The sequence below is a fragment of the Melopsittacus undulatus genome, chromosome 5, assembly GCF_012275295.1.
Source record: "Melopsittacus undulatus isolate bMelUnd1 chromosome 5, bMelUnd1.mat.Z, whole genome shotgun sequence".
Classification (NCBI taxonomy): Eukaryota; Metazoa; Chordata; class Aves; order Psittaciformes; family Psittaculidae; genus Melopsittacus; species Melopsittacus undulatus.
In genome coordinates, this window is record NC_047531.1 from 26555773 (window position 1) to 26771096 (window position 215324).

The 215324-nt window shown below is 44.1% G+C and overlaps 2 protein-coding genes across 2 annotated transcripts; both read left to right on the forward strand.

The window, feature by feature from the left end:
- Positions 1-7499: 7499 nt before the first annotated feature.
- LOC115946393 (histone H2B 5-like) lies at positions 7500-12474 on the forward strand. The gene has a single exon (XM_031048343.1). The coding sequence runs from the start codon at positions 7528-7530 to the stop codon at positions 7906-7908; it is 381 nt and encodes a 126-aa protein (XP_030904203.1). The 5' UTR covers positions 7500-7527; the 3' UTR covers positions 7909-12474.
- A 24867-nt stretch (positions 12475-37341) lies between these two features.
- On the forward strand, positions 37342-201269 carry CELSR1 (cadherin EGF LAG seven-pass G-type receptor 1). The gene is made up of 35 exons (XM_034062830.1): positions 37342-40039; positions 104957-105595; positions 126478-126700; positions 130729-130844; positions 133878-133966; positions 153174-153331; positions 154466-154629; positions 156109-156234; positions 160127-160293; positions 160740-160925; positions 161218-161331; positions 161653-161827; positions 162544-162685; positions 164682-164802; positions 166003-166186; positions 167004-167105; positions 168832-168926; positions 169247-169456; positions 172015-172198; positions 174680-174823; positions 176046-176247; positions 176585-176752; positions 179145-179271; positions 179678-179878; positions 184258-184432; positions 190147-190259; positions 190905-190984; positions 192235-192361; positions 194325-194450; positions 194752-194888; positions 195385-195488; positions 196278-196445; positions 197322-197564; positions 197686-197950; positions 199044-201269. Exons 1-35 carry the CDS (start codon positions 37357-37359, stop codon positions 199066-199068), a joined length of 8283 nt encoding a protein of 2760 aa, XP_033918721.1. The 5' UTR covers positions 37342-37356; the 3' UTR covers positions 199069-201269.
- The last annotated feature ends 14055 nt before the right edge of the window (positions 201270-215324 follow it).

Here is a 215324-nt window from a genome sequence, read left to right on the forward strand (position 1 = left end):
CCCGATCCGGTTATTGGATGATGTGAGCTCAGGGGAAGGACATTTATCTTTGTTTCCCTGCAGGCTCCAGTAATAGTTACACATCTCCATTTTATAGGAAGATTGCTATTACAAGGCTAAATTCATAATTAATACACACATTACAATATTTTCAGTATCCTGTAGCAATAAAATCTGACTCTGTGCCACTCACTGCCCTTGTGTGGTACCCACAGCTCCTACATTCACACTGCATGGTCCTAGGCAGCCATGCTTTACATCCATGATAAAGCAGCCTTCACGTATTCTGAACTTTTTCATTAGTTGCAAGCTTTCCACTAATATTTTTCAATCCTTTTCAGGGCTTGCTGAAATGTGAGTAATGTAAATGGCAAGTGATGATTGAAGTTAGAGACTCTCATTTAGAAGGGATGTTGGTCATGATTGATAGCTGCATGTCAGACCCTCGCCTGGCTCTTTCTCCCCATATAGAGGGAAAGTTAGTGGCACTGCCCAGGTCTGTTGAGCATACATGCATTAAACCCATATACATTTCATGAAGGTTGTTAGAATATGTTGCTGGGCTTATTTCACCCATGACATTGAGGATTATAGTATTACTTATGTTGTAACATACCCAGCACATTAAAAACCTTAATGACCTTGGTCTAATCTTCAATCTAATTTGGAAACATAGCTTTCCACTTGCATGGTTTTATATCCATGTGCATTATTCCCAGGCAATGCTGTACAGGCAGAGTTAACATTTTGGGGTACAATCCCTGCTTTGATTTTTTATGCTACACAAATTATCTGTAGCACTGCAAAAAGCCATAGAAACCCACTGAAGCCTGGGGATGGGGCATGTGGGAGGAAGAGGTGCCACACATGTCTGCATTGGTTCCCACATAATTCCTGCCTTAACTCAGAAGCAGCTCTCATCTCCTGGGACTGCTGCTTCTCCCTCTCCCACTCACTTTCCCCTTATGGCCCACAGGTGTTGGACTGTATCTTCTCTCATATTTTTGGCCATGGCTGAATTAGCACATTTTTATGGGTGTCTTTTTCAGCACCAATGAGAATAGTCCAGAGTTCTGATAATTCTGCATTATTCCATAAAGTCCATAAAAAATAGTTTGCTTAAATGCTATAACAGTTCTTTAGGTTTATTAATCATTAGTTTAGAGATATGGCTCCATTGTAGGAGTTATTTAGATACAGCAGACTCAGTGATCTTATGGTCTTCTGCTTTTCCAGGTAAATTGAAATGATGATGTTAAAGATCAAGTGATGTTCAATCTTTATATGGCACAGAGCAATTTATTTTGAATCTCCACATTTTATTTTAAATAGCAGGTGATGTGTAGCATATACCTGATGTGTAGCAGGTATTACAGACCCTAGTCACCTATGATTTGTGTTCTTGCTCCCAGTTCCAATAGTCTGTACTTCGCGGGTCACAGATAGTACAGCTTGTGCTGCTGAGCAGCTGAGCTGCTGTGATGTCTTGCTTCTCCTGCCCAGCAGGATTGCTCCAGGTCAGTTGGAGATCATCTGCCTGGGGGTGGTTAGCAGGCTCTGACTTCTCCGTGCCTTCACAGCAACATTTCTGAGCTAGTCTAAGGACAGGAGCTAGACCCTGCACCAGGACACAGTTGCTGCTGACAGGGTGACCTCAGTGGGTCCAGCTGAGGCAAAATGGGATATGGAGGGAACAAAAACCTGTTACCTGAGGAAAGGATTCGTGACAGAAGCAGCAAATCGTGATAACTGTGAAACCTGGAGAGGAAGCTTGTGCTGAGGCTGTGTTGAGGATTTGACCTATTGATAAAGCCCCAGGAGGGGAGTGAGCCTGACTGTGTTCTCTGTCGGGCTGTGTTAGCACTGGGGGTTCTCCGAGGATGGCTGCAGCAACACAGATTTCTCTTAAACCTGTGGGAAAGCTGACTGGAGTGTAGTTGTAGCAAATGCTGGTGCTGGGTGTACTCTCGTAAACATTTAACAGGTATTGATCTATAGCAAACTTCATTTCTCCTTGTTGCATTTATTAGATCCTGCTGGTCAAGCGTGTAGATCACAGATACTCCAAAGCAGGTAGATAATGAGTGCTCTCATAAAGAGCAGATAAAAGTCATACTAAAGCATTTTTAAGTACTCATTTATTCACAGTAATAAAACCTTGGTAAAATGTGGAGGAGACTGATTTTTATAAAGTACCAAGCTTCCTGGATTCCAGTGGAAATCAATGTTGGCTGTTGGTGATAACCATCTCTAAGCATCATATTTGTGGTTTCAGGCCCAGGCTAAATCCCCACTGCCTTCAGGCACTCCTTTAATCAGAACAAGGACAGCAGTATTTAGCCTCCTGGTAGTTACTCTTCTTGCAGCACTGTCTGTGCTCTGCTTGACTCACAGGTTAGGTTTTCTTTTCTTTAAAAATTGCACCTATCTTCTCTGCAGAGAGCTCTGATGTAGGGTCCTGCTCCTTACTTTTGTACATAAACATCTCTGATTGATACCCCCACAACCCTGAGATGTACTTGCAGCCTGAGCAGTAGGACATAGCTGCTGCTGGTGATGAAAAATATGTTTTCTAAAATCATAAGTGGAAATGCTAGGAATGAAAGTGAAATTAAAGAAAATATTACTGTAGGGAGTATCCTGTACTGAACTCACAGGCAATGTGTTAACACAAGCAATGATAAGGATCAGTCAAAAAGCTACCTACCAGCCTATCTCAGTGCTCTGTTCTGATTGTGTTTCATTTTGAACACAGTGTATCTGTATCAGGGAGTGAGTTTGTATGTTAAGGAGGAGGGAGCATTTTCAGTTTTAACATATTTTTGTGGTTGAAGATGCAAGCATTAATCTTTTCACTAGAAGGATTGTGTGTGTGTATCCAAGGTTAAAAGTCAGCCTTTTAAATGATAACTTTACAGGAGCAGTCATATAAAACACAGTAGAGTGTGTGCAATTGGGGATGGGGCTTATTATGGATACTGGATTACCTGGGAGGAGACCAGAGATCCCAAACCTGATCTCTGCGCCCTTCCACCACTGGAAGAAATCAGGCATTTCAGATTAGTTTACCTTATTTTAGGAAATTCTCCTCCTCATTACTTCAAAGCAAATATTACCTCATCATCACATGCTAGACAACATGCCAAGAGAAGAACTCTTTCCAGTCCAAAATGTGACTGTCACTTTTTGCACATGAGGCAGCATCACTGATGTCTCACAGTGACTCGTCCCGCTTCTGATCTGCTTTACTACCTAATGCAGAGCTTGCTACCAGGTAACCATAAAAAACCCCACAGCTTGTTTTCTCACCTATTGCTAATTAATATCACCTGCTGGATGAGCTTGTATTATTCTTGTATAAGAACTTCCAGGTTGATGTCTGTACATCATAAAAGGGAGGGGATTTGCAGCTTGCAGAAATATGTTGTTCCAACAAGAGTCATTTGCTGACATTTGGTAATTTGTAACTGTATTTACCAGATCTGCTGTCTGTGCTCTTACAAGTGTTTTGGAGCAGATGAAGTCATTAAAAAGCCTTTTCTTTCAGTGGAAACATTCCCTACTATGTTGCCCTTCTTTGTGTTTCAGAGAGGGTAAACTGAAAAGCAGCGTCAATTTTTCACTTTACGTTTCTTCATGTGTACAATTAAAACCAAGTTAATTTTATACAGCAAGAGAAACTAAGGAAAGAGACAATAGATAGAGCTAACAGGATATGGCTATTTAAGGAGCAGAATAAACACAAAGTGCCTGTTTGCTCTCATTTACTCTAGCAAGGATTGAAACAGATTATTTGAAGATTAGCAAATATCAGATTATCAGATGCCTAAAGATGAGAGCTTGAGATTTTTCTGCAAATGTTTAATTTCTCACTTTAACCTCTTAAGAACAAAGTGCTGATTCTAGAAACCAACTCTTATGTTTGATTAGAAAATTACAGCATGGGAGCAACCCAGTGGGCGTAGAGATTTACAATGAGGGCCCAGTGGACATAGGGAGTTACAGTGGGGGCCACAGAGCTCATCACAGCAAAGACAGCTTTTAATACGAAAAAGAAGGAAAAAAAATCAAAGTGTTATTCCCACCCCCCATTAAGGGGAGATCCATAAGGCTGGCTAATAGTCCACTCGTGGTCATCCCTGCTGGCATCAACTTGGCATTAGTCCTACAGACTCAGCAGCAAGGCTAAAAATGAACAAAAATGCTGTGGGAGCTTCCTGGCCTGTCTCTTTCTCCATCAATATATCAGGCCTAGGGAAAACAGAGACAGCATCAGGCTGCTCATGGGATTTCTCAGCAGGGCTCCTCTCCCAGCTCAGATCTGAGAGACTGCAGTGATTTGTATCTTTGAATATGTTTTCAGTTCATTTTCCTTTTAATGATGCTGAAGCAAGGGATGTCAACACAAAGGAAGACGAATCTGTCACTGTGCTGCTCTGGTTTCTAGTGGCAGGCAGGCTGCTGCTTGGAGCTGGCTAGAAAAAAAAACGCTGTGGTTTGTTTTATTGTTGGTTTCTGAGGAAAGAAAATGTGCCAGCACTGATAACGGGTTGACTCACAGCACACAAACCATAAAGGGAAAATGTGCTCAAAGATTTTCCTCAAAAACCCCAAAACCTTCCCAATATTACTGTGATGCTTTCGAGTGCCTCCTCTTGCATCGCCATACCCTGTGTCCCAGGGACCTCAGTGGCTTTCACCTGGAGATCATAGAATCATAGAATCACAGAATGGTTTGGGTTGGAAAGGACTTTGAGAACATCCAGTTCCAACCCCCTGCTATGGGCAGGGACACCTTCCACTAGACCAGGTTGCTCAAAACCCCATCCAACCTGGCCTTGAAAAGGAGGAGATGAGCACCATCTTCCCTTCTTAGGGGTCCCTGTGGGAGTCTCTGGTTGCAGTGTCACGTAGGAAATGTCCGTCAAAGGAATGCAGCTCATAAAGCATGTTTAGGTGAGAGGTGCCCAGCTTCAGTCTCCAAGGGTCACTGAATGGCTGAGGCTGGAGGTACCTCTGGAGAACATCTATGAGCCCATGCTCATAGCAGGGTTGGGTTGCTCATAGCCACATCCAGGTGGATTTTTAGCATCTCCAAGGATGGAGACACTGCAACCTCTCTGAGCATCCTGTGCCATTGCTGGGTCACCCTCACAGTAGAGAAGTCAGTCGTGATGGCAACACTTCAAACACAAATCTAATAATTATTAATGTTTTCATACCTTCACACCAGAGCAGCAGCTGCCTGTGGATTGTGCTGCGCTGTTGACAGAAGGGTTGGTGATACTGTCAACCATTATTAACATTATTTGTTTAGGGCCTGGCAAATGCAGTCAGGCTCTTTGTGCTAGGCACTGCCCAAACAACCTGGAAGGAACATAGTCTGTTCCCAAAGAAGGTATTATTTACCTGTTAAACAGTAGGCTGCAAAGAAATGGGTGGAGGGAAGCAAGGACACTGAAGCTTTTGTGCTAATCTCTGAACTTTAGCATCATTGCTTCCCTCATCCTGGCTGTACATGGGAAAAGAGCGAGATCCTGGCTGCCCTACCTGGCATTAGTGAGTCAAATGGATGGAGATGTCCTGTAGTGGGACATTTTCTGGAGACTCATGAAATCACTCTGGGGCCTGTTAGGCACTTTATTCATTCTTCAAAAGCTGCAGTACAAATGTACTTAATACATATTTTAGAAGGACACACTTTTCAAAAACCCCAAGAAACAGTAGTTTTCAGTCTTGGTGATTTTCAATCAGGAAATTAACTGAAGAGAAAAAGAAACAAGTACTCAGTTACTTCTTCTCTTGGAAAAATGCCTTTCCATTGAAAAGACATGGTTTTGAGTCTGCAGACAAGAGGGATAGAGGGTTTCTTTTCCCAATGTTTCTTCCCAAGTAGAGGAAGAAAGGGACAAAAATCATGGCTTTGCCAGAGAAAAAAAAATGTGGTGTTTCAGGTGCCAGAGTTTTGAAGGGTGTCCAGGACTTTGGAGCAGTCTAGCATTTGCTTTTCCAAGCATCTCCAATGAGAAGAATTGCTGAGGAAATTAAGACAGGATAAGGTGGCTGTGTCACGCTTTGATTGCAGATGCAGGCAACAATGGAGAAACCAGGCCAAGACAGAAGCCAGCATCTCATTCTTTCCCAAGGAGGAGAGGCAGGGCTGAGCATGCAGGCATTGCTTTGGCACAGGCACTCTTTAGGTCCCTATCTGATGCTCTGTGTGTACAGACCATATGTTACATCTCAGCTTTCTCTCTCCTGTTTACTTCTATCCATTTTCCCATGTGCTATCAGCCCTGAAGCTGTTTTTTCTCCTCTAGCCTGTCTTGGCCAGCAGACTAATTCCTAGGTCATCTTCAAAGGAGGTGCAGAGCAGTAAAAGCCCAAGCTCTGAGGTGCTGCTGGAAGCTGATCCTCCAGCAAAGCCCGGAGAAACTTTGCCTTTCAAAGGAGCATTCAAGATGTCCTCTGAAACACAATACCATTTACCAAGTTCTGACACAGTTATTCCTTTGACCCACATAGTAAAGCACACGTAAATTTGGGGAGTGGGAAGGGGGGCACCCAGCTTTGTGACAGGTTTACATACTGTCCTTTCGTTACTGCACTTCCGGATGACAGCAGTCGGCTGCATGTCAGGGCTCTGCAGGTTGTGGCCTAATGAAATAGAATTCAGAGAGAGGATGAAGCATTTTTTGATGTAAACTGGTCAGCAGAGGCCTGGTCCCTCAAAAGCAGAAAGCACTGAAGAGCAGGAAACAATTCCAGTCCATGTAGCTTCTCTCCATCAACAAATAGCCCAGAAGCACCTTGATTTTTGACTCCTATCCACATTCCTGTTCCTCTGCCAGGTGAATCCTGCCATCTCCTCTGAGCTTTTCTGCTCTCTGGTATTTTTGGTAACTAATGTGAACACTGAGAGAGATTTCTGGAGCTCAGTTAGCTAACTTAAAACTGTATGATTCTTATATACCACTGGAACACATGGTATAAAACAATAGCCACAGAAATGCAAGCACCCTCAAAATAATCTTTTACCTACATGCAAAACAAAAAAGGTCTACTGAGATTGTAATAACCATATAAAATAATTTTAACCAGTCTCATATAAGGGTGATTATCTTACAACATTCTCCAGCCCATTCCAGCAAGACTTAGTTTAATCCATGCTGCAGTTAGTGTTTTGTTTGGAACTGCAATGATGTTCTCAGAAATATGCTCACCCTCAAGCCCATGTTTACTAAGTAGATGCCAACTAGGCCTGTGTTCAGTGGTGTTTACAAGGCCAGTGTTATGGGGATTTAAACAGAAAACAACAGAAAGCCATCCACAAACCAGAGCAGCTCTCATTGGCAATTCAGAAATGCTTGCACAGGGTCATGGGGTGCTTATCTCAATTCAGAGTCATCTCTTGTCTCAGACTCTCTCATCTCCCAGTAAAGCTATACTGTAGAAGAATAAAAAACAATTTTCTTTTCTTGGTGTTCTTTCCAAGCAGCTCCAAGACCCAGAGAAAGAGCTGTCAGAATGCCAGAGCCAGCAAAGTCCACCTCTGCCCCCAAAAAGGGCTCCAAGAAAGCCGTGACAAAGACCCAGAAGAAGGGTGATAAGAAGCGGCACAAGAGCAGGAAAGAGAGCTACTCCATCTATGTCTACAAGGTGCTGAAGCAGGTCCACCCCGACACCGGCATCTCCTCCAAGGCTATGGGCATCATGAACTCCTTCGTTAATGACATCTTTGAGCGCATCGCTGGAGAAGCGTCCCGCCTGGCCCATTACAACAAGCGCTCTACCATCACCTCCCGGGAGATCCAGACGGCAGTGCGCCTGCTGCTCCCAGGAGAGCTGGCCAAGCACGCTGTCTCGGAGGGCACCAAGGCTGTCACCAAGTACACAAGCTCCAAGTAGCCAGATGTCACCTCTCCAATGGGACCATCAACCACCGGACCCTCCGCGCAAGCACAGGCAGGCAGCCACAGTCCAGATAAACATTACGGCTATTATCCACAGCAATTTGCAGCCTTGGGGTGTGCATGAGAAGCTGCCCAGTGGAAGAGGAGACAGTGATCTGGATGGTGGCTGATTTCCATAGTCTGTTTGGGACATGCAGCAGGTTCAGCAAGGCTGGTGGAGGAGGCCCCTGGTTTCACATCTCATCCAAATGACTGACCAACTCTAGTATACCCAAACCCTTCTCTGTGCTTGGCAACATGCATGCTTGGCACTGGCTGGGGAGGCAGGCAGTGGCAGCACAGAGATGCCATCTCTTTAAGTCTTCCTGTTTGGCTGCTTTCTCACAGTCATCCAAGATGGGCACAGAAGAGTCAGTGGTGGTATCCATCTTCTCCCTCATAGCCCAGATCCATCCTGGTGTACAGTGGCCCAGCCCACCCCATGCCAGCAGAAGTGTCATTGACAGCTACCAGGCATGGGCTATAGAATAAAGTCCATATTGATTCAACAGCTATCTGTGCTTGACAGCCTGTTTAAAGAGCAAGCCTAGCAGGCAGATGCTGGGATGAAACCAAGCGCTGTTCCTCCTCATTGCTGCCAGTGGATGAGCCATTAAGCAGGCTGAGGGTGCTGGTGCTGGAGCTGCCCACTGCCTCCTCCCTTGTGCCAAGGCGGACAGACAGACAAGGGGGGATGTTGGTGCTGGGTCACTTCCTTCCTTGGCTGCTGCTTTAGGACTTGCTTTGTGTGCAAGACTGCTAAATCTGCTGCTTTTCAGAGACTTTTCCTCCCTCGACACTGCCTCTGTGCTCCCTGCCACTGTACACATGGGTGAGATGGGGTGGTGCTTAGAGTACCGGGGTGATGCAGGCCAAGCAGCACAGAGGTGTGGGGAGGGGACTGAGGACTTGGAAAGGGGTCTGGAGTGAGACCAGAGGTGTTTAATGCAGGCTGGGGGAGAGGCAGGCTCCCCGCACTGTGGGCAGTTTACCTGGCCCTGTCTTCCCTGCTTTGTTCATTGGTTAGAACAACCAGTGAAGCAAAACTGGAGCTGAGTGGATATACAGGGACACTTGCCTGCATCCCAACAATGTTTTAAAACTGCTTCAGATAGTCCCCATGTCTTTTCGAAGTCTACAGTAAGGTGAGCAATAATAAAAGCCATAGGGGTTAGTGGAGGAATATCTTGGTTGCAGCAGGTTCTTTTGCCCAGACTGTTGGATAGCAGAAGAGCATGTGTGGAACCAGTGTGAAGTTGAAGCTTCCTACTCAAAACACAAAATTAGCCATCATTAAAAAAAAAGAAAACCCAACTCTCTGGTAGGCAGTAGCACTCAGATAGAAAATATTCAGGCCTAAAATAACAACTACTTTCTGCAGCTTGTTCTGTAAATAAAAAGGGCAGCAAAGACCCAGGAACTAAGTGCAGGTTCTCCCCAAACTCCAGGACCTTGTTTTTTATTGAAAGGCGAATTCATACCCTGAAATACCAACCTCGCAGTACATCTCTCACTTTCCCCTACGTTTATCTCTATCCTGTTTCTTTACAACTCGAGAGTGATGGGGACACTTGACAAGTTTATATCACTTTTTGGAGCTGTAGGACTCTGCAGCTCCAGAAGATTCAGTTATTTCTGTTTTTTATAACAGTGTTGCAGTCATCTTCCTGTTGGTCTGAGGAAAGGACCACAGAGACCTGCGCAACCAAGAGCACCTGAGAAGCCCCAGAGCAGCGCAGGGTCTCATGTGGTCTCTGTGCAAGACTGAAGGTCAAGTTGCTTTTGGGCTGTTCCCATATCCCTGCTTTGGGTTTGAACATCCCATGCCCAAAAAGGGGCTTTCCTGCCCTACTTGGGTCAGTGACAGCACACAGCCATGTTTCATCCCAGCAGGAATCCCTGGTGATACCTTCCAGAAGGAGCAAAACCTGCTCTCCAGGTGTCAGCTCCCACAGTACAGTTAGCTCAGTGGTACTCAGTGGTGCTGGTAACCTGGACCACATCCAGGACACTTCGGAGGTGACAGCTTAGCACTACTTTTGTTTTCCATTCAAATAGTTGGAATTGGATGCCAGAGATGAAAATGTACCTGCACTGGGCCTAGAACCACCAGCCTTGCTCTCTCTCCCACCAGAAACTGGGAAGCAGATAATGCAAAGGGAAAATATCAGGAGTGAAGGGTTGGCTGGCAGTGTTGGAGCTTCTTCCTCCTGTAGTTAGGACTCAACCCCTTGGGGAGTCCTCCAGGAGGTAGCAGTTCTGAGTAGAATAAATCTGCTCCAGTCCAAGCAGTATGTGTGAGGCAAGACACACATCACCCAGGGTTACCTGTCACGACCTCTAAATCCTCATTCTTTTGAGCTGAGTCCTTCTGCTAGAAGTCAGGAAAGAAAACACAGCACTGACCCTCCAGGGTCTCCTGGACAGCTCAGGGAGCTGAGGACAAGGCTGGGCACTTGGACAAGAACTGGTGTACATGCACATATGTATGTACAGCATACGTATGTATACATACAATATGCTGTCCCCATACACATACAGTACTGGTCTCATTTTCCTGTGCCACTGTTGCCACTCTCCATTTTTAGAGATTGTTTCAGAGAGAGAAACAGTGATTTAAGGCTATAAAAATACTTGACAGCTTAAAGAGGAACTTTTATATTGTCTAAAGTCAAGTGACTGAGACTGGTTATGTCCATCCAGTTATAGTTCAGGCTGTCATTTCACACATCATTTGCTCTTCACTCTCCCTTTGTATCATTTCTTTGCTTGATGTTTTACTTTACTCCTGATAATGTGGAGCACAGGATTGAGGAACTGATCTAGGTTAAAATTAACCTCTTTTTGTTTGTTTTTGTGTGGGGTTTTTTGTTGTTGTTGTTTGTGTTGTTTGGTTTTTTCAGTATTCTTTCAAGTTTTGTTGGAATACAGTCCTGGTGGCTCTGATCCATCACTGTTGTACAGACACTTGTGCCAGCTAAGAGAAGGGCTGATCCAAGAAAGGCAAGGCTGGCATAAGCTAGGGCTGCTGCAGAAAGCAGCTGGGAATTAATGGCCTTAGTGAAGAAAGGAAATCTGTGTCTCCTGCAGTGGTCCAGTTCATAGCAACAATATGGCTTTTAGATGCATCACTAGGAGTGTTACCTCTGCAGTGTCCCACAAGCAGTTTCTCTGATGTTGGAATCAGACGTATCCCATTTCCACAGGTCCCAGAGGACGGCAGTGTTACACCACGGAAGGGAGCAGCTTGGGAAGGACACTGCTCCCATGCAGCCACCCAACTGCAGTGGTTGGAGGTTCCTTGTAGCATGCAGCAGTGTGGGAGGCAGCCTGCCCTTCCCACAGCTGCCTGCTGCTGCATGGGAGCACACTCACATGACTGCAACAGGAATTACTTTGCGATGAGCTTGGACTGAGCCTTAGCAGTGGAGGCAATAGAAGATGGTCTAAAAGTTCAGGTATAGATTGGCCACTCAGTAATCTGAATTGTGACATATTCCACCATTCCCTGGTAAGGGGATTGCCTGCAGAAGAGGAGTTCTGCATTTTGGGCTCTCTGCTTCTAAAGAATATGTATTTCCAGCTCTAGAATTGATAACATGTTTTAATAATTAAGATAATATACCAAGCCCCACTGTCCCTGCCTGATTCCTACTGCAATTTCAGAAGCATCTCTGAGCCATTGCTGTGTTTGGAAAGGGAAGCTGAAAAAGTAACACAGCCTTGATATTAACCTCACATTAACCCAGTGGACATCACTGAGTTATTTGTTTCCATGTACAATTCAAGAGATAAAATTAGCTGTACTCCTGATTTTCCACCTAGAAGGTCTGAAAGTCCACCCAGCCTCAAAGCTGAGCTCAACCTAGAGGAGACCTGAGCAGCCACATGCACAGAGGTTTGCTCCTACTCAGGACTGAAAAGTCTTTAGTTAAGCATGGGGAAAATGAGTAAAAACAAGCGTGGAGGATGAGTGCCTGTGCTGGGCACTGCTGTGTGCCCTGGGAAGGGATGCTTGAGCTGCAACTGCTGAAGAGCCCTGGCCAAAGAAGCTGTGTGCCCATCTGCTGGTGACAGGCAACCATGTGGATGTAGCCCCAAGACCTGGCCACCACTGGAGTTAAGCTTGGCATGGCCTCTGCACAGCCCTGAGCATTTGTCCCATCATAGCATTTCCTGACGGTTTACATCCAGAACAATTGTTTACAGGGAAAGGAAGAATGTGAACTAAATGGTAAAATTCACTTGCTGACAGAATGTCGAGAGCTCCCTGGGACAGCACCTGGGGAGCGATCTCTCATGCTTACTCCATGCATGGTTTCTTTCGGGCTTATGTACAGAGTTTTCCTGACAGTAAGTGTTACATCAGGTATGATCTATGTTATATTACTACTGGTTCATGACCTGTCTTACTACTGATTACCTGTTTTCTGTTAAATGTATAAATAAAATGTAAATGCCAACCTGTTGAAAATCAGACAAGCCCCAGCTCTCAGGATGTCTTTGCTTCTGTATCACTGTGGTCCCCCAGGCCCTAACTTTCTCTATCATCCAGAGCCAGGGTGACAGCAGCCACCCTTCCAGCATAGGTGGAGCCCAGCTGGTCCTGGCAGAGGGTCAGTACAAAACCAGAGCAGCCCCACACTGAGATATCACAGGCCGCTGCTGTGACCCCTCGTGGGTGTCACTCGCCCCAAATGTGGGTGCAGCATGAGCATGTGTGTGTGTTTTCGAGCCCTTCCAGCGAGCTTGCCCTGTGCAGAGCTGAGCCTGCAACCTGTCCTTGCCACACTCCTGCTTGGGTGTGCTCTGCCCAGCACCCCCCATCACTCAACCCTCAAGGGACAACACTTCTGGCTCGCACAGACGGAGTGCTGTGACATTCTGTTGCTGAAAAAGTGGTTTGTGCACATTCAGAGTTTCTGTTTATTTCTGTTTATCTGAAGTAATGGTTGCTGCCACTAGAAACATCTTTCCTTGCACTGTGAGAAGTTTGTAGGCAACAAACATAGAGTAAGATGTAGCATCTGAAAAGCCTGGGAAGAGAAAAGTCTTCCTTTTAAAGAATAATTGGTAAATACACTCAAGTAAAACACATACCTGCTGGACATCAGCACCATAATTCACTCACTGGAGTGGGAAATGCATGTGCCATGCTAGATGTGAGCTGGAGAAACAAGCTAAGATATTGCAATAACAGAAATCAGAGCTAAAAAAGGTTCAGAGTCTTTCTAAAGACAGATTCAGAAACTTAATCTTGGGGAAAAGCACTATTTGGAGAAAAAATAATCCCTTACAACTAACTGATCTGAAGCATTTCTTTCCAAATAAACATACTATGCTATTTCTAATGCTGATTTCCATTTTGATAACCCTTTGCAGAGCAGCACAATGCATTTTCGTAACAGAGCCTGGGTCTCAGGAAGTCCCAGACCAGGTTACAAAAGGTAGATCATAACCCATGGGTGGTGGGAGATAACTTTTTGGTTATTCATTTATTACTTAGTCATTATTGACTGGTTATTCAAAGGCCATTAGTTGGACTCAGGTGCCACATGGACTCAGGTTTTGGCAGAACTAGATAGAAAAACTCAGCAGCATCGAAAGAAACTATGAAAGAACAAGGTTTGAAACAAGTAAAGTGGAGCAGAAAGCTTTGCATCTTCCTTTCCTATGGGGCTACTGCACTTGCATTGGTGGTTATATATGTGGACTGTGTTAGCCTGGCTTAAGAGGAAGATGTAAAGAGATGTTTTGTTTCTAAAATAGTCAGAGTTAATAAACACAGATGGTGTGAGAAAGAGAGGAATGGAGCTTCTGCTTTCTCATATAAAGGAAAGCCGTTCCCAGAAACATTTATTTTCTCCCTTGAAGCAGCTGATTTAAAAAGAATTATACACAATTTCCTGCCTTTTAATGTCCATAATGCTAATTCCCCCCCCCAAAAAAAAAACCATCTCTTCATTCAGAATTCATTCAGGAAAAAATTCTTACAGATTTACGTGTCTTCTAAAGACAGAACAAGATTGTAATAGTAATAGAGATAAGAAGGTTGGTAAGAATGGGGAAGGAATGGTAATGGCTGGATATGAGGCACCAGAAGGGACCAAAGGCAGGAGTCTGTGAGTAAATGCTCTAGGGATGGCAGGAGCTGATGGGACCTTGATGAGGTGCCCACTAAGATGCCAGGACACACACAGCAGCATATGCAGCTGTGTGGGACACAGTCAGAAAACAAAGGGTGGGGAATAAATCCTAGTAGCTCACAGAGGTGGAGCAGGATGGACAGTGTAGTTGCTGCCAGCAGCTAGAAGGTATAAAAGGCACATCCAGAGCCAGCACACAGTCACCAGCCTAAGAGGAACACCTAAGAAATTCGATTAGGATATAGTGGGACCATCCCTCATCTCAAAGTCATTGCAGAGATGGACACACGCACCCTGGTGTCTGCATGCTGGTCAAATGGCTTGGATAAACCCCTTGCATGAGTAGGTGGGTACAAGAATATGAGAGTGACTGAGTCAAATCAGTACTGCTTTAAAATAAGTTCTGCCTGTAAGGTGATAACGTCACCCTCCTACAGGGACTTGTGTTAGGTATGATACATCGTGGCTGCTCATCAATTCATGTACATCCAGCGTCAGGGCAGGAAGAGTGTCTCATCTCCTGTGCACCTCTCCTATTTACTGCCCGTTGATCCTCCTCCTGTGCAGGTGTGGACAACATCCTCTATAGGAAACACATTCATATTTGCCAACAATGGAAGCAGTGTCTCCCACAATTTTTTTAATAAACCAGAAGATGCTTCTGGCCTAACCTGCCCCATGGGCTAGCACCTTTCTGTGTGAGTACCAGGCTGCCTCTGAAAACCGTAGCTCCAGATGGGAGAGGCATGAGTGCTGTCAATACAAGCACTCAGTGTCCTCTCTTCACCTGAGGCAATCTGGAAAGACCAACAGAAAGAGAGAACATAAGTGCACCATGTCCAATTTCAGTAAAGTGAAGGAAATGAGGATGCTATTATCACTCACCATTTTCTTTTTTAGGCTTTCAGTTTATTTGGACTGCTGCAGCATCCAAGGGCTCCCAGGAAGCCTGGTCTTGCAAGCACTAATGGAAACAGGCTATTGAACTGCTCCATCCCAATAAAACCTGCCCTTGCAGGAAGCTTTCTGGGGCATAGCTCAGTTCTTTTGAAATTGGAATCCTGCAATGGCAGGCGCTTCCTGAGCGCATTGAGAGGTAGATGGTTGCTGTTGTTCAGAAATTGCTTTTTAGGGAGGGACATTTATCCCACACCTACTTCCTTTTTTCATCAAGGTAATGAAAAGTCACATCCAAGCACTGACTTTAGAAGTGCAGCATCCCCACCTCCCTTCTACAAGCACCCTGCAATGCCACTTCCACACTAAGTCCACACTGCTCCAATGCTGACTTGCACTCTGGCTCAGGTCTAGAGCAAACCGACTGCAGCTTCATTGGAAAACAGTGGAAGAGCAAAAGCAGAAACTTCAGATTCACCCCAAACCTCCATGGGGTCTACTAGCAGCCTCTGGCCACCTAACAGGAAAGAGCCAGAGCTCTTTTTAGCCTGGATGATTCAGCACAAAGAAGCCTTTATAGCTCATCAGCAGGCATCTCGCACCTCTTCTCATCACGCCTCTTCTCAAGTTTTAAATACAAGGGGACCAAATTTCTTACAAACTCCTGATTCTCTCAATTCTCTCAGCATATGCCTGCAGTGCTGTTTCTGGCATTTAAGTACCTTTAAATGGAAAAGATAGAGCTCTCAGGAATCACAGGGCACCTCCTGCACCATCTCTGTTTCAGAGCCAGCATTGTCCCTGGTATTAGCTACCCCCCACTTGTGGTATTCTGTGTTTGTAGGGCAGGATGCTGAACAACACTGAGCAGCAGCAGCATAAAGTTGATGCCAGCAGCCACACACCACTAAAGATGAACAGGAGGTCCTCCATCCCATAGGGTGTCACAGCAACTGAGAGTTCAGCCATGTTTTAAAGGGGTTAGAAGTGCATAGGTGACAAGAAGAATTTTAATAATAAAAGACTAAATGCAAGTTTGCAAACAATGGTAGTGTTCTGCTTTATAGGCAAGTTACACTGAGTACAAAGGAACAGCAGGAAAAGGTCTTATCCCACTCTGCTAGCTTCTGTGGGGCTTGCAGCATAGAATCATAGAATAGTTAGGGTTGGAAAGGACCTTAAGAACGTCCAGTTCCAACCCCCCTGCCATGGGGAGGGACACCTCACACTAAACCATGTCACTCAAGGCTTCATCCAACCTGGCCTTGAACACTGCCAGGGATGGAGCATTCGCAACTTACTTGGCCAACCCACTCCAGTGCCTCACCACCCTAACAGTAATGAATTTCTTCCTTATACCCAGTCTAAACCTCTGCTGTTTAAGTTTCAACCCATTACCCCTTGTCCTGTCACTACAATCTCTAATGAAGAGTCCCTCACCAGCATCCCTATAGGTTCCCTTCAGATACTGGAAGGCTGCTAGGAGGTCTCCACGCAGCCTTCTCTTCTCCAGGCTCAACAGCCCCAACTTTCTCAGCCTAGCTTTATACAGGAGATGCTCCAGTCCCCTGATCATCCTCGTCCTCAGAAACAGCCCATAGCTGCTGGCTCTGGCAAGGAGCCTCCACAAGATAGGTGCAGAACAGGAATTCATGCCCTAAGTGCCCAATTCACACGAATGAATATTGAGTTCAGAGTTCAGAAAGGAATACTCGGCTTTTGGAAGTTTTCCCTCTTGATTTTTTTTTTTTTGTAATTTATCATTTGGTCCACGTTTTTCATGTTTTCCTCAGGGCTTGGCCTGTCTCTGGATAACTGACACTCACCTAGACACCTGCCAAGGCCTGAGTGGGCAACAGCTCTGGAAGTGACCTGGAAACATGTGAAGTCAACTCAAATACCTGCAGCCTTGCTTTTGGGCACAAAGGTGCCAAAATATCTGTGCCTATACAAGGCTGAGCAACTTTGTACTGACACTTAACAATGATGTTCTTCCAGTCTCTCTCCATCAAACTGTCTTATGAAAAGCAAGAGCATGAAGCCACTCCTTGTCCACTTAATGCTATAGAATCATAGAATCCTAGAATAATAAGGGTTGGAAGGGACCTTAAGATCACCTGGTTCCCTTGGTACTATTTCAGCACTGATAATAGTGTCCTCTCCATATCTTAGTTAGGTAACATTCCTGTACTTTTCAGAGGATGACCCAGAAGAGGTAGAAGCAATCAATATCAGACAGCCTTCTTCATCCCAAAGAGTCAGCCAGGTATAACGTTTGCCTGGGTACTATAGAAGATTTATGGGAAGACATGATTGAGCTGACACCTCTGATCATTAGTGGGATTTCATGGCACAGCACACATCAAGCTTTGTCACAGCCAAGATTTAAGATGCGGATGTGCATAGTCTAAACTATATGATGTGTTATACCCTGAGTGTCTTGCTAGAGGCCCAGTCACTGTGCTCAGTAAGCTCTAGTATGAGATTCTACTTAGATTCTCAGTTCATAATTAAGTGAGATTTCACTAAGAATTGAACTTATTTTTAGCAAGGTGGAAAAGGTCCTTTTGCATCTTCTGAGACTCATTTCCCTCCTTCAAGTCTGCCACTAAGACACCTCCACCAGGGTGCTGAGTCACACAACCCTTGGTAGCACCTTGTCCTTACAGAAATAGGTCTGATACCATCTGGGGTTCAAACCCTGAGCTGAAGCAGTGCCTGTGCTGTACTGACGTGAGTCACTGACATGGCCACAGGGAGAGAGGCCTTGGGCACAGCAAATACACCCACCTTCAATCCAGTCCAAAGCCCTGACCCTGAAGGACAACACAGCTCCTTCCAGCAGCTCCTGTATGAGCTGGCTTAAACCTTCTGTTGACGGTTATTTTCACTCTTATAGATAAAGATAAGCCGTGGATGTAGCAGAGCAGTATTTGGCATAAATCAGTCCATTGAAACCCAGCCAACTCGTGTCCGGGCTGAAATAAACCCAAAACGAGTAAGTAATGAATCCCTGTTATTTCATTTTTATTTCAGCAGTGCTAAAACAATTCAAAGGGGAGCAGGCCCCGACAGCAAAGCAAACAGCTTCTGTGCCATGGAGCTGCTCACAGGCACGGGGCAGGATGGCAGGGCACAGAGAGGAGGAGCCATGCCAGGCTCCAGGGCAGCAGAGGGTGAGTGCCTGTCCCTGGCTCCACCACCCTGCCCCTGACGGAGGATATGCTCAGTGCAGCAGCTCCAGAGGTGTCCCACTGGTGAGGTACAGCACCCACGTGCACCGGGCTCCTGGCGCGGGCCGTTCCTAGGGGACATTGGATAGGGGAGGTTTGTGCCTGATGCTTCGGACTGCTCAGTATAGAAAGTGGCTGTGTTCTGGGCAAAACGAGCCCTATAGGGTGTTGTCCATGACCTCAGCTCCCATATTTCATGGTCTGCAAGAGCAGCAGGCTGTAGGCAGGGCCCAGCAGGCAGGGAGAGTGTTCACAATAAAGCCAAGGGAAGTGTGGTGCTAAAGCTGGCCACCTCCAGCTTGCACTTTGCAGATCATAGAATCATAGAATAGTTATGGTAGGAAAGGACCTTAGGATCATCCAGTTCCAGCCCCTCTGCCATGGGCAGGGACACCTCACACTAAACCATGACACCTAAGGCTTTGTCCAACCTGGCCTTGAACACTGCCAGGGATGGAGCATTCACTACCTCCCTGGGCAACCCATTCCAGTGCCTCACCACCCTTACAGTAAAGAACTTCTTCCTTATACCCAGTCTAAGCCTCTCCTGTTTAAGTTTGAACCCATTATCATTACAGTCCCTAATGAATATCCTCCTCTCTGATTCAGCACTGACAATCCCAGCATGTTGAGGCAGTTTTCACACAAGATACCCTGGTGACTGCCTCTGTTTTGTTTTCTGCAGGTCTCTCATTGATCCCAGACACATTCATGGCATCCCTTATTGCAGCCTGTTCAGTCAACATGCTATCCTGGTTCCAATAGCTGCTTTTATCCTACCTCCTTCCCCACAGCTTTTAAGCTTCCCCAGCCAAGCCTTGTCAGCTCTCTGCCAGGCTCAAAAGCCTTTCTGCAACGTTTCCTCAAGCCTCCCTCTCTTTTTTCTTCTTCTCACTACAGGTGGCTTTCGCCAGCTCTTCCCCAAGACCCAAGGAGGAACCATTTCCCTCTCTCTGAGCCCTTGTCTCCACAAGTGGATCAGACTTGAGGAAATTAGGGGTTTATCTGTCTCAAAGGACCCACCACCAATCACAGGTGGAAAAGCCTCAGAGGACTGCCCATCATACAACCACAGTGGAGGAGGCTACGTGCTTACAGTGCAGCTGAAAGAGGAGCTGCAGTCCCCACACACACTGGTAGCTGCAGGAGCACTGTTGGAGTAACATCACTTTGCTTACCCCGCTGTGTCTGGATGACTCGTGCGGGTGCTGGTATCTCTTGTCACTGGAGCTCAGAGCAATTGCCATGCTGCCAGCCCCTGCCCTGTGCTAGGAGGAAATGACCTGCACCCCAGAAGTGCACATTTCTCTCATTTTGCAGTGGAGGGAGTCTGAAAACCTCCCTTGAGGACAAACATCTGACATTAGGCATGTTTGCAGTGGGTAGGATGTGGCAGTGCAGGAACACAGACCCACAAAGGCCCCATGCAACAGTGCCTTGTGGCTGTGCATCCGCTGAATATCACATCCCTGACCCTCCCACCAGCAGTTGTATGTAGTCTATGAACTGTCTGCCATGTCAACCTGCTGTGCTGAGAGATGCTGCACCACAACTGGTCCAGCTCAGCATGCTATCGGCTGGCACGAACGTCTCATCTTCACTGACCCAGTGCTTGCCAGAACCAGGGACATATCCCAGCCAAAAGCCCTTCCGGAGCTACAGCCCTTCTGGTCTTTCCTTTACTATCTTTGTGTATTTTAAGGCAGACACTCTGCCAGAGCCACTTCTCAGCAGGGTTCATCCCAAAGCAGTACATCAGTGACTCGTATCACAGCCCTCTGGGCAGTGGAGAGCCCCTTGAGAAGGTTATGCCTGTGGCTCTGCTCTTACCTGCTCAGCCAGAACAGCCACCTTGCCTTCCCTGCAGGGAGCCTTCCTGAATGAAAAACTCAGCGCTTGTTTCTGAATCCCACAAGCAGGACAAATCCACCTGCAGGAAAAAAAAGAAGGAGCAGAGCATAAAGTTTTTGCAGGCAGCTTTCACAGGCACCTCACATCAGCTGCACACCTCTGTCCTGCCTGCAGCCGCTGCTAAAAGTTACCTGCCCTTCCCAAATCTGTGCTGTTCTGGGATCTTGATCACGGGCAGGAGCTCAAGAACAGCCTTGGACTGCAGGAGCTTCAGCTTTACCTGCCTGCAGCAGAAGGCTGACACAAAAAGGACATCTGTAAGCTACCTGCATATGCTTCTCTTGCATAGAGCCATGGCAGGAGCAGCATGAAGCTGGGCAAATTCAGCCAACAGCTTCTTAGGGACCCAGTTCATGCCTAGTGCCAGTGATCACTGTGGGCTGGCCCGCACACAACCTTTCATCTACTGGTTAGAAATAAACCAGGGAAATTATCTTTCTTCCCACCCTGTGTCCCGTAAGAAAAGGGATAAGGAAAGCACAGATCCATGGAGCTTATGAAAGGTGGTTAAATTTTGTCCCAGACTAATCCAACATCGCATTCAGCCATCCACACTCTCACTCCAGTGTTTCTTCTGCCCAATAGCACTGGTCGAACCCACAGTGCTAATGTGGGCATACTCCCATGGGCATATTCTGCAGCAGTTGTGATTCCATTGCAAGTGGGTTATTCACTTCACCCATCATCGTCATTTTGAGGGTGGAAGTGCAGGTTCTCTCCTCTGCTGCTATGTCAGAGCTGCCCTGAGGTAGACAAATCTGTGTTTGCACAGAGTCAGAGCGAGGATTAGGGACAGTTATTTGGTGCCTGAATCACTTCTGCTGATGCTGCAGGGCTTACTCCCTTTGCACCAGTGTGGCAGGAGCAGAAGGTGGCTCCATTTGAGTATGGCTGCCCTCATCTAGGACAGCATGATGCTTTTCACAGGCAGCAGAGCAGGCTGTGTTTAGACCCCTGAGATTTGGGTTTCTTTGATTCTTCTTGCAGGTCATACCCCTTGTTTCATAAGGTACTCGTGGGAACAGAATCCGACATGCTGCATCTCTTGCTAAACCTGACAAGATCCTAATGCAGTGGGAGTTTGGGGGATTCGTAGCACTGAATTACACAGTGCTTTAAGTAGTATGACTCTTTCTCATACGCAGGGTGGAAGAGTCACAAGCTAGTGACAAATATTTGTTCTCTTTAATTATGTGTAGCAAGGGAGGACAACCAGCTCCATCCAGCTTTCCTCCCCCATCACTCTGACAGCTTCAACATCACCAGCTCTTGGAGCAAAGCAGGCACAAAAATAAAATCCACACTGATTTTAGGAGTGGGTATCACAGGCCTGTGGCATGAGAGCATGCACTTTATTTATAAGTGATGGTAAGGAACTTGGGCACACCTAGGACATCACTGAAATTCTTGATCATAGAATCATTTAGGTTGGAAAAAATCTTTAAGATCGTCAAGTCCAATCACTAACCTAGCATTGACAAGACCACCACTAAACCCTGTCCCTAAGCAGCACATCTACATGTCTTTTAAATACCTCCAGGGATGGTGTCTCAGTCACTTCCTTGGGCAGTCTTTTCCAATACTTCATTGCTGCTTTTTGGGCCTGCTCCAGCATCTCAACGTCTGTGTTGTAGTGAGGAGCCCAGAACTGAACACAGTACTATAGATGCAAAGTCACCAGTGCCCAGTGCAAGGGATGATCACTGCCCTGGCCCTGCTGGCCACACTATTGTTGATACAGGCCAGGCTGCCACTGGCCTTCTTGGCCAGCTGGGCACAAACTGGCTCATGTTCAGCTGCTGTGGACAAACACCTCCAGGTCCTTTTCCTCTGGGCAGCTTTCCAGCCACTCTTCCCCAGTCCTGTAGAGTTGCATGGGGCTGTTATGACCCAAGTGCAGGACCTGTCACTGAGCTTTGTTGAACCATTGGCCTCAGCCCATAGATCCAGCCTGTCCAGATCTCTCTGTAGAGCCTTCATACCCTCCAGCAGATCAACACTCCTGCACAACTTGGTGTCATCTGCAAACCTTCTGAGGGTGCACGTGATCCCTTTGTCCAGGTCATTGATAAAGACATTGAATAGAACTGGCCCCAGTACTGAGCATGGGGAACACCACTTGTGACCAGCTTTAACTCCATTCAGCACCACTCTTTGGGCCTGTCCATCCAGACAGATTTTTATCCATCAAAATAACCTTTCCTGCCTTCTTACCTTCACTTGCTTTCAGAAGGCCTACCCCTAGCGAATGGCTCAGGTGAAGCAGGGAGGACATTGGTTATTTCTGGTCACTGAAGGATGTCTTGGTGTTGTAGAGCCCAGAGGCACCACTGCAGCTCTTCCAAAGTCAGACAGGAGGGAAGGGAGCAGGGCTGTAGCTGCTGTCAGTTGTGAAACACTCCATGAGGTGAAGAAAAGCCATGTTTGGCAGCTGCAGAATAACTGCCTGAAGGATGGTTTGTTGTGACCCATGTACCCCCTGGACACAGAAAAACTACTTTGAGCAGAGCAGCAGCACTTTCCCATCACTGAAGTGTTCAAGGTCAGATTGGACAGATCTTTGAGCAACCCTGATCTAGTGTTAGATGCTCCTGTCTGTGGTAGGGGTGTTGAACTACATGATCTTTGTCTGTCCCTTCAACCCAAACCAGTCTGTGATTCTAAGATTGTGAAGGCAGCATCACCTGCATCTCCAGGCTGCTGACCTGGGGGCTGCCAGCACAGAACCCTCACCTGTGTCAGGGGCTTAAAAACAGGGGCTTTATATGAAGCTGCATGGCCCCAGGCCTGTGCTGGAGCTCCACCACACAGGGTGCCACAGCTGGCACTTTAGGTATCAGCTCCCCTTTTGGGATATGCTCACTTTGGACAGCAAGTCCCCAGGCTGACAAGGTCTTTTCCTGAGGCTCAGATAATCTTGTCAGTCCAGGATAAAACGACTTCAAAATAAACCCTCTGGTTTTGACTCTCGGCTGCCTCTCCTGTCCATCGCTGTTATTTTTCTACTGCCCTTCCTCCAGGATCACCATTCCTCACAAGACCCACTGCTGAAATTCCCCAGGGAGACAGGACCAAGCTCACAAGATCCCATTGCTTCTCTTTGCTCGTCGCCTGTCAAGGACCTTAAGTGCTCTCCCCTGCTTCCCAGGCTCTCCTAAAAATGGCTCTGAGTCCTCAGCAGCTCTTCTCCTCCTTCTCCTCCTCCTCATCGTCATGTGTTCACCCCTCTACTTCATCTGGTAAGGCAGATTAAGCCTCTTTCTGCTTCGATCAAAGCCTAAAAGTGCTGGATCATCCTGCTACTGAATCCACTTTTCAGACTAATCAAATTCCAGCTATTAGTGGTAAATCACATCATCTCATCTCTACCTCTATCAGCCAAAGGTTGAAAAACAGAGCTTCCCACTCACGTCAGGCAAAGCAAGTGCTGATGATCCCTCTTTTATTTTGGGAAGGAAAGGCTTCCCCTGAGATGTCATGGAACTTGCACAGAAGATAGCTCAAAACTGCATGCAATCACACCGCTCCAGGTGCTGAACTGCACCCAAGTCTTGGTCTGCACCACTGTGCTACTTTTGAAGCAGCATCCTTATCCTGAGGACAGTATTAGATGCCAGATGTCTTTGCATTACCAAATACTCAACAAAAGCTAGAACTGAAGAAGCAGCTCTTCAGAGCCAGGCTGGACAGAGCAGGGTGCTGCCAGCTCTATGCCACTGCTGGCTGACCCTGACCCCTTCCCTAAGTCCTCCTGTTCTGCCTGGCATCGCTGGCTCACTGCTGTCTCACAGGGCTCTTCTCTGGTTTATTCCTCTTAAGTAATCAGACAATAAAGAGGTTCCCACTCTTCTTGAGTAACTCTCAGATGGTGAAAAGCAGGTTCAACTTATTAAATTGCTGTTATAAACACACCACAGTGAGGAGACTGGAAAAGCTGACATAGCAGGCTGGTCTCTCCATGCAAGGAATGGGGTATGTCAGTGATTGACAGCAAATGGAACAAAATGCATTTAAAGGCCCAGTCCTAGGGCTTCAGACTGAAACACCACACTGCACTGTGTGAGGTGACCAGACCCCAGTAAGTGCCAGAGCCCAGGCTTTCCTGGGTCTGTGGTGGCAGGAGAATGGCATGAAAAGAAACCCAGAGACTGCTTTTTGACAGAAGTATCAGTCTGTGGAGTGCCACTGGAGTGCTGCAAAGCCACACATCTTCCAGTGCTGCCCTCCATGCTCCGATGACTGAGGGGATGTCATATGGCTATAGGGGAGAGCAAAGCATCCGCAAGACTGCTCCTCCAAGACAGACATGGGTTATAAGTAGTCTCATTCAAGCTTATGCTGCACAGTTTGTGGTGTAATGGTGTCTTGATCCACATAAGGGGCTTTATTGAGCTGACACAATGCAAGCAATAAGAGTTGCATCTGATATATAAGGTCAAGAGAAGATTTATGTCTTTGAAAGATCAGGATTGGTGCTGCTCCTGTACAGAGAATAATTGATAGATGTAAATTTTGCCCTTGGTACCCCAGTAGTTTACATTTGTTTATGTTTCTCCTCCTAATCCCTGGAAAATCATTAATATAATATAGATACGGTTGTTCACATTTAGCGTTTCATACCTTTGAGTTCTGGTGCTAAGATATGGCCCTTTTTTTAATGAGTCTTTTCATAACCCAGACATGAAAGTCTGTGATTTAGAAAACTCTTAGCAGGGCAATTATGAAGTTTTCCTACAAAAAAAAGAAAAAGGCTCCTTTTAAAGAGCATCACTAATGCTTCCTCCACCGTTTTTATCATTGTCTTAAAAGGCAGAGCAACTCTTCCATGATGAATTTTTCATGCACTGGGTAGGAAGGGATAATTAGTGTGCTTCACACCAATTGTCTGCAACTGCTTTCTAATTAACTAATTGACTACAGAGCTAATGGGATTCAAAAGAATTTCTTATATTTTAATTTGGTCAGACCTATTTTAAGGACCATGAAGACAGATTGGCCAGAAGCTTTCATCTGATGTCAATCAGACCGGTACCTTGGAAATACTGCTTTATTACGGCCTGGGTAGCTATTTTGCAATGGCTTTTGCCTCTACCTGGTGGCTGGAAGATGAATTGCACAATTCCAGGTTTTTCTTTAGCGGGAGGCAGGCAGTCTTTTGGATGAGAATATATATAGAAACATGAAAAACTCCCTAAGCTATCACAATCTATAGACTCTTTTTGGTTTTCCCCATTCCACAGTCGGGTCAGAAAAACTATGGGGAAGGATCGGTGGTGTGGATATGTGAATAAATATAACATAATATAGTAATCACAGAGGCAGCAGTTATGACTCAAGAGATCTGTAAGATTTATTTAAAGGCATCGACAAAAGAGTGTCAACAGACAAACAAAATCCAACAGATAGATACAGTCAACTCGCTTTTCAAGAGGCATTGGGGAAATCCTTCAACAGCAGCTCATAAAGGAGCTGCCATGGACTGAGAGAGAATGTCTACATGTGAGCAAGCAATTGCCAAAAATCAGGAATACCAGCAGTATGCACAGGGAAAGGGAGTCCCAGCTGAAGACCTATGCTACCATGTGCTGTGGCTGCTCTGAGCAACCAATGCCTACAGAATCAGCAAAAGAAGGTGGAAATAGACCTTGAGGGATAATGGGCAAAATCAGTCAGCTGTATGCAGCTGTCCAAAGCAATGAGGATGAAAATTACTTTAGTGGTAAAGCAAAAGGCTTTCATAATCCCCAGAAATTGAACAGTAAAATGGCAGGTGGAATCCGTACATAAAAGGTGGATAAGTTTAAGTCAAACCCATTAGCAAACACAGTTCTAAACCAGCTATTGAACATCAAAACATCACGAGCAGTCCTGGGGGCCTGCCTCAAGGCAAGTGTAATGAAAAAAACAGCTACAGAAAACAATTCCAGACACTAACCCTGAAAACAAACAACAGAGGGGGACTGTGATGGCTGTCCATGAAGTCCTGAGGGAACAGAGGGCACTGACTAGGAGTGTCTAAAAGCCCAAACAGATGCTATAAGGAGGGAAGAGGAGGGTTTCTCGCAACATGTGCTGCAGGTCACAACAGTCTATGGGAGAATACCAAAGTTTACATGGTTCAGAAAGGAATTGGCCAGACTTGGGGGAGAAAATTCATTTGGCACTATTGAAAATGAAGACATCATTTCTAGTGAGAAAGTCTTTGGACCACAAATGTTCGCAGTTCACAAGCACTTTCAGGCACCAGTACCTGCTTGTCCTCTCCCCATGCTCTGCCTGCAGGATCTGTTACTGGCCACCACCAGAGGCAGGGTAACAAGCCAAGAAGCCTTTGATCTGCTCATTCTTGAATTTTATGTATCACATCCAGTGCCTTCCACATTGGAGGAAAAACCCCAAAGGCTACATTTGCTGGAGCACATCTCATCTCCCACTAGATTACATTTCAAACATCAGCAGGAGCAGTTTATCTACATGGTTCATGATAGGAATGGAGAAAGATATCCAGAAAAGCCTCAACTAAATGTGGGAGGGCTAAAATCTTTTCCATGATAAATACATAGTGTTGAACAAGTGTTACACTGAGAAATTTCAAAATATTCCCATAATAGGTGTACTTAAGAAGGCTGTATAGCATGCATAGGTCACCTTAATTCTGGTGTGCCCTTGAGAGCTTGACTTTGCAAAGTCAGTAATGTTCATTTCATTTGGTCTCTGTGCGTGTTTTTGTGTGAATAATTAAGAATAATAATTGATAAAATTAGCAACACTTTACATCAGTACTTCTGAGTCATTTTGGGATAACTTCCTTTTATCAGATCCAGTGGCTCCAGCTGCCTGCTTTGTTTCTGTAGGTGCAGGAAAAGCCCATGCTTGATGCAGACACTGACCTTGTGGCGGGTCCTGTCTGCCTGCATCCCTCATTCAGACTGTGTCTAGGGACAGTCAGGGCTCCCATTGCACTAAAACCCTGAACGTGGTCCATGGTGAGCACAGTGTTTGCCAGGCTCACCTGAGAGATGCTGAGCACCCGCTGCCATGGCCACCCCACCCGCAGGCATGGTCCTTGCTGCATGACCAGCCTCTGGCAGCACCAAGAGCTTTCCGGGATGCTGATGGGTGCCAGATAAACTCTTGTAATAACAGTGCTAATACCAGCAATGCAGCATCATTCAGCCCAAAGGAAGGAGGCCGTGCTCAGACCTGCCAGCAGACAACATGTCACTGTGATTATCACATCCCAGCATGTCTCACTTAGCAAATCTGTCAATGGATAACTCAGCAATCTAAATGAACACTGCTGGGGAGCCCTCCCACCACTCCGTATGTTTGACATGCCAGCTGCTACTGATGGAGCACTGCAGTGCTGCAAGCTCGTGCCCTGAAGCAGTTCCAGTTCCTGGGATTCAGACTCCAAGTGAGAGGGAAGACCACAGAAAAATGCTTGCTTAAGAGCCATGACTCTTGGATCATTGCACATCACCTCTGCACATCAATGGGAAACTTCTTTGCGCACACCCAGGCGATGAAGCACAGAACGGTTGAGGTTGGAAGGGACCTATATGGATCATCTGGTCCAGCACCCTGTGCAAACAGGGACACCTAGAGCTGTTTGCCCAGGCCCACGGCCAGATGGCTTTTGGATATTTCCAAGGATGGAGACTCCACAACCTCCCTCACGCCTTCTATGTTTTAGAACAATGCTGCCCTAGGGGTGAACAAACCGTCTGATCAAAAGTCACAGGATAGGAGAAAAGCAAGGCTTTCCAAGAGAGCCATATGGCCATACAACGGTTGGAGATCATGAATTAGGACAGGTAGCAATCTTGGTTGTATTAGAATAACACATAGCAGGTATAGGGCAATGTACCTTCAGCAGCTCTGCTGTCCCTAGATGCTCTGGCATCTCCAGGGTATGTGCATGGGTATGTGTATGTTGGGTGAGAAAGCAACAGGAGGATAGCAGAATTCCCTCTTATAAAAGACCAAAGGCTTCCCTTCATCACCTTTCCCAAGAAGCAACCTATTAACACTTGGTGATATCCTCATGAGAACTGCAGCATCCCAGCACTGTGCTTCATGACTAGCCCAGGACCTCTCTGCCCCTGTGCTGACAGCACGGTTTGCTGATTAAAATGTTCCTAATAAGCCAGTTTTGACAACCTTCCTCATCAGTGACAGTGGCAGCTGCAGGCGTATTTTTAGTTCTGAGCCTCTCAGCCTTCTTGTAGTTCAGAAAATATGTCATTTTCTGCACTGTGGGTGGAAATGGAGATCAGCGCTTTCTAATGTCACAGTGATGCTCCCTGGATGAGCAGCAGAGATGATGGTGGCAGTCCAATGCTTTGCCAATGTCCTGCAAAACCCAAGGGCACCCTACATTTACCTAAACATGACATGGCAGAAGATGCAGCTAACTGTAGATACAGCAGCTAGGAGTGATGCTGCACATTCCAGCAGGAATGGTGAGAGATATTCCTAGATGGATGTTTCACCTGAACATATATTTTGTGCCCCTGAGGACAGACAAATCACCAAAACAGCATTTATGGCTATTCAGGTCTGGAGAAGCAGGCAGGGTGCTTATGGTGCTGTTTCAGCTCTGCAGAGCCCTGTGCTGTTTGTCCGGGAACTTGCTGTGGCAAGAGTGATGATGAGATTTGAAACCAAAGCCACTCCATAAGAAACCAACTTGTGTGCCTCTTGTTTCTTTGGGGACTGCAGACCTGTGTCTGTCACTATAGGGAAAACCAGTCTGGCAGCAGGGGTAGGGATGCAGTACAAGCCTGACAGATTATTGACATTCCCACTCCTCATCCTGTGTATCCAGTGATTATGACTGCAGCTTCCAGGCTAGAATATCTGAAGATAAAGCTGTTTAAGGGAATGCCGGGCAGAACAAGAAATGTCCCCTGGCTGTACATGAGCAAGAACGCAGGTCCCCTTTTTCCCACACAGCACATCCTCTAACAGGCAACAGCCACTGCTGTGTGCAGAGGGGCTCCAGTTGCTGCAAATAGGCTTGACCAATTCTACTTAAAAAGCAGACTTTGGACTGTTTCCCAGATTATAATTACCTAAATATAATGATAATTATGCTACCTAACTGAGACCTCAGAACGCAGAGCTGACAAGTGATGACAACTAAATTCATTAAGAGTGCAAATGCTCTTCCTCTCTTTTATGAAACAATATTGAGTGATCCCCAAAGAAATCTGGCAACTGGAGACATGATCTGCAAGTAAGGGGTGAGCCCTTACTAGAGAGGTAAGGCAACTGATCCCACCCAAGAAGCACTTTGGTGCTATGTAGCTGGTAAAGGGACAGAAAAAGCAGACAGTTAAAATTGGATTTTGAAAATGTAATACGTTTCAGGCATTTGGAATGAAACTTAAAAATATATCAGGAAATAAATCAGGACAGGGCTGTTCTTTGGCACAAAAGACGACTGGTACAGCGTGGCTTGCACCTAGTGAAAAGCTCTTTTACCTTTCTTGACTTACACAGGGTAACCTGTTCAAGCTTCTTACTGAGCATGAAGACAGGCTGAGAAAGTTGGGGCTGTTGAGCCTGGAGAAGAGAAAGCTGCGTGGAGACCTCATAGCAGCCTTCCAGTATCTGAAGGGGGCCTACAAGGATGCTGGGGAGGGACTATTCATTAGGGACTGTAGTGATAGGACAAGGGATAACGGGTTCAAACTTGAACAGCAGAGGTTTAGACTGGATATAAGGAAGAAATTCTTTACTGTTAGGGTGGTGAGGCACTGGAATGGGTTGCCCAGAGAGGTCGTGAATACTCCATCCCTGGCAGTGTTCAAGACCAGGTTGGATGAAGCCTTGGGTGCCATGGTTTAGTGTGAGGTGTCCCTGCCCATAGCAGGGGGATACAAACGGGATGATCTTAAGGTCCTTTCCAACCCTAACTATTCTATGATTCTATGGGGTTGTGCCAATGGGGTGGGCTGGCATGGGGCAAAGCTCAGCTTCAGAGCGGAGCAGCAAGGCAACACAGCAGTCCTGCACCAGTGCTCATGTCTGACCCCTCTGGATGTCTGCAGGAGGATGTGCCAACTCTGCATATGCATCCCAGAGCCTGAGAAACCCCAAACTGGGGCCCACTGCAGCCTTACTGAAGCTTTTCAAAGCAATTTGGTACACTGGCTTTTTAAACACTCTGTTTTTCACTCCCAGAAGTGCCAAGCCTCAGGGATGATGACAGATGTTCAGAAATATGATACAAAATACATCTACGGCAAAAAAAAATGGCTGTTCCTGGGCCTCTTGGGGAAAGGTGAAAAGTGACTGTGGTGTATGGTGTGCTTCCAGGCCAGCACTGGAAACCAAGACTGTGTCTTCACATTGAGCTCCAGGTAGGACATAACCCTAAGAAAGGGGAGGAAATAGCAATAGCCATAATACCCCATCTGCAAAAAAAAAAAAACAGTGATTAAGAGAGATGCTGAACACCTACATCACTCTCTCAGGGTATTTTTGCTGAGAGAGCCACAAAGCCCCACAAAGCACTGTTATCCAAGCAACCTGTTACACTGAATTCATATTCCCACATTAGGCATTTCAGTCGATGTTTTTATTTTTCCAACAGGTCAACTAATCCCCTGCCTGCAAGTGTTTCATTACAGCTGTGTGCTCCCTCCCCTGAGAGCCTGAAATGCCTTGTCTTTGAGTGTAATTGAACTTCTGGGAAAGGAATAGTTTATACCAAAGTCACAGTGCCCTTGCTTTCCCTCCACCTTCATTGCCCATCCACCAGAAGCACTTTGAATACTCTTTTATAAGCAGTTGAAAGAATTACCCTTGATGGTTTTCCTGTGTCCAAGCTGCCCCCGGCAAGCTCATGGAAAGCAGGCTACAAAGCCCTGCTGATGGGAGAGAGCTGAACAGAGAGGTGACTGAGAGTGCAGATGTTACAGAAATAGCCGTGACTGTTGCATCTAATGACATCAAATCTAACCAGGTTCTGGAGGGGTGAAGAAGAATCTCATGGTGCTGAGTGAATAGGCAATACAATCGCAGATGCTGATAAGCAATGGAGAGTGGAAGAAGAAACCTAATTCCATCTCTACATAAACCACAAGAAGTTCAGAATATATCAGTTTTGAGACAGTAAAATCCTGGAAATCGATGTTTCAATATTAAATAGCTGACAAAAGAGTAGAGAGACCTTAAGGAATTACTGGAGAGAAACTGGAGCAGGCTGGAGTCTAACAAAATGTTACAAACACCCAGGTCGAGTTATCAAGGCCCTGTTATTGACAGTGGTACAGGAACATTATTCCCACACTCCCATGTAAATGCAGAGCATGCCTACCCCCTGAGCATGCTGTGCAGTCCTGCAGAAACATTTGTGTCAGTACCTGAACACTACTACTCAGTCTACTCATCTTCCATGTCATCTCCTTGCTCCTTATGCTCTTGTTCCGTCATCAGTAACTGCACCTTGGTGACTACACTGGAATGTTTGCAATGTGTAGTTAGACCCCAGGCTGTTCCAGTCCCTAACTTGTCTCTTAGCTAAGCTGGATGTGTCCACCTTTTGCACTCTTCTCTTATTAATTGGTCCCCTAATCCCCTGACTAGATAACAGCAGCTGGCAAAGCCAGGAAACTTGTCCTGGTGCAACTTCAATTTGATGGGCTGATGGCAAAATTGCAGCAAACTCATCTGAACCTCTTGGGCAAAGCCATGAGAACTGATTTTCTCATCTGTTTGTACAACATAGGGTGAGATCCTGTGACAGAGAAAGTACAAGTCTTGCAAAAACAATGCTAAAAGGTGATTTTCAAGGATTTGTTTTTCACTCAGTACTTCTGTTAATGCATAGGAGAGATCTGAAAAGTAAAGAAGATAACATGGGTCTATGGACCTGGGCTTTCTACTCTGCTTACTTGAACTGGATCATTAGTCTCAGGTTTTATATACTAGTTTGATATAAAACTTGTTACACAGCTTGTTAGTTTACAGAACTACACTTTCAGTGCGCTAGCCTCTGCATCACTTTTCCCATACATAAAAGTCAAATCATATTCATCTTTTATTTGCTTTTGGCCACCGTGCAATTTTTGAGCATGAAATTTGCTCTTCTATTCATTTATTTGTCTGTTTGCATGTTGTAACAAGTGCAGCCTTTAGCTAATGTGAGTGAGGAGGGAAAAAAAAAACCCAAACCAATTTAGAGTGAGGAAATTCACAAGCAGTGTTTGAGAAGGGTGGAGCTGAGCTCCTTAGGGTAAATTATAAATGGATGGTATTAAGTCTAAGGAAATAAACAAGTTCCAACACCGAATCACTGCTGTCTCCAGTGAGGATTTTAAAAGAAGCAACAGTACGACTGGCTACAACAACTCACTGTCAAAGAGCTCTGAACTGTTTCTTTTCTTCCTACAGAACAGAAGCTACAGAAGCCAAGAAGCCCTGAACATCATTCATGCAATAAGGATCCCACCAGTTTAGAATCTGTTCTTGACTTTAAGAATAATGAATGCTAGCTATAAAGGCATTTTTTGAAACATTTCCAAACCCGTGTGGTTCCTGCAATAGGTGAAGGTTCAAGTTTCACCTTATGGAGCTCGAAATAATTCTTCAGTTCTTAAACTCAGATGAAACATGAAAAAATAAATTACTTTGCCTTATTTGAGCTTTCTTGGGCTGGATGTGGAACAGATTTTTATGGGCATTGGAAGCCCAGATGCCTGTTCACAGCGCAACTTGCCATCATGCTTTCTGTAGTGATTGGAGGAGTTGTCTAACATCCTGGGTCTGTCCAATTTAAGCTCACTAATGGAACTGGGACTTGGCACCAGTGCTTGGTCCAGTTTGCACTGCACTAGGACAAGGTGTCCTGTGGGTGCTTTGGGCAGAGGGGACCCCTCTGCTGTGCCCAATCCCAGAGAACCAGGGGTGAGCCAGACAGCGGCAACCCTGAGGGGAACAACGTGAGAGCAAGGCTCAGCCTCGAGACTGAGAAACTGCTCTTAGCTTGCCCCTTTCTTGTTGCATTAGAATTTGCCTGGGATCACAGAAGGCTGATCTCTGCTTATGTGTGGTCCTAGACAATGAGGAGAACCAACCATGAGGGCAGGATGCAGCAGCAGCCAGCACAGGTAGTCTAAAAACTAGCAAGTTATTTGTTTTGGTTTTCATGTCTAATGCATTGTCAGTTTATATGAAATAAGGGATAATAAATAACATTCCCCTTCAGAAGCTGGTTTTGTTCACTCCTAATGTGTGGCATGAAACTTATAGTTTCTTTCCAGGTGCTGGAAAATTGGAAGGCTGAAGAGTAAAGTGTGGTTAAAGGCTGCTTTACTGCTGCCTGTTGTGGTTTCTCAGTTTACTTTCTCAAAGCGCTGTTTTAGCAGGAATAGATCACTGGTGCATTTGTGAAGTAAATAAATGCAGTCATGAATACGCGTTACATCTATCAGTTTACGTTAACATTATGTATATAGAGGTGGTGTACAAGATACAGTTTGTGTTGCATGGATCCTAAATTTGAGGATGACTTTTCTTCTCATGCATAACCTGCCCCAAGCAAGGGTTTAGAAAATAAACCCACTGGTTCGTGGGGTGGGAGACATGCCGCATATCACCTTTTATCACCAGCATCACCTTATAGCACCAATATACTTCTTCACAAATGCCATGACATAAAGCTTTTTCACCATTTTTATTCTTAAAAGAGAGTTAACTATTCCTAACATAGCATTACTGAAGGTGAATTTTAAAGTCTTTCATCAAAGTACTGGTGGGCCAAGAGGGAAAAGCTCCATCGCTGTCCATAGAATCACCTCTTCTGCAGGCATGAGTGCTACAGTGAATCACTTTATTCCCAGCCTGAAAATTGTTACTGGATCTAGATGCAGGCAATCCCAGCTCTACACTGCTCCTCCTCTGGGCTGCAGATCGCATCGCAGAGCAACCGTTCAGGAATCATTCTTGGTCTCTTCCCTGGCCTTGTAAACTTCATGTTTTAATAAAATCCTTAGAATTTAATTATACATACATTTTTTAGAGCTGAGCACTGATTGGAGCTGGGTAACAATGCTATCATTTTTTTTCTTTAGCTGCCGTTTTGTTTTAAATTCCCTTTGGAAAGAAACTTGAAACACTTCACTCCTGGACAAGTCAAAACAGAGCGTTTTCTTGAACTGTGAAATGAACATGTCATCAATTGGTACCAGGGAAACAAAGGGTCAAGCCAAACCTCGCCCACTTGCATATTTTTAAGGATATTGCTCATCATGGTGGTGTTGGTGTGATTTCTTCTGTAGGAAAGGGCAGCTTATACCAAAATCTGAAGAATCAGACCCAAAGGGAGTAGCTGATTTTCTTAGGAGGATCAGCCTTCATTGAAAACTTTTCAGTTAAAACACAGGGCAGATATAATCCCCACTTCCCTCCCCAGCTTGAATTGCCTTTTCCAACCGTTCAGTTTTCTTGTTGCCTTCTCTGACTCTTCCAGACTCATGGAAGCAGAAACGGATCCTGCCAGCCCCAACCACTGGCCATGCTGTGACCCCCGCTTCTGTACGGAGCAATGTGGGAACAGCATGAGTCATCTCACCACTGCCTGTGTCCAGAAAGTAGTTTGGGTTGCCCATGTATACAATAGCCCACTCTTTTCACTAGGACAATGTGTTGGTCTTCATTATATTCACCATTGTGCATCTGAAATCTATTTTCATGGTAAAGTTATATGACAAGTGTTGTAATGCATGACAGGAACAATAGGGATTATACAGTTATTGAGAAGAGAGTGAAACACATCACATAGACCCAACAAAATTATCTGAAAATAGTAGGCAAAGTCACACAAACAGGAAGAGGATAGAGGATTTTGTGTAATTATGCACACAATTGGATTAATACAGATGCTTTTACAATATCACCCCTTTGCTGACTCACAGATGTTGCCTCTTGTTGCAATAAAATGAAAATTAGAAAAAGAATTTAAACTGTCTTTTCTTGTGTATCCATCTTATCTAATAAAAACTCTGGAAACACATACTTGGATTTCACATTTAAAAAGCCATAGGAAAGGATTATTTTGTAACAAATCTTAGTTTTCTAAATGTGGGCATTAAGCACCACAGCAAGACAACACAGAGAAGTATGAACTTAAACCAGATCCTGAGTTAATATTGAGCTGATTTAAACAGCTACAGAGGGAACTGCATGATTTGTGGAGTACAGAACAAATCACTACATCCACTCAAACCTGACAGAGGGAAGTTTACATTTTAATTTAACCTATTTCATCCTCCTCCTTTTCAGAACTATCATTTTTATTAGAGGATCTGAAGAGGCAGCTAAGCTCCTAAATTCCACGTGAAAAAAAAAAAAAATCTAATAGAGTAAAGCTGAATCAGCTAAACGTCTTCCAAAACTGCGATTTATAAACCTCTTTTTCCCCCCCGACAGACAGATTGGCAATAATCCAGGTGTATTCCCCCCCCTTGCAGTAATGCAGTTCCGGGGATGAAAGCAGTTGAAACAATCTGGGTTTTTTTCCCAGTCTTCCAAGTGCTGAAGAGCCGAAGCTGACAGTCCTCCCACAAGAGGACACTGCAGCCGCGGGGATGGAAGCTCGGCCGGGGCGCACCGCTTCAACGAGCGCCGTAGCAGAGGGAAAAGTAAACCGGTAGTAGGGATTTAGCATAAATTAGTAGAATTAACACTATAATCACCAGCGCAACATTTACATGCAGGGTTTGGCTTCGCTTCTTCCCACAAACTACCCAAGTTTGCATTTGTATGTAATTATTTGCAGTTGCTCCAAAGAAATCTTTCATTCAGTCCTCGCTGCGGGTTCGCATTAGTTCAGAGCAAGGCGGGACCTTGAGTCCCCGATCCCAACCGCCGGGGATAGCGGCGGGCCCCGCAGCAGGCGCATGGGGTTCGGTTTGTCTTGGAAAGTGGTTTTACCGCGAGTTTGGTGCTTAACCGCACCGGGAGAGATTGAAAACAACGAAATAAATGGAACCCGGTGTAACTGTGCTCTGGGCGACAGGTGGCTGCTCGGCGGGGGGATGGCTGCGACTCGCGGCGCTGCGCCGTCCGCGCACCCGGGCCCCGCGGCGCCGGTACCGGGACCCGCGCAGCCTGCGCCCTGCGCGCAGCTCTCCCGCCTGCTGGGGCGCGGGGCCGGGGCCAGCCGCCGAGAGGCGCCGGGGATGGGGCGGGAACCCCGCAGGGACGGGGACGGGCCCGGCTCGGCCCCCGCCGCCGCCGCCCGGGAGGGGCCGGGCGGGACCGTCAGGAAACCCCGCCCCGGGCAGCGCCCGCCGCGATCCGCGCTGCCTGCGCCGCTCAGCGCCGCCGCGGAACCGAGCGGAGCGGCAGGAGCGGGACGGGACGCGACGGGAGAGCAGGACGGAGAGGGGCGGCTCCGACGTGCGGTGCCGTGCCCCGCAGCCACACGGATCGGCGCTGCCCTTGGGCCGGCCCCGGTGCGGGGGGACCTCGGTGTTTACTGTATTGATTTCTTTTTACGAAGGAGGGAGACGAGCAGCAGGTTTATGCTAATCACCCTCTCGGGAGCGGCGGTGGGGGGAGGCGGAGGAGGGGAGCCATTTTGAACTCACTTCAAAGTTTAAGGTGGAAAAGTTGGAGCTCTCCAGCCCGCTGCCCGGGAACGGGGCTGGGGCTCTGGGCGGCGGCGGGGGCCCGAGCCGGCGGCTGTTGGATGAGGGCGGGCGGGCAGCCCGGCGGGTGGATGGATTGTGCGGCAGCGCTCTGCCCGGCACCGCTGCCCGCTGAGCTCCGGAGATGCTGCGGCTGTCCGCCGCCGCCTGCGTGTCCTGGGCCGCGCTGCTCTGCGCCCTGGCGGGCGGCGGGGAGCTGCGGCCGCCCCGCGCCCTGCCGCTCCTCCACCTGCCCCCGGGGGCCGCGGGGCGCCGCGACGGTGCCGGTGCCTCGGAGCCGCCGGCGCTGCCTCCCGCCGGGCGCCTGAGGGCGGTGGGGGCCGCGCTGCGCCGCGCTCCGCTCGCCGGGACCCGCGGAGCCGCCGGCGGGTGGGACCCGCAGCCGCGGGAGGAGGGCGGCGGGCGGCGGGCGCGGAGCATCAACAGCCCCCCGCAGTTCCAGCTGCCCAGCTACCAGGTCTCAATCCCCGAGAACGAACCGGCCGGCACGGCCGTCATCGTGCTGCGGGCCCAGGACCCCGACGAGGGGGAGGCCGGCCGGCTGGCGTACTCCATGGAGGCGCTCTTCGACGAGCGCTCCAACGACTACTTCTCCATCGACTCCGAGACCGGCAGTGTGGTCACCGCCCGCAGCCTGGACCGGGAGACGAAGGACACCCACGTGCTAAAGGTGACCGCCTCCGACCACGGCTCCCCGCGCCGCCGTTCGGCCACCACCTACCTGACTGTGACAGTGAGTGACACCAACGACCACGAGCCGGTGTTTGAGCAGCCCGAGTACCGGGAGAGCATCCGGGAGAACCTGGAGGTGGGTTATGAGGTGCTGACCATCCGCGCCACCGATGGTGATGCCCCTGCCAATGCCAACATGCTTTACCGCCTGCTGGAACCGGGAGCTGGTGATGGGGTGTTTGAGATTGACCCGCGCTCTGGGGTGGTGAGGACTCGAGCTCCTGTGGACCGCGAGGAGGTCTCTGAGTACCATCTGGTGGTGGAAGCCAATGACCAAGGCAAGGATCCTGGACCACGCAGCGCCACAGCTATGGTGCACATCACTGTGGAGGATGAGAATGACAACTACCCCCAGTTCAGTGAGAAGCGCTACCTGGTGCAGGTGCCAGAGGATGCCCCCGTGAATAGCCAGATACTGCAGGTGCAGGCCACAGATCGGGACCGAGGCAGCAATGCTCAGGTGCACTATAGCATTGTGAGTGGCAACCTGAAAGGCCAGTTCTACATCCACTCTTTCTCTGGTGCCATTGACCTGATCAACCCTCTGGATTATGAGACTATTCGGGAGTACACGCTCCGGATCAAAGCCCAGGATGGGGGTAGGCCTCCCTTGATCAACTCCAGTGGCATGGTGTCGGTGCAGGTCGTGGATGTGAATGACAATGCCCCCATCTTTGTGAGCACTCCCTTCCAGGCCACGGTGCTGGAGAATGTTCCTTTGGGCTACTCAGTGCTGCACATCCAGGCTGTGGATGCTGACTCAGGGGAGAATGCCCGCCTGGAATACAAACTCGTAGAGATGGCACCATCCACTGGAGGTGCCCCTGTAGCAAGTGACTCTGGGTTCCCTTTTCAGATCAACAACAGCACAGGGTGGATCACAGTAGCTGCAGAACTGGACCGAGAGACTGTGGAGAACTATCACTTTGGGGTGGAGGCCAGGGACCATGGCGTGCCAGTCATGACCTCCTCAGCCAGTGTGTCCATCACTGTCCTGGATGTGAATGACAACAACCCCACCTTCACGGAGAAGGTGTATCACCTCAGACTGAATGAGGATGCAGCTGTGGGAAGCAGCGTCCTGACCCTGACAGCAGTGGACAGAGATGTTAACAGTGTAGTGACTTACCAGATCACCAGTGGCAACACCAGGAACCGTTTTGCCATCACCAGTCAGAGTGGAGGGGGGCTGATCACGCTGGCCTTGCCCCTGGATTACAAGCAGGAAAGGCAGTATGTGCTCACAGTCACTGCCTCTGATGGTACTCGCTTTGACACTGTCCAGGTCTTCATCAACGTCACAGATGCAAACACTCACCGCCCGGTCTTCCAGAGCTCCCACTACACAGTGAGTGTCAGTGAGGACAAGCCCATTGGCACCTCCATTGTCACCATAAGTGCCACTGATGAAGACACAGGGGAGAATGCAAGAATCACTTACATTTTGGATGATAACATCCCCCAGTTCCGCATCGACCCTGACACAGGCACCATCACCACCCTGATGGAGCTGGACTATGAGGACCAGGCCTCCTACACGTTGGCCATTACAGCCCATGACAATGGCATCCCCCAGAAGTCAGACACCACCTATGTCGAGATCCTCATCCTGGATGCCAATGACAATGCGCCCCACTTCCTGCGAGACCGCTACCAGGGCTCTGTGTTTGAGGATGTGCCGCTCTCCACTAGTGTCCTGCAGCTGTCTGCCACTGATCGTGACTCAGGCCTCAATGGCCGTCTCCTCTACACATTCCAAGGTGGTGATGATGGAGATGGGGACTTCTACATTGAGCCTACTTCTGGAGTGATACGCACACTGCGCAAGCTGGACCGTGAGAACGTGGCTGTCTACAGCCTGCGGGCCTTTGCTGTGGACAGGGGCAGCCCACCGCTGAAAGCCTCTGTGGATATCCAGGTGACTGTGCTGGACATCAATGACAACCCCCCTGTCTTTGAGAAGGATGAATTTGACATCTTTGTGGAAGAGAACAGCCCTGTGGGTTCTATTGTGGCACGGATCAGTGCAGCTGACCCTGATGAGGGGACCAATGCACAGATCATGTACCAGATCGTAGAAGGGAATATCCCTGAGGTCTTCCAACTAGACTTGCTCAATGGAGACCTCACGGCTCTCATGGACCTGGATTATGAGAGCAGGACAGAGTATGTGATCGTGGTGCAGGCCACTTCTGCCCCTCTTGTGAGCCGAGCAACAGTACACATCCGCCTCCTGGACCAGAATGATAACCCACCTGTGCTGCAGGACTTCCAGATCCTCTTCAATAACTATGTGACCAACAAGTCCAACAGCTTCCCGTCTGGCGTGATTGGCAAGATCCCAGCTCATGATCCCGATGTGTCTGATAGCCTGGCCTACACTTTTGTGCAAGGCAATGAATTAAACTTGCTCCTTTTGGACTCTGCCACTGGGGAACTCAAACTCAGTCGTGATCTGGACAACAACAGACCCCTGGAAGCACTCATGAAAGTGTCAGTCTCAGGTAAGCAAGTTTTTGAGGTTCATAAAGTGTGATTCTCCCTGTTGGAACAGTATGGGGGCATGGGCAGAAATAGCCCATTGCAGGTTAGTGTGCAGCTTTCAGTTTCCTGAAGCAGCAGCTTATCTCTGAAATTCTGGGAGAGGAACCACAGCAATGTATCAAGCCCATGTGCTGTGGATTGAAGTGGTGTTTTGAAGTTGTTTAGTAAATGTGGATCACAAGGATAAATAAATATGAGTATGCATGGGGGGTATATACTCCCTCGGTTGAGGTGGTAACTCAGCTGAAGCTTTTCTGATGTGGTTGCAGAAGGGTAATAAATGATGTGACTTGCCTAGATGTAGGGAATGCTTGTGTATCTATAATGCCATCTGTAATGCTGTCTTCCCTCCCTTTTCTTTTTTCCTCTTAGGAAAAACCAAAACAAAACAGTTGAGATTTGGTATCTCTGCTTTTTTAGCAACAAAACATGTTTATTCCCTTCTGCATACTGGGAGGTTTGGCTGGTAGAGTCTCAGACCACTTCTCCAGTGGTGTGGCCTGGGTGGATGCAATGCTGGTGGAGCTGAGCTGATTTGCATTGCTGGCATGTGCTCCTGTGGGGAATGGCAACTCTGAAAGCAGTGAGTTAGGGCTGTGTAACAGCTGTGTAATGTGGCTGACTGCACTGGAGTTGCTTTAGTGTAGTGCTAGGGGCAGATACTGGCCAAATGCTGCCCCAAAATCGATGCTGTTGCAGAGAGGGAGAGGAGGAGAAAGGCAGGGTTACTTTACTATTAACTGTCTCTGAGAATTCACATCTCTGTGTGCGTGAAGACTGATGTCATCCAATATATACTTCTTTATGAGCACATACATACTCTTAGGATATCATTCTTTTCTGCTCAGTTGCTTGTTTACTATGGAATTGCTTTTTATGCCTCTAATTGTGGCATCAATCATGCAGTGAGTAATTTCCTCTGCAGGTGCCAGTCTGTAAGTTTACTGTGGACCTGATCCCGTACTTCTGTTGACTTTCAAAGGTTTAACCAGATACATTCCTCATGGCCTCCCTCTGCAACCTAAAACTGATTTTTGTATTCTTTTAGCAAAAAAATATAGTTGAAAGTACCAGGTACTTAAAATGACACTTTGGGAGATGCTGGTTTTTAGATGGTTGTATTAAAAATGAAGAATCAAGCTGTGATAAAATCCTGGCAGCACTTGTTTTACTGTACATAGTCATGGTGTGCAGCACTGGGGGAGTGAGCCACGCTCTCCTATGGGTTTGCAGGCTTGAGGTCCTTTTTGCTTCAGGAAAATGAAAGTGGTATTAACAGAGTTGACTGATTTTACTGCGATGCATGGCCTGATAAGCTGCTTCTGGTTCTCCCAAAATGCTGGTGGGGGGCAGCTAATATGGTAAAGTAGCTCATAAATGCCGTTTCCGTGTCCTGTGAGGACTTGCAGAAAAAACAGGCAGTTGGTTTGTGACCTTAAAGAAAAACATTTGGATTAAGGTGCAGGTGATTGCATGGTCACTGTCTGAACCAGTAGCTCTTTATCTGGTAGCAGAAGAAGATAAGAACTCATATTGGAGCATGAAGCTTGGAAAAGTTGTTAGACTAGATGAGGAGTGTATTCAGAGCAGAGAAATAGGTGACTATTCCTTTCTCACAGGAATGATTAATGCACTTCAAGTGGGTGAAATCTCAGGTAGGAATGAAGACCTGTTTTCTTAAGTAGCAGGAGCTCCATCATTCCAGCATCGTTTTCATGTTAGTAAAGTTGTGAACTTCGAAACTCTGTTGTGATGTTGATCAAAACCCTCTGTCTGCTGGGAGCCTTGAGATATTTGAGAGATTAAAGCTTTTTGTGGATAGGATTTTAAAACAACTTTGTCAAGTGCTAAACTCCATTTGACTTCGTTCATTTGGACAAGTTTTCTGTTTGTAAATTGAAAAGGCAGAGTTTGGCGGTATTTGAATAGCCCAGGACAGCCTCACCAGACTGCTTTCTCTGGTTTATCTGATGCAGCCTTTAAAAAAAGGTGGAGAAGAATCTCAAGACAGAAGTACTCCACAGGGTTATCTCGAAGTGTTGTGAAATACCTGCAAATCATCTGCTAAAATGACCTGCCAGTTAACTGTCTGTGGAGTAGCCATTAACCTCTCAACCCAGACAAACACCAAGTCCTGCCCTGCTTACAGCTACTCTTCGGGTCAGGGGTGGATTAGAGCTCTTCATGAATTTAGGAGTTCGGTCTATATACAAGTCGGAAGTAACACTGCTGCTATAAAAATCTCAGTTCCACCCAGTGATGTGTTGTGCTGTGGAGGCATGTGAGTGTGGATGATGCTCGTGAAGGGCTGTGCTACTCAGCTGAATTACTTTGAGACAATGATACTTGGCTAAACCCAGCATTCTTTCATTTGACTTGGGCACTATTCAAATAAGCAAAGTAATTTTGTTCTTCTGCATACAGACAAACTTTGAGAATCATAAGAAGCAAATGGGGTTGATTGGTTTTGTAAAACCTGAGAACAGCATGTCTGGCATCTCAATCTTGTCCCATTGGCATCAGTACCATTGGGACCCATGTGGGACAGTGGGAAGCTCTGGGCAGGCTCCGTACGTGCCCTGCTTTCCCCTGGTACCTGCCTGGCTGTGCCCCCGCAGCCCCTCAGGAGCAGACCCAAGCGGAGGAGGAGGAATGTGGGTGGTGTGCGTATTAGCATTCTGCTTTGGATTGGGAAGGAGCTTTTGAAGTCAGTCTCTTTTGAAGTGAATCTCTGGGTAACCCCTCTGCCCATACCTGTCATGCAGGGCTGTCTGAGTGAACAAACTGGACCCTTTTTGAATGAAACTAATGCAGGTGTGCCCCAGGGGTTCCTTAAAAAGACATATTCTCCTTTTTCCATTATACCTTCAAGCTTTCATATGGAGCTTTACATTCCCATGCCTGCACATTGTGTTGTTAGGTTTATGTTGTAACAACTGGGATGAAATCTGGACCCTGCTGAAATCCTGCCCTGGCTTTCCAGGGGGATAGAATCTTACTCTGGGCTTTTGAAACAGATGGTCAAGAGTAGATAAGTCTGTGATTTCTTAGTGTTACTAATAAATATATGACTTAAATTGACAGGCTCATTAAAAACGATTAGTTTTTGTCCACACTGATGTTCACAATAGCCTTAAACGGGGATTTATTTGGTCAAAAAACAGGTTAAACATTGCTCGAGTCATGCTGCATTTACCCATGTTAAACATTACACTGTGGTCCTTGCTAGTGCTGGGGGGAAGGCTTGTGCTAGCCTCAACTTCGCACAAGTTTGCCTGGGTATCACATTGCAAACGCTGCTGGCACCTGCTTGGCTGTGCTGCCACAAGTAGTCCCACTTATCATCCACGACAGCTCAATGGGGTACAATAGATGTGTGTGCAAACTCCTCTGGGAACCCAGCCTAATGCAGCAGCGCAGACAAAACCCAACCAGACTGGATGCTACAGCTTTCGAGTGCTCCAGATAAATGTAAAACACCATTCATTATACAACATACAATACACAATTTTGGGAAGGTAGTGTTCCTCACACAGGGAGGTATAGGCACCCAAGCGTTTTGAGGGCATGCAGGCTCAGGTATCTTTTACATTTCTTTGGCTTTTAATCTCCAGTAGCATTCAATGAGGTTGCTGACTATCAGCAAGTACAAATTAAGACTGAGCTCGTTTGTGTTGCAATAAGCTTTTGGGATTTTTACTCAAGGCTTGGTAAAGGATCTCCATTATTATTGTAATTTAAAAGTCATTATGTTAATGATTCTGGATCTCCAGCTCTTCTCCATACCAATGTAACTGAAGGTGCAATACTTTGGTTTACCCCTTCTGATAAACGTAAAGGCACAGGTAAAGTGCAAGTCATTGCAGGGTTACTTGTGTTTGTGAACATTGGCAATTAAAGTGAAAAAAGAAACTGGAGGTAAAAGTTGTTTCTGTAAGCACAGGGGCACCTCTGGATGCAGAGGATGCATGGGTTGACTGCTCAGGATGCAGGCCCCGTGCCTTGTCAACATCAGGATGGACCCTGGCCTCCCGCCCCTGCTTTAGGGGAGTGGGGCAGATGGGGTTGCTGGGGCCTTGTGAGTTTTGCCCAGGGAAAATGGTTCTTTTAGGAATGATGCCTTAGGCTGGTTTGCTTTCAGGGTCAATGAGGAGCAGTTATCACCCACACTGCTCTCCATAGCCCCCACTTCCAGGGAAACACTCCCTCAGGGTGCTTCAGTGGGATCCCTGTGGGTTGGACAGTCAGGAGATGATGGAAATGGATGGGTGGAGGTCTCTCCTTCCCTCTCTGCTGGTGGGAGGTATCTCGGGTGTGTTGTGTGGCTGCAGGGCTTTTTCATGTTAATGTTCCCAGGGACCTTGGGAGCTTTCACTTCATGCATGCATCCTGCACTAAGGTGGGGGATGAGAAGAGAGTGGCTCAGAGGCTGCAGGGACCAAGCAGGAAAAAATGAGAGACCTCAATTAGAACGAATGCATGACACCCGGAGCTGCAAAACTTGGTGTTTGAAGTGGGGCTGAAGTGAAGGATGATTGATAATGGTTAGTAGTGGTGGTTTTGAACATTTACATTTACTTTCCTAAAATAGCAAATCAAGAGTAGTGACCATGATTTTAAAGTTAGGGTAGCTCCTGGATCTGCTGTGTCTACCTAAACCCTTTGTTTCTTCCATACAGGTTCTATATTCTGATCTCTTTGTAGGTGAGATGCATTTCAGATATGCATCCCTCCAGCCTGCAGGAATGTGACTTTCCCTTTTCAACTGTGCGATCTGCTCCAGCTGATAAAAAGCTGTGGCTGCCTTGTTGCTTTCCTATGGGCTTCCTTCCTCTTCATCACTGGATTTCATAGGAGTGGTGTATTTTTGTTTCAAATGACAGGAAAGCATTTATGGCTATGAAAGGAAAATATTTAGTGGCAGGCTGACTGACAAAGTAACTTTATACTGAGATAAAAGGTATCTCTCTCCTGCATGTAAATAAATAAGATAGGGAGTTACCTGCAGCTTAAGCTACTGTAGATAAGCAATTTCTATGCTAAAATAGTAGTCTCTAGTAATAAAAAGAGAAAAGGTAAATGTTTACTGCAGCACACTTTAAAAAGTAAATATCCCAGATAAAGCTATTCTGTCCATCAAATTCTTTCAGAAGATGCTGCTGTGCAACACAGCTATCACTAAAAATGTTTATTTCTCCCCGTTTCTGTCTCTGTACAGTGCAGGCTGTATGCTCCTGTTTTTTGTTACAGGTTTTAGCAATATACCTTAGTATGTCTGGGTAGTTGAAGCATATATGCAGATGGCACTTCTTAACCTCATCCCACAAAGTAAAACTTGGAACCATAAATACTATAGGTCATAATTGGTTGCCAGAGGAAAAAAAAACCCCAAGTATATATCGAAGTCCTACATAACCCTAACTCAGCAGCGCTGTTCAAAAACATGTTAGTGGGGTAGGGTAGCAGCAGGGGGTTAGGCTGGTTTTGTACACACTTTGCTTCATGTGCCAATCAGTTTTTTTTTTTATTGCCTCAGTGTTGATGCTTTTCCCAGTGATTTCTGGAAAAGGAGATTTTGGGATAACAAAGAGAAGGTGTAAAAAGAATGAGACTGAAGATGCGAGAGGGAGAAAGTGTAATGGTGGGATTACTTGGAAAACTTCTTTCCCCTATTTTCAGATCATTTGCGATAGTTGCAATAACCATTTTTTAAATTGAATTAGTAGTAGTTTTATATGTTTTTTATTACATTTTAAGCCTCATGGTGTATTAATGAATTAGTTTTCTTGGTGTGTTCCCTTGCGATTTGCTTCCCTTGTAGAAGTCATGGAAATGCGCTTATATCCGACTTGCACTTGTGGGTTGGGAAGAATCCTTTTTGTTCTGTTGTTCTAGTCACACCTTTCCTGGAAGTTCAGAACTGGTTTAGGGACTGGGGTTGTGGAGCCTGCTGCATACTCTCAGACTCAGAGTAAACACTGAATTGTTGTCAAGGGTAATGGCAAAAGAACCCTTTGTTTAGAATACAGGAGCAGTTTTCTAGGTTTGGATGTCAGGATGATAGTAAACCTGCAGTAGAAGCAGTAGAGGGGAAAGGAGGAGTTGTGAAGCACTGGGATTTTATGCTCTGTTATCTCCAACATCCCAACTGCTACCTGAGGAAGTGGCTGGCTGCTGATAAAGCATATAATTTTACATGGCTCATTGAATGGTCCGTTTTTCTTCAGGTGTATGCTTACTATCTTGAAACTCCCTTTCATTGTTGACTCCTGTCTTGGAGCTGAATGGATTTTCTCAGGTATCTCATGACTGATGGAAATAATGCTGGGTTTTAAAGTATGACTTTATGTGAAAGTGGGTAGTGTGTTCACCAACTCTCTGATAGGGTGCTTCCTGGTGGAGACCCTTAGCAGATGCTTCATGGGAATCCTGGCATCCGCACATTTCCACTGGTCTGGTTGGAGCATGGCCCTGGTGTCTCCCAGCATCTTCAAGGAAGGGTTGGAGACACTCATCTGTGGTCTCCTGCCTCCTCCTCTGGGTTTCTGCCAGACACCCCTGCAGGACATGGGCTGAGTCCAGAGTTTTGGCTGGCTGGGTGCTCAGGGTTCATGGGTTCAGGGGCATGTGATAGCAGGCAACACCTATGACGTTGTTTACAGCTCAGCCAGATGTGTAACTGCTGCATACACTGGCATAGCTGAGCTCACTTTCATCTGGTTAGTTTGGGTACAGACAGCAATGACTGCACTGTAGCATGGGCTCAGCTTGCAATTTCGTAGGGCCCTTTGCTTCCCTTGCAGGTCAGGTGAGGCTGATAGAAAGACTCCGGGAACGGGGCTGCTCTAGAAGTCAGGAGCAGAATTACTTTCTGGGCAAGAAACAAGCAAGCGTGAAGCAGAAACCTCTTCTAATCCTATGGGCTACAAATACCCTTTCAATATTTAGCGGCTTAGGCAACTCTAGCTGTGACGCATATGCATGAAGGATGAGTGGGGGGGGATCAAATGTCGGACACAAGATCTGTGCTCTTCATCCCTTTTCACTTTATTTTATAAACCCTCTTGATTTTGAGAACCAGTTGGTTGGGACAGACTCCCTACATTTGAGTGTTTGAGGTAACAACACAACTTACCTGCTTACCTCAGTATTGTATGATTTACAGGATTTGGGCAGCTGGCTCTCTTGGCTTCTTCCTTTGGCATCCTGATGTGTACTTCCAAAAATACCTATGGAGAGTCTTTAGGAAATGTAGGAGGGTTAGAAGAGCTGAGGATACTGAGAGCAGATGTAATGAACCTTTCTGGCAGTCTTCCAAGCTGCAGTTTTTCTGTCCTGGTTTCTGTGGGAATGGTGTTGGTTTTAGGTAAAGTAGTACTCCAAGTGCTCTGACATCTACTTTGTCATTTAAGAAACAAGTATGGCAGTGCTGTCTTTTGTGAATGACAGGCCTTTTTGTCTGCTCCTGTTTTAAAGAGTATTTGGCCAAAAGATTGCATAAATCAGAGTACAGAAAAAGTTGACGATGGGCTTGGTTCTTCAAAGCCTTGTTCACAGTAGTTGTGAAAGAAAGAACATCTAGGACCTGATTTAATTCAGTTTTGCCACTTTGTGTTTCTGTGACAAGTGACAGTTTTATTATCCCACTAACACCCGCAGTGCAGCTCTTGTTTCAGTGTTGAAAAACACTGAACTATTTATGGATGCAGCACAAGTTTCCAAAAGGGACAGGATGTAATCATGGAAGATTTTGAAATCTGCCATTGAGTGATCTCTTGTTTGTTTGGCGAGATTTGCCTAACACCTTTTTTGTGAGATACTTTGATTGAGATTCCATTGCAATGCTTTGGTTTTGTTGGGTTGAAACAGTGTTTTTGAAGGTACAACTTGGCTCTTATGGTCAGATTTGTATCACCTACCATCATCTGCCCAAGAAATGTGGTATCTCTTCAAAGGTGGTCAGGGAGGTTGCAGCCATGATTGGTTGATAGGCAGGAGGGCTGTGGCTGGAGATGCCCATCTCACCCCCTGATTAAAAACAGAAAATAAGTGCCTCATTTGGACTAATTGCCTTGCTTTTAAGTGGCTAAAGTTCAGTGGGATGAACCCACCCCCAATGTTTTGCACCAGGACAAAAGGGTTTGTTTTCTTTCTAAGGATGATTGTACTTATTTCTGTTACAGCAAACTGCCTGTAGTAACAGGCTTTTAGCAGACTAGATGGAAAGGATGGGGGAGGTTATAATTTTCAAACAGGAAAATGTTTTGCCATGAATAATGTTAAGAAAGACTTTAAATGTTGTCAAGAGATTGAGTGAATGAAGGGGGAAAGTATGCTTTATGGGGATTTGGCATTCAACAAAGAAAGAAAATTTTAAAATACTTCACAAAGATGAACTTCACACTTGGAAGAAAAGCAGTCGGACAGAAAACCAGGATTTGCTGGAGAGAAAGGAAAACTTTTGGACTTTGTTTCAACAAGTCGTTAATTCTGCTAAGCTGTAACCACCTTCGTATTTATTCCAGTGTTTACACTTGCCAAGCACTAAAAAAGCAAGTAAATGAAATGGTAAACCTGTAATAAATCCTTGGGGGACCACATAATAAACATAGACAGGTTACGCTTATCAAATACAAAGGCAGGTAATCTGTTTTCAACACCACTGCTGAACGTGTGATAGATGCTACATTCCAACGGGTCTCCAGCATCTTTGAATATGGCACATCTGGTCGAAATATTTCATTGCTTTTTGAAGGAGGGAGAAGGAGAGGCCATCGTTAACAACCACGGTCAGCATGGCACCTCCTGCCTGCTGCAGAGTCTGTGGGCTAGATCCAGTTTCAGGGAGAAGCAAAAGCATCTGGAGCCCACCAAAAGGGGTAAAGGAGGCACTTTGCAATCAGATTTGAGTTTCAGAGATGTGATGGCCAGCACCTATAAGTCTGTCTTTGCAGTTAAATCCCAATGGGCTGTTAGGTTTGGAAGCAAATGTGAAGTTGATTCTTTGTAGCTCCCCTGCCCCCAGAGTACACATCATGGGTAGGAAGAGCTGCTTGATCTGCTGTGTTTATTGAATTGAATTCCAGTCACAGCACTTCTGGACTTTCCAGGAACCAGCCCAGCTCAGGTCCTCATTTACTTGTGTCCTTGCAGCAGTGTTCATGCTGGGCCTGTTTCTAAAGGAGACCCTTTAACATCCAAGCTGTGATTTTTAGTTTTACACTAGCGCATCACTTTGTTTTAGCAGTGCATGTTTGCCAGCCTCCAGACACAGCTCAGCACGGTCAGGAAGAGGCATTTGGAACCTTTCACAGCTTAGGTCCAGTAGATCACTTATATCTAACCATCAAATGCCACAGTGCCTCACTTTTAGGTGCCTTTTCCCTGCAGCAGTATCCTGTTTTAGGCAGTTAAGTGTCCTATAAAGTGGGTGTACTTGAAATACCATCCTACTACAGCTTGGGCACTTCACTCAGCATAGCGATCAGGACACTTAGCAAGGGCAGAGATGGGCTGGCCTCCAGCTCTTGATCTCAAAGCTCTTACTGTGCTATACATTAAAGAGGAGCCGAATAAGGTACAGAAGCCATTGTGTGACTCACGTTTCTCTCTTTGGTAAGTGCTATAAGCTACAGGGCCTTGCTTACACTTGTAGGGCGATGGAGAGGAGACTTTTTGGCTCATGCTCATGCATGTGGGCACCTCCACTTCAGTTGAGCAGTGGTGTGGGCAGTCCAGCTGCTGGATTTTGTTTAGGCCATAATAAAAGCTGGATCATGATCTGTTCAGGCCATGTCAGGACTAGGTCAATTCTGGCTGTAAGCAGGCACTCAGATCTTCCCACCTAGTAACTCAAAGGTAAAATAAACAAGAATCATAAGGCTTTCCAGGGAGTACTTTCCTACTGATCAGAGCTGATTTGTTTGTCTTTTGGCTTTAACTATTTGTAAATGTATTTTGCTTTTAAGTAGAGAAGTTCCCAAACGGGCTAAAGTGTCAGTTATGGAAGGATTCATGGGCTCAGACTTAAACAACACTGCTAAATATCCAGAGTTCAACCCGTCTTCTCCTACTGTTTAATCCTCTTTCTCACTGCAGTTTGCTGTGATGATAGACTTGCTAGTAATTATCAACATGTTGCTGCTTGTCACTTGGATCCTGTGGCTTTTCCTGCAATGTGCTCACTGACGCTACAGCTCGCCAACATTGTCCTGACACATGCGGGAAAGGTCTCTTGGGCAGCAATGGCTGGTTGAACTATCCCATCAGTTGACTCAGTTTCCATTCTCACGGGGTGTATTTCTGATGTTGGCCTCCTTTTACTGACACAGTGTAATTTAGCAGTGTGTGCTCTCTGTGTGATGAGCTCTCTGTCTGGCAGATAATCGCCTGCTAGTTTAAATCCTGTCTTCAGTTTCTTGAGATCATGAAATCTGCTGCTGTCTTCTGGTTGGTTTTGCAGGGCTGTTTGCAAAAGGATTTGTTATGAGCTAAAGCAATGTGGGCAAATCAATGTGAGGTTTTTTGAATGTTAGGTTATACAGATTAACTTCTAGGTCCTGCTTACTAAGCTACCCAGTGTTATTCCAACTTAACACTTGGGTTTGTTGACCAAGCTGCTGGCAGCAGGCACTGGTTGTTTGCACTGGTTATGCAAAGTGGGCACATTTTAGTACATGGTGGACGCTGAAAGCTTGTTACACAAAACATGCTGGTGCTCCTCTTTCCTTCTTGCTTTTCTCCTCCTCCTTTATCCCTTCACACTCACTGGATCTCTTTGCCATGTGCTGTTGTGCAGCAAGGCGCCGCATCTGCAGTCTGCCTGCTGCAAGTTTGTACAGGGCCGTGCAGAGCAGAGACCTCTGCTTTTGTAATACCTGCTGTAAATAATTAGGAAAACCACTAGACACTGACTGACCGACTGCTCCGGGAGATAGCCGGATAGAGATGGCAGCACTGGGGATGGCCCCAGGCCCCGCTGACAGTGTGTCCAACAGGGGCTGAGAGCTGGCCAGTGATGTGGCAGCATCCTTTCTCACTGCCTTCTGTCTTGCTTTTGGGGAAGCAGGGTGGGTTCCTTATCCACCCCTCACCCTCTTCTGACCACCATGCTGTTAATTGCTGTTAGGTGAGTGCATTGGCTGAAGGCGATGGGTAGGGTGCATCCCCTCAATGGATGCCCCATGAGATGCTTCCAGTGTCCTAGTGATAGCCATTGCGTTGCCCATGCAGCCCTTGTGTTCCCACTGGCTGTTGTGGGGTTGGGACTTCAGCAGTGTTGGCTGCTGGGTGCAGCTTCCCGAGGTTTTGCAGCCACGATCCTTTGCCCCTCTCCTTGCACAGGGCCTTGGAGACCACAGCTTGAGGTGGTGACAGTCCCGCAGAGGTTTTGCTGCCTGACACAGACAGTCATGGCATGTCCATGGCCAGCCTCTGGTCACAGGGCATGCTATATGCAGAATGTCAGTGCTCGTCATCATTGCAGTCCATGGGAGCAACACCTGTACCCATGAATGGGGAATCTGGCCCAGTTTGGGTGTAGATGGTGACTACATTTTTGTCCTATCCCTTGTGTCAAGTTGCAGTCACCTCTACTGGCTGGTTCCGTTGTGCCTCAGCTCCCTTATGGCTCAGCAGTGTCTGAGACTTCATTCAGCTTGAAAGGGCTTTATATAAGAGATTCTGATTTACTACCAACAGCATTGATGGACGTGACCAATTCCTAGGAATAAACTCAGGTGAGAACTGAGAGATAAGGACATTTTTGTATTCTATGCAGTGAACTTATTTGTGTTGTATAAATTAATTTATGAACTTTTTATGTCCCTTGCCAGTGGTTGGAGATTTCTTAAGCAGAAATGATTGCTTAGTGTGCGTCAGATGGTGCTGAGCTGAGGTGCTGAGATGATCAGATAAAATTCCTCATGGCACCAGTGGCAGTTGAGCATCCATCCCTTTTTTTTCATTCTTGGGAGGAAAGTCCTCAATAAGAGGCTGTTTTGCCTGCTCTGAGGTGGTGTCAGTGACTCTCTGGGTTTTTGCTCTTCTTGTCCTTGATCAGACTTTGGCTGCCAGAAGTTCCCACTGTTCTTTTCAGGGCCTAAAGGCAAAGTAAAGTGACAGCTTTAGTCAACTTGAAAGCTTTCTCTGTCTAGAGAGTGTCCCATGGGGTAAACAACTTTACTCACATTCTACATATCCCATACTGATCATACAGGATGGCTTTTTTCTGGCTTAGTGCTGTGTGAATTTGGAATATTGTTCATTTTCAGGTATTTAAATGAACCTATAAAAATGATTAATGCTAAGAAAAGACTAATTAAATTTTATTCCTATGCTGAAAATGAATTTTAAAGAAATCATTCTGAGATTTCAGCAGTTGTGAAATTCACAGTGTTGTTCTTCACACTATAGAGCCTTTGTGCTTACTGCTGTAGTCATATTACATGACATTGCCTAACACTCTGCAAGGCGTATTCTTGGCTCATTCAGCAGGTAAGGCTCCCTCAGGGTCACTGAATCCCTCCATGTACTCAGCAGAGAGCTCAGTGTGAGGATTTTACAACCATGCATCTGCGTTTGCATTTCCAGTGCTTTTTCCTTCTCGTGGCAGTTTTCCCTTTTACAATATGGTGATTATTAAAAGCAGGGTTCTCACTGTCACTAGAATCATCCCTCCCTGCTTCCCACTGCCAGCAGTCAGTGGCTAATTTGCTGGTGGTCAATTCTCGGGATGATTGTTTTGCTGCTGAACACCCCCTCCATCCTTGTGGTGTGGTGGGAGATGGCGATGGGTGTAATGTGAAGTGGAGGTCCTGGAGGGGTCGAGCTCCAGCTTGCAGCTGAGAACTCGTCCTCTAGCAAATGAGATGCTGATCCATTAGAGCTTCAGGGTAATTTAATCACTTTTGGACAGCACAATAGTTAATAATCCCACATTAAGGAATAGCCACTGCTTCTGGTCCTTGTTAGACATCTTCATTAATTTCTTTTCTATTTCTGTTCTTAGGCATGTTGTAGGATTTAATTTTCCCTCTGATAATTTATGAGACATGAAATTTCTCGGAACAGGTTAGCCTCTGCGTGACAGTATTTCAGCACCTCTTGCATTTCCTTAAGCTGGATCATGTGTTGCTGCTTGCTTAGAGGCAACTCTGCCACTTCGCAGAGGAAAGCAGTATATTGTTACCTGGGTGTGATGTGCCAGGGTCACACTGTTCTCTCTTTGGAGATGGGCACTCCACCTATTTACATAGTATTTACAGTGCTTTTCAAATCCCGGCATGGAGAATTATTCAATTTTCTGAAATTACACTATTGGAGTGATTGCCTTTTCTTGTCCACCCACTGTCTGTGTGTTTGAGTTGGTTCAGGGCTTCCACCGCAGCAGTTTGATAAGGGGGATGGGTTTATGAAAAATATAATGTGCTGTTGTACAAGGCACTGTGAATATTGCATCTCTGTACTATTCTGATAGTTCCTAGTCAAGAAAAGTTAATATATAGTGTAAAGAGAACAAGTTAGAGAAAGATGTGTTTCACTGGAGGTATCACTTACACTAGAAGATTGCATCTTTAATATTGCAAAATGAAAACCAGAGTACTTTGGTTGCTGCCTATCTCTCTGAAGTACTTGTGGAAAACAAGAGCAGGGCAGTTTAAAGGAAAGCCTGCAAGTGAGCCAACTCAATAAATTTAGGTGGGATATGTTAGAAGACAGTTTGAAGCTTTTATGGAAGCAAATTTCTGGAACAACATCTCTGTGAAGGGGTCCAAAGAAGTGTAGCTGGGTTGAAGGGGAAGCTTGATAAATTAATGAACAGTTGCTAGTTTAACAGTAGTATGTATATACAACATACTTCCTTGAGAAGCTTCCTTGAACAGAAAACTGAACTTGTTGGTGGGAAAATTCTTTCCTGTTGTCTTTTTTCTGCAGAAACTAAAGCAGCATATTAACAAATTGTAAATGCATTTTAGCCCTTTGAACTAACTGAGCTTGTGTAAGTAGTTGTGTGTTGATAACAGCATTGCTATCTTCTTCTGAACTTGGTATCAAAAGATAATCCGTAAGGCAGCATGGTTCAACAGGTTAAATGAATGGGGCTGGAAGTTATTCACAAATGTCACAGGCTGCAAGTTGCAGCAAATCTGAGCCAGTCTTGCTTCTGGCTGTTACAGTCTTTCCCTTCCCAGCAGCACCTCTATGACCTTGTGTGGGGCTGTTTCTATGTGCCAAGTTACTAAAAAGCCAGCCTGTCATTAAAAAAAATCCAGACTTCAGGTTTAGCATTAAGAAACAGGTCAGTCCATCAGGCAAGTACCAGAGACAGCGCAAGGGAGTATGGAAGTTGATAAAAAGCCGAACTACCAATTAAAAACCAAGCAAACAAGAAAGTTCTGAGTTTGAAGAAACAGTTCAGTGCAGTAAGAGTTCCAGTGCAGAGGAGAGGGGCGGTGGCAGCCACCCCTTAGATTAGCTTAGGGCTGCTGTACATTTGCAACCAAAGCCTAGAGAAATATTTGCCTTTTTCCCCTTCTAGAAGGGACAAATCCTCTGGAAAGCCCTTTCAACAAATGAAAATGATGTGCTGTCCCTCCCTTAGGCCTGTGTGACCACACTGACTCAAACTAAGGGGAGATTTGTTCCAGTGCTCTGTGCGTAATAGTCTGCACCTAACCCACATGGGCAAGTGTGTCAGTGCTCACCACTCTCTTGTTTGGGTACAAAACTCCCAGCTTTCATTTGTATGAAGTTCTGCCACCCAGAAGTTCTGCAGCTTGAGCCTACCACGGATTTTGTGGTGCAAATGCAGCTGCATTTTGCTACCATCAAAACCATAGGAGGTTTGGTAAACGTCTTTAACAACACCTGCCTTGGAAATACACAGCACAAGAAAATAATGTAATAACTGAATGCAAAAATAAACAACAAATTTTAGTTCTTCGTTCCCTGTAGATTGCTGCATTTCTAGGTTTGTTAATTAAAGAAATTAACACATTTTGTTAAAAAAGGTAAGAAATTCTCTGCCAGTAAGGATTTTGCATTGAGAAAGTGTGTGTATTTATAAGCTCTGACTTAGCCCTTTGAATTATCTAGGTACTACTGTAACTGGTAAGTGAATGCTGATAACCCTGTTAATATTTCAAGGACTCTTTGCAACTGTAGGGGAGCAGTCAGTAACTATCACATTCCTTTGCATTGCAGGACAGGTTTTCTTATTTGCTATCTTAATACTGTTATATACATACAGGGCTTTTTTGGGCTCAGATCACCTTGTCTCACAGCAGGTCCTTGGCATGCAGCCTCATGAACTCTTTAAGATGCTTTTTATTCCCAGCAGCTGGGCTCATTGCCCGCGCTGGTGTGGCTGGGATTTGGATTGCAAATTCCTGATCTGAACAAAGAGGAGGAATAGTAAAGGCTGGTCTCTGGCCCCTCGCACACTTTAGGAAACCTTGCTGGCTTCAGAGGATTTTACTCATAACTCTGGCTACACTTAAAGAGTGAAAACCAGCTTCTATCTTTGCAAAGATGGGTGCAGCCTCAGCAGTATGTATGTTGCTGGAAGTAGAAGAGAAAGGTAGCTCTGGGGAGACTGCTGGGATTTCAGGCACTATCATATCTAGAGCCACCTTGAGTCTTGTCCACACTTGTTTCTCTCTGGTAGAGGAAAGCTGTATGGAGAGAACCGGATGGAGACAATCCACGTGCACGGGATGTGTCCACATGCATTCCCTTGCTGCACTCATCAGCTGCACCCAAAGGCCCTACAGTCTGAGAAGCAGCTTGCTGTAATTGCTTTCACGAGACAGTATCAACTGGGTAGGATTTGGCCTGTACTGGCTTGTGCTTGGTGAGGAGCAGAGGAGATGAGTCAAACTAAACAGGGCGACTCATCAGAATCAGACTCTTGTGATGCTTTGTGTGTGTAAAATGCACATAGGTGGGAAACGGGCTGTCATGGTCCTCAAATCATTATCTCTCTTTGGTTTGCTGCTCCTCAGAGCCATTGGAAAAGACCCTTGTCAGCCCTAGTCAGAGCAGAGGTGACTGCATGGCTGATGCCCAGACACCCAGTGGCTCCAGGCAGGGACAGTCTTGTTACTGCGAGCAGCTGCTGAGACTAAACTTGTGTCCTTCATCATCCTTCCTTGTCTTCATCATCAAAGGTGACCAAAAAAGCTCAGACCTCTCATTTGTCTGGAAACCTGCATGGAGGACTTTGCACAATAGGTGGCACTGGGATAAGCAGCCTGTAATTGTTCAGCAGTTTGGTCTAGAAAGTGTGGCAGCTGCTTCCCCAAAGTCAAGCTTCTGTAGTGTGACAAGGAGAGCTGCTTTCCTGTCTCTTGAGCTGTGTTTTGGTTTGACACTGTCATAGTTTAACCCCAGCCGGCAACTCAGCCCCACACAGCCACTCAGTTACCCCTGCCTCAGTGGGATGGGGAGAGAATCAGAAGGTAAAGTGAGAAAACTCGTGGGTTGAGGTAAAGACAATCTAACAAGTAAAGCAAGAGCTGCACAAGCAAAGCAAAACCAGGAATTCATTCTCCACTTACCATGGGCAGGCAGGTGTTCAGCTATCTCCAGGACAGCAGGGCTCCATCACACATGACGGTCACTGGGGCAGACAAACACCATCACTCTGAATGTCCTCCCTTTCCTTCTTCCCCCACCTTTACATGCTGAGCATGACTCCACATGGTGTGCGATATCCCTGGGGTCAGTTGGGGTCAGCTGTCCCAGCTGTGTCCCCTTCCAGCTCCCTGTGCATCCCCAGCCTGCTTGCTGGTGGGGTGGTGTGAGGAGCAGGAAAGGCCTTGGTTCTGTGTAAGCACTGCTCAGCATTAGGCTAAAACACCCCTGTGTTATCAGCACAGTTTCCAGCACAAATCCAAAACATAGCCCCATACTAGCTACTGTGGAGAGAATTAACTCTACCCCAGCTTTGGCTGAGGCACCAGCATAGGCACCATCTTCCCTCTGACTCTTCTTTGGGGCATCCTTGTGTTAAAGGTACTCATTGCACACTGATACCTCCACCTCTCTTGTGGCATAAAGTCACAGGTCTTGGTCTTCATGCCCCCTTTATGGGGCCAAGGGGAGCATGGCCAGATGGACACCAGGATTACCCTGCCCCTCACCCTGGGATCTGTCAGGAAAACTTCAGTGGGGGATGCTTTCCTACTGCCCTGCTGAAGAGGTGAGCGGGAGGGGGTCCCAGCTGTGATGCCCTCGGAGGAGAGCCTGGTTTGATCTGAGATGAGAGCTCCAGTGGCTGCAGAGCTGGTGTGGTGCCTGGGAGCTGCTGAGGGCTGTGCTGGGTGGGAAGGGGCCCCGGGGCTCCCTCACACCAGCCTCTGCAGACAGGAACAGTCTCTCATAAATACATTGTCTTGGCTGTAATTTGCACAGAACCAGCCTCTGGGAAAAGCTGGAGCTCGCCAGAGAAGTTTTCTGGGTGTATCCTGCTCTGGGAGTCGGGATTTCTGTGAGGTACAACACACCCTTTTTGGATGTGTTTGTTAGTGAAAAAGCATGCCGACTTCCTGCTGTTTCAGGAGGAGTGGGTCTGAAAGAGAGGCAGGTAAACAGTGAAAGAGGATCTCCTGCCACCGCTCACTCTAGGGCTCAGAGGCTACATGGGAACTGGGGTTTAGCTGGGCTGTCTGATTCAGTGCCATGTGTAGGTAATTATGGTATATCCTCCAATTAGCCTAAGTGTCCCTTTTATTGATGTGTGAGATCAATAAGCCCAACTGCTATACAGATAGCAGAAAATAGTCTGGATGATTCTACCCACTGGTTTGCATGCTGAAGTAATTTAAAGTTAGAAAAGACCTGCCCTGCTAATGTTTACAGAGGTTCATTAAGCAAGGCAGGGATGCTCGCCTGTCCCAGAGGCTAAATGGCAGAGCCTGGCTGGGCCAGCACCGCTCACTCTGCTCCATCCCAGCATGGCCAGGATCCATCCCTGCAAGCAAGCCAGCTTGGCAAGGCACTGCTGCACTGGCCAAAAATAGCACCAGGTCCAGCACTGACACTGCTGCAGGTGATTGTGTGTGGCGCCTTGCTTTGTTTACTACCGTTAGCATCACCTCTCGGACCTGCTAAATTATGAGGCCAAAGGGATGTCTAAGCTAGTATTACCACTCTGGCTCTGCCTAGTAACACACATAAAGGAAAGAGAATGAAAAACAGGGCAAGTACAGACTGGTCCTTCCCTTCTTGCACTGTCCCAGCTCCGGGCAGGCCGATGTTTAACGGCTTCTGGGGCTACAGGCTTCCCCTGGATCATGGTGTTGACTTGCATTTGGATGAGTCAGTGCCACAATCCATGGCTCTCTCATCTCTCAATTTGTTTAATCCCTCTCTGAGGTTTCTGCTTTCCCCAGTGCCTGATCACAGCCCCCCCCATTCAGATGCATACACTTGCAAAAATTGTCTTGTGTTAAAACATGTTGCCTGATTATTTCACCAGGTCACCTTTAGTTTTTATATTTTGAGGAACAGGGATTATTTGTCCTTTGTTTCCCTTCTTGTGATTTTATATTTCCTTGTCATGCTTCCCTTAGCCATCTGTCTTCCCATCTTACAAGGAGTGTGCCTAGTCTTGTAATGTACTGTGAAGATGATTTCTCCAGATGTGCCTGACTTGCCGAGGAGAGTGTAAACGAAAGCATCCTGCTGTAAATGGGTGTATTTATGCCCAAACTACTTCCAGGGAAAGGGCAAGTTACAGATGTAGTGACTGTCTGCAGTGTTCTCAGATGAGCTTCATTTTCTTCTGTAAATTTTGTAATGTGTTTATATCATTCTTTAAAACTCAAACTTGCAAAGCTTTGGCCGTGGTATGGCCAATGTATACCACCGGTGGCATGGCTCCACTGCTGGCTACTGTCTGAAAAGCAGTGGGATGCCCCATCTAGCTTTTTGTTACTCTCCTTACTCATCTCTCTGGCTGTGGTGTTTTGGGTACAGCTAATACCCATTTCAATACACAGATAGCAGCCACATGGCCTCCTCACTCATGCTGGAGCAAAGCTTAGTCATATATTTCAGAGAAGAATAAAGAACCAGGTGCAGCAAATGTATTTTTACATTTTTATTTGTATTTGTTGGCAGCCTTTTAGCCTGCACATTGCCAACACTAAGGCAGGCAGGAGAGCTGTGCTCTCCTCCCCACGCTGCAGGTGATACAGGGTAGCCGTGACCTGGGCTGAGTTTCATGTCAAAATTAAGATGTTTGTCCCTGTTTGACTTTTGATTCCGTTTGGGCTGGTCTGCAGGTAATTACTGGTTGTGGAAACAGCCAGGAGAAGGGGAAGGTGGGAGGTACCCATGACTGCAGGGCCTCTGCTCACCTTAAGTCAGTGTGTGCATATCGCACTGCTGAGCTGACCCTGTGATGGGAGCAGGGACCATCCTGGGGCTTTCATCCCTAGGCGAAGAGCTTGACTCAAGCTAAACATTTCACCCAGTTTGCCAGTGTATTCATTTGTTTATTATATATATGGATACTTTTGCTATTATAACCACATTAATTGTGAGTACATCTTAAACTGATACTGTAATTGCTATATGAATTACCTTTGGATCACTAGGAAAAAGCCCTGTATTTTCCTTTGACAATTAATGTTGCCTTCCTGGTGGGGATTTTGCTTTGAGGTGGCATAGGTACAGCTGCCTGGTTTCTCAGACCTCTTGCAGAGCCTTTTGTGATGAAAAGACCAAGGTGAGTATACGTGGAGAGTTTTTTTTACAAGAGCTCTAAAATGCAGTAAATTTCTTCATTAAACCAAAATCAGCTGAGGAAAGAAGATTTGTGTAGGCTTCAAGAAAAGATCAAAGCAGTGAGAATGTTACCTTGACAGCACACAGGGGTTTGGGATCCTTATGGTGCTCTTGACGGGGGCTTTCTCACCAGCCCATCAGAGAACAGTTTTGCCCAGAGTGGGAGGTTGGAGCTTACCTCGAGGCTGATGATGTAGGATGAATGTTATGTTTAGGTGTTAGGTTTAAATTTGTCTCTATTTACAGGTTTAAAAAAAGGCAAAAAATGAAAACCAGAAAATCTTAAGCAACATTGTTCAAAGGACTACAAAAGGAAAGTGTTTGCTGTTTTTCTTGTGTTTATGTTTGTAGAGCATAGGGTGTTGGTCTTGGTCCCATTTTGGATTATAAATCACTATAATAATATGAAAAAAGCCAGCAACTCTTGGTTTGCCTTGCATACAAGAGTATTTGATTTATTTCCTTTTTTAAGGTTTTCTGTATATGTTTTTGCCTGCACTTTTAGCAGTTGTGACTTAACCAGAATCTTATGGTGGTGTCTTGATCACAGATGATTGAGCAGGGAATTATTAACCCAGCATAAGAGCTAACACGAGGATTACTGGAAAGTTCCTGCCTGTGTCAGCTTTAAGTGAACTGTGTTACTGCAAAAGCCACGGAAAGTTCAAATTGCTTGAGATCGTGCCAAAGGGCTGTCAGTGGTCTTTTGTTAAATGCTGACCACCTCAGGCAGGGCTCACAAAGGCAGCCTATTTTGTTTAAACTGAGCAGTGCTAGCTCTGTGCTCCAGAGTTACAGCTACATCAGTGTCTGGGATATTAACACTCATTATCCGTGTCTCTCCAAAAGCTTACAAGAAGAGTCTGAAGATGTGGCTGAAGTCTTCCCAGTTTTGATGGGAGCTTACTGTAAAGCTCCTATAGTCTTCTGGACTGCCTCCATCTTTACCTGAGTCATAAAACTTGGTTTGGACCAAATGCTGCTGGCTGAGCCCTTCATATGGCTGTACCTGGGTCATTGCACCTCCTGGCAACATGGTTTAGTGTGAGGTGTCCCTCCCCATGGCAGGGGGGTTGGAACTGGATAATCTTAAGGTTCATTCCAACCCGAACCATTCTACAATGGTATGATTCTATGGTTAATGCTGAGCTGGACATCTCTGCTGACATTGGACCCTGCCAGATTGTTGCACTATTGAAACAGAGGAATACACTGGACCCTGGACAGTTGCCTCTTTTCTATATTAATTGACCCATGTCTTTAGCTTTAGCCTGGGAAGTGTTGCCTTCTGGGTTGATGTTTTCCATCACTCTCAGCAGATCAGTGGGGCTGTGCCTGACTTTCTGCACCTGTGCCTCCATTGACTTTGATGGATGTACAAGTTTGTCACTATTCAGGCTGCTCCCAGTATCCATCCTGGAGGACTAGACAAGGACCAGCCTTTGTCTTAGCTGAGAGACAATGTCATCTATGTACAGAAGCTATAGATAGCCCAGGGCTGAATGTATGCACACATAGCTCTGCTGCCCTCAGAGCAAGAGGCTGCATTTCAGGAAAGGAATTTGTCACTCATAATGGAGCAGAGAGCAGCATTGCCAGTCCTGCCCTGCCAAAATGTCCCCGAGGTCTTACTAAAGGTCCTTTTTGCTCAGTCTGAGGGGCTGTGGGCCCACAGCCTTAGCTGGGTGTCATGTTTTGATGTGAGATCTGGCTGCCTGTCCCTTTACTGATGGAATTTGTCTTACAAAGCTTATTTTCATTAGCCAAATGTATAGGCATCCATAAACATCATACAAAAAATCCTCAGATCCCTTGGCTGAACACTTCAGAGCTTAGTTTCTTTTCCTATGATAATAGCATGGCACAGACACAATTATGACCAGTTACTTGGTGGCTTATATACTCAGAGGGGTCTATAAATATCCTTATCTTGGAGCATGTTTCATGTTTACTGTGTGTCTGTATACGACCATATCCCAGTATATCACTGCAGCTATTTTTGAGTCAAAATACTAAGATCCACTGTTCTTCCAGTATTTTAACCTGTGAGCAGTGGGAGTAGCATGAGACAAGATCTTGTATTAGTTTGACGTTTTCAATAGCTTCCTGAAGCAGCAGATCCTGGTAAGAGTCATAGGCACAGATATACAGGTTTATGTAGATCCTTCCCGAGGTGTTTCCCCAAGCCCTTTATTAGTTGTGTATTTTATTGTAACATCTCTTCCTCTTGTAACATGCATGCTACTCCTGTCAAGTCAAAGGCAATCCTGCAGGAGTATATTCTACTCGGGCATGTCTTACATAAAATTACCTCCTTTTAACTATTGTGTTTTGTATAACACATATTGTTATTGTAGAACACTGAAACCCTTTTTTCCATGTGCATACCTACATGTGTGAAGAGCACCGCAGCAGTAAAAGTGAACAGTTCTTGCAACACATTGTTACAGCTGCCAGCCACGGATGGAGGCGGTTGTTTGAGTGTGTGTATAGCCTTTCCATCCCTCAGATTCAATAGCAACAGCTGCTGGGGCTTTTGTGCCTGCTACGATTGCAAAACCATTCTCTGCCTGTTTCTTCCCGTGCTGATCTGCCGCCCCTGCAGCAGGCTGGGTAGCGAGACCATTTGTACAGGGTGAGGCTCCACACTCCTCATTTGGAGCTCCAGCATCTGCTGCTGGTTTACAGTGAGCTGTTTTAACCTGTGTTAGTTTATTTCCCAGTGAAAGTAGTGACAGGTCGGAATCAGAGCAGAAAATGAGCTGGCTGGAAGCTGGGTGGGTGCAAATCCTCACTGAAAGGGAAAATGGGGCAGCCACATGGCTGCAAACCATCCCGCAGGAATTCAGAGCCCATATGGGGCTGTGCTAATGTGCCTCTGAACTGACACCACGTTGCAACTGTGCTGTGAATATTGAAGAATCTCTTTTATTGAATTCCCCACGAGGTAATTCTTAGGGAATAACATCAAATCACTGGTGAAAGGAAACCCCTTTATTTGCTTATTCTAGAGAGACGTGGCAATCTAGTACAAGAATGCTCCGTAAATAAGAGTTGCAAGAAATGGTTGCATTTGATTTTGTTGATGGAGATGTTGTGGAGACGTAGCAGATAAAAACTGACACATGTTAAAGGATCCTTATTTTGGATTGAAATAAAGTGCAAATCTGGAGAGGGCACCTCATGTTCTCCTTATCTGTCCCCATACAATGCATCTTTACAGGTTTGCAAACTCCCAAGGTACCAAAAAGGACAGACCCCATAATGTCTGTGTTTTACACAGTTGATGCTTATGGCAGGTTTTGTTTTCCATATTCTCTCTATTGTTTTTTCCCTTTACAGCAGCAATCTTTTGGCCAGCAATAATGCAAGATTCCCAGTTGTTTTGAAAAGCTGATGTTTGCCAAAATGGTAACCTCATAGATTATCTTCTTGTCAGTAAGGCTTTAACCACCGTTTTGGCAGAGCCTTGAAACATGCCCTTTCTCAGGAAAGAGTTGTCTGGGCTAGAAGAGCATTGGCATTAAAAAGAGGTTGTCATAGTGATTGAAACCTCCTCATAGACATTCCTTAAGAAAAGTAGGCTGCAAGATGCACCTTTGTAGTCCCTTTTTTAAGTAAGGGACCCTTTAAATTGAAGAGCCTATTTCATTGTCTAAATGCAGATTTCTGTCACTTGTGAAACAATAGGACTCTGGAGTGCTGTTTGTGTATCAATGCTTCTTTTAATTACTTTCTACAAGAAATGACTCAATGGGAATTAAGTTCCAATTTCTTGCTATTGCAAGGCACCAGTTTTTTTTTAGGTCTAAACCAGGATCACAGCTTGGTTCCCTACATTAATAGGAAAAGATTTGAGGAAGACACTCAAACTGAGCCCTGAATGACTGGCTCTGAGCAGGCTTGAAAAGGACAGCCTGGGAAATCCTTCCCTGTAGAAATGTGGTCTTTTGCCTGACAAGACCCTAAGCAAGGTCAGGACTTTGCTGTTTTCTCCCAGGCAGGCAGATTCACGTGTATGACCACTGTGTTTGGGTCTGGGCAGAGAAACTTGAGAGCACAAGCAAATCATTTCTATACTAAATCTAGAAATGTGGCATTTAATCAGTATGGGGTTTATATAGAGATGTAATTATTTGTTTGAATCACTGTTAGAGCTGTGTTACATTTCTGTTTACCAAACTAAGATTAGAAGGCAGGTGTTTCTAAGATAGGGTCTTCACTCTATAAACTGAAGTGAAATATATGCTAGGTAATCTAGGAAAAGATTGTTAAAGAATTAAGCTGGGAATAAACTAGCACAAGGGCTGGGGTTATAGAAGCCTCCTGGCAATTATATCTTAAAATGCTTGGATTCTCTGGATGTGCCTTATTCTGTACACCTACTTTCAGTTCTTTCATAACACATGCACACACAAGGACTATTAATTAGATGAAAACTAAACTCGTGGCTAGCCCAGAGCCATCTGTTAGAAACCCATGTTTTTTACCTGGCTGCCCAACAAGAAAGGTCTAATCCTGAAGATATTTGGAAATGGTGGCAGAATGAGAGGTGTTGATGTGAGCTGCACTGGATTTCAATGCCTACTCCTGCAACAAAATTAACCCCAAATTCCAATCCTGTTTGGATTAAAGGAAGAGACAAAGAAAGGACCTTTGGGAAGATCTTGTTATTTCTGGAAGTACCCAAAGCCCCACTGGGAACAGGGCCTAATGAGAACCTATTATTGTTCTTATTGTTCTCTCTGAAGTCAAAGGGACTTCTGCAATCGACTTGAAAGGAGCAGGACCTGGGAGCCATTTATTTTACTTTTGTCCACTGTGTGAGAGAGTTCATCAGTTCCAAAGTAGTGGAATAGTGACTCTGGGTTTTTGAGTATGGGAAAATCCATCTAAGCAAGAAACAGGGGCTGTTTGTTATGTTACATCAGGGTGTTTGGGGAGTTGAGCAAAGCTGCAGTGTAGTTTAAATCTGTCTCACCGTGGGTGCACCTACATCACCATAGTAGTTCAGATCACAAGTGTGCTTTTGAAGAAGATCTGCTGATCATTCCCATTTACTTCTCTTTGATGTGCATCATGTGGTTGCCTGAGAGCACATGAACTGGGCTCCTGCCAAATGAACCAGTCCAGGGGTTGCAGTGTAACCACTGTCAGCTCATCCTTAAGGCTGAACTATGGCAGGTGAGACCAGGAACCCCTGAAATGTGTACAGAGAGGTTATCAGATCCATACAGATCCTATTCCACTGCCATGTCTACATCATGTTCCTCTGTTGCCACAGCAGGAGGGTAATATGTGTGCACCCTGAATTTCTCAGTTGTTCATCCTTGCCTGGGTGTGAGGATGCAGACTGGAGCAAGTCCATAGTGTCTCATCAGGTAAGCAAAATCTACCGGAGGGTCACCAGGCACACAAGACACGTGTTTTGTCATTTCAGCACAGAGCCATGCTCGCCCAGTGTATACCTGCTGTTGCTCTTGGGATGCTGCAGCAGGCTCTGGGTTATCGCTTCCATTGAAAAGCATTTCCTTCCACACAAGCAGCTGATTTTAAACACTTCAGAAATACTCCTGGGTCAACTGAAATATGTTTGGCAATCGATTTTTAAAGAGCACATCATGGTTGGACTTGGAGTTAAGTTTGGCAGAGTGGTTGCTACAGGTGAACTGTGGTTGAAACCGTGTTGTGAGCAATTTATTGTCTGCCCTTTCTTCTTGAAAGCCCCGAAGTTAAGGAGGACCAAAATCTGGATCCACTTCAGAGTTCTTATGTGTTGTTCTGCACATGGGAAAGTGCTGTGAACGTTAATTCAGAAATCCTTTCGCAAGAATAATAAAGGCATTTGGTAAAACTGGTGCTAATATTCCCTTTACGATGACTCCCACAGCTACAGGTGTCTCTCCAGCTGCAGTTTCAGCCTGGTCCTCCTTCCCTGGGGTTTGTTTCGTGCCGCAGCCTTTCATCCCTGGCTCCCGGCGGGGCCGGCGTTAGGGACCTGCGGGAGCGCTGGGTGCCTGCTATTGTCCCCGAGTTACTCATCAACCGCAGGGGCTCGGGGGTGACCGGTTACTGTGGTTACCGGCGGCATCGCGCTCCGCTTGTAAATGCGATCTTTGACCGTAGCCACCGCTCCGGAGGAATTTTCACAGCTCTCGGAGAGGACAAAACTCCGGGAGTCGGGATGTAAAAGGTTATCTGATACAAGGCGGATGAAGCGGTGGCTTGTTCTGCAGGAAAGGAAATCCCTCTGCCTCGCCATGAGGGAAGCGCTGGGAGGTTTTAAAGTTCCAGGCATATTCCCTTGCAGCTCTGGTCTTGCTAAGTTTGTTTTCTGTAGCTCTGGTGCAGGGGTCATGCGTGGTAGTGGGGGTTTGGTGGCTGGCAGCCAGCCATTCACAGAGGTATAAGGTCACTCAAAATTGTTCTTGTGCTTGTGTGTTCACAGCAAGGAAATTTTAATGAGTCCTTCATCGGTAGTAGCCAGATCGTATCTGCACCAGGGTATCACTCATCTGGCCCCAGCAGAATTAACGCATTGAGTGCCCTGAGCGAGGGGCTGAACTAGCAGAAAAGGAGCTGAAGGCTTTGTCTGTGTAGTCACAGCAACAAAACCACGGGTGAACTCTTTAAGTTTCTCCAGGATCCAACAATAGAATGTTTTAGCCTGAAAGGTTACAGTCACCTTCCTGTGGGAAGGTGCTCTCAGTCAGGACTTTATGCTTATCTACTGCAAAAAGATATGTCACCAGATAACAGAAATTGGGGCCAGAGCACTGGAGACATGATAACACTGCTTCATTTACCATTGTACCTTGTCTTACATTCATTGTTACATTACTTTAACGACTTCATTTTTCAAAGGAGTATGTATCCATAGGCCATATATATCTATTCCATATTGCATTGTTATTTACTTGAATTACTTAAAATGCTTATTTCCAGGCAGGGGTGTAACACGGAAAGGGGCTGGTGCTCCTGAGTGGTGCCCTGGCTGAAGGGGACATGCAAGAGATGTAAGTGCTGTGATTGCCTCCCACACCGGGACACTGCCCCCTCGTATGTGCCTCAGATACTCACTCTGAGCCCTTTAGGATTTTGGTAGCAGTCCTTGCATCTTATCACTCCTAGTACGTATGGATTCTGGTCTTCACTGCTTCAGTGCTTACATGGAAAATAGGCTGTCACCTATTCACGAATGTCAATGAAAACACCCAAGAAGTTATTGTCTGCCTGAGTTTAAGCTCTGGGTGATGGCTCTGAGCAGATCCTCAGCCCTCACAGGGGGAAGATGGCAGCTTGCTGCCAACAGCAGAGGTCCTGCCCTGGGTCAGAGGAGGAGAAGGGGTGATGCGGCATGCTGTGTTGGCTCCTGGTCCTGGGGAGGGGTGAATGGACAGTCAGCTTTGGATGGGGTCAGGAATAAAACAAAAGGAATTAATGCAGTTAAACCTGTATTTTCTCGGTTCCCTCTTCAGTTCTCTGTGAAGCTCCCAAACTGGGTATGATTCAGTGCAGCCCAACAACGTGTATGTTTGGTGATGCTCTCCTTTGGGAGTTGCAGATGCAGAGCATGAGGAGTGCTGTGAGGAGAGACGTCCCAGGGCAAACATGTGGGTGAAGCAGTCAGGGTGGTGTAAAGCAGCAAGTGAGGGCTCTGTGCTGCTGCAGGATTACAGCCCCAAACAGAGGCGATAGGCCAGATACAGTTTCACCAGGGCTTGTACTGTGGCATAAAGGGTTCTTGTTAGTGCATCCAAGAATACCATTAGTCTTTTCTTTTCCTGAACAGCCCATCTCCTATCCACTGGCTGTACATTTTGTTTACCTAGCATTGCATAGCGTGTCTTATGTAGTTTAGCTATAAAATGCATCTCTGCATTTGCTCACGTTACAGTGAAGTCCATCGCTTCACCATGACCAGCTTCCATGACCCTTAGTCATACAGTGTGTCCTTCCTGACTCCATGGGTTTGTTCCCAGCAGGGAGGTGAGGATTTGACTGCTAGTGTGACCACAGCCTGTGCAGCACAATCTCCTTACTTGGGGCATTAAACATTGAAGAGATTCAGGTGTGATGCCTCACAGCCTGCAAAATCACAACTCTGTGATGACGTTTTTGTGAGGTGTTTGATTTTACAGGAAATATCTTTCTCCTTTCTTGTAATTTTTTAATACCTAAACCATTTTTAAATGCATAAATCCCCCAACTCCTTCCCTTGAATACACTGAGAAAGCAACTCTTTTCCTGTGTTGCGTTATAATACTGTCTGTGTGTACCCTCTAGTTCCTTTAATGTCACATCACTCTAGACTAAGGAGTCTGAGAACAATTATTTATTACCTTAGTGGAAAGAGCACCCAAAACGTCCCAGTTTTATATCATCAGAATTAAAATGGTAGATATTAGGCAATATCACCCTTATGTCAGTAGCTTTTTATGCTTTAGAGAAAATTCATCCTGTGAAACAGCTTTAATCTTTATGTAAAAGTATCTTAAATGTAATCCAGCAAGATTATAAGTAGCTTTGAGTGGGCCTTCTGCTGTGAGAAGTAAATACTAATTCAGTTTTACTTTTGGTGCAGTTCTTTTAGTTCCCATGTAGACATCAATGGCTGTCACACATCACTGTAGACAATGGGCTTTCCAATGCTGATTCTAAGGATAAATTGTTTTGAGAAACTGTCTGGAAATAGACTATTGCAATTAGACATCTTAGAGCAGTGCTAACGAGGATAAATTTGCAGGGATATTTGGCATGATTCAATGTGGCTAGCAGTGATGGCCTCCTCTTTCTGCCTAAACTACTAGAGTACATGCAATTTGGTTGCAAGCAAGTTTTCAGGTATAAACAGGCCAATTCTCTGTAGAGCATAGACACACGGAAGCTTATTATAATAATCCACAGTCTAAAAATTCTGTCTATCCTTCATAAACATCTCTCCTGACACTGCAAATTGTTCCATGGGTGAACTGGCCTCTTTTCCTTGAGCAATTTCCTTAATTTCACTCCAACTGCCTGGGTAGGAAGAGTTTTGAAAGACCAGGTGAACAGTTTGACATCCTTGCTCACAAAGTGCTTGAGTTTATTATAACAAACTGATTTTTGCCATTTTCAGGTAGTTTTTAAGAGAACAGCCTGTTTTGATAAGCATTCTAGACCGTGTTGTGTGTCCCCTTTTCACATGGATTTTGTCTGCTTGGGGATTTTGTAACGTTCTTCCTCTGTTGTCATTAGAACCCTTACGTTGGTGAAAGCTGTACACTTGCAGTGATTTGCATACCTAAACCGCTGAGGGTGCTTGTACAGTGATACCATTAGGTTTATGTGTCTCATGTGTTTGTCTCCCTGTCGGATTAACCATTCTTGCTCCGCCACCAGGAACATCTGTCAATCTTTTCTGCTCTGTCTGGCAGCTTCATTAAGGATCTCAAATGCATGTAAACACCTTGGGGCTGGGGCTGTCTCTGACTTTTCTCTTGGCCAAAGCAGTGGATTTAGGCAGTGCTTAACCAGCTACAGTTCTGAGTAACAATGACTCAGATACTGTGTGAGTACTCATAAAAAGCAGAAAATTCATGGCCCGGTTTTGAAGGGTTTGGAAACCTGCCTCTCCTGCAGAGGTCATTGGGATAGGGAGAGCTTGTTTTTTTCCAAGCTTTTAATCTCAAACCAATGTTCTTTGTGTTTAAAAAAGGACAAATTTCCCCACTGGTTGTCGTTATTGCAGGGTCTGTTCTGCACTGTGTTTGACTGGTGGAAAGGTATTTGAGGTCCTGGTGATTGTATTTGTTTATTTAGGTGGGGTTTTTTTTTGTGAGATCTTTTGAGGGAATCAATGAATTATTTTGTTTTTCTTGATTTCGCTTTATGCCTGCATCCTAGGTGGTTGAGCAGACCACAGACATGGCTTGCTCTTGGTACATACACTTCAAGTAACATTTCTGGTGGTGGCCATAGGAAAAGAAAGCGAGCAAACGTGGTAGACACAATCCTTCATTAGGGTACAATTGCTTTTTAAAAGGTGCCTTGATGGAATATGCCTTCTGATCAGGAGATACCTCAAGGAGAGGGTGAGATCTCCACTGCATGGGTAGGAAGGCAGAGAAGTGGCAGTTGCTGGGGTTTGGCCTGTGCCCCAAGGCACAGACTTAAGAAGATGAGGGACTAATATAATCATCTTGCAAATTTGCTGAGGTGAGTACAGTTTTCCTACCGAAGCCCTGTGAGCTGACCTTACAGAAAATATGGGTGCCTTATCTTGGCTATGATTTCCCACAGGAGAAGTGACATGCTTTAGTTAACTGCAGTTAAAATAAAACAAAATCCTCCTTCCCAGTAATTCAGCTCCCAGATACTCTCCTAAGCTTCCTTCCTGCCCTTCTGCTGGTATTGCCAGTGTTAACATGGCTCTTGCTAACTGAACTCCCAGAGCACCCTCATGGGTCTTTCCCGTTAGATGTGGATGGTGATCTGGGAGCAGGATCCTTACATGTACCCAAATAACAGAAGACAAAGGGCTACAGCTGTAGGTCACAGGAGAGTTTATTTTGTTGTTTCACCATAGCTTTAGGTCAGTCTGTTTTCCATGGCAAGCAGATGGCCTGGTTATAAATAGTGTACAGGCTTGCATCTCTTCCGTGCATTTTTCGGTATAAATTATCTCTCTGTGTATGCTCATGAATGTATCAATATCTAGATGTATTTCTCTCACAGAAAGTTTAAAACTCCATAGAGGTTTTTAAGGCAATGACATGAACTGTAGTGTTATTAAAAGACATGAACACTTTGCCTTGTTCTTATATTTAGCCCAAATTATGGTGAGCGGACAGTGATTTAACAGGGCTTTGAGGATCTAATGAGAGCATTAACTCTCTTAAAAACTCAGATCGTGAATCAAATCCTGACTCATGCACAAGAAGTTTTGACTTGCTTAGTCTGTTGGATTTCACACAGCCAGCAACTCATGAAGTGTATGAATTACTGGCCTTTCCGCAACTCCTTTTTCCTTCTTATAAATATGTAGAATTTGCTAATAGTTATAAAGTTGCTTTCATTCTAAGTACAGACATTCATATTCTAAAATCATTCTGGTAAGTGTAGACTTGTAGTTAATCCTGTCTTTCCTGTCCTTTCTTGGTAAAACCGATGCTCAGTTTTCCAGGAGATTTGCATTGGCACAAATCACTGACCAGCCTCAAAGGGCTGCAGGTGCCTCCTGCACGCAGACTGTGTGTCTCCTCCTCCTTCCAAGCTGCTCCTGGGGCAGTCACGGCATGGCCAGGATGGCAAAACAGGTTCCTTACCCAGAGGAGAGTACTGGGAACAGAATTACCTTGGGTTTTTTCCTGGCATGAAACTCTTGCAAGCAAACACTTCCTGATTGTCTGAATGCCCTGACACCTGGAGCTCTGCTGTTTCACAGGAATCTGTTTTCATATGAAAAAACATGGTTTTATAGAGAAACTTCAGGATCCCCCAGTCCCTGGTGTCATTTAATGGCTTTATTTTATAGCCCAAATAATAAGATACTCATGGGGTTTTTTAATTTGGATAAACTTTCCTGTTCTTTTTGAGGCTTAGCTCAAGATTTTTGCATATGTGGCTCTGGAAAAAAATACCATAAACATTCAGATACTTTTGTAAATGAATTCTCTTGGGCGGTGAGCAGGGAGAGCTAATATTCTTACATTAGCATGGAAGCGCCTTAGGCCTTTCTTCTTTCTCCTTTATTGATACTATCAGAAATGTCTTCAGAGTCAGGTTCTAGATTCGTTAAGGCTGGTTTTATAGGGTGAGCCACTGCTAACTAGCCATTGCACTCAGTTGATACAGGTCCAGCTGACACCTCCTTTTGTGGAAGTCAGTAGGGTGACGTGATTTACGTGACTGTCACGATGAGTGAGTGTCCCCCGCAGCAAGCACTGTTTGACAAGGCCAGGGGACTTGACCAGGTTTGAGTATGACAGGTTGCCAATGAACAATTTTGATCATTACTGGAGCATTACTGTGCTATGCAGCAGTGTCTCTTCACTATGTACAGCATGTGTTGGGTTAACCCTGGCCACAAAGCTCCTCTGACAGTTTGAAGTACTGCAGTTGCAGCTAATGGGACTTGCACATCTTAATCCTTTAGATCACTTTGAGCATCTTAGACTAAATTTTTTTAAAGAGGGAATAACAGCCAGTGTTAAGCTAATCTTAAGAGTCTAAGTTAAACTCTCAAAAACCAAGAGGATTTGGCATCATGATGTCTGCCTGTTGTTCCTGGGTATTACTGCTGTTGTGATCCCTTATAAGAAAGACTGTGACCTGCGTGAGATGGAGAGTTTGAGTGAAAAAAGATAAACCACTTCAATGAGCAGACATTTAATAATTTTAATGTGAGATTTCCCAACCTGGTGCAAATTCATTTTAAAATCACGTGTTATTATGGAAAAGACATACTCTGACAGTTCTGCTCATTTTACTAGAGTCCTAGGGCCTAATTCTGCCGTGTTTGCATTAAGTAACTCTTTGTTCCAGGAGCAGTCATATGGCAATTACCACAAGTACGTTACTGCACACCATGAGTAAGCTTGTGATTTAATTACGTGATGGAAGATTCTCATTAGTGTAAAAAGAAATAATGACCTTTCCAAAGTCTAATATCTGAAGTTCAACAGAGCTAGATAAAGCTGTTTTCTACCTAAAAGCCAAGGGAATTCATTAAGCACCAGGAACTCCTTGTAAAAATGTGATGGGAAAAGCTGGCTGCAGCTCTGGAAGAAGTGTGGTACGGGCTGGAGCCTGCATCGTTCCCGGGGATGGGAATTTTTCCTTTGACTTGGCAGAGAGTGAGATAAAGATCATTTTGCTGAGCTCTGAGGGACCAGTTAAACAACTCTGGTGTTGGTCGCATTCTCATGGTAAGCCTATGAACCTAACGTGCAACTGCTTCAAGAAGTAAATGCCTCTGAATTAACACTGATAAATAAACTAATTTAATCCTTTACTGCAAATAATGCCTGCTGTGTGCCATACTTTATTATGTTAGGATCTGAAGAGATTTGTGACAGAAGAGCAGAGTATGCACTCCAATGAGGGAGAGCAGCAGTCTCCAAGCACACCTTACTTTTGGGATCTTAACTGGGCATTAATCGGTATTTGCTTTATTAGGAAAATTCTCCCTTCAGGTCCATTTACATACAACATCCTGATCAACTTTCATCAGATTTTCTTTCAGGGGGAGTGGCAAGAATCTCTGACGACAAAACTCGTGTTGGTGTGTTGTGTTTGCAGGTAGCTCAAAGGAAGGAGTTCTGTGCCATAGAGTTTAGTCTCATCAGACTGACTCGTTGCTTACATGGTTTTATGAATTGTTAGGTTGTTCCTCATTGAGTGGCTCAGTGTTTTTGTCTGAAAGGTATTTTACTGCCCTGTAGATTCCTCTATCATTTGTTGCTATAAAGCTGTTGAGTTGGATTCTCAGCTGTGCTCTCTTCTGACTCTGGAGGTGCATCTTCTGAGATGGTGATTTTGAAGTTGGACACCAGGGGAGCAGAAGATACTGATGTATGTTCACACAGACCTAGACAGTCTTTGACCAGGATGGCTGTTGGCTGCACTGGGAGTAGCCTTGCTGTGGCAGTTACATTGATCTCAGGTCAGGAGAGCCACAAAAAGCAAACCTGGGAAAGGGAAGAGGACTGGGGATTATAAGATGGAGGTATTGGTCTGGGAAGGAAGAGCGCTCCTTAAAAAGCCCTAACATGTGGTTTGCTTCTAGAACTTTGGCACACTGAATTCTGAATTTGGCACACTGAAAAGTTTTAGAGCAACAGCATTAGCCAACAGAATGTAACTATTTGTCTTCTAATAGCTAAGGAGCTAGTTTCATGAGGTGAGGAGTCAGGATCTGTCTGCTTCCCTCACCGAGTCCTTTCTGGTTTGCAGGCAAGCTGGGTTGCCTGTCCCATCTTCTCCACTTGACTATATTGCAGGTAGCATTGTAGCAAGTGCCGTGGTGAAGAAAGGTGCCTGGAAATGCCATGTCAGGATGTGAGTCTGAAGAGCAGGGACAGCCATTAGCTGTCCAGCATTAGAGTAGCCTTTGCTTCCCAATTCAGGCATCCTGAGGGTTATACAATGTATTGTTTTGTTCACTGTCTGAACATTTTGTGCAGCTAGGGAAGTCCATCGTCTGTGGTCTGTTTATTCATAAATACCAGCTCTGTAATTTTGTTTAGCTTCTCTGACTTCATCTTGGCAGATAGTCACCTGCAGTACTGTAGACCATAAATACCCATGAGTCCTTTTTGGATGGAATTTTTATCAGGGTCTTTACTTGGCCTTCAGAGAAATGCAGAGAGAAAACACACTCATCATTAACCTATGACATCTGCTCAGGCAACTTACTGCCCGACTTGCAGATGTGGTTGGAGTCATACGCAGTGTTCTCATGTTTACTTTGCAGTACGTTACCAGATTTGTGTGTCGGGTTGCTGGAACACCAGGTCTGACATATCTTCTGCATAGTACAGTTGTCATGCAGATGATTCCTTCCTTGTGCCACACAAATATCTCAGGTAATTCCTGAACCCACATAAGGGGAGCAGATTTCTTATTCCATTACTTTTCCACACCAAAGCAGTGTGTGAGGGCTCTGTGTCAGGCAGCATTGAAGTGTTGGAAGTAGAAGATAGTGTAAGGACAAAAACATGTTCCCTTTATAGCAGGAATCACTCTCTACTAAAGTAAACAGAGTAATAATTAACCTATAAATCGCCTTTTAAAACTTCCATCTATTAACATATGATTATTTGAAGAAAATAATAGAGGAAGTTATGTAAATATTTTATTGATGTGCCATGTACCGCTTGTAACTAGTAATAGAGAGCCCTTTTATTAACTGTATTTTGTTGTTTTGTTGAGTGTTTTCACCTGAAGACAGTGAGTGAAAATCATGAATGTTTTGGTGGAGCACACTGCTCTGGTGAGCAGATGGATGGATGGATGGAAGGATGACCATGAGCCTGCTTGGGGAGGCTCATATAGTAGGTACCCATTGCTCCTGAGGTGTTGGTGAACACTGCTTGGAGGGAAAAACACAGTTTGACTTCTCAACACAGTGGCAACCATGCGTCTTCAATGAATACTGCAGTCAAAGAGCTTGGTTTCTGCTGCTTTGAGTAAGAGCTTGATTATACAAGCCTTACTTCACCAGATTTGTCCAATTAGACCAAGAGCAGGGGTCACTGAGGAGCATTTCTTGGAGAAGTAACTCTTACAAGAGTGGACCAGAGCTGACTTCTCTGTAGCTCCTGGGAATCCTTGCAGTGAGATTCCTCAGAGTGTGAAGGTTTCTGGGATTAAATGAGTAAATTAACAGAAAAGTGGTTAATACGGAGATTTATGAACTTTCTGGATCGCACATGTAAATAGATACTTAAGAACTAAAGTGACCACACACAGCATGTGTTGTACAGTCAGAGACATGTATCAATCTCCCAGCCATGGTGCATGGAGCAGTGTAACTGTCCCCTTTGGTCACAGCTCATTGTCTTCAACTTGAAATGTTAGCCTTCTTTTTCTTCTTTCTGTGTAGCTTTTATAGCCCTTTGGGCAGGAGAGCATTCTTGGCATTGCTGGGTGTTTTGGGGGAGAGCAATTCCATGAATTCTTAGCTTTGGGCTTTGGGAAGTGATCAGGCAGAAAGGCGAGACCTCATGTCAGATGATTTATCATTGTTCCACGAGAAAAGGGACACAAGACCTTAAACAACTATTTTACATATGGTTGTTTAAGCCCAAAATCAGAATAGTGACAGCCTTGCATAGCAGAGAGGTACACTCCTGTTTAAAACCACAGGCATTATATACTTCAATGTTAATGTTGATAATGCAATACTGAGAGAATGTGTAAAAAGAAGAAATTTGCTTTCAGGAAGAATATTAAGGCTGTGAAGGCTTAATATGTCAAAATGTTGGGTACTTTGTTCAGTCCGGGAGGTCTTTGTGTTTGTAACAATGGTCTTCTCCAACCTAGGATTTAAGTGCATTGATGTGCTGTCTTGGTGAATGAAGAACTTCCTTTCTGTAATGCTGAGGGAAAGAAAACAGCCTGCTTTACTGAGATTTCCCTTTTATTAGAACCAAAATCAGTTACTGGACATCTGATTGTATGTTCCTGAGTTGAATTCAGAAACCTTGCATTTAAGCCCCATTTTTATTCTACTGCATGTAGTGTGCAGTAGAATTGGCTCATTTAAACACAGTAGTTGCAAAAGCAGTATGTCAAGTGCTACCTCAGTTTCACTTTCAGAAAGCACTGGCAAATCAGATAGGCAGTAAACTGTTTTAATTTGCTTATGACTCCAGTAAGAATTATCTACAAAGGCATCACACTTCTAGGTTTTCTTGGACAAGTCTCCTTTTTCTTCCCAGCAATTTTGTCCAGGCAGAAAAACAGGACTTTGCCTGTATGAAAGTGCTGATGTCGGTCCCTTAGATATGTACTTTAATTGTGTGAAAATTTTGCCTAAGTTATTTGATAATTAGGGCCATTAAAAGCAGCCATTAGAGCAGATTCACGAAAGATGTTTGCGGAAGTTGCTTCTTTGCATAAAGAGAAAAAAAGAAACAGGAGCAAGAAAAAATACAGAATTATGAAGGGTGAACCTCACTGCAATGTGCAACTCTTCGATGGGCTTTGGTTTTTCCACTTGCTTTAGGCAGTCTGTAAGCATCCCCATCCAACAGTGATGCAAAATGACCCTGCTTCCACATCTGTTGGACTGTCAGGAGAAGAGCTGCTTAAAAGGATGAAAGTTTATTTTGTGTCCTTCAGGCCAGAACCAGAACAGTAACTACGACGGCTGCTACTTTGGCTTTAAAGATAACATTGCTGTGAAGACTTGTCTGGTTTTAGGTACATAGTTTTCTGGGTGATAGTCTTTTGAAGTTTGTGATGGACTACTTTGTACAAACACAGGCATGAAGTGCTTCCAGCCCTGTGTCATGATAAAGCCTCTTTAAGAGACATCAAGCAGAGTATTTTGTTCTGGTTCACAAAAGTGGTATTGAGTAACATAGGGAAAACCTTTGCTGCTTAGTGAATCAGGAGACAAACAGCAATCTGGCCCTGGAGGGGAGACAGTGGTGATGGACAGAGCCTTGTGAAGGTGAGGTCCCAGGGCATTTAGGTTTGTATTATGAAAGAAATAAAGTACATTTACTCTTAAAGACAAGTCTAATTCTAAAGCGAACCACTTGCAGAGTCAGCAGCTGGCTCTGAAGCAAAGCAGCCCCCAAGGAGGGGGGTTGAGAACTGAGGGAAGCGGGAAGGAAAGGAAAAGGTTGTCTGTTGTGGAAAGCTGCTTACTTAATCCTAAAGGTTTTCCTTTCCTGACTGCCCCAGAGTTCACTGCCATCCCTTCTGGTAGAGAAATACCTGGTACCCTGGACTTGGTGAAATGCCCATCTGTGAAGGTGTAGAGATTCTTGTTTACTGCTTTATTAAGAGAGGGGATACATGGAAGGGGAGAGTGGGATGGGAGGAATACATGATGAGTCTTTGGGAACTTCTTGGGTTTTCCAGAATGCAAAGGACACAGGAGCTAAGCTCATTGCTTGGAAGATACAACTATCAATATATGTGCTTTTCCTCAGTCCATTCATGTGTGTGTATATGTCTGAGTGTGTGTATGTCTGTGTAATACACAGTCATATATTGGGATTTTATATGGCAATGCAACTTCCAGTTCTGTAAAGAGAGTGTTGAATGAAAAATTGCCTATGTTATTATATAATTACTTAGTAGCATTTGGACTGGATGGAAAAAAGTGAACAAAAATCTGTCTTTGAGTTAGGAAACAAACAAACAAACAAACCACCCCATTCCTATAAATGAAAAATTATCCATTATCTGCAGCTGGAAATCGTTCATCTTCAAACCTGAAAGTGAAATCTTCTTAAAATGAAGGAGGGGGTGGGGCAGGGCGGGGGGAAAATCATAAACCTAGAAATGTACATTTGATTTTAGAAATTTGAACTTTAAGGAAGGTGAAGACATTTGTCTTTCTGCAGTATGCATACATCATGTGTGTCTGTGTTCAGTCGCGGTAGTATAACCTTATCAGAACCACTGTGATTATTTCATGTTGGCATCTGTGAATGTGAGGATAATATTTAGCTTGTAATCTTCATGTTTTAGCTCCTCGCCATAAGTCAAACCCACAGGTAAAATACACTGATATTTTCTTGTGAAAGTGTGAATTCACAAGGGAAAAAATGAATGCATGGAATAGTGTCAATAAAGTTGAAAGCTAAAGACAGATTGTGCAAAGTCCTAAATCACAGATCTGCTTCTATTATAGCTAATGCCAAAACTCCTATTGTTTCTTCTGGAAGCTGGATTAAGACTTTTATTGATATCATGCCAGTTTGAATTCCTTCTCTTATTCTTGATCTTGACAATCACTTTTTCCATTACAGTTCCATTAAAGATTTAAAACAGTATAATAAAACCAGTGAAAAAATAACTTAATGCACCGAAATTATTATGCAAATGGTACAAATTTAAACTCATTACATCATTGCAGTTTTCTCTTAACACCGAACAATAGGATCTAAACTTTATTCTTTTCACTTGCTAATCAATTTTTGGTTGACTGTCTTCTTTTTCAGGGGTTTCTGGAGTATCAAAATAATAGAAAATAATTGGTCTTTCAGTTGTTCTACAGTACTGCTTGGATAATTAAAAATGAAACAGATTATGCTCATTGTATTTTAATAACACAGTTATTATTCAGTAGCCTTTATTCAGTGGCCTTGATGGAGTGTGCCTAGCAGTGCCCAGCTCCAAATCAATGGAGACCAGCCCAGATCACAGAACTGACCTCTGTATTTTGGCAGCACTGAAATTGCTATTATTGAGTGTCCAGAAGGAAGCAAAACCAAAAAGACTGAACTATCCTTTCTTTACCCTGGCAGAAGTTGCTGCAGCAGAGATTCGAGAGCAGAGGCTGCAGGTGCTGGGGGATGCTGGGTCAGCTATATCTCTTCTGCATTCACTTTGGCTTTTTGTCTAAGAGGTGTCTGTTTTGGGACTATATGAGATTTAAATAAATAGTTCTTAGTCTATATTATAGTAAATTGAGTCACAGGTGACCTCAGTACGGCAATCTTCCATATTATGCATTTATATCATTCTGGAAAATTGTAAACTTGATTTTCAAGACTGTTGGCTCAGAATTTACCTATAGAAATAAACAGATATTAACTGGAGCTGCTGTTGACTTTCAGTATGATCTGGTTTTGTTTATATGGTTTTTATATGAATTTGAACATATGATACAAAGATGTTGTTTGAAGAAAATTGATATACTGTGTTTGCAATGGAGAACCAAGGCATTTTCTCTCTTCGCAACGTGTGCTCGTTTGTTTCCAGCTTCTTCATAGGTTTGTTGTACTGTTTTAGCACTTCATATGGCAAATATTATAGATAATTAAAGACAGCTGGAAAAATTACTGTATTTTTTAGTTTTGAAAGAGCTTTTGTTATCAGATCAGACACTTGTCCACAGTCAATGTGCAATGCAGCTTTCATATTAAACCAAGTGATAGGCCTGATGCAGACAGAGAAGTTCTGCAAGCACTGACTCCCTGCAAGCTACCAGGAGCTGAATCTGGTTTGAGACATTTCCACTGCTTATTATCAGGGTCTTCAGGTACTGCATACAACACTGAGTAATTAATGATATGGTAAGAGACATCATTCCCTCTTCTGTACATAAGGGCACTCGATGTTACATGCTGTCCTGGCAGCCTGTTATTCCCTGTTGAAGCTCAGGATAATAAATATGCTGGTTAATGGAGCAGATATGTATGGCCTCCAGAAGTTTTGGCTGTCCTTAAGACAGGACAGTCTTTTAATATGCATAATGTGGGACTAGGAAGCCTGTCACATTCACCCAGTGCCAGCTCTGTGCTGGCTATTAAGGAGCATGAGCTTGTTCATGCATTTTCCCTGTGTAGTTTGACCAGGAAAGGAAGTGTACATTAGATAAACACAGTGAATGGAAATATTAGAGACACCGAGGTCTTTCCCCTTCTTTCCATACATGTATTCTATCTGCATTTCAAACAGAGTGAGAATTGCCAAAAGGAACCAGGGTGATGCTGCAGCCTGCTGAGGGCTGGGAACACGGGGTGCCGCCTCCATGGTGTGCCAGACCAGGTAGGCTGGCTCACATGCAAATCCTGATTGCAACTGCAAAAGCACCTTCAGGATGGGTCCTGCTGGGACAGCTGTTCCAGATCATTCTCTCACTCCCAGCACAGTTGTATTACTCTTTCAGAGACTCACAGTGCTAAGTTCAGCTTTGCAGTTAAAATCAGGGATGGCAAGTTCTCTCTTCAGAAACAGAACTCATCAAAATAGGTGGAGTTACTTTGTGCTGGCGCCTTTGGGGATAAAGACAGTGATGTTTTAGCTTCCCATCACACTTCCAATACACATAAAAAGGGACTGGTTTCTTTTGCCGTGCTACAAACCAACCAGTTTTTCTCCAACCAGATTTGAGTGAGTTTTGGTGGCCGGAGTCTTTCACTCATTGTGCATGAAGCATGGTGTGAAGCTGCTTTCTTGTGCTCCCTTGCTTTGCAGCAGATCACAGCTGGACAGGTTTGTCTGGAAATGTGCATCAAACCAATGTGGTTTCGTTCTCGAAGGCACTTTATTTACTGGTATGTGGTGACAAATCTTAGGTGTTGCTCAATACTGGGGTGACTCTAGGGGCAGCTCCTGCTTGATGCCCTTTTAGGGCAGCACATATTAATGCTCCAGTACCCTGTACCCAGCTGCAGACAGCATCATTGAATTTCTCTTAACACAGTTTCAGTTCTGTTTTTATCATTATACACATACATACCCAAAACTCTGTCTGTTCTGCCCGCACACATACTTTCTGTGGTCAGTGTGCAGTGTTACCTGCTCGAAAACAATACCCTCATCCTGCACGCTCTCTGTCAAGCCCCTCAGGTGCGTGGACACAAGCTTAGTAGAAAAGAACAGCTCAAACAGTGATCAGGTGGTTGTTTGGACAGTAGTATTTTTTATCCTTTTCCTCACAAAAGCTTTCATCAAGGTGTGGGTTACTTGTTAACAGCTGAAGTCAAGTAGTGATAGAGGAATAGTTTCTATTTACACAACATAACACAAGAAAGCTGTGTTTTTGAAAGGGTCTGTAAGGACTGTAAAAACAAATGCCTCCACCCTTCACAAACAAAGGCTTTACTGGAAGGGCTGTTTGCCACCTATACAGCAGAGAAAAAGAATAAAAATGGAGGTAAAAATAGGTTCATGATGTAAATTAGAATCCTGGCCCTTCCTCCCTCCTTGTTTGCAAACACATCTCTGGTTACTCCATGAGCTCTGAAGCTGAGCATGAAGGAGCTTGAAAAGCTTTGGGGAAATAGTCTGCACATCAGCCAGCTCCCAGACCAAGGCATTTCTGGAACAGGTTTGAGAACAGACTAATGCCATTTGGCTCCCTAAAAGCACCTCGGCAGAGATTGCTGATGGTGGACTTGGTTTCTGAAGGCTGATGCTTGGCCATACCTCATTCATGCCCTGGAGATACCCGTTCCTGTGCTAGTTAGTCACCGGTCTTACAGTTTGTACGCAGTAGCTGCTGCTTCCCAAGCAAGCAGAGGTGAACCACAAACAGGTTGAAACAAGACCCTTCAAAACTTTGAAAGGTTATAATGCAGCAAGTAGGATTTTCAGCACATTTAAAAGAAAAAGAATCTTGTAAACCTTTCATTCCCAAATTTTAATGGTTGTTTTTAGTGTGTCTTTATCTTTCTAGGAAAAAAACCCTACTTGATGAGACCCAGATGTTAAATTGGGAAGGGGCATAAGATGAGACTCCTCTCCAACATTTTTGAAATCATGCAGTGAGATACAAGGCCTTTTAATGGTTTTGCTAGTTGCTTACTTTTACTGTTTTCAATAAGGCTGGCCTTATTCTTCACACTGAGGCTTGCTATGAATTGGGAGGTGTCTGAGATCTTAGCAAATGGTGTGTCTGAGCTCTACACCAGCTGCATTTGAGGGTCTCTCCCCTGTCAAACAATCCCATAACGGAGCGTTTTTCTCTCTGTGTCCCTGAAGAACAGAGGAACACTTGGTTGTCTTCTTCCTTGCACTGAAAAAGATCTGCAGTAGAGCCTTCATTTGCAGAGCACAAGGCTGCTTGAAGTCTCTCAGGCTCCTGCTTCTGAAATAGTGGTCTGCAGAACAGCACAGAGGGACCCTTTGGTGCTCTTTCCACACTGTATTGTGCTTTCAATTTAACATTCACTGTTAAGGTTGCGTTTTGCTGCTTAGAGAAGTCAGGGTGCGCATTGCTTCTGCAAGCTTTACCTAGAGGAGGCTCTAACTGGTGTTAGCTGAGGTGGTGCTCAGTAACGTGAAGCATGCCAGGAGCGGTATGTGGCAGTGTTTGGGTGGCATGGCATAGGGCTGGTGATGGGCAGTGCAGTGGGTGCTGTTGCTGTAGTGGCCCCGTGCCCTGCCTTGGATTGCCTGTATGTAGGATGCTGTAACTGCTGGACTGTGAAGAGGCTGAACAGCTGAAGGTGGGAGCCCAAGACAGGGAGTGAGGAGCAGTGTGGGAATGGACTGCACCTCCTAATAATGATTAACTGTGTGCTCCAGACTAGATGAAAAACTGCAAGCTGTTTTCTTTTTCAGTCCTTTTTTACATGCTGTTAAAAATGGTAGAATTATGCTGATTATCCAAATTAAGCTGAGGTGGCAAGTGAAGTGACCATTATACAGGAAAGGATGTTACATCGCTGTTCCTGTCTTCAGCTGAAATATGTTTGGCTTGTCTTTTTATTGCTTAAATTGCCTAATTGCTGTGTTCTGTGAAGGTATTATTTTACTCAATTTGTTATTCTTTAATTTGCAAGGTAAAAGCTTTAATTTGGTGCCCAAAGGTCAGCTTACAAATATTTTTTACTTTTTAGTTATTTAACTTTGCTTTTAAGAAGTTTCAGTGACAGACATTTTGCAGCTTAACTCTGCTGATTCTGTGTCCTGTAAAATAACTCTCGAAATGCACTGGATAAAAGAAACACAGGGTAATAATCAATAAGATTTATCAGGAACAGGGTACCATTGGCTTGCCCAGATCTAAGTACTGTCAATCGCTGGGTCTGCAGCACATCACCCATTGCATAAGTACCTTCTTCAAGAACTTGCTTAGCTTCTCTTGGCAAGATGTAGTCTCTGGTGCAAGGAGGAAGAACATCCCCTGGGTGCCAGCCTTGACCCCTGAGCTAATGTGTATTAGTATAGTGGAGACAGATCAGTGTGCTAAAGCCTTTTAAATGCTAGTCAATGCAAGTTAACCAGGTGAGTTTTCTCCCTCTTCAGAGCCATAAGAAGGCATGCTGTGTGTGTCTGAGCTCTACCTGAGCTTGGCTGTTCGCCCTGGTTTGGAGCAATATGGGAATAACAGATGATACACATTCTTTCTCATAAGCGTAGTCTTTTTTCCATACTCCCTGAATGAGTTTGTGCCAGAAGTTGCTGACATGTTAAGAAGGCTCCGGAAGCCGGTAATTTGCTTACTTAGAGCTCCACAAAAGACACCATTTTTTTTGTATGGTTCTTACCATCTAAAGGCAAATATAATTAAGAAATTAAGTCACTTTACAAATAGGTCATGGATCATGTAATAAACTGCAATTGTTGACATTTATGGAGGCTTTTTCTCCCAAACACTGTTTATGAAAGGCAATTGGCAAAGGCAATGAGACAAAAACTGCTGTAGGCTTCTTTTCTGGGCAGCGCTCGGCCTCCCCAGCTCCTCCTCTCTCCTCACCGTATCTTTTGAAGCTCCCTTTTAGTCGTTTCATGTATGTACATGTGCTGCGCTTCAAGTCATGCAGTAGCTGATTTTCTTGTACTGAGAGCTGTGGGTTGTTAATTGCTGGGCTGGTTTTAATGCGTTTCACCTAAATGCTGGCTTTCCCTCCACCCTGGGAGGCTGTAGTGCATGTCTATGATTCCAGCCTTTGTCCAGGGCTCAGTGGAGCTGCATGGGGGGGTGTCCCTGGCCATGTGCAGTGTCCTGCCAGGCTGACGTCCCATGGGACTGCCACGTTCACTAGGTCAGTGTGGAGGACTCTGGGTGCCTCCAGCAGCACAACCCCAAATCAACCTCTGGAACAGCTGTAGGCGCATGTATTGTCTTTTCTCTTTGCAGGAGAGCAGCAAAGCAGGCAAGAAGGGGTCAGGGTAGAGTGTTCTTGAATCAGCCAGTAATTTAGCCATCAGCTTTTTCTTATTTTGGTTCGTTGTGGGTTGCATCCCATTCTTGTACCAGGATCACTTACTCCAGTCAGAGGCAGCTGATCTGCATTAAAAAACTCTTGCTGGAGGCAAAATGCATATTCTGTCTTCATTACTGCACCAGACTGGTGAGAAAAAACAAAGGCGGGGGAGGCAGTGAAAACCAGAGCATGAAAAGAGGGAGCTGAAAGACATGGGGCTGAGCTGAAGCCTTGTCTGCTTTCAGTTTGTCTGCCATGATCTTCTGTGCTCAGAGGTATGGTTAGTTGGATTCCGGGCAAGGAAAGTGAGGGTTGGCCAAAGAGTGACCTGGAGCCAAGGTTCTTGAAAGCTGTCAGTGTTGGGTTGCACAGCTGGGGTTCAGCCTCACTGATAAGCAGGCAAGGACAGGGCCATGCAGTGTGGAAGCTGCATCCTATGGGGATCTTCAAGGAACAATAGCATCCTTCATACTTCATGTCTATAAAATGCATGAATCAACTCACCTGAGGCAGGAGAAGCGGGAGCAGCTGACATCAACCACGGGAGCCGAGCCGCTCATTCTTTTGGGGTTAACACATTTCCCAACAGATCCAGCTTGCGCTCTGGAGGCCCCCCGTCCTTCCTTGCTTGTAACAGTTGGGAAGGGATGTTTCATGTGCTTTTGTTGTGTTGGACAACCTGCTGCTTCCAGAGAGCCCATCACATGGGAGCACAGTGAGAGGCCCAGGTAGATGCTCCTGATGCTGTACCTTGTGCTGGGCAAGAGGTGTTGTATCTTGCCGCTGGTGGCATCCTCAGCTGGGTGCGGAACTCTGCAGTGTGCAGGGTGTTGAAGACTGCCTGGAGATAGCCCTGCTCTTCCTCCCAATAGGCTGCTAGGGATCAGCATGCTGAGTTTGGCTTTTTTGCATGGTCCATGTGAAGTCCCAGTCGTGTCTGAGCGGTCGCCACCAAAATTCCTACAGTTGGAAGTTTAATGCAAAAGGTCCCAGAGTGACTGAGCTGGGACTGAACAAGAAAACCCCCTTGATGCAAAACCTTCCCTCCTCCCTGTGCTGCATGAGTCAGTGTTTGGAACACCAATAAAAGCCAGAGAGAAGCCAAGTTAAATTCATTTAATCTTTGTCTTTTGCCACAGCACTCAATCTGGTGTCAAAGACTCTTATTAATAGGATTATTCTTTTGTCAGATGGAAGCTGGAGGTAGTTGTCCCAGATATGCAAGCCTGGTTTAAAGGCCTGATTATCTTGTTGGTGTCAATTCTTGGCCCGTTATCAAAGGGACTCTCACGCACATCACCTTTCAGCTTCTCACCCTCAGCTCTGTAAGGAGGAGGAGTACACTTAAACAAGTTCCAGCTACTAAGCCAGTATTTGTAAGTTTCTTCCTCCGGGGAAGTAGTGTTAAGAAGCTCAGGCTCCCCAGCTTGTCAGGCAGAGGGAGGGTGGCAGAAGGTTTCTTATGGTTGAAGACAGTGGATGAGGGCAGAGCTGCCATGCTGTAGCAGAAGGGTTACAGTGCAGCGTATTGCTGAGCATGGGCCCCTGTTGGAGCCTCTTGGGTGTTTGGGATTTGGTTTAAAAGATCAGATCTTCTGCCTGCCAGCTGCAGAAACAGCAAAATGTTGTGTTGCTCTTGGTGGGCATCATTTTAGAAGACCCTTTGCTGGTAAAATGTAGCTTAAAACCTGAAAGTGTTACCACAGGTGACCTTGGAGAGGATTCAGAAGTAGTGTTAGTGCTCACTTTTAAAAAGATCATCTATTATTTCACTTTTATCAGCATATCAGATGGATTGACTATGAAGTCTGGTGTTTCTGGATTCATTTACATGAACCACTTTTAGTATCTTTTTGTAGTGAAGGCATCATGAAGAGAAACCAACTGTTTTTGACTTGTAAAATCCCCAAACATGATTTGGTGTCTGTCATGGTGTCACCCGGCTAAATCATGGAATCATGGAATGGTTTGGGTTGGAAGGGATCTTAAAGCTGCTCTAATTCCAACCCCCTGCCATGAGCAGGGACACCTTCCACCAGACCAGGTTGGTCCAAGCCCTGTCCAGCCTGGCTTTGAACACTGCCAGGGACGTGGCAGCCACAGCTTCCCTGGGCACCCTGTGCCAGCGCCTCAACACCCTCACAGGGAAGAACTTCTGCCTAAGAGCTCATCTCAGCCTCCTCTCTGTCAGCTTAAAGCCATTCCCCCTTGTCCTATAACTGTATGCCTTTGTAAAGAGCCCTTCTCCAGATTTCTTATAGCCCCCTTAAGGTATTGGAAGGGTGATAAATGCATCCTTCTGAAACCAACAGATACATTAAATACAATCACCATCATTCACTGGAAGGGAAAGCTTGTCCTTTCTCAAGGTATGTTGACGTGCTGAGGGGCTGTTTGAGCTGAGCAAACTGGTGAGTGGGGGAAACTGTCATAGGAAGAGCAGCAGTGGCCTGTGGGGCAGGTGGATTAGCTGGAAAACCAGCACTCAGCAAGGAATCCTGGCTTGAGATGTTGAATGTGCATTCTCTGGATGACTTCATGAAGTGCCGAGAGCCAAGTTCACATGCTTGCACCGCAACCAGCAGCAAGAGGGAGAGAAATGAAACTACAGGATGTGACAAAGTCATTGTGGTGCTCCCGGTTAGGTTGGGAAATTCAACATACTGTGGCCATCTCTCAGGCCCAGGTGGACTGGAAGTTACTTCTGTGTTTCAAATGAAAACAATCCAAAGATTTTAAATCATTTTAGTTTATTGTCAAAACCAGTAACTAGCTAGCTATGTGAGAAGAATGCAACCAGTGAAGTTCGTGTTGGGTTAAATTAGCTTGTGTCATGTCTGAGTCCTGCAGAGGGTAGCATCACTATAATTAGAGATCTTGGTGTATTTGGCAAATCAATTTTAAATATGCTGGCTGCTGTATTCATTACTAGCACTAAACTACTATGTTGTTGCGTCACCAGCTACTTCTTGCTTTAATTTGTAAGACCTCTCAAGTTTCTTTTAATTAGATTATGCTATTTCTGTCCTGCAGAACTGTTCTGTAGCTCTTCTAGCAGGAAATAAAGATATTTTTGTTACATGTGTAAAAACACATAGTGTGTTAAAATTCTCTAGTGCTTTGCATGATGTGAAAAGCCAAGCAAGTTCACATTGTGCTATGATCTCTTCCTGATGTCCAACTTCCATCTCCTCTCATTTCAGTTTTGTCCCATTTATTCACTCCCACAATGTTTCACTTCCCTATTCTTCTGCATTATCGTATGGGGTTTTGTTAGCAACATTCAGCATTGCATCACCCACCCTTCCACCTCTAGTCTCCCTCTCTACTGCAGGTCCAAGAATCAGTGCTCTCTGTTTAGAGGTCACAGATTGCATCATTTATTAACATTTTACCATAGCTTGCTTTTTCCCCATACCTGCTACATTGTGTGTGTGTACATTAATGTAGCTGTCACCCACCACTTAGGTTTCACTCTTTTAATTAGTATTTTGACTTCTGAGGGTTTCTTTAAGCCATAAAAAGGGCTAGCAGAGAGTTGGATTAGCAGTCACATACTCAGCTGTTCCCCCAGGCTTACAGAAAACCCAGATTATGTAGACCTGAGAGGTAACATCTGTATTAGGAAGCTGTTTGCATACTGTGGGGCTGTCAGCAACAGAGGCAAACACCAGCCATCAGTGTACAGTGTGTGGCTTAGCTTCTTGTATGCTTACAGTTGAGAAGTGAGAATATATATTTAGGATCTCAGAAAAAGAATCAGTTTATCTTTTATCCTATATGCTGGAGCCAGTGATGAGACCTCTGAGCCAAGCCCCTCCCCTGTTTTTTTCCACTTATCTTGAAGCTCTTCTGAATTGTCAGCTGTGAACAGAGGGAGGTTAGCACCCTCTTTGCTTAAGACCATTTAATCTTAGTGCTACCCTTTCATTGCAGAAAGCACCCGTGAGCGGTGCAGTGTCTCTGCTGACTGCAGCAGGTACCAGAGCAGCCTCACAGAGGCTTTTCATAGTCTCACATTTCTAGTGTGATCCTATTAAGCACTTGCTTGCCTGCTGCTTGTCTCATTAGCTCTCACTTGAAATGCTGACTCAGAAAATTCCCCCTGTATTCCTGAGGTGATCTTCTCTCCATATGTGTATTGTATTAATCCCATCATAGCTCCCGGAAGGCAATATCACATCCCATTCTCTTGTTAAAGACATGGTTCTTCACCATGAAGCTACCGGTCATGTCACTTATTTCATCTCTCTGTCTCCTGGCTTAGTCTCAGGTTTGCTTTGTGAATTTGGAGAGGTTTGGGTACATTTGTTCCTTTCGACTCCCTGCTCTCTGTGGGAGCTGCAGCTCAGTCAGTCTGAGCAGTCCCTAAGCCCACCTGGTAAATTCTCCACAAACATATGCCCTGGGACTACAAATCCTTTTCTGCAGAGATGCCTTGGGTCTGTTATCTGCTTGTGTGTTAGCAGCCTGCTGAGATGCAGAGCACGATGTACAAACATGCAACAGATGTACAGCCCTTAGGGCTAAGAAGAGAGATGGTGGAGGTTTGCCAGGCTCACTCAGGGTGAGGGGTGGTGGAAGGGCAAGGACAACAGTTGCCCATGTACATTTGCATCTGTCTACATGTGCAGTTGGGACCCTTGCTTATCCACATAGGCATGTGAAGCAGTCATGAGTGAGTGAAACACTGCGCTTGCTCTCACCCGACACCACAGGCAGGCAGTTTCCATAGGTGCCTCACAAGAGGGAAGCTTACACTTAGAACAGGAGGGAAGGCTTTGTGGCCACTCTGGGAGGTGGAGGAAGGGGCAGACAAGTGAGAGGAGATGAAATGTAGGGGAAATGTGACACTGGGAGATGGAGCCCAACACGCTGGAAGGGCAGAGGATGAGTTGCAATTAATCTTGAGTAGAGGCAGCAGATGACCATAATGGTGGAGAAGTCTCAATGTGCCAGGCCCACAGTGAGCTCTGTGACACAATTCCCTGGCTCATGAGAATCCCGTGAGCCACTACACTCCCACTTTGAGGACTAAATCTGCTTCTGTTGGTGTGCCAGTTCTCCTTCCATCTCGCTTGAGCTCTTGCTGGGAGGACTTCCTGGAGTTTGTAGTTTTCTTCTTTGCAAGCTCTGCAGGTCTCTCTGTGTCTGCTCCAATGGAAGCATCTGCTTCAGACCAGGGCTGACAGAACCTGAGCCCACGCTGGCAGTACTGAACCAAAATGGTATGCAGTTACCTTGAATGATTCATTTTCATATCTGTGCTCATGGTTTTCCCCTGCTGGTGCTTCCCTGCCACACTTCTTTACTGACTGTCAGCGGTTGCATTTGAAGTAGTTAGCTTCAGTATTAGTAGATGTTTCATGATAGTTTGGGATGCCAGACTGGGCCCTGTTCACCTCCCCAAGCGTACAGCAGCCTCCTTGCCTTGCTCTGCAAATCTAGCAGCTGAGTAGAGGGGGATTAGCCTCTCTAGACAGGGCTTTCGAAACAGACTTTAATTAAAGGTACAGGATGGAGCTCAGTGATCACCTCTGATTACTGGTGCAAATGCTTTAAGAAGAGAAATTAGAGCAATAGTGTATTAAGAGGTGGGCTTTCAGGTCTTAATATCTCAAGCAGTTCAGTCTTTTTAAAGTGATTTGACCAGATTTTGCCTTCTGGTACCTGTGTGCAAATCTAGACTAACTCCAGTACACCAAAGCTGTTGCAGAGCAGAGTGGTTGCTTTGCTCCTTTGGGTAGAGACTGTTGGGAGTTCAGTGATGCTGAGAGCATTACTCTCTACCAAGAGGAGAGAGAGGGAAGCACAATATTTATTTTACTTATTTATATAAGTGGTAATAGAGAGCTATCCTTGTTTCATGCTCGTACGTCCTCATTGTTGTCACATTATTTCTTTGTACATTACTCAGGTTCTGCTGGTAACTTGGGATTACGGCTTGGTATTTTCTAGGATAGTGTAATTACACAAATCCCACCACTTACACAGCAGTGCACTGAGTGCACTGAGTGAGATCAGTACTTGTAAAGTAATTACAGGAACATCATTACTTGATTGGCAAGCTAAAACAGTGGTGGAAGAGAGGTACAAGATATACTCAGAGACCTAAGGAGTCCCCTCTATTTTCATGGTCTCCAAAGCATCCTGTCTTTACAGGCAATTAGTCCTTAAAATCCAGCAGATGTTAATTGATGCTATATATTAACAAATTGCAATACCCTGTCTATTGAGCGGTGTCTGGGGATGAGTCATGGACCTGTACAAAGAACCCCCAAATCCTGGTTACGAGTATGGATGTAAGGAAAGTGTATATTAGGTATTTAACGTTAAAACACTTTCTGGGTTTGGGTGCTGACAGCTTTAACCACCTGTTACAGCATTTCCTGAAGCCTCAGGTTACTGCTGTAGAAACAACATGCGGGAGATGCCTTGAGCCAACTGAGAAAGTGAGTCGAGAGGGGTCATTTTGCAGAGCTTGAGCTGTTTTAAAGAGCGCTAGAGCCTGGTGTCGCAGCAGTTTCCTGCTCACAAGAGCCTCTTTCAAAGACAAATTTGGAAGGATTTGGCCATTAAACACAGAGCCGACAGCATTCCTGGGATGAGAACATGGATTTGGATTTCTGTAAGAGGAGACCATGAAACGTCTTCTTTGCCAAACAGATCTCTGAAAAAGGGATAAAGACAAATTGGTAATTTTAATGGCTAGAGTATTTTGAGCTTGAATGTCCTTTGAAATTTTACTGCTTTTAATAATACATCCACTGTTTTGGTTTGTTTTAATGCAGCTGAAGTAGAAGATACATTTGGCAACTGGGGAAGCCCTTCTAAATTTTGCCATAATTAAATCAGAGTAAGTTAGAGGTCGTGAAGGCTCCAGTGTGCCTGCACACACTAACCCTGCAAGCTTCATGCCTGTGAACAGATCCCTCTGCCCCCAAATGCAGCTGGTGGTTGCTTCTGCTTCACTGCTCATCATAGCTCACCCATGTGGACTGTCCTGCTCCACCTCCTTGAAGGTACAAATGCACCAGTTTGTTTTGGCTGGAAGGCAGAAAGAAAGAACAAGAGGAATAAAAGCCAGGTTCTCTGGGACAATTCCCTGCTGTTCTGTGGGTATTGGAGGAAGAGCTGCATCCTCAGGAGTCAGTTGTAATGGAGACAGCCTGAGCTGCAGGTCAAGAGCAGGGACTGTACACAGTCATTCTTATCAAACAGGATTTTGAGCTATGTATAGACATCAAAAAATGCACATGGGGTGGTAGAAATGATCTAAGTAATTCCCAATGAGAGTCTCACTGGAATAGATATGTTTCTGTTAATTTATATTGGTTTCAGTGACATGATAGAGGAAGACTTCTGGTAGAAATGTTTTTTGTCCACTTAATGCTTTCTGCAGATGCTGCAGCCAGCTGTCGTGGTACTTCTGTGTGCATCTTGTGCAGTGTTTGTGTGACACAAGGAATGAATGATGTCTGTGTGGCGGACTGTGGAGCCGTGTCGGGTGGCAGCTGAGTATCACACACTGTCCCAGCCCTCCTGCCTGTGCCACTGCCTCTGGCCACAGCCCTCTCCCTTCCCAGTGCACATTCATGGGAATGTTGCTATCATTTCCACTAACCCTGGCCCATGCTGAGCCACTGCTGCCTGCACTGCTGAGGCAACCCAACAGCCCTGTACACCTCCCCTGATCCAGGCTGCAGCTGCTTTGCCTTTCTCCCCATCGCCAGCTGTCACATCAGAGAGAAATGCTTCTTTCCATGCAGATACTGAACCTCTGCTTCCCTTTCCCAAGAGTCCACCTGTGAGACATCCAAGGAGATTAATGCTTCAAGCAGCCACCACTTTGTGGTCCTGCAGTTGTGGACCACCATGAGTAGGTTTTGGCTGTTTTAGGAGCCCACCTCTGATATCAGTGGGTTTCTTGCAGAGTGGGAGGCAGAGCAGGATTTCTGGTACACCCTGTGGAGAGAAGGAGCGAGTCTCCTCATGCTTGCAGGGATCATTAACCCAGTGCAGTGATTGTGGGTGTTATAGCTGGGTGCCATGTCAGTATTTAATAATCTCATGAAGATGCTCAGCACAGGCCATGTACAGAAGTATCAGCCTGAATCTGTCAGGGCTGAAGAGGTCTTTGAAAATTGAAATTTTAGAAAATGCCTAAAATACACTTTTCTCCTGAGAATTGCATCACTAGATTGAGGTCAATGACGTAAGCCTAATTTTATCAATGGAAAGAGAGAACAAGTGGCTTCGCTCAATGACAGGTTCCAGAGAGCCAATGTCCTGTCTGTACAGAAGGCCTCAGGGCTCAGGTGGTGAAAGATTGTGCTCTAGACACTGAAATAGCAAATCCTTTCTAGTAATTAAACTTCAGCAATTATCTGAGCTCTTGGGAAAGGGCTCTGCAGTATGAAGCATCTTGCAGGAATTCAGATAAGCTCTTTGCAGGGAAAATCCTGATTTACAGACAGCTGCTCTGCACAGTGAGTAGCACAGTGTTTTAAAAAGGACTTCGGAAAAACAAAAATAGTATTTATGCTCTCTCAGGAGTAATATTTATCCCATATTGCATCGTACAGATGGATGACACACCTTTCCATGTGTTATATGGAAAGTTGATAAGACCTCTACTAATGCTTGGTGAAATCTCACCCTTCTGCCTCAGTGGTTTCTAGAGATGCTGAGCTCTCTTGGAGTCATATCAAAGTATAGTCTGGGAGCTTCACTTCCGACAGTCCTGTAATGTTTAAGCTCTGCTGATGTCAGTGGTACTGTATGGCTGAGGATTCCTAGAATGAGGATTTACATGTTTTCCCTGACTGATTTGCATTTTAAGGCTCAACATTAAAGCTCTTTGTATGTCCTGCTTTCACTAGATGTGTCCTCTTTTCCATCTGGAAATTTTGCTTGGGTTGAAAGAGAGGGCTTTCCTACCGGATGTTAGGATGCCCATGATCTGATAGGAGTAGTACTTTCAATGGGGTTCCTGGAAATGGTGGATAAATTGCCACTGCACTGGTAGAAGTCTCTGCTGTGTATGATGCGGGTGACACAGGGAGTCATCCTGCCCTGCTTAGTGGTGGGCACATGCCTACTGGGTGTTGGCACTCTCCTGTAGTGAGCCTTTGTTTGCTGTTAGATACCCTGAGCTCTCCAAATACCACTTTGCTGGATTGCCTGTAGCCTTGGCAGAGGAGGGAGGAAAGAACCATTCCCAAGAAGAGAGAGACACAGTCACCTGCCCTTGGCCAGAAGAGTGTAACTGCTGGGCAGAGTCTAGCCTGATGATGCCCTGCTAATGATGTGGTGGGAACAAGGATGGATTGAGACCATGAGTTTTTCCTCTGCTACCCAGTCTATTAAATTCCTTCAAAGAAAATCTTCTGCTTATGTAAATTGTTGGGTAGCCTTGTATTAGGTCTGGAATGCAAAATGCCTGCTTCACTCGGGATCTGTATCTTACAAAGTGCCTGGCAGAAAAATCTTACCTGCTTAAAGAAGTGAATCATATCATTAAGACTATAGCTCAGCTGAATAGAAATCATTAGATAGGCATTTGAGATTACAGTATTGTTCCTGAAGATCGAAGTAGCTTCTGTGTTTTGCCAGTGTCTCCAACTCACTGATGTTACCCACTTTAATCTGTCATAGCTTGACCTGCCATTTCTCTGCATTGGCTTCCCAAGATGACGTACAGCTAGGAGTCGTGCTCTTGCATCCCCTTGATTCTGTCTATGCGGCTGCTTTTCTCTTTGGGAATGTTTTGGAGAGAAAAGTGCCCACTGCAGGTTCAGGACTATAGAAACAGGAAACAAGTGCTTTGTCCTTTTTGATTTGTGTCCAGCACGCTAGTTTTAACAGCAGGGATCCAAGAATAATCTTCTCAGTTGACCATGCAGCCAAAACCATCATGATCTCACTGCCAGTAGCCAGTGACATGTAGATGGTTAGCTAATCAAAGGGGTTTCTTTGTTCTTGTGTTGCATTTGTAGAAGATTGTGTGTGCTGCCTATCAGCAGAGTCTGGACAAAGTGCACTGCATTTTCCCGCAATCATTGCCAAGTCCCTCTGAAGTCTTTCCCAAAACCACAAAGGTTTGGTTAAGGGTGGTTTTGTGTGTTTATTTTATCTTTCTGTTCTTATTGCTTTATTTTAATCACATGATGCAGGCAATATTCTTTATTTCAGTTTCTTATTTGCTAAAGATCATTTCTTCAAGTTTCTTATTTGCTTCTTACTCTGCTTAACTCAGCAGGCCTCGGTTAACAAAAGATCAGCAGAGCTGGTCAGTCAGAAATCTAGTGAGAAAAGAGAAAACCTGTTCCCTTTGAAGCCAGAAATGGGGGAAAGCATATTATTTCATTGAAGAAATACATTCTAGGGGTTTCTAATGGAGTCAGGCTAATTGAAATTCTAAATTCTTCAGACTGTAGGAGGTGGGTATATTTTGTGTCAGGTCCCAGCAGATGGACCTTGATGCTCCCCATCACTTCTCTCAATTTTAATCTACTTTTAATAAGAACTCTTAAAAGAGGGAAAGAGGGGAAAGGCAGAGTTACAAAGGCTCTGGAACCTTTCCTTCAGTCCACACGTGCTACAGGTGTGACATCCATGCCCCAGTCATTGCTCCCAACAACAGATTTGATGTGAAGTGAAGCAGCATGACAGCATTACCCTGCTTGTTTGAGCATGTTCAAGTCTCCTGGGGCAGAAGGAGCAGCTGAGCCAGCCTTTCCTGTGACCAGTGCGTGTGGAAGCTGACACGTGGCCACTGCTGCTTGTCCTTCCCTGGACATAGCCCTCTGTCTTCTCTGGTGTTAATTTGTAAATGGACCTCTGATGGCTGAAACTGCAGAAAAGTGTCACCCCTCCCCCCCACACACATATACCTAAGGACCCTCTTAGTTTCCCAAGCCATGCTTTGGCAGAGCACACCCAGCAACCTGTTGAGCTACCAGTGAATCTTCCTGGCAGTTTTAGGGAGCTGGGCAAGTTTCTGCATTGCCCAGTGCATCAATAACTCCTTCAGCTGATGTACACTGCTCTGAAAACTTGTCTGTAGACAGAAATGACATCAGTGTCTTTTTTCATTGTTCCCTCCTTTGTTTTCCACTCAAGATAGCAAACCTGAACTCCGTCCAGCAGGAAGCATCCCCATGGTTTCCCTGTGGGTCAGAGCAAGGAGCAGAGCGTATATCGTATCTCCAGGCAACAGGAACTTGGGACTGTGGAGGAAAATAAACCCAATGGATTTAATTTTGCTGATACTGTTTCAAAAGGGTCCCTTTGAGGTTAGGCATATGTTTCAGGGATGCAGACACTGGGACAGAGAAACTGTTTCCTTATCTCTGCTCCCAGTTTTGAAACTCCCAGGCCCCAACACCAAATCTTCCCACCCCCCCTTGCCATCCCCAACATTGTTTTCACCCACTTCTGGTTTGAAACTGAAAAGAGAGGGATTTGAGCAGAACCCTGGCTTGTTTAGGGGAGTCCTTGCCTTTATCAGGCCGAGTGAGTTTAAATGTTCACAGGGTATGCATAGTCACAAGAACAGAGGTTTTTGTGGTGACCCATTGGTTGCTCCCTGGCACCACAGCACCACCCCAGGAAGCGGGTCTGTCTTTTGAAGTGGGGTTAGTGATGTAGAAGCATGTCTTGGGGTAAACACACTGCTGTTATCTCACTCTGTACAAAATACATCATTCACTTAAAGATCGTGCCCTGAATGGAGATCAGCACTGGAGCATCCTATGACAGCAGTTTCATTTGTCTGGTGCTTTCATGGGTCTGTACAAAACCTGTTTGGGTTCCTGTATGTAGAATCTTATATAGAATGACTGGTTATAGCTGCAGAGATGGCCACAAATAGCCCTTTGGCTGCGGGGTGAGCAGGTGACTGGGCTCCCTGTGCCTAGGCTTCATTCTCCCTGATGCTCACCCACATCTGCTGCCTATCCAAGCCAATGCAGCCAGCACTGGGGCACACTGCAAGATGTGGCTGCAGGCAATGCAAGCCTCCTGGGAAACTTTCCTCTTACAGCTAAATGGGCATTTAGCTATGCACTTCGTTAGAATTAAAATGTAAATTATATTAAAACCCTCTCCCTTTAAAGGTCAGAGAGGCCTAAAAATTATCACAGTAATTAGGCAATAGTTTTGGTTATATATGAAACATTATCAAGTTTTATTGTTGGTGGAGCCCACAGCAAGCCAGTCTATGAATCTATCTGGTGTAGGGATCTGGAGCGGGGTTTTTCATCTGAACAAGTCCGATGAGTGCCATGAGACAGTTTCCATGGTCATTAGCATGAAACAGAAACCTGCCTCTGCAGCTGGAGTTCAGAAGCTGCATCAGTGCTTGTGTGCCAGCCATGCTGGTCCTTGCTAACAAGGAAAACCAGCTGAGGTGCAGGGATGCAGAGCCCAGGAAGGAAAATCACTTTGCATTTTAGCTAGGAGGAAAATCTCCTCATCAGTAAAATGGTCTGGAAGGAGCTGGTTATTAGCATGCTCACACTGTCTTCCCACGTATCATACTTCCCTCTGAGTATCCTTCATCCTTTATACTTGTGTTTTCCACTCAGGACATGGACTTGTTTCCTTGCTGCCTTGTCACTGCTGCATCCCTGCCAGCTTCCCCTGCCTGCATCTCGTCCCCCACAGCAGTTATAACCCACGTGCACCAGGTACCTGAGCAGCAAGAAGTGATTCTGTGGGAGGGTGTTCGTGGAAGTGAGGAATACTTCCAGCCTGGCTGCAGTCAGCATTCAGGAGTGTTTATTCCTGCCAGCAGATTCAATGTGCCTTACTTCCCACCCTCCGGAAACATTCCCCCAGACTAGTGTTATCAACCCAATTAACATTTCAAAATTCCCAGCTTGCAGGTGCTGGTTTCAGAAGAGCTAATGGCAGTCTTGTGCAGTGTTGAGCAATCCAGTTGGCGTCAGTTTGTTCCTAATCCCCTATTCAAGCTGCAAATCAAAGTATTTTTATTTTCTCTTCAGTATTGTGTACAAAGTAAGTAATCCTGAACAGCACAGGCTACATTGAAGATAATGATGCCAACATTAGTTTGTTTTTTTCTCTTCTGCGTGCTGGGAATTCACAGTTGCTTTATGCACAGTTTCTCCTCCCACAGCCTGTGTTTAGCTGTCTGAGTTAGCTGGTACTGCTATAGCTGCCAAGGGACCATGGAGTGAGAGCTGCCCTAAGTTTCAAGCCCAAGTCCCACTGCCCACCTTCCACAAGTGTCCCAGAAACCAGTCTCTGTCAGGATGAAGAGATGACTCATCTTGTAAAAGGAAGTAAATGAAAGTTTGACTTGCAAAAGCACTTGAAAGTGTTTTTAAGTGTGCCTGCAGCCTGTGAGCATGAGGGATGTCTTTCCCTGGAAGTGTCTGCACAGGCTTGTTGCGATCCTTTGCTTGCACTGACACTGACATCATTTCACAAGTGCGGATGTAGCTAACACAGCCATGGGGCAGTGCAGTGGAAGGGCACAAGCTGGCATAGCCACAGCCCATGTCTGGAGGGGGGCTGGGGCAGACCCTTGGATGCCTTGAGCTGCTGCAGTGGCAGCAGGATGGTGCTGGAGGCAGTGTGGTTGATGCTATTTTAGGGAGGACTGGTCACTGGCACAGTCATACACAGGCACTCACTTTGCCAGTGGGGACCATTGCCTGTCCTCCAGCAATCTTCCACCCCTGGGCTGGTTAATGCCAGACTGCTTCTTTCCAGGACTGAGCCTCCATTGCTGGTGTGCTTCATACACCACACAACCCAGCTGCCTTCTGTTTTACCTCACCTGTGATCTGAAATCCCCCATAGCACCAGGTAACACGTCTTCATCTTCCCCCTTCCTGTGACGCTTCCCAACTCTTTTCTTTGAAGGATGCTGGGCAGCATTGGCCAGTGCTGTCAAAACAGGCTCTAGCTCTCATATGGGGCTGCTGGGTCAGGAGTGGAGCTATGTGCAAGTGCACTGGCAAGTGAGTTAGGCCCTGGGCTGTTTTGGCCAGGAGCAAAGGCCACTGAAGTCAATGGGAAGCTTCCTGTTGATGTAATGGACTTTGGAGCAGACCTGGGCTTTGGTGTTCTTCAGAGCAGTGATTCCACCATGAACCTTTGGCACTGTGTGAATAATAGGAGATTATTTTTCTATATCTGTTTCAAAGCCCATGGCCTGTGTTGGCAGTCAGTGCTCCTAAATGTGCAGGGCTGAGACTGGCAGCCTGAAATGACGGAACAAAATTAATAGCATAAGCTTCACATGGCCAAGGGGAGTCATTCCATTCATCCAACTTGATATAAAGAAAGAGTTGCTCATCAGTGGCATTTCTGATCCCAAGGAAAGGGAGGCTTTGACAGGATCCGTTACTGCTTGTCTAAGAAAGATAGCATTTTATACAAAATACTTTTATGTTTTTCCAGAGGGAAGTCACAGAATCACAGAACAGTTAGGGTTGGAAAGGAACTTAAGATCATCTAGTTCCAACCCCCCCTGCCATGGGCAGGGACACCTCACACTAAGCCATGGCACCCAAGACTCTGTCCAACCTGGCCTTAACACTGCAGGGCATTCAAAACATCCCTGGGCAACCCATTCCAGTGCCTCACCACCCTCATAGTAAAGAATTTCTTCCTTATATCCAATCTAAACCTCTGCTTTTTAAGTTTTAACCCATTACCCCTTGTCCTATCACTACAGTCCCTAATGAAGAGTCCATCCCCAGCATCCTTGTAGGCCCCCTTCAGATACTGGAAGGCTGCTATGAGGTCTCCATGCAGCCTTCTCTTCTCCAGGCTCAACAGCCCCAACTTTCTCAGCCTGTCTTCATACAGGAGGTGCTCCAGTCCCCTGATCATCCTCGTGGCCCTCTTCTGGACTTGTTCCAACAGTTCCATGTCCTTTTTACATTGAGAACACCAGAACTGTACACAATACTCCAAGTGAGGTCTCACAAGAGCAGAGTAGAGGGGCAGGATCACCTCCTTTGACCTGCTGGTCATGATTCTTTTGATGCAGCCCAGGATACGGTTGGCTTTCTGGGCTACAAGCACACACTGAAGCTGGTTTATAGAATCACAGAATAGTTAGGATTGGAAAGGACCTTAAGATTCCAACCCCCCTGCCATGGGCAGGGACACCTCACACTAAACCATATCACCCAAGGCTTCATCCAACCTGGCCTTGAACAGTGCCAGGGATGGAGCATTCACAACATCCCTGGGCAAACCATTCCAGTACCTCACCACCCTAACAGTGAATGTTTGTTTTCTCATTGACCAGCACCCCCAAGTCCTTATCCTCAGGTCTGCTCTGAATCTCTTCTCTGCCCAACCTGTAGCTGTGCCTGGGATTGCTCCGACCCAGGTGTAGAACCTTGCACTTGTCATGGTTAAACTTCATGAGGTTGGCATCTGCCCACCTCACAAGTGCATCGAGGTTCCTCTGGATGGCTCATGGGTTTTACTTTTCCGTTATTTCACTATTTAATATAAATTTTCTCTAGAAAAAGAGATAATTGTACTTTCATCCGTTCTTACCACAAAACAGGGACTACTTAGGGATGCAGGATACATTTGCCATTGCCCATTGCTCTGGCTTTGTGGAGAGGTAAGGCCAACACTGGCTCCCGCATTCTTTGCCAAGGTGCCCTGAAGGCACACACAGACTGGGGTCAGGTACACAGCTTCTATCCTGAAACACTTCTCCAGTGAGGCTGCTCACTAACTGGGAGGACCCTAAGGTACAGTCTCTGTAAATTCACACTTAATACCTATGTTCCTTTTTCTTTCTGGCAGTGTTTTCTGCTGTTTCCATAAAGTATCTTCCTTAGGTTCCCCCCTGCCATTTTCTGTCCAGTTTATTTTCTTTCAGGATATTTCCTTTGCACTATAAGCTCCTGAACTTTTCTATAATGTACAAAACTTTTTAAAGTCTTTCACTTATGGATGCTCATAGACTCTTATTTCTACTCATAGAAGTGAAGCTTTGTCATGCCTGCAGCAGTGGTTTGGGAGGACAATATTAATGCACTGATATTTTCTGCATGTTAAATCTGTTTTGGTGGTGGTGGAAGCACAATGCAGGGAAGGGACTCAGCCCTGCAGACTGCAGACTTACTGAGGCAACTGGAGCTTAGCGCAGGGCTGTGCATCTCATTGTTATGGACATCTGCTGACTTTTTACTGCAGTTTGCTCAATGGGGAGCATGGTTTGGGTTCCAGCTCTGCGCAGGCAGCCAAGTATTGCCTGTGGTCTCAGTGTCTGTGAGCTACTTACATGCTACTGCCGCCCAAGCAGTGGAGAGGACACTTAGTGCAGAGCATCCTCATCAGTAAATCAAAACTTAGTACTGGACTAGGTGTGTATTAACTCTCATATGTAAAGACATGGCTGGAAGCAATGAGTGATGGAGGTTTGATCATTACAAGGCATGTTACCAAGGGTTGGCTACTACCTTTGGACATGTCTGCTTCTTAAGAGCTGGGGAGAACAAGAACTTATTTGAACCTGTGGCGTGTCCTTACTCTACATTTTGATAGCCCAGGACTTTGCATGGCTGTCATAAACTCTGACATGTTACTTCCAGGTGCATTATCAAGCAAAATTGTAGTAGATTTGGGTTGGGATATCTATGAAAGAAAGCTGTGATACTAAAGTGTTTATGTGAAATATGCAGCTTTCAAAATTAGCCCTAAGACCTTTGTATGTAGTAAGGCAAAATAGTGTTAATTATTTTATTTGTGCCAATCTAAAAAACAAACAAAGGAACCTTTCAGGCCAGATGCTGCCATTGCCAAATATGCATTTTAGTTAAACTTTGCTATGTTTACATTTCCAGATAATAAAATGCTTTGGTTTATGGACTGCCAGAAGATAGAAAGCTGAGATTACAGTCTCACATTTGATTAGGTTTGTCATAAAGGTAATCATGGTACTATAACTATTTAATCAATTCTTAGTTATTCATACATTTTAGAGAGGTTCAGGCTTTTTTTCAGCCTCAAGTCTTCTCTTTGTAATGTGTCAGGGTATGTGGTTGCTATTAAATCTTTTCATTAGTTTGATGGAAGGTGAAGATGAGTAGCTGTGTTTTTAAGGAGCCTATTCAACAATGACAGTGACACAAAAGTCTGCTTTATTTTCCACCTTCTGGAGATGCCTTTGTAAAAAGTAAAGATAAAATGATATTGCCAGGATATAAACTCATTGTGCAGGGACTACATTTGTAATGAACACCTCTTCCTCTCTGCAGCCACTAGCTGTCCAGACAGACTCCTCTGTCCATTCACTAATGTGTGAAACACTGAGTATTCTATTTTCGTCTTTCCAGCTTGTTTTTGATAAACATGGCTGCAACAGCTTTTGAAAGAACCTTTCGTGATTTGTCTGGGGTATTTATGTTGCCTTCATTTTCCCAGTATCTCTTCATTTCATCGTCTGCACCCACTACTTCACAGTGTACATGTAAGTGCCATTATCCCCACTTTGCAGAAAACAGACTCAAGGACGGAATGACAAAAGCATTGATAAAGCGCTTTAGGAGCCAATCCCACAAAAGGACAGGTGAAATCCTGTCTTCCTCTTGGCCCATCCTGTTTTTCCCTTTACTAAGGCTATCCGGGTGGCAGTGGCTTGTGCTGCTAAGATTCAGGCTGTCTGCTCAAACCACCCTTAGCAGGATGCCTACCTGTCCCACTTGCCAGCATGGCCTGTGATTTAGAGCTCCTTCAGGAGGACTCCTACATCCAGCAGGTTTGCTAAAGCCAAGCAGATGTGTCTGTGAGATCTGGTGACAGGTAAGCCTTGCATATGTGTGTGTAAGCATCTGTGCAAAGGTCTGCTCCCAAGAGTAAAGCATAGCCAGGATTTCTCTTGTCTAGCACCACTCGAAGGGTGTTTCACACTCCTGACTGAAAACATCTTGCATCTGCCAAAATGTGAGAGGGACTTTTTATAGCTGTATCACAAGACCTTTGAAAAATCATACTGCTAGAGCCACTTCAGCAAAATAACAGATTGGTTGTGTGTATATATTGGAGAGCTGCATATGGTAGGCATGTCAGAGAGTGAAAGGCCACAAACTAATGCCACTCCATAAAACAGTGCTTCCTAATACTATTTTTCTGATCTTTCTGGCAGTAAATATTTGAAACTTTCATGGAGCATTGAACTTGTGAATCTCAACCCCCATTTATTATTATTGTGTATTTAGGGCTTCATTCAGTTGCCGATAAAGAGGAGGACAGAATTTCCACTTCCTTTATTATGCCTGTTCCAGCCCTCGAAGTGAATGTTGTCTGTTGAGAGTAGAATAGATACTAATTTGGTCCCATAAAACCACAGATTGTTTCAACTTTCCACGAAGTTCTGAATGAATAGATGATCAGATCCCGTGATGCTGCTTTCAGACTCGCTGGTGATATGAAAGAGGGGCTTGTCCAGCCGGCTGTATAGCCATGCCACTCTTTTGTTGCCCATAGTATACATGTTCGGCTCCTTTTTACTCTCTTTTTATTTTATGTTCTGCAACAGGGCTGCACAAAGCTGGATTGGCTTTTAAAACACCACTTCATTTTGCAGCTATATGTGCCCAGTTTTCTTTTGTGCTGTCCGTGGAACAAGGAGCCTGTGTGGTATCTGACACCGGGCTTTTTTGCAGTGATTTATTAACTGTGTCAGAATAGCTGTTGTGAATGCTGGGAAGCTCTTGCATATTGTGACAGTTGATATTGATTATGACAGTTTGTAGACTCTAGTGCGTTGTCAGACAGTGGATCTCATTTTGTCTTCTTACTATACATACCATGGGCTATAGATCATAGTGTTTTCTTCAGAAAAGGACCCATTGTCCATGGTTCTTGCTGGTACGAGGGAGCTTCTGTAGTGTATTGTGCAACAAATAGCAAAATAGTTCAGGCACCCTATAGGACAGGCAGGCAAATGTCAATTGCTTTAGGAAAGAAAAAGTGAATAGTTTATTCTACTGCTGGCCTTTCAGGGGAATGAGCCATGCAGTTGACAGAAGTGGGTAAATTAGTCTGAGGATGTCAGTTATGAAAATACGGCACATCCTGTGTTGTCTGCTGGCCAGAAATCCACAGGCAGCATGGGAGGAGGAGGTTGCATTGAAGATTTTGGCTACATACCATGGTTAAAGGTTGCTTTGGGTCTTGCTGGAGGCTGAAGCTACATGTTTCCAGAATGAGTCTGAGGAAGAGGAGATGAAAGATTTCTGCACACTTGGGAGAAAGTAAAAGCTGGTGCATGAGCTTCTGTGAGGGACACATCAAACAGATCCCTCCAAATAACAGCCTCTCCTGACTGTTTGGTTTTAGCCAGACAGCAGTAAAGTAGCACACGGGAGAAAAGGTTTTCCTATTTGCTTAAAAGCTACTTCAGAGTGGAAAAAGGTCAACAGCTGAGCTTTTACAGACAACCTGATCAGGAGGAGGGAGTCAGAAGCCTTTTGGTTAATTATGCCACAGTAATTAACTACATTGCTACTATGTATTTGAGGAAAAACCTTCCAACACCACATTTCTCTAAAACAAAGCAGCGCTTGAGGTGTAGTGGTGACAGTGAATAGGAAGGGAGCCATTCTGATTTTTCTGTTCTTGAAAGACCTCTTATGAGAGACCATAATGGGTCAGAAACTTACACTTTGAGATAATAAACCTTAGACAAATGACCATGGTATTAGAATTTTGATCTCACACTGGGTTTAGATTGATTCAAATGCAGTTTCTGCTGTGATTTTCCATATGTTTTACCATATGTTTTAATTGAAATAAATGTAGTGTTGGGTTACTTATGAAATTATTATTTCTGGGATACTTTGGACCAAGCCTAAGGCACTAAGCTGGGACCTGGGGGAACCAGAATCAGTTCTTAGCCTGATACTGCCCATGCAAGCCAGTTCATCTCTCTCATGAGACGAGCTCACCCCTATATCTAGTTGTATATTTACACTACAAGAACTTTGAGAAGCAACATTTCCTGTCAGAAGCCACTTTTGAACTCTTCTGGGATTTCTCAATGCTGCTGTAACACTAATCATATTTTCTGTATTGTGATCTGTGTTTTAATGAGTCCTTAATGTTAGCAAGGAGACAGAATTAAACTAAGTGGTTTGGTTTCTGTGATGATGCAGCTTCCCATTCCCTGCTCCCATTTGAATTTGGATTAATTATAACACTCACTGTGTCATAATTGTTTCATAATGATAGAACACTCTAGAGTTTGTACACTCACAGCACTACTGTAAGCCTCAGGGTGTACTGAGATTTTACAGTGGCATCTCTCAGTCCAGCATTGGGTGTTAGTGCTATATTTATATACTTGCAGGTTTTATTGCAGAACAACCACAGCTGTATCAGAAATGCTTTAGAGGAAGGATAAAATGTAAAAAAGCTTTTAAATGTCTGCTTTCCACTACAGCATTTTAAATTTGATATTTCCTCCCCCCCACCAAAAGTATTTTGAAGAAGTTAGCTGCGAGCAATAAAGAAGTTCAGGTGTTCAAACAGAATCATAGAATCAATTAGCTAGGAAAAGACCTTTAAGATTAAGTCCAACCTTTACCTCATGACTGCCAAGTCCCTCGTTTCCTTAGGTGGCTTTTATCTCAAGCTCTGGTCACCATTCTCTGTGCTTAATTTAGGCTCCTTAAGCCTGAGCCCACACCTGGAGAAGATAACTTTGTTGTACTGTCTCTGACTGTTATCTTCCTCTCTTCCCTTCAGATGGTGTCCACAGTGTCACAGCAGTCTGCACCCTTCGTGTCACCATAATCACAGATGACATGCTCACCAACAGCATCACGGTGAGGCTGGAGAACATGTCCCAGGAGAGGTTCCTTTCTCCCCTCCTATCCCTGTTTGTGGAAGGGGTGGCAACAGTGCTCTCCACCGCCAAGGATGGCATCTTTGTTTTCAACATCCAGAATGACACGGATGTCAGCTCCAATATCCTGAATGTGACCTTCTCTGCTTTGCTCCCTGGTGGCATTCGAAACAAGTTCTTCCCATCTGAGGACCTGCAGGAGCAGATCTACCTCAACAGGACCCTACTGACCATGATCTCCACGCAGAGGGTGCTGCCCTTCGATGACAACATCTGCTTGCGTGAGCCCTGTGAAAACTACATGAAGTGTGTCTCTGTCCTCAAGTTCGACAGCTCAGCCCCATTCATCAGCTCCAACACTGTCCTGTTCCGGCCCATCCACCCCATCAACGGCCTGCGGTGCCGGTGTCCCGCAGGCTTCACGGGTGACTACTGCGAGACAGAGATTGACCTCTGCTACTCCAACCCTTGCGGAAACAACGGGCTGTGCCGGAGCCGCGAAGGGGGCTACACTTGTGAATGCTACGAGGACTACACTGGTATGTGTTTATCTTATCTTTGACCCATGATTTATACATTAGACCATCAGCCAGGCCAGCTTTGTGTCAAGCTGAAATTGCTGACATTCTTAGTCAAATGGAAAAAAACTCCTGGTGCTGCCTTCTAGTCAGGAAAAGGCTTGTGAGTGTCACACATCACTTGGGGTAAGTCACTTATCTCTGTGCATTGATGGTGGTAGGACCAGTGCCTTGCTCCAGCTCATGCAGGGGGACCACAGCTGGTGAAGCAATTTGCATTGTGTGAATTTCTGCTCACAATGCTTTATGCAAACCTATTTCTTCTGTCTGGAAGGAAGAAGGTGGGACACATTCCCTGGTTCATGGTTTTGCTTGTTAATGCCTTCCTGGCCCTTTAGCACTCCCCTTGTACCAGGGTTTAGTGGTGGTGCACAAGAGCATGTGGTGGTGAACAAGAGCATGAGGCTGGTTCATGGTCCTGAGAAACTGCAGTGATACACATGTGTGGGAAACCCTGCAAGTCAGCTCCAGTTTGTAAATGTCCAGATAAACTCCAGAAGGATGTAGCTGCTTCCAGGCCTGGCTCCAGCAGCCTGCTGAGGAATGTACTTTGCCTCATCATGGACTTGACAGCTAATAAAGATCAAAGTGCTGCTTCTCAAATACTCTGGAGAAGTTATGAAGGAATATTAGCTGAATGTTTTCTGGTGCTTCAGTGAGTCAGTGAGATTATTTATATATTTGAGATTGCACACGCACTGAAGCGGTCTGCACTGATGTGCTGCCGCCTGTAATTTACACTGATGGCTCAGCAATGTCTGCTGTGACCCCAGCAAAGGAGGGGTGAAGCAGAGGGGGCTGTTCCCAATGCTGCCTCTCACTGCTGAAGTTATGAAACATTGAAAACATAAATTATTTAAGTCTCCGTGTAAAAGAAGTCTGGATGATGTGGATGCCTACTGGGTTGGGTCCAACCTCTAGATAGAAGGGTTTCCTTCACTTTCTAGGGCTTTTGATTCAGGGCTGTAATTAAGTGTGGTGGAAGGAGGCAGCAGTCAGTGAACAGGGACATGGCAGCAGCAAGTGAAAAGGGATTTCCCCAGCAAGGGGGACAGGAGATGCTTCCTGAGATTAGAGGGGGCTTAGGGCAGGAAGATGCTGACAAGCTGACCTATGAAACCCTGGATGGAGCTGTGAGGAGGCTGAAATATTTGGTCCTTATTGAGGAGTGATTTTCCTGCCAGGCTTTTCATGAATGACTTCCATAGTGAAATAGATTAAGTAAGTCCTTTATTCATTACGTACGGCTATATAAAATACATGAAGTACTGGACATTACAAAATAGCTTGTAAGACCAGTTGATTTCATTTAACATGTGTATGTACTATTATACTGCAAATAGGAATGCTTAGAAGTAGCAAGTTTCATTAAACAAAGATATGCATATAAATAGAGTTCATTCATCCGTGTCTTAGGCTTTGGAATTGCATGCATTTCTACATCACATTTTGAGTGTCTCTTGCTAGAAATCTTCATGAAAAAAGGCTAAATATGCTTTCAAAATGAAAGATAATAATTTTATGTTAATAATTAATGAACATACTTAATAATTAATGTTGTAGTCAGAAAAGACACTGTACATATTTAGAGGAAAGGCACCTTATTATTCATATGCAAAGAAAGATTTGATCTGTAACTGTATTTTAAGTGCATAGCTGTTTATTAAATGTCCTGCTGCTAGGATACTAAATCAGAATTGATCACTGAGTGAGCACTGCTTGTAGCCTTGGCATCGTTCGGTTTCAGAGTTAACTACAGTTCAGTGGAGCACTTTATTCTGTGGAAGAGCACTTCAGGTTGTGATTGCAGTCAGGCTGGCCAGGGCAAAACACACCCAACCATGATCAAAAAAGCTCTGGAATCCTTTATCCTGTAAATTAATACAAATATTATTTCATATTTCTGGTTTATTGCTGAATGAATGCAGAAATTTTGTACCTACTCTATGGTTGGTTTATATTAGTGCCTTTAGGCTCCATGTTGCATGACAATGTTTTTCTCCATCAAACCTGACACACTTACTCACATCTGGTGGTCATAAGTTGGTTGATTTTCATCCCCATTACAGAACAAGGTGGAACATGTTATCAACAAGTAATCTGTTACCAAAAATACTTCTTGAAGATGCGTTATTGAACCCTTATAAGAACTGTTATTTTAGCTATTTTTGTCATTACTTTAAATATGTTCATATCCATTTGCAAGTTCAGTTTATATCTGTTAATCATAATACTGTTTTCCACTTGTATATACATATTTATTGTTTACAGTGATCCAGATTTTATATTTATTTAATATGAAAGCAGTATAGGTTGGTTTCAGTAACAGCACTATGTATTGGCTCATGGAATGCAGCTATTGTAAATCAGCATGAGCAGAAAATTTCTAGGCTGAAAGTTGGGAGATTCTGGTGTTGTTACCACAATATTAACTCAGTAATAACATACCAGTATGAGGTACTCATGAATATTTGAATTCATTGTAAAAGATGAAATATGAATGGTAGCAGTCAAGGAAATGCGGCCTACTCTGGGAGCTCTTATGTTTCCATTTCTCAATTAAGAGCCTATGTAGAAAAATAATTACAAGAAAATACAAAGATCTGTCATCTCTTTGGGGAGACACACTGCAATTCGATGACAAATCAGTACACAATCGTAGCCCTGTATCGGATCTATCCAACTGGTCACCTGTTAAAAATATAGCATTTATTTCCTGTCGAAAATAATTACGTCCTATCTTATTCGGATGGAATTTCCCCGTTTTTCCATTCCACTTTGAAGCCCTCCATTTGTTTTGGTGTAATTATTAGTCATTTATACATGATGAAAGTTTCTCTGTCTTCAGGAATCTTCTGTTACGGGCACAAAGGTAAACTGAGATTCTACAAGATATTTCTGAAACCTGATTACTGGCTAGTTTGGGGTGATTTGGTATTAGCTTCCTGTGATGTGAGGAGGTGAGTGAAGAAGGACATATATTTTTAATCATGTTTTTTCTGAGTAGCAACCCCTTTAACTTCTTTCTTCATATACAAATTAGTGTAGAGAAGTGAACAATGTGCCATGGATGGCAGGGAGCTGTGTGCATGGCTAAAGGGTTAAAGGGTTTATTTACACTAAGCAAACAAACACAATGGACACTGGAAAGCCTGTGTAATTTTTCCAGCTTTATTTATTGTATCTTTGAGGGCTGCAGAAGCAGCTTCACTATTGGTGAAGGCCTGGACAGAGGTGGAATTGTCAGCCCTCCCCAGGGGCAAGGCCCTGAAGACCACGTGCGTCACATCATCCACACCAGTTTTGGAGGCATGGTTGCACAGTGGTTCCTGAATGAGCTCTACTTCCAGCCTGATCTTGGTGCTTTCTACAGAGTGTGCCACTGAGGCATAAATCACCACCTTTTTTGGGTGTGAATTCCCACAGTTCCTGCCCTGCCATGAGCGGGTGCCTCCTGCCATTGCCATCCATGGCTCCCACCGCCATTCAATGACCACAGTCCTGCTCAGCAGCCACTGTGACCGTTCTCCTCTATATCGTGCTCCCAAAAAGTGAAATTCAGTTGGCACAGGACAAAAAGCCAAACAAAACAACCCCTGATGTAAAGGAGAGATTTAATGTTCCCACAGTTCTCCCTAGCGTATGGCATTCTCTGTGCCTCCTTCATTATGTAAACCCTAGGAAGGAGCAATTTCTAGGGAAAAAGATCAACTGAGAATTTCCCATATCCTCTGCATCTCTCCTTGGATTTCACTTCAGAGAGGAGGGAAATCTTAAGTGGTTGTAAATCTTCTAGTAATCAAATACAGCAATTAGAGATCTTTTAGTTGTTACACTTTTTCGCCCCAGTTTATTTTTGTGATACCATATTGACAGGAGAAATCTTGACATCTAACATGGCCACTGTGAATTCTGACCTTGTGTTGTGAGAAGGTAATTATAGCTGTTTTCACAGCATCGTGCCAGAAGTCTCTATTCACATTGTTTAGTACGTTCTCAGCATTTGGCTCTTGCAAACTTATAGCAGTAAATGTGAAGATTTGCTTCTACGTTATCTTTACTTATATCCATTCTTCAGATAGCAATTTCCCAGCTCGGTCTGATACCTGACTCTCATTTTTCAGGCCAGAGAGATTTTATTTGGGAGGATTTCAGCTTTCAAGTAGAGAAGTCTGGCAGCCAGGGTGGCCGTAATGAGTGTTTTATCTTGGGTGAGAGGGTCTGAAATTCCACTCTCAATTACACTTCTGCAGCTCCACTGGAGTCGTGGGATCACAGGTACCTAACGGCCAGATCCTGTGCAGCAAATCTTAATTTGATTCCTTCAGGTTCCTTGCTGCATCTTTAACTCCTTCTTTAGCTTACTTGGTTTTGTGGCAGCAAGCAAGGCTGCATAAAGATTATCCTCAGGGTTGTGGGGCTTTGCCAGCATCTTCAAACAGCAGGGACCAAGTTTGTCTTTAATACAAAATGCCACATAAGAAATTCTTCAGTTCCCAAACACTCCCATAAGTGTAGACACTGTCCATAGCATGGGCAGCCTTGTGGGTCATCTCTCTTATATGTCATTCAAATGTTTAGACAATGCAGTGAAGGTACTAAAATGTTTTGTATTGTTGCTGCTTTAACAGTGTCCCTTAGTCCAGGTCTTCAAAGTTACACTACTGGGTTGCAGGTGCATTTATATACTTAAGAGATTAAATCAGCCTAGGCAAGATCCAGTCCTGTACAAAATAGTGTATTTGGTTTCAAGAGTTTAAGTGTGATTCACATGCTGAGTGGTTTGCACTGTTTTCAGAATTTAAAGCTGTCTATCTTCCCCTTTGCAAAAAGTTTTAGCAGTTTTCTGAGAAGTTTTTCTGCTGATTTTGGATGCAGGGAAAGTCAAAGGAGAGTGCCGGCTATCAGCCTTTTAATAACTTTTGTTGATCCTCTGTGCCTCAGGGAAGAATCCGTGGTTGCCTTTCCTTGCAGTTTTTTATGGCAATACTGTGAGAAAGCTGATGTAGGTAGGGTGGTTGCACCCTGGTGAAGGTCAGTGCAACACTGGAGGTTTAGAACATTTTATTCTCTTTCAGTAGTGCTGTGCCATGTTCTTATTTTGATCTTTGGAGTGAAAGTAGGTCCTCATAACTGCAACAGAATTTCCTTTTGATTGTTGTGGACCTGAGATAACTTTTTTGTATCTGATTGAGTGATAAATGATTATTTGCTCATAAAATCCTTCCGTACAATTAGTACTCCTTAGTTTTGTCCTGGTGCAGATGTCCTAGCACAGTCTTTTCCATCAGTCTTCAACTTTCTCCATCTCTTCAGCATGACATTCTCATCAGCATGAAAACCCTCATCTGCCTCCATTCAACCAGCAGACATCTCCATTGGTGTCCCCATGCCTGCCAGCAGTTGTGTAGAGATGGTCACCTCTGTTTCCTCCCAGCCTGTGGCTCCTTCCATGCCCCCCAGGCACTCAGGGAGCTGACAGGGACCACATAAGCAGTGCAGTGGATGGTGCAGAAGCTGCGCTTCACTGCTGCAAAGGTTTTTCAGAGCATGCCTGGTGCAAAGGCTGGAAAAGCCTATCATTTTCTCCTTTTATGATCTTCACCACTCAGCTGTGTACTGTGAGACATAGTGTCTCATAAATCTTACCTTCAATGCTTTGAAGTTTCCCCATTTGACCACTGCATTTACCCATGCCAAAAAGCAATGAACCCCAGATGTTGTCTCATGAGCTGACTTAATATCTAAACATATAAGGAACCCATACAACCTATTCTTTGCAATTAGCCATGGGTAATAAGTCTTCCATTGGCTATTGGGCAGTGCATATTGCATTTGAAAAGCACAGCAGTCGATGGTGATATTTACTTTACTTTCTCTCCTTTTAACATGCCCATTTTATGTCATGAATTCCTGAAAACAAGTGTTTTGGATATTCAGATTAAGAGGTATCACTGGCAAAATTCTCTTTGGGTCTATTTTATACTCACAGAGAACTATGGCTTCAGATCATTACAAGCTTACCTATATAAAGCACTTTTCATCTAAGGATCACTGTGGACTCTGCAGAAATTACTAACAGCAAAGGAAGCCTCTGAGACACCTTTTTGATCAAGAGGGTGCTGTCCCCCTCACCAAAGGGATGGGCAGCTGGGGCACAGCATCTTCATCAATTCCAGGTTACGTAAAAGCAGTCAGTGGCAAGTCCAGCAAGGCCGAGCAATGGCTCAGGCAGCTCCTCTGGGCCATTCCTGAGCTGCCCACAGCTGGAAACCTGGGTGAGATTCCCATGAAAGACATCTCTTTCCTGACAGAGGCTCTCAGCAGAAGCCTGCATGCTCACTGGCACATTGTGTTTGACTCAGAGATTTATGGTGCATGTTAAAAGGGGTCCTTACTCATTTTTGTGGCAAGGCTCACTGCTAAATGCATGCAGGGACGAGGCCAGCACACAGCAGCCTTACAGCTGGGCACAAGTGATGCTGAACTGGACCTGAGGCTATGGCCCAGATAGCACAACTGCATGACTACTTGCTCCAGAAGATAGCTGAAACAGTAAAAACAAAGTTATATTTCTATATAAAACACAGTCAAAAGCTGAAGTCTATTAAGCTTTTAAATACTGTCATGTTTCTGAAGATTATATTCATGTCACAGGTGATGAATCTGGAAATCTGGGGTTTATATCAGATTCACAGGACTGACTGAAGAGGTCTGCCACTTGTAGAGATGGATTTATTACGTGGAGTATATGTCCTTCAGCTAATCTTCAACCTATGCTCACTTGTCAGGATGCAAGAAGCCTTTTCTAATGGGATTACTTTGGTGTATTTGTTGACAGTTTAGTTCTCAAACAGTGTAAATGGCCTGCAGCCTTCACATCAATGTGCTGTGCCTCTTCCTAAACCCAGGCAAGAGAGTTTTATCGCATTTCTCTCATCCTGATGTGCACAAACCAGCTACAGTTTAAAGTTGAAAGTTTTCCCTGTCTCGTATGAACCCTCCCATGCTGCACATGGATGATCTCTGATTCAGCTGAACTTCTGCAAATGCCTGAGTTTCAGATGCCTCTTCTGGAGCCTTGCATCTTATCCTCCTTGCCCGTGGGAATGCTTGCACTGATCAAAGTCCTTTGCTGTCATGTGGAAGCCTAGCTACAGACTTAACATTGTGTTTGTTCATTTTCATTAGCTTTAGAACAGTCTGGCAGGACTTCTGTTCCTACCGGGTACTCCTGCAGTGGAGGAGTGATGGGTGCTTTGTAAAAAAGCAAGCAGCAGATCACACACCAGCATAATCGCTCAGCCCCAGAACTTACCTTAGTAATTCATCTCCAATATACTTATGAATTCAGCTCTTCCAAACAGTTCAGGATCTGGGAAGTCCTCCTGACTGCAGCTTTTCTTTTGCTTCCCCTGAAGACTGCTGGTGCCTGGCCTGTTCTTCTCCTCATTTAGCCACTCCCCACAGAGTTTATCACTGGTGATTTTACACTTTCCCTCCCATTATTGATAATTTTAAGTAGCATGTAGCTAAAATTCAGTATCCAAAGAATTTGGGCAATAAGCTCTTTGAGGATGTTTCCATGTTTAGACTTTTACACATGCTTACATTTTTACACCTCCTTGCTATTAACACCACTGATGTCTGTTAGATTATGTTATAATATGGAGAGAAGGTAAGTTCCTAATTGTGGTATGGTATGAAGTCAGGGAGCTTGCAGACATGAGGGGCCTGCAAGCACACACTGTGGTGTATAGCACTGGAGATGTTGAAGCAGTGTTGCGCCAGCTCTTCTTAATGTAGGTGTTTAATATTGAGCCCGAATAGCCAATTATAATCAATCATAGAATGGTTTGGGCTGGAGAAGACCATTACAGACCGTCTAGTCCAACCACCCTGCCATGGCTAACACTGGCTTCAGTCTTTTTCCTTGAAGTCAAATACCATTAAATCCATGATGTGAAAATAACACATTTGACCCTGAAGCTGTGCCAAGGTAAGCTCGTGTTTGCTGCCAAGCAGCTGGCTTTACATGAGCAAGGCAAACTACTAACCTGGCGTGGGTACCTGCCTGCTTCTGGCCCTGGCCTCTCCTTCCCACCTCTTGGAATGAAAATGTCCTGTGACTATGACAGTATCAGCTAGTAGTGTTCAAGGGGAGAGTGCTGAGCACCTGAAGTGTCTTGTTGGCATCCTGGTTAACAACAGATGTGCCTAAATTGAGGATTCCCTTTGTTCTATCATAGGTGAAATCTCCTTTGTTGTCTTCAACTTGTTGTACCTCTATTTCTTCTTTAATAACCTTGCTCCATCAATTGCTCTTGACTTGTACTGCTGGCTTTATACTGATGTTACCCCACCTAAATGGGAGTCACAGTTCTCCCAGGCTTTTTGAAGACCTTTCTCATGATGCATTTGCTTATCTTCATTGGTGTAACTAAAAGAAAGTGGAAAGTGGAGCGCAATTGCACAAATGGAAGCTATTTGATATTATAATTTCATAGGTACAGGTAAAACCCCTCCCTAGTGACATGGCTGAATTCCCACACACTATCATAATTGTGAGCATATATATGCATTGCAGAACACTGATCTGAGAGAACCTACGCACAGTGAGCTTTGTTTCAATTTCAATATTTTAAATAGCAGTTTATTAAACAATGGCCAACTTCTCGGTGTAAACTGTAGGTTGCAATTATGATTTTATTAATTTAGCAAGGTTAAGCCTGCTATAACATATTAGTTGGGGTTTATTTTCTCATGGTTTAATGTCAGAAGTGTTAGCAGGGGTAAAATTTTAAGCCACACAAATGCATTCTAATGCACCCAAACATATACTTGCTGAGTGTCAAAATAGCCCATATATTAGACTACACTTTAAATGGGGTGTTTTTTTTGCCAATGGTTAGGTGTCTTGGTTGTTTATTCTCTATGGAAACAAATCTGATAAGGAAAAAGGAGAAGAAAAAGGAGGAGAAAAAACCTAGCAACTTGCCTTTAAGTTATTTGTGAGGAAGATAAAATAATGAGATTGTATTTATTTTTTCCACTATGCCTCATGTTCTGGAAAGCCCCTCACCTCAGCTGTGAACAGTGTTCACAGCAGATCAGAGCTGAAAGCTAAAACATAAAATTCCGGGGAGAATGGAAATAAATATTTCAGATCTTCCAAAACAATAAAGAAGTTTATCTTCCAAGGAACAAGGTAACAGGGCTCCTTTTCTCCTGGCTATAAATGCAACTGTGAAGCCCCCTTAGAATTCAGTAAGACTGAATATTGGGCTTCTGTATATAATTCCCAAGTTAGACATTTTTATTTTCATCAGCAGATAAACAGCAGGAAAGCAGCAGGAAGGGCGGTTGGGTGCAGAGGTGAGGGAATCAGGATGATGTCCTGTTAGGGAGGAAAAAGTATAAAGTAGTTTTCTTGTGTCTGTTCTTTGTGCTGTCGTGATTGAAAGCTTTGACAGTTGAGCACCAGACTGAAGCACTTGGCCTTGAACAACAAGATAATTACAGTTCTGCAATACAGTTGTGTAGGGCATGGTGGGAACCACAATTTCATTGTTGCTGCAAATGCTCTTTTGTTTAGAGCATCATGGTTCAGTGCCTGCATCCCAGCCACTGCTGCTCTGGGGCAGGTTTTGTTCTGTACCCTCCCTGGGCGGTGCCCCTGAATTGCAGCTTCCCAAGCAGTCCTCAGCCCAAATTTTCAGTTTCTCAAAGTCAAAGTAAAGATACTTCAGGCTATCTCTCAGATTCTCCACAGTGAAGCATATGAGAGCCATTATACAGCATTTTCAAATACCGTCATTAACCCCCCTATTTTAATTAGATAGAGCCATGCACATTCAAGGGGTCAATGTGCTGATGTGCATATTATAAGAAACGTTATTATGAAGATGAGTGCCTTATATTAATAATTAACACAATCTAGATGATACAATAAAGCATATTCATTCTAAAAGATGGTAACAAATGACTTTAAAATTAAACCATATTTTATAGAAAGGCTAAATTTTAATCTACTGAACTGCTGCAAGAAGAGTTAAGTACAAGCTGTGGAAGCTGGCGGGATTCTTTTTTGATGAGTGTTTAAAAATATCATTCTAAAAAAGTAACTTTTGAATTTCTACCTCTTGTGGAGATTTAAAAATACACCGGTTTTGAGAGTTCCTGTGCAAGATGAATGTCACATTACAACGCCATTTTCAGGAGTCATTAAGAAATAGAGTCAGCTTCCCTGATTAAGTTGCTTTTTGTTTTCAACTTATGTCCCTGGCCAGTGTAGGAAATACTTCTGAGGCTACCAAAACATAAGGTTATGGGAATTATTTCTTTAACCCAGATCATTTTAATTTTACAAGCCAAGGGGCATTATTGAGTTTTCAGAATTAGCCTTCAGTGTGTAACAATGGAAATTTGATGACCATCAGATTTGGTTTTGCCAGTTCTATTCACTCTGTCAAGCAAAACCTCTGAACTCTACAATCCAAATACAGTTATACAGTGTTTCTAACTATAACTCTTTTTTAACATAATACCTCTTATACAAAATGAAAACAGAAAGTTGTGAAATCCTAGCTTCCTAAGATGTAATTCCAGTAGTACATTAAGCATTTTTTTCCAGTTGTTTTATTAATATTTGATGGCTTCTCTTTAATTATTCTCACTAATTGGCCATTATGCTTCTTTCCACCAGAGCTTCTGGGACCACCTAGGATGATTTGGTTTGAGGTCTGCCTGTTTCTAAGTGCCATCATTTTTACCATAGTGTTGGACTATGCAGCAGATGTGAGAGTGAGGTTTCCCTGTGGAAACCTCTGATTTATGGAAAACATGAAATGCAGGTTCTCACCAGTCTTCCTTTAATGGAGGTCTGCAGTTAGCTGGTTGTGCAGTTAATCCCTGCTGGGGGCAAGGGCAGATGATTTCTCCTGTGCTTTTGTCTCTTGTTGTGAGCTGAAGCATCAAGTCTGTAACTGCTACATGGAGAAAATTAAACAGGGTCATAGTGAAGTAAGGATTGGACTCTCCTAAAGAAAACAGTAATGTTTGCCATTGAAAGGGAGACCCTGATCTCCTTTTCTGCATCCTCCTGAGCACTTTTCTATCTTCCTCTCTTTCTGAGGTCAGTTATTTGCAGGTTATGTTCCCTTTTTCAACTGCACTGAGGTGTTAACTTGCTCAAAAATACAGTGCTAGACCTTTCCCCATCCCTACCAATATGGGAACTGGGAGTTGCAGCCCTTTGGTGTTCTCCTCTGTGGAAAGCAGCTTAGGGAAAGTGAGCAGGAAGCTGGGCAGTACCTAACAGCATGTCTGGTTTTCCAGCTCCCGAGTTCCTGTGACAAAAGCAGTTATTGCAGACACACTCCTGGCCTTGCTTGCTGTCTTCATTCGCATAAATAGTTTAATGTGTTTTGAAAAGCCCAGTGGGAGGCCAGAATGGCCTGTGGAACAACGGCCTTGGGGAATTAACAGTGCCAGTGGTGGCATCCAGTGCCCAATGAAAGCTGCAACTTTGAGTGCTGGAATAGTCATTTTTGTCATCTCAGCAGAGGTGCACCGAGTCTGTGAGTGCCTTTTCCTTTCTCACTGCTGCCCATGGAAGGAGGTGAGAGCAAGGCACAGCAGCTGGTTCCCAAGCAGAAGTCCTTGCAGGTGCACAGGGATGCAAATATGGACCAGACTCCAAAGGCTGTCCTGAAGGCAGTGTGTCCTGCTCTGTCCTTTGGTTCACTCCGTGTGTGCCTCCTCAAGTAATACTATTGGAGATGAATCAAGGGGCATACAGAGTGAGAATACAAGATACAATATCAGATGTATATACAGTAAAGGTAGGGTATGATCATTTATCTTAAGAATAAATGGAGGGAGGGATAGTCCTCTGTAAATGAGTATATTATGCAGAGCTGTGTTTTGTTCTTACACCTCCAGCTTTCTCAAGGTGGGATTTTTAGGAAGAGATTTATTCCAAGTAAGACATAATGCAAATTGCAGACACGATGGCATAATCTAATTTAAGTTTTATCTTTGACATCTACGGTAATGTTTTCCCCCTGCTAAATACATCCAGAGATAAAGCTTAGGCTTTTGAAAGGCATTGCTTCATCACCATATCTTACCCCAAATCAGTGCAATTTGCATTAAGATAAATTGTCTTACATACAAACCATAGAGCTCAGTATAAACTGGGAATTTTGGTGCATTTCTTTTTTCTCTTGTGTAGATTTTGTGCTGTGTATAGTTTTGGATGAGAGACAGAACCCAAAAAGATCTCTAAAGCTTCACATTTTAGGTTAAAAGCAGAGGCGTTGTGACGGCACTGTCCATTACAACAAATGGTTCAATAATTTATAGGGTTTAGAGTTGTAAAATCAGCCAAGATTAAGACATTAAGAAATCACCTACTGGACCTCACAGAACAGAAGTTTTTGGGTAGCTGTGGCAGGCTGCAGACATGGACGTTTTCTTTCTCATTCTCCTCCACCACTTCTAAAACATTCAAAACCAGTGCTTTTCCTCAGCACTGGGGGTGGTCACATCCACTGCCATGGGAGCAGGCAGTGGGGAAAAGCCAGGCAAGTTGTGTGCACCTCTGCCCACCTCCCTGAGCTGAGAGTGCAGTGCCCAGGCTTCACTCAGGGATGGCTCTGCAGGGGTTTGCCATTGAGCACACAACACATTTCTCCCAGACAACCCACTGGGGATTGTTTGGGGTATTGTCACTAATCCGTGGGCTGTAAAATCCTGGTTTTCATCTTTTCTTTCCCAAACCTCAAGGTGGGCTTTGAAATGGAGTGTTTTCTTAAACTGAGAATGTTTCACTGTGGTGTCTGCCTCCTTGCTCCTCAGAGTGCTGTATAAAAAGGAATCACAATGCTTGTGGTGAACGTTGGTAGCACTTCTGGTGTTCACACCACTCCTGCTGCTGGACAGTGAAAAGTGAGCTGTCTGGTGTAGACAGAGTAGAAGCTTTAGTATCCGAGCATTTTTAATTCTCAGTAAATATATGGGGAAGAGAACGCAACTACTAAAGACTCAGTTGTGACTTTTGTGTGCGCTCTCTTCCTGCCAGCACTGGTGGAAGTTGCACAGGAAAACAAGGTCCAGCAACCATTCATACTGAGCATATATCATCTTCAGAACATGCTCATAATTTCTGAAATTCACAGATTAATTAATTTCTCCAACAGATGTGTCCCAAATATCACTAATCCTCCTCACTATTGTTTTGTTTCTTTTTTTTTCCTAATTATTCCTTCTCATTTAAATGCAAAACCAAAAAAGCCCCAAATCCCAAATCATCCATCCATCCATCCATCCATCCATCCACCCACCCACCCACGCATCGCTGCAGGGTATGTTTTGTCTTGTCCTGTTTTGTTTTGTGGCCAGGGAAGGGGAGGAAGTGGGGAGAGGAAGAGCATTTTTGCTCAGGCTGGCACTGAACGTAGGATCTCGGGCCTCATTTCGGATGGGTGAGGGGCCCAGGTACCATTTCAGTGACTGCTCTGCAAGTGCAGTACATCAGTGGACACAGCCAAAAGCTGCTTGAGAGATGTAGACCTGAGCTTTCCCTGCTCTTGTTTTTGTACAATACAGTTTATCATCTTGATTGCTAGTGGTGAAGGATCAGGAGGTGAGATGGGGTCCTGGCCTCTTCTTTGCCTATCTGGCCAGGGGAGTTTTTCATTGTGGTCTTCCTCCCGGATGCTCGCAGGACCACAAAGCAGCTGGTGTGCAGATGCTGTCCGCAAGGACCCCAGCAGGAAGAAGAGCTGGGAAGGGCTGAGTAGCATCTTCCTGTTGGGAGTGAGGATAGGACCTTCCTCAGAGCAGTTGGTTTCAGTTGAGGTTGTTGGCGCTGGAATTTGACCACACAGAGCTCTCACTTGCCTTAGGGCCAGCACATGCCCCTCACAGCTTCAGAGGCAAAAAAGAAGAAAGTAGAAAGCCTTCCATGTTCATTATGTTGGAGCATCTTATGACTGAAGATCTCATGACTTTTATTTAACCCAGTCTCATGATTTTTGGAAATCTGGTTTGTGAGTTATCAGGGATGCCTGGGGGAACTTTGGGGAAGAAGGCACAGGAAAGGGAGAAGGGCGATGGTAAAGGAGAGGGTTGATATGTGTAGGCAAGAGAGCACTGGCAATTTTGCGTCCTCTCTTCCCACTAGCTCAGAGTTTAGAGCTTATGCCCACAGAAAAATTAAACCAGATCTAAAGATAAAACAGTGATTTCCTGAGTAGCTGAGTATAGGATCATTTTCTATCTATCGGCTCAGAGATTTACTTGGCAAGATACGGAGATAGAGAGATCAGATATAGATGATATAGCTATAGGAATGGTTTTGCTGTTATTTTTCTTAGTGTTTTAATTTCAGATTACTTTCTTGCAAATACATCTTGTTAAATCTGGAGCTGTTAGCAACTTAAATTATGAAGGACACTGTCATTACGAGTCAGCGGGATTTAATCCTAAACAGTGTGATTGTGTGTACTTACGTATGTATTTATGTACTATTTTATGATATCATTTTCCTCATAATATGCCTTTATAGCACAGAAAGCAGGAAAGGGAGCAGAAAGCAAAGAGGAGGAGGGGTACCCGAAAGTGGACCTTAAGCTGACGTTTCTCCCTGTAAGAGGGTTGAGGCTAGTTTTAATTTTCCCAGATCAGTGCCAGTTTTTAAAACATAAATGAAAAGGTAAAAGGAAGGACCAAGGTATGTTTTCAAATTTGAACTTTGACTAGCATCACAGAACTCCTGGAAACTGGTGAACATCAGTGTCAGTGCTGAGTCTAACGAGTGCATTTGCATGGCCCCTCTGAAATGGCAGTAGGGGTTTGGCCATTGATTTCTAAGGGACACAGATTTTACCTCTGTGCTTCAGACAGCATTTCTGATTCTTCTGCATAAAATTCAGAGGCATCCCCTAACTAACCACAGTCACCAGTGCACCAATGGCTTCTAACTTCTATTTGGCCTAGTTTCTCCTTCAATCAGAATGACTTGGTTGTTCTTTCTGGGGAGCTGCTCTCTAGGTTCTGTCATAAAACCATTAGATTTTTGTTTGTCTGTGTGTTGTTTCATTGGTAAGAGGTGTTTACTGAGAGATAAGGCTGACTTCTCCCAGTAGGTTCTGAGGGTAGGCTCATGCACCACAGAGCCACTGAAGTTATGAATTTCCCTTTCTGGGCAAAATCCAATATTCATTTTATTATTTAACTTGAGCCTACGTTTCAGGCAAATCTTCCTGCACTGTATCTGTGCATAGTCAGTGGAGAGAGGTGAATATCTACTGAAGGTGTTGATCCAGTTCACCTATGTCAAGCATGAGCCACTCACACATGGTTAAAGCTGTGTTTCCATAACAGTTAAACTTCAGACCATTCCTTCATCCTAACTCCTGGGTGCATGGTCCTGCCTCCTTCCCTTGTGACTGCTGTGTTATTCATCCCATCAACCCTAAGAGGGACCTAATCAGAAGATCACTAACACTACAATAAAGAAATGAGTGGTGATTTGCCATCTTAGCTCCACAAATCAGTCAACTGCAGGATTACATGAATGCCAGCACAAGGGAGGGGGAAGAAAGTGCGACACATTCTGGGAATTAAGAAACTATGGTAACTCCTACTCAGCCTAAACTATAGTGAAACCACCCCTACAGTGGGTGTGTTGGATCCCAGCCTCTTTATCTCTTGTGCCAGTAGAGATTTACATGCTGATTCTGCAGATAATTTGTTTTTAACAACCTTCTTATTACTGAGTGCACTGATTTCTTTAGTGCTGGTTGTCATTTAAGGTTACTAGGGGAAAAGGAGTATTGATTTTCCCATAATGTGCAAGATAGCAAGTACAGTTTTAATGATAGTTGGTTCTTTATTAGGGCAATGGGTCAGTGGGAATTCTTTGAAGAATGTAGTTGCCCTATTTCTTGTTGTTTCTCCTTTCCACTTTAGAGTACATTGTTATAGGCTGGCTGTTTAAATCAGCTTCTTAAAATGCTTGCTATTATGGTGAAGCAACCTCAAACATGGAGATTAATATGTATCTAGAGCAAATGGCAGGATGGAGGATGGGAGAGAAGAATCTGTTCAAGTCAAACAATTACAGACACTGAATGAAAAATTAACATGTGTCATGGGAAACTGGAAAAAAAGAAACAAGAACATCAGTGCAAGTCTGCTGCTTCATGTAAATATATCTATTTAATGTATTTAAGTTGAAACATTTGGAGAATAGTACCAATTTTTGAGGACTAGTCTCTAAACAGGGACATTGTGGAAACACATTGCAGTAAACTGAAGTGTAGAGTAATTCTGTATTTATTCCAATGCTGTCATACTGTTTCCAGCAAGCTTTCCAACATTATATATTGTCTGTTGTTGTAAGGTCAAGCAACTTACCAGTAAAACCACAGGCAAATTTCTGCCAAAGGCAGATTTCTGCTCATTGATGCACACCAGTGTGCTGCTGGAAATTCTTCATGTTCAGCTCACGAAGTGTTTCCAATTATAAGGGTTTTTTTTTCATTTTTATATATATTATTTTTATTTCTTTTCACTTTTTTTGTCACCATTTATTGTTTATTCATTAAGCTCTTCCATTATTTTATTTGGAATAGGTCAGAGGAAGACCAGATTTTCTAGCCAGGGTTTTGCTTCACCTGTTCTTGTTACATTGCACCTGATAGTCATGGTGTCCTCACTACTTAAAGTTAATAAGAGAAATGTTATTATTAACATCTTTATAAAGTTAGTCCTTAAACTGAAGAATTGTATTAGAGACAGGTTGGTTGTGAGTAGAAAGCAGTGTTGAAAGCAGCTATCATGTTGTGTGTTGGAACTAGATGATCTTACATTAATTTCTAACCCTAACCATTCTATGATTCTGTGATCTCAAGGGCTTTAAAAGCAGGAAGCATCACATAAAGGGCTGGGTAAAAGCCACAGGACTGGTAGTTTTAAGAGTCATCAGTACCGATTGAGAGCCTGTGAGATCAGCCACTGTTCTGTAACAGTAAACCCTTTGCTGACTAGGGGCAGAAGTTTTTCAAAGCCCAGGAATCTGCCAGCAGATAACAGGCAGCTATGGCCTGTGTTATCTGACAGTGCATGCTTTAGATTTAGCAGCTGGAAGGACTAAGGTTCACTTCTGCAGCTTGGATTTCACAGAGTTGTAATATGTAACTAGTTTTTTAAGTGATTCCTAAAATTCTGGCTAGTGAAAAATGAAATCATAATCACCAAGGAAATGTCGTGGGGAGCTAAGGCAGTTTCACAGGCTGGGTGAAGGGCTGAGCAGTGCCAGCATCACCAGTATCACAGACCAACCCCAGGCTGTGTGTGACAGCTTATCACCCCAGGTCCTCCAGACCCTCGCTGAACAGCAGCTCTCCCTCCTGTACTATTTTTTCCTCCTGGAAAGCAAGACATTCCCTCTGACAGCACATCCCCACCCTCTGACATCTAGCTGCAAGCAGGCACACAGCGCTTTTCACCAAAGACTGGAGAATGGACGTCCCTTCCTTTTCAGTTCCTCAGGCAGCTCTTCCCTTAGGGCCTTCTGACTGCAGCTGCAGCCAACAATGAGCTTGTCCTTCAGCTCCATGCAGGCTTCAGTTCAAACACTGAAGATACTTCTCAGGACATGCCTCAAGGCTCCTGCAGGGCAGTGCTGTGGTCCAGTGATGTGTGCGGGATGAGGTGACCACCCTTGGAAGTGACAAACCCAAGTGCAGCACAAAGGTTCTGCTGCCAGTCCTGATCAAAGCAGCACTTCCAATACTTGCTCAGATGGCTACTCCATAAAGCTCAAAATGCCCTGTTCCTAAATAATTCCAGGCATTTTTGGAAAAAAGGATAATGAAGAAGTTATCAAGTTTTTTGGTAGACCTTTGTGTCTTGAAGCACAGTGATGGAGCTGCTGTAGAGATTTCAAAACCACTGTTTTAATGCATTTTTGTAAATACACATAAAATATGAAAATTCAACATCAAAGAATATGCTTCAAGTGCAGTTCTCATTTACATTGCAGACTAAAGAGGATTCAGAATAATTTTAGTAACTGGGACCTGAATGGTGCTACAGCTGAATGAATATAGGACAAAGGATCTTATTCAAAGTTGAACCTCATTCTTTCAAATTACTTCTTTAAACATCATAATGAAAAGCAGTAATAAACATAATTCAGTAGAGTTTTTCTGTAAGCTTTCTTTTCTCTTAAATAGTTTTATGCCTGTATAGATATCTGAATATCACAGAACTGAAACAGGACCATCAGTGACTTCCAGCTTAGGCTTTTTGTATTTTGCCTCCGTATTGCCATGGCATTTCCACAGCATGCTACAGTGCCAGGAATCTCTCCCTTTAGTTCACTCCTTTGTTTCCCTGTGTATTCAAGCCTGGGTGTTATTTGCTTTTGCCAAATATATCATTCTGTTTTCAGAGAGCCTTCAAGATTACATTCCTCTCTGAGTTGAATGTTACTTCGCAGAATATCTTACAACTTTTTTAAAGCAACAAACCTGTGCTTAGTCTTGCTATCAGGAATTATATGGAATATCATTCAAATGGAAAGTTACTCAATTTTTTTGAGAGTTTTGGTACGTGTGTGTTAAGGTATTGGCTGTGCTTATGCAGCTGATCATGAAGAAGTGCTTTCTGTAGCATCCTTTTAGAGCATCTGATGTGTGTGCTTTTTCTGACATATCCAGTACACTGAGGGAATTTTCTGTCTTCATACAGTTTCTCCCAAAAGAAACACTCTCTAGAGCATTGTAAAGTATCAAGGAATATGTATTCATATAATCTTGGCTGATACAGCTGACAAATGGAAACAGGAAGATATTTATCAAGTGAGTTTTACAGCAGTTCATCTTAATATGTTAAAGGGAGGCTATAGGGACATGAGTGCTCAATCAGAAAAGCTCCGAGGACAGGTTTGAAGTTGAACTGTCTATGTTTTATTACTTCCGAGGCTTGGGATTGCACTCCCTCTAGGATGACTGAAAAGATTTATTTCATAATTTGTTAACTGTGAGAATTATTATTATAGAGAGATGTGTTCAGCTCCCCTGTGCTTTGTGTTGTATCCTTTCTAAATATACTGAAATACTCCTGTGTATTGTTTGCCAGGATATATCCACAAATGCATTCACTGGGAGGCAGCTGTACTATGGCTCTATCCATCAGGTGGAGCACAGAGTAGGGCCAGAGGTTCATCCTCCAGAGCTGAATCTGTCTAGATGGGGCATCATGCATTGGCTGGCTCCATGATCACGGCACTCTTGTATTTTGCCAGCATACATTTTGCCTGCCTGAAAGGCAATGTAGTGCTGATTCAATAGCAGAAAGCCAGTGGAACTGGAGAGCCAAAGCAGTGGGGCTGTCCACCTCACCTTGTCTCAGGGATTGCTACCCCTGGGGCAGTGGCTAAACCAGCTGCAAAACATTGAAGTTTACAGCCTGGCATAGAAAAGAGGTGCAAATCCAGGTCTGGATTGGGCAGTAGTGCTGCCTGCAGCCAGCTTTGCCGTGGGAAACTGTGGGACAGTGACTGGAGCAAACCTTGCTGTTTTAATTTGCCTTTGTGAGTCACTGCCCACACCTCCTGCTCCTTTTACTTTCCTCCAGGAACGCATTTACACGGCTTTAACTGTGCTTGAGTTAATGTAATTGTAGAATCTGGTAGCAAGTAACCATGCAAATACCGAACTGTTGGAAATGTATTCCTTCAGCTGGCTGTGTTGAGTAGTTTTGCTCTACGTTTATTTGTCAGACGTTGTTACTGGGCAAAATCCAACTTTATATGCCATCCTCACTTTCTCTGAACAGTTTTATGTGTGGGATCTGAACATGCTTTATACCTTAGGAAGACAAAACATAAATGTTAACAAATTAACTCACATAGAGGGTTCAGCTTTCTGTGCAATGATTAACTCAGCAGCTGCTTGTGCCCCAACTGCAGATTTTTTAAAGTGAACATCCTCTATACATTATTTATTTGTGATTCACTCTCAGATTTGGGGCAAACACAGGAAAAGTTACAGTGCACATACTAAGCAAGGCACCTCAGTCTTTGGTATTGCATTTAACACATCTTAACACAGACTTGGAAGTTGAATAAAAGTGAAACATTTGGGGGGAAAACAGCCTCAGCAAACAGCATGCAGAATCTGTAACTTCTATGGAGTTGCTGTGCCTGTCTAAAGGGTTCCAAAAATAGTTGTCACTGCAGGATTCATGCATGGGAAAAGTGGAAGTAATCCATATGTCATCTGCATCCTGCTTATTCTTTCTATGAACACTTTGAGAGCATTGTCACGAGCTCAGCCATGCCGTGCCGCCTCCATGGGCAGCAGAGCACAATTCCACTCAAGATGAAGTGCAAACATTTCCATGTTTATCTGTTTACACAATTTCCAATCCATAATGAAATGCCAGAACAATTTACACACACATACTGGTTGAGAGGGAGCATGCAAGGTTTTAACTAGTGTTGCTACCTCCTCCCATATAGATCTATCACCAGCTTTATCACTCGGTCTGGAAGCGGACAAGGAATCTGAAAACCAAGGCCAGCATTGTTGGATATTTGCAAGAGGATTGCTCAACAAATAATATCCCACACCCCTGTGAAAATTCAGACTTGAAAGATGCTGCAGCATCCTTAACCCCTGCAGCTACAGCCTCAAACCTCAACTGCGGAAGGGGCTAGGTGCAGAAGTTTGGAAGCAGCTTATCCTTTGACAGAAACACTTGGGTATCCACGTGTCACAGGTTGCTGCTGTCACCTTCCCTGATGTCTGCTTGTCCCCTTGCAGGAGAGTACTGCGAGGTGAGCGTGCGCTCCGGCCGCTGTGCTCCGGGGGTGTGTAAGAATGGAGGAACCTGCGTGAACCTGCTGATCGGGGGCTTCAAGTGTGAGTGCCCCCCGGGTGAATACGAGCGGCCATACTGTGAGATGACCACCCGGAGCTTCCCTCCACAGTCCTTCATCACCTTCAAGGGGCTGCGACAGCGCTTCCACTTCACCATCTCCCTCATGTAAGTCCCGGTGGGGAAGGGCTTTGTGCCTGGTGGCTTCTCCATCTGAGCCTGGGGGGTGTTTGTTGAGTATTGTCACATATTACCCACATGTACAGGTCACTTGGGGGATTTCTGATGGTGATTCCTGCAAATGGGGCACAACAGTGTTATCCGAGTACTTGATTTTCTGCCCTGCTGAGGATGCTGCTGACTCCTGACCTTCCCCTGCTGCAGCGTGAGGTGATGGCACTGGGAGAGGGGCACCAGGACCTCCCTGGCCACCTCTCAGTAGCCCTCAGCTGAAGAGGCATGAGGGTAGGTGGTAGGCTTGCCACTTTTTATAGTTGAGCCTCCAGCCTTGGAGGCTGGCTGCAGAGCCAGTCTATTCATGATGCTTGTTTGGGAGAGCCCTTCTGCTGCCCTGCTTCCCAGCCTGTGAGAGGACCAGGTCTCATCAGGCCATAGCTGAGCACAGGTTGGTCCTCCTCAGGTCCTTGCTCTCCGCTGGCTTGGGATAACTCCAGCTGTCTCAGCTCCTCCCCTCACTTCCCCTGTCCTTCACACCAAGCTCCTGCTTCTGGTCCTATTCCAGCTGCAGGCACAAGCAGCCTCATCCCCATCGCATCTGGCTGGACATCCCCATGTTGGACAGTCTTCTCCTGGGCTGGCTGTCACTTTTCCACTGAGGAAAAGCACTCAGGGAGGCAAGGGGAGCCATGATGGCAGCCACACTGCATGGACCAGGGCTCTCCTCCCCTGGCTCACACATCCCAGAGAAGACTTCTGGGGTCAGGAGCAGACCTTGCCTGCTGTGGAGCCATAGCTCTGGATGCACACACACCTCTTCTCTGGAGAGGGGCTGGGTTTTCAGCTTTCCCATGGTTTAGCCCATCAGGATTGACCTTTTGTTCTTCCCCACAGTTGACTGTGAGTAAATAGCACAAAAAGTGTTAAACCTCAAAGGGTGAGGCTGCAGATTTGTTTACAGGGACAACAACAGTGGCAAGGCCAGGCTTGTTTGTGTGTCTGCCTGGAGAAAGTGTCAGGGAGGGCACCTCCAGGCATGTGTCTCACCCAGCACCAGTTACCTGGTGGTTTACATTGTCAGGAGCCAGGCAGCCTCTCCCCAGTTATCTTTCATCTGCCTGAATCTGAAATTGTATGGAATCTTGGCATTTTGGTTAAATCAGAAAGCACAGACACAGCTTGAACGTGGGCTGAGGTAAGGAGGTGCGCCTGTGCAGATTGGTTTGGAGCATCGGATCTAAGCACACAGGAGAGCTGAGGAGCGAAAGGCTTCGTCAGTCCTACAGTGAGTGCAAACAAAGGAGCAGTCTGGGCCGGCTGCCAGCGTGAATTACCTGCTCTGCTCCTGGCTTGTCCCCTTGGCCACGGGGTGTCATTTTTCAGGCTTTCAGGAAGAAATCCTCGACGTGGAGGGTGCTTCAGGCTGAAATGACTCAAGTGCTCTGTGTAGGGGTTATTGAGAAACAGCAAACTGCTGTACAAGGCACTGGTTTCCTCACCTTCCTTAAAACCAAGATGGCGTATTTAGTCAGGAGCTAAATACTCAGTGTGAGTGTAAGTCTAGAGCATCATGGAGTTCATCTCACATGGTCTGGGATAACAACACATTCAGCTTTTTGTACCTGAAGTTCATTTTTATCTACACTTACTATTTCTTTGACTTTTATTATCCTTCAGTGCAGGTGGAAAACATTATGTGAGGATAAACAAGAACTAGCAGTTTGACTAGATGATGCTTTGCCATTGCATGTATTGTGATCTGGGAGCATTTGTAAAATGCCAGCATCTAGCTTACCTTAGCCTCAAGTGAATCCTGCAAAGAGCGGGATGTTTACATTGTCCAATCTCCTAACTAAAGTTACTTGTTTTCTTAGAAGTATTTAGGTTACTGGCCAGGCATTTCTTTCTGCTCCCAACAGTGTACATCTTCCTTGCTTCCAGTACTTGCTCCTCCTTCACTTCAGGAGACACTGTCATTTGACAGGTTTTCTCAGTATTTGTTCAAAATTCTCATAGGAAGTGTATTTTGTTTCCTATGTCCCGAAATCAAAAATATCCCTCCTATTAAAAACCAGTATTTTTTTTTCCCAGCTGATGGTAACCAGGCCAGTTCAGAAGCAGCAGTGCTTTAGCTGTTATTGTGATAAAAAGATGCTTTTGACTAATGGCAGACAGTGGAACTGAGCACACACGGAGTAAAGACACAAAAAATAGCTTAATAGTTTAATAATTAAAATTACGATGGAGAATTTTAACCATATCAGAAAAACAGCCAAAGAGAATTAAGGTTCCTGTTGCTGCTAATCAAAGTTTCTGCCCGCTAAAGAAGCATTCCTAATGTTATTCTCATTTCTTTTGTTCATATATGTTCTGGATAGATCTGATCAAAACGTTTTGATGAAGCAGTTACCCATGGAAAGACACAGTCTTGGGAAGTGCAGGAACTGTATTTCTTTGGATTAAATGTTTGATGGTAAAAGGTGTAAACAAAATCAGTGTTTTGATAATATTGAGCTCTTTCAACAGTATTCTCTTAATTTGTTTAGCTTGCTTTTTACTTCTAGAACATTATGTTAATTAAATTTAGAAAAAAAGACATATTTCAAAACTGATTAAAAGTAATTGGAGCAGTCATATACTATTTTGATGGACTGCAGCTGATATTCTTTGGCATTTGTATTTTACTGGAAATACCAAAATTTTGACTTCTCTTTTTTGAACCAGAACAATTATTTCTCCTTCAAAAATACAAATAAAAGTCCCGTATGGAATAAAAGTCTGCATTTCAGTGTAGCTCACATTCAGGCTCCTGGTTCAGAAAGGCCTCTACTCAGTGTGATCCACAACGTACATATGTCTGTCAAATAACTGCTGTTAAAAAATACTATTTGGTTTTTAAATTTGTTATTTCAAATATCAGTCCTAAAATACTGCTTCCTTCACATTCTCTGAGTGCAGGTCTTGTTGCAATGCAGGAGAGTCTTGCTAGTAGACATGACATGACAGCACAAGAATCATTTCTTCTGTCTGTGGAAGGCAGCTTTCATTAGCTGTATTCAGCGTTTCATTCATTTGTAGGAAAAGTGGGTTAATTTAAATCAGGGGTATTTCCTGAAGTTCAAGATACAAAATCAAACTACACTGCCACTGGGAAAAACAAGAAATTCCTGTGGTTTGTCTTTCTTTCTCTTTTTTATAGAGAATATTAATCTTTGTAAAACTGTTTATGTGAAGTGTAATATAATTTTTTTGCATTTCTAAGTAGATGAAAGCTGTGAGTAAATTTCCAAAGATAATGGGATTTAATTAAAAATGATAAAATACACAAAGCATGCAGAAATTTGCAAAAGGAGTTCTGTGCTGACAAAAAAAAAAAACCTCAGGCTTTTTTAAATGTGGGGATGCCTCTTTTCCTTCAGGAAAGATGTGATACATCCCATATTAGGTGCATAAGAAAAGTCAAACCAAAAAACACCCATTGGCACTCTGAGTGGAATCATTTGAATGTGTATTTTCCTTCTGCCAATTGACTGACATGTTGATTGATGAATCCCAGCCTTTCTTCTTCCCTTGCCTCCTATCAGGTCTTTTTAATCAGTTGGTGACTCTCTTTGTACACTGGAGCATTTAGACAGCAAGCAAGCAGCAAGTTTCCCCCTTTTGGTGTGAAAACACTTTCTAGCTTTCGGACTGTTTGCAAAGTGTAGTTGGTGCTACTGTTTGGTGAGTGTCGGATACTCACCCTGCATTGTGCTGCATGTTTTACTCCTTGTGAGGGTCAGCATCCACAGCAGATGTCTGCAGAGTAGGTTTCTGTAATTTCCACCTTGCTTACGTCTGTTGATAGTGAAAGGGTATATTGATCCTGTGGCTAGCTCCTCAATGTCACAATTTTCTGTCTGAAGAGAGATTCAAAGGCTTGCTTCTCTGATAGACACAATGCTTTCTTCTGGAGGACTTGGCCATCAGTCTTTAATTCGTAAGCCATTAAGCACAAGCCCCTTGTCTCTGCGTTCTAGGTTTGCAACCAGGGAAAGGAATGCTCTCCTCCTATACAACGGGCGTTTCAATGAGAAGCACGACTTCATTGCCTTGGAGATCATTGAGGAGCAGCTCCAGCTCACATTCTCTGCAGGTGAGGTCTCGCTCAAGTCGAGTGTTTCTGCCTGTGGTCAGCAGATCCTCTCAAGCCATTGGGAAATGTGCATTAAGGATTTTATATGGCTGTTTGCTGCCTCATTAGCTGAGTAGCTGGCTGATGTTTTACAATGAACAACTGATGCCAGGTATTGCACAGTACCAATTGCACGCTACCAAGATTGTAGCGGTTTGCAGTGGTTACACTGCTGTCGCATGCAGGAACTTGTCAACATATCCGTTATAAAACCAGAGTTTATGACTACTATAAAAGATCGGCACTAGCCTGAAAGCTGGCTTCTGAGCCAGTGTGTGCTTAAACAAGACTCATTTTATCACACTGTGATAAACGTCGTGTGGTTATGTATTTTTACACTATGCCATCAGTGAAACTAGGTGTGTGTAAATGTTATCTAAAACACACATGCAAGCCAAAGCAAGCAAGTGAGAAATGCCTGCCACTGTGGTTAGTGAAGAGCAGTGGTGCTACAGAAATGCACTTTTGTGCTGTAGAAGCATCTCCTCTTGGAAGAAGCCATAAACAACCAAGGATTTAGAAGAACTTAGCTGCCTGCTCATTGCTATGGTAGGCTAGGAAACAAGAAACAGAGGCTTTGGCGTTTGCTTGCTTTCTCACTAAGACAAAGGCAGTGTCTTTTGGTGCTTCTGGGAGCAGAGAGAGGGTAAAGCCACCAAGTAAAGCTCAGGGTGGCATGTATCCCTCCCACTGTGGCCTTCTCCCAGGGAAGGGGTTTCTTCCAGAAAAGCAGCCCTGGCAGTGGCAAAGCTCTTCATGACACAAGTGTGGTCAAAGCAAACCTTGACCATTCCAGCCTTATCAGAGCAGTGTTTCCCAAGTTAAAAAAGCCCAAGTTTCATCCAAAACCTCACGCCCAACTGTGCTAATTGCCATGACAGGGGTAACACACAGCTGTACAACATGGTTGCAGCACACTGAAGCCACCAGGAATCACCTGTTGGGCTTCACCAGGCTTGCTGAGGCTCTTGGAGTCTCTTTTGATGGAACGTTTGCATTCCTGCTTCAGGCCAAGAGCAGATCTGTTCAGTGGGGAGGTGTTGGTGGCTTTACCAAATCTCAGCAGAGCAGAGAGCCTCTAGTTGTCACAGGTTTGGGGGATGTTTTCCATTGGGATAGAAACTGGGAAGGTCTGTTGTTGCGTAGGTCAAGTGGGGTTACATGCAGGTCAAGTGAGATGTTTGTACCTCTTTATCAGGCATGTAACTGAGGTAATAATCCTGTTATTTCCCATTATCCATATTAGAGATAACAATGGAGCACGCAGGCTCTAGTCAGCTCTTAGTTTATTGCTGTGAAAAGTGAGACACTGCAAGCAATAAAGCAGTAGAAGCAGAGGCAGAGCCCACCTCAGTGTTGCACACTCATCACCAGTGACAGTCACTCAGACCTCATGATAAATACTAAGTGACCCCATCGATTTACCAGCAAAGCTTAAGTGCATATCAAGACCTTTGAGTTGAAGATACTCAGTTTCATTTCCCTTTATTAGCTCAGAGTTGTCTAAATTAGATTTTAAGGCAGACTTTTGAGTGGATTAATGCAATGAAATAACATGCGGCATTCAGAGTGATGTGCTTTCTTCTGTAGCTCTGCTCTGCCTGTCTAAACTTGAATCAAATTGCTTGGAAGGCACCCTGAGGATGAGTGAAGAAAAAAAATAAATTCTGCTTGCACTTATATGCATTTAAATGTGGAGGAACTGCTTTAAAATACATGAAACTAAATTTAGATTTTCACTGCTGCACCTGAGAGCAGGTCTGGTCCTGTACATTACAAATGGTATTTTCTTTGGAAGGAGAATGGTTTATGTTTTATAGTTTTAAGTGGCTTTTCACAAACAGTACAAGTTTTGGACACCTGATCTGACCATTTTACCTCTCGCAACAACTTTTTCATAGAAAGCAAAGCAAAAGGATTGGAGACCAGAGAGCTTCCTTTCACAGAAATGTGCAAGCTGCTTAAAAAGCCCAATTTTCACCATTGATTTATTTATCACTAAATGATAAAAAACATTACAGCAAGATGTCAAATATGCTAAGCGGAAATCTGTACTGTTTAAATAACAGAAATACAGAGAATGGGCATTAAAGGGTGGTAAGGGACACAGGAATAATACTTCATAGGGGGTAAAGCATTTGTTGCAGATAGAGATGGACGTACATTTTAACCTCAGCAATACTCTGGACTTTGTTAGCTTATGGAAGGGAGTTATTTTTCCTGTGGTTTATTATGTCGAATTTTCCAGCTGTTAAAAAAAGAGAGAATGAAAAGGAAGGCCAAAACCCAGCAATCCCTGCTCCATGCCATGCCTTTCATGTACTTTCAACACCAGTGTTTATTTTGCTGCTACCTCAGAACAGATATGCCTGGTTACTGAGCTGCTTCTGCTGACTCAGACCTGGCTTAAAAGCTTCAGTTTAACAATTGCAATGGCAAGGACTTGCTTTCAAATTTAAATACTGAAAGGCTGCCAGTAATTTTATTAATCATTGTAAAATGTTATTGGGACCAAGGTTACTGTGGGGTTTACACTGGAGGGCTTTTGGATTTCACTCTCAACTCCAACTAGGAGTAGGCTTCCCATCCCTGACAAAATAATCCTGGCACAATACCCATCGTGTTAAAAACACCTCAAAGTGCTGCCTTTGGCAGAAATGCAAAAAAATTCATTTATGTCTTTTCCTCAGTTGACCACTTCAGCAATGGCTGTATCTACCCGCTGCATCTGCTCCAGTGCTCTGCAGAAGCACAATGGAAAATAAAACAATTTACCTGGATGTACCAGAATCTATTTTTGTATTTGTGCACCAAAATAATTCCATGAATCTGGGGATATTTTCCATCCCACAGGACAAAACCTCAAACACCTCCATGGTGAAGTAAAACAGCTGCATCCTGTGCCTGATGAGGATCTCTCTGTATTTTGGTTTAGTGCAAAGTGGAGGTTGCAGTGATGCTCACTTACTTCTTCCCTTCTGCCTGCCCTTGCAGGGGAGACAACCACTACAGTGGCACCGTTTGTTCCAGGAGGGGTCAGTGATGGGCAGTGGCACTCAGTCCAGGTGCAGTACTACAATAAGGTAAGACTAATGGTGTCAAGAGATAACCTGTTATTTGTAAAGTTATAGAGCCATGGGTTGTGTAGCTCTGACCTGATGTATGCAGGGGACTTGAGTTTTACTCATCTAACCAGCCACATTGCATAAGTGGTCTTGCTCACCTTGCCTGAGATGAAAATTCACTCTGAGGGCTTTTGAGTTTTGTCTCAGGAAGACAAAAAAGACCCCAAACATTAGTATGTCCTATTCAGAAGTGCTACCAAAGGAACCTTCAGTACTTGGAACTATTTTATTTTTCAGGTCTTTAAACCCTCACAAGTGTCAGTGTATCTAAACCAATGGATTCACTGATTTGGATCTTTTTAAAGAATTGTGCAGAGCAGGAGCCTTTAGTGCAGTAACTACAAGCCACTGGTGTAGAATTTCCTGATGCAAAGCAAAATTCTTCTCTATAAATGTTGTCTTCTGTAAAATGACAAGTTTAGCTCACAGAAGCTTCTCTCGTTTGAAAGATTTGAATATTACATGGCTGACTTTCAAGGGCTATCTTACTAAATCAGTTTTTTGTCTGCTATGTAAAAAGATATGCAGAAGAAGTGCAAAAAGCGCTGTTGCACACAGCCCATGGCACTCAGAGGTGTGCTCTGTGGTCCCCATCCCACAGCTGCACCATTGGTAGGTATCAAGAACAGGTTCACTTTGATCCAAAGGCAGGGGCTTTCTGTGAGCCAGCCATTTTGTGATGAACCAAAAAGCATGTTGCTGGGGTGTACGGTGTCACTGTTTGCAGATAGATGTCAGAGCCCTTCTGTAATCTAGAATAAAAATTAGAAAATCTAGTTGGTTACTGAGAAATGTTGCTTTTAAGTCTGACATGATACCATTATGGTGGATCACGTAAGGAAATAGAGGAGCATTGTTGGCTGTTAGAAAGGAAACAGGATACTGATGTGGTAAGCTGAATGGAAGATGAAGGATTAATATAGTCAGCAAGTTCTTTATTTCCCAGAGCTGCATCCTTTCATCACAGTTTGTGTGGTAGTTTGAATGGAAGGATTAAAGTTTTCTTTGGACTCCTAGATAGGGTCTTCTAGCCCGAGGGTATTTTACAGAGGAAATTAATTTCTTATTAGCTATTTTATATTGAAAAATAAATGTTAAAACTTATTAAATAATTAATGTACTCAATATACTTTGTATTATCCAAAGCACAGAGAAATAGAAGCAAAACTTAGTGTGTCACCATGCATGCATCTGTGGACACTTTGAGGCTTCTCCTTACAAACTGCAACATGCCATGTTTCCATAGTCTGCGTATTTCTCAGTGAATCACTTTAGTAGGGTAACTGACACTTGCTGATGCAGTGAAGGGACGTCCCAGCTTTCAAGCTTCTTGGTGGATGAGGAGTGGAGGGCACAGGTGCAGGGACAGCCACAGAAGCTGCTTGCTGAAGGACTGCTGGCCAGATAAAGGGTCCCAGACAGCCCCAGAACACTCTTTAAAAGGCAAAGAGATCTGACACAGATGCTAAAATTAAACCCCTGCCTCACTTCCAGGGCTTGCTGCTGTTGAAGCAGACTGGTAGGTGTGCCCGTGTTAGCAAATGGTGTTTTCCTGTCATTACGCATGCACCCTGTCATCATTTTCTACTTCTGACCCAGTTTTGAGAAGGGAATAAGCCAGTCCCAGTGCATGGGTGGGAACTCAGGGCAGAGAGGGAAAGCAGGGGGCCCATGCTAGGAAACAGCACTGACTTCACTGCATTTGCCACTCACATAAAAGTGATGAAAAGAGTCACTGTGGTGAGCAACGCTACACCCTTTGTATTAGAGACCGAGGTCATCACCTTCCCCTTAGCAGTATTTATTGAAGAACGGTTAAATTTGGGCAGATTATAATACTGAGTAAAGGGCGTAAGTAGGATATGCTAACCTACATACATTTAGCGTGCTCTCAGGCCTTTGCATCATGTCTGGGAACTGCCTGTGTTGCACCAGCTCTTCAACAGCGAAGGACACCACTGTCACTGTGAGGCAGTGCAGCCGGAGGCAGCTCTGCAGACCTGCCTGCAGGCTGCCTGCCGCACCCTGCAGCAGGGATAAGCCTTCTGGTATTTGTTTGTAAAGCAGCTCCTTGGCTACTTCATGTTTTAACAAAGCTGGAAGTAAAGTTCCTGTGAGGAGGTTGAAAAGACAGAGATAATTTAGGGATTTGAGTTGTGCCAAGATAAATGGGATGCTATGTCTAAACTTGACGCAGCTAAGACATGTTTGAATAACAGAGGACCCAAAACTCATGAGTTTGCTTAAATTACACACTCATATTATTCTGCAGGTACTGCATCCTTCTGCTCTTTCCAAAATCCTACCACACTGTCAGGTCCTCATCCTGTCACTGCTCAACCCCTCTGCTCTGCTCAGATGCTGCACAGCCTTCCTGAGCAAGCAGAGCCTCTCCTGAGCTGTCTCCCTCCTCCCTGCATCCAGATCATGTTTGATCCCCACCTCCAACCCCCTCTGCCCCCTCTGCACTCCCTTCCCTTGGACCTGCCTCCGGCTTGCTCTGGCATTTTGTATAAGCACCCTGTCCCTTGCAACAGGGCCACAGGGGCTACCTCCACCAGCATCGCTATGGGGCTTTTTGCCCCTTCTTCCATTCTGGTGTTTGCCTGGGGGCTTCTGGTCTTTGCTCCTTTTTAGACATCTCTTCCTGATGCTGTCCTTGGGAAATGCATAACTCATCATCCCAGATACCTGTAGAGATCCATTCTATTCATTTGTCTACGTCTCACATTAAAAAGCCCTTGAAGAGGTATTTATACCTGTTCTTTGTTATCCCTCACTCGTATTGAGTTTCATCTGCCTCCAACTGCCTTTTGCTCCACCAGCAGGTTTTCTTTATTTAATAAATGTGATCACTTTTTATTACCCATTCATCAGTCCCTTTCTGTGCCACTTCTGTGCTTCTTTTGAACAGCAAAACCCAGGCAGACATTTTGAACTTCTCGTGTTCACTCTCCTACAGCTGAGTGCTGCCAGGCTGCTCGTCCTGCTACTGGGATCATTACAGCTGTGTCTGTCCTCTTTCCTACCCAACACTGTGTTCTTGGGCAGTGACAGGCTTCTTCAGGCAGGACCCTTTCCTCCTGCTTTAGAAATGTGAGAGATGTTGTGGTGCAGGTTGAAATAAATAGCAATTTAGAAGTTCCCTGTTGTGCTCACAGCAAATGTCTGGTGTCAGGTGCTCTCCTAGGTTCATCCTTCTTTCCCAGTGCCTTTTTTTTAAGCTTCTGTAAAGCATCTTTTTAAAACCTAAGCTAGGAACTGTTCAGTTTATTTCCTTCCTTCCACATTTGTACAGCATCTAGCAAGCAAAAAAAGGATTCAGTCTTCTTTGAGCTTTCAGATAATACAGTAATTCACATTGAGAGTATTGAATTTCATCACAGCTGAGGTAACTTTTTGATCTTTCATTTTTGAGTAGAATGACTAACAGGCTTTGATACATAATCTAAATCACTTCAGTCCAAAGCAAATTCTAGGAGATGAGTTTTCACAGCTCTGAAAGCTGTTCCTGCAATCCAAGTTGATCATGGTAGGATACAAGCAAAGGTTGAGTGGCTTTTGGCACGTGCAGCTCTGTGGATAACGTTTGGTTGAGCATCACTGCAATTTAGAGTCCAGGAATGGGTGACTTGAATGCAGGGGCAACTGGTGGGAAACTTCTGCAGCAGCTATTTCCTTAATGTGGCATCCTGGTGACGCTGCCGCCCCATGAAAAGTCAGTTTGATAATAATAAAATCAGCAGTGTAGAAGTGACTTCTGTAAATCATTTTCTGTACTCAGCTCAGAAGCAATGTGCTTGGCAATATCTATCTTTAGTGTTAATGAAAAATGTTGTTTTGCTTTACAACTGCAAGGGTCTCCTGCCTCTGAAAAACAAACAGTGGAGCTTCACTGGTAAGAGATGAGTCCAGAGCTGGCTTTGTGCCACCGTGTTTGCAGAGAAGCATCAAATAAACCTCTACCAGCTCAAGTATTTGATGCCTTCTTTCAAAAATCCTGGTATGTTCAGGCACTGAAAACATTGTAGTAATGAAACAGATTGTCAGAGGAGGAAAGGAAGTAACGTCATTTCATTTACCATGCAGTGATGGAAATGGATGCTTCCTCCCCGGGTAACAGCTGACACAGTTTCAGTGGGAGTGCCTAAGGGAAGCACATGGATGTTGTGTTAAGGAAGTGTTGGCTCTGTATTGAATTTCTGGAAGGGAAAACACTAAAGGGAAGGAATTTGTAGCTATAAGAGAGCAGAAGTGGACTGGGGGTGTTTTAGAACCATTCTCTAGTTTCAGTTAGATATGGAAAGTCTTGTCAGCTACCCAGTAGCAAGGTATCAGTTTACCTGTTAGCAGTGTTACTTGCCATTACAGATGTTTGCTGATGAGGGGGGAAGGCAGGGAAGAAAGCTACTTGCTGGCTCTGTTAGCTCAAACACATTACCTTCTGGGATCCTGATCTTAAAAATCAATGGGAAGTATTAAATTAAAGGTCACCTGCATGTGACCTACTTTCTCAAGGGGTATATAAGAAATTCACAAGAAATGTGACTTTTTATGTTATTTTGGAGAGAAGGGTGTGAAAAGAGGGAAGATTTCAGCCTGACAAACAAAACTAATAGAAAACAGCAGAAACAACCTGCTGCTTGTTCACAGGATACCTGGCATAAACGGCAGCAGTGGTGTGAGCTGCCCTCTTTGCCTTGGTAATGTGCTTTCTTTCCACACGATGACAGTTTAGTCAGTCCCTGATGGAGTTTGGTCCTTACCCTTTGGCTCTCCTTAGCCTGCTGATATGAGTAACAGGCAGTAGCCATGCTGATACTGATTTGGAATAGGAGCAAAACCACCAGGATTTTTGATGGGAATGATACTCAGTATCAGTGATATCACATGGAATATCTAGCATTCGTTGCACACACATGATCATATATGATTGTAGGCAGTGCTTAGGACAGGGGATTCTGGTAGTGGGTGGTGGTTTTAATTAAGTTAAAACTTCAAGCCACTCTCACAGACTTCTGATGATAGAAATGCAATTTTGTTCAGAATTTGAGATACCCCATCAAATTTATGTTAATGTTTTACCTGACTCATTACCTCAGGCTAGAATTCATCATTTGGCACAAGATAAAAATGTTTTGAGTACAGACATGTTCTGTTAATTATAGGGGGCATGTACATGTATATTTATATACTGTGTATCTTATGTGTTACTTACACATATATGACATCAAAGTTGCTTAAGGACATTACTGTTCTGTAGGCAAAAGTTCCTTCTGTGTCTTTTTAAGGAGACACAGGATATCTTTACCTAAATGACAGAAAAATGGAGAATAGCAGAAAGAAACGTGCTCTCATAGAGTGTCTGATGTGGAGCACAGTAGTTCTGGAGGATGGATGAACAAATCCCTGAATGACTCACAGAATAGCTCACAAGAGTAAGGGCTGTAAGACCGAGCAGTGAGTGTGCTTGGGATTCTCCTCCATGCTCAAGAGGTGTAAAATGATGGGTGCCTTGGAGGGTGTCTCCACTGTACTGGTCCCTTGAGCCTGCAGGCTCCTAGGATGAGAGAGTCAGGACAAACATTACTCTTTTTTCCATAACTGGGATAAGTTTTCTTCTCATATTTGGTAATTGGTAGTAAGCTGCCACTCATTCACTCCTTCCTTGCATGTCTTTGGACTGAAGAGTGCTATGGTTGTTGATGCTTGACTCTCTTGGGGGTATCCCACCCTTTCACGGCAATTACATTTAGCAGGGACCCACTGCTTTCCATCCCTGTGCACTTCCCACCCAGCAGAGCCCAGACCTGTGTTTAGCCTGAGGACAGCTGCCAGGAAGACAGACAAATTCTTCAGTTAGAGATAAACTTAAAAGAAATGAGGGGCTGTTGGGCTGATACTTGGTGTGTTGTGAATTCAAAGCACAGGGGGTGCATTGCTCTGAATCAGACTCACGTATGCTTTCAAAAGTCTCCTGCCTGTGGTAAATGATGGTTTCTCTTTATTTAACTGGCCTTCATCTGGGCAAGCTGGAGCTTGAGCATCACCAAAGACTGAGCTAATGTTGTAGAGATTTAGTTCTCAGTCCACTCACGCACTACATTTTGCCAGTACCTTCCTTCCCAGGGAGGATCTGTCCCTCATCCATCAGCTGGAAGCTGTTTCCAGGTGCCAAAACACCCTCTGTTTCAGTGCCAAGTCCTGAGCTGGAATTGATGTTCTGTTCCTTGGGTGCGTGCTGCCGCTCTCCCCTTGTGCTTGCTCAGCCAGCAGGCGAGTGAATGGGAAGGCAGTTTTCTCCCTCTTCAATGGGCTCCTCTGCCAAAGATGATCCTGAGGGGTTATTAACCTTGGCCATACAGCTCTGCTGTGGCACCAGCAGAACTTACTTTTTGGAACCTGCTCCATACTGTGGATCACTAGTAGTGCCCCACAGACTGGCCACTGATGCCAGGAGGTAGCTGTGGGAAAGGAGGAAGAGGGGAATGTTTGGAGTTACAGCATTTGTCTTCCCTAGTAACTGCTATGAGTGATGGAGCCCTGCTGTCCTGAAGATGGCTAAACACCTGCCTGCCCATGGGAAGTGGGGAATGAATTCCTGGTTTTGCTTTACTTATTAAATTGTCTTTATCTCAACCCATGAGTTTTCTCACATTCACCTTTCCAGTTCTCATCCCCATCCCACTTTGAGGGGAGTGAGTGAGTGGCTGTGTGGGGCTCAGCCGCTTGCTGGGGTTAAACAATGACACTAAGCAAGAAACAAGCAGCAGTCTCATCGGGTAGCTGCAGAGGTGGTGGGGACGAGGAGTGTATAATAGTCTTCAGGGCCCACCAGCTGATGTAGAGGGGGCTTTTGCACACTGCAGCAAGGATGGCACAAATTCACTTAGATGCATGATGTGTCTTGCTGGAGCTTGCCTTGCTTGTACAGAGCACCTGCTTCAGCTGACCGCATGGCAAGCGTAAGCTCTTGGGCTCAGTCTTCTACAAACCCTGCATTTACTCATCATACTCTTGCATGTGTTATGCCTGCTACTCATTAGAGGAATTATCTTTAGGATTATCTTTATAGCAGATCTCTAGCATTCATCACTGTCTTTGTTTAACTACAGCCTCTGTTTTGCTTCTGGGATCCTGTGTCGTGCAGCTGCCTAGCAATGGCCAGGGGCAGAACAGTGCTGAAGGACTTGAGGATGCGTATGAAAACTTCCCTTTCAGAAACTCAGGTCCACTCCTGTTGTCCCACCCAAGAGCCACTGGGACCAGATTTCACCTAGCCACCAGTCCCTGGGGAGCAAAACAACTGTACCCCCAAAGTCAAGATCTGTAGGGCTGCATGCTGGTGCTCTCATGGGCACCTGGAAGCTTGGTGGCCATTCACGTTCCCCTGCTATGGGCAGGCAGGAGCTGCCCTTTAATCCAAACCGCTTCCTAAGCGCAAGTGGCACGGGCAGTCGCAGGCAGTGAGAGCGATGCTGGTCTGTTTTGGAGAGATTAATGTAGCACTTTATTTTGAATAGGGTGGAATGAAATACAGCAACCTCTGATGGTCTGCTGCAGAGACCATAAGAGCCATGCTGGCTATGGCAGACATGCCCCTGCACCGGGTGCCTGTGGAGCTAGCAGATAGGTTATCTTGTTTCCTTCTGAAAACACAGACCCTCTTTGATGATGGCAAACTAACCTGTTATGGAAATATATTCTTTATTCAGGACCAATAATTGATTTCACCACTTTCCCTTGGGGGAGAGGGGAGAAAGGCAGATATCAATGTTTTAGCGAAACTCAGACCTTGACAACTGTGCCAAAAGACACAGATGACACTGGTTACTGCTTTCTCTCCTATAAATGGAGCTAATTCTTATTTTAAGTGCTAGGTTCTCAGTGCCCCCCCCATGACCAACAGGCAAACATGAGCATCAAACAGCAGCTCAGCATGGGCTTCCCTGTGCCATCCCACTACCGCACTGCCCCTTGGGCAGGGGCTACCCTTCCAGCACGGAGCCTTGTTTGCTCAGCTGTGGGTCTCCTTGCCGAGCCTGCTAGTGAGGCTGCCAGTGCCGCGGGTGACTTATGAGGCAGGCATATGCCTGCGGTTGAATAGGGATTGCCAGCTCCTTGGAGAAGAGCCATGTAGCTGCACCAGCTAGGCATAATTTCTAGTCATTGGACCCTAGGTGAAAGTCTTTGCCCTGAAAGTACCCAGGACACCATGCAGTATCGTTTACTTCTTAATCTCAATGGTCAAGAACAGTGGTGGGCAATTAAACCCGTGTGCTTGGGGGCACCTCTCACACCAGGGCATGGTTGCCCCTGCCGAGTGGTGTGCTTTGTAAGCCGGTTGGAAAAGACAGACCTGAAAGAAGTCACATCACTGGAGATGCACTAAGTAATAAAGACTGGGTATGACTTATGCAAATGTCTGTCACTGGTGACATCTGAGCAGATGTAATTGTGATCTGAGGGAGAATTTCTGAAGTTAATCCTCCTGGTGGCTTCCAGACTAATTTGTTAAGGGATTGAGGGAGATTTTCTAAATAAACAATGCAGTTATTGAAGATTATGATAATGCCACTGTTGATCAAATGTGGGCCCCACCACAGTTTGGGTTTTGCTGGCTCAGATTGACTTGCTGTGATTACAGCATCCATGATCAACACCAGCCTGCTCTAGTATAGCTTGGCATTGTCTGGTAAAGAAAAATGTAGAACATTAATTATACTGTTAAGCAAATATTTGGGGGGCAGGATACTGTAAATACTGAACATGTCATTCAGTTAGGAGCAACCTACTTCTCTGAGCATATTATTCCAGGAAGTATAATTTTGTGAGTCTGCATTTCCAAACCTAGATGTGTAATATTGCTAAGAAATGCCAATACAGCTTTTAAAAGCCCTCTCAAGTGTGCAAAGAAGAACATGTGTTAAAATTTAGTTCTTCCTCTTAAAAAAAATAGCATACTCTTAAGATTTAATCATATTTCTAATTTTATCATTTCCTTATCAGTCATCTCATTGTGAACATATAGCAGGGTCGCAGAGATCAGTGGTGGCACAGCAAGGAGGAAGCAGCAGACAGTGCTAACTTCCAGCAGAGCACTGGTGTTATACTTCACCAGATCATCATTTTGTGTTGGATGCCTTTCCTTCTATGGCATTTTCATGGGATCAAAAGTTCTGCAATAGCTTAAGCATGGGAAAGCTTGCAGAACACCAAAAACACAGAGAGTGTAACTGCATTCAATTCATTCCTCTAGTTTTGAGAAGGACTTACCTGTGGTTACCTGTGTAACTGCAGGGCCTCTTCTTCATAGAGCAAGTTGCTGGGGTATCTTCAGTTAGATGAGGAAAAAAAGCACTTTTTCACTTTTCAAGTGAAAGAAGTGAAAAAATCACTTTCTGTGCTAGTACAACCAATATTTGTAACAAACATCTAGAGGGATGTATATGTTTCATTTGCTTTTCAACTCAAGACATCAAGGAGTTTTTACTTATATGAAGGATTACCAGTATTGTTAGCCAGATGCTGGGTATGATAGTTCTTTCACAACTTTCTTACAAGAACAAGAGTTAGTCTATCAGCAGGGTATAGTGCTTTCTGGTGGGCAGGCTTGTGAAGCATGCAGTAGGCAGTGGGGAGGCACATGTACAGTATGAGGGTATGAGGAATTTGTAGCTGTGCATTTGTATTAATCTGTACTATATATTTTTGGAGCAAGTGGGCACGGCCATTTAAAAAACATGTCAATTAAAATTACAAGCAGTTAAAGGAAGGGGACGAAATTAGGCTTTCCATTGCTGAATGCATGCCAACCTTGTACATCCAAAGTTCAAACTATTGTTCTAGTCAGACACATAAAACATGTTCCTCGTGTCATGATGTAAAACATCTAATTTCCTACATGGTCAGAACTCAGTTTTTATAATGCCATGAGAAAAGGTAATCTCTGCAAAAAATAGTTTGGTTTATGAGTCATTTCCTGGCATTCTGGCTGAAGATTCAGAAACTCCTGTCCTTGCTGAGGCCAAACTCATTTTTCCATAGAGATCCAGAGGATCATCAAGGAAATTCTGAGTTTAAGTAAGACCACAGACTTGGTACATAAAAAATGAAGCTTGACAGGTTCTGATTAGAAATCTTAGAATCACTGAATGATTTGGGTTGGAAGGGACTTTAAAGATCATCTGATTCCAACCCTCCTGCCATGGACGATCTTCCCACAGTTCTGATGGTCTCTTTGTCCTTTGAAATCATTACATCAAGCCACTATTTCCCTTTTTAAAGGAAAAGTTCAGCTTGGGTACAAGCGTTGCTATTGAAGCAGGACTCACTGGGTGATGTTCTGTGGCTGTATAAGGCCAAAGGCCTTATGATGATGAGTCACTTCCATCCATAAAATATGGTATGATCCTGTGAAAACCCATCCCAAGCTCCAGCCTGCAGTAGTGCAGGTGGGAAGCCGAGACCCAGGAGGACAAGCAAAGTTTTGCTGCACATTTGCCCTGCTTTTAGGCTCTTCCACAGCACCTACCACTCCCTGAGTGGGACTTTGGTCTGGCCTGTGGCAACCATTTACATTCCTGACAACTCCTGAGAAGCACTGAAGGGCTGCCTGGCTAATATTTACTTTCTCTTGGTCCTCTCAAATGTGGTTGCAGAGCCTTTGCAGGTGCTTGGGGTGGAGGGGAGCTGATCTGCCATTGCAGAACACAAGCCTGGACTTAAAAAGCCCCTCCCTGTAACTGCACTGATACTTATTCATCCTGCATTAGTAGTCATTGTTTTTGTTGATTCGGGGGTTTCTTTCTGGTAGAGGGTAAGTGTGAAGTGATGGATATCTGGGAAAGGAAATCAGGATTTGGCAGCAGAGTGACATTCCATTGTCTTGACACAAAATAACAAATAACTTGCCTCTAAATCTGTGTCTCGGGAAATGAAAGCGTAAAGCAGTGAAAGTAATTTGGAGTTTGCTGAGATGCGAAGTGTGACCTGCTCCTCAGCATCCCATGATAGCTTTGAGAAGTCTCTCTGGTGGCTGGGGAGGAAGAGGGCGAGTTCATACCCAGTGCCTGCATCTTTCTCTCCCGCAACCTGCCTTTGGAAGTGGTGTTCTCACAGTTTGCAAACACCACCTGAAAACGTTCCTTGTTGTGGCAGTGATTTTATAACCAAATGCAAACAGTAACTTTTCAGAAACCATCCACAGGTTTTTTGCTTTCTAAGTGGCAGTAGGGACCACGTCATGCAAAGCCAGCCCGAGCCCCTGCTCTTCTGGAAGGCTCATCCTCAGCAATGTGGTTCAGCGTTTACTCTTCTCACTCCTCCCAAGTCTTAAAAGGCTTGATATGTGTGCCCAGTTACAGCATTGCCCACCCCACACAGGAGCTGGGTTCACTCAATCCATCTAGTACCATCTAATACCATCGCACCACAAAACTCAGAGGTTTACTCTCCAGAGTGGTGATTTTCAGCTCCTCCTGAAGGCCAAGGAGATGCAAGGGACAAGAGCTGGCTGAGTCTGAAAGGCCCTTGGCTCAGCACAGGGCCTGAGGATGGTGCTTGAAGGCTGTGTTGTGCAGCCCAGCCTGGTGCAAAGCCAGCAGAGTCATTGAAATGGCACCTCAGGAATTTGGTGCAAGTTCTTTGAAGTGTGCTGTTATCTCCATTTAATCACTCAGTAAATCTACAGTAGCTGCCTGTTTGCAGTAACTTTTCAGGTATTTTGCATCTGTCTCTGTAGTGAGGGGAAGCAGCACTTTGCAGTTACCTGGCCACAGAGAGGTCTGGGTGTACCAGGAGACCAAAGGTCCAGTGTGGGATTCTTGGATTTTATAGACATAGCCGTGTCCACATCAGCCACACTGAGCAGCACTTTGCTTGGCAAGGTGTCACCAGGGATGAGTTTGTGGAGGAGTTAGTTGCTGTAAGTGTCATGTTGTGCTGTTTCTAGGTGTTCCTTGGAGTCTGACAGCAATGATGTTTTCATCCTGGATTACAAGTTTACAAAAGTTATATAAAATCAAAAATATTTGAGAATGGTTCTTTGACAGGTAAATATGGACAAGTGGCAAAGGGAGAAAGGTTTGATGAACTAGGAGAGGAGAGCATGCTCTTCCAGCATCCCTCATGTGCTTTCTTTTCTCAGTCTACAAAGGTACTGGAAGAAAATCCTTGTTGGTGAAAGGCAGGGAGGCAGCAAAACAGAGAGCAAAAGGGTTCAGAGTAGGGGGAAGGTGCAACAGCCACAGATTATCAAAGGGGAGGAGTGGGCTGCACAGCATGGAAGAGGGGGGCTGCAGCAACAGAGCACCATGAGTGGTGTCTCCCATGTAGAAAGTCAAATGTTGTCTTGGGAGTGGGAATGGTCTCTTGACAGCCAAAACAGGTCCTTCTTGCTGAGTCACTCATTCAGCATCAAAGAGCTGAGAAGCACCTGGGAATACAAATTTGAGGATAAAATTTCCATTTGCAAGCAGGGAAACTTGTTCTTCCCATCAGCACTACACAGCCTTTGACAGAATTAGTCAAATCCAAGAATATACCCTTTGCAGGAGCTGATATTTGTGAAGGTGCTGGCCATACTCTGTGGAGGGAAGGAGCAAGTCTGGATGCTGTGTATGTGTAACAGCCTTACCTTGTCCCCATGGTGGCACAGGAGGGCTGCTCCGCTCTCTGCCCTGCCACTGAAAGAGCAGCAGCAATTCAGGCCATGCTGTTCACACGTGCCAGGTCTCATAGCTGTGCCTTAAGCCTCCTGCTTTGAATATCAAAGTTTAGCCTCTGGATGTGCCCATGAAGGAGATAACAGATCAGGCTAGTAAAACTTGCTTGACTTTTTAGCCCAGCCTCGCTCCTGACAACCCGTGTTTCAGGGAGTTTGTCTAGGAAAAGGAACTGGTCTGGTGGCTTTTCAGGATTTGCATTTTTGACTCACCGATGGGAAGCCTTTTGGTTTTCCTTTTCACTGTCACAGGCTCTCATGTTTCTCTACACACTCAAGCCAAGTTTGTGTAAAGAAATGCCATTAAAATATTTGGGGAATAAAGGGGATACATACATCAAAGGAGTAAGGGGTTTATGTGAAATGATTTGTCCTGCGTTTCCCTGATGACTAATCAGGATGTGTAAAGGATTCACACCACTTCATTTTAAAGGTGCTCTGGAAAAGCTGTAGGAGGAAACTTTAAAAAGCACAGATTAACGTTAACAGTTTCTCTAATCTGGCCTAATTTGGAGTTTCCCGATGGATCGGAATGGTCTGCAAGCCATGGCGCTAAATTTCTCTGGCGTTTCTTCGTCTGCCCCTGGGATTACAAGTGTGGCGCTTTCCCCATTTGGGTTTTTTTTCCTGTTTATTTATTTATTCCCTTGCGGGGGGCTGGGCTCCAGCAGCTTGCCCAGGGAGACTGCCGCCGCCTCTAGCACTTAATGAGCTTTTTGACCACTGAAGCAGCACAGCATCGCCTGGGAACGGGAGGGGGTTTCTCCCTTCCCCACGGCAGATAGCAGAGCAGAGGCCGGCGGGTTAACGAAGGAGCCGGGCGCCTGGCAGGCTGCCTAATGAGCGCCAGGGATCCCATAAGGGGGGACCTGACCGGAGCCCCAGCAGCAGCCTCCAGTGGGACTTGATGCCAGTTGCTCCATTTCTTCCCATTATTACTGTAGGTGGAAATGTTAGAAAGCAAAGAGCCTCAAAGGGTATGAACATGAGGCATTTTCTACCCATAACTTTGGGGGGTGGTGTCTGAACCAGCACACTAGCAATGCAGAGGAAAGAGTTTTTTGTATTAAAAATAACTAGGAAACAGATTCTTTTTAACCTTTAACCACGTCAAACAGTCAATAAATCATTAGCTACTGATTAACAAAAATGGAGGGGTAACTTATTGTCCGGTAAGCAGACTCTTGGAAGCACTGAAAGGCTGGCACTGACTTCAGGATGGCTTTTCTTTTTACACTTTTGCACTTATTAAAAAGACAAGTCAAGCTCTGCATATTAAAGCTATGCCACACAAAGCATTTTGCTAAAAGACCAACTTCCTAAAAATAGATATGTTTTTAAATGAGTACAGTGAGCTGAGCAAATGCAGTATTTACGTTATACAACATTATATCTGCCCCCCAAGAAAACAGGTCTCATGCTGAGAATAATGAGGTGGGTTATGTCTCATCTGCAAGGGTTCCCAGTTTGCATTCTCAAAGTCTTGGCCATACTTACAGTCTGCTGCTGAATCGTCTCCTCAAGGTCCTTCAAAAGGCTCAATGGTGTGGCTAAAGTGGCGGAAATCCCCATAGCCAAGGTTTGGGATGGGAGGGCACAGCTTTCAGTTTGAGTTCAGGGAATACCCCTGATGTTGGAACACTCCCATGGCCAGCCAAAACCTCTCTCCCTCTTTCCATCTGTGGGAAAAGTCAAGTGGCAATTGTTTATCTAAGAATGAAAGTTGGAAAAAGGTGTTTCTAGTAGAGGAGATGTTTGTGGGACCTTTGGAAAAGCACTGTTATCTTGCAGATTAACTAATAAAAGGGTGGGATCTAGGAATCTGAGTGTCACTGCTGCTGCTGATTGACTAAACAAACATTTGCACTTTGTAGTATTTCTGTTACATGTACAGTATCTACTCTGGTTTAATTCAAAATAAGGTTACAAAGATTGGACTATTTGCTTAAACCTTTCCAACAATTCTGCATCATGACTTCTCAAAACAATGGTATTTTTAATGTGAAAATATAACAGTTTTTAAGACAAGGCTTCTATTGTCTGTTATTCTGTTTGCCCTTTCCATTCAGTCTGCATCATTAGACCATCTGTGTCTTTAATAAGTAACTGTGTGGGCTCCCGCAGTTTAAATATTGACTTTAAAATAATAGAGGATCCCAATGAAACAGAGATACAGAGGAATATCCATGTCTGATGTTTGAAGTGAAATGGGAGTAGATTTCTGCAGTAGATTTGCAAACTACAAACAGATGTGTTTTGATGACCTTTTCTCCTCTGTCTGGTCTCCATTTATAAAACACAAGTTCACAGATTAAGCTTCTCGGGGTTTTACATGCACTTGGGAGAATCTACATGTGTTTCTGCTGAAGCTGTGGGGGGAAGTCCAAACAGTTCATTGCTCTGTACTTGGGTTTCACAGAAATCAGATTTGGCATCACTAGTAAAATACCTTTGTGGTGCTATTCTCTCACTGCAACCTGACAAAGTCGGTGCAGCTGGCCAAAGGGAGTTGCATGCACCTTTGAAGCTTGAGAAGGTCGCTCCTCCAGGTCACCACTGAGGACAGTAGATGAGTCTTGCTGTTAATTCCACTGCGGTCAGAAAGGGAAGCTGTCATTCGTGCAGTCTGGCCATCACTCTGGACAGGGTTGAATGTCATGGGTTAGACACGAGATTTGAGATTGTCCATCCGTAGATCAGAACCACTAATTCCCTTCAGGAAAGCAGTGAGGCAAAGTTGTTTGTACAATGTTAGGTACTAATTGCCATTATTTGAGGAACATAAATGTGGTTCATCTTACTTTACAGATAGATAGAAAGGAAGGTAGGTGGCTTCTGCTCTCATATGTGAACCCTGAGCCAGGGTTGCTTCTTCTCCAAGTGACTCTGTGTGTGATTATAACAAGAAAACGCAAGGGTCAATACAACAAACACAACATACTTTATATGGGGCTCACAGGACATTTGAAGATCACTGTGTAATGGTGATAATAGACTGCAACACTCAGGACTGCCTTTTTTTTTTTTTTTTTTTGCTTTTTGAGTCCAGGATAGATCCAGTTTTCCAAGTTTTTGTTTAAGGGAGACCAAGTTCTCTCTCTGGCACTGCTTGGTACCCATTCTTGCCACTTACGTTTACAGCATGCAGTCTTTGAAGTTTGAATCCCAACCTCTTTCTGGGCAAGCACTAAGCAAAAAGGAGCCTTTAGGGTTAGGCAGCACAAGGTAAATTTTCAGCCCCGTGAGCAGGAACTCAGTTACATGACTTGTATTACCATTAATGGGGGTCATGCTGGTAAATTCCTGTACACCACGTTGCACATTTACTCATGGGTGCAGAATTGGCACAGCTAATGAAACTTGCCTTTCAGGTAGCATGGGGTTTCAGGAGATGAGTCTGACAGGCAGAAAGGACTCCTAAGTACCCAGATGAAAGTCTGGCTTTTAACTCCTTGAACATATTTCCAGAAAATAATAGTGTGAATTAGTGCTGGTTAGTGTTAGCTGTTCCTACTGTTAGGGATCAGTCTTGCTTCAGTAGGATTCCATAGAGACAAAGATCATGCCTGAAATGTGAATGTGTGTGCTACCATTTAGTGTTGACAATTCACTTTCGTGTGTATTTCACAAACAAATTAAGCTCTTTTTTGTAATTCTTGCCCTTGCTGTTTTCCCAGAGATGATCCCTCCTATGGCTGAGCATCACCTGGTGCCTTCCAGCTTGCTTTACTCATGGGCATCTTATACCCATTTGCTCTGTACTGTGTCCATTGCAGTAACAGTGTCTTCTCTTTTCCAAAACCCTTCCCCAGCCTTTACTTTGCTAGGCTAAACAAGCCAAGTCCATTTTGTGGTTTTGATAAGGTAAGCTTTCCATTGCTCTGGCTGCCTCTGCTCTAGATAAAAGTTATTTTTAATAAATGAACTCAAAATGGTCAAAAATATTCAATCCTGTTCAGTGTCATGAAATTTCTCTCATACCCATCTTTGTAACAAACCACTGTTGTATTGCCTTTTTTGCCTTTTTATCACACCATGGGTCATAATTGTTTTGTAGTCAATTAATAGATATATTTTTCTTATTTTTCATTGTTTATAGCTGATGGTCTCTGAACCTGCAATAGGAATTCTTGTCATCAGACCCCAAGTTTCATGCTGTGTGATTAATTCTCTTTGTAGCACTCAACTATTCAAATGCACAATGCTCTAAATATCCTTTGATTCACCAGCAAACTATATTTAATATTAATCAAAATATTAAATGAATAAAATCAGTTTCATGATACAGCTCTGAAGGAGCTCCTAACGTGGGCTCCCTCTCTTCTAGTCATTTTAATTATTTTACATTTCAGTTGATAAAGTATTCCCTATACTAGGTGCTGAGATGATGAGTATGTAGTACTTGCCATATATAAGAGAAAAAAAAGATTCCATGCCCTATTAAATCAGCCAGAAAAATCTCCTTCCTCTCCCATCCACATATTCTTACATTTTGGGAAAAGCCTTTTGTGTCAAATGAGCCTTTTGACGTGGTCAGAAAATCATGGCATGTTTGAACTAAGTGTGAACTGCCGTTTGGTCTCTTTTCATTCACTGGAATATTCTATTTCTTCTTCATCAGCTTATTGTTCTGTGTGGACATCAGAGCCAAAAAGATGCCGGAGATCTGCAGTGCAATGAACAGTCAACATCTAGAGAAACACTTTACAGTTTCCATGTTAAATAAAAGTACAGAAAAACTCAGTGCACCACTGCAGCTAGTTGACTGTGAAGGAGCAGCTGCAAACTGCTGACTCTCATCAGGTTGCAGTCTTGATTAACATTGGGCAGATCCCCCCTGCTGCGAGAATAAATACCCTGCCTTTGTCAAGGAGCCCATGTAAGAAACAATAGGTTATGTCAGTGAAGCACAAAACCACAAATGTTAATCGGATCGTTCCTCCAAATGAATAGGAGTAGCAGCCAGAATGTAAACATTTTAATTTTGGAAGGGAAGGGCTGCCAGCGGCTTCGTTAATTTTCTATGTAATTTTTCATTCACTTTGAAAAGCTGCTCACTAACAAACACTGCCATCATCGTGCACAATAACGTTTTCAGCACTGCAAATATGTAGGCTTCCTGTCGTTCCAGGCTAGGCAGTGGCAAAGGCCTGGGAGTATCAGAAAAAATAAAATCTGACTTAATATCACTCAGGAGAGGTCAAAACCTTATACCGTCCCACTGCCAAAGTATGTGATCACGTTAGTTCTTGGTAGAGGAAATGGAAAATACTTTCCAACTGGAACTGACACCAGGAAGTAGCTTTTAAAAATGTTATACGTTGGGATAATTACCCTTCGAAATAAATCTGTATTTCATTTTGATGCATGATCAAAATGGCTTTATGTATTTTAACAAATTTATGTGTGTACAACCGAAACAAAAACAATGGGCACTTATCCCTGTACTGCTTCTGCATTTGCTCTACAAATAAGGGATTTCAGTGCACAGTTGAGCAATGTATGTTTTTAAGTGTCCATACAGCAAACTACAGTGTGATGTCCAGCAGCCCGCTGTTTTCATACGGTTATAACTACTGTTGATCAACACATCATAAGAATACCTCTTGGCTTTCAGCTGTGCCACATGACTGGTCAGATCCTGGTGTCTTCACTCTTGTGGGGTTTCCCTTTACTCATAGAGGAATGACAGCACGCAGGCTCTTTCAGCTTCTCCTGAACCCCTAAAGTCTGCAGAGATCCTGCACCAGTGGTAGTTCAGGGTTCTGTAGCTCTGCAAATACTAAACATGGAAAACAATTTTCTCACAGAACTGGCTAGTTCTTCACTAAGGCTGCTATTCTGGCCTTTATACACACTCCCCATCTTGTACTTGAAATAAGAGGTCTTTATCTAAGCCCCCTCCCAGTTATCAAACAGTCTTTCACTACAGCTTTATTAGAACCTGCACTTAGTTTCTGGTGACCCTAACAAGAGTATCCCCATCAGAGAAAATTTGACTTAAGCCTTTAGCCTCACTTGTGATATTACATAATTTTATGGTTTTCTGTGTTTGGCCAGAAACAATGTTAAAAATCAAGTTACTTCATTCATTTGAGGTGAAGAGTTACAAAATGAGCAGAATTTGTTAGAGTTTGCTATGAAGAAGTAAGAAAATGCCTCTTTGAAGTGATTTGAGCCCAAGCAGTTCAGCGGTGGAGAAGACCAAAGCCATTTCTGGCCACGCTGTATATCCCACTGCAAACTCTCTCTGAAGTTATCCACTGGGTTTTTTTCTTGCCTAAATGTCGTAGGCCAAGTTAACTTCTGCTGTTTTGTTTACATATCCTATTTTAGTCCCCTTTAGGGATAGGACAAAGTATGTTGTTGAGCTGGCTGAACCAGCATCTAAACCCCATGTGTACGTAGCACTTTATGACATGTGCCAATTATTTCTTGAAGCCAAACATTGGGCGATTAGGAATTCCCCATGGGCCCTCTGGAGAGAAGGTGGCGGTGGTGACTGTGGACGACTGTGACACAGCAGTGGCCGTGCGCTTCGGGAGCCTCATTGGAAATTACACCTGCGCTGCCCAGGGGACTCAGACCGGCTCCAAGAAGTAAGGATTCTCTCTACTGCCTGTTCCACTCATTCTCTTCTTCCAGGGGAGGGTCAACAGTATGTGATTAACCACTAAGCAAATAGGGTTGGAAAAGCAGTTATGATTTAACAAGAAAAAGTAACAAGGTTTAGTTTGGCAATGGAATTTGTTGGAGGCTACTGCAATTGGCAATAAACTGGGTGGAATGCAGAGAGTTTTGTGTAGATACACACATGCACCCAAATTACTTGTAAAATGCACAAAACTCAAAAAAACTGGAGTTCAATGTGGCCAGCCCATAAAAAGCATCTACTCAGTATGAAAATGTAGAGAGAAGGGCAAATAAAGTGTTAGACTTCATTAATGAAAGTGATTGCTGAAGAGTTTAGTATGTCTGTCATTTAAGTATATAAGTTAAAAGTTCTGTCTCTAAAGGAGATAGAAATAAATGAGATACTGAAAAGGCCATTGAAAATCATTAGGTACGAGAAAAGATTTCCTGTGCGGAAAGACCAAAAAAGATTAGTACTTTTGAATTTAAAGAGGAAATGGACAGCAAGCAATGTAGTGGGAATATAAAGTAATGAGTGATAGCAGAAAGACCATTGAGGTACACATGCTGCTCTAAAATCCCAAGAGGAGGGGGCACCATAAAAATCAGGGCTAATTCAAACTGACCAGGTGATACACTTTTCACACAGTGTGGAATCATTCAGCAGAACCTTCATCCACTGAATGTTATTAAGACTGAGATGTTCAGAGGATTTTAAAAGTCATCACTGTATGATAATTAAGTCATTGTATCAAAACTTACAGCATCTCAACCCTTGTGCCAAGGAGCGTGACTGGAGTCAGGAGGAAATGTCCTGCGGCTGCACATTTTTCCATAATTTTCATTTTCTCCTTCATACTGGCCACTGTTACAGAGGTCATAGGGTTCTGTGTGTGATGACAGCTCCCAAGTTAAAAGTTAGTGATGTTTCTGGAAGATCCTTCAATTACAAGCTCTGAAAGTGCTGATGTAGCAGAGGGAAGATCATGGCAACAGAGGCAGACTAAACAGCTCAACTGTGCTTATAGAAGCAGTAAGATAAAGAACAAAACAAAACAAACTCTGTACAATGAATTATGAACATTTCTTTGTTTTTTCAGATCTTTGGACCTCACCGGTCCTCTTCTCCTTGGTGGTGTCCCAAACTTGCCAGAAGATTTCCCGGTGCACAACAGACAGTTTGTTGGCTGCATGAGGAACCTCTCTATCGACAGCAAGCCAATTGACATGGCTAGTTTCATCGCCAATAATGGCACTCTGCCAGGTATGCATGACTGCTGCCTCAAAAGTCAACACAAGGAAGCTCTCTCTGGTAGCTGTGGGTCTAACAGGGCTTAGGATGTCAAGGAAGCAATATTGGACAAAGCCCAGAAAGGGGCCAGAGGGGTGTGAGATAGTGCTGTCTCACTGTTAGCAGCAGCACTGGACAAAGCCCAGAAAGGGGCCAGAGGGGTGTGAGACAGTGCTGTCCCACTGTTAGCGGCACTGAGTGTGAAGTGTTTGCCCCAGGCCATGTGGAAGGAGCTCTGGGTGCTGCTGGGCATTGGGCTGCCACCACCACAGCTCCATCCAGACCTGGCTTGTTTGAGCAAGGTGCAGTCTGTGCCTGTGTCAGGGACTCACACAATAGCCCATGGTACAGCACACACTTAGAGGATTAAGCTGCAAAAGAGGGCCAGTCTTGTTTAGACTTTCTGCATTGTTAAGAGCTTCAGCCAGGAATTTACTCCTAAATGAACTTCCCATTTTTTGTTTGGATTTTTTTAACTAGCTTTTAAATGTCACTTTGCCCTGAAAGCCAGTGGGATTAGTTCATGAAAAATATGTTTTTAAAGACTATTTCATAAGTTATGTTTGTTCTGTACATCAAATTCTGCAGTTCTCCAAATCTGAAACCTGCTTTATGAAGCAGCCCGTTGGAAGTTTTGATTTGGTTTCCAGTCCTTGGATCCCTGGTTAGTGGGATCCCAGGATTAGTTCTGGTGTACAACATGTTCTCATCATCATAAAACTGGTTCTTACATGCAAGAATGACAAGTTCCCTCCACTCTGCTGAAAGTCTGTGTAAGAGCTAAATTGCAGTTCTTAGGTATGTTGCATTGATCTTGGATTAGGAAGGGAATTGTAGCATATGTTTCAAATAGCTATTTTGTTTTAGAGACCTTTTTTAACAGTCATGTCTCTAATATTAGTTAAGCACAAGTTTTATCTTAGGGAAATACACATCAGAAGGCCATAAAATGTTTTCTTTAGGATGGATATTTTTGTTCCTCATTTGTAAACATGTTTAAAATAATGATGTATAGTAGTGTAATTCCATTGCCCATTGCCTTTCCCTGGTTAGCGTCTCAGTTAGATGATGGTAAGTTGTGAACAGTGGTGCTGAGTCACAGCACCAGTTGATCTGCCTGTCTCCAGCAGTGTATGCCAGGGATAGGGTATAAAACCAGGACAAGTATGCAGTGGTATTTCCTGCAAATTTTCTCTTAGTTCCCAGAGATTCATAGCTCAGTGACTGCATTTAATAGCCTCTGATAGATTTGTCTTTATGAATTTGGCACTTGCTCAGCTCATGTAAAGTTTTGCCATTCATATTTTGTTTCACTGACTTTGAGGATATTAAAAAAACCCAAACCAAACCTATAATGGTCATGTCTTCCTTTTACATAAAAACTCAGATAGAATCATTCAAGGCCTTTTTCTCGATAAAGCCATGTAAAATAGCTGTTTTCCTGAATTTCAGGCTGTGCAGCACAGAGGAACTATTGTGAAACCAACTGGTGTCAGAATGGAGGCACATGCATCAACAAGTGGAACACGTACATCTGCGAGTGCCCCGTGCGCTACGGAGGGAAAAACTGCGAGCAAGGTGGGATGTGAAGACCTCTTCATGTGTAGTCATGTGTGAACATTTCATTAGCCATCATTAACATCTCATAGCACATATGTCAAACTGTGATGCTTAAAGGATAGGAAACGAGGAAACAGAAAATTGCCATTAAGACTAGAAGTCACCCTTCATCTGTTTGAAATGATTCTAGAGATCACCTATGATAGCTGTCATAAGTAACAGCAGCTTTCACTGATTTACTTACATAAGCACAGTAGTTACCCAGAACTTGGCAGTATTTAGTAATTTCTTCATAGTAAAAATGCCTGATCCTAAGCCCCTTTAAATCAGTGGAAAGAATCCCGCTGACTTTACTGGGCTTTGACTCAAACCAGGGATGAATGTGCAGTTTTAATCACCACTTTCTTGGCAAGAAGGCACTCTGCTGAGTACGAGCACTTTCAGTTTTATAGGGTTTTTCTTTGACTGAACATGATATGTGTATATGTGTAAAACCCCATTTATAAAGGATGAGGAAGGAGCAGCAGGTGTGTTTTATAGGGCATGAAGAACCTGCAGTTCATTTCTTCCCAAGGAAGCAAGGAATTGTCTGAGGGGTCCCATGGGATCAGTGGGCAGCAGGCTGCCTGCTGTAAGGTGGCATCTCCACATCTAGCAGAGGGTTGCTCATTCAGAGTTTTCCTGGAGGCTTCCAGGAAACAAAACCTGCTTAAACAGGTGGCTTTCCTAGAAACAGAAGCCAGATTCCAGCCTCTGATGCAGATGTGGTAGGTCTTAATTTTCGTGATAGCCCAGAATAGTTTGCTGTGTGATCAAGGATTTTGTTCTTATGATGTATCTACCCCAAACCAGACATTCTTGATTAGTCTTAGCAGGGTGTGGATTGTGGTATAGCAGGTCTCCAAGGTGAGACGCACACACTGCAGTAATTTGCAAACCACTTTAGCACGATATGCCTCAGCCTGGGCCAGATCTAGGTGATGGCAGCTGCTCTTTTCTGAGAAGCAGCAGCTTAGGAGGAGAGGACAGCTTGGAAATTAAGTTCTGCAGGGTGAGTGACAGGCGAAAGGAATCACAGAATGGAATGGTTTGGGTTGAAGGGACCTTACACATCTAGTTCCAACCCCCCAGACAGGGACTCCTGGTCTGCATTGTTGAGGATGGGGTGTTTTACCTTCACCACCCTCCTAGGGCCTGCTGACTCACTTTGTGGCAGCTCCTGTCTCCCCCTATAGAAAGGAGATGAAATTAGGGAAAAATTAGTTTCGCTTTTGTAATTTTATTCTTTTAAAAACTAAATTACTGCAGTGTTGTGAAGAAGATCTGGCAGCTGTGCCCAGCGTGCTCTTGGGTGGCTAATGTCACTGCGCTAGCCTTGGGCTGAACACCACAGGTTTACATTAAAACATAAGCTGTCACATGTCCTACACCCAAACTGCAGGTGACACGCCAGTGTTGGCAGTGTGTTTCCCCAGGCCTCCTGTCTGTCTGATGGCCTTTTAAATGTAAGAGTTTCTCAAAAGTGTATGTAAATACACAGGCAGCACTTCAAAGTGACAAACCCTGAGTAAACGGTAGGTTTGCATCACTGCATCGCCTATGGCAGGTAGATGCTGTGCTTGGAATCACGTGTGCTCACCTCTGTGGTGACAGAGGTGGTCAGGTCTCATTTGGGTACACTGGATGTAGCCACCAGCCCCTCCAAGCAGACCCCTGGTCCCAGGCATGGGAAAGGGCCAGGGAGAGGAGCAAGGTCAGAGGGGGCTGATGGATGTGGATGTCTCTTTTACTTGCAGGAAGGTGCACCCTGGCCCCAGGGAAGGGAGAGGAGTTAGGAGGAGGTGTGGGAAGGGAACGGTATTTGCAAGCACAGAAAGTCACCACCGGTGAGAAAGGAAGAAGGTGGCTAATTGCCGTGCCAGTCCAGTTCTCCCAGGAGCTGAGCTGAAGCACTTGCAAACAGCATTCCCAACCTCCAGCAGGTGGGAAGCCCGCAAGATTTGCATCCTGGCTCTGCTCCCCACAGGCAGGAAGACTTAAAAATCTCAGCAGTTGTCTAGAAAACCACTAGCAAAGAGGTTGGAAGTTGAGGTCATTTTAAAGGTCAGCAGGGTAGTGGAGGAAGGAGAGGGCTGACTTTTGCATGTGTATACCCAGAGGAGGAAACGATTCTGCTCAGCACTGATGTCCTGGTTACCTTTACACTGATGTGCAGCACAGGCTGATGAATCATGCCATGGACCAGATAGGCAGAGCTGGAGCATTGGATTCAGGTTTTAAGCAAGCTAGGAATAGCTGTGTCTGCTGGCAAAGCAGTTTAAATTGCTGTCTGAGTTTCAAGAGCACGCTGAGCTTCAGTTGTTCCACCATCTGCCCATGCTAGCATTCATGGAGGACTGAGCATGACTTCAAGGGGGAAATCACAGCCTGGAGGAGGAGAAAGAAGGCTTGTCCTTCATGGTGCCTGCACTTAACCCAGTGTGGTTGGGTAACACCTTAAAGAAGGACCAGTCAATTTACATCTCTGGCTTGGCCAGTGATAGTCCACTAGTAACTAACACCTTGTTTCTCACAAACAGCCCTGCACTCCCCACACTACACCCTTTCCCTTTACACAGACCAGCAAGGCAGATATATCAGAATTCGAGGTTTGGGCTTTTTGCCACCAAAAGATGCAACTTCACATCAACCTCACTCCATCTTCTGCTGTGATGTCTCTACCATTTTCTAAGGACTTGCCACCTTAGACTAACACACATGCGTTTGTGTATACAAGTATATGTATATGGTCTCTTCTACTACAAGAAGATCCAGAAGAGTCGGCAGATATGGTAATGTGGAACAGAAGGCAAAGGAGATTTAAGCCCTGTCATCTCACTGACTATCCACATGGGCTCAGCACATATTGAGATACAAGGCCAGGTGCTAATCTTTGGTGGTTGAACCCAGTTGCTAAAGCCTGCTCCCACTTGCAAAAACCTTACATGAACCTCACCAGCACGCCTATGATTGACGACATCAGGCAAGGGCTGATGGCAGATGGTAGATCCTGCTACAAGGTGCCACACATAGTGGAGATACTATATGAGGTGCTGCAAATAGCACAGAGCTCCCACAGCTTAATTTGTGCTCCTGAGCAGTGGCATCAACTAATCCATGGTACCGTAGCTCCTGTTACCTGAAGTAGCTACTTTAAAAGCCCAAAGGGTGGGTGTTCCCTTGTTTTCCATCGGCAAAGTGCTTTCCATTGAAGGCTGTCATCAGTGTCTACCTGTAGGAGTTGTGTTCGTGCAAGGCTAGAGAAGAGGGCAGGCAACTCTTCAGCTGCCACCTTGAGATATTTAAGGCAGATAACCTAGGCAATTCCACACAAACTTTCTCCCTGTCAACAGGCTGCATAGCTGAGACAGCTAAATAATCTGACCTTAGAGTATTTCTAATTAATTAATACTTCCTGTTGCCTCCCAGCTTTTTCTTCTGTGTTTAATCTGTTAATTAGAAGCAGGTAATCAAGGATATGTTGAAAACATCTGCAGCAACTGTTGCCCTCATACTTCCTCTCTGTCCACCCACTCATCAGCAGAACTATCAGTAGAGATCCTGAGCTTACCTTTCTAGGAACATTCCTCACCTGTGTAATGCCACAGCAGTGTGGGGGTGCTGTCTGTTGAATGCAGGCACTGAGGCAAGGTGCCTGCTCCACAACAAGGGTAGGTTGTGAATTCACAGTGTTATCAGTTGCTTCATAGTGACTCTCCTAGACTGGCTCTCGCTCCATAGTGAATTAAAAATAGCTCAGTGGACAAGGGACTAGCAACCTTGAGCCGTCAGCACCACATAGCGTCATTTCTTCTTTAAGTCTTTGTCCTGATGGATATAAACTGTTTCTCTCTTGCCTCTGTATTTACAGCAATGCCTTCTCCTCAGCGTTTCAGTGGTGAAAGCATTATCATTTGGAGTGACCTTGACATTACCATCTCGGTGCCGTGGTACATTGGGCTGATGTTCAGAACCCGGAAAGTCAATGGCATGTTAATGCAAGCCAATGCTGGGGCTGCATCCAAGATCAACATTCAGGTAACAATGTGGCTGCCTTTGGTTAGAGAAGAATTAAGAAATTCTCCACCATCAGTGGGTATGGCCACATGAACTACCCAGCTTCGTCCACCCTGCTAAATGCACATCAGTAAATACAAATGATTTCTTCAGCCTTTTACAGAGAACGTAAGATCAGTGTAAAATTCAGATGCATTGGTTTAAGATTATTTTTTTAAACAGAGGTAGTAGCATGCATTAATACAGATGCAAACAAACGTGTCTCTTGATTATTTTGGGGGTTCTTTGCCAGTAAGGCGAGTTAGAGTCTGAATGTCCAACAAGTGTTCCCTTCTCTACTGTTTGGGCTTTTTTCTTTTTTGGGTTGTCTTAGGAAATGTTATTATCTTGCCCTCTGCTCTCTTCAGCATCAAATACAAATATGTAGAAAAAAAAATAGGCACATTTGGGTTTTTTTTATTCAACAGATACTGAACAACTATGTGCAGTTTGAAGTGTACAGTGGCCTGAGCCAGGTTGCTAGTTTGAAGATGAGCCAGTCACGAGTCAGTGATGGGGAATGGCATCATTTATTAATAGAGCTGAAGAGTGCTAAAGATGGTAAAGACATCAAGTACCTTGCTGTCATGTCCTTGGATTACGGGATGTATCAGGTAAGGCAGCAAAGTTGCCACTAAGCACTACAGAAATGCGTTCAGGAGAAAGCAGGATAAAGGATTGTGGGACTGAATTGTCTAATAAAATCATATTAACTTACTAAGCCTAATAATATGTTCTGAACAAGTCTGTAAAAAGCCACATTCAGATGTCTAGCTCCTCACTGCTTTGATATTTCTTCTTGAATATACTGTCAGCTACTGCTTGACTCCATCACTAGGAAGTAGGTTGTCTGTGTCATAGAGGATGATAGTGCTTCTTCTTATTGATTATCCTTTTCCTCAACAGAGCACTGTGCAGATTGGAAATCAACTACCTGGACTTAAAATGAAAAGTATCATTGTGGGAGGTGTCTCTGGAGACCAAGTCTCTGTTCAGCAGGGATTCTATGGTTGTATGCAGGTATGAAATGAAACATGTAGCAACAAACTTTGAACATTTAAGAAAATAGCCATGTGAAAATGGGGGATTTTCTTTTTTATCCATCCATGAACATTTCTGTTTCCTCCATCAAAATATCAAAGAATCAAAATATTAAAGTCCACCCACAGTCCCAGGTACAAATCTTACGCAGGGGAGCAGCATCTAAGAAAAAATCTAGGTTTGGCTCAGCAGGTGATGTTTCTTTAAAATGTACCCTCATGGATTAATGAAAGTAGTGAAACACATGCTACTATATTCTGAGTGAAGAGTAACTTTAGAACAATTGTCTTTTGTCACCAGGGTGTAAGAATGGGAGAGACATCTACAAATATAGCTACACTCAACATGAAACAGGCTATCAAGATCAACGTGAAGGAGGGCTGTGAAGTGGATAACCCCTGTGATTCCAACCCATGTCCCCAGCACAGCTACTGCAGTGACGACTGGGACAGCTACTCCTGCGTCTGTGACCCAGGTAACCCAGTGACCATCCCAGGCACTCAGCCAGGAGCTGGATCACATCTCCATGCACTCATCAGAAGAAGAGCAGTAGCAGCAGCAGCATGCTTGCAGAGTGCTCATCTTCTGGTTCTTCTTCTAATCAGTATTATCTTTCTCAGTCTTACAGTAGCACCCTTGAAACTGCAGTCATGGACTAAGGATCATTTATTCTAGGCAGCGTATCAACCAAACAGAAAGATGGTCTCTGGTTCAAAGGGCTCTTTCCATGTACCTCCCCTTTCTATCTCTTTCCTTTTTCTTTTTTTCTTTCCAAGCCTTTTCTGCTGTTGAGTCTCAGTCTCACACCCTGCATCCTAATCAAGATACTTTGAATGTTTTCTCTGTTTTAGTGCATGTAGCCAGCACATGCTGTCAGCACCCAGCAGTCACCTCACATGCACACAGGGAGAGAACACAAAACTATTTGTAACACATGCCCTGAATATAAAACTGAAAACCAAAGGCACAAGGGTGCCTCAAGCATGTTAACAGACTGTGGAAAAGAACAGCCCACTATCTTTTTTTGCTGAGAGGGAAAAGAGTACCTTCCTTCTGACAGTATCTCAGGGGAAATCTGCTGGTTATTGAAGATGTGTTATTAGTGTATAAGTTTAAAATAGATGGTCTTTTGGAGACATGCAAATCATAAATTACAATGGTTGCTGTAATTTTATGACCTTGTCTCCCCAGGGTACTTTGGAAGAGACTGTGTTGATGTATGTAACTTGAACCCATGTGAGCATGTCTCCACGTGCGTGCACAAACCCAGCTCATCCCATGGCTACACCTGTGAATGTGGACAAAGCTACTACGGACAGTATTGCGAGAGCAAGTAAGAATTGGTTTTGTTCTTGGTTTCTTCATCCTTCCAGGTATGTCTTCTAAGACAGCAGCAGTCCTCCTGTTTCCTTTTCTGCTTCAGTTAGCTTTCCTGTTACAATTTGAATATTCATAGTGGATGATATTTGCAGGCTTTCTGCCCTTTAGCACTCCTGAGCTCTCTCCCCAGATACCAGGCAGACTTCCATATATTCAGGGTCTGAATTTCTTCATCAGCAGCTCAAAGGCTCAACCAGTTGTATTGAGTTACACAGCACAGCGTCTGACTTGTACCTTGTGGTGGACTTGGCCTGAATTTGCTCTGTGTCTCTCCTTCAGCTCCCCCAACACATACACAGAGTGATGCATCCAGTTAGGTGGCCTGTGGCCAGATAAAAGAGCTTTGCAGTTTGGGTCCAGTCCCTGGGCTGACAAAAAGCTGTCTCTTCTGGACAGTCTGGGAGAACTATGTCCTGTTGCTGTGTGGGAGAAACGTGCAGATTCCCTCATCACCAGCTTCAGATAAGCATTCAGCAACCACCCTTATCCCAGAGGCGGTGCTTTGATTTACTGTAATATGGGCCATTCATGATGTGCAAATGAAGTGCATTTGTCTGTCCATTTAGGAATAGCCCATGTGATGTTTACTTCCCTTTGAAAACCTGCAAGCTTCTTCCTCTGCCTTTTGTTGTGTGAGCTGGCAAATGTTGGCTGTGCTGTTGCCCAATTCATCTTTCATTCCTCTGGATTAGCAACATAGAGACATTGTCCCTTGTCATTATCTGCTAACATCATGTCAAGTGCAGCATTGTGGTTTTTCATATTATAAAGCATAGAAGTACAAACCTAGCTATTACTGTAAACAAAATTCAGCTGTGGTCTTTGAAACAGATGGCAAACAGCTTTTCATTCCTAAAACGAGCAGTGGGGAGGGAGTTCCTTACATTCACTAGTGCATTACGCTGATCACAGACTCAACATCAGCAGTGTGACTTTCAGGCTATTGCTTGACAAAGACTTCCAGCTAGCAGAGACCCTGGTTGCTGCTCCAGCCCCTTCCCAGAGCTCTCCTTACCAGCATTGGTGTTGGGGCATCTGTAGGACAAACCTTATCAGAAGCTCACCCAGAAGAAACAGAACCAGCAAAAACGAGGGTTATCCTTCATAGAAGTGGCTTTCAGGTTGCTGCGCAACTTCTGGCGAGCTGTGCTTCTCCACTCTTAGTCTGAATCACAATCTTTACTCATAATCTGCATCAAAGCTGCCACCCGTCTCTCTTCTATGTCTTCAACCACTTGTCCTCCCCAGTGGCAGTCCAGGGCTTTTCAGACCCTGTGATGAGCTGGCTGAGAAAGCCAGGTTGCCAGAAAGTAGTGACTTGTCTTTATAGGGTAAACTTGCAGCCAGCTTTGGTCCTGAGCTGGTTTTCCCACAGGCTGGGTAAGTACTGCTGCCCATGGCAGTGGTGGGACAGGAGCCCATGGGGATGAGGGGTGCAATATAAAATGTTAGGGAGCTGCATCCTGAGGCTGTTTGTAGCAGTAGGTAAAACGGGGCATGGGCTCAGCACCACATGCAGCTGCCCAAGCTGCTAAAGTGCCAGCACAAGCCAACAGGGGCTGTCCAGCATCCAGCCTGCCCCAGCCAGCGCTTTCCCCAGCAGAGCACTGGGGCTGGTGGGAGCAGGACCATTTCCACTAGTCAGTGTGGGCCCCATTGCCCTCTCTCAGAGGAAAGAGCACTTTCTTTGCTCATACAGATGTATACTCCTTATCAAGAGGAGTTGGTCTTGAAAACACTCAGAGGCGCATTCCCTCTAGGGGTTTTTAGCACTGATACTGTTTGTTTCCATTTATTATAGTGTATATATCTTTATATATGTATTGATCGTTGGCTGCTGCGGTGAGACACATTGCACTCTATAAACTGATTTGGCTCAAAGCCCTTTTTTCCCGTCTTTTAAGAGGAAGTTTGAAAGAACTTGCTTTCAATTTGACTTCTTTTTATAGGATTGACCTGCCTTGTCCCAGAGGCTGGTGGGGAAACCCCATCTGTGGCCCATGTAATTGTGAGACCAGTAAAGGGTTTGATTCTGATTGCAATAAGACCAATGGAGAATGTCGCTGCAAGGTAAACAAAAGAAACCAGTCTTAAGTCAAAATTTCTTTAGCTTAAAAATACCACTAATAGTTACAAGAGAGTATCTGAGACAAAGTACACACAGTTGTGCTTTGTATCATACATATATGTGCACAGTGTAGTTAATCTTTACCTAAAACATTTTGCTGGCACCACCCTTCACAAAATCGTACTGTGCAGCTCTTACCTTATTTGCGTTTGGAAAGCAAAACTGCGAGGATGAAAGCCTGGTGCTGATCTCTCTGAAGTGCAGCCTGGTTTATCGAGGGAGATCAGACCAGAGTGCAGAGGAGTGCTGGTGGTGTTTTATGTATCACAAGTGAGTAATAGCCATGAAACAGCTCAGGCCGGCTGGGTGAAGCTCTGCCCTCTGCAATGTCCAGCAAAAGGCATAGCAGCTGGAAGAGATAAACGAGAAGCTAAATCATTTCCTCAGCGCCAGCTCTGTCAATTTTAAGAGGAATTTGCTGTGGACAGGCAGGGACAGAGGGAGTCACTTCCCTCCCAAAGGTTTTACAAAGGACTTCTCACAATAGGTTTTACAACAGGCTTGAATGACATCAGAGGAGCCAGTCCAGTGCAGACTGGCAACAGTGAATCTGGCCCCTCTGAAATGCCAGCAGGACACACAGCAACTGTTGCATTAAATCGAGTCAGTGGGGTGCCAGCACCACACTCTTGTGTAATTGCGTAACGCCTCAGATCAAAAGCATTTACAGATGTGATTGGAATACGGGGTCATTGATTCTTTCCATCCCTGTGCATGAAACGCAAGTAGACAGTGCAAAAAGTTTCTGTACTGGCTTGCTCATATCATACAAGAGCAGAATTGCAAAGCACAGAAAACTAGTCCTCCAAGAATACATTTGCTGGGCACTGGCAGCAAGTACATGAGGACTAACATGGGCCTTTCACCCAGTCTGCAAGTGGTGGTCCAAACACCAGGTCTCTGCTGTGCAGGGCAGCCCAGCCATCCCCCCATGCTGAGCTCTGCCTCTGCATTGTCTGAGCAAACACGGCACACTTCCCACAGCTGATACATTTGCTGTTAATATTAATAACATTATTATCCCACTCTTGGTAAAATTAGCCCTTTTTATGATGCACATGCTGCTAGAGCAGGACTTCAGAAATACAAGCAGTTTGGAATATAAGTCAAATACATTGTGTCTATCATTTTGGTTCTTCTAGGCAAATTACTACAAGCCACAAAGCAGTGACACCTGCTACCCCTGCGACTGCTTCCCATCTGGATCCTACACACGTGCCTGTGACATGGAGACAGGACAGTGTCCTTGTAAACCCGGTGTCATCGGGCGGCAGTGCAACCGCTGTGACAACCCTTTTGCTGAAGTTACCACGAAGGGCTGTGAAGGTACCTCCTGTGCAGCCAGCACCGCTGATCAGTGGGGCTGTAGTTAACTGTAGGATCAGAGCTGCTAGCAGTGGGCAGGGGAAGGGTGCACTGTGGTGGGAATGCAGCTTCACCCAGAGGTGCATGTGAGCCCAGTGGAGTGTTTCCAGCAGGGACAATGGGAGCTGCAGCAACCTAAACATGTACCCCTCTGCTAAGTCTGTGCCAATATGACTCATGGGGGCTGGGGAAAAAGAATAAAGCTCGTATTTCTTTAATTTTCATCAAACTGGAATAAGGCAAGCTTATCCCGATTTTATTTGAAACATGAGCTCATTGCCAGTGCAACATTGTATTGCTGTGCTGCAGCTGAAGAGGCGGGAGAGAGCCTTCACACCTACTGTCCGCAAAGGCTGTGTCCTGCACCTGGTGCCCTCTGCCTTTCTTTCCTGTCTGGCCCATCCTGCCTTTCCTCTTGGCCACCCACCCACCCTCCTCCTGTGATCAGCACAAAGCTTCTGCAGCAGCCATCTCACCACACTGTGTGGGTGAAAAGAAGGAGAAACGTTTTCCCACAATAAAGGAGCAGGCAGAGATAGGCAGAGCCAAAATCCAGAACCCCGTAATCATCCTGGGCTCTCCTCTGCCTGTACCTGTCTGCCCACGCTGCTGGATAAGGAGCCACTGACAGGTTGCAGCTTGGAAGGCACTGCAGAGGACAGGTATCCTGACAGGGCTTGGGAATTACAGGAAGGTCCTTTAGGCAGGTTGAAATATCTCTCTTGTTGTGATTTTTATCTTGTCAGCAAAATTGCATCATTTCTTTTTCTGCTTTCAGTAATTTATAATGGTTGTCCCAAAGCGTTTGAGGCTGGTATTTGGTGGCCACAGACTAAGTTTGGCCAGCCAGCTGCTGTGCCATGTCCTAAAGGATCAGTGGGTAAGTGCTCTGGGTAAAACATTAACCACTTTATCTACATATCTGTTTGAGGGGAAAAGAGTGAAAAGATGTCTACATAGGGAATGGTATTAATTCATTGGGTCTGGAGATTACAGCGTTGCTCATGCATATTGCAAGCAGACAAGTTTAGCTAGCTGAAACTAAAGAACTGTTAAAATACATTTGAAAATAGTAGCAGTAAATAAATACAAAAGTGCAGCAGATACACACATGTAAAGAACAGAAAATCTGTATTTTCAAAAAAAAAAGTTAATTTTCTGTTTGTCAAGCAATCCTTACACATAACTTTTAGCTTCCGTTGATTTGTACATGTTCTTTGGTGATACAGCTCCTCTGGGCAAGGATAAAATGAGGAGAATCCTTTATGCAATGATTGCTTTACTAGCATTGCAGCCTAATAAAGTTTAGAGTTACAGCAGAACTTGCATTTTTCCACGCAACATCTTTTCTCTTAACCCATAAGTCAGGCAGCTGAAAAACATCTTTCATAAAGCACGTGAGCTGTCTTGTTTTGTACAGCAAGGAAATGACAACCTGTTTTGTGTGCTCCTGAAAACATTTATCACATTTTGAATTTGGGATCATCTTTTCTGAAGGTTGTTCTGTGGGAAGTGAAACCTCTGTCACAGATTTGAGCTTGCTAAATCTCTGCTGCAAGTGCTCCTCAGGCTCAATGAGTTATAGGTGATTATGTGACTTCTCGAAATATTATTGAAGGGAAGTCAATGTGTGGTCAACCAAGTTCCTGTTCTGAGGATTTTAGGAGATAAGAGTTGATCACTACTTTCTGTAAGTAAAGATTATTTACATTATTAAACAGTATAAAGTTGAATTAAAATAAGTTTTTTGCATTGTTCTTGTGGTTGACCCCAGTGTCTCTTCTAGTAAATAGGCAAGCAGGCAAAGGTACTTGGAGAAACTGCTCATTTTAAATGAATTTTACAGAACACTCAAAAAAAGTTATAATAATGAATATTTAGACAAAGAACCTGAGACTTCATTGTAGTCACCTAATCATGGAAGAGAAATAATATAATTAGGTATTATTCAATTAATTATAATTCTTCTTTACATATTAGTATTTAAATGGCTTAGACACAATCTAAATTATGAGTGAGATAATTTGCAATTCCCTGTGAAGGCTCTGCAGCCAAGAGTCACATTTTAAAGTGATTTGACAAATAGTATTAAATAATAGGCTAAATTAAACAGTAAGCTGCTCACAGACCATTCACAACTGGCAAAAGGCAATTATACATGTTGGCTGAAGTGGTTACGGCATGCAGCATGCAGATGTCCTAGCATGTTTTGACTTGAAGACAGCATTTGTCCGGGAGGTCTTCCTATATGGGCTATTGCACAGAAATCTGAGCAGGGATATGTATTCAGAAGTACTGAGGAAGTGCACAGTCTTGCACAGATTTATCATAAATACATTGCTGAACACATTTGAGAATGTTAAGGCAGCAAGACTGACAGCGGTTGTGCAGACCTTGAAGCTTGCCATAACCTTTCTGTAAAGCCTGAGGAAAACAGTTCATGAAGATTCAGACAGGAATCCCCAGTTTGGAAAGTGATATATGTGCATAGCTCTAAGAAACTTGAAAATGTGGCAAATCTGAAAGATCAGGATATCTGAAATCTATGAAGATTTACTCAGCACAATTCAGAACATTATTTATCATTAATGCACTGTTTCTTCTAGGAAATGCAGTTCGCCATTGTAACATTGAGAAGGGCTGGCTGCCTCCTGAGCTTTTCAACTGTACCACCAGCACTTTTGTGGATCTAAAAATCATGGTAAGCTGTGTTTTCTCAGTTCTGACTTTATTTTGTAAATGTTCATCAATGCAGACTCCAGTTTGATATCCCTGCGCTCCATCTATTGACCGAATCCTTGAACCTCATCATTTCCCGTCAGGATCTTTGTGCTTTTCTGGCGCTCAGTTACACTTTCCATTGAGTTGTCCTGTCAACCCTTTCTCTAGACAAACACCATTTTCATCAGACAACTCCTTTGTGCCAAAAATCACTAAATGATGATTGTCTTTGTAACTAGATTGAAAAAAAGAACCCCAACCCATCATTGTCTTTTTTCTTCCTTCTTGTCTCTGATTCAGAATGAGAAGTTACACCACAATGAGACCAAATTGGACGGAGGCAAAACCATACGTATTGTGAGAGTGCTACAGAATGCCACCAAACACACTCACAGCTTGTATGGCAACGATGTGAGGACAGCTTACCAGATGATGATTCGGGTCCTCCGGTTTGAGAGCCAGCAGCAAGGCTTTGACTTGGCAGCCACAAGAGACGTGGAATTCAATGAGGTAAGAAATACTGTATACTGTGCTAAGCCTTTATGTTTCCCCTTTAAAGTTTTATGGCAATGGATAATTAAATTTGTCTTTGACCAGGGTGTAGCAAATATCATGTAATTGCTTAATCTGTTTCACAAATGAGTCAGGCTTCTCAGTTTAGAATGGAAAGTTGGTTATCGCAGTAACAGCCAAAAGCAAAATTCCCCAAATGAAAATAATCAGGTTGATGCATTATTCCTGGATAAAATAGCTTTGTATACCATGTTCAGGTCTGTTGGAAAGCCTGCCTAATGTGATCATTTTTATTTAAATGTGCAGTGAGCTAACTCTGAGCCACTTACTGACTCTGAAGGTTTCTTAGAATTCAGTGTGGAAACAATTGAGTGATGTTTATTAAAGACTTGGTACATTGAAAGACATGCTTACCATATTGATATTTTAAGTGATTCAGGCACATACCAGAGGGCTTCTGCTAGTTAGAGCATTCAAAATGACCCAGTTATTACCAAAGACCTGGCCAGGTCTAGAGAACAAGCTGTAGAAGCTGTAGAACCTTCCCTGTGTGGGGGAAGCACATAGTTGCGGTGGAAAAATGTGAGATGTAGAAGATGTTGAGAGTTTTCTGTGGTCTGAAAATGTGAAATTGGATGATTCATATCAGGCTCGTATTGCTCTCTTCATTGCCATGTGTACTGCAGGGTACTGCTGTCCATGCTTGCCAAATACTATTTCCAAGATCCCAAACATGGCACAGCACAGCACAGAGTCCAAGCTAGAACATCCTTCTGGACATGTGCCAGCAGAGCCAGGACCTTAAGGTTGCTGGAACGACCCTCCATGGGCCAAGAATGTGCTTTGTGCTGGGTAGAAATGATCTGGCTCCCTTTGAAAGCATGCTGCACCCTGCTCAGAGTACTCCAGGAGGACCAGCCAGGTCAGGCAGGCTTCAGGATGAACTTGAAGACCTTGTGCAAAGCCAAACTGCACAAAGAGAGGACATCCCAGGGGAGGTGGGAGCAGGAGGAAATGTAGCTAAGACAATCCTTCAGGCTGTACAGTCAACAGAGTGGAGAACTTCTGAAGCATTTAATGTTTTAGGAGCACCAGGGTTTAAGAGATACAGTTTTTTCTTTCCTATGGAGACACTCTGCTGAGAAACTTGACCTGTGGGCTGCGGGGTGAATGAATTCCCCCATTTACATCTTGAGAAGGACCTTCCTTTTTACTATGTTTTGTTAAGTAAAAATAAGAACAATAAGCAAATAAAAATGGTCTGGAAATGTCTGCTTTAATTTGTTATTCTCTGTGCTTAGCACTGAAACTCCTACAGGCGCTGTTTTCAAGAACTCCCTAAATATTTTTAGGATAGGTCAGGAATTTGAAAACTAATCAGTAAAGCTCATGAGAAAAAGGAGGGAACATCCCAGGCTGAGGGAGCATGAGGGGAGAAGGATTTATTATTTTTTTAATAGTCTCAAGGAGAAGTCTGAAAAATAGATAATAAAAAGCATATAAATAACATTCACAAACACTGCGGAAGCCTGGTACCAAGTACAGCATGTGTCTCTTGCATTCCCGGGGAGCCATGTCCTGCTTCTCCTCCTAGATAAAGGCAGTCGTACTGGCAACCTCTTTCACCTCAGATTCATGCTTGCAACCTCAGACAGTACCTAGAGAATATAGTATCTTCCCTGTCTGCTTCTAAATGATGCCTAAGTATTTGCCTTGGCTGTTTTAGAACTTGAGCAGATTAATTCCTACCATCATTTATGCTAATCTTACCTTAGTTAGGAATTAGGTTTTGACATATCAGTGTAGTTCATATGTTCACCAAGATTAAAAACTTCTCAGCACCTTTCCCATTTAAGCCATTTAACACTCTCTTTTGGGGTCTTCTGTCATTTAGCCTCAGGGTCCCTTTGCATATTCTTTCAGGAAAAGGCAGAAGAGGCAGGTCCTCAGCTACAACTTTTTAACACCACTTGTAAGCAGAATAAAGGGGAATTTTCAACTCTGTATATACAAGTTAATATTCGTTCTTGTCATTCTTCACCATGTAAGTTGTTTCGGTTATACAGGAATCAACAAAACTAACAAATAGAGTAATCAAAACAAAAGAGAAAGCTATATTGCTATTTATGGCTTTCTTTTGATTTTTATCATATGACTTTTTTTCTCTGGGGGAGTTCTTCAGTGTACATACCAAGCACTCTGCTTTCCTTGTCTCTCTCAGAGACAAAGAAAACATGGTTAGGTTTTCCTTCTGTATTTTCTTGCTAGGTTTCCTGTCATAAAGGGGAAAGAAATTAGGCAGTTCCCTTACAGCCTCCAATTTTGACTTATCTTGCTCATAAAAAGTTTGGAGGGATTTGCTTTATGTAACAACAAAAAACCTCAGGGTGAGTAACTGGTGTGCATAGTTTCATATGGCTGCAGTCGAACATGCATGCATTAAAGTATTTCATTATACACTCACCGGAGGCCATAATGCCAATCATTTTCCATATTCCTCACTTGAAAGCCAGCGCTGTTTGCTGCATAGTTTAGGCTTGTGCTTTGTTTCTCAGAATATTATCAAAGTGGGCAGTGCTCTACTGGACCCCAGCAACAAGGAGCACTGGGAACAAATTCAGCGAACGGAGGGTGGCACCGCTCACCTACTCAGGCACTATGAGGAATACTTCAACAACGTGGCCCAGAACATGAAGAAAACCTACATGAGACCTTTTGTCATTGTTACCCCTAATATCAGTGAGTATCTGTGTTGAAAACTGCCGTTTTGCATTAGAGCTTTAAAAATGTACTGGGAAGAGGTGCTGGCTGTTTGTTTTAGTGGTGTCCACTCAGTGCATTCATTTCAAGTCAATTGAGCCTTGATCCGTATCTCTCAGTTGCCATGGGGGCCTCCTGGCAGATGCCTGATCTCTTTTCACTCTGGGCAGTGACACTGCTCCCTTGTGGCAATTCTTTGCAGCCAAAGTAGTGTACAGGTGATGGGAAGGACAAAGTTCGTAAGGAAAGGTAATGCCTTTTGAGACGACCTGGTATAGTTGAACACAGTAAATCATGGTTTTGAAAGAATCACACCACCACCACCTGAAGAATTACTGCAGTACACCCAAAACCAAAAAGAACCCTACTATTGATCTGATTTTCACATGCCTTCCTAGGCTGGAACCTATCCCAAAAATCAAATTCTATGCCTTGCAAAACCCATCATCAGAGCAAGATCCTTGGGGTCCAAAATATCCAGAATGGTTCTAAATTGGGAAAGAGACATCAGATGTACCAGGACACCTTTCCCACCTATCACGGTCAGTGCTCCCCCAATAACCAAAATAGCAGCTTCTGTGCTTGCAGGGCTGTGATGTACTTCACAGATGTCCCCGTGGTACACATTCAAATGCAGCAGAGCAATCGTAGCCTGGTCTGCCTCTTTCCCCATTTTCTCCCTGCCCTCTCTATTTAATTTTCTCTACAAGTACCAACACGCTGAGCTGAACAAGTGGTGGTGATAGTCCTGCTCTGAGCGGGAGGTCAGACCTTCAGAGGTCCCTCCTAAGCAACATAGCTATATAGTTATATAGTTTTTCCCTAAGAGGTTGTCTAAATTACTATCAGCCTGAACTTGTATTTAGCTTTTCAAGCTACCGCTTTTATTTCAGGTCTAAAGTAGGGCTTATGTGCCCAAAACCTTGTCTTATTTTCCTAACTACACCCATTAATACAAGAAGTGAATTTAGGTTTGCCTACTACTTGTCCTGAGAGTGCTTCCTGTGCACAGTCACAAGGGCATAAAAAGCAAAAGCATGAGACAATCACGCTACAAACTTTATAATGTCCTACATCAACTCCAGGGGCATTGGATAATGGTTGAACTAAGCCAAACTGAAACAGTTTGGTTTCTGTTTATAAACCAATCCTGCAGGATTTCCTTTTGATTCAGGACTATCAAGACAGATATATTTTTATCTATTTTCACACTCAGAAGAAGGCATGCTCAGCATTTTAACCAACCTGAGCTGAGATGAAAACAAAAACCAGGATTTCTTACAGGTTATGAATCATTTTTTTCACCAGCTTTTCCTGGGTAAAAAGGTGTTATCCTGGGAGGGGTGAGGTTTCTCTGACCTGAAAGGGGTCTGTTTTCTTTTGAACAGTTTTTCCAGGGAACATGGTGTTAATAGAGTTTCCTAATGGCTCATCTGGGAGTTACTTAGAGACATGGGAATTTGCAGATCTTAACTTGGATATTTCTTCATATAGAAACTTGCAGCAGATCACAGCTTTCGGTGTAGGGTTACCCTCAGGACTTCCAGCTTTTCACTTTTATTAGAACATGTAAATTGGCACTCAATGACTTCTCTTAAATGGGAAAGTTCAAGCCAACTCAGCTGCTTTTAAATATTTTGGCAGTTAGACAACAGGCAGAGCTGATGAGGTGAGCTAGAGGGGAACTGCTAGCATGGAGAAAGGAGAACTGGAGGACTTAAGTAGTCCCAGGTAAAATGCAGGTTATTATCTTTGCTTGGCTGACTGTGCAGTTTAACAGATGTAGAAGTATATTTCTGAAGCAGCAGATTTAGCTTTCTCTAAAAGAAGCAAGTCTGAAATTGGAGCACAAAGCACACAGAGAAGCTCTGTGGCCAGAGAAAGGCCTTTGTGAAACCACAGCTGCTGCTGGAAAACACCAACAAATTGATCTACATCAAGATGGGTATTAGGGAAAATTTCTTCACCACATGGGTTGTCAAGCACAGGAAAAGGCTGCCCAGGGAAGTGGTGGAGTCACCATTCCTGGAGGTATTTAAAATACACGTAGATGTGGCACTTAAGAACATGGTTTGGTGGTGGACTTGGCAGTGTTAGCTTAACAGTTAGATTCAATGATCTTAAAGTCTTTTCCAACCTAAACGTTTCTGTGGTTCTATGATTGTATATTTCTAATGTTTGCAATAGTGTTTTCCTATAGGAGATACTGTCTTGTGAATTCCTTTTGACTTCAAAATAAATGTATAATTTTATAAATGTAATATAATGTTGGCACATAAGCTTTTAGTTGTCATTTAAGGTATTAATTGAGAAAAATTGCACTTTGTATTTTGGGGTTTAAATTTCTTCTCTGCATTGTGCAGGCATTTTACATTTCAATCACGCTTCATTGTGTCGCAATATCCTATTTGAAAGCATTGAAGTTAGTTAGTTTTATGGGAAACACTTTTCTTTCCCCAGTTATTGCTGTTGACATCTTTGACAAGTCTAATTTCACGGGAGCTAGAATACCACGGTTTCATGAGATTAAAGAAGATTATCCAAGAGATCTGGAGTCATCTGTTGTCTTCCCTGATACTTTGTTCAGACCTTCAGACAGGAAAGGTAAAACCCTTTTGCTGCTGTTCGGAGGGCAATTCTGACTAGCTCCTAAGGATCATGGTTGATCCTCCCAAAGCTAGAGTGGTACTTGGGTGAGAGCAGGGTGACCATCTGCGCAAGCGGACACTATTTGGGGATGGAGCAGCTGTACATACTTTGGTGGCATTTTGCCTGCCGGCAGCAGTGGGAATATGGGGGGGGGGGGGGGGGGGGGGGGCTGTGTAACTGGCTGTACCTGTCTGTCAGGTCTCCCTCACAGCCCCTCACACAGCCCTGTCAAAGTAGGAGAAATGCTCTGCCTCTGTTCCCACCAGGATAGGATGGGCACGCCCCCCCCCCACCCAAGCCTGCAGCCCCACAGCTGCCTTCCCCTGGTCCCTGCAGAGATGGAGGGAAGCAGTGCGAAAGATGCAGAACCCAAATCTGGGAGCAGAGATTCACTGTCAGAACTATACAACAGAGTCTTGAACTGTGCAGGAAGATGGATGAGAAGGGGGAATACATGGGGAAGTGCCTGCTTCCCAGTGTCTTTGAAGTACCCTGACATTGCTGAGAGAAACCACAAGTTACCTTGGGCAAGGGAAGAGAGTAACTCAAAGTGCAATAACTATACATGTGTCATGGCAAAATATCCTCCAAATGAGGAAATAGTAACACTTGTAATAATAACACATAATAATTAATAAGCTGATACAACTTTATGGTTTTTTCCTTAGAAAAAGGGTGTCTGATTGTATGACTTGTATCTTTCCTATCAAGAAAAGGGGAATATGGATTTTAAGAGATCCTGCCAAAACTGAGAGCTCATTATATAGCAGAATTAGCAAAGAGAAATCCCATGGGACCAATTGTGTATTCATAACACTAGTTTTGCCATATATAAGGTACATGCAATCTAATAGCATCTGTTGTGTTTCAATATTCTCCTTAAATCAAGCACAGAGTATTTATATACTTACAGATCTTCTAGCTTAGTACTTGTTTTCTAGCTAGACTAAATGATTATTCAGGGTTCAATGGTTATTTGATATCAGCTATATAACTATGAAGTGTGCCAAAATGTTATTAAAAATAGCAAATATAGCATTAGAAGCATCCTCAGTTGTGTAAGCCTGGAGCTGTAGCAACAGTAACAGCTCTGAATCTTCGCAAAGCAAAATTATCAGTTTAAGTGGTAGCTCCAAGGCAGTGTTGAAAGAATTTAATATTTGTGTTATTTCCATAGCAGTGCCTACAATGAAGCCTTCAAATCAAAAATTATCCTCTAAGGGGAACAATGATGCACTAAGCCCTGAGAGTGCTTTTGCAAAGAGAAAGAAGCGACACCCAGTTGACTCAACACATCGTACTGTTGCCATGGTCATAATATACCGATCCCTAGGACACCTCCTGCCTGAAAACTATGATCCTGACCGAAGGAGCTTGAGGTAAACTTGAAACCCATGTGTGAATTGTGCAGATCTCCTCTTCCACTTGCTCTGAGTGCACAGGGGAGACAGAGCTGCTTTTATGCAGACCACATGTCATCTGTGCCGTAGTTGTCATTGCAGTATGGTCTCTTGTCCTCCTCTGGCACACTGTGTGAGAATAACTGTGTCAGTAGTGCCAGCAGCTTTTGGAAACACAGCTGTGTGGAAGGCTGATGGTGCATCTACTTTGCTTTCTGAGTGGAAGCAAATGGAAATGTTTTATTTGCAGAATCTACCAAATCAGTGCTTTGCATTTGAATGTTTAGATCACTGTGCTACTTTTCTCCTTCTGCAGATTGCCAAATCGCCCTATTATTAATACTGCTGTAGTGAGCACAGCTATTCACAGTGATGGGGAGCTTCCTCCCAACTTGGTGGAAAAGCCCGTCATAGTGGAGTATGCCTTACTGGAAACGGAGGAGAGAACAAAGCCCGTCTGTGTCTTCTGGAATCACTCCATCACGTATGTCTCCTACTTGCTTTAGACTTGTGCGTGGCAACTGTCTCAGTAGCAGACAAGTTCTTCACAGGAAGACAATTCTGGAGAAAACCCCTTTTTACTCATTCAGCTGGCAACTGATTTCTGCTGGAATAGAGCCATGGAGTCATTTCAGCCTAAGATAGATGAAAATAATCATCATAACTCCTCAAACAAAGGATTAGCCATGTGGTTTTAGCAAGCACAGTGCAGTCATGTCTCTCTGCAGGGTTCATTTTCTCCCAGAAATAATAATTCTCACCATTTCCTTGTATTTGCTTATGGTTTTTGCCCACAGATGTATGTCTGGACAGGCATAGTCCACCCCCAGAGCCTGAATTGATGGCTCCTCTGAGCTTCGTAAGTCAGGATTCTCATTGCCCCATGCCCTGTTTTTAGAAGGGATCTCCAGGAGATGATTGAATTCCTGTTTTATTCCAGTGACTGGACAGGGTATATGGCAAACAGGCACCCACCCTTGGTGCCTCAGCCAGGGCCCGTGCAAAAAAATTACAAACCCAAGTTTACATGCTGGTAAAAGGGAGGCCTGGGGTTTTGCAGGCAAAGTTATGTGGGTAAAGGTTATAAATTTTTGAATCTTAAATTTTTGAATCAAAAGTCATCCCAAAGACAGTTACACTGATAAGAAGCAACTTACCTTTCATTCCATCAACTATTGTGCATGTGTTTTCATTTGGTTTAGTGAGGAATTTGAGAGAGAGGAAGTACCTTCTTTGGGTCCTTAAACTTCTTCCAGTTGTTAGGAAGAAATCGTGCTACATAAGCAGAACTTAAGGAGGGAGTTTATTACTCTCTAGGAGGAAAGTGTGAGGCAGAAGACAAAATATTCTGATAATGGCTCACTTAGGTCTGTTGTATTCAGCAAAGTTAAAGATACAGACATGTTTTTCTTGAAAATGTGAAAAATGTTAAGACCTGTATATGCTCATAGGTGTTTTATTTATGGCATTGTGCAAACAGCACAGTCCTGTTGGAGGTATTTCAAGGGTGTGGATAAAACAAAAGAAAATGTGTTGAGAATCACTACCTGCTCTGCATGTTATGATTTCACAATATTGTAACTATTATATATATAATACAATTTCCAACCATAAAGCCAGGTATACAGTGAGACGATGATGTTGTCTGCTCAGGGTAAGAGAAAGAGCTGTAATATGTTTCTTAGAAACACAAAAGCTCTAGTAAACCTGCAGAAAAATACATTAAAAGGCAATATCCTCTGCTGGAAATAAAAGAGCAAACTAACCTAGGAAATGTTTGTGTCCTATTCAAAAGCTTCAGGAGATATGTCATTGAAGGGGTCAAAGAGGCACCAGAAATCTGTTTGCAGTAATAAACTTCTCCATTTGCCTGCATGTGAAGTAGTGTATTTGCTTGTATGTACAGATGATTCTGCCAGTTATGAGGGAATGGCAAGTCCTTGTTCATAAATTTTTAAACATTGTATGGGCTTGAATAACTCATTAGCTTTCAAGTGATTCATCTATTAGCTATTTGCTGGCAGCTTCAGTGGCATTGTGTGTTACATCTTTCTAGAGCCACAGTTGAAAAGCAGCTCTTTAACTGCAGGTAATGAAAGAGTTTTTAAGAAGTGACTACTTTTCAAGAGAAAGTGATACTAAAACTGCTCAACAAATATTTTATTGCTGAATTAAAAAGATGTCCTATCATGTCTAATTAAAAACTCTTTCAGTAACTACAGACTATTTTTATTACTCCTTAACTTCAGAATAGAATAATTAATATTGATACAAAATAATTTCTGAAGCCACTGGAGTTAAACAAGGCTGCACAGGGAAGAATTTGTAAGGGAGCAGCTCCTCCCCAGTGTTAGTACAAGAGATCTCCAAATATGAAATATCATTCACTGGTTTTAACGCTTTCTTGTGTACTTTTCAGAGGAACATTATAACAAAATCACATTATTGCTGAAACATATTTCATATTAGAGCTCTGCAAACAGCATCTAGGTATATGGAAATAGATATGACCAAAAAACATGTATCTCTCTGTGGTTTTGTTATTTTTTACCTTTTCAACAACCAGTTTGCTCTGTGCAATCACTTCCCCGTATTGCTTGTATGGTCACTGACCCAAAAGCAATCTTGAAATATTTTTAACTCAAACCAGCTTGTTCTAAGCCCAGCAAAGCCAGCTGTCATGTCAGAAACTACTTCAGCTGAAAGCTTTTTAAGTTGATGATACTCCTTCAGGCAGGTGACAGCTATAAATATTTCTGTCTTGGTGCTTACAGTCCTCTCCAATTGTGGAGCAAGAGCTGTCCCAGAGAACGATAGCAGCGGGAGGTGAGGGGAGGTCAGAGGATGGCTCTCAGGAATCCCTTTTCTCCACACAGGGTTGGTGGTTCAGGTGCCTGGTCCTCCAGAGGGTGTGAGCTGTTTTCCAGAAACCAGAGCCATATTGCTTGCCAGTGCAACCACATAACCAGCTTTGCCGTCCTGATGGACATTTCAAAACGAGAGGTCAGTGATGTCAGGCTCAAGACTTTTGAGGTCTTTGGGTTTCAAGGGCTTGTTTTTTCAAGGGCTTTGGTTTTCAAGGGCTTTGATCTATGCTTTGAGCATGACTCGGAGCACTGTCAGTGGATTGATCCCATGTTGCCGTGTGTTCCCCATGCCTGATAGCACGCATCGTTCAGTCTGCTGAAAGAAGCTTCTTACCTGCTTTATGCGCCCTCTGAGTGCTACCCATACACACTCAACAGGTAGAGTGATATAGCAGGTGGCATCTTCCACTTCTATTAGTCCTACAGCATATCTGTATGTTGGGTCAGTAGTAATGAAAACATTGCTATTCCAAGTAGTACATTTTATTGTAGGAAAAAAAAAGGAAAAAACTTACAGAATTCCTGTCAATCTCCTTCTGCAGAATGGGGAGGTGCTTCCTCTGAAGATCGTCACCTACACAACCGTATCCATCTCACTGGTGGCTTTGCTGATCACCTTCATACTGCTGGTCCTGATCCGCACACTGCGTTCCAACTTGCACAGTATCCACAAAAACTTGGTGGCTGCCCTGTTCTTCTCTGAGCTCGTATTTCTCATTGGAATCAACCAGACTGAAAACCCAGTAAGAGTTACTCTGTGCTTGTTGCTAAAATTGTCATCAAGCTTTAAACTGGGGGGGAGGTTCATATTGAGACTTCTACCTGCCACTTGCTGGGTATGGGGCAACTTACTACATCCAAGAATCAGTAGGAAACCTGTTACTTTGCTATATGCTTTCTAGCCACAGTGATCATTGGCTTCAGCCTATTGTATCTGTTGCCAGAGCTTAGTGCAGGCACCTCCAAGCATTGTGCATGTCAAGAAACACAAGCTATGAACAGGCTGAATATGAGATATACACCACATATGAAATGTGTGTGTTCTGTACAAGGATCTCATTGCTATCTTAGCTGTGTAGCATTATATCTAATGTGGCTGCTGATTCTTAGTAGCACCAGTCTCAAGGAGAAAAGCAGGCAAGAGTTCCAGCGCTGCCAGGCTTTACAATTGCCTGTACCAACAGGCTGTAGACAGATGGGGGATTACATGCAATAAAAAGTATGTCCTTGACAGATACGAAAAGTGTTCAAATGTTATGTTAGGTATTACTTGAACATTCTGAAGAACATTTATTTTCTAGAAATCTATTGCTGTACATATTTAATCTAAATTTTGAGAGGAAAGTACAATCTTGAGGTGAAAATGCACACTCACAAAGAGCCATGCTGATTCCACATTGTCTAAGCAGCAGAAATGGGGAAAATGTGACTACATTCAATGAGTATCATCACTGTTATGGTAATGGCACCATGGTGCCTAACCATACAGCCTCAGTTGCTGGGTAACTTAAGCCTAAAGTGTCACCTGGATTCTAATACCCATTTGAGCTATAACGTACATTTTAGAAAGTACCTGACTTTGCCGAATTTCAGCTTGCAGTAACTGAGTGCTGTCAAGACCTTTTCCCAGTAAATTTGAGAGACCTCTCGTATAAAAATTGTGTTCCCAGGAAGCCCTCTCTTTAATAGTATTTCTTTTGGAAAACTAACTAAAATTAAGCTGCTCAAATTCTTCAGTTTCCAAGATTCAGGTTACTCTTTTGCTTTTATTTTTTCCTGGGCTTTCTTTCCCACTTTATCCTTTGAAAAATTGTGAATGCTAAACTGGATGAAGCTCCCAAGCTGCTAGTGTCATGCCTGGTCCCATGTTCCAGTTCATCCCTGCACCAGGAATTCTGTTCCCTTATCTGCTGCTATGTTGAGATCTTCTGCAGTGACCTCTGGGATATGGTCTCACATCATGTGTGACCCATGTTGTCTTTGGTTCATAATATACAAGCTTGCATATTAATATGACATGATTCAAATGAACTCACCTTGCCATTTGATTCACAGCATGCCATGTAACTTGACCTTTCTCATGACTTCTTGAGCACACCACTCATTTTTCACTGCATTTCACTAGCAAGGAGTTCATACTTTTTGACTTCTCTGATGTGAATACTGAGAAGCAGGCAACCAAGCCCACATCCCTGCAGAATCTTACCAAAGTTGTGCGGTAGATGATATATGCAGATATTTTGTAGTATCATGAAGCACCAAGTAAAGGTTTGTAAGAGAAGGAAAACAGCTCATTACAGCAATACCACAAATAGTAATGGTTGTACTTGGTAAGATCGTTCTTTTTTTGCTCCTTCTCACTTCCATGCTTTGGGGCTCATGGTGTGATGATGTCTTGTACTATTATGAGGACTTAGTGAAACACCCCATAGCTTTAACCCACTTAGAAAGATTTTTCATTTACAAAATGTATTTCATGCAGCAGAAAGCCACTCCTTACAGCCTACTCAGTCCATTTGAGAAGTTAGGAGGGCTATAAGCCATGTCTGCTTGAGACAATTATTCATCTGTCTGTATGGAATGAGAGTTGTCTAACGAGTCATGCACTGATGAACATAAAGAGGTAAAGAATGCTGGAGCACAAATAATGCTGCGCTGCTTGGCACCCAGCCTGGCTTTTATGGGTTTCTGTAAATTAACAGTCACATTTCTGGGTGAGGTTTTAATCTTTCTCTGGACTATTGATAGAAAGTGATTTATTTTCTTTCTTTTTTCTTACCTGAAAAAGGTAATGTTCAGGGCAGCAGTCAACTCATATGCATGTGGGAGTAGGAGTGAAAAAAGCCCTGCTTACATAGAGGGAAGAAAGGTCTTTCATTCACTGAGCTGCATTTTCTATAATGCTTGGTGTTACAATAAAGCTGATGCAGTAAATGAATCCAGAAAGTTGGCAGTCTTTCTATGATTCCTTTGCACAGCAAAGTTAAACAGGGAAACTTATGTTTCTGAGCATTATACCATGAAAAAAACCCACTAAAAAATCATGCCAAAATATGAAAGCAGGGTCAGTGCTGCATGGAAACAGAAGGTTCCAAAACACAGTGCAGAACATTTTGAAACAAAAATTAAATGGTTACACAAAGTGGTCTTAATTCAAGTTTATCAAGAGATTCTTGGCAAAACCCTTTAGATTTGTTTCTGAAAGGAGAAAGTTAATTGTGAGTCAATTCAGGTGTCAGATGCTTGTGGTCATTCCTGTTTTCATCCATCAAACTGTGAAGTTGGGAGGGAAAGCTGCTTAGCAGATAGTACAGAAATGCAAGATTTCAGAGTAGCCATTTAGTCGCAAAGATGACTTCAGCTACCAGTTTGCTCACTGTAGTTGTTACTCCTTGTCACACTGAGGACCCTTGGTCTCTTTGGTTTCAGGATGTACTTCACTTCTGCTCCTCTCAGCCTGGCAGAGCTGAGTGGTCCACTTTGTTCTGCTGGCTCAGGGTAAAACCAAATCCAAGCCTGGGGTCTGGAAGGTCCAGATCCCCTTGTTCCTAGCTAAAGATGTGAACTGCTCAGCCAGCACTATCCTGCTTTCTGTTTGTCCTCGTGACTTCTGTGCCTGACTGCAAGCTGCGCAGCCTCAAGACGACGGTAGAAATGAGCATTTCTTGACCCAGAATATCTTACAGCCTGGTGCTTAGAGGGTTTTTCTGCAGTGGATGAGAAGGGGCTGACCACCCTGCTTGAGCCAGGGAGAGCCTAGAAACCATTTCCCACTTCCTAGTGAAATACTCTGATGCTGGGTAAAAGACTGATCTGCAGAGTAGGTGGTGATCTGCTTCTTTTGCATCATTTTAGTCCAGTGATAATGACCAGCCATCCTCCATGACTTGTTGAATATAGATGTGCAAGTTCTTCAGTCTTTCACCAGTGAAGAGCAGAGCTGCAGGGACAAAAGAGATGGCCAAAACCTTTCCCTATGGATGCATCCATGCTTTTGCTTCTCAGTATATTTTGTGTTTAAGAGAGTCCCAGAAAACACGCTGTAGATGAAAAAGACTTTTACAGACCTAAGACACAGGCAAAATGGTCTGCTGGTCTTAGGTTAGATGGGAACATTACATAACAGTTTGCCTATTTTTGAGGCAGATATTTCATTTAGCTGAAAAGAAAATTCCTCAAAGAAAGGACTTTGGTTAAAGTCTACAGATCACCCATTGCTCATGTTCAGCATGTTCACTTTTCTTGGGCTGAAGCTTCATGGATTTCTGTCCCCAGAAGAGAAGTTTTTCTGAGCAAGGACTTTGTCAGGGGCTGGTCCTAAACTGAAAACCTAAAGATCTTCTCTCAGCTCCCCTCCACCTTTGCCAAGCACAAGGAGAGTTTCTTTGTAGTTTTTTTTATCTACTGATACCAGGCACAAAACATGACCTACTTGGAAACAAAACAAAACTGTACCAAAATAGCACACTTCCTCACAGAGAAATATTTCTCTCTGGAAAGTATGAGGTAGCAGAAAAACCCATAGGATGGCCCACAGTTTGAAAATGGGAGACACCAAGTCAGTGCAGGGTTGAGCATAGCTGTTCTTGGGAGCAATATGTTGGCTTTGTAGTGAGACCAGTTTAGCTGATGCAGTTAAATATGCTGTGGCTGAATTCAGTGTGGTGGCATTATGCAGGCAAGACTCATATATGAGGCAGGGCAGAGGGTCTGCAACCTTCATAGGAGCATCCTCACCTCCTGCTCTGAACTCGGGGCTGTGTCAGCCCTGCCCCTCCTGCAAGCAGAAGGAATTCAGTCAGAATAACCAAAATCCTCACTTCTACAGGAAATACACAGAGAAATTAGCCACAGAATGGCCAACAACTAAAAACATGGTGGTTTGATAAGGTAGAGCTGAACCAGACACAGAACAGGCCACATGGTTTAAAAAAAAAATAAATTAAAAAAGTTTTCATATAAACAGCTTTTCTGAAACTGAAAAACTTCATTAATGGCAGTGTATTTTTTCTGCCAAAACCTCTTTATTACACTTGCCTTTAGCTGCACGGGGGTGCCAGTGACTCACCGGATTGTGATTCAGAAAAGTAACTCTAATAGTGCTGCACTTTCTCTTCTGCAGTTTGTGTGCACCGTGATTGCCATCCTCCTGCATTATTTCTACATGAGCACCTTTGCATGGATGTTTGTGGAGCAGCTCCACATCTACCGGATGCTGACTGAAGTGAGGAACATCAATTTCGGGCACATGCGGTTCTACTACGTTGTTGGCTGGGGCATTCCTGCCATCATAACAGGTACCCTCAACTCCCCCAGTACCATTTTCCTTCCCTTCCCTGCTAACTTCACTGGCCAGATTCAGGAAAGTTACCCAATCCAGGCCAGCTATGGATGCACTTAACTGCTGCTGTTGCTTCAGTGTTTTCCTGAAGGAGGGCAACACCAGCTCATGTATAGCAGAAGTCATTCTGAATTTGGCAGATCTGTGTACCACTGCTGCCCCAGTTGAAGTGATGTTGACAGTTTTACAATAATATAAGCATAATCGCACACAGATTAAACCAGGATTTGATAACATTGCTTGAGAATAACAGTATTTTAACAACTTGCCAGTAATCTTCAGAGATTTTTTTTTCCTGTGCTGGTACCTCAGGATATAGACACATGGTCTCTCAGGGAGGAAGCTGCAGTGGCTTCAGAACCCAGTGCTGCCCTCAGGATATTTACTGCCCTTCACTGGACATTCCCATTGCCTACCCTCAACCAGCTGTAAATGTTCCCTGAAAGGGATTTCAGCAGTTCTGTTTTATTTGGCTTAAAAACGAGCTGGGAATACTCAAGCAGCCTTTTACTTCATTTTAGATACAAAGGCAATAACTTCTAGTTAAGGAAAAGTAATGAAAAGCTGGAGGCAGTAGTCTTTTAAACTGTTCCAGGGTGATCCACAGGAGCACATCCATCTCCACCCTCACCATGCTTATTTTTGCAATCAGACATTTCCAGTGCAGCACATGGAGCTTTGTTAATGCAGGCAGACAGCTCCTTGGGAAGTGCGCTTCACAGAACAGTTGGTGTGGTTTTTGGTTCAACTTTTTCAGCATGTATCTGTTGCCATATGGGAAACCAGATCATAGGGAGACAGTTAACTTTTATCCAATTACTTTTATTTTTACAGATAACAACATACTGTCAGCAGTGGCAGGGGTTTAGATGTCTCTCAGGTCAAACAAATAATATCACACTTGGAAAAATATTATGGAAGAAGTTAGACTTAAAAATATGTGGGGCTTTTCCTGTGTGACTTAGGAAAGTGTAATACCAAAACATAGCATAGATTAGTAGAGGTCAGTCCTCTCTCTGGAGAACTGGTTAAGTAGGTTTTCCTATATCACCTCATGCATAAATAGTTTCTACTTCTATGAATCTATCCAGAACACAGTGGAAGGGACAATCCAGAAGGCTTTGCCACTATAGATGTAGCCCTGACATTTTAAATGGAAATGGTCCTTGGACTTCTGAAATGTTTCAGACCTGTGTAACTTTTATCAGTACACACAGGACTACTGAGTACATTTAGAAACATCTAAGTGAAATCATGTAATTGGCAGCATCGTTCCTAGCAGAGGAGCAGTATTATCATTAAATAGCAATAAACAATTTGCATTTCAGAACACAACTTGTTAAAAGACTTTTGTCAGAAGGATTTTGTGTTTCATGTTTAGCTTCTGTCCTGAATTTTATATTAATTCAGTTTCTCAACAGCAGGGTTATGCAACCTAAATCTTACAAGTACACCATTTTTACATTTTTCTACTTACATATTGTTCTCTGTGATATGGAACTATTTTGCACTTTTAAAACTGTGAGTTACAGCCTCATGTTGTCTCCTGTGATCTCTGAATCTATTGAATTTGCAGTCCATTGAAATGAAAAGTCAGATCCCTATTACTGAGCAAGTCAGAGGATTTTGTAAACAAGAATAAAGCAAACTAAGCCTTTAGTTTGCCCTTCCGGGCTTAGAAATCATCTGAAGAGAAAATTGTTTCATCATAAATAGCACAATGTGGGATTTCTTGCCTCTGGATAGCTCTGTTACTGTACGTATTTTAAATAAGCTTCTGTTATAAGTTTTAATACATAAACAGCAAAAAGGCCCCAACTTCATGACATGCATCTTAAACACAATTTCTTTTAAATTGCTTTGTGAGAGAAGAATTGTGTATGCTTCTTAACAGTACAGAAGCCTAGGTATGGGAAGGAATGTTAGTCTTGGACATCCAGAGGGCTTTTATGTTTTATTTGACAGATAACTATCTAGCCCATTCCATCATTATCAAAGCTGTCCTGAAAAAAAAGTGAACCTGCAGTAGCAGTGGCTTTGCTCTGTTTCATTTGTTTGGTTTTTCTATTTTCCATATTCAGATTGACATTCATTTCAAGCTGGGACATAGTGGTCCTAAGACATCTGTGATGGGACCAGGCTACCTGCTGAAGGGAACCTTGACCTTAGGAGAGGGGGAAGCCTAGTAAAATGTTTACATAGTGAACAGAGAAGAACTCCAACAGAGAAAAACCACATTTAATCACAGCACAGAAAAGCAAAATGCCATGAATAAAAATGGGATAGGAGTTGGGAGAAGGCCATCCAAAGAGTGTGAATCTGGAATATTTCTTCATGGAGAGTGATAATGAAACATTTTAAATTTGCTTTAAGCTTGCTTATTTTAAAATGTAGTTTGAAGTGTCTAGGACAGGAATTTTATTATTTCATTGTGTCAGGAGCAAAGGGTTGGATTTGACACCCAGCGGGACCTCTCCAGTTCTGCATGTCTTCATGGCAACACGCTAACTGGTTGGCATATGTGTGCAGTAACTGCTCTGCCATGGAGACTGCAGTGCTGATGTTAAAACAGATTCTTACATTGCCCTAAAACCAATGCCCCCAGAAAATGTCACTTTCCAGATCTGCTGAGAATACTGAGCAAGGTGCTGAGTCAGGAAAGTAGCCTGAGTCACCGGCAACTGCTGAGCCTTCAGGAGCTTAGAAGGGTTAAAACATGTCCCTCCTGCAGCACCTCCCCATGGCAGGCTCTTGGCACGTCCTGGGATGGCTGCTGGTCCCCACAGGATGCTTGGCCATAGGACCAGCCCCAGATCCTGCAAATGTCAGTGAGCTGTCACACAGCCCACACACTCAGTGTGCTCAGGACAGCCAGGCTGCAGCATTTCACTCATGTGTTAGAGCAATTCTGTGTATGACAGATTGGATTGGATTAATTGGATTAATTCTGCCTTTGGGTAAGGTGTTATTTCACATATTGTTGACTGCAGTAAAATTTGAACCATGGACCTGAAGACTGCAATTTGCCCCATTTGTTTTATAGAGAACTTCAAGGTAGGATTCTGAGAATGAAAAAATGTTTCTGTCTGCCAGTTACCCTTAGAGCCAAATGTTTGGTCAAACTGTAGTTTAAGTCCCACTAATGGGGAAATCAAGTCCTGGGAAACAGACTGTGTCTATAGAATTGCATCTGTATAAAATACTTTATGGTCCCTTAATCATTTATGGCTAACTCTGAATGGCAACTTCTGAAGGGGGTGGTAGAAGGGCCAGTGGGAGCAGGGAGGGAGACCGGTCCTACCTCGTTCCACATTTCAGTGAAAACAGATCCAATATCCTCTGTTTGCCAAATAGCCAGTTTACTTTCATAGACCATAGGCCTGTACCAGATGTGAATATTGGCTGTGGGCCAGCTTTGAGCAGCAAGAGTGAAACACAGCTACCTCTCCCTTTTTCAGTGTCTTTTCATCCAAGCATACAGGCTTCGGTTCAAAAAGGCTTTCATTAATGCACATGAATTCCTCCAGAGAACAGCACTTCCATCAGCCTTGGCTGCCTCCTTGATTTAGGACATACGCTCAACGCAGTAGGTTGCACCAATACCCAGACAACATGCTGCAGCCATTTACCATATGTCGTTGGCCATAGGCCTTGTAGGGATCAATTTCTGTGTCTTGAAGAAGGAAAACCTCTCCAGACATGATACACCTGACTCAAAGGGGGAAAAAGGATCTTTCATAGGAGTTAGAGCTCTTTCTAAATGTAGTTTAAAGCTCTTTCAATACAGCTTTTAAACTACATGTGAAAGGGGAAAGGAATAATACCAGGCTCACTAGAGATAAGCCTGGAGGTGGCATACTAGTGTTTGATGGATGGTTTGCTAACAAGGTCCTTCTTTCCACCATCTCAGTGGAGGTATGGGATGGAGATCCACATTCCACGTGACAGCAAAGATGCAAGGGTTGTTGTTGGGTTAGAAACCACAGAAGAACCTGAGAATGGTCACACAGGAACTAGAGTTTCTCCCCAAAAAAAGGTGGAGGGATCAATAGCCCAGCTGAATCACATCTACACCAGTGTATGCAGCATGGGTGACAAAGAGGAGCTGGAAGCCATTGTGCAGCAGGAAAACAATGATACAGATGCAATCATGGAGACATGGTGGGATGACCCATACAACTGGAGTGCTGGCAGACATGCTTACCAAGCCACTTTGCATCATTTCTCAGCAGTCCTGGCTAACAGTGGAGGGCGCAGTTGACTGGAGGTTAGAAAATAAGACAGCCACCCACAAGAAGGGCCAGAAGGAGGCTCCAGGGAACTACAGGCCTGTCAGTGCTGGGGATGACACCAAATTGGGTGGGAGTGTTGATCTGCTGGAGGGTAGGAAGGCTCCACAGAGGGAATCTGGATGGGCTGAACTGGTGGTCTGAGGTAGCGGTATGAGGTTCAACAAGGCAAAGTACTGGGTCCTGCACTTGGGTCACAGCAACCCCCATGCAATGCTACAGGCTTGGGGAAGAGTGGCTGGAAAGTTGCTCAACAGAAAAGAACACAGGGGTGCTGACTGACTGCTGCTGAACATGAGCCAGCTTGTGCCCAGGCAGTCAAGAAGGCCAACAGCACCCTGGCCTGTATCATCAATAGCGTGGCCAGCAGGGCCAAGGGCAGTGATCATCCCCCTGTAATGGGCACTGGTGAGTCTGCACCTATAGTACTGTGTTCAGTTCTGGGCCCCTCACTGCAAGAAAGACACTGACCTGCTGAAGCGTGTCCAAAGAAAAGCAACTAAGTTGGCGGAGAGTCTAGAGAAAAAGCCCTGTGGAGGAGGTGGACTTGCCTGTTAATGGTTGGACTCAATAATCTTAAAGGTCTTTTCCAACCTAAATCATTCTATGATTCTGTGATGTTGCAGGTCAAAGACAGCAGTTCCAGTCCATCGCCATATGGGTGAGGTGTAGGTCACCATATCAGACAGCACTGTAAATCAGCAGGTGGGGGCTGAACTCAGAACCTCCCTTAGAATTGTCCAAGCTTGGAAAAATAAAACAATAAAAGGAGTGTTCTTAACTCAGTTGCCCTGGGGGCCGTAGCAAGCTCCATTTCAAACAGCACTGAAAGCAAGGTGAGGTACCTGAGATAGCAGCTCAAAATGAATCCCACCTGAGCTCAAGCAGTTAACTCCTGTGAGTTCCCAGCTTCCTTTGTCTCTGGTGCTATTTTAATGACAGCAAGCTCACGGCAGTTAAGAATGCACTTATTTGTTGTAGCATTGACATCTCCTCAGTTATGATTCATGTCATTCAGCTGCATAGGCTTATTGAAATTCCTCAACATGTCACTCACCCTCAAGGCTTCATCCCACTGTGTATGACTGTAAAACTGTGCTGAAACAGAATTAATCTGGGACTTGCATTTGCTGTCATTTCTATGCAGCTGAATTTTGTTCTGGTAGGCAAAACTTGTAGTACTGTTTGATAAGGAGTGACTGATGTAAAGATTGTGATTTACAGAAATTTTATTTCAATATTTGCCTTGATTTTGACTTCCCAGACTGTCCTGGTGAACACGTTTTGCCACTTGCGTTTTGTTTGTCAGACAGTGATTAGAAAATGTAGAAGATCTCAGCAGCACCTTTCTGATGTACTTTCTCTCCATGTTGTGACCCAGGGCTTGCTGTTGGTCTGGATCCACAAGGTTATGGGAATCCTGATTTCTGCTGGTTGTCTGTTCATGACACCCTTATCTGGAGTTTTGCTGGGCCCATCATAATTGTTGTAGTTGTAAGTATGGTGAAGTTGGCATCCAGAGCTCTCTTTTCCTTACTGCTGCCTTTTCCTTTATGTTTTGTCAAACAGTACTCATAATTCTAAGCAACTGTATTCTTTACATTTGAAGCCAATGTACTTGAGATTGTCTCAAATAAGACATGAGCTAAGCTTCTGAAAATTAGGGGGCTGCTTGCCAGTGTGAAGCTTGCTTGTGGAGCAGTGGCTGTATGACCAGAAACCTACTTATTTTTCCTCATTTGCTTTCTTCCATGGAGAAGTATTCAGAGGAATTACCACTGTGTAGTTGGTATGTTACTATATTCTGATATTGTGGTTTGACCCAGCTGAAAGAAGACGCTGGGCTGAGTGGACTCTGCTCTGGACAGGGACAGACATTCCTGACTTTTTATCTTTCATTCAAGCCTCTTTTGTACAGGGCCATCTTACTGTGTTTCATCCAGATCAATTCTCAGGATGTTCTTGACTATGTTGGCTTGAAAGGAGATTAATCTAGGAATTTACAGACCTATAAATTAAAGGAAAAATATTCTTGGCATCATGAACCATTTTAGGATAAAAATTGCATTTTCATTGAAAATTGAGCTCTTAACAAGTGTACAGAAAGAATCCATGCTGTTATTTCTATTTCCCCTTCAGATAAATGCTGTCATCTTTATACTAGCAATGAAGGCATCATGCAGACGAAGGCAACGCTCATTTGAAAAAACTGGAGTCATGTAAGTTTAGGTCCAAAAAGCTGCAAAAAAAAAGTTCTGGCCAGGAGCAATAAAGGGATGGAATTGCCTAAAACAAAGTGTTGGAGTAGGAGATAAAATGGATATTTGGCAGAAGCAAAATTGGAGTTGCACCTACTCATGGGGTTCCCTTGGAGGCTCTGAAAACCTCCACCATGATGCTCTGCACCACCAGCAAGTGTAGGCAGGAGAAGGAAGGGGAAAGGGAAAGGTCTGGTGTCAGATGATATCATTACAGTCCTTACAGATCTTTCACCACACACCCTACTACACTGTCACTTTACCTCTACCCATGCCCAGGTAGCCTTAATTCTGGGTGTTCCCATGCTGATCAATGGCTCAGAAAGGTCTCCCGTCATGAATGCCTGGGTTACCAGCCATGTTGTCGCAGAGACCCATCTCATGCTGAGGACCAGCCTCCCCCAGCCCTATCTGCATGGGGTGAGCAGAAAGCCTTGCAAGCTGCAGCCTGCCGCCTTCCCGAGCTGCTGGGGCAGCCTGTTCCCTTTAACGTCTGTTTTGCCCAAAGCTCAGAATTTACCTGTGAACTGAAACATGATTAGCTAGTGGCAGGACAGACCCCTTTATAGTTTCACTTTTTTCAAATAGGTAGCTGTATGAGGTTTCAAAAGGCTGCTTCTAGCTATTTATTCAGCCCTGGCTGCTGGGAAATTTCTTTAAGTTTCTTTTTAAAATCTCCCTAAACAAATGGAGTATAATTGCTACTTAATGGCAAGTATTTTACTCATAACACAAACCTTTTGCCACTGGAATTGTAACAATCTTTTGAAAGTATCTGTGGAAATAATGTTCTTAAGTAAACAAATGTACCCCTGGATCCAAAACCTTGAGCTGTAACGTTGAGAAGGCATGCGAGAGTGAATTTGACAAACAGAAATGAGACATATGCGTCCATTTACCACCCAGATCTCTTCTGAGAGTCAACAAGGCTGAACAGCATGGGCCTGGCAAAGAGCTTGGTCTGTTTGAAGAAAACCTTGGAAACAAACTTGAAAAGAAATCACCTTTTTTTTAACCTGAATTTGCTAAATCTTTGAGTAGTGCAGTGAGAGAGTTGGGAATGGGGAGCTGCGGAACACTGCACTGATTTTCCCAAAGGGCCTTTCCAGTTGCCAAATAGTTGGGCACATGACACCACCCAGGAAGAGCAGGGAAATTGGGCTATACTCTTGTATCTTGTCATGCTGCAAATGTCTGTGTTTGCTTTACAGCTCTGGGCTGAGAACAGCATTTGTGCTCCTGCTGCTTATCAGTGCCACGTGGTTGCTGGGGCTGATGGCGGTGAACTGCGATGTCATGATGTTTCACTATCTCTTTGCCATTTTCAGCTGCCTGCAGGTAAGTTGGATGGTGTCTTGTCCATGGTAGACCTCAGTGAGCATGCTGCTGCACTCAGACCTCAAAAACCTGCTAAACATGAGCTGACTTAGGATAACAGAGATGTTAAGGACAAATTTTGCTCTCTTTTCTCAAGGAGAAGATTTTTTCTACCAAAACAATAACTATGAGTAATTACATCTTTCACCTTTAGTCATTCTGAAGTGCTCCGCTATTAAAACTTGTGACAGATAAATAACAGTAGGGAATTGTACTTCTGTTTTTCTAGAGACAAAATCTGTTACTGTCTTCTGTGTGCTCATTGTTAACAGTTGTTCTGTTGCTATCACAACCAAGAGACTGGTTCATTTTACTGAGAGTAAATGGCTAAGAGTTCAAGGCTTTCACAAATTCAGTTACTGTTTAAGGAAATTAGTCAAATAATGGTTTTCAAATACAACTGATTGCATTAAGGTTTTACTGGGTTGCTTGTCCTAGTGTACACACTTGTTGATTAAAGGTGCAGAACGTAGTTATCTGTAAGAGACCTGGCATGGAAGTGGTCATGAAGCTTCAAGTTGGTCGTTATTTGAATGTGACCAAGGATGGCAGTAACTGTTATGGCAACTGCCTGCAGTATTAAGAGAGGCTCCTGCTAGCAGGTCACTCTTGTCAGCTGCAGCCCAACAGCCACAAATTGTAGCCAAGGAGAAAAGAAGTCTGATGGGTGTTCTCCAGAGATGAGTGTCCGTGCCCTGGAAGCACACCAGATAGGCCAGCTCGGAGCAAGGTTATTTTGCTGCTGTAACTGGTGTGCTCTGAAATAACTACACCTCCTCAGGCTGTAAAACCAGGCTTCCAGAAGTCAATTTAATTTCTATTAAATTTCTATTAATTTCTATTAAATTGAATATAAACCTGATGAGAGGGAGGGAAGCCAGCAGCTGGAATTCTCCAAACTTGCCTGGTATGTGGTGTTTCACGTCAGTGCCTTCTTTGAACTTGTATTTTTAGAGACATTTATGTGAGTTTTATTAATGAATAATCCCAAAGTGCTAATGCCAGCTAAGACTGCTTGTGTTTGAATGCTTAGAAAGTGAGCTTGAAGTTGAGTTACTCTAGGTCAATTGCTTTGTCTGAAATCATCCTGTGATGTTGGTACAGCTGCAACTTCACGAGTGATTGGCTTCTATATACTATATCTCCAACCAAAATTGATAACAATTTTGCAGCTGCATGAATTCCCTCAGAGCAAATACATCTGAAGGCACGCACGTGCGTGCCCCCTGCCCCCAGCAAAGGCTGTGAATGTGTGTTTCTGGAAGCCAACAACTTCCCAGCCCTGGGGATTTTAATGATTTTCCCACCAGGAGGTATGGCTGAACCAAGGAATATATGGGGCAACAGTTGGGACCTCTCTGCCCACAGTATCTCTCCACATCTCAGAAGGCTTTCTGAAGTTCTCTCAGCAAAAGTATTCAGGACACTTACCACAGAAATTCCCAATTTCCAGAGGTTTTCGCTAAAGGCTGTGATGTTTTTTATGTGCTGCTATTGAGTTTGTCTTATCATCAATGTAATAAAATCTTGGTACAAGTACAACCCTGAAACTCCCTGCAGCGTCTTCCAGTGGGTGGGACACAGAGGTCCCCACTGGATATCTGGAGAAGACAGTTTCTTCCCAAATGATGAGGGAGCGTGGCACCTACCACAAGCTCAGCTCTGTAAATCCTGGAGGAACACATCTCATTTTGTATGTTTTCCCAGGACTTACTCACATTTGAACTTGGAAGCCAGTTATGAAGAGATCCTAGGAAATCAACCAGCACCATTTCCATCAAAGAGAATAGTTATTGCTATTGAAATCATGGACTACAAACTAGAGTTCAGGGGTTGTTTCAGAACAGCTGTTCTCCAGTATCTGAATTTGCAGTTTGGTAGTAATGGATCAATTACATTTATTCTTCTCTCTAAAATGATCCAGGGGCTGTTCATTTTCTTCTTCCACTGCATATTCGACAAAGAAGTCAGGAAGCACTTGAAGAACACTTTAACTGGGAAGAAGCCTCTTCCAGATGATTCCACTGCAACAAGAGCTACATTATTAACCGTAAGGAACAAACACTGGGAAAAAACATCCCTTTAGTGGTAAATATTACCTAAAATGAACTTACAGATGACTTGTCCGTAATTAAGTGAACTTTCTGACTGCTTCCAGTCACCTGTACAAAGATTACTGATGGCCTCTCTCAGAAGCTTTGACTGCTATTTTAACTAGAACTTTGGAGAATAAAGAATTTTCTTCCTCAGCATCAAAATCCACTTGGTTCCTTCAAAACTTATATTCACGGGTAATGTGGGGTTTGGTAGGATCATTCACTGTTGTTTTGTGTCTCTTTTTTCCCCTTCAGCGCTCTCTGAACTGTAACAACACATATATGGAAGAGCCAAATATGTATCGCACAACCATTGGGGAATCCACTGTCTCCCTAGAAAGCACCGTCAGGTCAGCCAAGAGCCACAATAGCTACCTTGCTTATATTCTCAGGTAATAAGGTGGCAGGTGCATGGCTTTCAGGTGCTTGCCTTTCACTTTTCATTGCTCTTGTGGGAAACAGAAATGTCATGGTTTAGATGCCTCTTGGTTTATGTCTTAACAATTCCGGTTTATGTGACTCTCATTTTCTTTTGCCTGCATCTTTGGAGGGGAGTTCCAACAGTGCAGTGGTTAACATAACTGCTATGTTAACAGTATGGGCTGTGCTGCTTGCCTGTTAAAATTCAGACATGTCTCAAGGAGTGTAATTTAGCTTATTAACTTCGGGCTGTCTCAGAGTGTGGTTCATGTGGCCAAAGGCAGACAGCTTCATTAGGATAACCAGTGTCTTGCTGTAAAAGTGACCACATTGACAATCAAGCAGAGGCCAACAAGCATCCACTGCAGCTGTCTGCATTTGGCTGGAGGACTCTCATCTGCATGTTTGCCCTGTTGTTAAGAACAGTGAAATGACCAAGAAAGTTGTCCTGTGTTTTTATTCTCAAAGGGATGAGGCTGCTCATAAGCTCAGTGGAACCTCAAGTCAAGCAAGGGCTGGTCAGACTGAAGCAGATTCCTCTATTTTCCATAGGAATCCCTCAAAATCCAATGGTAAGAGCTATTTCTAAATGCTTTGACCCAGTTGTGCACTTTCCCCTTCTCAGCACTTTTTGAGAACAGTTAGTTTGACCTGGAGTGTCTCGTTCTCGTTACGCTCTTGGCATAGTGAGCTATGCAGTGGCTGCCTTACAAGGGAATCCTGGAATAGAAATATCATGTATCTGCTTCTTGTGATGGTTCAGTTTTAATCTGACAGCTGTCACAGCTGTTGACAGTTTCTGGCGTCCCCTTTCTTTCTCACAAGTTATGTGCTGTTGCTTTTCATTTTTAATTGGAGATCTTTTTAACATTTGAGACCTTGAGGCGATATCCTCCTCTACTGCTGTGTGTTTTGTACAAAAACATGAGAAGTGTCTGTTGGCTGATTTCCTTTCATTTGGGTCTTGACGTTAAATTTTGTTGCCTTGTAGCAGTTCTTTATTTTTTAAAGTGCATTTGCACATTCTTGGTATTTCAAGGTACCTTGGTTTGCCTTTGTGTTGTGTTGATTGAGATCCTACAATTACTGTTCTGCATAGCAAAAAGTGCTCCCACTGTATTCTGCACCTCCCACGCATTAAAAGGTCCTGCCCACTATCTGACCCAAGCAGTTGTGCTTCCCATATTACTTAGATGGCTGCCACAGCCCTTGTGAATTGATCCTGTGTACACTTCTGGATGTAACCCTGGCATGGCCTGAATCATATGCCTGTCTTTTCTTTCTCCTTGTGCGCTTGTCAGCTAGACTTGTTTGGCTTGGGTCCACATTCATTGCTGTGTTTCCCCTTTCTGCATTTGTAGAGCATGATTCAGACTCCGACAGTGAACTGTCCCTCGATGAACACAGCAGCTCTTATGCCTCCTCCCATTCGTCAGACAGTGAGGAAGATGGGCTTGAGACGGAGAAAAAGTGGAACACATCTACTTCCAAAAATAATGAACGTGGCCCACTCCACAGTACACCCAAAGGTACTCCCAGTGCAAGGGAAGAGCAATAGGTTTATTCTAGTCTGCACCTTTAGAACAGATGGGACAAATTTGCCTAACTACCATGTGTCTGAGACAACATTCCTACTGCTGTGCCTTGCTTCTGTGGAGAAGCTTCTTGTCTCCAGCTTAGAGACTCTTTTCATCCCAAAGGCTTGTTCATAGGGGTGGCTGAGTGGAAGTAAAAGGATGCTTGATCAAATCAGGCAGAGTGGGCTTTGCAGGTGGGTCCCTACAGCACTTGGGAATGGTGCTACCCAGCCAGCAAGGTCTCATATGAAGAAAGAAGAGGAGGAAAAATCTGGTCATGAGCAAGAAATACCTGCTTCTCCTCATGAGGTACAGGCTTGTGGATTTAGTGGTGCTGGGGAGGTCCTGGCACTAAAGAGCTGGAGGTCATTAGCTGTTAATACCATGTGGCAGGATGCAGGCATTTCTAGGCATAGTTCATCTTGTCCTAAAGATTAGTCAGCTTTGACGGATGAACATCTAGGCTGTGTGCTTGTACTCTGCACAGACACAGCACAAGGTGCCATGGGTGCACTTACCCTTTAGAAACTAACGTCGTCGAGGAGGATCACAAGCTGAGGGGCAGGTTTGCCTCATATTTCCCCGTGATGAAGCCGGTGCCTTTGCTCTGAGAAGGGTTTGGACACCCTGCCACCCTACCAGGTGTGTTTTGTGGGTGTCACTGCACCCTGAGGGCAGTGCCAGTCCAGCAAGGATCACCTGCAGGATTGTTCTGGTTTGACACACTACTCCTCCCCAGCCACAGGCCACAGGACTGGCTGGGCAGTGATTGCCAGATATCACACATATCAAAAGTGGTTTTCTAGCTAGTGTTCTTTTACATTGCAGTTGATACCCTTCCCAATCATGTGAAACCCTATTGGCCCACAGAGTGCATGACGGCCAGCGACAGCGAGGACCCCGGCGGGAAACAGAAACTCAAAGTGGAGACCAAGGTCAACGTAGAGCTTCACAGGGAAAACCAGGTGAACCACAGCAACGAAGCACCGCAAGACAAGGAGAACGAAGGGCAGCAGAAGGAGAACAGACCTCTGTCCCTCCAGAATAACCAGCAGCCAGAGCAGAGGAAAGGTAATGCAGCCAACCTCCCCTCACAGCCAGACAGGGAGATTAGAGGGGGGCTGATGAGCATTAATTAGATCATATGGTAGCTCTGTGCTTCAAAACTCTCCTTATCCTCTTTTCATAACAGGCATCTTAAAGAACAAAGTCACCTACCCTCCCCCACTGGTGGATAAGAATATGAAGAATCGACTGCGGGAAAAGCTGTCAGACTACAATCAGAGCACAATCCCATCCAGGACTGCTTCCCTGGGGACAAATGATGGGGTACGCTCTCCCTCGGACTCGGGGGTGACAGTAAAGAATGTTCGGAGGGAGCAGTCTCGAGACCAGCTCAATGGCATGGCCATGAACGTCCACGTGGGAACAGGACATGCTGACACCTCAGACTCAGAGTAAGTGCTAGAGGGTGAACATGGAGCAACATTTCTTGATGCATGTCCACTAAGACCAGCAAGGGCTGTTGTGAGGATGGAGGAGGGTAGAGGAGGAAGACCCTAGTGATGAGAACCCCTGAGGATGCCCAGTGTTTTGGTGGGGAAGGGCAGCATGGGGGGTGTTCAGCTGGGCAGAAGGAAACTAGTGCTGGGACAGGAGATCCAAAGGCTGCAGAGAAAGTGCCATGGCAAGCTATTGACCCAAAATTACCAGGTGCATGGTTCCCACCTGCTGCATTGTGATCACTGTGCATATTTGCTGTTGTAAACTAAATCAAACATTAACAAAAGGCTGGGCAAGCTCTCAGCAAAAGAGTATTCTCAAAACCTCATTACTCATCATAATCCATACATTTAAAATGAGGACAACAGCCATATATAAAGTCTGTGCAAATATTTTACGCATGTAGTCTCATTTTTTACTACCACACATAATAGCCTCATTCTTTCTCCAAACCAAGAGAAAATTTCTCATGCAGCTTTAACTCTTGACATGTCCCACCATGCTTTAGACACCCCTGTTGTCTGGGTGTGCAGCCCATTCCCAGCTCACTATAAAAGTACATTTTTGGGATGCCAGGAACTGGCTGATGGGATATATCCTGGCCAGAGCTGTCTTTAACAAGCTACTACCAGGTGTAATACAGTCATTACTGGAGAATAAACAGCCAACTTGTACTAAGCAACTGTTTTATCTCCGCACTTTTTGCCTAGTATAAACCTCTGCTGTTGGGCAGCAGATTGCATGAACCAATCTAAAATACCGGGTTTCTAACAGCTTGTGAGCCTTGCATCTTCACCAAAGATTAGCCAAGTACAAACCCCCACCACAACTTCTTCTAAAGAGTGCATCTCTTGTGTACTACTTGAAATTGTTTCTCCACTGGCCTTCCCCTCCAGGGCAGCATCGCCCTTGCAAGGGTTGTATTGGCAAGGCATGACAACCTCACAAAGCATGAGCCCTTCCTAAGAAGGATGGGTGGTTCGGGGGCGCGGTTTGCCTGTGCCTGTGTAACACTGAGCCTGCATGATTGCTTCTTCTCACTAACAGAGGCAGTAACGAAACTTCAATTTGAACCATCAGGAAACTGTGAGCACTGCTGGTGGTTCTGGACCCCTCGCTGCAGGGCTGCCTGCCCCGGACTTCATCGGAGTGGCCGTGTAGCGAGAAGGACGAGGTGGGCATTGATTCCCACATGGTTTCACATTATGGCAGACTCCTGACTGCTCACGTCAGAGACACAGTGCCTGGACGTTCCTGCAGTAAGGCTGCTGTGTGGTACGCTCCCTGTGGCACGAACCCTTGCCTAAACCCATGGAAATGGCCACAGGGATGCACTGTGAGGGACGGATACCTGCTTACAGTGCGGACAGTGCTGCAGGGGTTGCTTATTACTCGGGAGAACCAAGGAAATATATGTTATTATTATGCTGGACCTGCAGTAAGTCAATCCATCAGCCTGAAGACAAGTGCCAGGGGACATCTCTTGGAGTTTTCTCTGGCTACAGTGTGAACCCTTCGGCTTGCTGGGCTCTAGGGAAGAATATCCCACCAAGTGTCCTTTTGTTTCTATGCCAGCATCTCTATCCATCCCCCTATGGACATGTCGTCTTAAGAAAAGAAAATCCTTTATATATATATATATATATAAAGTGTAGATACTTTTATATATTTTGTATGGTGTTGCTAAAGAAAAAGTCCCTTTGTATATTTTACATTTATACTGATCTTCTTAATTTGATAATAGGAAATCAATTAAAAGAGGTTTTGATATTTTTTATATGAACATTGCACAATTTTACTTGAATTTGGCATTTGATAAAGTAAGGGAGGTTTGCATGGAATCCACCTTAAGACTGCAGTTTTTTCAGAGTAATTTGGTAAAAATTAAATGGAAATCCATGGCTGTAATTTACAAGCTTTGTTGACAGGTTTTGGAACACTTTCAGGACACAGTATGTTTTCTTTGTAACCTCTTCTAAAACCCACCAGAAATGTTTTGCTTTTTCATTTCTTGGTGTTTTGACCTCTTCTCTCAAGTGCATTGAAATGTTAAGCAACTGGACTTCAGGACTAAAAATAAGTCATATCTTTGCCTAAGATTTCAACACAGTCTTTTTCTGGAAGAATTCAAATTCTTACTTGCCTTACCAAGACCAAGAAAAGAGGTGGTGTCATTGTATGGTAGGCTTTACCTTTGGCCTGGCTCTGCATGTTCTAAGAAGAGGGCTCTCCTCCCATGGGACAAGTCGTGCCTCAGACACAGTGTTTTAGTTTACTGTTAATTTCTTTCTCAATGGATGCAACATGTTGCTAATCAAAGCAGAAATAGGAGTCTTTAAGAATGTCCAGGTTTCACTGCCCAGCTCTTTGACAAAGCCCTATGGCCTCCTTGGTGTTTCAGAAAGCACATGGAAGGCCTAAGGCTTCATGTTTCCCATAAAACGTGCTGGTTTCACAAGGATAGGAGAGTTAAGTGTGGCCTATCCACAATCCTCGCCTTCCTGCAGTGGTTTGCAAGAAAAGGAATAATAATAAGTTGTGAAAAAGTTGGCATCCAAAATCTCTGCTGGCAGCTCCCCATGGTGGGAATACGTAACTCAAAGGGCAGCAGTGGTGTGGCTGTGACCTGCTCTCTGCCACTGAGGCTTCAGGAGCTCCTCACTTTGTGAAGTAGTCCTTTTGGGAAAACATTGGCTTTTGTTTGTGTAGCTGTGCATGTGAAAGGGAAGAAGTAGAAAATCAGGATAAATAACATGGAGGAGTTGAGATAAAAATGAAATAATACATATTGTGATCTCAGTATCATTATATTGCCATGCATTTCCAAACGTATTGAGGAGGCCTTTGGAAGAGGAGAGGGAGGAAGGATGCTGTTCCTTTAAAAATGATACGACATACTGTGTGACATTTTCTGATGGGAAAAGGTTCTGAATGTGCTAAGGGTCTGGCACGTGGCTGTGTGCTCAGGCGTTGTCTATAACCCACACTAGCTGTTGTTACATCTGTGTATGTATATTTTGTCCCAGTGAGATGTAGGTAGTTTTTATTTTGATCACAATTGTTGCAGTAAATGAGGGTCAGTTGTATTAATGACAAAATAAAAAAAAATTAAAACTATTTTTATGACTTTTTGAAAGCTTTATGGCAGATTAGACACTGGAGGTTGTTGTTTTTTTAACAAATGTGTATTTATTAATGTGCAGAACACTGGAATTGCAGCACAGATGAAAGGAGAATTTACAATAAATTAAGAAATTGTTTTTTGAACTTGTATTCTTCCTCTGGTGTTTATTTGAAGTGCAGTACTGAGGGTCCGAATGGCATCTCCCAGGGTTTGGAAAGTAGCAGGAGGGGGGACATACAGGTATCCATCACTCTCTTACCAATGGAGCAGAGGCTGTAGAGCAACAGCCGCCAGCGCAGCTGCCTAAGGGATGCTGCCAGCCCCAGGTTGTGTCTCATAGAGTGTTTGCTTGGGATGGACACACATAAACACACACACAATCCCCCCTCCACCCCATGCATTGGGGTTTTCAGTCCAGACCTTTGCTATTACATCTCAGAAACAGTCTGTGGAAGAACACCCTCTGCTACCCAGAGCAGAGCAGACCACCAGCAAAGCACTGGGTTTAGAAAAGGAGGTTGGAGAGAAGCTAGAGGAGATGAGGCAGCCAGCCCAGGCCATGAAAGCTGCAATGACAAGGACTTTCTTGGCTATGTTCTTGTCTTTCTCAAGACAGCTGAGGCCAAGCTGTGGTCTTGCGCACTGTGTACTTTCCAGGCTGTGGTGCAAGTCTGTGTTCATGCCTCTCACAAGGAGCAGCAGTGACCTGCACGTGTCTGCAGCTTCCTGGAAATAAAAGTGTGTTCCAGTATCATCCAGCCAGCTTTTCCATAACTGTTTCTAAGCGGTAGGCAACAAGCTGGGAGGGGGTGAGGTCAGGGGCAGAGCCTGCTTACCGTCATGGTTGAGGGGCAAAATCAACAACAGGACCTTCACTTTGCAAACAGCTCTGCCAAAACTTTCCAAGTGAAGAACAGAGGGCTGGGGCTGTGTTCCTGATAGATATTCATATGCTCAAGGAAACAGCAAGGATGTGAAGTCCTGTGCATGTGTAGAGGGCAGCTGAAGCAGTGAGTGCCTGTGTATGATGTGTTTAAATGCAGTGAAATTATGGATGAAGTACCAGTGATTCCAGCACCAGTTCTGCTGGGTGAGAAGCAGAAGACACAAGTCTTCCCCCGAACCTCCTTAGCAAATGCTTCACTGCTGCTATTCGTAAGGGAAGACTTTAGAAAAGCAGCAGCAGGGAGAGCCCACCCCAGCCCCTGCAGCCACCCAGTCCCCAGAGCCAGCCAGCACCACAGCTGTGGCAGGAGTAAAAGGGTGAGGGTAATACAGCAGTGAGACAAGCTCCATGTGCAAGGCACCAGCTCATGCTCGAAGCTGGTGATGCTGGTCTCAGGCAGAGAACCAGGGCAGCTCCCAATGGGGCTCCCAGTAAAGCCTCTGCAGCCCAAGGCTCCTGCATCAAGCTGGAAAATCACAGAGCAGCAGGAGCAAAGCTCCCAGTGCTGGTGAGTGCTTCCCAAAGCCAGCTGGAGGGTCTGCAGCAGGAAACAAACAGGTGGGTTCTGTAGTGACACGATTCCTCAGAGACAAAATCCACCCCATGTCTATGGCACATGGCAAGCACCCACAGTAACACAGCTGTGTTAGGGCAAGCACCTTGAAGGTACAAAACAGTGTGAGCAATCTTAAAGCAGCTGTTTTCCTAGTGCATGCTTATTGGATTTAAGGAAATAAAAGCAGAACCTACAGTAGTCATTTCATTAGTTATAAGAACAGCTCCCAGAAGGCCAGTAGGTTCTACAGGGGGACAGAATACCTGGTTTTAAAGGAAATAAATATCTCTTTTGCCTGGATCTGTTCTACATGGTCCCTTCAGGTTAGGAACATCCCACTGAATCCAGTGCAAAGAGCAGTAGCTGCAGCTAGGAGGCAGCGAAGTGAACGAGCTTCCAGGTGAAGCAGTAAATTAGCCTTGACTTAGAGCAAGATCAGTACGGTTTACTGTGTGTTTCAGTTTCCTAGATGAAACAAACGAGAAAGGCTGGAACGGTTACCTCCTTCATGCCAGCTCACACGAACACGTTCCGGGGGTGGGAAGGGCCAGGGAGAAGCCCTGCTGTCCTAGGGTTAGGGGCTGGGGTTTGGTTCGGAGAAAGCTCCAGGAACAAACTTGCCACCGAAGTTGGAGCTGACAAACAGGTATTCTTTATTGCGGCGCCGGGAGACACGGGGGATAGCTCCTCCTAGTGTGTTTCCCTGTACTGCTGCACAGGCCGGACTTCTGTAGTCACTGGGTATACATATTCATTACGCACACACATATTCATTACGCATACATGTGCATATTCATAAGACCGCGTATGAATTACATCATTTCCCAGAGAGTTCCCCGCATGCGTACAAAAAGGTGGTGGTGGTCTCTGAGGGTCGTTTACTTCTTCCAACAATCTTCATCACTTCTGGCAGCCTCGGAAACACGCACAGGAGACAGTGCTTACACCAGCTTAACTGGTTCAGCAGCACTGCAGACACAGCAACCATCCTGGCCTTGTGCTTATCAGTTAGTTTAGCTGCAGCCCATGCTGGACACCTGCTAGTCCCACATACTCCCCATCCACACCTCCCGTTTCTCTGTCCTGTTTTTCTTACACTTATCTTTGTACTAAGGTCATAAGGACCTAAAACTACACCAACTGCAATGGTTTATCTTATACAAGGAGTCTCGTTATGTTCTCTAGCTGCACTCTGCTATTTTTTCTTCTATGAAACACGCACCTCAGTTATTTTCTGTTGCTACTGTTACAAAGCCATCAAACTTAACGTTACTTAAAACTGATTCTACTTATTTACAAAGGTTCATATTTCATTTTGTGATTTTGTGCCTCCTTGTCTCAAATCCCCCCTTTCTTCTGTCCTTTGGCAAATTCTTTTGCAAAATTTTATATACCACCATTACCATTTAGAGTCTTTTTGAAATATTTTCCTGTTTCTACTTGATGTTTGATTTCATTCCTTTTCTAGTCTTCATAGATCATTTACAACACCAGAAGGAGCACTGTATCATAGCACAAGTAATCAATATTAAAACAATTAACATCAATATTCCTGCAACCAGTTGCCTCAACCAGGAGAGATTAGGTAACCATGAAGTTAACTTTTTCCATATTTCTTCCAAACCCCAAGAGGTATCATCCTTGGCCATTTCATTAAATACTTCAGTTTGTTTCCAAATTTCCTCCAGATCTGTTTCAATTCTGCCACTTTGATCTATATAGGAACAGTAACTTACATTGATTATGGAACAAACTCCTCCTTGTGAAGCCAGTAAAATATCTAGAGCCATTCGGTTTTGTAATGCCACTTTAGATAGGTTAGTTATGTCTTTTTGTTCCACCTGGATTATATCGATAGTTTTACTTTTTATTTCCTCTATGGTTGCTGAGGTATTCACAATTGCCTTCTCTAATTCACTTACTCCCAAAGATGGAATTAACCATCTCACAGAACTATGAAACGCAGTGTTCTGTTTGGCAATAGGGTTAAACCCTCGCTTGATTCATTTAACAAAACTTTTAACCCAGGTTCCAGAAGGATACATGTCAATAATAGTAAGATTGGGTACCGCAGCACCTAAGGTGTATGCCCCCTTCCAGCTGGGGGGTAGAGTCTTATAAGCATTTTCTCCACATAACCAATACCATCCTTTCCCTTCAGGAACAGGCCACCACTGAACTACGATACCATCTATATTGGTAGTGTGATTGCAACTTGAACAGTGACCTACATCTGTGGCATTTAAACAAACAATCTCCTACTCTGGTTCCTGGTGTAATACATCTTTATACACAGATACAATATTTTCTACTTGAATTAAGATTAACTATCCCAAGTCCTAACTTTTCCCTCAGACACAGATTGCTAGTGCTCACCCACAAATTTGTCCATGAGATAGTCCTGGAAATTGAAATGCCAATTAATGGAAGGTTTGGATTTTCTTCTGATTTAGGCAACTGTGCACACACCCAACAGTCACTACAATTAAAAACCTTAGTAACATTGTGCACTAATTTCAGGGATAAGTTCTGGTCCAAGCTTGTGCACCAGTTATCACATGAGTCCAAATCATGACCAATGCAATTTCATACGGTAAGGGTCCTGAAGGTTCCATCTGCCATGTCATCTCTGGCTCTGGTGCTTGCTTTATTCTTGACTGATGTATCCAAGCAGGTTGTTCCTTTATCTTCACTGCTGTAAAGGTGGTCAGCAATATCTGGTACAGTCCACTCCACTTCGCCTGTAGAGGATCTCCTGAAAAACTCTTAACATAAACTCAGTCTCCAGTTCTGAAAGGGTGAATCGGATAATCCAAACCTCTTGCTCTTGTCCCTAATATTCTCTTATTTATTTCTTCTAATTGTTTTCCCAGATTGACCAGAAACTGCTGGAGATAGCCTTCCCCCACTTCCTAAAGACTTCCCCCTTTAAATTGGGATTGATGTGGTCTTCCATATAGAATTTAAAATGGGCTAACCTCTTCTTTCAACCGAGGTTTAGCTCAAATTCTTAATAGAGCCAGTGGTAATGCTTGGTACCAATATAAATTTGTTTCCTGACATATTTTACCAATCTATTTTTTGGTCAGATTGTTCATCTTCTTGCCCACTGGCCTGAGGCCTGTATGGAACAAGTAGCTGCCAATCAATTTCTAATTTTTTGACAATTTCTTGTGACAATTTTGCAGTGAAGTGAAAGCCTCGGTCGGAAGAAATTGCCTCCGATACTCTAAAACAAGGTATTACTTCGTTTAACAATGTTTTATTCACTTGTCTTGCATTACTTATTTTACAAGAGAATGCTTCTGGCCAGCCTGAAAAAGTATTCGTTAACACCAATAAATATCAATAGCCTCCTTTTCTTAGTAATTTAGGAAAATCTATTTGCCACTGCTGTTCTGGATAACTTCCTCTCACAATTGTCCCAGTTTGATTTCTATTTTCAGTGTTAGGATCATTCTTAAGACAGAGCTGACATTGTTTTGTTGCTAATTGAACTATGGTGTATAGATTCCTTCCTACGTTTTATTTGTCTAAATATTTATACGGAGTTGCTACCCCAATGAGTTTTACCATGTTCCTCCTGAACTAGCTTCGAGAGTTCATTATAGGGAATTACAATTCACCCATCAGGGATCTGTACCCCACCCTCTTTGTTTTTCTGTCCTCTGAGATCTTCAATCAATTTTCTATCCTCTTTTGAATACCTAGGTTTAGATTTCTCAATTGTTAGTTTGCCATCAGGGATTAAGGACATGATTTTAGATTGTTCAGCTGCTTGTTTGGCTTCAAAATCAGCCAAATGATTTCCAATTTCCTGATTAGAGTCACCCTCTACCGTACATAACAGCTACTTCCTCAGGTAGCTGAAACAGCTTCCAGTAGACGTGGAATTTCTGTAGCATGTTTAATCTGTTTCTCTTGTGTGTTCAGAAGTGCTCGTTCTTTGCAGATATCACCATGTGCATGAACCACACCAAATGTGTATTTAGGATCAGTCCAAATATTTATCCTTTTATCTTTAGCCAATTCCAGGGCTCTTGTTAATGTTATTATTTCTGCCTTCTGGGCGGAGGTGTTTGCAGGTAAAGGTTTAGCTCCTATTACCTGTGAAGTGGTGATAATGGCATATCCTGCCTTTCATTCACCATTTTCCATGAAACTATTACCATCAGTAAACCAAGAATCAGCATCTTCCAGAGGTTTTTCTTTCAAATCTGCCTGGCTGGAATATACAGTCTCTGTAGTGACCAAGCAGTCGTGTGTTAGTGGTTCTGCCGGTTGTTCCTGCAAAAGGATGCTGGATTCACAACATTAGTGACCACAATTTTTATGTCATCTTGTTCCTCAAGGGTGGCCTGGCATTTTAAAAAACATGAAAGAGATAACCAGTGGGCTCCTTTATGTTCCAGGGCTGCTGGTACAACATGGGACACTAGTCCAGTAATCTTTTGCCCCAAGGTGAATTTGCGAGCCTCTTCAGTATTCATGACAACCACTGCCACAGCCCTTAGGCATCTGGGCCATCCTTTGCTCACTTCATCCAGCTGGTTAGAAAAATATGCCACTGCCCTTCTGTAGGGTCCTAGTTTCTGAGCAAGGACCCTCAAAGCTATTCTCTGTTTTTCGTAGGAATATAGCCAAAAGGATTTAGTCACATCCAGAAGTCACAGAGCTGCAGCTCTCATTAGCTCTGTTTTTAGATTTCTAAAGCCCTCCTCTGCTGAATCAGTCCATTCCAAAGAGGGAGGGTTTCCTTTTAACAGTTCATATAGTGTTCTTACCAGAACACCATAATCATGGATCCAAAGTCTGCACCATCCGGTCATTCCCAGGAACATCCGGAGCTCCTTGACGGTCGACAGTCATAGAGTTTGACAAATGGCTTCTTTTCTAGCAGTTTCAAGTTCTCTCTGTCCTCCTCTTATTTCACATCCTAGGCAGAAAACTCGGGTTTGTATTAGTTGGGCTTTTTGCTTGGATACCCGATAACTATTCAGTCCCAGAAAGTTCAAGAATCCCACTGCTCACTGGATACATTCTTCCTTTGTTTCTGTAGCAATCCACGTATTGCAATAGGGTCCCCATCTGAGTGGGTGGCTTCCATGATTTCTAGTTCCAGTGCTAACTGATTTCCAAAAATTGCAGGACTGTTTTTAAACCCTTTAGGTAATACCGGCCAAGTTAATTGAGTTTCTCTTCATGTGTCAGGATTTTCCCATTCAAAAGCAAATAAATTGTGTCTTTCTTTGGCTAATGATAGGCAAAAGAAAGCGTCCTTTAAATCCAGGATGGCAAACCATTTCTGATTTAATTTTAGTTTGGTCAATAAAGTATATGGATTAGCCACTACAGGGTGGATGCCCTCTACTATTTTATTTACTGCCCTTAAGTCTTGAACTAGCCTACAGCTTTTCCCATCTGCTTTCTTTACTGGTAAAATGGGGGGGGGGGTTATATTTCAATTTGCATTCCACTAATAAACCATATTTTAGAAAACTATCAATTATTTCCTAAATTCCCCTTCTATCTTTTATCCTTAAAGGATATTGGTTTATTTGGATCAGGCAGGCCCCCCTTTTTATTCCAATTTTAATAGGCAAGGCGAAGCATTCTTTGCCTCACCTGGGATTTCAGATGCCCAAAATCCTGGATACACCTGATTGAGGACTTTGGGTGAATTGGACTCCCCGATTTCCTGTTGAATTAATGATACACTCAAAGCTTCAATTAACTGATCCTCTTTTTCTTTTAGTTCTATTTCACCTCCTTTGAAAGTTAACGGTTGTCTCTAAATGTTCTAATAAATCTCTTCCTAACAATGATTTGGGTGAATTTGGCATATATAGAAATTAATGTACCCCAATTTGTTTTTCTATCTTGTATATTAAAGGTTTTAGAAAGAATGCTTTTTCCTGATGGCCAGTAGCTCCCACAACCATTACAGACTCTTTTCCTTTTAACGTTAGATCTTGGTTTAGGACCGAATAAATTGCCCCAGTATCCATGAGAAATTCCACTTATTTTTTTCCATGGTCCCTAGCTTAATTTCAACCAGTGGATCCACTAGGGTAGATTCCCCAGGTCCTAGTAAATTGAGTTTATTGTTTTCCTTGTGGACATTCCCGTTTCCAGTGTCCAAACCCTTTACAGTTTGCACACTGATCTGGACCAAGGGAAGTCCTTTTATAACCCCCCGCTCTACCTCTCCTCACCATTCCCCGGCCACGACCTCTACCTCTGATTCCACCGTGTCCCTCGTTCACTTGCTCCAATGCTGTGACTGTGGCCTTTGTCAAAAGTTTTCCTAATCTCCTTTCTTTTACTTGTTCTCTGTTCCTGTATACTTTCCAAGCCACTTCCAATAACTTTTCTATATCTCTTATATCAGTCACGGGTAATTTTTGAAGCTTTCGCCTGATATCCTCCCATGACTGCCCCACAAAGGAATTTGCAAGCTGTAATTTGCCTGCCTCTGAGGAAGGATCCATTGTGGTGCATTTTCGCATCGTTTCTCTGAGCTTATCCAGAAACTCTGTCGGTGACTCCTTCGGCCCCTGTCTTATTTCAAACAGCACTGACCAATTTACTGCTTTAGGTATAGCATTTTCAAGCCCATACTTAATCCAATTTTGATATCTCTTCAGAGATGCATAATCTCCAGCATCATTATAATCCCAGTCTGGAGCGGTAAGGGGAATATGATCTTCAACCCTCCCAGCCATTGCCCCTGCAATAATCTGAGCATTTACTTGAGTACAGGCAGTTTTTATAACCAACTGTTTTTCCGTCTCTGTTAATGCATCCAAAATTACATCTATATCCTTCCAATCAGGATCCCGACTCTTTACCAGTATTTCAAATTTCTTAGCTACCCCTATAGGGTCATTTTGATAATTTTTTGCAATCTGCTGCCAATTATCTAAATCTCTCAAAGAAAAATTCACTTTTATCCTGGTACGTGGCTCCATTCTACCCTCAACCATTTTATCCTCAGTTCTCTTCCTAAGTTTTAAACACGTTTCCCCAATATCACAACCAGAACAACATCTTTCCAGTCTATTCTCAGCCTGCTTCCTTTCATTTTCTAAACCGAAAATTAAAGGATCCGAAGGTGCTATATTTATTCCACATTCTTTCTGCCATTCTGGGTGGTTTCGCAATGTGAAAAACATATCTGCATACATCACTTCATCCCATTTTCTTTGCCTCCTCAAAAACAACATTAATTGTAACAATGGATTATAGTTCAGAGTTCCATTTTTAGGCCATTTTTCATGATCCTCCAAAGTATACAAAGGCCACCATTGGTTACAATATTTTACCAATGTTTTCTTATTCATTGAGCCCCCAGGAGACCCTCCCAGTTCTTTCCAATGTGCCAAAATGCACCCTAAAGGACTCTTTTTCAAGATCTCTCCACTCTGCTTATTTCCCATTATCAATCTCGCATTCACACACACACACGGGATCCCACAGACACACTTGAGACAGACTAAAATTCAATCAAATACACAACAGTTATAACAGCTATACACAGTTATAACAACCTGTCACCAATACCAAAATCACAAGACCAAAATCATCACTGTAACAAGCCACAAAATAAGTCGAATACCAATAAGATCCAAAACCGTTCCAAAAGACACCCCCTGCCTCTTGCAGGACCACAAGATACCCCTGCTTCTTGCAGGTGTATACTAAACAGACACTAGCAGCCTTTACCTACAAGATATTCAATCTCGATTTACGGAAGGCTTCCAGACCTTGCATACACGTACCAAACCGACCCAATTTAGTCCTTCTGTACCCCTGCACCTTACAGACTATATAAAAGTAAAGAATACCTTCTATGAAGATGGTCCTTGTCTGCTCCCGCAGCGATCCGAATGAGTCGAGGGGTCCCTCCAGGAAAAACTCCCGAGGGCCCTAGGGAGCCCTGTCCTCAGCGGGTCCTGCAGCCGAGCAGAGCGGGTCCCATCTGCGGTGCCAAACTGATCCGGAGAAAGCTCCAGGAACAAACTTGCCACCGAAGTTGGAGCTGACAAACAGTTATTCTTTATTGCGGCGCCGGGAGACACGGGGGATAGCTCCTCCTAGCGTGTGTCCCTGTATTGCTGCACAGGCCGGACTTCTGTAGTCACTGGGTATACATATTCATTAGTGCATACATGCATATTCATGAGACCGCGTATGAATTACATCATTTCCCAGAGAGTTCCCCGCATGCGTACAAAAAAGTGGTGGTGGTCTCTGAGGGTCGTTTACTTCTTCCAACAATCTTCATCACTTCTGGCAGCCTCGGAAACACGCACAGGAGACAGTGCTTACACCAGCTTAACTGGTTCAGCAGCACTGCAGACACAGCAACCATCCTGGCCTTGTGCTTATCAGTTGGTTTAGCTGCAGCCCATGCTGGACACCTGCTAGTCCCACATACTCCCCATCCACACCTCCCGTTTCTCTGTCCTGTTTTTCTTACACTTATCTTTGTACTAAGGTCATAAGGACCTAAAACTACACCAACTGCAATGGTTTATCTTATACAAGAGTCTCGTTATGTGCTCTAGCTGCACTCTGCTATTTTTTCTTCTATGAAACACGCACCTCAGTTATTTTCTGTTGCTACTGTTACAAAGCCATCAAACTTAACGTTACTTAAAACTGATTCTACTTATTTACTAAGGTTCATATTTCATTTTGTGATTTTGTGCCTCCTTGTCTCAGGTTAGGGCATGGAATAGCCAAACTAATGGGAGCAAGCAGGCAGTCAGGAGGGCCGGAGGTGTCACCACAGCATGCCTGACACACGGCTCTTCTACCCCAGGCTGTCCAAGGGAAAACACTCCCCTGTCTGATCTCATCTTGGTTATGCCAAGCTCTAACCAAAAGCACCTTGTGTATTTCATTCCTCACTCACCCAAGTGACACTCTTGCTGGTGTCCCTCTGCCCCATGCATGGCTCCCCTCTCCAGCAGAGCCAGTACTTTCACAGCCCAGGTGACCCCATAGGGGGTTCTGTTGATGCTGGTTCCCCTCACTGGAGCAGACCAGTGGCAGAGCCCTCCCATTTCTTTCACATTTAGCTTGCCTCCCAGGTGATGCAGGTACATGCTGTGCATCCCTTGGGATTTGCTGTAAGCTCCATCTGTGTTAAACCTCCCTCTCTAGCTGGAGAGAAGACTTGCCTCCACTAGGCTGGCTTTTCATGGCAGCATCAGCTATGGGGATGATTTACAGCTGATGCCCATTGCAGTGAGGGGATAGACAGCTGTGGCCAGCAGCACACAAGCAGAGTTGCCTGTTCTTGATTCCCAGGATCATCCTTTTGTGCTTAGAGAGTATTAACATGTTCTGCCTGATCCATCAGTGATGCTCAGCCTCTGGACTCAGCAAGGAGGTAACTTGCAGGGAGCCACCACAAAAGTCATCAGTGTCACATCCTCTCCTCTGGGTAGGGAATTCTCCTGCTGTCTCTGTAACTGAAGCACTACAGTGAAGAGGTGGCACACCAGATGTGGACAGTCTGCTCCATCAAATGGCCATGGGACTTCAGTAAGGCTCAAACCTGGCTGCTACTAATCAGTTCACAGACATTTTTCTTGTGCCGTCTCTGTCACCCTGAAAGGCAGGTGTAAAACTAGTGCAGTGTAAACCTCTTACACCATTTAATGCCTTCTTTAATATTTAAAACCAGCATAGGCTATTCTGACTGATTTCTACCTCAGCAACGAGTACTAATAGTACATAGAGTGATCTTCAGGTTAAAAACCATGCCTGAAACCTTTCAAACACGTAGTAAATGGATCACAGTTTTATGACATACACCAAATGTGCTAACAGAGTTCCTCTGCCATGGAGCTGGCTGGTGTGACACAACCTGCGGAGTCCTTTGTGTGCTCCCAGAGAGGAGCGAGAGATAAAATGTGTGGACAGCAGAAAAACCCTCTTTAAGTAAGTACATTAAAATGAAAATTGCCTTTAATCCAGCATCAATCTTAAATCTACCAGATGCCTCATAACTGGTTATCCCATTTCCTTATAACCAGTCCTTCTTACATTTATAATCCATCATTCTTTGGTGTTCATAATTTCATACAAAGCCTCATTCAGTGTAACAAAGCCAGCCCAGCCCAGCTGAGTTTGCTTTGCCATGGGCCAGGAGCTGCAGCAGGGCTGGGGACACAGCCTTTGAGATGTACAGATTGTCAGAGGTCTGTGCTATTGCTCATCCTTTCCTTAGATGCAAACTTTCCTGAAGTCCTTCAAATAAGAGATGCTGCATTGCTGATTGTAACTCCTCATTCATCCTCCATGTTGTGAACAATGGGCACAACCCAGCATTTTCCTGCTGTTCTGGTGTTAATCAGCCCTGGAAAAAGCAGCAGGTAGGAGACAGAGAGGGGATCTTTACAGTACCTGCCCCAGGACAGGAGCACATGGAGCATCCTCCCTGCTCCACAGGATGAGGGTGAACCTCTCACCTCTGTTCTCACCAGATTTCATTACAACTGGAAGAGAGCTGGATGCACAGAGGGATGAGAGACCTGGCTCCCATCAAATCAGTGCTACATATCTCTGAGTCTCTTCCTCCCTACCCAGGGCTTTTTCAGAGCAAAAGAAGACAGAGGAGAGTTCACCATTTGTCCAAGAGCCCAGCTTGAAGTTTGTCAGGACAATCCCAATGGCTCATCCACCAGCCAGAGCTGCTGGTAACAGCCACCACCAACACTGCTAGAAACTTCCTGCTAGAGGCAAGGTCTCTTGTTGCTTTTTCCCATGGGAACTGATGTACTGGAATTACAAGGCTGGTGTTTTCCTGGGAGCATCCTCAGTAAAGGGTGCTACTGGATGGGAATGCTGCCACTAAACTATTGAAGTCCAGAGAAAGACTGAACTATCGCAGTCCCCTGGGAAAAATTCATTTCTCCAGTAGGGTCAGGTCAAGGGGAATCTCCCCATGTGGTTCATAGTTTCTAGGATCTTAAAACTTTCAGAGTGGGCCTGAAGCTCTTTTGTATTGAAGAAATGACTCCATATGCTGTAGAATTGCATAGAATGAGGAGTCCAATAACTTTCTCCTTCTCAAGTTTCTCTCACTGATGCTGTATGTTCAGTAAAACACAAGACATGGTAGAAACAGAAATATTTTTACCTCCAGCCATCCAAGAGCAAAATAAAGTTTAGAGTGACCACGGGTTCAAACTTAAACACAGGAGATTCAGGTTAGACATTAGGCAGAAATTCTTCCCTGTGAGGGTGGTGAGACTCTGGCACTGGGTGCCCAGAGAAGCTGTGGCTGCCCCATTCCTGTCAGTGTTCAAGGCCAGGTTGGACAGGGCTTGGAGCAACCTGGTCTAGTGGAAGGTGTCCATGCCCATAGCAGCAGGGTTGGAACTGGACGAGCTTTAAGGTCTCTTCCAACCCAAACCAGTCTGGGATTTTATGGAAGTGAATGACCAGCATGGTGCAGGGGGCTGAGGACAGGCCGAACCTGAACTCCAAATAAAGAGCCTGTGTTCTGCCACTGAGCTGACTCCTACCATGACCACTTCCCAGCCCGGACCCGAGTTAAGGCTCTGTAAAGCTGCTGCCTCTCAGCCAGCTCATCGTTGGGATGAAATGACAGCACAGCTTTAGCCCTTGGGATTGCTGTTGGGATTATCCTGACAAACTTCAAGCTGGGCTCTTGGACAAATGGTGAACTCTCCTTTGTCTTCTTTTGCCCTGACAAAGCCCCTGGGTAGGGAGGAAGAGGCTCAGAGATATGTAGCACTGATTTGATGGGAGCCAGCTCTCTCATCCCTCTGTGCATCCAGCTCTCTTCCAGTTGTAATGAAATTTGCTTGAGCAAACCCACCCAGTGACAGTTCTGATCATGTGCTGGCTCAACAAAACTGTAAAACAAAGGGAAAAACTTGGCAATTACGGACACATTAATTGCTCTTCCTATAGCCACCACCTCCCAGCAGTGTCATTGATGGGTGGGAGGCATCAACATGATGTCCTGGTGCCTCCTGGGGCTAAAGCTGAAAATGGCACTGCACCTCACTGCATTATCACACACTGGGGCAATTATTGCCTTTATAATAGATTATTTCATCATGTTTAAGTCACTAAAGCATGTAAATGCATACGAAGGCAGAGGAAGCATTTTTAAAATGCCAATATGCATGGCTGAAAATATGTTCCTCATCAGTGGGACATCCTCTTTACCTACTGTCACGGTCCCCTGACTGCATCGTACCATGATGCTTATAACACTCAAGTTCTCCAGGCCTGAAGGCCAGCCAGTACCTATCACCTCATCCATTTTTATCCATTTCTCGCATGGAAAACAAATCCTTTCTGTTTGCTTCCCTGTTTGGGGGTTTTCTTGGCCTTGGTCAAGGGCTGGGAAACTTCAGTCCCATCCCATTACAGGGTGATTCAGCACAGGGGATTGCACACAGTCATTCATCTCCCAGCTTCCATGGAAAGCTCAGCCTTCTTCACAGGGCCTGAACTGTGAGATGTTTTATATATACATGTGTGTGCACAAACTTAAGTGTTACATCCATAACACGTTTTGCTCATACGCATGCTGAAAGGACAGACCTATTCTAAAAAGGGTAAAAGAAAGCTGCATAAAAACATCAGCTTTGTTCCCCGTGGTTTGCAGCTAAAGAGACAGCACCTGCACGCTTCACCTTGAACCGGGAA

Bases quoted from the DNA above. Each gene is read 5' to 3' on its own strand.
- CELSR1 (XM_034062830.1), top strand. From the start codon at position 37,357: ATGGAGGCGCTCTTCGACGAGCGCTCCAACGACTACTTCTCCATCGAC. The intron at 130,845-133,877 runs GTGAGGTCTCGC...CTGCCCTTGCAG, and splicing joins CCAGCTCACATTCTCTGCAG to GGGAGACAACCACTACAGTG. The intron at 176,248-176,584 runs GTAAACTTGAAA...CTCCTTCTGCAG, and splicing joins CCTGACCGAAGGAGCTTGAG to ATTGCCAAATCGCCCTATTA.
- LOC115946393 (XM_031048343.1), top strand. From the start codon at position 7,528: ATGCCAGAGCCAGCAAAGTCCACCTCTGCCCCCAAAAAGGGCTCCAAG.